Source organism: Cimex lectularius, unplaced genomic scaffold (assembly GCF_000648675.2).
Source record: "Cimex lectularius strain Harlan isolate CLEC.00 unplaced genomic scaffold, Clec_2.1 scaffold16, whole genome shotgun sequence".
Taxonomy (NCBI): domain Eukaryota; kingdom Metazoa; phylum Arthropoda; class Insecta; order Hemiptera; family Cimicidae; genus Cimex; species Cimex lectularius.
The window spans coordinates 572,845-861,202 of record NW_019392679.1 but is presented as its reverse complement, the minus strand read 5'-3'; the positions used below and the strand labels follow the sequence as shown (position 1 = coordinate 861,202).

General features: G+C 36.0%; 6 protein-coding genes and 1 pseudogene across 19 annotated transcripts; 4 read left to right on the top strand and 3 right to left on the bottom strand.

Moving 5' to 3' along the window:
- The first annotated feature begins 10,580 nt into the window (after positions 1–10,580).
- Positions 10,581–11,982, top strand: LOC106661636 (leucine-rich repeat-containing protein 23-like). Its single transcript, XM_014385168.1, has one exon. The coding sequence runs from the start codon at positions 10,646–10,648 to the stop codon at positions 11,945–11,947; it is 1,302 nt and encodes a 433-aa protein (XP_014240654.1). The 5' UTR covers positions 10,581–10,645; the 3' UTR covers positions 11,948–11,982.
- An 82,907-nt stretch (positions 11,983–94,889) lies between these two features.
- LOC106661412 (telomerase-binding protein EST1A) lies at positions 94,890–168,261 on the bottom strand. 5 transcript variants are annotated; one of them, XR_001339724.2, is made up of 24 exons: positions 166,129–166,408; positions 161,619–162,844; positions 161,436–161,545; positions 161,217–161,243; positions 157,451–158,191; positions 156,957–157,079; positions 156,704–156,893; positions 154,758–154,972; positions 154,612–154,690; positions 154,439–154,549; positions 148,324–148,527; positions 148,205–148,266; positions 147,992–148,137; positions 120,190–120,380; positions 119,811–119,884; positions 118,380–118,477; positions 118,211–118,314; positions 117,991–118,146; positions 115,164–115,364; positions 110,667–110,829; positions 110,338–110,610; positions 110,103–110,280; positions 102,007–102,116; positions 94,890–94,904 (listed from the first exon to the last, which is right to left on the bottom strand). XR_001339724.2 is itself a non-coding variant. In XM_024225562.1 (24 exons), the coding sequence occupies exons 3-23, from the start codon at positions 162,837–162,839 to the stop codon at positions 110,150–110,152; spliced, it is 4,620 nt and encodes a 1,539-aa protein (XP_024081330.1). In that variant the 5' UTR covers positions 162,840–162,844; positions 167,947–168,005; positions 168,089–168,261; the 3' UTR covers positions 101,035–102,116; positions 110,103–110,149. The 5 variants fall into 5 exon arrangements, 4 of the variants coding, with proteins under 4 accessions (XP_024081330.1, XP_024081331.1, XP_014240263.1 ...); XM_024225562.1 differs by lacking the exons at positions 94,890–94,904; positions 166,129–166,408 and adding exons at positions 167,947–168,005; positions 168,089–168,261 and having other exon boundaries at positions 101,035–102,116; XM_024225563.1 differs by lacking the exon at positions 94,890–94,904 and having other exon boundaries at positions 101,035–102,116; positions 115,164–115,340; positions 166,129–166,412.
- Positions 168,255–169,957, top strand: LOC106661413 (dynein assembly factor with WDR repeat domains 1-like). The gene is made up of 7 exons (XM_014384778.2): positions 168,255–168,535; positions 168,621–168,829; positions 168,894–169,083; positions 169,140–169,341; positions 169,395–169,490; positions 169,551–169,643; positions 169,720–169,957. Exons 1-7 carry the CDS (start codon positions 168,489–168,491, stop codon positions 169,876–169,878), a joined length of 996 nt encoding a protein of 331 aa, XP_014240264.1. The 5' UTR covers positions 168,255–168,488; the 3' UTR covers positions 169,879–169,957.
- Positions 169,958–175,146: 5,189 nt separating this feature from the next.
- On the bottom strand, positions 175,147–268,980 carry LOC106661365 (protein phosphatase Slingshot). 7 transcript variants are annotated; one of them, XM_014384684.2, is made up of 15 exons: positions 268,766–268,980; positions 252,388–252,411; positions 241,414–241,469; positions 215,655–215,847; positions 211,990–212,040; positions 209,815–209,993; positions 208,060–208,125; positions 180,432–180,626; positions 180,102–180,371; positions 179,892–180,038; positions 179,637–179,820; positions 179,206–179,449; positions 178,907–179,123; positions 178,573–178,771; positions 175,147–175,908 (listed from the first exon to the last, which is right to left on the bottom strand). In XM_014384684.2, the coding sequence occupies exons 1-15, from the start codon at positions 268,820–268,822 to the stop codon at positions 175,357–175,359; spliced, it is 2,634 nt and encodes an 877-aa protein (XP_014240170.1). In that variant the 5' UTR covers positions 268,823–268,980; the 3' UTR covers positions 175,147–175,356. The 7 variants fall into 7 exon arrangements, with proteins under 7 accessions (XP_014240170.1, XP_024081328.1, XP_014240173.1 ...); XM_024225560.1 differs by lacking the exon at positions 268,766–268,980 and adding an exon at positions 265,311–265,652; XM_014384687.2 differs by lacking the exon at positions 211,990–212,040.
- On the top strand, positions 204,788–205,536 carry LOC106661369 (annotated as a pseudogene).
- A 4,733-nt stretch (positions 268,981–273,713) lies between the features above and the next one.
- Positions 273,714–279,861, bottom strand: LOC106661366 (choline/ethanolamine kinase). 3 transcript variants are annotated; one of them, XM_014384690.2, is made up of 9 exons: positions 279,683–279,837; positions 279,599–279,605; positions 279,235–279,350; positions 276,530–276,749; positions 276,328–276,461; positions 276,168–276,260; positions 275,860–276,109; positions 273,954–274,136; positions 273,714–273,877 (listed from the first exon to the last, which is right to left on the bottom strand). In XM_014384690.2, the coding sequence occupies exons 3-9, from the start codon at positions 279,348–279,350 to the stop codon at positions 273,779–273,781; spliced, it is 1,095 nt and encodes a 364-aa protein (XP_014240176.1). In that variant the 5' UTR covers positions 279,599–279,605; positions 279,683–279,837; the 3' UTR covers positions 273,714–273,778. The 3 variants fall into 3 exon arrangements, with proteins under 3 accessions (XP_014240176.1, XP_014240177.1, XP_014240175.1); XM_014384691.2 differs by lacking the exon at positions 279,599–279,605 and having other exon boundaries at positions 279,683–279,861; XM_014384689.2 differs by lacking the exons at positions 279,599–279,605; positions 279,683–279,837 and adding an exon at positions 279,423–279,584.
- A 124-nt stretch (positions 279,862–279,985) lies between these two features.
- Positions 279,986–286,360, top strand: LOC106661368 (ribosome maturation protein SBDS). 2 transcript variants are annotated; one of them, XM_014384692.2, is made up of 5 exons: positions 279,986–280,484; positions 284,658–284,878; positions 285,785–285,894; positions 285,958–286,128; positions 286,202–286,360. In XM_014384692.2, the coding sequence occupies exons 1-5, from the start codon at positions 280,354–280,356 to the stop codon at positions 286,328–286,330; spliced, it is 762 nt and encodes a 253-aa protein (XP_014240178.1). In that variant the 5' UTR covers positions 279,986–280,353; the 3' UTR covers positions 286,331–286,360. The 2 variants fall into 2 exon arrangements, with proteins under 2 accessions (XP_014240178.1, XP_014240179.1); XM_014384693.2 differs by having other exon boundaries at positions 280,009–280,096.
- Positions 286,361–288,358: the final 1,998 nt, after the last annotated feature.

The following is a 288,358-nucleotide window of genomic DNA, read 5'->3' as shown; positions in this document are numbered from 1 at the left end:
ATTTCCAAACCGAGAAACCAGCAAATTTCAGAAAACGTTCTCCATTTAATAATATTTTTAGTGGTGCAATTACTTTTTTAATTACTTTTTTCAAAGATGAAGAAATTGATGCAGGAAAGGAAAAAACCGTGGTTGACGGATTAGTAAAGTGGAAAGATTCATAAAAGTAAAAAGTAAAATAAAAACTTAAGGAAATCTTTAATGAAATTATTTTTTTGTTTTTAAATTTGGGTTCGAAACCGAAATAGTGCAAGTGTTTAGTTATTTACCAACAGGACTGCAACTCTGATTAAAGGATTACTGCATTATTTTATTATTAAGTTATTAAGTTTTTTTTATTATTATCATTAATCATGCCACCTTACCAATCCATCAACCACGCTTTTTAACTTTCCTTCATCAATTTCTTCTTCGTTGAAAAACTAATTAAAAAAGCAATTACACCACTAAAAATGATGTTAAATGGAGTACGTTTTCTAAAATTGTCTGGGCTCTAGTTTTGAAAATAGTAGTTTAGAATCACCGTAGTAAGTTTTTCAAATTTGAAAAAAAATGATTTTTCAAATTTCTGGCAACTAAAGAGCTTGTCTCACGAACGTTTACTAGTTTAGTATTGATCACATCTTATTGGAAATTTAACGTAGTTTTCAATGTTTATTCGGAGATCGTGAGATGCGGTCTGGTGTGACGTAGGTTTCAGAAAACAGTTTCTTTATCGTGTCACGTTTCGAGCTTTATTGAGATCATCTTCAGACCCTTGGATTTATAAACATTGTTTGAATTTTACAAATACATGTAGGATATGGAAAAAATTATGAATTTATACAATGCTAAAAAATTTTAGATTTAATATACATACATATGTGTAATGCTAGAATATTTTAGATTAAAAAAAGGAAATTTCTGAAAGAATGGATTTATACAATTCTATAGTATTTTCAATGGTATCAACGGATTTGTCCAAAACCTTTTAGTTTTGTAGTTATCATTGTTTATTTGAAGCATGGTCGTGAAATCATAAAAAATCATAAAAAGGGTAATAACTCCGAAACTGTTCAAATTCGGACCATTTAATTAGGACTTTTTAGTGCCATTTTGAATGGAGAATGTTCGGAATTGTATGTCGCTTTGTTTCAACAACTCCACACCTGTATCTTCACATAACTCATAATTAATTAGACATTTTGGCAATCTCTCCTTCCCCCTGCTAATCCGTCTTAATCGCTTAAGTCTGGATCGGTTCCACGCAGACTCATTAAATGGGAGAAAGTAATGTCCAACAATAAGCAGATCGTTAGAACTTAATTATAGCTTCATGCTTCTAAGTTATGAACGTACGTTAATAAACAATTATTTCAAATAACGAATGGTACTTAACAATAATTAAGTTAATAAACTTCAAAAGAATCCTCTTAAATTCTTTTCATGTTATTACCATTTGAAAATATGGGTAGCTTTTTTAAATAAGTCAACTTTTTACCATATCAATTTGAACATTTTTCAATTCAAAATTCAGCCTTTTCTAAATCCTAGCTTTTTTTTTTAATTTTATAACTCAAGTTTTTCCATTCCATTTGAAAGAGTATGTTTAATTGTCATGAAAATAATTTTATGAGATTTCGGCCAAGCATCTAGTTGGGAAATATTGGAAAGTCCGAAAATAATGCAGGTTTTAATATTTTTCATCACACCTTTATATAATAAACTCTTTGCGTTTGATAGATTATTCATTTGTACGGATGTCAGCACCTTTTCCAAACAAAATCGTTTGTCTCTCTCAGTAGCATTTCGCTAATTATTCCCAATAATTCATGTCATTACTAACTTGTGATTTTGGCGTAAACTCAGTCGGAGCCCCAATCGCCAGAAACATAAATGAAGTCTGGGGCGATGGCAGTGTGAGTGAGGGCATCGTTCAGGAACGTTAAAAAAATTTCGAGAGGGAGAATTTAGCCTTACAGACCAAGAAGATCGTGGAAGATGATGTCCTGCGAGCTAAGGTCCTCCTCTAAAACCTTCTCCTTTAGGCTAGAATAGAAAGTATATATTTACGTTCTATACAAATTAAACACTAAATTGAAATAAAAATAATAAAACCTGTACCGATCGCCTCCTTTCAGTAAGTAAAATTTTTAATTTTATTTGTTGTCACGAGGCATCGTTCAGAACAATATAAATTATAAAAAGGACAAATACACTTCTACATAGACAAAACTAAAAAAAAAAAAATATATATATAGATTGAGATGGGAAGTTGGTGTCCGAGAGGATCGAAGTCACGATATCTCAAGTGGTAGAGCAGCGGCGTATCTAGCCGAAGGTCGTGGGTTCGAATCCCGCTCGTGACACTGACCTTTTTATCTCAACTAAAAACCTTAATTAATAAAAATTTATTCTAAGGTTTAAAGAATTAATTAATTACAGGAATTCTTTTGGATCCTCGAGTGTTCCCGGCCATATAAAATATCGTCTGCATACCGTTTCCAAAAAAAGGACAGATTTAATTAACTTGTTATTAGATTTAAAAAAAAGTTTTTCAAAGTTAGCATTAGGGGTTTCGGGTTCAATGGTATTATTTTTGAACCGCATAATGTGTTATAATAACCCGGTTCGATAACCGATTTTTATTTGTAATAAGAAAAGTCTTATTTATTATTTGTAATAGGTTGAATAGTGCTAAAAAAATAACATTTGGTTTTGAAAAACAAATTTCATTTGGAAAATGAAATTTTTTCCTGAGAAAGCTTCATGAATTTTTAAATTTATTCCTAATTATTATAAATTGAGACAGGAATGTCGTCCTTTACAGCTTAAGAAGCGCTCTGTAAAGGGCACAGCCCAGGTTGTATTGATTTTTCATAAAAAGCCTTTATATTTGTTAAATGTCGACAAGCATTCATTCATATTCCCCTTCATCGTAGAATAGTATTACACTTACAACTAAGTCGTAAATAGTAAGAGAAACTTAGTGTAAATCTAAGGCTTGTTAGATGATATAAAATTTTCTGATATTTTGTCGCCCGTTTGCAGTTTGAACCTCCTGTTTTATTTGTATGCTTCTAGCAAAGGGAGGAAGCAATAACCGAAGTGTGAGTTTGTCGGACGGACTGAAGAAGTTGTGCAAGAGGTTGACTGTTTGTGATGCACCTATTGTTGAAGCAGCTCTTTGTTGGGTACACACAATGAGTGTCTTGTGTCAATAACCATTTTGCGTCTCGACGAGAAAAACCGTTTGGTTACGTGAGCCGAGCAGGCTTTTAAAATCTTCGACAAAACGCGGTGGAAACAAAATGCCATTCGAGCGCAAAAAAGCCAGGTGGACAGGCCAAGTTCAAAGAACTAATTTTTCATAGCACAACTCACACTAGAATTAAGTTAAGTTTGAACATTCCAAGAAAAACAACACTATAAATTATCATACATAAGAAAAGAAAATACAATTAACAAACGACATGTGTTTTTTATAGGGGGTCATGCCAATTAAAAAAGTCTCTTCAAAAATTTTTAAACTCAAACAATCGAACAGTAATTCTTATAAAAACAACTGGAAAACTACATTTTTTAAATTATTTTAACTTTACCCCTTTTGTCATTATAATTCTAAATTTGGTCGAAAACTGTTAGTATTTATAACTTACACCACGTCAGAAAAAGTTTACAACCTTTTTGAAACTTGCCCTTTCATACCGACGTGAACTAGAACAATAGAAAATTGTACACAGGCCAAGTAACATCCTAAACTGTGAACTTTCTCCCAGATGAAACCGGGCTACTTCTAGGCTACCTATTGCGTATTTTTGGACCATAAGGCGTCTCAGTGTTAAGCAAATTTTATGTTGTATATCTTTGATAAAATAAGTTATTGTGTATGAAAAACAAAGATGAACAAGTTATCGTCCGATAAGCAGAGTAAGGTTGCTCGATGTGTCCCACCTGATTGAGGAGTGCAATCCCTTTGCTCTATATAGAGAGCGTGTAGGAATGCCAGGCCATATGAGAGAAATGTGCTCGAGCACGTCAGTGAAATCTAGACCCCTGTTCCCATTCTTACAGTTGTTACTGTTTTACTGAAATACTAATAGTTTTGTGACCCTGTGCTGAGAGTGAATGAATTTATTGGTGTGAGTGTATAGTGTGAGAGGGCCGACGGAATAATGAGCACCCAGCGACCCTTAGTTAGGAAAAAATGAATGAGATTGTGACTGGGTTTGGATTTAGGAACTGCGTGCGTTGGGTGTTGAATTGACCTAACTGTGGACAGCCTTTCCCGTATACTCGGTCGTCCTAAAAAGGACAATGAGGATCTTTAACGTCCGCACCTACTCGGCCTTATCGGACGTTTTGATTCTCAAGATGAGAGCTGACACACCTCCACATACGACAGAATGGTGTTACTTCCGCAGCATTGCCTCGAAGGGCCAGGACAACCTCGCTCTTCGCTTCCCCATTCTGAGTGGTCGGGCCTGCATTAAGCATCAGACCGTATGCTGCGCGCAAAGGGCTACCTAAGCCGAAATACATCAGCCTGGTCTCCCGCGCACTCCCTAGATAGAGAAGGCCACTCTATCTCCCAGAGTATTGGGGCGTGGAAACGGAGCTCCGTTCCACTTGTTTAAAGTGGAATTGCTAACCACCCCCTTGAGGAGTACCGCCTACGGTAAAAGCCTCTAATCGAGCTCAGCCTACACCAACGTGCAAAGCATACTCGAGTAGGAGCAACCGAACCAGTTACCCAGGCGTACCGGACGGTATCCACGGTGGCTCTACAAGTCATCGCTGAACGACTGCCCATCGACCTAAAAGCAAAAGCTCTGTGCGCCAAATGGGAAATAAAGAATGGACGCCCACCTTGCATACGAGCCAGTAGCACAGAAGAAGCTGATGAGTGGTTGGTGAGTGAATGGCAGCAACGCTGGGACTGCTCAACAAAGGGTCGTCACACGTATCTGCTATTCCCTAACATAGAAAGCCGACTAAAGATGAAACATCTAACCATCGACCACTACACGTCTCAGCTACTAACAGGACTTGGAGACTTTGCCGCGAAGCTCCATTCCTTCAGACTCAAACCTAGCCCGATGTGCGACTGTGGTGAAGAAGAAACGGCGGAACACGTCTTACTCAGTTGTGAAATCCACGTCGTTCCCCGTGTACGCTGGCTCTTCGAGATAAATGAGCAGACGGCGACTATGGACGCCTTAAGAGCAGCGATCGCCACTCGGGCGGGACTTAACGCAACACAAAAGATGTGGAAAAGCGTTATGAGACAGAAAGGATGGCCGATATAATACAGCAATAGATAAGAAATCAGACAAGCCTATACCTCCTCCACCTGAACATCCCGAGCGAGCCGCCTCCGCGAGGCCCATCCCGGACGCAGTAAACTAAACTGTGACAAAGAGCTCGCTAGGTGGAGTAGAGATGCGACCGTCTAACAGACAAAGAAAGATCATAGTTTCCGTCTATAATACAAAAAGCTAAACAGCAGGGTTAGAAGCTGCAAAGAGCCAGATATGGCTTAGGAGCGGCAAAACAAAAAGGCACAGACGGTTATGCACCCTCCCCCGTCTGCACAGACAAGATCTGGTACAAGATAAGGCACCCGCCGCCAAAGCCTACCCGAGGCCGACACTCGTACAGCTTGAGCTTTAGAGAGGTTCAGGTTGCCCTCTGGGCTACACATTTATTTTGCGCCCGGTTACCCCCCTTGTAACCAAGGGTTGGGAGGGGTCACAGGATAGACTGAAGGAACCTGGATTGAGAAAGGAAAGTGGATGAGGACACGAGGTGCACCTTTTCAAGGCCCCGAGCCTTAAACATATTGTACCCTAGCTGTTGACACCCGGAGCCCAACCTCGTGCTGTACGGATATCACCGATGTCAGACCCCGGACTGCCAACACCCTAGGTGAGTGATTTTCGAGACCTGCCGGTAATTTATTGTAAATTACAAAAGCTGGAATTACTGCGGACTGCGAGAAGTGATAGGCTCAATTCTGTACATGTATATATGTTATTTTATAAAAATCCTAATCCATAATCCAAAGATTTACAGTTAAAGAATTGAAATAAGGAAATAAAAAAGGAAATTTTTGATGTTGGGAGGATTTAATAAATGAATTTGTTTCTGATGTTCACACAATGTTCAGACAACGGAATGTTTATGTATGTTGTTTATCTGATTTGACTTTTTCTAATGAAGCCAGAGGAATCATAAAAACTCGTTTACCACTAATCTTAAATTCACACCGCTACAACTATCTAAATAAAATCCGAATACATTCTCTATTAACGAGCACAATAAAATTGCGATCTTACGATTTGATCTTTCAACAGTGTTCGCCAAACGTTTACAGCACAAAGACACCTTCGATCGACTTAACGGCACCAATGAGGGTTGTTTGTCGACCAATAGCATCTTTTGTGTCGATATAATGAACCATCACTGGTGAAAGGAGTTTCATCGGTGACGAGTGCTCTCTTGAAAAAATATGGATATCTTCATCCTTCTTCGGATATCTTCTGAGGTCTTTAGTGTTTTAACTCCTTTGGCCATGATAAATAAATTCAAACAGGTAAAATCGAAGACAAACAATATTTTCTTCATAAAACTTCACAGGATTCGTTTTGAACAGAGAAAATTTCCAATTTAAATTTTGATAGTATTAATTGATGCTTTTATTATATTTTAATACATTTATAATCAGAAACATCCTTGGATTTTATATATAAAGTATGAGGCAAAAGGCAAAAATATTTCGTGACAGAGATCTGCATATTTTGTAGCCGGTATGCAATCGCTCGATTGCTTAAAAACGTGGAGGAATTTTGTGGACGGACTTAGGACTTGACTCAAGGTGCAATTAATAGAGTGACTAATTGCATTCCTTCAGGTTTCCAATACTACCGGACTAGTCAAGATGAAAACATAATGTTGAATAATTAAATGTATTTAATCATCGTTTTGACTCGAACATTTTGATCCAACATGAATGAACAATCGTAATTAGTCAACATTAAACATTGTTGCATTTAAAGTGAAACAAATGATAGTTATTTTATATCCAAGGTATTAATTATGGTCATGGGCAAAAGCCCCGGGGAGTGAAATAAGCTCGACTTATTAAAAAAATAAATTATAATGGACAAATCCTGAATTGTTATAACCGGCCGGGAATGGTATGGAGAGGCGAGGAAGATGGGCCCTATGCTAATACTTTGGATTAACATAATCCAAACGAAAAACCGTAATCCCCGTGGATGAGGTATTAAACGTTTATGCAGGTCATTGTCCAAAGGAAATTCCATATGCGGTTCTATGATTTTTTTATGTTTTAGGGAACGAGTCATTATTGGCAAAATATACCGAAAACTTGAAAGAATTAACACTCTGTTATATTCAGCTCTGGTTTTATTCGTATCATGACATTAATTCAAAAATTTTAGACATTTTTTTATATTCACTGAAAATAAAATCCTAACTTCCATTTATTAATTTTGTTGTGTCCTACCTTTCTCCAAGAATTTGCTTAAACATGTCTTAATTTGTTTTTTAAATTTATAAAAAGATTCTAACATTTAACGTGAAGGAGAATTGTGAATTATTCAGATCGTGCGTACTCAGGAGCGCCGGGTGGCTGTTATCCTTGGGCTGTAAGGTTCTTCAGGATCTTTTCTTCCTGTCAGCGCTTTTCTTAATACGTCCACTCTTCTTTTTCTTGGATGAATAAAACGGCTATTACATGCAACATATGGCCTAGTTTTCTCGGTGAACGTCGTTTTCGAGCTCTCATTTTAAACTCGTCCTTACTTTTTCATCCATGGGATATTATCACCACTTTGTACACTTTACATTCATTAGTGTAAAATGTACGGTGGAAGAGACATCGCTGAACGCGAAATAACACCTTGCTATTCTTGTCGAGCAGTCTAACTAAAAAAATTATTTCAATTGATTGATTTTATTTTCGTTTTTCTACAACTAACTAACATTTTTTGTAGAAACCTGCAACAGGAATAAAACTAAAATGGAGAGACAGTCATAGAGAGACACTCCAAGAGGCGATGGTATGTTTGAATGTAATCAAAACTTCCAAATAAACCTAGGTACCAAAAAAGAATGGAAACGAGAGGAAAACACCTCCTTTAAGAATAGCGCCATCTTTTGGAACACTAATGGAGCTAAAGCACAAGAAGGAACAGGGTTAGGAGTTCCTGGAACCAAATGGTCAGAACCCATGGGAGAACACACTAGTGTCTTCCAAGCTGAAGTCCATGCGATCGAGAGATGTACTCGATTCAAATTGACTAATGGGTACAAAAACAACAACTAAGCTCAGATATCATTAGTTTGTTGAACTGCAAAACCAAATTAAACATATTAGGTACTCAGAACAAAGTCAGCCTCTGATTGGTTCCAGGACATGCGGGAGTAGAAGGCAGGACGCTTGCAAGAAAAGGGGCTGCTATAACGCTTATTGAACCCGGACCCTTCTATGGCATAGGAGCCCACATTCAATAAGCATCTCAAACAGAAGGATAAAAAAATGAGAAACAATGGAACTCATTGGGCACAAACAATCCAAGAACCTTCTAACAAATTTCGGAAGGAAAGAAGTAATAGAATGCATCAAAGGAAGCAGAAAAAACTGCGAATCCTAACCGGATTCTTAACAGGACACTGCAGGCTAAATGGACGTTTAAAGAAGATTGGAATAATCCAAGACGGCACATGCAGATTCTGCAAAGAGGCAGAGGAGACACCAACACACCTATTAACAAATTTTGGTGCTACACAAGCCCGGAGAAGAAGTGCTTTGGGATGTACAATGGCTCAACCACTGAAACCGGGCTACTAATCCAGCTCTTAAGGCTCACCAGTGTGATAAAGGCACAGAACGGTGGATACAAAAGCTATTTGGTTCCAGGAACGAATGAACCAATGGGAAAACACACCAGTGTCCATGCAATCGAGAGATATACATCTACAACTAACATTTTTCCACTCTTTTAAATGGAGTGATTTTTTTAATGTTTTTCGGAAAAGTAACTGCTTCATTTTTCTTCTCTACCCGGCTGCAGAAACAACTCAACGACCTGCCAAGACCTTATGCTTCAAGCGTTATCATGTTTTAGTGCAACTTCATCACAAAAATGCTACTCTCTTTAACGATCAGCTAAATTCGTTTAGTTTTCATTTAAGAACACCTTACAGAAAAGTAGGATTTTTTTCTTGCTATTTTTGGCAAAAGTTTCGTTATACTGAAATTTCATGATTGTTTGGTCCTTTTTTTGATCGGGAAGCATTTACCTTATTCCCGACAATAACAAGATCAGTCTAAACAGAATCCCCGTCGCAGAAGACCGTGGATAATTTAGTCAGAGTCTGTAGATACAAGGAGGAATATAGGATCCGGATGACGCATAATTGAAGAAGACCAGCCGTCCTAGAAGCCCTCGCGGCCTCAACGTCATAAAGGTCGTATGACGTCCTCCGGAGGATCGTACGACGCGTCATCGCAGTCTTTTTTTAGAACGCATCACGATTCTAATATCTCAAACTCTGAAAATAGATATTACACGCCCTTACATCCGATGTTGTCTGTGTTGCGTCATTGCCGTCCCACACAAGTCGAATTCGCCGGGATGTAAGGATACTTAATTAATAAAATTTTATGCCGTTGGATTCGTTCGTTCTCGCTGGTTTTCCAGTTTACTTTTTCTTATGTTGACATTAGAAAAATATTCTGATTAAACAATCGTCGTTTTACGATTGAGAACTTAACATAGCCTCCTATTGGTTCTGTGCGGTGACCTCCACTAAATTGGTCAATATTAAATTACTCATAAATGAAAATTCTTTTACAAAATACAGGTTCAACAGCAAATATTAATTTACAAATAATTAGTCAGTCTGATGTGTTTTTACGTTAATAAATGTGTTTTGTGTATTTTAAATTGTTTTCAGTTTAAACTATCGAAATTCTTATTTCCTTCTCGAAAACAAGCACAAAGTTATTCAGAAAACCAAACCGATATTTGCTTATGCTAATCCGTTTATGGACGATTGATTAAATGGACGACTGTTCTGTTTTAATGATCATTATAGGATCCGTATAACTTGGACGTAATGAAAACTTTAATGGTAGCACCTTTGGGCGATATAATGCTGCTAATTGTACCCTGGGGGAAAGAATTATACAGGTGTCCGTCGCCTGAGGAACTGCAGCCATCCCTAATCGACAACAGCCATCTACATAAACGGTACAATAATTGCCACTAATAAATATCTATTTGGGATCCAAAGACCAACACCCAAATCGACCTGGCCGTTCTTCCTAACTTGTACTATCTTCCAGTTCTTTGTTTTCTTATGAAATCGCCGTCAATGTCTTCAATAATAACAATTTCAGCTTAAAAATGTTTTTTCATTTTCTGCTATTATTTATCTTTTAGTGGTGAAGTACTTTTCATGAAAAGAACAGAATTGCTAATTTAAGCTGTTGTAAAATAAGTTCATGAACAAACAACGATTTTTAAAAAATCGTTAAATTTGTGTTTAAATTTTCTCAGCTGTTTTCCCCCAACTGAGATTAGTTCGTTTGATTTGTTTGTTGTTAGTCTTGTCTCTTAGTTTTAAGCCTAGAATGGTGACTTACGCACCGAGTGACATTTCGTTTGTCGTCGATTCCATGGCCTCGGACCACAGCATATTAAAAGGCGCGAAAAAAGGCCTTCTGAAGAAAGTAGGTATCCAGCCGGCTGTAAAAGTGGAATCGACGGAAAAGATAGACGAACGGCCGAAGAAAGGCCTGCAATGGAACATTTCGCCGATGACGTGGACCCAAGAGTTGAGGCAGATGAGAGAAGAGAAGCTTAGGAGGCGGGCCGAAGCTCCGGGAAGCACGATGTTGTTAAGCATACCGAAAGACAGATTCCACCATTGGCATTTCCGGTACGAAGACATGAGCTATCATCCTTACGGATTGGATCTGTCCCATATGAAAGTTCAAGATATCCGAGTTATCGTGAGTTTGAAGCATCTCTCCATGTTAGACCTGTCGTACAACGACATGAAAAACGATTCCCTTGCAATTTTAGAAGAATTGAAGTACCTCAATTACATCAATTTAGACCACAACCAGTTAATATCAATGGATATCCCTGGTTCTTCGAATATAAGGTGGTTTTCGATGAGAAATAACGACATGGTGTGGATTGAACCGTTTACCATGCCGATGCTCGAATACATCCATCTCGACAACAACTATATCAGAAATCTGGAAAACTTCGATATAGAAAACACCCCTCTCATCCGGTTGCTGAGCGTGAAAGGTAACCGATTGATCGTCATAAAAGACAGTAAACTGTCTCCGAGCCTCAGGTACCTCTACTTGGGGAACAACAAGATACGGAACTGCGAAGGGCTCAATCACTTGGTCAATCTGAGAGTGCTGCATCTGAGATCCAACAAAATAAAAAAAGTCAAAACCATCACGAGTGAATTCAGAAACCTCTGCTACCTCAATCTGAGAGACAATTATATTGCGAACGTAAGGCAATTCAGAAAATTGAAACCTCTGCCTAATCTGAGAATTTTAGTCACGACGGGCTGCCCTTTTGAAAAAGACAATCCGGAAAAGGCTCGGCTCGGCGTTATCTACTACCTTCCGAATTTGAAGAGGCTCAACAAGAAGGACGTGACCGACAGCGAGCGGGAAACGTCGAAAAGCCTCAGCGACGAGCTCGATCCGGAAGGCGACTCCAGCGAAGACGACGTCCCTGAAGACGCTGTCGAGTACACCGACCACCCGATCGATCCGGACGAGGAGAAAGCCCTGAAAAACACAGCCGAAGAAAGCACCCCTCAGCCACCGCCACCGTCTACCCCTACAGAAACGGCCTCCTCGACTGGAGAATCACAGTCATTCACTGGTTCGACACCATAATAAACGACTATCACAAGAGCAAGAACAAAACAAAATTTGTAGATTTGTTATTAAGGTCACTAAAGAAACATTTGCGTCCATCAGTTAAAACTATTCTGCAGGTTATTTGCCGGTAGAACTGATGAAAAGGAACCTTTTCCGCTATGTGCATATTGGACTATAACTATAATATTTGGAACTACTCCAAATATTATAACTAAAATTCCAAGAGGTGGAATCTGTAACGAAGAGGTACAGTATTTGTACTACAATAGGATACAGGTAGATCTGCTGTTGAGGTGAACAATGGATCGTTTTCGCTCCGTCCATGGGTTCTCCTCCACTTATTGGTTACAGCCCCCTACTAAGTTTCTTGCTTATCCATAGTTGAATTTACTCATCAGATGGTGAGATGCGGTCTGGTGTGACGTAGGTTTTAGAAAAACATTTTCTTTATCGTGTCAACGTTTCGATCTTTATTGAGATCACCTTCAGGCTCAAAGTGTTTATTTTCCGTGTAGATGTGTTCTTGTGAGTAGTGGGCACTCGCATCGGGGGCGTGCATATTTCAACAGGGAGGACATTTCGAATATTGTAATATTTTCATGAGGTTTTTTTCTTCCTTTTTATAAGAAATTGAAGTTTGAGTTTTAAGAAATGGAAATTTGTTTCGTAAGTAAATTTTTAACCAAGGTAAGAAAGGACTTGTCTTAACAAGAGTCTGGAAACGAAAAATAAACAGCGTTAGTTCCTACATTCCTCTACATTTGCTATTTAATCTTTTTATTCCCAGATAGCAATAGTTATGATTAATTTTTAACTGTGGCTGGTCCCAACTCCGGTTGAAAAAGGAAGTGATATTTGAACTTCAACCAAGTTATTTCGGTAAATAAGTCTTGGGTAAGATCAGGTATTGGTCGAGAAGAAATTTACGGGGTTTGGCAAGAAGTTTAGTAAGCTTTCAGACTTTTCTCTCTACTTTGGCTGATTTTCCACTCCTCTTCAAAATATTTGCGGTAGAAGGCAAAATTAAGTGGTTTCGACCAACGCACTAGAACAGCATTCCGGCTATTTTCAAAAAATCAAATCTCCGGTTTTATTAGGCCGATTTTAATAACTCAGTGATCATTTTTCTCTCCAAAAATCTAGTTTCATTTGTTTTCAGGGTTGTCATTTAAAATTAAGAATTTGAATTCGACTTGTCGAATCGAGGTGGAAAATGAAGGGGAGTCTCAATTCATACATTTCTCCTATCTAGAACCGCAAAGGAAAAAAATGGGGTGGGCGCATTAGCTTGGACACCTTGTATAGTGTTTCGAGGTACCATGTAACACTTTTTTTTCCGCAACAGCGGAGGGTAAATCGACCCTCGGGGTGCCGGTGTTTTTTAAAACAAACCCATTTGTATGTCGGGTTTGAATGCAAGGCCGCTGGGTTCGAACCCAGGACCTTTACTTTACAGTGATGAGCGCCGTGACAACGCCTAAACCGTTGCGGCTACCGACGCCCCTATGTATCTCTTTTTTTTCCGCGCTCCTTCTTTCAGGCTCGTATGTTGATCCTCCTACGCCTAAATTTATAATAATTATACCCTTTATCACCCTTGGAGCCCGTTGCACCAAACTGAACCGAGTTCAACTCAAAAATTTGCGTTTTTTCAATTTGTCTGTGAACCGAGTGCAAACGTTCATCCCGGTTCAACTTTGAACGGCCGTCGAACGTGGGTTAAACGGAGTTCAAAGTTGAACAACGTCCATTTCATATGACCTGTATTTTGTTAAAGGCGTGTTCGCGCGATTTAAATTATGTTTATTTTTTTTTCAATTAATTAAGGTTTTTAGTTGAGATAAAAAAGTGTCACAAGCGGGATTCGAACCCACGACCTTCGGCTAAATACGAAGCTGCTCTACCGCTTGAGCTATCGTGACTTCGATCCGCTCGGACACTAACTTCCCTTCTCAACCCCACCATTTGAATTTTTCCTCCTTTTTACATTTTTTCAAATGTCTATCATGTTTATGTTCACATGTTTCAATAAAAACATACCAACTTTTTGATTTGAAAACCATTGTTCTTTCTTATACATAGTTCTAATCGTCTTAACCCTGGATTGATACCGTGTGTTGAAAAATACCTCGCCGCTTTGATTTATGGCGTGTTTTTTATTGGGCTGTTGCAAAAAAAATTGTTGCATTTGTATTTTTTTTTTACGAGGGTTCGCAACAGCAGAGGTGTTGTTCAACCCTCAGGGTGCCGGTGTTTTTGAAAAAAAGCCCATTTGTAAGTATGTCGGGTTCGAATGCAGGGCCGCTGGATTCGAACCGGGGACCTTTACCTTACAGTGATCAGCGCCGTGTCAAAGACTAAACCTTGCGGCCACCGACGCCCCTATCTCTTATTATTAGTACATGTATTAATTATATAATTAATATATTGTATATTGTAGTTAGTATATATTAATTATGATTCTTAACATGCGGCTCTGAATAATTTGCACCCTTTAAATTTGTATACGGGAAGTAGTGTCCCAATCTTCACATCCGGTAGTCCATGACTTGCCCTAGCCTGTCCTTCAACCAGCTAAAGCCTGAGTAAGGATTTAAGTTAATTTCTCATACTGTCTTGGCAAAGATTTTAGTGAACTGGCGCGATCAGTGTATATAGGCGTGTATACGGGTGGGGTGGTGGATGGTAGAAAAATCAGTTCAATCGTACAACCGAGTATTCTAGTCGTTTTAAGTTCAATTGAAATTTACAAATAAAAAAATTAATTACTTTATATGGTACCTTAATTTTTAATTAGGCAGTTTATATGAGAACCCAAATTTTTCGTCTAATTTCAATCCTAGGTACTTGTTGACGGTTTTTCGATAAGTTGTTTATTATCACGCATGAAAATCAATAGGTACTTATAACGATGAGCTGGGTTATCGACCTGCTGGAAACATGAAGTTTTTTCGGAGGATCTACGGAAGAGGTCAACACAGAGAAAAACTTCCTTTCAGTTTTCGCCGAGCTTTCGACAGTTTTTATACTGTCATCTTCAGGGCCTGTTTTATTATCATATAAAAAAACAATTAAAAACATGAAAAAACAAATTGCCAGTACTTCTGTTCCCAAAACACCATGACTTTTTATTTCCCCATTAAGGTTTAAGTAAGAAATTTCAATTTTTGTGCAATTTGTTTTTTCATGTTTTTAATTGTTGTTTTTTATATGATAATAAAACAGGCCCTGAAGATGACAGTATAAAAACTGTCGAAAGCTCGGCGAAAACCGAAAGGAAGTTTTTCTCTGTGTTGACCTCTTCCGTAGATCCTCCGAGAAGACGTACTTGTTATAAGTCAATTTAATTTTTATTTAATGTAGAAATTGTGCTATAAAATATGTGAAATCTAATATTGCGTCAGTAAACTCTCCTGAAATTAGATTAGTGTTAGTAACAATATACAGGATGAACTAAACGACTGATGATGTTCCAATGCCAAAACGCTCATGACCAGATTCATCGCTTCTTTTACCTCAACTCACAACTTTCAAATATGTTAATTAAATTGCTGGTACATCATGTAGGAACAGTAGGGTAAGGGTGATTTTAACTGAAATTCCCTTTTACCTCGTGATAACTTTACTATAGGACCTAACCATTGTATCCGTTCAACTGCTAAAGTTTTATGAACTGATATGATTTGTTTGCTTCATGTTGTCTCTAAATACATGAAACGAGAAATGGGAAGATCACGTTTCACCCTTGATTGGCTCTGGTTTAAGCCGTCGCTATTGATTTGCTAACGGTGGCCACCTTTTCTGGGCCACTTGAGAATCGCGCTGAAAATGAGAAGGTTTAATGATGATGATGAATGAATGGTATTGTTTGATCGGTGTAGGACGCCGTTACAAAGGCCGCATTAACCCAGTTAAGGAATAAATTCCCGGCAAATGACGAGTCCCTCGCCCGTTACTCCCTAAAGGTTAGCCGTCCGGGCTTGAAAAGCAGTTAACCGATCTGGGTCGAACGTCTCTCGCCAAAAGGAATGAATATTCGACTATCAAAAATATTTGCTTAGCCGGTCAATTGGAATTCGGGAGACCTGCGTAGATCTCTTTGCTCGAGCCGGCCGTGAACAAGGAGTAATGTAATCATTAATGGTAACGAAAGAACACCATCAACGCCAAATCTGAAAAGTAAAGACCATATTATCTAATTGTATTTTTTTTTTTTTTATTAACAATATTTGGTGGGATCAGATTAAGAAACTTTTCCGGAGAAACTCTTGACGGTAAAGGTACAATCCATCCTTCCTGTTGTGAAAATCAAAGAGCTCCTCCACTTTTGTACCGCCATGGTGCCCATTGCCTACTGTCTCCTGCAAATCATTTTTTTCCAGCATGAAATTGAAATATATGATACTGAACCATTGGTATATGGTACCATCCATTGCAAGCCCGTTACTTCCTTGCATCCACCCAAAACACTCTTTTGAAGCAGACATAATTAAATTATTTATCTAATCATTTGTAGTTTATTCTCTCGAAACTTTTTCAACCAATTCCAACGGCACCAATAAAAATGTACATGCTTTACAAATTCTGTGCGGTGATTAGTGACCGTTAATCGATAATTATTCAGAAATCGTGAAATGCGATCTGGTATGATGAAGGTTTCAGAAAAACATGTTCTTTATCGTGCCAACGTTTCGATCTTTATTGGCCGAATCATTACCAACACATTGTTTCCCTCCGTCGGCTCTTTTCACCTCAAAGAAGCCGACGCCTTATACAAAAATGTCTTTTCTATACCGACTTCCTTCCCCACCCCTTCAAAATCCAACATATATAAACATAAAAACATTAAAATCTCTCTGGCACTCTCAACACGACACGCAAGAATGGCACAATTACACAGAAGACAAACACTTTGAGTGAGTAGAAATACTTTGATTGAATATAAAAAATATATTTTGCATTGTATAAATTCACTTTTCCACATCCTAAATGTATTTGTTAAATGTAAACAATGTTTGTAAATCCCAGGCCCTGAAGATGATCTCAATAAAGATCGAAACGTTGGCACGATAAAGAAACTGTTTTTCTGAAACCTACATCACACCAGACCGTATCTCACGATCTCCGAATAAACCTTGAAAACTACATTAAATTTACCTACGTTCTTCGAATCCCGCTCGTGACATTATTTTATCATCTCAACCACTCTTTTCATGAAAATTATAATCAATTTAAATAGAAATGATTAATGGTGGAGAGAGTGTTTTAATCTTTTTAAAATAATCTTTTTTCCTAATCACAGTTAGTGCGTATGTAAGACTGCGCCTTCTTGGCTTTCTTCTTAATAAACAGTCTTAAAATCCATGCCGAGAGACGTGTTTGTAGACCTCCTTCAATCTGATGATGAGCTAGAAGCTCGAAATCTGGACCGTTGAAAACAACTAACTGTGAGCAGGAACTATCTTTTCCTGGAAGTAAATAACTTTTACAATACTAGTTATTCGTTCGGATTTCGAGCTTAAAGCTCATCATCTGGTTGAAGGAGTACTACAACCACGTCTCTCGACATGGATTGCAAGACGCAAGGCTAGACTGAATAAACAGTTTATACCATAAGAAATGTTAACAAATAGAAAGGGACATATGCTCCTCCACGACGATGCTCGTCCTCACGTTTCAATGAAAAAACTTCAAGAGCTAAAAATTGAAGTTCTTCCATACCCACCATTTCACCTGATCTATCGCCAACTGACTTCAACCATTTTTGTGCCCGTTTTCTAAGAAATAAAAATTTTCAAACTGGAGATCCTCTCAAAACAGTAAAAAAGTAATGAAATTAGAAAATGCCAAAACTTGGGGTTTTCCCAAATTTTGCCTTTTTTCAAAGCTATCTATATTCTGTTGATATTATACACATTTTGTCATTTAGTCTTGCAATCCATGTCGAGCGACGTGGTTGTAGAACTCCTTCAACCTGATGATGAGCTAAGCTCGAAATCCGGATCGTTGAAAATCGTACTGTGAGTAGGAACTATCTTTTTAAAAAGATTGAACAGCACACTCACTCCATCATTTATCATTTCTATTTACTATTTATTTAGAAATCGTGAGATGCGGTCTGGTGTGATGTAAGTTTCAGAAAAACATTTTAGTTTGCATTGTATAAATTCACTTTTCCACATCCAAAATGTAATTGTAATATGTAAACAATGTTTGTAAATCCCAGGCCCTGAAGATGATGTCAATAAAGATCGAAACGTTGACACGATAACGAAAACGTTTTTTTGAAACCTACATCACACCAGACCACATCTCACGATTTCTAAATAAATATCGATTAACGGTCACTAATCACCACCCATTTCTATTTACATTGATTTATAATTTTCATGAAAAGCGTGGTTAAGATGAAAAAACAATGTCGCGAGCGGGACTCGAACCTAAGTTCTTCGAGTCCCGCTCATGATACTGTCTAGTTGAACTGTAAGCGATGTCAGTAATTGGGGTAGTATTATAAAGCTGGAATCAATAAGGTAAATACTCCTTTAATAAAAACCTACATCTTGGAAAATCGCCTTTGTCACATAACCTCAAGAGATAGCTGTCGATGAATATGCTGATATGCATACATCTGTGGGATCTGGCTGTTTGCGGTTAGTCGACATAGTGATAAACTAGAAATATCTACAATAAAACTAACATTTGTGGTTTGCTAAAAAGTCGATTAATTAGACGGCTGGAGAAGTCTGGAATGCCTAGACATTCGAACTCCTTCACACATATAGAAAGGATATACAACTCAAGTGTCTGTCGGGTTGATTATGACCTTTATCTCGGAACCACTTTAGAAACTGATGACACATTGATGATGCGGCAAGGTGATTGAGAACGATAATCAGACCGATAATCGCCTTTGTCACATCACACAAAGAGATAGCTGTAGATGATATGGCAATATGGTGGGATGTGGATATTTACGAGTGGTCGTATCGTCATATCAACTGAGAATAGCTACAAGACCACACAAACATTTGTGCTTTGTTGTAGAACTCCTTCAACCTGGTGAAAAGCTATAAGCTCGAAATCCGGATTTTTGAAAACAACTTACTGTGAGTACGAACTATCTTTTCAAAAATATCAATTTAAATTCCTTAGATATGTGGTGCCTGGGTTTTTCGGAATTACGACGTTTTCTCCATTTTTTGCACTGTTCAAATACATCGAATGTGATATTTTGCAATGAAGTTCCATGTTTGATTTGTTAGGCGTATGCTAAGGATTGCGATATACATGATGTGTTTTTTTAATCAAGCTCGAATTTTAAACGACTTTGCGTGTCGTTAAATAGTAGAATATTCGTGGCGGTTGTTCTTCATGCTTCTGTATCAAACACATCCCAAATCATGTTATACAAGTTATATTTAAATTTTAAACACAAAATTGAAAAAAAGATAAAAAACTTTTCTGCGAGATACATTTGTTCCGATTAAAGCTTAATGACTTCCACGCCGGTCAACGGGCGAAGACGGGTTTCGTTCTTCAGCGGCAGACCCGTTCGACCCGTCAGCCCGCTTTTCGTGCCGTTTCCAAACATCTGCGGAATCTCTGACCCCGATTCGAACGAGATCCGAGGCGAAAAAGCTCGGTTCCTCGCTAATCGGTTACAGTTTCGCCGCGCCGCCCCCGGGCAAGGTCTGCGAATGATCCCGCAACCGGAAGCCGACCGTTTACCTCTTCTCAATGGAGACAACGATTCTCTTATTTTTTCGCGAAATTATTGTAATTAATAGTAATAATAATACTTTATTTAACAATTATTATAAATAACAAAATTTAAAAGAACGTAAGTATTTACAGCAATGGAATATCCGTCTGCTGAGTCGAGATTATTGATAAAAGATAATAAAATATAATTCACTAATTTCGTGGTCCGCTTGACCAATTAATATATTAAAATTAATTAAGGTTTTTAGTCGAGGTAAAAATGAAAAATGGCAAAAAGAAGGGAAAATTCAAAAGTTGGAGGACGATAGCTCAAGTGGTAGAGCAGCGGCGTATCAAGCCGAAGATCGTGGGTTCGAATCCCGCTCGTGCCATTGACTTTTTTATCTCGACTAAAAACCTTAATTAATTGTAATAAAATATAATAATATTCTCTGTGTTTTATAACATAATTAGAAAGAAAAAGAAAACAAAAAACCAAAAAAATTAAAATACAAAAATAAATAATGATAAAATTAAATCAAATTAAACTTCTGTCTGATGTCTGATGAACACAGAACAAGATAGATTTATATACCATTAATTAAGTAAAAATTTCTTCTAATAAATCAAAAATTGAACTCTTGTACCAGTTCCCAGAGGTAAAACCAAGCGTGATTTGCGAATTTTCTTACCTGCCGGCTTGGCTCATTTAAAATTTTGACTAGGTTTTCTTCCGAGAGCACAGCACTACCCAAATATGAAGCACACACCTCGGACAAAATAGTTGTTGTTCAGTGGCAACCAAATCCCGCCAGGCCCTCATGTCTTCTGCTGTCATCTGACGTTGACTCAATTTCATGTTCGTTGCATCTATGTCACTGTCTAACCAGCTCATCCTTTGCCGTCCCCGTCTTCTTTGACCTTCAATCTTAATTACAATCATCAGGGTCTTCTCCAGTGAGTGCTCCCTTTTCATTGGTGGCCAAAGTATTTTGAGCTTTCATTATCTGTTCTTCCAGGGAACAGTGAGGGTTTTCTTTTAGGATTGACTGGTTTGATCGTCTTGCAGCACGGGACTCTCACGAGTCTTCTCCAGCACTACAGTTCAAAAGAATCTATTCTTCGCGCTCGGCCTTCCTTATAGTCCAACTTTCAACTTGACAAAATGGTACACGTAGCCAAAAAGTGCACGATGGTTTCCTTTTCTCTTGTGTGTGTATTGCACAGAGAGTACATTTCTGTATCCCTTTGGTAGCCTATCAAGGGGGTAGAGTTAAAGAACAGAAGTTCACTTCGGAGTTTGAAGAGCCGGCGGAAATCCCTCAGTTTTACTGTTCTTACAACTTTCTCATTCGTCAAGCAGAACACATCGAGATTTCGGACAAGCCTCTTGTACAAAAGAAACCTCTATGTTGTCAGCGTTCGCTCCAAAAACCTCTTATTATCGCTCAACCTTACATTGGGAAGAATGCATGATTGTAATTAATTTATTTAACAAGCAAGCTGCCCAAGTTATTAACTGTCAACTATGTTTTGAGGTCACAAAACTTTACAAATTTGACTTATGTAAAAGTAGAATTTGTACCTACGTAGAGCGTGTCCTTTTTACATAGCCCTGCTGAATTTCTCTTGAGCCAATGATCAACAAAACAGAAACAGTAAAATTACAGATCATTTTAAAGGATGTCTTAAGCTGAAAACAACGTTGGAATCGGAGTTTAAAGTTGGTCAAAAATGACGGTTATGGAAAACAGTTTGAAAAAAAAACAGTTATTTGGTTTGCTATTTATTAGTCAGATTTCACGTTCGAACTGACCACCTTGCGTAAAGACGCAAAGATTTTCTCTTTCTAACCACTCTTCACCGGTGCTCAGAGAGACTATGTCAGGAGTGATGGATTGGCAAGCATTTTCGATCCTTTGCCGCAGATCTTCAATTGAGGTTGTTGGGTCATGTAGGATGATACATCATTTTAAGGGATATTTGACGCTGAAAACAATGGTGCAGTCGGATTTTAAATTGGTCAAAAAATGACAAAGTTTTGGCAAAAAGTTTTAAAAAACGCATTTCGTTTGTTTTGTTGTTAATTACAATAATTTACTTCTTCAATAAAATAAACATTAATTGCCTTTATTGTTTACATTCTGTCATTGTTTGTCAAACTTGCATTATGATAGCAAATCTTAATTCCATAGAAATGATAAATGGAGGAGTGAATGTGCTATTCAATCTTTTTAATTATAATCTTTTTTCCTACTCACAGTTAGTGCGTATGTAAGACTGCTCATTGTGGTCTAAGCCTTCTTGGTTTTCTTCTTAATAAGCAGTCTTAAAATCCATGCCGAGAGACGTGTTTGTAGAACTCCTTCAACCTGATGAGGAGCTAGAAGCTCGAAATCTGGATGTTAAAAACAACTAACTGTGAGCAGGAACTATCTTTTCCTGGAAGTAAATAACTTTTACAATACTAGTTATTCGTTACATTCAGTATTCCATTCAAAATGATCAGCAGCGAGTTGATATGTACGACTGCTTTATTGATAGTGGTGGTATTGAGCGTCGTGCAGTCGAGTTGTACTCCCAGAAATTTCGCCCCAGAGTAAACCACAAAACTCGTTGCTCCCAATAAGAGGTGATACGGATCAGATGCTGTTCTCACCAAGAAACCGGCAGCGTAATTTCGAAGAAGAGCTGAATATTTTACTGTATGTGCTTCCTTTCTCCAAAATGTTGGGAGGGTTTTAGATTTTTCAAAAAATAAAATTAGAGATGTACTCCGGACTTACAATTTTAAGCCGTATCGCTCTTTCCTTGGCCAGGGAGATCGGGATTCTGATTATGACAGGCATATAACGTTCCTTGCACAAATGTCGATTTGGGAGGCTGAAGAAAACATTCTTCCAAACATCTTATGGACTGGTGAATTCAAGTTCACTTCTAATGGCATGCTAAACCTTTCCTACGGCAAACTAAAATTTGCGAACATGAGCCAAGGACAATCCGAAAATTTCGTACTCTTGTCACCATCATATTGCACAGAATCCACGCTTGGTGTGGACTTCTGGAAAATAAATTAATTGGGCTTTATTTCTACGAAAATAATTTAAATGTTCACTTCTTGAATTTTTTGAGGGAGGTTCCACCAACAGTATTAGATGATGTTCCTCTGCAACAACGACAAAGAATGATTTTCCAGCTTGATGGATGCCCAGCACACAATTCTCTGCAGTTAGGATGTTATTTGAATCGTCACTTCTGGGATGGGTGGATAGGTTGATAGGACCTCACGGCTCCATCTGCTTGCTTCCTCGGGCACCCGATTTAACTCCACTTGACAATTTTCTGTGGAGCCATTTAAAAAACAATGTCAACGCCAACGTTAGCCCAGCAACCTCTGTCGAAGAACTGCGGCGAAGGGTAGAAAATGCTTGTCAATCCATCACCCCTGACTCTGTCTCTCTAAGCACCGGTGAAGAGTGGCTAAAAAGAACAAAACTTTGCTCCTTTACGCAAAGCAGGCAGTGCGAACATGATATGTGATTAATAAATACCAAACCAAATGACTGGTTTTTTTTCAAACGTTTAACCATAACTTTGTCATTTTTGGGCCAATTTAAAATCCGATTATACCATTGTTTTCAGCATAAAAAATCGTTCAAAATGATGTGTCAGGATGCATAGGCTGACTTGAAATGGTGATGTTGAACTGGGCTGATGTACCCTCTGTTCCTCCAATGTTTGAAAAAAAGGTAAACATTTGAAACTATACTAAAGAATATTAATAGTTATATTAATTTCAATTACTTATGACTTTGGTTGAGATAAAAAAGTCAGTGTCACGAGCGCCATTCGAACCCACGACCTTTGATCCACTCGAATACTAACTTCCCATCTCAACCCTTTTGAATTTTCCCTCCTTTTCCATCATTCTTCCTTTCCATGCAATTTTCCGCTTGATCTTGACCAAATAAATTCGTTTCAGTTAATTAATCTTTAATTAAGGTTTTGGTTGAGATAAAAAAGGAGTGCGAATTCAAAAGGTGGGGTTGAGATGGGAGGTTGGTGTCCGAGTGGAACGGAGTCACGATAGCTCAAGTGGTAGAGCAGCGGCGTATTTAGCCGAAGGTCGTGGGTTCGAATCCCGCTCGTGGCATTGACTTTTTTATCTCAACCAAAGCCTTAATTAATTGAAATTTATTCTAACACCCTGTACAGCGATAATGAGATAAGCATGACTTTCAAATAAAATGAATCTATTCAACAGAAAAGAGTCGAATTTTCTTCAGTTTTTAGCCGGAAAAGTGTTGTTATTACTAAACTTTTCCAAGGATATAATTAACTAATTGATTTTTTTGCAATTTAATATAATTTTCTAATAATAAAGAGAAACATTGACCTTTTTGTATGCGGTCTTTTGGCCTCAAGCCTGCCTGGGTCGAACTATCCATCTTTTGCTTAAGATTGAAAATAAACACACAAACACACAAAAAACAGAAGAACGTACACATGTGGAGCGGTCGCTTTTTCTTCTTGTCCTGCCGAGGGACCCGGGCGGTAAATCCCAGGATCACATCTCGGCCTGTATTAACATTCATTTGTCTGACACAGGTCCTGGATTTTTTTTTCGACCTAAAAGGGGGTACCATATTCCACAGGCGTCGACAATCCGTTATAACTTGTTTTTTTTTACCTTGTCAACTAGTAGTTATAAAAATATTCGAAAAATCGAACTGAAAATACAAATACGTATAAAGGAATGTTACAAGTTCGTATAATGACCGTATGTAATAATTCATTCTATAGAAAGAAAATTCAAAACCGATAAATTTGATTTTTTTCAACAAGTTTTATGTTGAACCAGTAAACAAGAATAAAAAAGATTTTCAACCTCATCGACATTCAAAAGATTCAAATTCAAATTAAGGACGGCAGAAAGTACAGTTGCCATCTCCCGTTTTAGCTGGCAGCTTAGGACACTTGTCGGATTAGGTCGAGTCGTTATCAGATCGCCCCAGGTTCGCCTCACGGTTAGATATGCAAAAAAAAAGTACATATTTTATTCAATATTCCACATTTTAGAGAGGAATCAGAATGAAATATCGAAAAAATAGAAATAAATAAATTTTGTATAAGTCTTACATGATACTTTTTAAATAAGGTACTTTTTGCATTAAACAAAAACAAATTGTCTGAAGTAAGTAAAGTATTTGATTTTCAGGAGGGCTTAAGTCCCAGTGGGTGTCGCAGACAAGGAGGTGACCAACATTACAAAACGTTTTCATATTAGTCTCAATTAAAAATCCATTACCTATTATCTCTAAACTTTCGATGTCTTTCTGTCCAAGGTTTTAATGCACCGATGTCATTTCTTTGATGCCGTTAAGATATCGATGTCATTCCTTCCCTACTTTTAAGGCATCAACGTCATTCTTGCGTTTTTTCTAAAGAGTCCATGTCTTCTGTCCAAAGTTTTAATGTATCGATGCCATTTCTTTGATGCCATGAACATGTCGATGTCATTACTTTGATGCCGTTAAGTAATCGAAGTCATTCCTTCCCTACTTTTAAGGCATCAACGTCATTCTTGCGATATTTCTAAAGTTTCGAAGTCTTTCTGACCATATTATCAATGTAGCGATGTCATTCTTTTGATACCGTTAAGATATTGATGCCACTTTTTCAAAAGTTATCAATGATGTCATTCTTTCTATATCTCTAAAGTTTTGATGTCCTTCTGTCCAAAGTTTTAATGTATCGATGGCATTTCTTTCATGCCTTTAAGTAATCGATGTCATTCCTTCCCTACTTTTAAGAAATCGACGTCATTCTTGCGATATTCTAAAGAGTCTATGTCTTCTGTCCAAAGTTTTAATGTATCGATGGCATTTCTTTCATGCCTTTAAGTAATCGATGTCATTCCTTCCCTACTTTTAAGAAATCGACGTCATTCTTGCGATATTCTAAAGAGTCTATGTCTTCTGTCCAAAGTTTTAATGTATCGATGGCATTTCTTTCATGCCTTTAAGTAATCGATGTCATTCCTTCCCTACTTTTAAGAAATCGACGTCATTCTTGCGATATTCTAAAGATTCGATATCTTTCTGTCCAAAGTTTTAATGTATCGATGTCATTCTTTTGATACCGTTGAAATATCGATGTCACTCTTTCAAGAGTTATCAGTGTCATTCATTCGATATATTTTTATTTTTTTATAGTTATATTAATATTGTAATGGAATCCAAATTAAACATGATCAGAAATTCACGAGTTTTAACAAAAAATATTTAAGTATAGGGTTTTGACATAAAATTCACCAAAATACCAAAAAATCATTTATTGGTACTTAAATTATAATAATGAAAACATAATATACATAATAATATAACAAATATCCGTTTCTCTCTCTCTCTCTCTCTCTCTCTCTCTCTCTCTCTCTCTCTCTCTCTCACACACACACACACACACACACACACACACACACTCTCACTCACTCTATCTCTATCTCTATCTGTCTATCTATCTATCTATCTATCTGTCTATCTCTCACTCTCTCTCTCTCTCACTCTCTCTCTCTCTCTCTCTCTCTCTCTCTCACTCTCTCTCTCTCTCTCTCTCTCTCTCTCTCTCTCTCTCTCTCTCTTTCTCTCCCCTTTCTCTCTGAGTGTTTTTAGAATTATATAATATAATCTATTCACTCAATGCTGTATTTTCTAAATGCTCCTTGATTTGTCGACAGTATACATTTTCGCTTTTGAATGTTTGATATTTGTAATATTCACACAAGACCAAAAAAAGGGCTCTGGTTGAATCCTGCTTTGCAAGAGATGGCGAGAATAGTAAAACAAAGCGAAAAAAAAATACCGAAAGAAAAATAACCGTTGAATAAGGCAAAACAGGTCCAGTTCCGGACAAACCGTTAATCCCTTTAATTACGGCTGATATAAAAAGCGGAATAAATCCTTTATCGTACCGTTGTTTTCGTCAACAATAAATTCAATTAATTAAAGTGAGTAACAGTTTTGTTGAACGTGACGCCAACCATTGTCTTTTTCTCGGTGTTTTTGAGCTTAAAAGTTGACGAATTAGTTTCAAATATTTCCGTTGTTTTAGTTTTTGAAATAAAATTTGAAATCAGATTTTCCTGATCTTATCTAGTCAGAATTAGATATTAGACGCACCAAGACTCATACCAAGATTAAGCTTACCGTCGCCAAGAAGAGTATCTGGGAGCGGAAACCGCAGCAGAGTAGCTCAATGTTTGTAATATTCCATTAGGATAGTCGAGTGGTTACGACCGGAGAGGTTCAGGAAGAGCCTGTGGTGGCTCGAGATGCGTTGGAACGGTGAGAACATTTACACGTACGCAACGGACTTCAAAACAGACGGACTTCGGCCAGTACCATTGGCAAATCCCAAAATGGTTTTAAGAATGAAACGAAATATTAAAAAATAGATCAAAAACTACTGTTCTCACTTTTACGTCGTCGTCAAATGCTGTTCGTTCCTTTCGTAGAGATATTATTTATTATATTTTCGAATTGAACACTTGTACTGGCGTTGACCTTCCATCTGTACATGTTCCGCTGCACCCGTGTGTATCGAGGAAAATTGAAGATCTTCTTGTTTTACATTTGAACCAGCATGAATTTATGAATATTTGACATTTATGCATTCAACCTCTTTGCATAAATAGTCTTTAAAATTTTGTTATCAAATTTTACGATGAATTTTAAGAAAGTGTCTAAAGGCCCTTTTCGGGGCGTCGGTGGCCGCATCGGTTTATTCGTTGACACGCCGTTCAACACTGTAAGGTAAAGGTCCCGGGTTCGAATGCAGCAGCCCTGCATTCGAACCCGACATACTTACAAATGGGCTTTCTTTCAAAACCCTCGTAAAAAAAATTGTTGCGAGCGAAGGATCGGGTGCAGAAGACTGTTTGCTGTTGAGTGTGCGAGTAACGTTGTTGCTGTAGCTTGTTCTGATGGCTTGTTCCGTTAGTGAGACCTTGACGAGTGTGAAATAAGCATGTTGAATTCCTGCTTATATATACAGCTGCTGTCAACTGATGGCCTGCAGCGTCTAAGGCGAGACCAATTTTGAAGCTGACCAACTCTGACTCCTAGTGGATAATACACAGATGGTCACCAACCATCGTTGAAATACCTTAGGCTCATTGGATAAACGGTGGTAGATTACATTCCGTGCCAGTATCATATGGCTGACTACGCATTCTCTTTACCGTATGCTATACCTATGTATACTAGAGCTCTTCCTCCTATATTTTATTGGCTGAACATGACCCCATTTGTACTAAAGAAGAAAGTAAATGAGAGCTTATTCTGCGGATGGAATCAGTGAATAGTAAAAAACACTGAGGATAAAGATTCAGTCCGAAATTATCCAATTTACCTACCTTGTAGATGTAGAAGTAGTATCGTAGGGGATGTAGAAGTAGGGGGGTGTATAATATTCTGCGCCCTTTGAGAGCTATTCTACTTGTAGGAATTGAGATTTATAGTTCATCAAGGAATTTGATTACTAGGCCAGGTTTCAATGGTTGAATTTCTTTCACAGTGAAGTTACACATCGCAAAGCGGGAAGCTAGGCGGGTTAGTGTCACCTCTGCTTCCTTTTAGAATCTCCACGTACATTTGGTTTATACCAAACATTTTCAAGTGTTCAGTCCGCAGTGTCCTGTTAGAATTCGAAGTTTTTCCTGCTTTCTTTGATGCATTCTGTGGTTTTTTCCTTCCGAAACTCGCTAGACGGTTCTAGGATTGTCCTGTGTCCAGTGAGTGAATTCCACTGTTTTTTCATTTTCATTCTGTCTTTTCGTCTAAGATACTCATTGATAGAATGAATCCCTTTACTCCAAAAGGTGGCAGTCAGGTAAGGACACATTTTCGAGATTTTGTCATAAATTAATTGGCAAGTTCACCTTTGACCTTGCTAGTATGGTGACATGTAGCAGTTCATCATAAACCAAATAATACAATGCTGTATATACACCCAAACTTAAAGGCTTACCATCCTTACCGATGAAATCATTAGACCTCTTACGTGCATGCCTTTAGAAAGTATTTAAAATTGTACTGGTATATTTGGGTAAACCAACAATCCAATGGTAAAGAGGTATCCAAATAAATGCAAATCCATCCACCTGCCACTAGCCTGTGCAATTCCTTTTTGTTTTAATTATTTTTGGGTGTTCTTATATTTTGATTTAAAATCAAAAATCCATCTAGATCAGCCTTGAGATTTGTTTTTATTGTTGCCTATGCATTTAGGCATGTGGTTAAGATCCCTCAGGGGTGCTAGAGCTAAAATCATCCTCCCTCACAAATCAACGTCATTCACACCCAATTCTATCTGTAAAAGAAATTTTAAAAACTAGCCTTTATATTCTATTTCCTTTTAATTTACCACGATTGACGAAAATAACTGCAGCAATGAAGGACGCTGTCAATATGCCGCCTTCGTGAAAAATTCTGCTTTCTGATTCCTTCCAGTCGCTTTTAATATATTTTACATTGTTTTAAACTTTATCAACAGTGTAAAAACTGAGTACCACTCTCTGACAAAATAATAATAATACCCAAGTTTCGTCTTGTAGCCGGAAGGAAACAAGAGTTTAATCTTATAGTGTTATTTGGTCTAACACATAATTTTATTATTGCCTGTTTTTTATGTAATGCACGTATGTCGTTCTATTCCAACGTCCTCCAAATCTGAAAAATCTTCCTACAACTTGTAAGTATTTGACATGACTGTTGTAACCCCGGCCTCGTAAATAAAAATGCCGTTTCCTGGTTTAGATTGTCGATGGCCTCTAAAGGTCATTTCTCTTAAGGAATTGTTAGTCCCAGGCAAAAAAAGCATTGTTTCGAGATATCTGCTTCCGAAATGGGTTTTTCTTCCCGCCTATATGCTGTTATGAATCAATTGCAAGGCAGAGGAATGTTCTTGGAAGTTTATTTCAACATGTGGATCAATGAAAATTGTTACGTATACGGCAAGAGCTAAGACGCAGCTCTGATGTACAGTTTCACCAGGTTACATTATATCTACTTTAGCGGATTACCTATTTTGCGGTCTGAAATTTCTTTTGATCATAACAATAAGATGATTACGATCGCATCGAAGTCAAAACAATCCCGTTGCTGAAAAACCAAACAAAAACAAATTGGATTTTGGTTTATATTATTTTTTCTCAGCGTACCAGTGTTTTTAAGCGCTTTCGGAGCCTTCGATTCGAACACCCGTCCTTTACCTTTCAGTGATGCGTCGCCGTGGCATCTTAACCATTGCGGTCACCGATGCCCCTCTGACCAAAATTTAAAAGGATAATTAAAAAAAAGTAAAATTTACTCTAAACAACGGATCAATATAACATTACCCTGATATCTCACTCTTTACCTCGCACAATCAAGTTTTTTCATGGGTGATGGAAAATTTGTAATAGGTTCTTTTTACTCAAAAAATGTTTACATTTCCAATCAACACTGAAAATTATATTTATCAGTCAAATCATTTGTTATGCTATTAAATGCGAACATACGTGAACAGAAGACGTAAGAAGATTTCCACCTGCTAAAGGTGCTAACCTTTTCAGGAAGGTTACTGGGATTTATTAGGAGATCTAAGACGAGGAAATAGAATTGCTCGGTTTTGGCGTTATATTGTCGGATTCACCACTTTAAAGAAGAATTTACGTTTTTACACGTGTTGGTTAGCTACTAGGAACGAGAGAAAAACACCTCCTTTAAGAACGTACCATCTTTGACTAGCCAGATGGATCTAGAACACAAGAAGGTACAGGGGTAGGAGTATTCGGTCCTGGAACCAAATACTCAGAACCCATGGGAAAATACACCAGTATCTTCCAAGCTGAGGTTACACAATCGAGAGATGTACTCAATTCAACTTGACTAAACTGTACAAACGCAAGAATATAGCTATCATGTCAAATAGACAAGGAGCCATCGAGCTAAATCTTAGCTTGTAACCTCAAACATCATAAGTTCAAAGATGGTTTTGAACTGCAGAACCAATTTAAACATATGCCGTTTGCAGAACAAAGTCAGCTTCTGCTGGGTCGTGGGACACCTGGGAGTAGAAGGCAACTAGAAAACGGACACCCTTGTAAAGAAAGAGGCTGCTAGGATCCGAACGCTTTTGTGGCATAGGAACCTACAATCAATCTCAGACAGAAGGATAAAAAAAAATGAGAGAACAATGGAACCCACTCATTGGGCACAAACAATCCAAGAACCTCCTAACAAATTTCGGAAGGAAAGAAGTAATGGAATGTATCAAAGGAAGCAAGAAAAAACTGCGAATCTTAACAGGATTCTTAACAGGACACTGCAGGCTAAATGGACATTTAAAGAAGATTGGAATAATCCAAGGCGACACATGCAGATTCTGCAAATAGTCAGAGGAGATACCAACGCACCTATTTACAAACTGTGGTGCTACACTTGCCCGCAGAAGGAAGTGCTTTGGGGTGTACAATGTGGCAACCACTGAAACCGGGCTACTAATCCAGTTCTTTAGGCTCAGCAGTGTGCTATAGGCACACAACGGGGGATACAAAAGCTCTTAAATGGCGCTGTATATTACACGCCGACTTATACATCTACATCTAGCTTTTTACTAAACGTGTCGACCCTATATGGGGGCCCGTTGCACCATTGGTTTAAACTCAGTTCAGCAGTATACTTTGATTGTATCGCTATTGATACATTAGGTGAGGGGCATCGGATTGAGATATCTAAACAAGAGCCAGAAGGAACACGCCGGTCATAACCACTTACATTCCCGGCAAGAATTGGCAAAATTTTCTTATTTTTCCCCGTTCACAACAGCAGAGGTCTTAATATTATATTATCAAACCCCAGGGTTCGGCTCCTTTTGAAATAAACAAGCAGGACCACTCGGATTTGAACGCCTTAGACTGGTCTCACACTGGAACCAATTTAGGGCCTGTTGCACACATTTGGTTGGAACTCAGTTCAATACTGAACCGAGTTCAACTAAAAAATTGGCGTTTTTTAATTTGTCTTGAACGACATCAAACGGTGAGCCTGGTTCAACACTGAACAGCCATCGAGCGTGTTTTAAACGGAGGTCAGTGTTGATCGTCGCCAATTTCATAATAACATAACCTGTGTTTTGTCAAAGACGTGTTATCGCTGTTCAACTTAGGTATTCTTCGCACGTTACAATAAAAACTGATCAACTTTTGATTTGAAAAAGCTTTATCTTCAGCAAAAAAAAGACACCTCGGGTTTTGTCTTCTGGTTGAATAAACCGTTGATTTAAATATTAAACAGGGCAGGACCCAAAAAAGAACCTTGCGGGAGCCAAGCTCTCGTGTTTCTTAGTTACGATTTATTTTCATTTGGACAAAAAGTCCTGTTAGATAAATAATTTCTTATTATATTAATTGAATATTAAGGAATTTGTATGATATTAATATAAAAATTAGCCCTTCTTGCGAAACACAATGGGATTCCTACATGGTTCATTTAAGTCCATATTAAAATTATGAAGTCTTATCTGTAACTCTGACCGACAAGAAGCATGTCTTCTTGGGGGAATCAAGCTGTCATGTAACTTAATTATGATTTATTTTTAAATATTTAGTTTGACAAAAAATTCCTTATCAAATTAATTTAAAGAATTTGTATTATGTTAATTAAATGATTAGCCCTTTGTGCCAGACACTGTCAAAACCCCACAAGGTTCATGTTAATATTATGAAACATCATATTTGCAACTCTGTCCAACTGCATGGTTGTAGAAAGCACGAGCCTAACCCCGTACTGGCAGGGTTCAATACACCACACTGGAATGACATCCTTTTTAAAACGATAGTTCCTACTCACAGTAAGTTGTTTTGCAACGATCCGGATTTCGAGCCTTTTAGCTCATCATCAGGTTGAAGGACTTCTACAACCACGTCTCGCGACTTGAATTGCCAAAGAGAACCCGCTGATACCTTCGCCAACGCGACGTTCCAATTAGCAGCTGATTTTTTTATTGGCGCTCAATTTGAACGTGCGAAACGCGGAAATTATAAAACAAATAAATATTATAATAGTAAATACTTAATATTATTAAATTACTATAAAAATAATAACAATTAAAATAATTAGTTTAATTATTTGGATGTTTGATATTATTTATGTACATATTTAAAATGGGAGGTAGATCAAAATCTGTTATATTATTAATGCATTTATCACCGTGTTCAATTGTACATTTTTTAATTTCAAATTTCTCAAACCAATCTAGTTCTTTCCCTTTGTTGAAACTATGTAACACTCTTGTATTTAGATTTGAATTAAAATTATGTTTTGTTTCTTTTAGATGGTACTTAAAATTCTGAAAATTTGCTCAATTTAGGCAAGTGTTCTTTTACTCTTGTTTTTATTTCTCTACCGCTTTGTCCTATATATTTAATATCACAATCATTACAATTGAGTTGGTAAACCCCGCTTTTTGCCAAGTTGTCTACTTTGTCTTTAGGTTTTAAGAAGATGTTTTTAAGTGAACCCGTACTTCTAAAAGCTATTCTAAAACCTTCTTGTTTAAAAATTTTACTCACTTTTTCCGATAATTCACCAATGTATGGCAAACAACGGAAGCCTAATGATTCATTTATGGTGGGGTGGCTGAGTCCTATTGTTGATTCGTTTAAAGTTAATTTTTTTTATTCTTTTAACTAGCAACCTATCAATAAATATTTCTTGATACCCGTTGTTTTTTTGTTAGGTTTTAATATTTTTTAATTCTTTTTTATAGTTATCAGGTGTTAGCGGAAGTTTTAACATCCGGTCTATGAGCCAAATGAACTGGAATGACATTTTCAGGAGAATAACTGCAGCACTGAATGAGATAGGCATCCGACACACTTTCGTGAGAAATGTTGCTTCCTAATTCTTCCAATCTTTTTTTTTTTTTCGTATTTTATTATCAGGCAAATTTCTTAATAAGGCGATAGTATGAAGTATAAACTGCCTAAATGATTGTACTCCCAATAAATGATGTCGTAATTTAAAGGCGGTTCAGTACGGAAAGCTCGTCATCGACTTGTCGCACTTAAAACAGAAGTGGGACCTAAACTATTCCCTGGCTAATGCAAGAAGATGCGTTTCGTTAGAAATTACAGTTGAGATTTAATATAATTGATTTTTTTTTCGTAAGATGAAACTAAAAGGGTACACGTACAGAGGAGCGTAAACCTGTACACTTTTCCTAGAATCTGCAGCTGTTATGGAGTAAAGTTAGAATCCGAGTCGTCCTTGGATGGAATGGTCTGCATTCCCTCGAGGCCGGCCGTTGGTTGACCCCTAACTAGGAAATATTTATAGACTTATTACACTCCTGTGTGATTGCTCACACGTTCAAAGGCACGCACACAACTAAAACAACGGGAATCTACGCCGATGTTTACGAGGGCGACGCCGAAAGCTTAAATCACAACAATCTTCTGTCGCCCGTCTGCAATGTGATAGCGATCATACGTGTATGCACGAAGCACATGTAAGCATGAAGCGTTAGCCGAGGCTTAATTTTGAAAAAAAATACCGAGTGTACTGCACAATCGTTGTAATAACGATAACCTTATTATTCAGTAATCATAGTAGAAATTCTAATACTCGTAGTCGTCTTTTAGAATTTTTTTTATGTTGAAACAGAAAAAAAATTCAAAATTACCTTAATGCGTGAATTTAGAATATTTTAACTATAACAATGAAACAAACCTTGCTATTTTTAAACCACAACAATTGGATAAGCTAGGGAATTTTTGGTTCCTTGTTTAAAATTTAACTCGCTATCACAAGAACTTTCCATTTCATTAAAGAACTTAGAATATTTCATCATAAAAAATACTGAGTGTACAGCACAATCATTGTAATAAAATTATCCTTATTATTCAGTAATTATAACAGAAATTCGAATGCTCGTAGTCGTCTCTTAGAATATGTTTTTAATTCCACTAATTTCGTGGTCCGCTTGACCAATTAATATATTACAATTAATTAAGGTTTTTAGTTGAGATAAAAAGTCAATGGCACGAGCGGGATTCGAACCCACGAGCTTCGGTTAGATACGCCGCTGCTCTACCACTTGAGTTATCGTGACCTTGATCCATTCGGACACCAACTTCCCATCTCAACACCACCTTTTGAATTTTCCCTCCTTTTGGCCATTTTTCAATTCGAATCCCGCTCGTGCCATTGACTTTTTTTATCTCAACTAAAAACCTTAATTAATTGTAATATGTTTTTAATCTTGAAACAGAAGAAATTGACGTGAATTTAGAATATTTTAACTATATAACTCAAAGAAACAAACCTTGCTATTTTTAAACAACAACAATAATTGGATAAGCTAGGGAATTTTTGGTTTTGTCCTTGTTTAAAATTTAACTCGTTATCTTTAAAAAAGATTCTATTTCATTGAAGAACTCTTTTTTAGATCATTCCTTCATAAAATAAATACTGAGTGTATAGCACAATGATTGTAATAACTATAACCTTATTATTCAGTACTCATAACAGAAATTCGAATGCTCGTAGTCGTTTCTTAGATTATTTTTTTAGTCTTTTATTTTTTGCCTTGCTTTTTTTAATCTTGAAACAGAAACAATTTTCAAAATTACCTTAATGCGTGAATTTAGAATATGTTTTGCTATTTTTAAACCACAACAATTGTATAAGCTAGGGAATTTTTGGTTTCATCCTTGTTTAAAATTTAACTCGTTATCTTTAAAAAAGATTCTATTTCATTGAAGAACTCTTTTTTAGAATATTTCTTCATGGATAAATTATGACAGCTCAACAACAGTACATAGAAAATGTCTTGAGCTAATAGAAGAATATTTCTTAATAAAGAAAATACTGAGTGTACAGCCCAATCAATGGAATACAATTAACCTTATTATCCAGTTATCATAACAGAAATTAGAATGCTCGAGTTGTCTCTTAGACTATTTTTTTTAATCTTGAAGCAGAAGAAATTGTCAAAATTTCCTTAATGTGTGAATTTATAATATTTTAACTATGTAACACAAAGAAACAAATGTTGCTATTTTTAAACAACAACAATTGGATAAGCTAGGAATTTTTGGTTTCATCATTCTTCATAAAAAAAATAGTAACTGTACAGCACAATAATTGTAATAATGATCACCTTATTATTCAGTACTCATAAGTAGAAATTCGAATGCTCGAGTCGTCTCTTAGAATATTTTTTTTATGTTGAAACAGAAAAAAAAATCAAAATTACGTTAATGCGTGAATGAAGAATATTTTAACTATATAACACAAAGAAATAAACCTTGCTATTTTTTAAACACAACAATTGGATAAACTAGGGAATTTTTGGTTTCGTCCTTGTTTAAAATTTAACTAGCTATCTCAAATACCTTTCCATTTCATTAAAGAACACTTTTTTAGAATAGTTCTTTATAAAAAAATACTGAGTGTATACCACAATGATTGTAATAACGATAACCTTATTATTTAGTAATCATAACAGAAATTAGAATGCTCGAGTCGTATCTTAGATTATTTTTTTAATCTTGAAACAGAAACAATTTTCAAAGTTACCTTAATGCGTGAATTTAGAACATTTTAACAATACAACACAATGAAACAAACGTTGCTATTTTTAAACAACTACAATTGGATAAGCCGGGGAATTTTTGGTTTCGACCTTTTTTAAAATCTAACTCGCTACCTCAAAAAAAATTCCATTTCTTTAAAATACTCTTTTTTAGAATATTTCTTCATGGATAAATTATGAAAGGTCAACAATCGTCCATTGAAGATGTCTTGAACTAGTACCCATTTGGGCGTATTTTCGTCCTCCGGGGTAAGGGTCGTCCGCTGAAGGTAGAAATCCTCAACGATCCTCTTGCTCATTAAGGTTAATGTAGCCATAACGAAATTTTCCAAACCTGCTCTCCGCATAAAATTTTCTAAAACGCCATCCCACTCCGAGCGGACAGGTTTCATCTCCTTCCTAGTTCCATTAATAAACTTTTAACGAACACTGAAATATCCAACCATAAATATGAAAACAATTCCTCTCAACGGCCTTAATGAAAGGGCATTATGTCATATTATAAAGACACTTGTTTACACAGATGAGTGTTCACACGTTGTATAATGTTTTTTGCCTTATTTTGAAATAAAGTTCTCGAAGATGGAACGGGTTCCACGGTTTTATACTACTATTGTTGTTTATCTACGGATTCAGTTTTATTTTCTTTATCAATGTGAAGCTCAAAAAGTCATCCTAATGCTTTCAGGATTGATTAACCGCATACAAATTGAAATCAGTTTAGCTTGCTTGAGTTTCGTATGTCTTCAAGAAAGTGATTGATTTATAAAATTCTTGACTAATTTGAACAGTAGTTATTAAGTTATCGGGTTTATTTTTCACCAAGATAGCAAAAGAATTTCCAACGTCTGTTCCTCACTCGTGCAGTGAGGAAATCTACAAAGAACCGGATAAACAAGCAGAGATGTTTGAAGATTGATAAATGGAAACCCTTTGAAGACGTGCTCGCTTCTGAAGAATGGCTCGTTTAAGGCAAAAGAGAGTGTTTTACGGCTTGGGTAAACGAAGGATCAAAGTTGAGCTTTACGCTATGCACCTATAAAAAAAGATATAAAAACCAAACAAAGTATTTTACCTTTTTTCCTTTTTTTTTAATTTGTTGTTTCTATTTCTTGTAGAATTATTATAAAGGTTAAAGGAACATTCTTTCCGGGGAAATATTCCGAACTAATTGGCGCGCAAATATACAGGATATCTTTGAATTCCTGAGGGAAAACTATTAAAATCTGCCGAAATGAGTGCGTGTTCCATGGAGGGTCTGCGGGGAGCCCGTGGGAATGACTATGGTCGTTCACCTCGAGCTGGACTCCCTCCCGCAACTATCTATAACTCATAGCTAATAAGGGAAAAGACAAATCAACCGGGATTAATCGCAGACTATTCCGTTTGAAAATGTAGTCAAGAAAAAAAACGGAATTAAAATAATAAGGACGATGGATAAAATGATTAAAATCGTGATTTTTTAATTGGCGAGAAATTAAGCGCGCTTGGGGCTAATAAATATTTCATCTTTACGCGAGCGTGGATTCGCGTCTTATTAGCGCTCTAAGTTCAGAAAATTAAAAAGCTTCGGTTTGCAAATGAAAAGAATCAAATAAATTACACGACTTTTTATCGTTTTACTCGCTAATATTGGAAGCCTTGCCTAGATTTAATACACTCTTAGAAAGCTCTGCCTTCAGTTTCTCTAATTATTTTGCAACATTCACATTTTTTTGTCGGAGTATGAGATAATTTAATGTTAACTCGCCATTTCATACTTTTTTCTGGCAAAAAGCACCCAAGGACAAAAAAAATCCCGACACTAGTATTTGGTATTTATTTCAAACTATATCTACTTTTATCGTTACATTAATTACAGCTACATTATATTACTACAAACCAAATTAAATGATATCAGAAATTCATGAGGTTTTAATAAAAACTATTTAATTACGATTTCAGAAAAAAAATTCACCAAAAAAACGGAAAATTATTTAGTAATAGATTAAAATTAAACTTTTTTCTCCGGCCTCGTGGCTGGCCTTAAGTCTACTAAGCCTTTAGTTAATAAATACTCTCTTCGAAAGCTCTGCCTTCAGTTTCACTAATTATTTTACAGCATTCACGTCTTTTCTTCGGAGGATGAGATACAGTCTCGATAATTTATTGTTAACTCGCCATTTCATACTTTTTTTTGTCAAAAAGCACCCAAGGACAAAAAAACCGGCACTTGTATTTGGTGTTTATTTCAAACTATATCTACTTTTATCGTTATATTAATTACAGTTACTTATATCACTACAAACCAAATTAAGTGAGATCAGAAATTCATGAGGTTTTGAGAAAAGCTATTTAATTACGAGGTTCAGAAAAAAATTCAGCAAACAAAACAGAAAATCATTTAGTAAAGATTGAAATTAAACTTTTTTCTCCGGCCTCGTGGAGGGCCATAAGTCTACTAAGCATTTAATAAATATTCTCTTAGAAAGCTCTGCCTTCAGTTTCACTAATTATTTTTCAGCATTCACGTCTTTTCGTCGGAGGATGAGATACAGTCTCGATAATTTATTGTTAACTCGCCATTTCATACTTTTTTCTGTCAAAAAGCACCCAAGGACAAAAAAAAAACGAAAATGAGATCAGAAATGCATGAGGTTTTAATAAAAACTATATAATTACGATGTTCAGAAAAAAAATTCTCCAAAAAAAACGGAAAATCATTTAGTAATAGATTAAAATTAAACTTTTTTCTCCGGCCTCGTGGAGGGCCGTAAGTTTACTAAGCATTTAATAAATTCTCTCTTAGAAAGCTCTGCCTTCAGTTTCACTAATTATTTTTCAGCATTCACGTCTTTTCGTCGGAGGATGAGTTGCAGTCTCGATAATTTATTGTTAACTCGCCATTTCTTACTTTTTTCTGTCAAAAAGCACCCAAGGACAAAAAAAACCGAAAATGAGATCAGAAATGCATGAGTTTTTAATAAAAACTATATAATTACGATGTTCAGAATAAAAAATTCTCCAAAAAAAACGGAAAATCATTTAGTAATAGATTAAAATTAAACTTTTTTCCCCGGCCTCGTGGAGGGCCTTAAGTCTACTAAGCATCTAATAAATAAGCGATCGGATTTCGTCTTGTGAACGTTTTACCATGTCCCAAAAGGTATTCATGTATGTATGGTATTCATGTCAGTAGAAAGTACTGGCGAATTCATTGTTATGTTGTTGATCCTCCAGTAGTCGACAACTCGATCATGCATAATCTCGAAGTTGTCCTCAATAAATGGGCCAAATGAGATCACAGCTTCCAGAACTTCCTCAATGTAGATGTATGTAAAAAATAATTTTACTGTAGGTACATAGAATGATGAAATCTATATATCAGTAAAGTCTCGATAGTTATTCCGCATCCCTCCTTCTGACCGGTGGAAGATACATCTGTTTGAAGTAAACGCATCTGCAATCTAATTTTTGGAAATGGCCTAAACCCCAGCTGCTTCGAACAATGCCAGCATTCGATTAATATATTAAAACGGCGGTATTACACGAATCTACTGGCACACCGTCATACAGTTGAATCTGTAATGTAACGAACCATCTTTTCCGTTAAGTCTTTTTTTGTTGAAGTCAATTTTGGGTGTGTTATTCTTCAAATCTGCTTTCAATCGGAAGCGGAGTGTCGTCGTTGAAAGCGTTCGTCCTCAATCAACTCACGGAAGCCAACAAAAGCGTCACGAGCGTTCGTGTTCAATTGAATCGAGCTATCGGCAATTGAGATATGCGAGGTCTTGAATACATATCCCGACCTCGTTGGAACATAATGGAGATGTCATAACAAGGCGACCAACTTGTTTTGGAATTAACGATCCATCATTGTTCCACTTCCTTTCTCCATTAGCATAAAAATGCTTTGGCCACTTCGCAAAGAAGCTCGTTTGCGGTCGCCGTAAGAAGGTCCGCGGCGGGGGATGATAACCGGCCGAATCAGAAAAAGCCTAATGCTTCTTGATTTTCATATCTGCATTTTTTTTCTCGTGTCTGTTGAGAATGGCGTGAATTTTAAAATAAAAAATAAACTCTCATTTAATCCAAACGAAAGCGGTCGTATCACAAAGAAGTTTCGTGTTTGTTAGCATAATGGTTTAAAGAGTTAACTGACAATTAGTTAATAATCTATAGTATATTTTAGCACTTGTAAATTCTTTATTAATAACAATATTAGTTGTCTTTCAACTTAGACATAAACATAGTTTTATTTTATGTTTTCCTCACTCACACCTGTTATCTCATCCTGAAGTCCTTCCTCTCGGATCGCTGGTTTAAAATGAGAATCGGCTCCACTTTTTCACCCATCACGCCAATCAAATCTGGAGTTCAACAAGGAAGTACCCTAAGTCCAATCCTCTACAAGAGTGCTCGGTTTTGGATCAAGTTGAACGAACAACAAGGAAGGTATACCCTCAAACGTAAGACTTGTCACATAAACAAGAAGGTAATAAATCCATTCACCAAGGTAATAAGTCCCGTTACCTTGGGTTTTACTTAGATAGCAAACTTACATGGTACCTACATACAAAATTAAAAAGAAAAGAACTTAACAAAAGACATTCTCATACTCACACATATACAGGAACCTATTACCTCTTAGCATACCTTATTTTTAATATTTATACATATATTATACACCCTTAAATATTTTAAGAGTAGGCCTATACAGATTTGTATACAAATGTGATCACTGTACTTTGATCTAATCACACGGTCACAGCACTAGCATTAATTCCAGCGTTCTACCCGGAGGACACATGCTATGAGAAGCCAGCCAATGCTGGTACTCAGGGTGAGGGATTAAGGAGCAAGGAGGTCTCGAGGCCATCGTCGATTAAGGCGACGTGGCGCGTTTTCAGGATGGGAATGTACAGAGAGGGCTCGACTAAGAGAGTTAGGATGGGTCGAGAGGTTGGTGTGAAATTTTTGGAATCGGGAACGGATCAGTATGTTGACAAAAGGTATCTTGAGGTCGTTGTTGTTAGTGAGGTTAGTGACTTAGTAAGAAGCTTTGACGATTTGTCTGAGGACTTTCGATTGGATGCACTGGGTATTGGATGACTTGGCAGAACCCCACAGTTCTACTCCGTCCTATGTGGTCGCAGTAAAGTCTTGTATTACGTTAGTTGATTATTGACGGTCAAGACGGATTTCGGTACTAGGAGTCTTCGTAGTTATCCAAGTCTTCTGTTAAGTTGTTGTCTTTTAAGTCTTGTGTAGGGATTCCACGTCAGTCTGCTGTCTAGGTGTAGTCCTAGGTATTAGACTTGAGTAGAAGTCGGTATCTCTTTGTTGCTGATGTAAAGTGGAGTGCAAGACAGTGTTTTTCAATGTGAACGTACACCACCTACATTTTTCTTCATTCAGTCTTGCCCCCACACTTGCACCAGTCTTCGATAAGCCCAAAGTATTCTTGGGTATTGGAGGAATTCGAGTTAGAGGATAGAATTGCGGTATCGTCCGGATAAGTTGTGACGATGATATTGGGGTGTGCAGGTAAGTCAGCAGTATAGATGATTGGACCAAGAATACCTAAAAAAAGCATACCTAAACTAACCGCTCAGTACTGTAAGATAAAAGTCTCGGTTTCGAATCCAGCGGCCCTTAATTCAAACACGACATAACTAAAAATGTCCTTGTAAAAAGAACGGGACAAAAGGAAATATTAGGTTATGTTGTTGTATGTAGTTTGACCCTTTTAGACACGTTTTCAAACTCTCCCGCGTCTTTTCCGGCAGTTCCAATTTTCCTGTGCCACAAGGATCTGCTAAAAACCATCGCTCGAGCTCACCTCTCTATCAATCCTCGCTTTTGTAACAACCACTCGTTCTCCACTTTTCCTTTTCGTTTTTCAAATAATTTCCTGATTGTCCTCAATGATTTCAACACGTTTTCGGAACCGTGGGTCGTACTTCGGCGTTGCACTTGGGGCCCCAACCTCGCTAGACGACTTATGTGAGTGGTTCACATTTCCAAACAGCCCACCACAAAAAAAAGCGAGTTTTCCTTTTATTTAAAAAAAAAACATTTTCTTTATTTATCCAGTCTGAACATGGGATTTATTTGAGTTAAATTAATACCTACATATTGGTCTAATCTTGATGAGTAAGTTGGTATTAGCTGCAATGGAAAGGCATTATTTTTGAACAAAGGTAGACATGATTTAAAGAAACTTCCTCCATATATTCTACTAATTTGTTTTTTACGTACTACTGTGTACGCTTTTCTTGGGGTGGGCTCTCAAGGCTTGAAAGGAAGGAAAATTATGGGAGATTATGAGCGAATTATGGGAGATGAAAAAAATTGTCACTATGTATGAGTAAAGGTGATAAACAGTTTGAATTAATTATGTTTTATCGGTTGCGATTTTATTTACTTTCTTTTCGCACAACTTTTTTAAAATTTAAATTAAAACATGGGCACTCTCAACACGACACATAAGAATGACACATCTACACAGAAAACAAAAACGCACTGAAGATGATCTCAATAAAGATCGAAACGTTGGCACGAAAAAGAAAATGTTTTTCTAAATCTACGTCACACCAGACCACATCTCATGAGCTCCAAATAAACTAACGGTCACTAAAAGCCAAACATTTTTTTAAATTTTATGAGTGACAATCTTTTAAGTTTATCGACAGCCTTTCTAATTCTATTGAGCTTATCTGCCGAACAAAATATTACGATGACATTCACTATTTTGATACTGCCAAAAAAACTGGTTTGGATGAAGACAGTTTGAGCTTTATAACTAGATGAATGATTGGACATTAATTGAGACATTTAAAAATGCTTATATTTTCAACTCTAAAATATTAAATTAGAGTTTTTTAAATTAATTATTCACTATTTTACTTGTTTATAAAATATAGGTAAAAAATAAACAATATTTTATACAAACGGCATTCGAGTTATGTTTAGGGCATTGGATTATTGGATTTATCGTAGGGATTTCTTCGGTCTCGGCTATAAGACTAGGCAGTGTAATCACATAAAGCTCGTGTAACTTTATCTGCTCAAGATTTTTTGTGTAGTCCTTCTAGACGGTGGGAAGATAAATCCTTATTTATCGCCAAGGGGCTTAATGAAGGTGGCAGGGGTCCTGTGACATTTCTTTCGAAAAATTGATCGCTCAGGGTTTACAGATATAGCCGTGGATTGTAATTTGTCATTTTCCCCAGTTCATAACAGGCCCAATTCTCGTGATTTACGGGTTATGGTTATTTATAGAAGGTTATCTCTCGGTGCCCTCCCTGAGAACATTGAGGCAGGTTGGAACCGGAAGACGCTAGTTTGGACCGCAGGGGAAAATGGAAAAAAACGGTTTAATGATCACCCCCTTCGTCGATAAATTTCATTTATCTCCACCCCTTGCTAACCAAACGGCAATTCTATTGTTCGAGACAGTCAGTCGCTTACTAATCAATACAAGTTTAAGTACGTTTTATTATTTATTTTTTTAATTGTGTATAAATTACCTGTAAGGGCTGCTAGGCATTACACCTACACTTCTTGATGTATCCTAAATAATAATATTATCATAAAACGACATTTGTTTATTAATCAGATATCAACATCAATAAACAACATAAATTTTAAATTGTACAATATTGGGAATGGAAAAGATAGAAAGAGAAATTACTAACAGCTTATTTTTTCATTATCATTATTAAAGTGATATCACAGCATAAAAATGTTTTCGTAATTGTGTCATTATGATAGTCGACCATTGAGAAAAAACACATGTTCGAAAAAAGTTTATATTAATGGCATAATCTAAATTAAACAGATTTTTTTTTAAATTATTAATGCTATTAACTACATCACAGGCTTTTGAAAAGCTCGGACTTTATTAATTTAAAGTTATTCAGATATCGTGAGATGCGGTCGGGTGTGATGTAGGTTTCAGAAAAACATTTTCTTTATCGTGCCAACGTTTCGATCTTTTATTGAGATCATCTTCAGGGCCTGGGATTTACAAACAATGTTTACATTTAACAAATACATTTAGGATGTGGATAAGTGAATTTATACAATGCAAAATATATTTTATATTCAAACAAAGTATTTCTACTCACTCAAAGTGTTTGTCTTCTGTGTTCTGTGTGTTTGAATATAAAATATATTTTGCATTGTATAAATTCACTTATCCACATCCTAAATGTATTTGTTAAATGTAAACATTGTTTGTAAATCCCAGGCCCTGAAGATGATCTCAATAAAAGATCGAAACGTTGGCACGATAAAGAAAATGTTTTTCTGAAACCTACATCACACCCGACCGCATCTCACGATATCTGAATAACTATCGATTAACGGTCACTAATCTCTACACATTAATTTAAAGGCTTCCTACCCATTTTTATAACCTTATTTGAAATCCTATCTAACAGACCTTCAGGGTGAGATGCGACAACGAGCCGGCGTCTCACAAGGAAGCATTCTTGGTCCCATCATTTATATAATTTATAGTACTGACTTATGCACATTAATACCATCATCACCCACGCGGACGATATTGCAACTTTGTCTTCTAACTCGAATCCTATCGAAACTACCTCCAACATCCAAGAACATATTATCGATGCAAAAAGTGAAGGACAAGAATGAGAAGAAAGGTGTACTCAATGTTCGTTTGCATTGAAAATCAGTTTTGCCCTTCATTGTACATCACCAACGAAGGGATGCCGATTTCTAGGCAAGTCAAGTACTTAAGTCTGTACCTAGTCAGCAGACTGAGGTGGCATCCCACAATTGTTAAAAGACAATAACTTAACAGAAGACTTGGAAAACTACGATGACTTCTAGGATCAAAACCTGTGTTGACCATCAACACTAAACTAATTATAACTTATGCCAGACTATTACGACCAACCTGGACATACGGAGTGGAACTGTAAGGTTCTGCCATTCCAACATCCAGCGCAATCCTTTCAGTAGTCCTAAGACAAATTTTAAAAACTCCTTATTACTTCGCTAACCTCACTATCCACGACGACCTGAACATCCTTTTTGTCACCGAACTGATCCGTTGCAGATTCTATAAGTTTCATGCCAACCTCTCGATCCTCACCCTTTCTGCTCGAGCCATCCCTGTACATCGCCTTGATCGAAATGGCCTCGAGAGCTCTTTACCCCTTGATCACTCACACCTAGTGCCAGCATTGGCTAGTTTCTCATGACTTGTGTCCTTCGGGTGCAACATTGGTGTTAGTTTCACCAATTTCGTGGTCCGCTTGACCAATTAATACATTACAATTAATTAAGGTTTTTAGTTGAAATGAAAAAAAGTCAATGGCACGAGCGGGATTCGTACCCACGATCTTCGGCTGATACGCCGCTGCTCTTTGAAAAATGGCAAAAAGGAGGGAAAACTCATAAGGAAACTCATGAGATAGGAAGTTGTTGTCCGAATGGATCGAGGTCATGATAGCTCAATTGGTAGATCAGCGGCGTATCTAGCCGAAGATCGTGGGTTCGAATCCCGCTCGTGCCATTGACTTTTTTTCATCTCAACTAAAAACCTTAATTAATTGGTGTTAGTGTTGTTACGGTTTGTTAATATTAATCAAGAATAATTAATTTGGCTCTGGACATTAATATAGCTTTGCTCCGGCTGGACAATCGGCAGATTTGCAGTGTTAGCTGGTGTTCTATAGAGTAAGGTTGATGAAATTATTCTCTTATAAATATTGTATTTTTTTGTTGTATCTAAGTTTTGCCAGTATGTTTGTAAGGTTCTATTCAGTAAATTTGTTGGATTGTTTGTGTTAATTATACTTGATTGTTTTTATATCTTTTATTACGTATATGAAACCCCGTTCAATACGTCTCATTCTTATTTTCACCAAGACTAAATCCTATCCGTAAGAGTGTTAATGCTAAGACCGCCAAATCCGACTGCGTTCGCTAACTTGGGTCCCACCTAGACCCACGACTAACGTGGAATTGACTGACAAGACAAAACCTAAACAGACGGTATGGTCTACTGCACAGTAGGACGACAGTCTAAACTATAGACAAAAAACAAACTTACAATTTACAAAACACTACCTCAACCGATTTGGACATACGGGATAGAACGCTAAACCCACCAATATCTAACGTCTCCAATCCTTTCCATCTAAAGTCCTCAGATCCATTGTAAATACTCCTTATTATGTTTTAAACGCTACATCCCACAACGACCTTCAAATTCCTTACAGCCAAAAACTTAATCCCCAAAAATGTACCAAGTTGTACCAAAATGTACAAAAAACTCTCCCACCATCGAAATAATCTTGCCCAAGCCCTGTCCAATAGAACCCATCCCTACAACACCAAAAGGTGTCTCAAGAGGAAATGGCCCCGCGACCTCCTTTGTGAGTAAACAGTAAAACTACATAAACAAAGTGAAGAGGGAGGATAACATTGATTATTTGCTCCCCTCAATGTAAATAGTTATATATAAGTTCATGTATCCGCAAATTACATATTGTAAATAAAAATTACAGATTGTAATAAAAAAATTGATATGACCGTGTGAGAAAACATATTATGATATATTTAATATGTTCTAATAAGTATACTGTACAAATAAAATTTTTTCTACAAAATTTAACGCTAACACATCGTCAGTTAGCCGTTACTGCTTTTAATCAAAATTAATCCTATTACATGATGAGAAAAATGCATCGCAACCCGAATAGTTTGACCATCGGATTAAAGGATTGCATCTACCGAAGGACCCGTTGATGAAGAGTTGTGGGCGATGGACGGCACGAATCGGATCTGACTTGCAAATCATCAAACTTGCAATTCTCAGAATACCTTCTGATGAGTTTTTGTTAGAGTTCTTCTTTACATTACGGATCGTTTGGAGTTGACTACCTATCATGCCGTTAAATGACAGTAGTGCGAGAGAACATCGAATCGTCGTACATCGCGGTCGAACTACCTTCTCTTCGATAAAGACTTCGGGGGCCTTAAACCGCTGTAGATCCGTCAGGATGTAACGGGCGCTGGGTACTTCGTTGACCAAATCTTCTTCCCGGGTCTTCTCGACTTAAAACCATGATTTTTAAAAAATTAATAATTAATTTTTTCTCAAATTTATTCGTCAAAGAAAACAATCTAAAAAACCAATTAAATCATTCGACAAGTTGGCCCTGAATAGGATGAAATTGAACTGATTTTCTTTATTTTTAATTGGAATAAACGGGGAGTCGAAATGAGAAGTTTGTGGCATGGGCGATCGAAGAGTCACGGTAGCTCAAGAGGTAGAGCAGAGGCGTATTTACCCGAAAGTCGTGGGTTCGAATCCCGCCTGTTACACAAATTTTTCATGTCAAAAAAACTGTGTATAATTAATTGAGTAATTATTTATTTTTAATCTAAAGGGTGTAAACGGTTAGTAACACTGGAAAAGTCAAAAACGTGTCATAAATTAATTATTCGTCTTATGTAAGGTCTTGGGTGAAATGAAAAAGTTAGCGTCACGAGCGGGATTCGAACCCACGATCTTCGGCTAAATACGTAGCTGCTCAATTATTAATCTTTATACTTAGTTATTATTATGGAAAATAAACAAATAAATACATGTGTCCGGATTTTGTCTGAGTGTATTTACTTTAAATCTTTTCTAAAGGGTTTTGAATGACTTTGAGGTAAATATTTGGCCTTTCTTTTGATACTAATCATAAGTACATACCGTACTTTAGTTACTTTAGTACCACGTAATAGGTTAGTAGGTGGTGGCAAAATTTATTTTTATGAACTGGTTTTACAGCAATTTTATTAAAATTCCAGAAGAAAGTAAGAACATTTTTTGCAAGGCTTTGGTTGAAATGAAAAAGTCAGTGCCACGAGCGGGATTCGAACCCACGACCTTCGGCTAAATACGCCGCTGCTCTACCACTTGAGCTATCGTGACTTCCAAGTCAAGTCTATACATAGGGCATTTATAAGAATGGTGAATCAAATGTTCCTTGGCGCAATACTGTTCAATACCTTGATTTACACCTCGATAGCAAGCTTAACTTTGGTACCAACACAAGACTCTGTTCCCTTTAATGTGTAGAGAATCTCGGATGAGCCCGCAACATAAACTCATTATATATAAAACCATAGTTAGACTGCCTGTTATACGCCTGTCAGGTATGGAGCTACACAAGTAACACCAATCTAAAGAGCCCACAAACTACTCAAAATAAATTTTTAAGGTTAATAACATCCTCTAAAAGAAGTGCTCGTACACTATATGCACGAAATTTTAAACATCTCATACATTAAGGATGATATCAAAAGGATAACTAGCTCCTTATATGAACGTAGCGCTGAGAGTACAAATATGACAGTAAAAAATGTAAGAAACTATAATCTCAACAAAAATTGGAAACAGAAGAATCAAACACATTTTAGTGCTTTATATATTTATTCACTGTGTTATTATTTATTAAATTATTTAATTTTACTTGTTTATATATGTATTTATTTATTTACCAATTAGTACATATTTCACTATGTATTGTACAAGTCTATTCAATGGTTTTAATTTATAATAATTACTAATTATTTATTAACTTGCTTATTTATTAATTTATTTATGATATTAGCTTTTATTAAAGTAAATATGTTGTTTGTATATGTCTAGTCAATTATTTATAATTTATAATATATGTAATTATTTGTAACTTCCCTATTTATGAATTTATTAATGTAAATAGTTATCTCTTGAAGTAAATGTGTAATTATTTAACTTAGATAATATACAATTCTAAAGCTTCTAGTCATACAAAGGCGATTTGTCCTGAGCCTATTGTACTAATAATTTATTTAATCTTTCTGCAAGTGGTTTTTATAATAATTTTTCACCACTGTTCTTTATTTCTTTAGGACAGATCAGCAAAAATTGTAAATATACTTTTAAGCCCTCTGCCAAAAGGATGTATAATGTCTTAGACATTTCCCCTTGTATTCACTTTTTACATAATGTATGTAAAAGTATCTAATAAATAAACTCCAACTCCAAGTCAAGTGAAGTCACTATAGCTCAAGTGGTAGAACAGCGGCGTATTTAGCCGAAGGTCGTGGGTTCGAATCCCGCTCGTGGCTCTAACTTTTTCAACCAATATCTTACATAAAGATTAATTAATTGAAAGATGTTAGACCACTAAATATAATGGATTTTTTAGTAAGAACAAATCTTTGCATTTATTAGCTTCAAATTGTATTTATCAGCCTACGCTATACTAGGCTAGATGTGCTTATCTATTGTTAAACTATAAATAATGAAACATTGAACATTGAAAAATCTAGCCCTGTTGAAAATATAGTGTACATCAACCTTTTCCTGCCTCGAAAAATTAGCTCACTCGGTTAATGAGAAAACTATCAAAACTTTAACACAACCTCACATTAGAAAATATTTCCTGGCCGACTAAGGCTTGGTAATAAAACAAAAAATCATGTTCTCTCTCTGTGGGCGTAAATAAGATAAGTGCATCTCGCAACTTGTTAGAATCAAAAAGCTTGTTAAGAACACATTACAACTTAAAACGACCAATTAGTATATTTCTCAAGGAAAAGTTTTTAAGCAAATGTTTATTGTTATTGTATATGATTTGTTAGAGAAATTGTTTAAATTTGAAGGAATCATTGAGTAAACAATAAATAGTATATTCATATTGTTTGACATTGTTCTTAAGCTTAAGATCATCTCTTATTTTTAAATTGTTCAATTTTCATTTTTGAGTTATTAAAAAATAGGAGAAAGTTCTGAATTTGTTTTTAAACCTGATCAATATTTTTATACAAGCATTTATTACATACGGTAGGTTAAGGGATTTATTCAGATTATAATATGTTAATTTAATTTCTTGTTAGTAGGAGTTGGATGGTTTTGAATGTGATGGGAGGCAACGCATTTGGAAGAGGTTTACAGGTGAAACGTTCAATTTGAGCCGGTAGGTGCTAATGCCTTTGCGTCCGGTGTACGCTTCGTCGGCCTGCCAGTTGAGCAAGAGCTGTCGGGCGGGACATTCCAACGTCCGACGTGAGTTTGGGGGGATCGTGATAGTCTACGGCTATCTCCTAATGACAGGGTGTATATTTAGACGGGCCTGCTCTAGCTTTGATTTGCTATGCACTGCCTATCGCCTATTTGCACGCCCCCAATCTTTTTCTAGGAGTCGGACTGGGGACCTATCGGAAACACGGGCCTGTCATAGAACCGTGTAAAGTAATTTGTGTTGTTTTCGTTTATTTTTGAGTTGAAATGGATAACAGCAGTTACCGTTAAAATGGAAAACATTCTTCGTCTATACCTCATGATAATTATGAGACGACACTTTGCGTACCTCTTCAACAAAGGTACATCAGAAGGACTGACAACCTTCTTCTTCGTCCACTTCGACTTCAGAAGTGAATTACAACATGAAACATCTTCCTTGCACAAAAGTCCTCAATCGACAACTTCAACATCTAAAATTTCTTCCTAAAAACCTATTTTTTCGCAATCACATCTTCAACTGTTCTTTGGACAATTTACTTTCCTCTTGCAGAAAATTCTCGACCATAAAACTAAACGAAGCTGATTATGCACTATACAGGGTGTTACAAAGTTAAATGTCAATACTGCTATGATGGATTCACTACATAAAACGTAGTCCAGTGCCGAGGTTTCTATCTTTTCTGTTTTCTGAGATGGTTTCGATGGGTGTGCTGTTCACTGCACTTTTCAGAGTTCCCCATATGTAAAAAAAATAGAATGGGGTCAAATCAGGGCCATACCACGCGAAGAATGTATTTAATTTTTATTACCAACTAATAAATGTATGTAGGGAATTAAAGGTCTCCCACAAATAAAAAGATAAAGATTTAAAGTTTATTGGTAAAGAACACATAAACAAAAGTAAAAGGATAACTAGTTAACATTAAAATACATTAGCGTAAAAAGAAACGTGTTCGTAGGACCGCGTGGTGGTAACAACTAAAACTGTCAGCTGGGGTCCAGATAGAGGGGAGAGACAGAGTTCCCGCCATGTAGGGCCTCCGTTGACGTAGTGGCGGTGAACATCCTACATGTATTTACTAAAAATATTACTGTACGATGTTCTTGGGTTGCTGCTCTCCTTGGATTTGATATCACGTTTTTCAACCTTGCAAGGAGATTTCAATAAGAAATATTCTAAAAAACGCAAAAGTGAGTATGTCCTTGGAATACTTATAAAACAAGACAACTTTGGTGAAATCCTCGAAAATTTTAATGGAAAAATCATTGCACGAGCCCCAATTGAAGAAAACACGGGTTTGGCCATTGGTTATTTTTTGAGGGGCTACTGTGTATTTGGAAGAGCGAATTTTTCAACGGAAATGTTATCTTGTGGAAAATTTATTGTAGGTTGCGAAATAAAAGTCAGATTTGTATTTTAATGCCGGTAAAGTTGATAAATGACGATTTTATGTGAAAAAATCTGATTTTAAACTAAAATTACAAAAATTTTAATATCTCAGGAAAGAGTCAAGGCAGAAACCTCGTTCTCGTGGCAATGAACTACGTTTTATTTAGCGAATCCACCATGGTATGTATTGACATTTAGCACTGTAGCACCCTGTATATACTTACATATCTGAAGGACCTTCATGGATGCTAAAGAAGAACTGACATACTTCTTCTTTGTCCATTCCAACGGCTTAAGAAGTGACTTACAACATAAAACATCTTCCTGGCAAAAAAACCTCGATTCTACCTCATTATCTTCAATCTTCAAAATCTGAAATCTCTTCCTAAAAACCTACATTTTTTTCTCAACTGTTTTTTGGACAACAACTTTCCTCATGTAGAAAATTCTCGACCATAAAACTAAACGAAGCTGACTATTCACTGTACATCCTGTCATATACATATCAATCATATTCAGTTTAATCTTAAAAGCAAACATCTTTCTAGCAGTAAACCACCTTCTAGACCATCACATCTTGAATCGCCAAAAATTCTCTCTTCTTTTCTATGTACATCTAGGCCATTTTGTCTGATGGTACCTATAGGTCATCTATAAAGCTCATTCCTCCTGGGGTTATAAATATAAGTCCAACCAGCAACCTTCAGATAATGCAGAACAAGTTCTTGCGTCTTCTTACAAATTGTAAAACATCCCAACTTATGGATGAACCAATGTGGAGTATTATGGATCTGATACTGAACACTAGCGGAAAGATTTTCTCTGTATCAAAATTGCGAAGATGTACTTCAGGGTGGTCGTTTGACGGCCACTACTGGTATAAGAGGAATAAACATGTTTTAAGTCACTAATCCTGAATTCTGAGACTAGGGTTTTTATTACAGTTATAAATATATTACATTTTTTAAAAACTTGAATAGGTTGGAAGTAACAAATGAAAAATTTCGTACTTAACAACGAGACAAGACTTACAAAGCATCTTTTCCGTAATATTCCGCGTCCAAATAAAACCGAACATTGTTAATATCGCCGAGTTTGAGCAGTGGTCTTTACAAAAACAAATCATCTTTATACATTTGACGAGTTAAGCCCAACACCTTTTTAAACTTGACTCTTCTGCCACTAAAAGAAAACCCACTCAGAGCTAAAAACCTATTCGGATTTAGACGAGCACAAGATCATTAGTCTTAATGCTACTCGTTCGTGAACAAATGCTCTTCTTCGTAGAGAAGTGAGGTGATCATTAGTGAATTTGAAACAGCGAAATTAGACGGGCCAACGAAAAAAAGCATTAATGGTCAAGCCCTTTCGTGTAATCAGAACAGGATAATGTTAGCCTAAAAAACTTTTTTTTAACCAAAGGCCTAGGATGATTTACCTTTTTGAATTATTTTTGTAGATAATTTTGGTTTTTAGGGGACGGTCCCAAGGAACCTCCGGCAGTTAGTATTGATACCGGGTTATCTCTGATCTGGCGGCTTATGCTACAAAGCCCGATTCGGGTTTTTTTTCGGATGGAATTAGAAGGGATTGCCATTGTTCTGTTGATTCACTCCCGGCGATATACCGAAACGATAATGAACAGTTAACCTAAGAAGTTTTAAGCCGCTTCGTTGTAATAAACAGCAAGGCATTTCAAACTGAAACTCACATGAAATAAATTAGATGTATCTGTGAAAGAATGGATCTTCAGATCAGTTTGGTGTTCATAACGCCCTCGTAGAAATAGGAAAGGGAAATTAGGTAGAAAATAATGTTTGATTAATGGTTATACAAAATTGAATATAACCCCTCAAATGTGATTTTATATTTTTTACTGGTACGAATGTATTTATTAGCGTGAATGGTTAAATGTGGACGGACACCACAGATATCTCTAAATAGATAGGTTATGTTAATTATAGAAGCAAATGCGTAAAGTGCTATTGAAGGACAAGGTATCGCCATTAAAAAATTAGACCTGTAAGAATGGAGTTATCTTTTTAGGAGTTGCTATGATGATGACGGATCTGTGCCGGAATTGATTATCCCGAAGACCTGTCGAATTAGGTTAAATTTAAATTACATTTTGTGTACAATTATGTGTTTTAACGTATTACTTAAACAGTTGATGTTTCCAACATTTTAAGAAAATGGTCCGCTACAAAAGCCGTCGACTAAAAATGTGAAAGGAAAAACGTAGCAAAAGGAAAAATGCCGGCTGTATCTGCCTGGTAGACAAAGAAAATTTAAAAAAAAATTGTGAATGTTAGTAACTCTTTTCAGCCAACAGGAGCATTTACGAAAACTGTGCTAATTGTCTTAATCGTGTTAAGGGATGGTTAGGGTCTTCGTTTATGGGTCGCGAGGATCTCCTCTGTTAGGATTACAATGGTGGTTAGGATTGAGCGACACGATTGGGGTGGGAGGAGTATTGTGGAATGTGGAAAATGTGATTATGATAATTTGGAGATCGTAAGATGCGGTCTGATGTGACGTAGGTTTTAGAAAAACGTTTTCTTTATCGTGCCAACGTTTCAATCTTTATTGAGATCATCTTTAGGGCCTGGGCTTTATAAACATTGTTTAAATTATACAAATACATGCAGGATGTGAAAAAAATTGAATTTATACAATGCTAGAAAATTTTACATTTAATCAAAGTATTTGTACTATCTCAAAGTGTTTCTTTCTGTGTAGATATGTCGTTCTTGTGTGTCGTGTTGAGAGTGCCAGTGAGATACTGATGTTTTATGTCTATACACGTTGGATTTTGAAGGTGGGGAAGAAAATCGGGATAGAATGACATTTTTATTTTTGAGGCTTCTTTGAGGTGAAAGGAGACGACAATGGGAAAAAATGGGTAATGGTTCGACCTGATTATCCTTTCAGGATTATATAGATAGGGGATAATTAGGGATTATGTTTTGCAGGAGAGGGATTTGTTGTCATTGTGATGGGTGATGTTAGAGTCGTAGTAAGGAGTACTGATTATGGTTCCGAGGATTTTGGATTAGAAGGACTTCATTATTTTGATGTTGGAAGGTTTAGCGTTGGCGCACAGTTCTCATCTGTACGTCCACATTGGTTTTAGTTGAGATAAAAAGTCAGTTTCACGAGCGGGATCGAACCCACGACCTTCGGCTAGATATGCCGCTGCTCTACCACTTGAGTTATCGTGACTTCGATCCACTCGGACACCAACTTCCCATCTCAACCCCTCCTTGAATTTTGAAAAATGGCAAAAAGGAGGAAAAATTCAAAAGGTGGGGTTGAAATGGGTGGTTAATGTCGGAGTGGATCGAAATCACGATAGCTCAAGTGGTAGAGCAGCGGCGTATCTAGCCGAAGGTCGTGGGTTCGAATCCGGCTCGTGAAACTGACTTTTTATCTCATCTAAAATCCTTAATTAATTGAAAGATATTAATTGGTAAAGCGGACCACGAAAATTAGTGAATTTAATAAGTTAAAATGATGTATATCTTTACTAAAGCTCTCCGAGGCCATTTCATTTGTCGCCGAGAATCTAATAGATTACGCGACATTTGAAAAATGGCAAAAAGGAGGGAAAATTCAAAAGGTGCGGTTGAGATGGAAGTTGGTGTCCGAGTGGATTGAAGGCACAATAACTGAAGTGGTAAGCAGCGGCGTATATAGCCGAAGATCGTGGGTTCGAATCCCGCTCGTGAAACTGACTTTTTATCTCAACTAAAACCAATGTGGACGTACAGATGAGAACTGTGCGGCACTGCTAAACCTTCCAACATCAAAATAATGTAGTGCTAGCTGAAGATCGTGGGTTCGAATCCCGCTCGAGACACTGACTTTTTATCTCAACTAAAACCCTTAATTAATTGAAAGATATTTATTGGTCAAGCGGACACGAAAACTAGTGAATTTAATTGGTTTTAGTATTGTCTTGCAGATTGTCAGTTTGTTTTTTGTTGAAACGTTAGATATGGGTGACAGTGGTCCGAACCATTTGTTTAATCCCTTCGTTTTAACCGTGGGTGTAGGTTCCAGGTTAATCTTGAGCCTGGATGGAACCCAAAGTAGATGACGCAGCTGTTGAAAGTGGAATATTATTATTTATTGGGTACTTCCCTAAATTTCCGAACTTTACCTCTGCAGTCTGTTTAATTTGGTTTTTTGTCCTTTGTTCTCGTTTAAAAGATTGTTTTTTCTGTTTTTAATTACCTCAATAGTGCAATTTTTGCACGAATAGTGTGGAGAATTTGATTGGATAGGTTTTCGAATCTGTAAACGGTTTCGCTGTTGCTTAGCTTGACCACTTACGCACGAGTACCCGAAACTCGTTAAGCATTACAAAACAAGCCGAGGAGGATCAGTTGCCGTCGAAACGGAAAGATTAACATCTTCCTTCCAATTATCATAATATGTATCACGAAGTGATCAGGTCACGAATGCAAACCGACGGAAATAGCTTCGGCGTAAAGGTCACACCCGAATTGTGAGCTGTCTGTTCAGCGGTGCCCTACGGCTCGCCTAGATAAGCGCCAGCGGCCTAGACTGTTCGTGAGTCCTACTATCTAGGATCGCAAACTATAACAACACTATTCATATTAAATTCCCACAAATATAGTTCATCTACCGATCCTTATCGTGCGACTCCTATGATGGCCGGTTACTTGTGCGTTCTTTAAACATCTGCCGATAAGCCTCGATGGAATTACATAATAAATCAAACTCACTGCATCTCCGATTGGTCTTGCAACAGATAAAACTGAACCATAAAGAATTTAATTAGCCTGAAATGAGAACGTTAGTTCGTTGCAGCCATTACGACCTAAAGCCTAACAACGTATTTTCTTCCAAATTTCCATTTCATTAATACATTAGTAATTACTACCAAAATCCCAGAAAACCAATCTGCAAACTAATCCCCCTTATCCTCCAATCTTTCAAATTACTCCGGACCATCAGTTTACATTCAACCGTCACCTTTACACCTCCCTTGAGAAGAAGTGCTAATTATGACCTTCTGGGGGGAATAGCCCTTTGATCATGTCTGGCAACCAGGCTTACTTTAGGTACCCCATGGTATGGTATGGTAAACAGAATACTAGGAAGCGGGGTTTCTGCTCCCAGGCACTGCAGCCTTCTGGCTTGTACTTTCCTAGTTCCTTAGTTCAGTGCAATAGACCCAACCCTTCTCCTTAGAAGAAGCGCCATACCATTAACACACTTTCTTATAATTTGGCCGATATAACTTTGAAGTATGAGTGGCATCTTTCACCATCTTTTTATTGGGCAGAACCGGGTAGCATCCTAAGTCTGTAGTTGTACATCATCCCGTGTTGAGATTGCAATGTTTTCCTCCAATACCCGTTTCGTTCTAGCTGGCCGAAATCTTCAGACTAACCTCCTTCGACTCTCCCCAGCACATAATCGTATTCCTCATCCTGTCAAAAACATCGTCTGATATTTCGGACTGTAGGCAAGCAACTTACCTAGATTGGCAAATTGCGGAGACACATTCATCGGACTGGCTGAAAGAAAATTGAAAGATCGGTTCAAAGAACAACTTTGATCCTTCAGAGACAACGTCCGGAAATCCCACAACACTTTATTACACAACGAACAAAAAGGGCAAAAACCCAACGTACTTATTGTTAGATATGTACAACAAATAACACTTAAAGATGTATAGGTTACAAATACACAAACAAAATCGCATTCACACATTACTTTCACAACAAGAAAACATTGCATAACAAATAACGTAAACGTTCAGTAGCAAACAACGTTCAAACCAAACAAAAAAACTAAAAATTAACAACATACAAATAATAACTCACCACGGAAATAACCGGGATGACCGCTAACAAATGAAAACAATGACCACGTCCCCTACCGCAAACCCCCCTAGCGAAAACCAACGAACCCAATTGCATAAAGCTTACACGGCCAACGTGACAGGCAGTTCCTAACTGAAGATGGCACAATGTCGAATCGCATTTGAGTAATTCAATAAACCTGCGATTGTATAAAGATAATATAACCAGCTTAATCTGACATGGTTAACTGACTTGCTCCTTTAAACCTACAAAACACCGTTTCTCCAATCGATATCCTAGAAGGGATCGGATAAGACATTCAAATGATGACGACGGAAACTAAGAAGCGGGGGGTTTGTCTTTCCAAAGCACGGCACCTTGGCTTATTGCACTTTTTCTAGTTACTTCGATTCTTCTCTTAAGAAGGCCAATGGCTGTCCTCGTTGTATTCTATTCCCTGGGTTTTCTTGATATCGTAGGTTATATATATTCGGAGTCGAATATCATATGAGTGAGTATGACCAGAACATAATCTCACGCCCCTCTCTAGTGTGGCAATGTGTTTCCCAGTTTTGGTTAGGCTTCTATGATCATAAGCTTACAGGGTCTGGCACCTCTGGAGTTAGTCCACCTGTCCTTTTGGGTTTTGTGGACCTATTCTGAGGAAGATTCTATATTTGTCTTATTATCCCAAGCATAGGTTCAAGGTCTATATGTGGCCTTCCAATCCCTTCTTTGACAAGCTTGCTTCCTTTTTCAATATCCAGGATTTCCTTCTTATAACCCAAGATTTTCAGGTGGTAGTGCTTCTCCAGGTTCTGGAGATTTTGAATGCAATCGCTAACTAATGTGTGTGTTGTGACCATTAAGTGTTAGTACATTTATGGCTCTTTATAGTCTTTTAAGATTTCTACGTCACAAGCATTGAAAGCATGTATTTCACCTTGAAAACCGAGATGTACATTCCTAATGAGTTTGTACTCGTTGGGCAAACATTCCAGGGGCGACAGTGGGTATCGAACCGACGATTGCGGTCTAAGGCTTTTGGTTTGTCTGTTTTATAAGAACATCTGGAACAAGTAAACAACCTACATTCCATGCAACGACAAAATCCGTCAAAAACGACGACAGACAAACATCTACGACAACCCGGCGTATCTAGGGTGAAATGTGATGGATTGCGAAACTTTTCTGTTTTCGGACCTGTCGATTTAAAAAGAAACGCCATTCATTATGAACAAAACACTGATGATGTAGAAAAACCGAAACGAGTCTGATATGCAACAAAAACAGGAAGGCAGATCAGGATGATGAGACAAAGGTAGAGGATCATCACTCAATGCATCTTACAAACCTATTATTTTTAGCTCTATCGTTATTCACAAAACAAAAATACCTGAGGAAATGACAGCATCAGTCAAACAACAATATATTTAAAACTTTTTTTACAATCAGGCGAGAATGTGAATATTAACTGCCAGGATTTAAGGCCGTAAGTCGGCAATTGAGAGTGAGATGATGTTGGTAAAGAAAGAAGTGCCAAGTCTTCAAGAAACAAGTAACGGAAAGATGATTACAATGGCGACCGGTCCCTTCCGGAGAGGTTAAGCATGCAAATAATAGGCTCCCTGTCAAAAATGAATAATGCAACGCTTCGTGCATATTGCAGCAAATCAGACTCACGCTCCTCCTCAATGGCAGAAGGTCCGCGTATCTCCGTATTCTATTTACGTTTCTACGTACGAAAATTTATCGGCTAGTGACTCACCGAGTGCAGAAATGTATATGCCTCGAGATTTTATCCGACCGAGGGTTCCCGGGCACGATTGTTCGACAGAGGATAAATTCCTTTGGGACTTCCTCCTCCGTCAGTATTTTCGTTCTCACGGGCCCAAGATCGCTCCTTCCCACCGGCGGAAGATCTCGCACCCTCCGCGGGTCGGGGCTAAAATACGAACGTACAAGGTTTAACGTGTTAAAGGATGAAAAGATCATATTTGATTATTAATTCTACTTATTTTTAATGTGAGCTGTTAATCAACAGCCTTTACAAGTCTATTTTAAATGCCAAAATTTTGCATATTCACTTGTACTATACATCCAGATAAGTATGGTCGTTTTTATTTACTAAATTAGTCCGGCAGAAAGCTCATGTCTAAAAACGTGACAAAAATATTCATTGTCTTTAAACATCAATTTAAATTTTCACCATATCCAGTTTACCCAAGAATTCTAAATTTGAGTTAAAATCTTGATGTGACACTATTTAAATGTCAAATATTGCATATTTACTTGTACTATACCTCGAGGTAAGTATGGTCGTTGACAACACGACAAAAATATTTATTCTCTTTAAACATCACTTTAAATTTTTACACTATCCAGTTCTCCCAAAAATGTTAAATCTGAGTTTTAAAATTTTGTTGTGACACTCACTATTAACTGATTATTTCCAATTTTTATTTTGGTTTAGAGATTGGGGATCAGTGGGAGCCAGGTCGTAGATCCGGCGGTCGTGGGTTCGATTCCCACCGTCGCCCCTCGAATTTTATTCAAGCACCTTCCCCCAAGCATTAATTATGACACATATAATAAAACTCTGTTCAGCCATTTGTTTAGAGTCATTTTATCTTCAAATCATACTCATTTCATCAGAATTGAAATGTTGAAATATTGAAATAAAATTTAATTGTAACGATACTAAACAAAACTTTACTATTTTTTAATGTAATTTATTTTATCTAATTTTTTAGACACTCGCTTTTTTTTCTTTTTTTTACGGGTATTTATTACGATTTCTTATTACTGCAAATTTTAGTCGCAAGAAGCTAATGAAATAACAGACATAGACAATTGGATTGGGATGAAGTTTTAAAAATTTGTACAAGTTTTTTTACAGTTACAAATGGGATTTTGAGAACGTTGTCGATTGTTCGGTTTGAAACGTAGAAAGATCAATTTAATATTTTTCTTAACAGTTTTCATTCGATGGATTGGATTCTGTAGCAATTGAATTTTTGTCTTGAATCGAAGACTTTAATTCCGTTTGCTCATATCCGTCTCATGTAATGCCAAGTTTGTTAGTAAGATCAAGATCAAGATGTTAGATCTATGGTCAAGCAATATAAGGTGTAGTTTGTAGCATCGGTTTTTTTCCTATCTTTTTAGTTGTCTATGAGGACTCCCCCCCACGTTAGTCTTTTGTCAATGTAGAGCCAGGTAGCCAGGTACCTGAGGTCGGAATGGTTTTACCATTGCAATGGACTGTAGGAGTGTAAAGGTGAAGTGGATGGGTTTAGTTTCGTAGATTTTTATTCTCCAACTGCGAAACCAAGACTGGATAAGGTTTGAATGGAGTTGGGTGTTATATATTTTGTATATTTTGAATAGGAAAAGCTTTAGTAAGATGCCTGAGGGACTCCCGCTTTAATGGGAATATAAGACGATAAGGCAACACCCTGAACGATGGGCAGTATGTCTGTCGACTAGGATTTTATTATTAAAAGATACGTAGAAGGAAGGAAGCCCTCAGGCTTCAATCTGATGGAAAGTTTAACTCACATCGAGAAAGGCACCCAAGCAATACTGTTTTTTTCTCAAGAGAGGATGATGTAGTGTCCACAACACGGTGCACCTGTTAGATAGTTGAGGGAAAAGAGCGGAAACCAAACTGGTGTTAAGGTAGGATATAAGCAGTTTCAGTTATTGATAAAAATCAATCAAAAAGGGAAAATTTTGATAAAAGCAAAATAAAACTGACAGTACAATGCACTACACAGGGCTGTCCTGGCAACATTCACATTCTAGCTTGATTGTAAAAAAGTTTTGAATATACTGGTGTTTGACTGATGTTATCATTTCCTCTGGTATTTTTATTTTGTGGTTAACGATAGATATATAAATAATGATAAGGGATCATTTAATTTTAGAAGGTTTGTGAGATGCTGGGTGATGTACCTCTAGCTTGGCCTCATCATCCTGGTCTGCCTTCCCGTTTTTGTTGCATATCAGACTCGTTTCGGTTTTTCTACATCATCCGTGTTTTGTTCAATATGAATGGCGTTTCTTTTTAAATCGACAGTCCGAAAACAGAAAAGTTTCACAAGCCATCACACTTTCATAACCGATGTAGCAGATGTTTGTCTGTTGTCGTTTATGCCGTATTTTGGCGTTGCATGGAATGTAGGTTGTTCAATTGTTCCAGATGTTCTTATAAAACGGACAAACCGAAAGCCTTAGACTCCACAATCGTCGGTTCGATACCCACTGTCGCCCCTGGAATTTTTGACCTGACCCCCCCTCCCCCCTTAAAAAATAATACACATTTGTTTATTATAGAATAAATAAGCTTATAAGAAAAGCCACACTGCTTAAGGAAACGTTTGAACCGGCAATATTGATGAACAGATAGTGCTGTAATCTTTTTGGCCCTGATTTACTTTGAATTATTAACTTAAGTTTAACACAATTTTAGATTAATACTTTTTAAAAGGATAGTTCCTACTCACAGTAAGTTGTTTTGCAATGATCCGGATTTCGAACCTTTTAGCTCATCATCAGGTTGAAGGACTTCTACAACCACGTCTCTCGACATGAATTGCCAAAGTGTATCATTTCTATCAATTTAAGATTTATGAGCAATGAGTTCGTCCGTCCTACTTCTAAACCATCAAACTGTCCAACATAAAAATTTGGCGTGACTTTCGATTGATTTTGGGCCATATGCTGACTTTCTGTCTAACTGGTCGTCGTGAAGAAATCCTTGTCCTTTCAACAAGATAGCTCAAGTGGTAGAGCAGCGGCGTTTTAGCCGAAGATCGTGGGTTCGAATCCCGCTGTGACTAACTTTTTCATTTCAACCAATACCTTATATAAAAAGATTAATTAATTCAAAGAATTCACAATAATGTTGGTCAATGATGTAGATTCAATAGATTGAGTAATTTTGGCTTAGAAGGCAGAATTTTTGAAAACAACGGTGTATTGTTTCGTCTTCGAGCGTGCACATTTTTCAATTTTTCTCGTTTTTATTATCCAGCCAACTGCTTCCAAGTGGTAACCGGCGATGAATTATGTATGGAATTACAAGCCGGAATTTACGTTACGATGAAATTAGGAAACGTGGGAGGCCACAGGAAAGGCAGCGTACTTTGCGCGGCCTTGTTTCTCTTAACGATTTATAGCAGATATTACAACGCGATACGCGGTTCATCGCTGATGTAAGAGATTCAATCGTGGATCGTTATCAATTAAACGGTGTTGACAGACAAATATAAAGATTCAGCTGTAACGACTCGGCGACGTTTTATCCGTCATGGGGTCGACAACGTAAACACAGCTCGTCTTCCATTTAATCGTCCCCGACCGAAATTATGCGGTCTCGGATAACGGATTGGAAATGATGGCCGTGTGAGTCCGAGGAACAATAGAGCAAAGGTTAGGAGCTCGGTTTTATGCTTGTGATCAGTTTATTATCGTTACCGTTAGAACGGTATGACCAACCAAACTTCTGACCCCCATCCACGGCGGGTCAACACGACCGAGATACAACTCGGATCGCCATCTTTTCCAAGCAATACTTAATAACATACTAAACCTGGCTTTTTTTTTATTTAGACTTAATCTTATAATATATTTAATGTATATACTGTCATGTGTAGACTCTTTCGCACATTAATTAGTATCATAAACTTGAAGTAATGAAATTGGAGTTAATACTCAAGGAAAATGATCAAATTATTATTATATTCGCCATTGTTCACAAGGAAATGATTTTAGAACAAATTCTGCATCCACGATGACCACTTACAAATAAATAAAATCAAAAATTTACTTACGTCTCCGTTGGTCTATACAGCTCCCACTCCATCACAGCTCCCTCCCCATCAGCACAACTCCTTTTTTAACAGAAAACCATACCAATGAACAAAAATATCTCAAAACCCACTATTTTTAGAAACAATGAGAAATAAATTAATGAGACAGATAGTGAATGCGTGACCTAAACTATGAGAAGATGTGGTGTTTTGATAAAAAGTGGACATATAGAATGAGATATATAGAAAGAGAGAGAGAGAGAGAGAAAGAGATTTGTAGATAGAATGAGATATATAGAAAGAGAAGGTTATATAGAGTTTGAGTGAAAGTACGGAGAAAGTGGGAAAGGGGAAAAAATTTTAGAAAAGAAGGAAGGGGTGAGAAAGAGCGAAGACGATATAGTATATAATACATATATGTAGGATGTTCACCGCCACTACGTCAACGGAGGCCCTACATGGCGGGAACTCTGTCTCTCCCCTCTATCTGGACCCCAGCTGACAGTTTTAGTTGTTACCACCACGCGGTCCTACGAACACGTTTCTTTTTACGCTAATGTATTTTAATGTTAACTAGTTATCCTTTTACTTTTGTTTATGTGTTCTTTACCAATAAACTTTAAATCTTTATCTTTTTATTTGTGGGAGACCTTTAATTCCCTACATATATATATATACACACACACAGTAAGTGATGAGTGCATAACAGGGAAAGAGTGAGATAGTGTGAGGAAGAATAACAGCGAGATGGGTGAGAAAAAAATTGACTGAAAAGTTCGAAAGTGAGATAGACATCTACAGATAAATAGGGAGATAGCGAGAGAGAGAGAGAGAGAAAGAGAGTAAGCGAATGTATCACTGCAAAAAAGATAGACACATAGAGAAATAGAGAATGAATATATCTCGAAGACCTATCTTATTAACGAGGATGACAGAGTGATTGAGTAAAAGAGTAACAGTGAAAAAATGAGAAAGACACAAAGAAAAATGCATAGATAGCTAATTACATAAAGAGAGAGGGTGAGAGAGAAAAATATATGGATAGAAAAAGTGATTGCATGATAGTAAAAAAAAGTGAGAGTGAGAAAAAGAACCAAGACAGGGAGTGAGTGAGAGAAAGGGTAACAGTGAAAAAGTAAGGGAGAGATATACATAGATAAATACAGGAGGGAAGAAAAAGAAGAGGAAAAGATAGATAGATTAGATAAATAGAAAAAGTGGTCGCATAATAGTAAAAGAAAGAGTAAGAGAAACAAACGACAAAGGGAGAGAGTGAGAAAAAGAGGGAGAAAAAGTGAGAGGTAAAGAGGGAGAGAGGAAGTGCACGACGATGAAAGACTCACTAGAAAGTGAAAAATGACAGAGAGAGAAAGTAAAACAAAGGGAATTAGTGATGAAGTAGAAGAGAGTGTAAAGAGTAAGGGAGAAACTGATAAAGATTGCGCCTGTGTTGGATAAAGGGAGTAGAGAAAAGAGAGATAGACATACAAAATTAGTGAGAGAAATAGTGCCAATTAAAAAATGACCGAGGGGTGAGAAAGGGAAGGAGAAAGAAAATGACAGTGAAAAGACATTGTTAGGGAGAATGAGAAAAGTGATTGCACGATAGTAAAAGAGGGAGAGTGAACGAAAGAAAGCGAAAAAGGTAGAGAGAGACAGAAAGACTGCTAGAGCGAATTGGGTAAAATCATTAAACATTCTTAATGTAAAAAAATAATTCAAGCATATTTTAAAATAAAAGTTTCTCTTCTTTTACTTCTGACATACCGACATCTTCAATAGAACAATGCAAGCCATCATATTTTGATGTAAGTTGACTATGCTGATAAAGCTGTTCGTCAAGTTATAGTTTCGCCCACAGCTCACCCTTCTTCGGTCATTATTGAATTTTGTTACTACTGATTATTTTAAGATTGAGATATTAATTAACATATTGTAAGGTTAAAACAAAACTTACGTTTATTCACCATATGAGATCGATAAAACTTTTTTTGTAATATTAGAAATGCTGATTCCGTGATTCTCTTATCAGTTATTTGTACCAGTTCATCACTATTTTCACATAAATGAAAAATGGCGTGAAACTGTAAACAGATGGAAAGTGGATTCGCTACATTTCTTTTCGAGTCGTTGTTCCCGTCAATAAAGGCCCTAGCGGTTCTCCAGGGATGTTGAAGGATGGCCGGACCATTCCCGACCCGATTTTCAGCTCCCGGGCGAGGGTTCGGACAGTCATTCCCGAAAGGATGAATCATAAGACAAACAGCATTAACGCCCCTGACTCAGCCGGTGAGTCTGCAGTTTGCGAATATCATTTGCGATCGATCCGATTGTTGATCGATTCCCACGCGATCGTTTCGACACGGCTTCCTCAGAGGGCGATCCTTGACATACCATTTGTTAAATCATGAGCGAACATGCATTTAAATTCACCTTGGGAAAAACCTTATTGTGTCATCTGAATCTCATTGCATTTCGATCTGCATTTACATTTTCGTACCAGGCAATGATCCATATTGTTCTATTATCTGATAAGCGTTTTTTAATATAAGAAGCCGGGGGGTGGGAGAAGTTATATAAACAAAAGGATTTACATAAAACAGGCTATCAAATGGACGAATTCAAAAGACAGTATATACATTATATTTAATTAATTGTTTTGGCACTCTCTTGTAAAGTACGCTCGTGAAATTATTAAAACTGAAGGTGACGGAATTTTGACAAGCCCACTACAGGCATCGTTTAAAAGAGGTGACAAGCCCTTGGAAAGGACGAAGGGTTCAGTGCGACCTTGGACGGATTGTGATGACGTACTACAGAAACTTAAATCCAGCAACTCTGACGCTTGATAGGTAGTGTCAGAAGATATTAGCAGAAGATATGACATAGTTTTGGTTAGGGATCGTTAGGGGATGTTCCCATGATGGTTGATGATGTGGTGATGTTCCCATTTCAGCAAAAATAATGTATTTAACTCTGTTTCCAAGGCGGTAATGTTATATGGTGCTCAGGTTTGGGGCTATAAATGGTATGACAGTATGGAGAAATTGAATAAATATTTTGTCAAAAGGTTGTTTTCCTTAAGAAAGGATACACCGGATTATGTCTTATATTTGGAGACAGGGATTGACCCATTGTTTTTCAACACATTAAGCCTGCATCTGACATACATCCAAAAAGTTTTATTATTGTCTTCTACTAGATTTCCTCGAATTTTGGCCTCGAAAATACTAGACAAGAAAATATTTTGGGCAAAAGAATTTGACAATTTGTGTATACAACACGTTTTAATCCTCTTGAGTTACTCCGACGTAAATAAAAATAATGTGGAAAGCTTGGTAGATGTTTTGAGAACTGATTTTAAAAATAAATTAAAATTAAGAGCACAACCGTCTGTCTTCCATGGCTTATACAAAGAACTGAATCTGGAATTAGGAGAAAATCACCATTATTTAAATAAAAATTATAACTTGAAAATTATAAGTGTGATAATGAAAGCAAGAGGTCAGTTACTGCCTCTTAATTACTCGGTCCAGAAATGAGGAAACGTATCGTTGTGCTTTGTGTAATTTAGGTGTGTATGAGGATGGCTTCCATTTTTTGGCGGTGTGCCCTATATCGAAGGAATACAGACTTAGGTGGTTTGGCAAATTGTTTTAAAAAAAAATTCATTTTTGAATGGGCAGAACTGGCACAGTCTCTACAATTATGTTTTGTACTCCCTAAAATACAGAGCGTTCCTAGTCGATAATTTCAGTTATTAATAAAGTATTGTGTAAATTATGACTATTTGTATTAGTATTGTTAGTATTAGTATTCGTATTATTAAGATTATTAATATTATTCTATGTTTTTTCTTTTGGCAACTCGACAGACAGCACTGTACTGAATATTTTCTGTAAAATAATTTTTATTGTAAATAAACATCATTATCTATCTATCTATCTATCTAGTTTTGGTGAAAATAAGTTGACTGATCCGTATGAACTTTGATTCAAGAAATCCAATGTTTTCCAAATGTTTATTGAATAATGGGATTACTGGTTAAATCCTGATACACGTGCGCAATGTATCGCGGTCAAACTGCTTTGCCGGCTGCTTCAAGAGACATAAAGATGACATACTGAGGTTTCTGTCGTCCGGTTTTTCTACATATTGTGACCATTGTTGGTTGAAAATAATAATTTACACTGAAGTTGTTCGTGAACCTAATGAAACAGAGGTCTTTAATGACCTAGGAAAGTCGTGGCTCAGTGCAACTATGGATGGATACTAATGAGTGATGAGATTATACCGCAATCTAAAGAGTTAAATTCAACCAAGTACTCGGATACTTGCCAGGGAGTGTGGAGTGGGAAAAGCACTAGTCGCCACTCACAATGGAAAGATGACAAGAAGCTATAGACTGGTCCCGTACGAACTTAAATCCGAGCAATCCGCTCAGATAGTAAAAATTAAATACGATATATTAAAAAGTCCACGATTGTAAAGAGAGATGAAAATTGGTTTTACTGGTTACATCCTCATACCTGTGAACCAAAGGCTAGATCGCGATCGAATGGTTTTGCCAATTGCTTCAAAGGGCAGCATAAAAAAATAAATGGAGCAGTTTTTATTGTGCAGTTAAATAGGCAATCTCTTATATTAAGACATTATTGGTTTAAAACACTTATTTCCACTGGACGTACTTGTGAACTAAATGACAAAAGATCCTTGACCTTCATGGGAAGAAGTAACTCAGTGCCACCATGGATGGAGAGCGTTAAGGTTCTTCCGCCATCTGTTGACTTAAATTCAGTCACAAGTTCTCTAGCGCTTACCAGGGAGTGGCTTGTCGAAAGGAAGAAGGTGAAAAAGAGCTGCCTGGTCCGGCATGATCGTAAACATAAGCAATCCAATATTAGGGTAGAAACATGCGAAGATTTTATTAAAATCTCACGTAAGAAAAGATTTTTACCAAATTTATCGAGAAAGGTGAAAAGTAAGTTTGCTGGTGAAATCCTGATGCCTGAAGACCTTAACTTTGCCTGTTGTTTTCGATGGGAAGTATGAATACAAGGCATACTTCGTACTACAAGTTCATCACGAGCGGTTTTTTTACTTGTTATTCTATGAACTCTGAAACCCAGAAAAAAACCCAGCTTTGGTTAACAGCAAAGGAGTTCCCCGGTCCAGCATGTTTACCTGATGACTAGACTGTTCATTAAACCTAGGAAAAGTTAGATATACGTGGGATCTTACCCCTGCCAAACCCACCAAACAGTCCAGATCCCAATTCATATTATTAGATTTTTTATCATTGCGAGAGTTTTTCAACGGTATCCCAAGGAGTGATGGCGTGGGAGCAACTCTGCGAACGAAGGATAATGACTTTGACTCACAATGGGTTACATTTTGAATGTTTATTTTATTTTATATCAAATAAATAAAGATAGTGGTTTGTTGAAAAACTTATTTCTTTACCTGTTCTATGTACTTGTTTAAAAAAAATTATAACGAAAATGATTCCATTTTCTCGTTAGTTATGAAAAATGTACATAAACATATGTTGTTGTTTTATAAATATTTATAAATATATATTTCTTGTTTTATAAATTCTTCCATCTTTAATTATATTTTCATTTTTCTTGTTTTTTAATTAATTTTTTTTAATGAAATATTTCTCAAATTGTTACTTAATATTCCATGTTTAAATAACTTAAATTTATGTTTATAGAAATAACAATAAAATAAAACAATATAACAAGCAAATAATGTTCCTATACCAGATTTCAAAATTGTTAAAGTATGACAGTATATTAGAAGCTGTTATAATTTCAGTTATTATCACCATTCTTGTTTGGTATACCTTTTTGAAGGTCTGATTTAATGTTTTCAATAATAACTTATATGTAATTATGCTCCTAAACCAAATCATTAAATAGGTAAAAACAGGATAATTTTTAGGTATTAAGACAACTCAGCAGACGGCTACTTGTGCCTGGCCCATGCTATTTGTGTTTTAAGTTATTGTACATTTTGCATTTAATTTTTTTTTTGTAAGATCTTTTGGAATGTAATAATAATAAACACTTTTCTATTCTATCTGATTCTTTTTTCACATGCTCCTTTTATCTTGGATTATATGGATGGAATAACCATTATGAAAAATCCATTAGATTTCGTGGTCCGATTGACCAAATTAGTTCTTTCAATTAATTAATCTTTATGTAAGGTATTGGTCAAGATAAAAAAGTCAGTGTCACGAGCGGGATTCGAACCCACGATCTGGCTCAATACGCCGCTGCTCTAACCGCTTAAGCTATCGTGGCTTCGATCCACTCGGACACCAACTTCCCAGCTCAGCCCCACCTTTCGAATTTTCCCTCCTTTTTGCAATTTTTCAACTGCTGTGTAATTTATCCGATTCTCGGCGACAAATAAAATGGCCACGGAGATGGCGGCGCATTTAGCCGAAGATCGTGGGTTCGAATCCCGCTCGTGACACTAACTTTTTGTCTTGATCAATGCCTTACATGAAGATTAATTATGAAAAAAATTTCTAGTATGAAGTTCGTAAAGTTTGTACGAAAATTATTGTATACGACCGAAAGTAACTACTTAGAAGGTCTTATATACACAAAACTCAGACTAGTTTATTACATAAAGTTGACAAATTAATTGTAGAATTTTATCGTTTTTCCATCGAATCTTAATCTCCAATTCGTTATTGACAGTGCTCTATTAAAAAGCCCAGAGTTCCTACGTATCGCCGGTGTTACTTCGCTCGCATTTAATTTTCGCGTTTGCCTCTCGAAATTTATAGAATTTATACTTGAATCTCGAGTGAAGATTTTGGAAAAAGGGAGACCCCCCGAGACTCACAGCGAATATTGTCACGGACTGGCTCCTGTGGTCGGGATCGGCCCGTTTTTTTATATACCTCGCTTCATTAATCGTGTCTAAAAATTCCGTCTGCTGATATTTGAGGTCGGCCTTTTTTAAAATCCTTCAACGTCCGCGTTGTAGAAGATTGGTGCTCATTAGTCAATGGCGAGCAGACAAGGTGTTTGACATTCGCCGGGGAGCGCACTTAAATAAGAGTTGGACGTGAACCTATTGCAAAGAGGATCGAATCGATCCGAGCGACTAACGATTCTTGATTGTATTTTTATTTGCAGTGCAGTGACATTGACCACTTCCAGTTTTGTGAGGGTGGAGGGATTTGCTTCCGAGATTGGTTTCAGTGTACTGATTTTGTCCCCCCTCCCCGGAGAGATGGTACAATTGGATTTGGGGCATTGGATCTACAACGTTTCACTCTCCGTTTTATAGACATGTATGAATGCGGAAATATTACCGATACTTTATGGTACTTCCTCATTCGATAGTTTTGTTGACGTATCCAGGAAAACGAACAGAAAGTTTCAAAAATTGCCTACATTATTACATTTTCTCTTGGCCTTTGAATGAGTGACTTTAATTTTATATTGCAATTAGAACAGTACATATATTTAAACTTTCTGCTTATGTTTGTAAATACAATATCTATATTTCTTCTATACTTTTAATGAAGAAAGTATCTATACTTTTTTCTCTACTTGCATGGGATACAATATCTATATTTTTTTCTGTGCTTTCAATGAATAAAGAACTTCATTTTCTTTTTTATTTTGTTTTTTTTTCTATGCATTCTATAAATAAAGTACTTTCCTTTCTTCTTTATAATAAATACAATATCTACAGTTCTTCTATGCTCGAAATTAATAAAGTATTTATACTTTCCTTTCTACGCTTATAATAAATACAATATCTATATTTCTTCTATGCTTAAAATGCGGAGTGTCTATAATTTTCTTTCTATGCTTATGTGCGATACAATACGAATATTTTTTCTATCCATTCTTTGAATAAATTATTTATACTTTCCTTTCTATGGTTACAGCGAAGAAAGTATCTATGCTTTTCTTTCTAGGCATTCAATGACTAAATTATCTGTATTTTCCTTTCTATGCTTATAAAAAATACAATATCTATATTTCTTCTATACTTTTTATGAAGAAAGTATCTATACTTTTTTCTCTACTTGCATGGGATACAATGTCTATATTTTTTCTATGTTTTCAATGAATAAAGAACTTTATTTTCTTTTTTATTTTGTTTTTTTCTATGCATTGTATAAATAAAGTACCTATACTTTTCTTTCTTCCTTATAATAAATACAATATCTACAGTTCTTCTATGCTCGCAATGAATAAAGTATCTATACTTTCCTTTCTATACTTGTAATAAATACATTACCAATATTTTTCTGTGCTTTCTATGACTAAATTATCTATACTTTCCTTTCTATGCTTGCAATGAATAAAATATCTCTACTTTCCTTTCTGTGCTTATAATAAATACAATATCTATGTTTCTTCTATGCTTGGAATGAGTAAAGTATCTATACTTTTTTACTGCTTATGTAGGATACAATATCTATACTTTTTCTATCCTTATAACAAATGCGATATCTATATTTCTTCTATGTTTAAATTGAAGAAAGCATCTATAATATTCTTTCTATGCTTATATAAGATCAATACCAATATTTTTTTCTCTGCTTTCTACGACTAAATTATCTATGCTTTCCTTTGTATGGTTACAATGACGAAAGTATCTATGCTTTTTCTATGCTTGGAATGAATAAAGTATCTCTACTTTCCTTTCTATGGTTATATTAAATACAATATCTATATTTCTTCTATGCTCGCAATGAGTAAAGTATCTATACTGTTTTTCTCTACTTACGTGGGATAAAATATCTATATTTTTTCTATGTTCGCAATGAAGAAGGTATCTATACTTTCCTTTCTTTGCTTATAATAAATACAGTATCTATATTTCTTCTATGCTTAAAATGAGGAACGTATCTATAATTTTCTTTCTATGCTTATGTGCGATACAATGCCAATACTTTTTCTATGCTTTTTATGAATAAAGTATCTATAAATCCTTTCTATGCTTTTTATGAATAAATTATCTATAAATCCTTTCTACGGTTAGAATGAATAAATTATCTATACTTTCCTTTCTATGGTTACAACGAAGAAAGTATCTATTCTTTCCTTTCTATGTTTTTTGTGGGATACAATATGTATATTTCTTCTATGTTTTTAATAAATAAAGTATCTATACTTTTTTCCCTGCTTACACAGGATACAATATCTATATTTCTTCTATGCTTGCAATAACTCAAGTACATATACTTTCCTTTCTATGTTTATGTGGAAAACAGTATCTATATTTCTTTATGCTGGTAATGCGGAAAGTATTTATACTTTTTTTCTCCGCTTATGTGGCATACAATATCTCTATTTTTTATGCTTGCAATGAATAAAGTATCTGTACTTTTGTTTCTATGCTTTCAATGATAAAAGTTTCTATACTTTTTTCTTTGCTTATGTGGGATACAATATCTACATTTTTTCAAAGCTTATAATGAATATAGTATAATTTTATACTCTTCTTATGAGTTCTGTATCTATAGTTTTCTTCCTATGTTTCTTATGAGTTCTATATCTGTCGTTTTCTTCTTTCGATGCTTATTATGAATTCAGTATTTATAGTTTAATATGATTTATAATTTTTATGTAAAGAGAAGACCCACGACCTCCGGCTGGAGGTTCGAGTCCCGCTCGCTACATTAATTTTTCAACCCCACCGAACTTTACATAAAAATTATAAATCAATTTAAATCATTTCTTTGGTTATATAAGACCAACTAAAAAACATGGATTAGTATCTAGTTTTCTTTTCATGCTTTTTATGAGTTCTGTATCTATAGTTTTCTTCTCTCGGTGTTTTTTATGAGTATAGTTCAATAATTGTTTTCGATATTTCTTATGAGCTGTGTATCTATAGCTTTTATCCATGTTTGTTATGAGTAATATCTATAGTTTTTCCACTACTTTTAATAATGAATGTTCTTTCGTTAGCGCATCTCTATGTACTGCCCGTGATTGTTTTAAAGATTTCGTTTCTTGTCCGATTACATGTAAAACCAAATATAAATATATTTCTCAGTTTTCGTAATAGCAAGGTACATTTTGCAAGGAACTTCGCGTATTAGATTAGAGGCCGGAGGTGCAGATCACAGCGGACGCAGTTTATTTCAGATTTGTCACAAGCCATTTGTGGATTGTTTGCATTCGTTTTTTTTTTCTTTCCCACATCACGACCGGTGTCGGATCTTTTCCTCCGGTGTACCGCTGTTCTTCGTCACGAGCTGTCGTGTGGTGCAGGTCCGCCATTAAATCCCAAGTGGTTATCTGCAAGTGACGAGCCCATTATCCTGCCCTTTTCAAAACTGGTCTTCTCCCAAGTTGTTGTTTACCACGTCCCGAGGAAAAAATCCTCGATTCCAAATTAATTGCCAACACCCTTTGAGATCTCTTTTAGGGGAAATTTTGCTAAAATTGATCTTATAGCGAGTAATTTTTGAAAAATGAACATTATGTTATTTGCAGAATGTTGACTGATAACTTGATCCGTGTATGATGAAGTTGTCAAAGAGCTTTGTAAACAGGGGCAAACTGATTAAATGATTGCTCTACGATCGTGTTCAGCACCGCCCCCTCCTTAATACAACATGCTGAAAAAGTGCATTTGAAACAAGTTCAACATCTAGCAAAAAATATGTTATTTTAAGCCGAGTCGGAAATAAAATCCGTTAACAGTTCTGCAGATAACAGTATCTTGAGTGTGCAATTTAGAATATAAACTTCGCAATGCGCCATGAAATTTGTAAAAACCCTTGTAATTTAGCACGATCGAAATTACAACCTCAGAACTATTACTAACGCTGTTACCTGTTTATTATTAGTATTATTTCTAAGGGAGGAATTTTTATTATGATGTCGCTTACTTCTTTTGACAACCTTTGCTTGTTTTTATTTCCTATTTTCCATCTCGTGTTATTCCAGAAAGAAAGAGTTGAACAAGAATAAATTTTACATACGTGTTTAATTACGGGACAGCTAATATTGTTTTTTACTTGATCATCATCAGCAGACATGCTCCATGTCAGCAGCTATAAACATAATACTTAATCCGTTATATTTCGTGGTCTGATTGACCAAACAACTTCTTCCAATTAATTAATCTTTTTATGAAAAGTATTGGTTGAAATGAAAAAGCCAGTGTCACGAGCGGGATTCGAACCCACGATTTGACTAAATACGCCGCTTCACCACTTGAGCTATTCTGGCTTCGACCACTCGGACACCAACTCCCCATTTCAACCTAAGACCTTTCAGATTTTCCATCTCCTGTGTTATTCGAGATATAAAGTTTTGAACAAGAATGGATTTTACATAGTTTTTAATTACGGTACAGAAAATATGGATTTTTACTTGATCATCATCTTTGACATGTTCGATGATGCAGCAGCAGTAGTAAACATAAAACTAAACATAATTGTTAATTTGTTTCTTCCTTCTAATTTTATGTTTTGCCTATGCAGCTGTTTCTATAGTACCCTTACTCTCTCACATATCAATTTCTATTACTAACGATACTCTTACTAACGCTGTTAGCTGTTTATTATTAGTACTATTCCAAGGAGGAATTTTTATTATGATGTCGCTTATTTCTTTTGACAACCTTGCTTGTTTTTAGTTCATATTTTCCATCTCTGTGTTATTCAAGATATAAATGGTTGAACAAGAATCGATTTTCTATAGGTTTTAATTACGGTACAGGTAATATTCATTTTACTTGATCATTATCTTTAATGTTTTAATCTTATATGCTGCAGTAGCCGTAAACATAATTTATCGATTATGTAACACATAAAAATTCTTCGTTCTAATTTTATGTTTTGCCTATGCAGCTGTTTCTATAACACTCTCACTCTCTCACATATCAATTTATATTTCTAACTCTACTATTACTAACGATGTTAGCTGTTTATTATTAGTATTATTCTAAGGGAGGAATTTTTATTATGATGTCGCTTATTTCTTTTGACCAACTTTGCTTGTTTTTAGTTCCTATTTTTTCCTATTATAATCCATCTCTGGGTTATTCGAGATATAAATGGTTGAACAAGAATGGATTTTATATACGTTTTTAATCACGATACAGGTAATATTGATTTTTACTTGATCATCATCTTTGGCATGCTCGATGATGCAGGAGCTGTAAACATAATTGTTAATTTGTTTCTTCCTTCTAATTTTATGTTTTGTCTATGCAGCTGTTTCTATAACACTCTCACTCTCTCTCACATCTCAATTTTTGACAGGCACTTATCACCTTTATCTCTCTTTCTCTCTCTTGACGTACTTCAAACACTGAAACATGCAAAACCCGAATTGGGTTTACAGATTACAGTTTGGTCCCACCGATTGGAGCCGTGATGAAGCCACGTATTGAGGAAGTGCGTGCAGGTGCGAGTGAGGACAATGCTTGAACCGTCCTCCGTTAGTCACTTGCTCCCATCGCTCTCTTTTATCTGCACGCTGTCACCTCCTTCCCTTTTCAATGTACCGTTTCACCCTTTTGACGGACAAATTTAACCAGCCGGATTTACATCGCTGATGTCGCTCGTTTTAAGGCGAAATTTTTTTAAAAACTGGAGTCCGGCCAGTTCAAACGAGACTTCCACGCTTAAGAACAGTTTTTCCTTTTGATACAGAATTTGGCTTATTTTTGGTTTTATTTTCCTCGTTTCATAATAATAAACAAGAAAACTTAAAGAAGAAAGGGAAATGAAATGTTATGGTAGCTGGTCAAACGTTGTCGACCTCCAGCGCTCAGAAAGGAATCTTGGCAAAATTAGAAAAACCACTTGTGTATCTTAAACACTTTATGAGTCACTAAGTAAACAAGTCCGGTATTTTTTTTTAATCTTCCTTCGAGCAAAGAGCCGGATATGAAGGAGAGAGGATTCCTTCCTGATGAATGTTCCCAGAGGGCCTTGAAGGACCTTGTGATTCATCCAGATCACCTTTTTTTTCTTTTCTTTGCTTTTTTTTCTTTTTAATCCAACTCTCATTCACGTAGAGTCGCTCGGTCGTCGACCGCTCCACAAAAACCTGCGTACCAATCTCGACGCAATTATCTTTGCCACTACATCATCAAACATCGGTGATTACGGTTAAAAAAAAATATTTTTTAAATGTACACCGCATTTGTTGTTCCGTTGTGTAAATTCGCCTTTTGTAAATGGCCGAGGTGAAAACGGCGGCCACGCGTTCGAACGTGAGCATCTCGAGCGGGGGATCTGATCACTTTTGAATTTTTAATGAGTTGTGAAGATGGGGTATGCTGATGTTTGATAAAGGAAGGCCGTCTGAAGGACACGGGGCCGACTCCTATTTAATTTTTTCCCCTCTATATGATTCATAAGTCTTTTTGGTCAAATTATACCGTCCACACGTAATGACGATAAGTTATGCAAATAGGTTTTTTGTCCGATTAGCTTCGTCATCGCCTTAATCGTTGTTTAAAAGCGAAAATATATCCTTTTGGATTACTGCTTTTTGTTGGTTTAACTTTCATAAAACTCATTAACCCTCGCTCAAAACGTAATTGTCTCATTGCTCATATTCCGAGGTAAGACTGGTATATAAATACCAGACAAAATAGGGTTTTTGGTTACTTGCATCTACATTTTCTTGCATTGTAATCTTAAAAACTCTTCAACAACATTAATTATGAAACAACACTCTCCCAGAGTCAAAATACGCCACTCAGGTTCAGGTCAAATTTTGGTTCAACATTTATACATTGAATAAAACTATCTTGATTAATCAAGGTTCAATACCTCGAAATAATGACGAATATATAATTATTTATAAAATTCTTCCCTTGTGAAGTCTCTTTTTGAGGTCAGCGGGGGTTGAACTTGTGCTTTGTCGTTTCCGATAACCCTGGACCGCTTAGTTTCGTTCTTCTGGTCGCCATCATCAGTGGTGGATTGTCTGCTAAAGACTACCCACAGGGAATCTTCTCTGTGGGCCCAGGCAAATACGACCATCAACCCTGGTGCCTGGGGGTAACCAATGATGCAGGCATTATCCCTATTGCCTTCCATACCTTTCCTACCCCTTTCCTTTTCCCTCCCTCTCGCCCCTCTGCTTTGGCAGAGGATTCCTGGGTTACTGAACCGCACCCCTCAGGCAACTGGTGCATCAGTAGGGACTTCGTATGACCTCCCGGGTGGGCGATCACCCACCTTAAAAATAATACTGAACCACGGGAGTGGAGTATCCAAGCGGCTCCACTAATTGAAGTTGGACTCTTGGTGGTCGTGGTTTGTAAACAAATTGTACCTTAGCTGGAGGGTACCGGCCAACCGGAGCCGGAGATAGAGTGCCTTCTCTATCTCTCCGGGGGTGGTGAGAGGCATGGCTAAAAGGCTGTTCTCGAAACCACAAAACTGCCTTTTTTTAGGCACATGTATGTATGGATTCAGGGCACTTCTGAACTTGGCTAGTATTACACCACCTCGCTGGCCAAGGGAATTGACAAGTCCATGCATGTAAAATCTTCCTGGTGTTCTTTCGAGAACACTAGGCGTCTGAGAAGTCCCCTTGGGTATAAATCCGGACGTTAAAGATCCTCATGGGTCTCAACGCCCATGAGTAAAGATGGGAACATCTGCCGTGCTAAAGATGTTGAGTATAAACAACAGCGATATTAGGTAGACCAAGATGATCAGAAACGTCTAACCTACAAAACTACTTACTGAACGTGAAAATTGTTGATGCTTGGTCGTTTCCAGTAATCCTAGGCCGCGTAGTTTCCTCCTTTTGGTAGCCATCATCAGTGGTGGATTGTCGTGCTGAAGACGTTGCAAACAAACAACCGCGAGATAAGGCAGACCATGGTGATCAGAAAAGTCTCGACTGCTAACAACTTCACGTGAGATTCTTGATACTTGGACCTTTCCGATCACCTGGGCGCAAAATAACAAACCGACAAACTGCTGAAGATAGTGACGTGCCCAATCGCGTTTGACAACAAAACAGAAACATCTAGACTACTTAACTACTGTACGTGAAAATTCTTGAAGCTTGGTCGTACCCGATCATTTTGGTCTGCCCATCCTCTTCCTTCTTGTCTGTTGTTGATTTCTGAGTAAAGTAACAAATTGCCAAACTGCAAAAGATAATGAAGGCCAAATTGCGTCTGTCAGACCAAATCACCAAGTCAGTGGTCCTAGTTTTCGGTACATTATGGAAACACGGAACCTGTCTATACTGGTACTTTTTTTATCAATCCATTGTTAACTTACTATGGGATACTATGGGATAACTACTATGGGAAGTTTGAGTGAAGTGCGGTAAGGAATAATATTAGGAAAATCCATGCAAGCTCCCCACAAGGGAGCATTCATGGTCCTATACTTTTTATCATTTATACTACTGACTTCCAATATATCCCCTTTTTGTGTTTCTTCTGTTCTGTTCTTCTGTTCACTAGTGATCTTGGTCTCCTTTTTCTACTGCGACCTAATGGAACTCTTGTGGGCTTGAACCTTTACGAAGTTAAGCTCTTTCCAGGGTGCCTTTTTACTTAATTCCCTAGGCGTGGCTGTAACTTTCCAGCCTAAAGCGGCCCATAGACGATCAATATTATTGCACAATATTTTGGGTTGTGCAATTTAATTGATCGTGTGAAGACGATATTGAAAGTTTGTGCAATACATTGCATGATTGACGAAAAGTTGAAAATATATTGTACAACCTGGAAAATATTGCGCCATCTGTACGCATTATTGCGCAATATCAGTCAGTTTGTGAAGTATCAAAAAGTGCACAAAATATTGCACAAACTTCAATATCGTCTTCAAACTATTCAAATTCTTTGCACTAACTAAATTTTGTACAATATTATTGAACGTTAAGGGGCAACCGTCAAATTATTGTGCAATCTATATTGTACAATAATATGGGCCGCTTAACGCTTCTCAGTCACATAGGATATGTTTCAAGGCTCTCCTTATGACAATACCAGCAGGAATCCCCCAGTTTTTCTCTTTGTTTAAGGTGAAGTAGTAAGTTCTTTAAGTAAAAGTACTTAGCCAGTAAGTTCAAGTAAAGTAATTCCTGACAAACAAAAGGGTTAAAAGTGACTTCCCGATTAGATGGCGCGGACTAGGGGTCAAACCTCTTTGCATTTTTAATACTACATTCCATTAAAAAAACCATGTGGTATGCTGGGGTTCGAACCCAGAACCCTAGCGTGGTAAATACGAGTCCCTATCACTTACCCATCGTGGTTCCCATTTTTATTTAAATCTGTTCCTATTATTTACCCTAAGCAGAAGCATCTGTATTGATTTGTTTTAAATTTAGTTGTGGAGAAAGAACGTAGAACTTTTGGTGAGTTATTTGTATTTTTGCCACATTTGCTGGGGGGGGGGGAATAAAGCGATCCGTGGTGCGTCATGTCAAATGGCATTCAGCAATAATTAACGTCCTACGTTAAAACATAACTTGTCATTAATCCCTTAAAAAGGGGTTTAATGACTTACTAATCATCCGATATCTGATAAACGCTAGATTGCTAAATGCTAATACGCGGTTGCAACGGAATTTCCGATTTCCGGTAGGTTCACCTTCAAAAATCGCCGTAATTGTCATGAGGAAATATGTTTTGAATTTGATAGTTATGCAATTATAGAGGCAATTTTGACAACTCTCGTGTACTTCTAGTCCCTCTGTAGTTTTTTGTTTTTTTCTTTTTTTAATTATAAACAGTATCATAAGCATCTTCGCAAAGTCGACTTTAAATAATTAACGAATACTTAGAACGACTACGCAAATTTTTATTGTAGTTGATAGCTGGAACTGGTCATCATTGAATTGCTCCTGTCGCCTACAATTTAGATGAAAATGATTTTTATGCTTTATTCGATGTTTTTTTTAATATAAGTCGACACGAAAATGCATGCATCTTTGAAAATTCGTGATCATAAATTTTAAACGGGATTAATAATTGGAACTATGCTTAACTGGTATTCATTGAATTGCTTGTGTCGCCTACAGTTTTCATAAAAATGATATTTTATTACATTTTTTTCAATATAAGACGACACGAAAATACATGCATCTTTGAAAATTCGTTATCGTGTAAAGTTGGGACGACGAAATCTGATGATATTATTATGACAAGTCGTTATTGATTATAATAATCATAAATTATTAACGTTTGACAACATAAACTTTAATAGTGGTTGATAACTGGAAAACTGTTATTTTTTTACGAGGGTTCGCAATAGCAAAGGTCATATAAACCCTCAGGGTGCCGGTGTTTTTGAGAAAAAAGCCCATGTAAGTATGTCGGGTTTGAATGAAGAGCTGTTGGATTCGAACCCGGGACCTTTACCTTACAGTGATGAGCGCCGTGTCAACGCCTAAACCATTGCGACCACCGACGCCACCACTAATCATTGCAATTTCTTGTGCCGCCTACAATTTTTGTAAAATGATTTTTACGTTTTATATGATTTTTTTTGCTTAATATTTACGTCTTTAAAAAAAAGGTTTTATATTATTGAAAAAAATTATATATAAGGAATAATTTGTTGGAGTTGGAGAAGTGGTCAAGAATGAGGTAGTTTAGAAAAACACCTTTTTCATATTTTAGCCGAATTTTCGACCTTCGGGACATCTCCCGGACATAAAATGTGATGCTATTCTTGTGATGCCATGTTGGTTTTGTGTGAAATTGATGTGAAATGTGAATTTAAATGAACAATATAGTTTTCAAAAAGGTTTAATACAGCCATTGACAATTACTTGAAGCACATTTTTTTTTATTTCTTTGACACTTTGACAGTTGCTACGCTTGAGAAATTTTAGTATATGTAAATATTGAAAATTTAAATTTGTGTAATAACAGAGAAGAAAATCAAATTTATTTGAATGTTGTTTAACTGGCCTTCCTTAAAAGTATCGTTATATTTTTAAGCATCGTTATATATATATTTTTTTTTTTCAATTGTCGTCTATTCATACAATTTATTATTTTATTTGTTAGCTAAAATGATGGGTTTACGTTTGTCCCGTTTTTTTGTCGGCCGACACGGAAAGGGAACCTAGTTGGAAAAGGGAAACAACCGTGGACGCCGTCCTGAACGGGTCAGTAGTCTGACTTTCCCCGTGGGCATATCTCACGCAGGACATGTCCCACGTCTCCTTTTCGCCTTCCAGACGAGTCTACCCGAGAAAACGCGCTGAAATCCGGTTTGATTACGGCCGCGCGTTTATTTGCGTGCCCGGACCGACAAAACAAAAATGCCGTCGAGGGACTCAAAATTTAAAAACAAACATTCCTGAAGGCTAACAGGTTGAAAGCTTTTGCCTGTCTTTTTAATTTGGAATCAAAGTACATATTATACAAGGTAAATTTAACTTCTGCCCTCCTATATTTTATCTATTGGAGATGTTTTTGTAAAAACCTCGAGGCACCAAAATTTCTATTTTTTCTCTAGTATCAAATAATCATCAGTCAATTCTCATAAGTCAAAATGTTTTGATTTAACTCACCGGGATAACTGGATACGGATAGGAACTTAACTAAATGGCAAGATACTCATCAATGTACATTTTTGAAAGGTGTTTTGTCGCTTAATTCGACGGTGATGCCTCCTGCACTATCCGCAAAAAAACTGTTTACGAATAATATTTTTCAGATAAACGAAATCTTTAACTTCTTACACCAAGATCCAATTTATTGATTTATCATTTTAATTGTTAGTAAATTGCTTGCTTATGATACAGAAAGAAAAATTTCGCAAATAATTCCTCAAACAATTAACTTTGGATGTAACTCATTAAAGCGTGTTTAGCCTGGTACAAATTTCGGTCCAATTTTTCAAAGAATCAGTTCAACATTTTCTTGTTTTTATACGATTTGCACAGTAAGTCGAAAGACGTAAAAATTAAATTAATCTTTTTACGCAAGGTCTTGGTTGAAACGGAAAAGCTAAGTGCCACGGGCGGGATTCGAACCCACGACCTTCGGCTCATACGCCGCTCCACTAACCACTTGAGCTATCGTGACTTCGAGCCACTCGGACACCAACTCCATATCTCAATTCGATTCTCGGCGACATATGAAGTGGCCACGGAGAGCTGTTAGTGAAGATATACTTCGTTTTACTTATTGAATCCATTATATTTAGAGGTCTGATTGATTGGTGTCCGAGTGGATACAAGTCACGATAGCTCAAGTGGTTAGAGCAGCGGCGTATCGAGCCAAAGGTCGTGGGTTCGAATCCCGCTCATGACACTAGCTTTTTCATTTCAACCAAGACCTTACGTAAACAGATTAATTAATTGAAAGTAGTAATTTGGTCAATCAGGTCACTAAATATAATGGAGTAAAAACTAAACTTAGTACACCTAAGGATTCAGTATCAAAAAAAGTATTACAAAATTACCAACAGAATGGCATTGATACTTCAAAAGTATTGGTGCCCTGTAGTGTGGATCCAAGAGAAACAAAAATTTGAACAATTCTCTTGGCGGTTCTAAAGTCGAGGGGCAATTCATATTCCTTGCTTGGTCTCAGTTCATGTAAGTCATCACATCAAATTTTTTGTGGTGATTCTTAAAATTAACTTCATCAATCTGATTATGAGCGTTTAATGATCGAATTTTGGATCGTAGTAAACAACAATCTGTGAGTAGAGCTATCATTTACAAAAAGTGAATCAATATACAGCTACATAACGTTTATAGTCAGTAGAGTTTTTTTTATGGAAGACACAGAAACATTGGTCATATTTATAGCATTAAATTTCTCTTTCCTCTTCTTCTCAATATTTCAGATGATGCGCTTGTTGAGTAAAAGTGAAACATGATAGATGGACATTTTTTTGTTCACTCTTCGTTTCTTTTGGCTACCACATATCTGATGTGACAACAAACATCATAACTCATAAGGGTATTCCTCCACTTTTGAGGAAGATTAACCGATGTCGATGCTGCACTGTAACAATTCTGCCAATAATATCTTGTTGAAATGGTTTGTTCCCAACCTACAGTCCAGAGTACTATCGATGACGCTCGTGATTTCTCCATACGCCCATAATATTAATCTTTTTCGTCATAAATTTTTTTTATAACAGACACATAGCAGACACGCCCTGCTCACATTTATAAAATAAAATTACATTTTCAGGGTATTGATTTGATTGCTGAAATTTTGATAGCATGAGTGGCATCTCGTTTTTACCTTCATAATACCAGTGTATTTCGAAAGACCCAGTTTTTGCAAGACTACTGTTTCGTACAAAGCAGATGCATTGGCCCATTTCCTTAATGTTTTCCAAAACTAATTCAAATTTTGTTAGCAGCGTAATGTAGCAAAGAACAATAATCCTGCTCTATTTCCTTTTTTATATACAACCACATTTTTGTGGCGGCCCAAAGAAATCGTGTTCCACCGTTTTTGAGGCAGATCACCGTCGTCAGTGATGTCCTCTTCTCGTTATCTGCCAAATTTATTCTTCTTGTTGATTTGAATGATGTAGAACCTTTGGTCAACAATACCATCGGTCTCAAGCAAGTGACTTTCCTCCTTACCCTCAAAGCTATCTATTTCTGTCAGAAGTAATTTTTTATATCGGACACATAGTCCCTCTTGTATTTATAGCACGGAATTCCTATTTTTCTTATCTTCCCAGTATTTCAGAGGATAAGCTATCAGAGGAGAAACGGAATCTTGAAGGTAGAACGATAATTCATCGTCCTCGCTCTCCATTTCTGTGGGCCACTTGTCGCATGTGTGCTCCTTCACTTTTGAGGTAGAATCAGTGCCGTCGATGATGACCTCTAATCTGACTTCTGTGAATTCTCGCCTTCTATTGTTGAAATATGTTGACCCTGGCGGCATCCGAGAGCCCGAGCAGACCAGAAGGCATTATTTTATTTTATAAAGCAGGAGGGTTGACAATGGTCGATTAGGAAATTGCTGCCCTTGGCCCCCTGGTGAGTCAGATCGAATCGCCGAAACGTTTTTTCTTTTATTCCGAGTTCAATCACAGCATGGGTCAGTATGAGTCAGGGCTAAGTAAACGGAAGTCGACAAATATTCGCCTCGCCAAATTCAACAGTGAAAAATCTCCCAGCGATTTAAAACAAATATAAAAAAATACCATCAGGCGAATTTGTAAAATTACTGATCTAGACTTACTGTATGAAGATGAATGTTTAAGCCTAGAACCAATGCACTTACATGGGTAAACCGCTCTTTTTAAGGATGGGATCAAAGTCGTTCATTCTGTGCAATTAATCAGCTCTTTCTCACGGCTCACCGCTCGGACACCAACTCCCCATCTCAACCTACAACCTTTCGAAGTTTAGATGGGGAGTTGGTGTCCGATTGGATCGAAGTCATGTTAGTAGAAGAAGTAGTAGTACAAGTAGTAGAACAGCGGCGTATTTAGACGAAGGTCGTCGGTTCGAATCCCGCTCGTGGCACTAGCTTTTTCATTTCAACCAAAAACCATTACATAAAAAGATTAATTAATTGAAAAAAGTAATTTGGTCAATAGACATCTAAATATAATGGATTTAATGATTTAGGTTATTGTAGATTTAATTGGATTTATTTATTATTATTGTTCATATTGACTACATTATATAGATATAAAAACCAACTAGAGTTGATTTAAATAGAGATTCTTCACGATTGACAGATGGTTCCGCCCCTTATGCAGAGAAAGGTTGTTCGATGTGTTCCATACAGGCGTGTCATACCTTGGCCCCGTACAGGGAGCGTGTAGGCATGCCGCCGAATTTAAGAATGGTTCTCGGACACGGTAGCGAGTTTCAGGGTTCTGCTTTTTAGGGAAATTTGGATTTTTTATTTTATATAGACGTCAAAATATGTTTCGTATGAGTGAGTGTATTTATTAGAGTGAATGAGGAGATAGCTCTGCGAAATAGCATCCCCATCTCGAGCTGTGTACGTGACTTGGGTAATATTCATAAAAGTGTGTAGAGATTAGTAACCGCTAAAATGAATAACTATTCATAAAAGTACCACATCGATTTGAATTAGATTAGTTTGTTATTGTACTCCATCTACTAAATAGAATGAATGCAGGGTATATAGGTGTGAATGTATTTATATGCGTGAATGCGTATTGAATGTTTGTTGTTATAGGTCGCGTGCGCTCGGGGCTGAAATGACCACGCTGTCGGGTGCCCCTTAAAGAAAAAAAGAAAAAAAATTAGAGGTTCGTTTGTTGTTTGGGGTATTATAACCTGATGATTTGAAAGTTGTTTTATAAACAAATTTTTTACCTTTAACTTGTAATGTTTTTTACGTTATTTTTTATTGATTACTACGTACATAAGAATAAGAAATTGCAAAAAAAAATCGTTTTTATGTCGATGTAGTGTCCTGAGGAAGGCCAAATATTTAGCCGAAAGCTTGGCATATGTATAATACAGTGTATTAATTCAAGGATCACATAGCCCGATAAATTCTCAAATTTAAAGAGTTATTACTAAAGCTGTTGAGCTTTGTTATTTATTTTTTTACTTCATTTAACAAGAAATGATATACAGTTTTCCATAACTATAATTGGTAATAAATCACATAAAATATGTATGAGGACACAACCCTCTTGTACTTATAGTTATAACTTATAAATTTAAAACCAAGTTAACAATCTAAAAATATCGGTAAAATGAAAAGGCCCGTGAAAAGTGAAAAGCCGAGTTGCTATCTGTGAAGGTAGTCAAGTGGGTTGTCAAGCGGGTATCAAGTTGTGAAAAAGCGGTTGGATCCAAGGGGGAAACGGGACATGTGCGTTCTTGTAAAGGCAGTCCAGAAACATCAACCCCCTATCTAGAAGGGCTGTCATTTCAAAATGACACCGCCGATCCACGTTTCCGTACAGATTCCCCTCTGGCATTCTCCGACAAGCACGACTTCGACTCGCCAAGTGTGAGAGCATAAAAGCATAAAATGCCAACAAAGCGAATTTGGCCTTGTCGTTCAATAGTAATAAGCGTAATGATTATATTAGAATGTGACTAAAGATATGAGAAGATTGTTTGCTATAGGTTCTAGAAAATTTATTATATTAGTAGAATGTGTCCTGGTTGAAACATAAAACATAAATCTATTATATTTAGTGGTCTAATTGACTAAATTACTTCTTTCAATTAGTTTATCTTTTTATGAAAGATGTTGGTTGAAATGAAAAAGTTAGTGTCACGAGCGGGATTCGAACCCGCGACCTTCGGTTCAATACGCCGCTGCTCTAACCGCTTGAACTGTCGTGACTTCGAATCCCGCTCGTGACCCTAGCTTTTTCATTTCAACCATGACTTTATATAAAAAGATTAATTAATAAAACATAAAGCTTTACCAACGGATGTTAGAATTTGTAAAGTCTTGACATAATTAAGGTTGAAGTTCCCTCTTAAGTCCAATATTCTAAGTCTACATAGATTTCAATAAGGTGTTATAAATGAGTCATTTGTTGTCTAACGGTACTAGATCTGTATTCTGTAGTCTAGAGTAAAATTTTATGGCCTGTTACGTCTTATGTTGGGGAATCGAGGTATGTGATTCATCTAGACATAATTGAAAAGAGAGAAAAAATGTGAAATGAAGGATGGTTTATACTTTGAGATTTTGAGTTATTTATTTAAATTCATAATTTTTTAAACCGCAGCTTTAAGAAGTCAAGGTGAGTTTAAATTTCGGTAAACCAGGGGGGTTCAGGATTGGAAGGAGTCATCAAAGGAAGAACAGTAGGGTGGTGAGGGATATCAGCAGTGTATACTGTGCACAACAACAAACCTAAGACGCTACCTTGTGAAACCCCTGCCCGATGTAAAACAGAGAGACAGATCAAGCCCATACTTCGGGTGATAAGGAATGGTTTAAATGGAGTTAGCGACTTTGGCCTGTTGCTACTTCAAATTGATTTCGTGTATCAATCTTTTTAAAATTTGGTCAAAATATCCACAAAACCTTTATAAAACTAAGGAAATATCAAAAGTCTAAAAAATATTTGTTTTTTCGATTTATCGAAATTGAAGCCTCGGATGAGTCGAGAGTTGCTAGTTAGCGACTTTGGCCTGTTGCTACTTCAAATTGATTTCGTGTATCAATCTTCTTAACATTTGGTCAAAATATCCACAAAACCTTTATAAAACTAAGGAAATATCAAAAGTCTAAAAAGTATTTCGGGTGGGGTGGTCCCTACCGATAAAATGCCCTTGTGTATCCACACTCGATCAAGTGCCTGTGCATCATCTGAGGATGACCGATAATATTAGACAATTAATGAAAAAATATTATTTGTTATATATTTTCATGGGGTCTTCAGGGATATAAGTTTGTATTTGGCTGGGCTCAACACTGAAGATGATGAGAAGACAAAATACCAAATGATCCACAGACCAAATGAGGGGTTTGTTTGCCAATTAAGTGTTAAAAATTGGTAATAAATTGAGAGAACAGTGGCGTTTGTCTTGGGGTCATCGAATTTCCTTCATTACCAAGAAGGAAAACAATCAACTAAATGCCAATAAATAAAATGCATCTAAATTCGATCAAAAATATCCACAAATTAAGCGTGACTATGAAATTCTATTTTTTAATAGAATAATTCACATAATTTGACAAATTCGAAGGTTAGATAAATTCATTAGGGATTGAAAACGTTTTGTCTGACTTATTAGCCAACTTGTTTTCTTCCTGTGCAAAAAAAATCTAGTCTTGTAGCCCGGACGAGGTTCGGATGTGAGAACGGTCAGGTCGTCGTTTCCTCTATTTTTTACAAGGTCGTTAAAACTACAGCGGTGGAATGAAGACCTTATAAAGGGGCCGGAGTGAAATGCGAGATCATTAGGCGAAAAGCGATAAATCGGCGAAGGTCCTCGAACCTTCACCCTACCGAAGACATTCGATTTCATTAGCAAAAACAAATCAGTATTGCCGTTTTCAGCAGAAGTCCTCCTTTTGTTCGGATTGTTTGGAATATACAGATCGATATAACTTCATCCTGTTAAAGAAGAAGAAAAGTCCTCCGATATAAAATTTTTTTGAAAGTCAACTTCAAGCAATAATTCAGGATGTTCATCGGCGGAGATTTTCTGTGGCAAAAGAGAAGGACCGTATTCATGACTGTAGAGTCTCCACAAAAAATGGTATGTGGCCTAAAGAAACGCAGCGAGTAGGAAAGATGAATTGTGCATCATCTTCTGCATACTCATTGTTTTAGATGCAGGGGTTATAACCTATTTTGGTTTGGATCAGAGTCTCTTTCGATACCGATTCCTTTTTTAATTAAGCTTCATTGCAATCGATAATATCCTTGACCATAGGTTCAACATTATCCAATTCAACGACAGGAGGTAAGAATTCGCAGAGGACGTGCAGAGGTCATCATCGACGGCGGCGAATTTGCCTGAAAGCCGTTTTACTTATACTTATTTGAATTTTACAATTTTTGTTTATAGGTTGATGAGAGAAAATGAAGCAGAAAAACACAAAAAGCTTTGTTTACTTATTTTGTTTTAATTTGTGCATACTTATATTTTGAAAACGTATAATTTTACATGAGTATAATTTTATTTACCAAATTTGAAAATCATCTGTTATCTCACAAGTCTTGACTACAAATTCTCTCTGTTGAAATGCTGAGTATCGTTTGACCTAAATGTTCTCAAGAAGACACATCAAAGCCTTGATTATGATTGATACAGTTCACCTGCTATTTAAATCTATAGTTCGAACATATGCGATCATTTTGGTTGATGATGATGACCTCGTTGTTTAGGTCTGTCAGAAGCGAGTTTTATTTTTCCCATCCGGGGGGCTCCAACTATCGAAGTGTCATTTAAAATGTGTAGACCGAGAACTATTTTTCAAGAACCAATTCGTCGGTGGAATCATTTCGACTTCGTTCGCCGAGTGCATATGCATCGTTGCAAGTGGTGGGTCAAAGTCCGTCCGAGTCGTGAGCCGGTGGAAACACACGAAATCAAACTCAATCGTGGTCGAGGGCCCGTATAAATATTTATAGCCGAGTTCGAATCTTACACGGAAATTATCATTCCATAGCCTTTGGACTGCGAAGTCCTACGCATGCTAATGCCCCCCGGGCCTGTTACACTCAAATATTTCTTACAAATGGGGTCTTCATCGTTCAGACGGGTACGTCTCCAGACTACATATGGATCCCCTAAGCAATTAACTCGTGGTGGGGTGGTCGGATGCGAAAGAGCCACCCCTGGCTTGTTCACCTCGAGTTGTACAATATTCAACGATCAGAAGCGAACTGCGCGCCATTCCTAAAGTTTCACGATCAACGCCTGAGGATATTCCGAGCTACTTCCTTTACGGCTAGCGACCCGAACCCGGGCTTCGACCGATACTCTCCCAGGAAGTTCAAGGTTTCGATGTAATCTTCTCAACGGTTGAATATTAACCGTCACCATGTACCAGAGCATTTTGAGCATTATTATGATTTCTCGAGATGGAAGCATAAAGGTGTAAATTGGATCGGATTATTTATGTTCGTTAAATATTACAACTACCCACTATTATTGGTAACAAGCTGCAATGAATAAGTGAAAAAAATGATTAGAGTGGAGTAGCTGCTCATTATATAGTACTCCAAATTATATGGCACTACATTACACTTTATTCACTTTCACTATCTTCACTGGACAGGTCTCTAGGTCACTACTTCCTTTATTCTAAGCGGAGGGTTTGAGGGGATTCAACGAGAGCTGTTAAATGTGTTCTATGGGATATGTGGAACTGTCTCGAAAGGTCTTGTGCAAAGAATACAATAAGGCCATTGTGATGTTTTGATCCAAAGGACGAATTAAGTATTTTTCTGAGGAACTTAGATTGGGATGTTTAAATTCGTTGTATGTCGCTTGGTAGAACATCGAAGTTCCAGGTTATGAGTCCTGATAGGTTTTAGTGCGGTATAATAAATAAGTCGTTTGTACGTCATTTATTTCAACTTTTGTCAAGTAGCCTGAAAAGTTATTGTAACTTATCATCGCTTCTAGTCTGTTAAGTCACGTATTCCAGGTTAGTTGCTTGTTTATTCGTAACTCATTAGGTATCGAACCTGATTATATTTATTGATTTTTCGTTGTTAAGTTTAAGTCCTTTAGCTCTATAGCATTGCTCTATTAAATGATCAATTCTAAGAGAATCGCTGGGTCATCAGATAAGAAAAGAAGTGTCGAAACGTTAGGTTGTCATATACTTAGGACACTAGGAGGACTATAAAGGACAAGCTAGGTCGTTTCAGTGTGGAACACCAACTTCTTCAGAACGGTAGAAGGTAATAATAGTCTCCTTGCTAAAACGAAAATATTTAGTAGGAAACAAGAAATTCAATGAATCAAAAATGCCCGAGACTAGTGACAACGAGCCAGGGCCACATCGAGAAATATGGGTAACGGTGCTGACCCAGTAGAGGGAGGAAGATATTATGTCTTCCACACGATGAGTCTGTTTCAAGGTGGAATAGCGGCTGCAGAAGCCAAACTGGTGGCCGGGTATCATTATGTGAAACTAGAATATGTACGATAAACGTTAGGAAGTTGTATAAATTTGTAGTGGTCCATGTGCAGTTTTATAGTAAACCATCTATCGTCAGCCTTTTTTTATTAGCGTAGCATTGTGATAGTGTTTGATAGTGCTTGATAGTGTTTGAAGGAGTCCCTGTAGGATTTTAGGCTACTACTAGGTCTGTTGAAGGTTGAGAGATTGTTAATTTTTTTAGATTTGGGTATCATGTTAACGTTAGAGTGTTTACTGTAGCCAGGGAAGTTACTGATTTAATTAATTGTTTAGGTGTAATGAGATCAAATCCAGGTGCTATACCGACTTTCAGGTGTTATACAACCGTCAGGGAAAAATTAATTGTTATACATGGGATTTATAGAATAGTTGCTGATTGGTCTGAACATGACAAATAATCATGATCGGAAATCATCAACAACCTAACAGTTACTTTCCATTTATACATAATCCTGAGCAATTCGAGCACAGTAAGCAAATCCGTTTATGTTGTGTATGCCACCCAAGCAGCGATATTGTTACTTTAAGTACCAGATATGTGAAGGTATCGGTACTTTTGTCTCGATATCAACAAACTTATGATTTTTGGAGTCACCACAAAAATGTAACAAGTGGCCCAAAGAGAGCGCGCAAGAACGATGAACTGGCGTTCCGTTTCTCCTGTGAAAGCTTATCAACTGAAATACTGGGAAGAAAAGAAAAACAGGGCTGTAAATGTGAGCAGGGACTGTGTGTCTGCTACGAAATAAGCGCTTCTGAATAAAATGAACTTTTTGAGCGAATGTAGGTATGCATGCCACCGATCGTATCCTACATTCATCGACCAACATCCTTTTCTCAACATCAAGCAATAATTCGGGATGAGGTCATCGGCGAAGATTTTCTGTGACGAAAGAGAAGGACCGCATTTATGACAGTAGTTTCCATAAAAAATGGTATGTGGCCTAAAGAAACGCAGCGAGCAGGAAAGATGAATTGTGCATCATCTTCTACACACTCGTTGTTTTAGATGCAGGGGTTAAAACCTATTTTGGTTTGGACCTCAGAGTCTCTTTCGATACCGATTCCTTTTTTTAATTAAGCTTGCAATCGATAATATCCTTGACCATAGGTTCAACATTATCCAATTCAACGACAGGAGGTAAGAATTCGCAGAGGATGTGCAGAGGTCATCATCGATGACGACCAATTTGCCTCCAAAGTGAAGGAGCATATTTATTATTTGGAGTCACCACAAAAACGTTGGAAGTGGCTCTAAGAAAGGGACAGGAAGCAGGAAAGATGAATTGTATGATTTTATTTTTAGATATGGAGGGTATAACCTACCAATACCCTTTGATTTCTCAGTGTCTTTGGACATTGAATCCTTTTATAATTACCCATGATAGAATATCCTTTTGAGGCCAATTCCGTTTGGATTGCGAACTTGTTTAAGCATACAGTTCATTCGTTGTCCTATCTGACGAGATTAACGGCAAAATTGATATTCACGATCTGAGAACGGCAATTTATTAAGTGTATCGTGAATGGGTCTGGGATAGGACGTGAATTTCAATCGTCAGCAGAATGACGTTGACTTTCGCAATTCACGGCAGGCTCGTCTCATTGCAGAATATCAATCAGTTCGAAAATCCCTTTCGTGAGGAGGTGCCAGGTCATTTCGTGGGAGATTCCGACTCGGAGCGCTTGCAACGGTCGAGAAGAGGGAGAAGAAAGACGGCTAGACAAGAAGAATAAAAAGCCAAGAGGAGGTAAAAAATGATCTCTATTAAATGGGCTTAGTTTCATTAAATACAAGAAGGTATAAACTTGCGAGGTGGGGTCACTTTATTTTCTACTCGTATCCTAGGATCATCCCGATTTATACATGTACCTCGAACGGATTAACAGATGTTATCGTTTATCCCATGTAATACGGCCTGGTCGAATCAATTTGCACAACCTGCACGACATTAAAACGACATTTAATTCCTCTAGAAGCACAAGAAACTAAAATAAAAGATGCCCAAGGATGAATTGCGATTATGTGCAATGGTGAGATTACACACTCCGGACGAGATAAAATCTCAAGACTGTGGATTAGACACCTAGGGTTTCCCCCTCCTACAATATCTATCAGATCGCCATTATAACACTTATTTTCGCGAAAGTTATGTGGGTACTACATAGTTCCATTGCACCGATTTCATTCATTCAGTTTATATTCAAGTTCGACATGCTAGTATTTATTATTTATACTGTCTGCTTTTCCGTTAAAATTGTATGTGCAACGAATATTTGTCAACAACGGTAAACTTTATTTTGAAATTAAATTCGGAGAATTGATAGAATTGAGGATGTAGATGTAATTTTTCAGGGTATGGTATACTGCGCCCTTTGAGAGCTATTGTATCCCCCGTTCTCTGCCTAAAGCACATCGGTGAGTCCTATTTCATCAAGAAACTTGATTAATAGATCCGGTTTTAATGGTTGAAGCTCTTCTATGGTCACATTATACATCCCAAAACATTTCCTCCTGCGGGCTAATGTAGCTCCGCAGTTTGTTAGTAAATGTGTTGGTGTCTCTTCTGCCTCCTTACAGAAACTACATGTGCCATCTTGGATTGTTCCAATTTTCTTTAGGTGTCCATTTAATCTACAGTGTCCTGTTAGGAATCCTGTTAAGATTAGCAGTCTGTTCCTGCTTCTTTTGACACATTCTGTGATTTCTTTCTTGCCAAAATTGGTTAGAAGATTCTTGGAATGTCTATGTCCAATGAGTGAATTCCATTGTTCCTTCATTTTCTTTTTGTCCTTCTGTCTGAGAATTGAGGTTTGAAGCTGGAATTTTACATTTCGTATGATGTATTGTTTGGGTTTTCCAACTGACCAGTACCTTGAACCTGGTTTGCCGACTGTCGCCAAATTTGATCTCTTGCTTTTTCGGCATTTTACCTTGTGCATGTATTGAAAATTTGGAATTTCCTTCCCTATAAATGAGGGGGGAAAGTTGAGAAAAGGCTTTCTTATTTAGCAAAAGGACCTAATAATATTGTTCGACTGCGTTATCTCTGTTTGGAGAAAGATGAGGTGCTGATACAGGAAGGATTTAAAAGAGGTAAGGAGGCGGTTGGCAAAGGAAGATAATTCCAGAGATCTCCAGAGCTAGAAAGGATCGTTCAAACTGGAGATTTTATGATAAGGATTGGGGAGGTCATTGGGAGATGAGGTGCTAAGTGAGCGGATAGAAGATTCGAATTAAAGTAGCTGGAAAATATAGTGATGCGGACGAGAGGTTATGAATTGGTAAAAGAGGAGCCTAGGAGTTTAGGGATGGTTGGATGGTTGATTGGGGCGTCGGTGACCGCAACGGTTTAGGCGTTGACACGGCGCTCATCACTGTAAGGTAAAGGTCCCGGGTTCGAATCCAGTGGCCCTGCATTCGAACCCGACATACTTACAAATGGGCTTTTTTTCAAAAACACCGGCACCCCGAGGGTTTATATGACCTCTGCTGTTGTGAACCCTCGTAAAAAAAAAAATAAATAAGGAGCCTAGGAAATACTTCCTAATGAAGGAGGGGTAAAGTCAGGATAGGTCTGAATTCAGGTGTGTGACTGTGGACATTCGGGAGCTGCTAAAAATAAATTTGACAAGAAATCTTTTCAGACGCTTATCATGTTACTCCAAAAGCCCACCAAAAGCGATACAGCTGTAGTCGAAGACACATCTTGACCGTTTAAAAAAGTATGCCTTGTATCTTCCTCATATACCTAATAAGAGATAAAAATAGTCCGCTTATTTCAAAATATTTTATTTGGTTTACGATTCTATTTGTAGCTCACATGTTTTCAAAATCAACATCCTCTTTGTTTGTGTTATTTAAAAATTCAAAAGGATCTGTTTCAGAATGTTATTTTTTCATAAACGTTTCTGAGGTTCTTCCGAAATTCGAAGCTTTGGCCTAACTACTCGATTTCTTCGTCGACTGCTTACTGAGGCGGTTTTACCCCTGGATTTATTGCTGTTAAACATCAAACATTATATATTATTATTGTTATTTATATATCTTCAACGTATGCATTTACAAACATTTACAAATTACAGTTCAATACAAGAATGCAAGAAGTAATAATGCGATTGGTGTCCTTACGTATACCCTTGCTGTTGTTTGCACCTGTCATATCATTTTACTATCTTCAGTAAGTTTAGTGTTATTTTGATTGTTGACCTATGACAAGTCTAACAGGATAAAACAGCAAGGACAGCCAGATTTAAATGAACGGAAAATACCAACTACGTAACAAGCTATAGGTTAGATCGTCAGCATTTATTGCATATATTGTGCTTTTCAATGAAGATGAAAACATGCCATTAATTTTAATGGAAAGTGAGAAAAAGCACAGTATTAACGAAGAAACGAAAAGGGAGAGTACGGAATGTAATTACAACACCTTTCAAGCAATTCAAAATAGTTTTTTGAGTAATCAGAATGACGCCTCTTTTATGCCACACAAACACTTATTGTCGAACATTCTAATCAATTTTTTGATATCCATAGCAGAGTTGTATGGAATCTGGGCCTGCCGTATTGGACACGGGGTTCACGTGAACAGCGTGCCCAATGTCAGAACGCACGCCTAAAAATCAACATGATTTGGACGGTGAACTGGATTCCAGCCGACACAAAGGCGACTCTTGTCAGAACCTGCACCCTCTGCAACTTGAAGAGGCGACTCGGTATCCAGGAAGGACGTCCGCTATTCAACATTTCAACGTTTCCCTAATTTCCATGAGAACGAATCCCGTTGCTCTCCCAGGTAATTTGTGGGAGAGGACGAGAGAGTTGTGTCATTAGAATGCTCTTATACATGAGAAAACTTAATTTCGAACCAGAACCGGCCATCAGAACGCAATTTCGCCTATCGGAACTTTACACTGTCTTTCTTCAGCCACTGAGGCCAAAATTCATCCACAAACGGCAAAAATTGGCCACCTAACGAGGACATTCCAACACAGACACCTAGAAGGACTTATTTTTAGCATCTTCCAAGACGACGTTGTGTTTTGATAAGAAATCGATTAGAAATTCCAAGCCTTTAATATTAAAGCGTGGTATTTTATGCGATAAGACGCACACGGCATTTTTGAAGTAATTCGACCTCAGCCTAGGATAAACCAGTAAAGGTTAAGCTCCTTGAAACGTACAGACTGGACGTTTTTTGTCAATTTTTTGTCAATATAGTCAATTCCAAGGCTGGTCGGTGTGAAATCTACACGCAGGTGTGTACAAATATTATTCTCGCGGGATGTCGTTTGCCAACTCGGTTGTTTTGTCTTCCGCCCAACGCATACAAACTTACAAAACATTTCTGAAAGTTTCATTTATGATACAATTGAGCATTAACGCTTTAGTGCCAGAAATGAAATGTTATATATACGTCCAGTAAAAATATAGTTGCTCTGCACAAATGGCAGATACGTGTAGAGACGTTGCATAAATAAAATATAATGATTATCATCAAGGCGCCAACAACAGCTATAAATTCGGATGGAAAAATAGCCGGAATTAATTGTCAACTTTCCGAGAAATACGCAAGCTGAGCCTGGAAATCCGCATATTAATTAAGGCAGTTAGTTATTTTTAAGAGTGAACGCCCGCTGGCTCGATAACCATCTGGATTCCTGTACGGCGACCCGCAGCTTTTCGCTAACCCAAAAGTCATTTCCTTTTCCCTCGGGCAAGGTCGATCCCCCTTGAATTTTTTTCGCCGATCCTGCACCTCGGGCTATTGGACTATACAGACGAATTTATACAATGCAATAAATCAGAATAGTTATTTTTGACTGTTTTAGGCCATTTGACGCAAAAGTGTTTTTTCTCTTTCGAACTGCCCGTGCCTACCCCTGGGCAAATAAGTGAAAAACCGGTCCGTTTAGTTCCGGAGGCATTGTCGCCCTCTCCCAACTAAAAGCGATTTGTGCAAACACGTCTGTACCCCGTGACAGATTCAATTTGGAAGGGTGAGCAGGGTGTCGCAGGAAAAACGCAGAAGCCAAGGTGGACACAAACCGAGTGGAACACGCGTCCTTGTCGGCTAACCACCTCTTTGTGTTAACCCAATCACTGGAACAAAGTTTTTCTGAACTTTTTATTTCAATATGTAAACTATTTATTTTCAAAATCAATAGATCAGACTTTTTTACCAGCTATAGGTTGGATAATTTTGTTGAAATAAAACAAAAAGTCAGAATAAAACGTCTATCTCCAAATCTACTTAAATATAATCAGTTTTCACAATGTTTCCGAGTTCTCCCCACACTTGCAAAAGAGCATTTTTCTATTCGTATTGCTGCACATTTATGTCATTTAGCCATAAATAAAATGCAATGTGAGATTGAAGAATTTAACAATTACAACAAGAAATTAAACAAAGTAAAAAACGAATTAACGCGATATTCAACAAGGTAGAGAAGACATACCATATATCCAAAGTAATATCTTCAATTTATCATAGGTTTTTTCAATCAAAATAATACGCACGTCGCACACCCTCCATTGAGGAAGAAATGCCGCGTCTGGGGCAGAAAAGCGAGACTGGGTGGATATATAGATCTGACTAAATTATGGGTCAAACTCATTCCAAACCACTAGGAAGGGCAAGCCATAAGAACTCTTTTTTTAAATGACGATTGATTGCCATGGTTCATATCTAATAACTCAATAATCTATGTCCATTTTAAGCAGAAACTTTAGGTTGGTCGATTCCGATCATTTTGGCCTTCCTAGTCTCGCTGTTTTACTCTGTGGTTCTTTAGTGATGGGTTTTACTTGTCCAAGATGTGAAAACGCGAAAACACGTCTTCGGTTAGGCAATGGCCTTTGTTTTGGTCAGACTAGTTGTGGCATTACGCTGTTTTCAACAAGGAGTCCTGTCCCTCGAGATGAGTGGGAGTTGCTGCCTGGAGAGCTGGCTGCGAACGGCGGGTGCGCTGCATCAGAGGCACACGCGGGTTAGTGTACCAGATTCTGTATATATATATATATATATATATATTTTATACGGACGGGGGAGGGTGCGTAACCATCTGAACTGCGGGGCAGCGAAGTTTCCGTCCCAAGTTCAAGACCAGCTGCATCGGTAAGGGCCACATGGGCCTAGTAGTGAGACCCCTAGCGGGTACCTAGAGAAGAGGTTGTGTTTCATTCGTGGCCGTGACAACAGCCCTTGCGTATGACCTCCGAATTACCTCCCGACCTCGCGGGAATCGGAGCGATCGGACTGCCGAAGCATACATTGCTTTCCCGTATACTCGGTCGTCCTAAAAAGGACAATGAGGATCTTTAACGTCCGCACCTAGCCTGTTCGGCCTTATCGGACGTTTTGATTCTCAAGATGAGAGCTGGCGTACCTCCGCATACGACAGAAGGGTGTTACTGCCGCAGCGTTGGTGTAGATGCAGCTCAGCCCCGAGGGGTCTCCTCTCGGGGGTGGTTAGAGATTCCACTAAAATCGAAACCCCGGCCGGAGCGCATCCGGAGGTTTCGACGCTGGCGGAGCCCCTACACCCAGGGAGATAGATTTGTCTTCTCTATCTAGGGAGTGCGTAGGAGACTTGGTCGATACATTTCGACCCCTTTTGGGTATCCCTTTACGTGCGGCACATGGTTGGGTGCACAAAGTTCACACCCACCCCCTCGGAAGGGGCAAGCGGGACATGTCGACATGTCGGCAGCATGTTCAGGATGTTGGCTTCTATAACGAACCTCAATGAAGAAGCAGATTTTCCGTGCGCGGAGGTAAGTCGCTCCTAACTTGAGATTCTAAACGTATGATAAGGCCTGTGTGCCAGGTGCGCACGCTAAAGAACCTCTATGTTAAATGACATTGCGACCCCAGTGGGACCAAAACGGTGAAACTAGGTGGACCAAGATGATCGGGAAAGGCTAAACCACACGAGCATCACGTATTAATATCATCACTTATCAACTGTGTAGGATGAATATATCAAGATTTCTTCTAAAAAATCGATTGTTTGACAATTTCAAACTGCAGTTCTGGCATAATTGGAAAATGACAAAAATGCAAGTTAAGCTCATATTCTAATTCACTGGGAATAAAATCTGCTAATTTTTGGTCTGAATAGCTCACAGTAAACCTTTTACTCCTCCATCTTTAACGTTCATTATTTTATGAAGAAACTGTAATTAGATCGGTTCTGATCATTTACGTCTACATACTCTCAATGTTTGGCTCTGTCAGACACGTTTCTCAATACTCCAGCACTGAAGAGTGTACTAAGTATATAAAACAGCGAGACAAGACATTCCAGACTGATCGGAGACGACCAAACTATAGGTTCATCTCATATTCCTCAATAGCTACGATATATACCAAGATACTTGCCAATTTCTGTCGAAACGGACAAATTTTAGATTGTTTCATATTCCAACCCAGCAGTAAGTACATACGAAAATGACAAAATAGACGATTCCTTGTAAATTTCTGGACAAAAGATTGTCTTATACAATCGACAAGACATCACGACCGACCAATGAACACTCCATACCGCAAAACCACTAGCGACAACCGACGGACCCAATGGTATATAAGCCGTACTCGGACAAATACTGACGGTTCGTCACTGAAGAAGGCGCACTGACCCTATGGCGGTTCAGTATAACAAGATTCACAGCTAGCTAATCAATTATGATCAATGTATGACCTCAATTATAGCGCATTTTAGTTGCTTCCTACCATCCTAGCATACTAAAAGACACAGATCAAACCTGAGCAGATAGGACTGAACCGGAATGATCGGAAACGAATATTGTACAGGTTTATCACCTCGTAGTTCTCAAGAAGAAATCTCACAGTTATTGATTGACGTTGAAAATAAATAAATTATTAATAGTATCGTACCAAATGATGTTCATCACAGAGGGAAAAATAGAAAAATCAACGGGGTTCAAACAATTCTTTCATCCATTTTGGGCAAATTCAATTTTTGCTTTTTCAATCACGATTGTTTGCCCGGCTAAGCTTCAACTGTAGTGTCAATGTTGAAATTAGCATTTGCCGAACAGACGCGAACTGTGTCAAGACGTGGGTACATTTTGACTCAATACAAACGACTTTATTTGCTGGTCGTTTCTGTCGGGGTTAATATGATGGTTTTCACACGAGTTCACAAAAACAAGGCGGTAAGGCGTGGGAAAAACTCAAATGTGAAATTGGGATGTCAGAATTGATGAACTTATAGTCAAACAGCGCGAGGTTAAGTTAAAAACCTATAACAATTACTTTACCTTTGACATCCGAAAGTATCGGACTTTTCTCTCCCTGCAGCAATCTAATTTGATCTGTGATTATTTTTTATAACTTTTGGTGTTTCTAAAGACGTGATTTCTCCTAAACTAGTTATCGTTCTTAGGGATTAGTGATAAAAGATGCGGTCACAAGGCACCTCGACCTGGGTAGATCCACTGTGCTCCTTTATCTTCATATCTCACTGGACCCAGCGGCTCCTTATTAGTAGGATCTTGCTTATGGCTTTTCATCTCCTAGTTGTAAAAACCTGCACTTACAAAGACCCTCACAAAAACATAAAACGTCTTCTGCGGGCTCCTACTTCTTCCTGGCAGTATCTGCACAGTGTTTCTTTCTCTATTCATATCCAGTACAAGTGTCTTCTTAGGCGGCAATGTCCTGTTAGGAGACCAACCACAAACCTGGTATTGTTGCGGTTGCCCTCCAGGAAAAGGTTACTTACCTTGTGGATGGCCCTACTATGAATTTCTTCGCGTGGTTCCACCAGATTTTGGTTACATTAAGGATCCATTGTTGGATGTGTCCTTTTTTCTGACAAGATCCAGACCTCTGTAGGTTTAGGTGCCTAGAGAATTCATATTGGCTCATTTTTTTTTGTCCAACGTGTTCATCTATGTCCCCGATTACCCAGGGACCCATTGATGTCACCGACTTCTGCCAGGACTTCCTACGCTTTTTGCCTTTGGTTATGGTTCATATTAGCCCATAAATGGTGTCATTGCTGCCTTGTAGAAAAAAATTTCCCTAAGACTTTTTAAAACACATGATAATAAATAAAGCCAATGAGAAATTAAAGGAGTGAGGTAAGCACAAAAAGAATTGTACACTTATGATAATATATTCAAAATCTTGACAAAGTTAACAAGTATTAAATTATTCCAAAAACTATACATATGATATATACCAATCTCGCGTAACTGATAGAGTATGGTGCAAACAAAAAATATATAATTGATGAAACACACTGAAAAGTAGTAACGATTTCGTGGGGATAAATGAAAAGAAATAGTAAGGCGAGAAAAAAAAATCTTCGGCCTGGAAATCCCGACAAATAAATACAATTATAAATATAAATTAATTTCGTATTCAAAAATTACAATTAAATGTGTGTGGAGTTACAATTGACACTACACGACTGGGCTAGAGACCCAAAACCGCCTTTTTTTAATCTAAATCCTAAACGTCTTTCTAACACGTACTATTTATCTACAAAATCATTAAAATTCTAAATCTTTATCTGAACCGTCATGTACAACAGAACATCTATTCAAATATTTTAACAAAATAAAATGGGAAAAAAAGAAGAAGAGAGAAATGAAAATGAATATTCTTATTAACACAGCACAGTTAAAGGACTAAACGATCACCCGAACTTCCCGTTTTGATTGTTGTTAATGTAATTGTAGAAAAATAATAAAGCCAAATGAGATCACCCAGTTTCCAATATTTGGCATAAAAGTATTTCCATTAGCGCATATTATATGATAATAATAATAAAATAAAAACAGCTCCGTGGGCGGTGAAGGGAACCGTTAGGCTTTTCAACGTGAAGTCACTCGTAAATCCATCTGGCGAATAACAAAATATAAAATTGTCGATATGAGTTAACAAAAATATTGCTATGCACATTTGTGAAAAAGGCTGAATCGCGTGCCTGTCCCTGAGCGATTGAGAAGCCTAACGAAAGCACCGGGTGGGTCGTCGACAGTCTAACGTCGATAAAATATTAAGTACAGTGAAATGACACCCAATAAACAATGGATTCAGACTTTACGGACGAACAATTAGCAGTACCTTTGTCGTCTAATTAAGAAGGGAGATGTTAAATGCTCGTTATTGGCCGTCTTTTTGAGGATTCGCTCGGAGCCTTTTTATCTCAATCGGCTGACACCGAAACACAACACCTGAAACAAAAGAAACATTTTTTTTTAATATTGGAACTCACTTATATTACAATTTTTAAAATTACAATGCTATAGAGTACTCCGAGGGAGTGAAAGTGACCAGACCTCTATATTTCTATCGAGTGTTGTGTTTGTGTTAATTTATCGTAATGAATGTAATTTATTAGCGTGAAAGGAAGGGGTTGCTTATAACCCCGCCCCGAGGAATATCGGGTATTCTGGGGTGAGTGTATGACGTCTGGAGAGTAAAAGTAATTTATTAGCGTGAAAGGAAGGGGTTGCTTATAACCCCGCCCCGAGGAATATCGAGTACTCTGGGGGAATGAATGTGACCGGACATCTATATTTGTGGTGATGTATATATATGTATTGTATGTTTTGTTTTTATTCTGTATTTGATAACCTGAGGTACAAACGAGAGACTAGCATTCTAGAATATCAACCAACGTAGTATATATCTGAAATCAGAGAGTCAGTAACCAGATCGAAACGCTCAAATGGCTGCAGTTTAAAACAAAATATGGGCGAAAGAAAAGAAAAAGATGGAAAACACGCAGAGGGCCGGCGATGACCTCAGCTGTTTGTCCGCCCATAAACTTCGCACTTATATATACAATGCTATATAAGCTGCGCATGTGTCTGGCATGCAGAGCAAGATTGCTCGATGTATCGCAGTTAGTTGAAAAGGTTCAATTCCTTGGTTACATAAAGGGAGCGTGTAGGAATGCCACCCAATATAAGAATCGTGTTTGAGCACGGCAGCTATTATCTTGCTCCTCTGTTTCTATTTTCCTGAGACCGGGTTGTTTTATTGTATTTAATACTGATAGTCTGTCCCTTGCTTGGGCTGAGAATGAATGTATTTATTGGCGTGAAGGTTTAGTGTGAGGGTCTATGGTGGAATGACTACCCCATCGACCCTCACTTAGGTTAGTCATATAAGAGTGTAAAGGGTGGCAGAGGAATATTGAGTACTCCACCACTCTGGAATTGCCGGTGGACTGCGATAAACGTTAAGCTCAACTCTGTACATGCGTGTATATATAAGCGTGTACAGATTTGAGCTTATAAAACCTCAATGATATAAAATGCAACAAAACACTACGCCCAATACTGCACCCGGAGATACACGGGAAGCCTGCCAACGCAGGCACTCAGTTTGAATGATTAAGATGGGTTATAAGATTGAAGTGAAACTTGAGGAAGCGGAAAAGGATCAATTGTTCGCCGAAGGAAATGTTAAGGCCATTGAGATTGGACACAACGTAAGGAGTTTGGAGAATTCTTCTGAGCGCTTTTTATTGTAAAAGTTGGATTCGTTGGATGTTAGATGGTTTGGTGGCATCTCCAAATAGATCGAAGTCATGTTTTGAAGTCAATTTGTTCTTTACCGTCCTGTCTGATTTCGGTCCTATAACTAATTCTTCGTAGTTGTCCAAATCGTCTATTTACTTCTTATCGCTTGAGTTTTATGTGCGGATTCCACGCCAGCCCACTGCCTAAGCATAGCCCTAAATATTTTACTTGAAAATATAAGTATGCTCGAGTGCAATGATAAAAAAGCTTAATCAAAAACGGGATAGAGACTTTCAACAACAACGCGGAACAACGTGACAGGACATGGTCGTGCAACATGGCATCTGATGTTCGTAACATTGCTATGTTCCAACTTTAAGTTCAAGTTGCAATCGTCTACAAGTGCAGTTCGGAAGCTAGGGATCCAAGGTCCAACATGAAAACACAAAATTTGGTTCGGTTTACAAAGAACATTTCCGTTTTATGAAAAAACCTATTAAAAAAAAGCCTACAGTGAGGGTCCCATAAAAAAATTGCACCAATACGTGCTTCGTCAAACCAATGTTACGGTGAGGCGTCTATGTAGTAGTCATGTCCTGTTGCGATTGAGTTTTAATACGCTAAACTGTTGCTGGACCCTTCATAAGTCCTCAATGTAAAATGAATGGTCGACTAAAGTGTAATTACATTGGTTCTGATGAGATGGACTTGCACATATGCGTTATTTGTATGTCATGAATTTTATGGATTGATATGAATGAGAATATTGATGAACTGTAAATTATCAAGGTGGGGTCAGGTAAGCAGAGTAGTACAAAACTCGCGTGACATAGTTGATACATACGTCGTACGTCCAGGTTTGCGCAACTCTGCACCTTTCACCTATCAATTCTTGAAACGTTACCATGTGGAGGAGCGTAGCTATAAATTCGGAGGCCCTTGCGCAAAAACGAGCTAAGTCCCCGTTCCTTTTCGTGGAACTTTTCGCACTACGTCACTGTGTAGTGTGTAGGGATACTTATGAATATTGGTACAACCTGCAAACTCATGAACTATATAGTAAAAATGAAGGAACGTCAACAATGATGCTGGTATACATAGTTAAAAGTAAACATGCTGGTAGGATTCACTACGGCTACCACGCAAGATGACTTATTTGTCCGTCCTACCCATTTGCTACGACGTTACATGGTTACAATTAAGATGTGGCGTCAATATTTGCGTTGCGCGACGTTGTTGCATCTCTGAACCAACTTTTGTATACGAAGATATACAGTACTATTTTTTTTTAAAGTAATTTTTCGTTTCCAAATGATAAGACTTCTGTCGACATCACAACGAACCGCAAGTGCAATTCTTCTTCTGCAATACAAAATAAATATTCAAGAGGGTTCAGAGTATTAAACTAACAGCTAGATTAGATTAGTTGAGGTGGTCAAAGAGCCTTTTACACTGCGCCCATCGGGTAAAATCGTTCTTTTCCACATACGGATTATCCCTATCTAGGAACGAATAGCACACTCGGCTCTAGCAGGGGCCTGTACACCGTTGTGTAACTGTGCTATTTCGTAAACAATAAATCGGCTTTTTGTAAAGTGTTCTTAAGTTACATATAAAATATAATCGAACACCGACGTATAACCATCATGGACGTTGTGCATTACCACATGGAGAAATATCGACCATCCATGTTCAACAATTAATGATTGGGATCAGGTCCAAATAAAGTAGTCGTATCTTTTTTGCCAAGCTTTCGGCTTTTTATTACGCCTTCCTCAGGATAAACATAATTATTTTAATTGCACAGGACTTAATGTTTGCAATGAACTTACGGATACTTAATTAAAAAACGTAATACAAATAAAAGCGGAAAGTACAGGTACTTGGGTCATTTTTTTGTTCTTTGTCACAATAAAACTGTTTCCAATGAACTTACGGATACTTAATTAAAAAAGATAAATAAAAATAAAAGCGTCACTTTCAGCTACTTCGGTCATTTTTTTGTTCTTATGTCACAATAAAACTATGTTTGCAATGAACTTACGGATACTTAATTAAAAAACATATATACAAATAAAATCGGAAAGTTCAGTAACTTCGGCCATTTTTTGTTCTTATGTTTTTACTTTATACAATAACAAAAACTTACCGAAGTACCTGAGCGTGCCGCTTTTGTTTTTATTTTTATTTGTTTTTTAATTAAGTATCCGTAACTGCAGTGCAAACATTGCTTTATTGTGAGTATGCCATTAAAATAATTATGTTTATCCTTCTGTAAAATATGAAATAATAATGAATTGTCCTAAATAAAAAGCTGAAAGATTGTTAAAAATATACTACTACTTCATTTTGGACCACACACCTGATCCCAATTATCTATTATCAATAGCGCATTAACTATATGTAATAATAATTATTATTGGTTAATAAAAGATACTCGATATAATTTATTACGACGCTTTCCTTGTGGAAGAAACATAATATTGGGCATTGAAAGTAAATTTTGGTAGAAGAATTGAGATCTGAGCATTCCTCCCAACAACAGCTTGTGTGCAATTATCTAGAACCTCCAGAGATAATATTTTCATATATTTATACCAACATGTTTCGAGATTGCAATATAAAAAGTCTCTGTTCTTTGTATTTTGTACCCAGTGGCCTCTTCGGCGGAAAGTGGTCATAAATGGCAACTCAAAAACCTATCCATTTCCTAGTTATGCTTAATAAAGCTTCAGAACGGGTACAGTTATCCAAATTAGTAAAAAAGACAAGTCGGACCCGATGCCATTGCCCCTGTGGGATAATATTAACAATGGGGAGGCCCAGAGCCTCCTTAGCGCAATTAGACATTTCCCGTCAACATTTGGTAATGGCCCCTGGCCTGTTTGACACCTCCTCGGTTTGTTCGTAATTGAGTTTTCGAGTCATTTTTATATATAGCTGTGACAGGTTAATCGGTAAATGGATTAGCATTGCCTCCTTAGGCTAGGTTCTTTATTTATTTATTTTATTTTTTACGAGGGTGTTTCAACTACGAGGTTACATGAACCATCGGGGTGCCGGTACAAACCCAGTAAGTTCGGGTTCGAAGCAGGGCCGCTGGATTCGAACCCAGGACTCTTATCAGAGCTATTACAATGATGAGCGCCTAAACCGTTGCGCCACCGAAACCCCTAAACTAGTTTTTTCAGGTTATGGTGGATGTAGTTAGAATATACATCTGATGTTTTTCACATAGCAAAAGTTTGAAAACACGGCACATGACTTAAAAATGTCGGGGTGTCAAGTTTTCTTCAACCTATGAAAAACATCACGCAAAAGACCCCGATCATCAATCGGTGGCAAAACTCTTAAGTAAATGTGGAAGAAAAATGCCATTAAGTCATTTCTTGACATTATCTGAAGTGACAGACACTTAAGTAGTAAAACTCTTGCATAAGCGCATAAAAAAATATGATAAAAAGTGGACCATAAATGACAATCGACGCTGTTCATGTCAGTTGTTGGATTCAACAGGTTATTTACAGACCTAGAAGAATCAGATTATAGGAGAAAACCGGACTTTATGATCAATCCGAAAAAGTCTATGGTTGAGGTCATCTATTTTTCTCATCATGAGATATCAAGTCGACCATGAATTTGCCAAATATATCAACATTTTATTTTATACAATTGCCTCAGCTTATTAACAAGAAGTTCTTTCTGCATGGCATAGCCCATCTTTTCTCCAGATCTGCCACATTTCAGACAACCAATTTTTCTCGAAGTTTGGAATTATTTAAGCGATACTTTTACAAATAAATCGGATATTTAAACAAAAGCCTTTTCTTTTTGTTTCATCTCGTAACTTAATTTTGTTCAAATTTAGAACAGAAAGAAATGGGGACAAAAGTAGAACGTCGTACTTGGAATAAAATATATTTTATCTATAAGGGTTTTTTTAATTTGCTTCTTGTTCAACAGAACGGATATTTCCGATATGACAACACAGTATTGCATGACTGAAAAATCTACCCACTCGCGCATTCCGTTGCACAATATGTTACCATTGTGTAGCATTTGATTATTAAGGGAATAATCCTTCGAGGGGGCGTCGGTGGCCGCAACGGTTGGCATGGAGCTCATCACTGTAAGGTAAAGGTCCCAGGTTCGAATCCAGCGGCCCTGCATTCGAACCAGACATAGTATAAATGGGCTTTTTTCAAAAACACCGGCACCCTGAGGGTTTATATGATCTCTGCTGTTGCGAATCTCGTAAAAAAAAATAATAATCCTTAGATAAACAAGAGGCGTTAATCTCCGAAGAGGTAAGGTCATCCGTTTGATAAATCGTTGTCGGTAAAACCATTACTGAGCAGGTCATTACAGCCCTAGAAGAGTCAGACTGCAGTAGAAAACCAGCCTTTGAACCCCGACTGGTTTCACCGGCACACCTGACCTTCGCCATTTCTTTCCAGAGGAATTGGATAACTGTTCTTTCGGCAAGGTGCGAAATGGGCAAAATTAAAATCTATTACGGTCGAGGAGGATTTGCAGAGTTCGTGAGGATGAAGGTAGTTTGAGTAAAATGACACTACTGTCTACCGCGGGGAATGAATGGGCTTCGCGAGGTCGGTCATCCCTCTGATGAGACGTCCGAGTTCATCGGCACAGAATGGGCGACTGTCGTCCTTCCTAGAGGAGGAAATGAACCGGCGACAGAACCCGTTCGTCGGACCCCTCGGTCGGACTTCGCGGACTTAAAAATAACTTAATACCCCATTTTACCGTTTCACGCCCGTCTCCGGAGCGAATATTTCGGACGAGAATATTAAACGGGCACCCTCTATTTTAAAAGGGGGGAAAACTCGTTCCGGCCGACTGGCCTCGCGATTTAAAAAATTAATTGCTGCTGTAACAGATCGTTGTCTGGGCTCGACTCCAGTCCACTGCAAACTACAGACGTCTGTGATCATTCGTGAACAACCAGAGCTAGTTAAGTCCGTTTTACGATCTTACAATACAATGGGGTAAAAAAATCCTATTTTCCCTTTTCTTTTCTCTATAAAATTAAACGACGGAAATTCCGACCAAGAAACTCAACACGACGTCTAAGTTCGTACTTAACTATCAAGTTAACAATAAGTCATTCACATTTCAACATTTCACCATCTTCTCTACTTATCTAGTAAGAATACACGCTCAATCCATGATGAACTTTGATGACAAGGCTGGGAAATTCAAGACTGCTAAATTAATCCAATAAATGGGCAAAGTCATAGAATGTCCAATAAGAAGGTTAGAGGTAAAAAAAGAAAAATACACTTACGAGATTACATGGCTCGAATCGTTGAATATCTTCTAGAAACAATACTAGACTGACCATTGGTAGTCTAATTTAAAAAAAGACAAGAGAAATTCTGCCTTGTTGTTGAAACAACCCTGATCTGCTGAAGCTTATTTGCACCATTTCTTTTATACTATCTACCTTAAAAAACCTTTTTGACTAAATTTATCCACTAGGAATCTATGTACAAGTTCAGCTTTTAAATAAAGTGCTGTATAATTGTGCTTCCCTACCTTCCTGGAAATACCAGTTTGAAAAAACCAGAGAACCCGATGGAAAACGATTAAAGTACAATTTAATAATTCAACAAAATTGCTCCAAGTAAATGTTTTGGTAAATTGTAAGAGCAGTGCTCATTATGTCTATAATAGTTATTATATTATATTAATACATAAGAGTTCACAGTACAAAAATTAATTATAATAATTAACCTGGGTTTATTAAAGTAGTGTTAAGAAATTTAAATAAATAAAAAAACATTTGAACAACTGACCACAGCCCTCTACCAAGATTCAAAATTAATTTTTGCTGTATTTTTATACGCCTGAAGAAAATATGCATTTTATCCATTCATCGTCAACATTGACACACTTTTAAAAATTTCTCTTAGCTTATTTTAATGGTCCCTTTATTGTTACTATTTTCTATGATTGTTTTCTTTTTTTAAATTTAAGACATATTTAAAGTAGGGATTTTTATTGCAATCAAATTTGTAAGGAAGCGTTGGTGGCACCAACGGTTTAGGCGTTGACATGGCATACATCACCGTAAGGTAAAGGTCACAGGTACAAATGCAGGGCCACTGGACAGGCATCACAGTGGATGATATGACCACTGCCAATATGAACCCCTTAAAATTAATTAATTAAAAAATTAACTAAAATTTGTATTATTATCAAGTCTGTCCAAAACATTTTAATACTACCTCAATATTTTATTTTAATTGTTTTTATATAAGGCCTTGGTTGAGTTGAAAAAGCAGGATTCGAAGCCACGACCTTCGGCTTGTAGGTTTTAAGTTGAGATGAGGAGTTAGTGTCCGAGTGGATCAAAGTCATGACAGGTCAAGTGGTTAAAGAAGCGGCATATTAAGTCAAAATAATAAACCGATAAAAAGTACAATCAATTAAAATAATGAATACAGTCAATTATGACTACTAAATACATACATGGATTAATATAATAGATTCTAGACTTCATTCACTATACACTATAAATTTTGGTGTTTGTTTACGTCATTCATTTGAACATGCAACACATTGTATTCAGAGACTGTACTTAAGTTGTGGGAGTGTTATTAAGTTTTAACATCTCATCAGCATTAAACCCCCAGTAAAGAAAATAGGATGATTTAAAATGCATACCTCTCACTGGTGTCCAGTAATATTCAAGAAGCAGGAGTTGAATCCTGTCACCCGAGGCCGGCCCACTTCATGAAATCTGCCAGGGATCGAACTGGCATGTCTCGAGATATAGCCTTCAACCTCAGTGATTTGTCATCAGTCAGCAAAACCACTTCTCTGTACAGTTTCTTCTTGCCTCCTACAAAATGTTAATAAGTCAGAAAACGAAATGGCCCAGTGTCATCTATCTGTTTACCTTCTGTAACTTCATCTCTTGTATGAGCTTTGGAAATATTTATGCATGTGGCGAGGATCTTGTCGTCATTCTTCATGTCGACAGCGGTGTCTTCCTCGACGGTGAAAGCCGGAGAAATGAGTACTGAGCCTTTGGTCGTGACACAGCGTAGCGCAGGGTGCTTTTTCTGGAACAGGGCCATCGCGTCTCTGGCCGTCTCTCTGACCATAACCGAATGTAGGGCACTCTGGCTCGGCTTGCAGCCCCTCGAGAGCCCTTCAAGCTCATTCATAACTAAAAAATAAAAAGATTAAGATAGAGCAGAAACTAGGATCAATTAACAACTTTACCTATGAGAGGCACCATGATGACATAAGGGTGCTGTGGATTAGGCAAGATCTTGAGCAGCGCTTCAATCTGAGGAAGGCAGTCGATGAAGCAGTTAGTGTCAGGAACCAAATCATGTGGTCGTACTTCCATCACAGTCATAACTTCAGAAATTGATATCACTTTCTGTAAAAAAAAAAAAAAAAAATGCTTTCACTTGAATTTTTAATGTAACATTGAGCAACACACATAAAATTATTACTGTACAATAGGTAAATATATTTTTTGATAGATGTGTACATTCTATGGGTATTTAATGGTTTTAGAGATGAAAAATAAAGGCTATATCTAAGGAAATTTGGTATGAACATCTTTTCTTGTATTGATGGAAGTTTCTTATCATGAAATATAAATGAATTCATAGCTGTCTAATAAAAGTAATCAAACTCGTCTGTTTAATAACCGGCCAAAGATTAGGAGGTTAATAACCCAATAAAACAGGGGATTTGAAGATTCTTTGACATCTCAAGCCTTACCCATCGACCAAAATTTGCTAATAAAAAGAAAGATCGTTTTTCACGTGATGAGTAGTTTTCAAAAAAGACGAGAAGGCAAAATGAGAGAATGATACGTCGTATGAAGTACTTTGTCGTAAGCTTTTGTCATTTCTGAAGAAAATGGCCGCAACGCCCACTGCGCACCTTCGCCCTTTAAAGTTTGCCCGGTGGGATTTAAATTTTAGTTCGGTAACGCGTAATTTCCGGTGTGAGACTGTAAAAATCCTGGCATAATAATTACAATCCAGGCCCACTAAGTTCGCACGCGAGCTCATTCCCTATCGGTCGCCAGTCGGTCGGACGCATTTTTTGAAAAAAATTAAACTGCTGTTAGTCGGCCTACATCCACCAAGGTCAACATGTTTAACATTCGCCTTGGACTCTATTTCAGCACGGTCGAATTTCTTCAGACAATTATCTGCTTGTTGCTCTCCGGCCGAGGTACATTGCAGACCTGAGATCATTTTTCTAGGGTTATCGCAAAACATAAACATGTCCCAGTTAGTTACTAGGAAAAAGCCCCTGGGGTTTTTAGGTCACAGAAAACAATTATCTTTAATTTCTTCATGGAATCGTCTGATGCAATCGACCGGCAATCCGGGAAAAATAACTCGGCAAGACGGACGTGGCGAGCCGGTCGTTCGAGGAGAAACCACAAAATTCAGTTCCACAAAGACCAGGGTCTAAGGATTTTGGTATCGAAAGAAAAAGTCGTGTACTAATGATCGGTATAGAAAGAACGGAAAAGTATCTCACTACTTACAATCTAAAAACATGTGGAACATAACGCAATACAGTATACTGTAGAAGACATAGCAAAATCATTGCCCTACGTTAACTTGCGCACGTTATTTCCTGTTGCTGCGATGGTCCAGGATACTATCAGTTGCAAGAAAGATGTATTCCTCTACGCTCAAAATCTTTATTTCAGCTAGAAGCTTTTTCTTCATGACTGGCTGGCATAAAACCAAGTTCTTTTTTTTTATCTTTCCAGTATTTCAGTGGTGGACATTTTGTGGATGAGAAACGGATTCTTGGTGGTAGATAGGCAACACAACACTGCAACGTATCTTGGAGGTAAATGGGCAACTCATCGATGAAACATAATCATTGCTGTAGATGGGCAAAACCCATCGTTAAAACGTAATCTTGGCTGTAGATGCGCAAGTCATCAATGAAACGGAATCTTAGCTGCAGATAGGCAAGCCATCGTTGAAACGGAATCTTAGCTGTAGATGGGCAACACATCGATGAAAAAGAATCTTGGGTGCAGATAGGCAACCCATCATTGAAACGGAATCTTAGCTGTAGATGGGCAACTCATCGACGAAAAAGAATCTTGGCTGCAGATAGGCAAGCCATCGTTGAAACGTAATCTTGGCTGCAGATAGGCAAGCCATCGTTGAAACGTAATCGTGGTGGTAGGTGGGCAACCCATCGTTGAAACGGAATCTTGGCTGCAGATAGGCAACTCATCATTGAAACGGAATCTTAGCTGTAGATGGGCAACTCATCGATGAAACGGAATCTTGGCTGCAGATAGGCAAGCCATCGCTGAAACGTAATCGTGGTGGTAGATGGGCAATCCAACGATGAAACGTAAAGTAAACGTAAGCGAAATACAGTACAAGACATCAGCTAACATAATCCAATGGGCTGCAAAAAACGTGGTTGATTTGTTTCTAGTTGCATAACTGGTGCTCTTCAATTTTAAATTATAAATTCTGTTGATCACTGAACTCGTTTAAATGTAATGGTGAAAGACTGTTGCTCTGGCAGTCCTCCTGAATCTACCGCCACTTCGCTACCTTCATCTAGGAAGGGCTAAAGCCAAAATTGACGGGCAAATGTAGGGCAGGAGGGATATCACGTTTTTGGGAATGCCTGCTGGTGCCTTGATCCCAAAAATAAGATTATGATTTAAAATTTACATACCCTACAGATCAGTCAGGAAGGGATCCAAGTTAATAGCACACTGAAAGTTCTAAAGTCAAGTAAGGGTCAGTCATATTATCGGAAATAAACTAAGGACTAAGGACTGCGGTCATTGAACACGTACCAAGGAGATCAAAAGACTGGGTCAAGGCTGTTACGACATTTGGGAAAATAAACAAATCACTCGTTTGGGTAGCAGGACAGACAAGCCAGAAAGGCAACGAAGAGGCCGATAAATTAGTCGAGGAGAGTTCAATCAGGCTCTGAACTCTTTTGCCTACCAAATTGTGAAAAACGTAGATCAAGACAATGGGTTAAGCCCTCAACTCAACAGAATTAAACAGAACTACAGGACATGGGCATAGGCTTATTAAAAAATACATTAAAGACCGTCGCAGAAACAAAAAGCAGAATTAGTAATTCTAGGACGTGTTAAGACAAGAATTTTTTTAGACTGGTTACTGAAGGCATATGTGTAGACCGAGCAGCAGAAATAAGCCTGTGCACATATTGCAACAACAATGGGACATGTCCTCTGTTCATGCGAAGTACTATGAAGGCTGAGATCCCTACTCCTGATGGATGAGCACTTATTACATCTTGAAGCGGCCCATAGACGATCAATATTATTGCACAATATTTTGGGTTGTGCAATTTAATTGATCGTGTGTAGACGATATTGAAAGTTTGTACAATGCATGATTGACGAAAAGTTGAAAATATATTGTACAACCTGGAAAATATTGCACCGTCTGTTGGCATTATTGCGCAATATCAGCCAGTTTGTGAAGTTTCAACAAGTGGAAAATATTGCACAAACTTCAATATCGCCTTCAAACTATTCAAGTTCATTGCACAAACAAAATTTTGTACAATATTATTGAACATTAAGGGGCAACCGTCAAATTATTGTGCAATCTATATTGTACAATAATACTGACAGTCTAATTACTGTGCAAAATATTGTGCAAATTTTGAAGAAAAACATATATTTATATCATGTGTTATTGGTATTAACACTGCAATTGTGTGTGTAGATCGTTTTTATAGTTTTATTTTTAACGTAAGTTTTTACATGTCTTCTCTATGCAGAATATTTTTAAAATAAAATAATTAGAAAAAAATGTCATGTATATTAAATTTGACCAAACGTGACTTTTTAGCCAGCTGCCAAACTTGAACTGAAGATAATGTTTTGAAGATTCTCTGGCCAATTTTCTATGTGCAAATTTTTGTATTGATGAAACGAAACATTTTTCTTTTTGTATTAATGTTTAATACTAGGGGCGTCGGCCGCGACGGTTTAGGCGTTGACACGGCGCTCATTACTGTAAGTGAAAGGTCCCTGGTTCGAATGCAGGGCCGTTATATTTAAAAATGGGCTTTCTTTTTTCTTCTTTTTTTCAAAAAATACCGACACCCCGAGGGTTGTTATGAGCTCTGCTGGTACGAACCTGAGATATTTTCGTACAAAAAGAAATATTGCATTTTTGTAAAAAGTTCTACTTTTTATATAAAACCAAGTACCTTTTCGAATATCACCTAATTAACCTTACTTCAGAAAATATATAAATTCTTTTATGTAATATATTATATAGGTATTTAAGTAATAAACGTGTGAAAAATTAAGAGACCACAGAATTTTGCCAATTAACTTCAAAATGCAAAATAAAAGAGAGTATCTTTTTTACTTTGAAAAATTTTTGGCTGTTCTTGAGATTTTTCACGATGTATTGTTTTTCTATTTCCCTTATTTTAAATGCTTTTTCCACAAAGTAATAGAGACTAAATAGACAATTTTTCTAATTTTTAATGGAGAAATTATCTTAATTCTTCTGTCTTTTCAATGCCTTATACACTGATACCTCGCTAAACGTATAAAATGCGAAAAAGTATGGACTGAACAAGAACTAGTGTTAAAAATAGTGTTAAATCCCGATGCAAGTACAGTTATCGATTGTTTCACCGCATCCTTACCGGGGAGAGAATTTTTAATATAATTATTAATCAATAATAATAATAAAATACCTGTATGTTTTTATGTCTGGCCTGCTGACGCCTGTGCTGTCTTTCGAGCTGGTCCTTCCGAAAGATGAGGTTCTTCAAGGCGTCGGTGAGGGTTTCGTCCTCCTCGACCCCGGTCGCCTTCCCCGAGTCGTCGCTCTCCTCCGAGCTGCTCATACTCTCGCAGACTTCAAGATCGCTCTGCACCCCCAACTCATTCTTACACTTCATCCAGGAAGGAAATAAAGTGCCGTAAACATGCAAAGCGTGACCAAAGAGAACCAAACCAGACAAATAACAAGTAAATTAAAAGGAAAAATAGAAAATTAAAACATGCAACTAAGCTAAAAATGATATCGTATTTAAAGTGTTCTCGGTTAAAACGAATTGAAATATGATTAGCACAAGCTTTGACGAAGGGCAAAGTAGAAATTATAAAAAAAAAGCTTCTTAAATATTAAGAATTTGGGGGAGGATTTTACAAGGCCATTGCTTATAAGGTTGCTTATTGAAATCACCAACGAAAGGGTGTTTTCCAGAAAACAAGTTTTCCAACTTTTCAGGTAGATCATAAATCAATATTTTTAAAAAATCATAAAGACGTAAACATTTGAATTGCTAATGCAACTCATAACTTTTTTCCAAAAACTTACATCATGCAATGTATTCTTTCTACTTTCTACCTAAAAAAAATCGTACAGTTTACTAAGCGTTCCTTCCAACAAAACATACTAACTAATGCACCTAATCATTCCTAATCATTCTCCTCTTTGATTAAAATTAAACTTTCAAGATCAATTGTTCAAAAGAGCTCGCCACAAGGTAAAACTTAGAAGTAAAATTATGTAAATTGAAGTATCTACCATATATTGTCTATTTTACTGAACAGAAGTTTGAAAGCTTTTATAGAACGATTTGATTGATTAGTTAAAATTTAATTAATTTGTTTGTGGTGGGTGTAAAACGTTTTGTGAGATTCCGTATTGAGGTCGGCGGGGTAGTGAACTTGTAGCTTGGTCTGATCATCATATTTTGCCTATATGCCAAAATAATGACGAGGATGATAAATACCGAAGATGACCAAAAACAGCGAGACTACTTAACCCCTATTAATCAGAAAGTGCCAAGTAGCATTACAGCTTCCGATCATTCTGAAACGCATGTCAGATGCATTTCGGTATTTCGTCATCGGAAAACCAGTAATGAAACTGACCGGAACAGCGGTATTAGGCAGATCAGGATGATCAATGCGGAAGATAGCCAAATACAGCGAGACTCGACAACCCGGAATGACCAGAAATGGCCAAAGTAACATCAGCGCTTCCGATCATTCTCCTCCGCCTTCTAGGTCTGTCAGGCGAATTTCGATATTTCGCCATCAAAAACAAAACTGAAGATGACCAGGATGATCAGAAACAACGAAACTGCAGGTTCATTACCACCTCCGATCATTCTCCTCCGCCTTGTAGGTCTGTCAGGCGAATTTCGATATTTCGACATCAAAAACAAAACTGAAGATGACCAGGATGATAAGAAACAATGAAACTGCAGGTTCATTACCACCTCCGATAATTCTCGTACTCCTGGTAGGTCTGCCACATGAGTTTGGCTATTTCGTCATCAGAAAACCATTAATGAAACTGACCGGGACAAAGGTGATGGGATGACCAGGATGATCAATGTGGAAGATGGCCAAATACAGCGAGACTCGACAACTCAGAAAGACCAGAAATGGCCAAAGTAAAATAAGCGCTTTCGATCATTCTCCTCCGCCTTGTAGGTCTGTCAGGTGAATTTCGTTATTTCGCCAACAAAAACAAAACTGAAGATGACCAGGATGATCAGAAACAACGAAACTGCAGGTTCATTACCACCTCCGATCATTCTGCTCCGTCTTGTAGGTCTGCCAGATGCGGTTCGGTATTTCGTCATCAGAAAACCATTAATGAAACTGACCGGGACAAAGGTGATGGGAAGACCAGGATGGTCGATGTGGAAGATGGCCAAATACAGCGAGATTCGACAACCCGGAATTACCAGAAATGGCCAAAGTAACATCAGCGCTTCCGATCATTCTCCTCCGTCTTGTAGGTATGTCAGGCGAATTTCGTTATTTCGCCAACAAAAACAAAACTGAAGATGACCAGGATGATCAGAAACAACGAAACTGCAGGTTTCTTTACCACCTCCGATCATTCTGGTACACCTGGTAGGTCTGTCAGATGCGTTTCGGTATTTCGTCATCAGAAACCCATCAATGAAACTGACCGGAACAGCGGTATTAGGCAGTCCAGGATGATCAATGCGGAAGACTGTCAAAAACTGCGGGACTCGATAACTCAGAATGACCAGAAATGACCAAAGTAACACCAGCGCTTCTGATCATTCTGCTCCGCCTACTAGGGCTGTCAGGTGAATTGCGTTATTTCGCCAACAAAAATAAAACTGAAGATGACCAGGATGATCAGAAACTATCAGATGCGTTTCAGTATTTCGTCTTCAGAAACCCATCACTAAAGTTGGTCGTAACAGCTAGGCTGAGGCACGGGCAGGCAAGGATGACGAAAAACGACCAAACTGCAAGTTCATCACCTCAGATCACTAGAAGAAATTTCACCAAACTATCCCACTTGACACTTTATTTTAATTAGGTCGTATACTGCAATGACACGCAGAATAAAATAAATCTTTGAAGTTTTTAAGGAGGAAAATTAAGCAAAAACAATTGATAGTTTAAAAATTGCCAGAAAGATCTGAAATATATGTATATCGAACGTAATCGTTCCGAAAACACCGTCATACTTTATAACTCAATTAAAACATAAGATAGAAATAAAAATTGTAGCCCCACCTGTTCTTGCGAGCCGGGCGTGTCGACTACAGAGACGTACTCCGATTCTCCAGAGTCCATTTTCTGCACCTTCAGGACAGGAGGATCGAGGCCGCAAAGGAAGACCGAGCCGAAGAAGAGGATCTTTTGAATTCTCAAACAATTCTGGGCCAAGTCCTACGCAGAACGTCGATTATCAATCTGTTCGTACTTAGAGCTAGGTCGCGGCGATTTCATTTACCATGTCAACGTCTTCGTGTACATAGACAGGTTCCTGGGAGTTGGCAATCAAAGGGTTGAAACCGGCCAGTGTCGCGTCTTCCGGCAGAAATACAACTTCGCTGTCTGGGTGGGGAATAAATGAAAATGAATCCTATTCAAATAAAGAAATTTTAGTTTGAAACTTTTACCTTCCTTCTTCTCCTCGGACAACAGGTCTTTTGGAAACTCGAGCTTTTCGAGTAGATTGACCAGTACCGCAAGTCTGCTCCAACAATCTCCTGGTGGCCTGCAAATTCCCATTTTCGAACTTTTTAAATGTACTTGCTATTTTTAAATTTTGGTAAAAGTTGTCGTTCCAAACACATATGAAAGGGTGTATTAAAAAATGGCCGTTTTTTAACAAAACATTAATTTCGGTCAGTTGCTCGATTCAAAGATGGTACCACTGCAAGGGATGGTTTTGAAAAAACTACTACTCAATACTTTCTTCTCCCAATTCGTTTAATAAAGTGGGTAAGGTCATAAACTGAAGGAACAAAGTCTTGGCCGTATGATGTACTAGCTGAAAATCTGCTAACTTTTCCTACGTCTAAAGGAAGTGTGTAAACGCTGGGATTTTTGATACACTGGTTTTAATTGTATGCAGTAGAGTTGAGAGAACATAGAAAATCAGGAACAAACTTTAACTTCGTAGTTCCAAAAAACTAACATCAAAGATCATTTTCACACCTCCGTTTTCTGCCATCTGGAAAAGCCGTTTGAATACGATTTAGCCATGTTCCAAATGAAACAGGATTTGACTGGTAAACCCATTTCCATCAGTCGGGACAATCTTTTGATAAAATCTCCTTTCAAAAATTTTTTACAAGTGTCTGCCCTCTTAGCAAGTTACTTTGGTTCAATCTAGAACTGTCTACTTCTCTTTGTCACTTTTCCTGTCTCGACAGTCTACATTTCCTGCAAATGTGGGAGAGTGCCTGTGTGATTGGATTTGATTGTAGCTTGCTGTAGAACCCCGACACTCCACATACGTACTTAAAACTGAATTTGAGCCTGCTGTAGGACCTCACTAAGGCGGCTAGTGTCCTTCGATACACCTTGGGGACTCCGCGAGTTGCCTGGGACTTGATTTGATTAAACAGCTTCCTGCACAACCATAACAAGGCGATTAGTACCATACGTGTGACTGAATTTGATGGTCGACATGATGTTAAATCTCAAGTTTCCAATGTGTTCACTCTGGGACCTTCTTTCTTTAAGTACACACCACAACTGAAAATTGAAACTGCAAGTTGGTCTGCCCTGGTACTTTATCCAATATATCACAAGAATTTCGTATGGAATAGACACTACACAGTTCTTTTTCGACAGAATTATTTGATCTGAGGTTTTATTGTCCGAATCCAATATTTATAAACTGCTCACATAGTGATCTACAAGATAGGATTAATTATTGACAACCATTAACTAGAATTAACCCCTTTACCGTACTGAGAAATCGGGCCATTTTTTATTACAACAATAACAGGGTTTGTAATTTTTTAAAGTCATTTCATCCTGACAATACAATAAATATCTATTGTTGTACTTATTTAGTAGAAATAGTTAAAAACGCTTACCCAACTTTGTAGTCTTGACAAGACGGAGGAGGGTTCCAAATCTCGAAATGGGAGGTCAGCCAGTCACACCAAATCTATGAAAACAGTCATAAAGAGTAAAGAGATCACCCGCTCAACTTTCCAAATTTAAAAATTTAGAATAGACTCGTTCTCTGTCATATTTGCCATATTCAAAAGTTTTATATAATTGTGTTATTTTTTGCCAGCACATGGCCGATTGGACTGGGATTTATTTAGAATGAGAATTATACACGTTTATGTTACAGGTTTATGCTTGGTCTTTACAGTTCGATAATTAACTGTTAAGGCGCAGTGTAACTAGTGATGGTTTCTCTTTTATCTACTTTGATCTTACCAAAAATTGTATCCATCTACCCACCTTCAAAGCTGGAAGAATGACCTGGCAGTCCGAGGGTATTGTGTGGGCGTTGTTCGGGTTGGCGAGATGATCCTGCAAGATCTTGATGAACCTCTCCAAGATGAGGTTGAACATCTGCAGAGAGGCGACTAGGGCGCTTTCCTGCAGCGCTGATCTGTAGCAACCGTCTGTGCCGTTACCCGCGATGTCCCCTGGAATAAAAAAAAATAAGTTTAACCTGGAGCTCAAAACGGCTCGACTCTCATCGATCAAGCAAATGGAAGGAGTTCAGAACAAAAAGTTTTCGCTTCCCGAAACAATTCATCCAGAGCTACGGAGGAGCTGGTCGCTCGACTTCGCGCCTGTCAGATTCGGCCTGTTGTTTTGTCATCATATCATTACGTCATAATATTCCACCAAATTAACTATACAAATGTAATACAATTTAAGAGGATTAATTAATTATCAGTTACTTTATTTTGACCCAGAGCAGAAAAATAAAATTAGGCATATTGCAGTTAAGCTTTAGAAGTTATATTGTTCGTTTGTAAAAATCAGAGCACTATGATCGTATATCATATTAATTACATGATCAAACTAAATACCACAGAAGAAGAAAGAGACTTTAAATCTTAGCCTTGTCAAGAACTAATTATACAGGACGCCCAGCCAATTTTGTAGAAATGCATTTCAGGACAGACAGCTGCGAAAAGTTCCCAGATCACCTCCTTATTTTCACAGAGGGATCAAAACTTAATGGTTCCGCAGGTTGTGCATTTTATGACAGCCTAAACAGGTATCACGAGTAACACCTACTTCCGAATCTTGTTAGCTCTTACACAGCAGAAGGTATCGCCATACTGAAAGCGCTGGAATACTCCGCGAAGATACCAAATAAAAAAACTGTGATTATGACAGACAGTCTCAGCACGATATGCCAGCTACGCACTTTCAATTTGGACAAGAAGTATGAATATATTTTAATCGAAATTGTCAGGTTAACCTACAAATTAAGAAATCAAGGCAAAAACACATGCTACATACATGTAACATGCTGGATAAAAGGGCATGCAGGTATAAAATATATTGAAAGAGACCAGTTAGCCAAGGAGGCAGCCATTAAAGGATTTCCCACGACTGTGCAGCTAACCGTCGGAGACGTTACAAACAATATCAAAAGAGACGTGTGCAGAAAGTGGCAAATTTGGTACGATACGGGCATAGCAAGGAAATTCTACCGTTCATTATTCCCAATATTACAAAAGAAGCCGTGGTTTCAAGAAATAGAGAGAGGAAAAGTTTTCTTCCCAACAATTACACGACTCCGTACTGGCCATGGCATCTGCGGTTCATAGTTACACAGGATTAACTGTAGAACATCGCCAAACTGCGCAACGTGCGATGTAGAAGAGAGCCTTGATCATGTACTACTACAATGCACCGAATATGAGGCCCAGCGAGAACAGTTTCTCGAAGAATTGGAGGCTCTGGGGCAAGTGAAAAGGCCTCTGAACCACTGAACTTAAGCTCGCTGCTGGCAGAGGGTGACAAGGAAGTTAATGAGGCCTTGTTCAAATACTTCAAGAACTATGACATTAGTGTTTAAGTTGTTTATCCGATTACTTAATATTTATTAGCCTATTTATTTATTTATTCATCTATTTATTTCTTTACATAGACAGTTACTTAGAATGTTAATCATTGGTACTTGAATCTGGCTGAATATCCCTGATAAAGCCACAAAAAAAAAATCTTAGCCGGTTTCTTGAAGGAGCACTGCAGACTAAATGGCCATCTGAGAAAGATTTACCAAAGGACCTTACAAAGGCTTCTGGCAGGAGGCAGACCTATCAGTAGTGCCACACGTCAGTAAACATCTCCACCTTGAGAACCAGCCGGATCTAATAATCAATTTCTAGCTTAATTAAGATTATGACTGGCATACTAAAGGGCATCTTCCTGATAGTAGCCTAGATACCCTATTCATTATTTTAAACCACAAAATGAAGTTTTATCTCTCCCCCAACCGATTAACGGTCTTTTTAGAAAAGATATATTATGGTACAACGATCCTGTAAGAACCCCTGAACAATTTGGCCATCAGTACAAAACAAATCATTTGCCGTTAGTAACGGGTTGAGGAAGAGTAAAGTCCGCCAAGTCCGTAAATACACCAATGTTGTATTAACTAAATATGCCTGAATATAAACAGTGAATGAGTCAAATCGCGACCACCCACATCAGATGGTACTGCTTGGTGGATCAATTCACCCCAAACTCACCTTTTACCGGACTATTAGAAGAGAGTTCAAACCAACCGCTAAAAAATCTCCAGAAACTTTTGCACCGCACTGCCAGCTGAAAAGTAGAAAGGTGCCTTGAGATGACCCCTCTTTCCATCGATATGGAAACAAGTTGAAATCATCATTACTCTTGCACCTATTTTCCGTCCTTTCTCACTGACCATTCTGCACATTAGCACTGTCAATAGGTGGCTTCGGAGGATCTGAACCTAGAAAAGGACCTATTCTTATAGGTCATCCGAGGTTGACACATGGATATTTACTTTTGGACCAGGTTACTCTAAGTGTTCCACTTAATGTGTGTAGTTTTTTGACTCAATATAGAGAGCTCGTATGGATGCTACCCGATATGGCTTGAGCAAGGCAGCTCTGTTTCGATTTTTGACGCCTTTATAAATATCTCGTTTTTGTCTACTAGTGTGTGTTGAGAGTGAATGTGTAGTGTGAGAGGGCCGATGGCGGCATATTGAGCACCCATATCAAGTACTCCACCACCCTGAGTGACTAGTAAGTAAATAAGAAATAATGTATTTAAGAGTGAGAGATAGTGTGAGGGGTTATGGATCTAGAAACTGTTTGTTTTGGGGCTGAAATGACCTGTTCGCAGCCCCCGGAACCCAACATCGAAGAAGTCTGGACGGATAAGACCGACGTGTATCCCCGGATTGCCAACACCCCCGGGGGGGGGGGGGTGAATCTCCCGATCTACAGTAAAACAGCCAGTGGACTATGAGTGATAGGCTCAACTGTTCACGCTTGTATGTTTGTATGTACATCTGCGTGGAGAATTGAGCTTATACAAATTCTAGATATGTTAATCTGCTAAATATGCTAATTTGTTCATAAAGGTTGTTCATTGATTTTTTTAGTTCTTGTTGATTGTAAGAAAAATAAAAATCAAAAATCTCAAGATTAATCTGTTTAAAAGTAGTTGTACTTATGGCCACCTTTGTGATCCTACTTTTCTCAATTGAACTTGTTTCCCTTTATGATTCTTTTGTGACAATTCTGTTATGCAGAACGTGCTAGTGTTTAATGTACAAAGTAAATAGCACGTTTGCGATATAAAACATCTCGACTTTAACACAATTAAAACGATTAGCACAGTTTGCATCTATTATGAAAAAAAATGAACAGATTCCTCTAAGTAGGGACCATGAAGTAAGACATTACACAGAAACTGTACAAAAGAAAATATATTATACAATTGATTTTTATGTAAAGTGTGGTTGAGATAAAAAATTAGTGTCACGAGCGGGACTCGAACCCACGACCTCCCAACCTATACTCCCCCTATCACGACCTAAGTCACGATAAATCAAGTGGTTAGGCCAGGAGGTCGTGGTTCGAGCCCGCTCGTGACACTAATTTTTCATCTCAACCACACTTTACATAAAAATTATAAATCAATTTACATAACCACTTTGGCTAACCAACTGGAAACATATAGATTAAAATGCAATAATCTGCATATTGAAAAAGTACTTGTAAAATTAATAAATTGTACATAAACACAAAGAAAGCTCATAAAAGCAGTTTTCACTATTTCATCAACCCTCAAGGACCCTTGCGCAACATTCCATAAGTGCAATGATAAAATAAATTCAGAATTTATTGAATACAATTCGTGAAGAACCAGGAAGAATGGAGTTTTCATTCTAATTGTCGTTTATAAACTATTACTTAGTGAGGAAAAGAATGTTTGTCACAACGTGTGAAACCTAATAATGTACTTGTCCTTACTGAAAAATCATATTATCGCCATATAGCCGTAGGGTTTGTTAAACATAAACAGCTGGACCATTTCCACAAAAAAAATCTTAACACTCCACTTTGATCGGCAATAAATGCAAAACTACCCTCCTAGAACAACCGAAAGATACATAAAAAAATCGAGTCTCCAATCCGTGCAAACAACAGTAATTACAAAAGTCTGAATTCTAAGGGAAGATCGAGAAATACACGTTTTTGCCTTTCACCGCAATCAGGGAATAATTATGTTTAGACGGCGTTTACTCGGAAAGGGAGCACGGTTAGCAATCTTTTTCAACAGGTAATAGAAAAGGCGGATTCCACCACGGATGGGAGGGACGTTAAACCAATGGCCTGGAGGACAATAAACAAAGGTGGTGGTCAAACGAAGGAGGAATGCCGATGTGAAAGCAATTACCGAGTTTCCAACGGCGCCCTCCCATCGCCGCCAGACGATCTATCAATATGTTAATAAATCGCACTAAGCAGAGCTAACCCAGTTTGGACATGAAAATTAGGTCGCCTTTTGATTTCCTTACAAGCGAGAGCAGAATTTGTTCAATGAACCACGACCCAGAACCGCCCGTTGTGTCCTCCGACCTCTTAAACAGCCAATAATGCTTTCATGTCGCTCTTTCGAAAATGAATCCAGTTTCCTCGTCGATCGTCAAAACCCGTTAAGCAAGATTCGTTTAATACGGAAGAGGAGTATGCACTAGGCGCAGGACGCTTTCCAGCCACACGTGCTCAACACTGGACTCTTCGTCCTCTAGCTCTTTTTCTTCCTTTTTTTTTATTTTTAACATCGGGATAGGAAGTTTGTGTAGAATTTTTTTAGATGGATTTTTCTTATTTATTTTAAAATGGAACATTTAGGTCGTTATGAATGGTGCGATTGGAAGAATAGGAAGAGGCGTGCATCTAAGGATGTGACGTTGGATGTGTGACCTCTGGAGAGTAAAAGTAAGTTATTAGCGAGAATGGAGTGAGTTCAACCCCGACACGAGGAATATCGAATACTCTGGAGGAGAGAATGTGACCAAACGTCTACGTTTGTATCGGTCGTTGTGCTTATGTTATTTTATTTGAATTAATGTAATTTATTAGAGTGAAAGGAAGGAGTTCCGTCAATCCGCCCTGAGGAAAATCGCGTAATCCGGGGTGCGAGTGTGAGGTCTGGAGAGTAGAAGTAACTTATTTGCGAGAATGGAGTGGGTTCAACCCCGACACGAGGAATATCGAGTACTCTGGAGGAGAGAATGTGACCAAACGTCTAGGTTTGTACCGGGTGTTGTGCTTATGATAATTTATTTGAATGAATGTAATTTATTAGCGTGAAAGGTTTAGCAACCTGCCATATCTAGTACTATGCATATTTAGTACTAAGGGGGGAGTGTGTGACCTCTGGAGAGTAAAAGTAAGTTATTAGCGAGAATGGAGTGAGTTCAACCCCGACACGAGGAATATCGAATACACTGGAGGAGAGAATGTGATCAAACGTCTAGGTTTGTATCGGTCGTTGTGCTTACGTTATTTTATTTGAATTAATGTAATTTATTAGAGTGAAAGGAAGGAGTTCCGTCAATCCGCCCTGAGGAAAATCGCGTACTCCGGGGTGCGAGTGTGAGGGCTGGAGAGTAGAAGTAATTTATTAGCGAGAATGGAGTGGGTTCAACTCCGCCACGAAGACTATTGAATACTCCGGGGAGAGAGTGTCATGTCTGGAGATTAAAAGTAAGTTATTAGCAAGATTGGAACCACAGTAATAACCAGTATGTGATGTATTCATATGCATTGTATGTTTTATGTTTACTATGTAGTTGACAACCTGAGGTACAAATGAGAGGCTAGCATTTTAAGAATATCGAGTTAGTTATCATATAAAAGCAGAGAATCAATAACATATAGAAACGCTCAAATGGCTGCATGTCGAAAAATATGCGTGAAAGAACAGAAAAAAAGTAAAAACACGCAGAAGGCCGGCGATGACCTCAGCTGTTTTTTCGGCCCCTAAACTTCCCACATTAAGTACATCAACATTTGCGCAGCTTTAGTTTATTATCTTTCATTTATAAACAAGAAAGAGTGGATTTTTTTCAACCTAACTCTCCATCTCCGAACATTTTGAATTTACAAACCAATTGTTATGGGACAGGATTACGAACTTAAATTAATCATGGCTAAGCGGAACAAAACTATGACTTGTTCTTCACTAACTTAACTAAGTTTGAAATCTATTTGGATTTCATCACTTAAAACTGCTAATTATTATGAGGATAATTGTTAATATGTTCCTAGGAATTGTCTTATTTAAAAAACATCCGGACTATTAGAAAATTGATTAACTTAATTTTTAATTAGTTTGCCATCACTTCTTTCTTTTTATACTGTTCTAAAAATATTGACATTTGTAATAGAAATGTGTGGTGTTTAGGGACCGTTAGTCAATGATTATTCGGAGATCGTGAGATGCGGTCTGGTGTGACGTAGGTTTTAGAAAAACATTTTCTTCATCGTGCCAACGTTTCGATCTTTATTGAGATCATCTGGAGGGCTCAAAGTGTTTGTTTTCTGCGTAATTGTCATTCTTGTGTGTCGTGTTGAGAGTGCCACTGGCAATTAGGCAAAAACCAAACACGTTGAGCCCTGAAGATGGTCTCAATAGAGATCGAAACGTTGGCACGATAAAGAAAATGTTTTTCTAAAACCTACATCACACCAGACCGCATCTCACGAACTCCGAATAATCATCTGTAATAGATTTTTCTAATTATGATCATCGTGCTTCATTTAATCGCATATATTATTTCAATATTATTATTTCAATATTTCACCTTCACTATCACTCACTCGCACTATTTTGCTTTTTCTCCTTTTATTATTCACGGACTACTGCTTGTCTTTCTTTATTTTATCACCCTCCTCCCTCACCCTGTTTCACTTTACCTCACTCTCTCCGGCACGTTCACTATTTCACCCTCCCTCTCTCTTTAGTGACAGTTTTATGCATAAGCGCCAGCGAAGCAGGCTAGAACATTACCAATCCGGTCGCCATGTGGTCTTTTCGTTAGATATAAAATATAGTATTTTTATAAAATCATACAAAGGTCTGAATAATGGCACAGTGGGCAGAAAACGAGCGCAGGGCCGTTTACCCCGTGATTTGTCGAGGCTCGGCTTGAAGGAGCGAGCAGTCGTTGTCTACCACTCAGACCCAGTGTGTAAAATGAGGGTAAAAAAAACTGTAGCTGCTCTGGCGAGTAAGAAGGGTTAATGTACTTGGACGATCCGACCTTGAACCCGGTCTCCCGTGGCTATCCTACATTATAAACAATGTTGGAAATAAAATTTATACGAAGATAAACATGAAACAAAAGGGGGGTTATGCAAAGACGTGCTAACGGTCTGCACAATTTTGCATTTAAAACGGTTTCAACTTTAAATCCGGCTTCTTCGGGGGCAAAAATAGAATACTTTTTCTCGTAAAATCTCAGTCGTTATTCCGACCAGGCGCTGTTATACTCCAGCCGTATTTTACAACGCGCATGGTCGGAAATAGTAGCTTCCAGACTAAATTTCGGCAATGAATGAATGCCTGTTGAATATTCAACAAACTGCCCCACGGTTAGGTTTTCGCATCCACGCTTTAATCTATCTGGAATGTGCAGAATCTTCGCCTTTGGTTTATGACTTTTAAATGAAAATCCTGCTACCTGAACACCCAAATCAATAAAATACTATCGACAGTTTGACCACGTGATACTTCTTTGTTCATCTCTTTTTAAGAGGGTTCTTAAGAGCAGAGGCCATATCAACTCTCGGGGTATTGGTTTTTTTTTTTGTTTGAGAAAAACCTATTTGTAATGTAAATGTTGGGTTCGAATGCAGAGCAGCTGGATTCGAACCCGAGGCCTTTACCTTATTGTGATGACCGCCTTGGCAACCCCTAACCATTGCGGCCACCGACGTCCCTTTTTTACACTACACCCACAAATCGCCACATTTTAATTTAAAAACTGAGGGAATTCTCTTCAAAAGAAGGCATCCTGATATCCGAAATCATGTGACTCTCTATGATTGTCACATAAATCGGTCAGAAAATATACTTAAGGGTAACTTTAGATTTTAAAAAACTTAATTCCTCTAAATACATTAAACCAATGGTAAATCGGTCAAATAACAATCAAATCCCTATTTCCAATTCTTTGTCGTGGGTCAAGTATGTCGCAGAAAAAATTTGATTTACAAAACAGAGATTGAACCTATACTGCTTTATGCCGTCCTATGCTGGGGTTGTACCTGACATAAGGGAAAGCAATTACAAATAATTAAAAACAAATTTTTGATATTGGCTTCATCCGCTCCATGGTACGCCAAAATTAGTGACCTGCACCATACCGCAGGTATACACTATTTAACAGAGGAAATAATAAAAATAATAGAAAAATATTTTAAGAGTATCGAACAATGCTGATCCACTTTGTACGAACATTAGACAATACGAAACCAATATCCCTACAAAACACAAAAGATTAAAACATTTAATTCAGGGTTGGAATTTTGTAGTCCTGTTTTCCTAACATTTAGATTGTAAGATATTATATATTCTTTATTTATTTAAGTCGAGAGGTAAAGTATTATTAGTGGTACTCTTGTTTATAACTTGTAAATATGTATACATGTATGTGGACAGTAAATAAATAATTTTGAACAAAACACTTAATACAAACATAAAATAACCAACTGTCATAAATATATTAATTTGTTACACATGCTTCCTCGGTTATAAAATATAAAACTATAGGGATGATAATTCATTGAGATAAATAAAAAACAAACTTAAGTATTTAAATACTATCATTTTGTATTAACATTATTATTTATTATATTAGTTTTATTAAAAGTTCATACTCATTTATTGTTTATTTTCTACGTTTTAAAATGAATATACACTTATTTTTAATACATAAACTATTTTATTATTATTATATTGAATTAATTTAATACTAAATAAATAAAGCTATTTATACTGTAACTTGTGATCAAACGAAGAGTGTCCTAAAATTCATTACTTGTACATATTGGGTTTTTACCTTTTTTTTCCAGCCAAAAGAAATGTTTATCATTAACAGTAGCAAAACGCAGCCTAGGGTTGTTCATCCTGCCAAGGCAAGATCCCCCTTGTAAAGATCACGATTTACATGTATGCAGGGTGCTCTTTTTGGATGGCCTGGCTGAATTTCTCTTGAACCAATGACGGTAACAAAACAAAACAAAAATGCGTGAATAATATTGTTTAGTCTAGTTTCAAATTTTTACCTTTTTGGAGAAAAATTATACAGGGTAATTATACAGCTCAACTTCAAAATTTCAAATACGACCCTATACATCCTCACACTTTATTCTAAAGGATTTTTACGCTGAAAACAATGGTGCGATCGGATTTTAAATTGGTCGAAAAATGACAAAATTATGACAAAAAGAAACCGCCAGTGTGATTTGGATGAGGAGCTCAATATTTTACTGAATGTTCGCGAAAATCCGAATTCCTCTCTCCGAAATGTTGGAAGGTTTTTCAAAAAATAAAATTAGAGCTGTACTCCGGGACTTACAATTTCAAGCAGTATCGCTCTCATCTTGTCCATGGACTTCGAGACTCTATGACAGGCGTTTAACGTTCCTTGCACAAATGTCGATTTGGGAGGCTGAAGAAAACGAAAAGAAATTATGAATCCAAGTTCACCTCTAATGGCATACTAAAATGCTTGAAAGTGGGCAGAGGAAAATCCAAGTATTTCGTACTCTTGTCATCATCAGTTATCCACGTGACTATTTTCAGTGGGGCCATTTAAAAAACAGTGTCTACGCCAATCATAACCCAGCAACCTCAGTTGAAGGACTGCGACAAAAGATCAAAAATGCTTGTCAATATCACCCCAGACTCTATCGCTCTGAACACCGAAAAGTGAAAAGTGGTCAAAAAAAAAAAAGAGCAAATCTTGTTTTCTTTACGCAAGGCAGTAGTTCGAACATGAAATAAATAGCAAACCAAATGAATGACTTTTTTTTCAAACTTATTGCCGTAACTTTGTCATTTTTTGACTAATTTAAAATGATGAGAGCGATACAGCTTAAAATTGTTAAGTCCGGAGACATCTCTAATTTTATTTTTTGAGACACCTAAAACCCTTCCAACATTTCGGAGAGAGGAATTCGGTTTTTCGCGAAATATTACAGTAAAATATTCAGCTCCCTGCATGGCGCGCAATACCACCACTATCAATAAGCAGTCGTACATCAACTCGCTTTGATCGGAAAAATGTACTCTTCGATTTATTTTGAATGGAATACTGAATGTAACGAATAAGCACTATAGTAAAATTTATTTACTTTCCAGGAATTAAGATTAATGCGAATTTGACAAACAATGTCAACAAATGAATGTCAATAATAAAGGCAATTAATGTTTACTTTAGTGAAGAAGAAAATTATTGGAATTAACAACGAAATAAACGAAATGCGTGTTTTCAAACTTTTTGCCCTAACTTTGTCATATTTTGGCCAATTCAAAATCCGATTGCACCATTGTTTTCAGCCTACATGAATATTTTCATTGTTTTCAAATATCCCTTAAAATGATGTATCATCCTACATGACCCAACAACCTCAATTGAAGAACTGCAGCAACGGATCGAAAATGCTTGCCAATCCAGCACCCCTGACATAGCCTCTCTGAGCACCGGTGAAGAATGGTTAAAAAACAGGAAATCTTTTCACCTTTACGCAAGTTCCGACATGAAATCTGATTATCGCAAAAGCCAAATTAGCCATTAGAATTCTATTCCCACTATTGGCTAAGGAATCAGGATTGTCAATGCACAACAAGCGACTTATTTACAAGGCGGTTGTCAAACCCATGCTGCTCTACGCCTGTCCAGTATGGAGTTTTACATGCAAGTCGAATCTGCTAAAAATACAAAGGATGCAGAACAAATTCCTAAGACTAGTCACATCATCTCGCAGACGGACCAGGCTAGATCAACTACACAGTGAAACTGACATATCTTAAGCACAAACCTTAAATCTTCACTGTAAACTCGCTTCAAACAAGAACGTCCTCTGCAAATCGATTGGAAATTACGACACCCTGATTCCTTGGAAGCACAAACGATTGAAAATGATCCTACACTAAATAATTCGTACATACACGTGTCCACACTCGTTACACTTATCTATCTATTTATTTATTTATGTATTTATTTATTTATTCCTACAGTATAGACGCATGTACATTGGAACACACACATGTCCACACGTTACATTTACCTATCTATTTAATTATTTATTTATTCTTAGAGTGTGGATACATGTGAGCTCATGTGATATGTGTGCAATCACCTATTTAACTGTGAATGAATGTACATATTTATTTATAATCTATTTATTATCTAAGTTATTATCTAATTAAATATTTATTATATTTATTTATACTACTTATTCATCCTATTTATTATTTTACTTTTTAAATTATACATATAATGTTTATACTTAATTTATAAATTAAGTTATTTAAATTTGTTATCTCTCAAAAAGGTGATTCTCACTTAAAGTAGTTTTAAATTGTTCACATAATTTAAACTCATTACTATGAATCAAAAGTGACAGCGGATGATTTTTTTTATAATCAGTTTTTCCCCGCTAAACGCAGTAACAGGCTACATAATACAAAATGATTACCATAATAAGGTTGTAGAAGGTTATAAAGCCCAGTGTCTTTCGCACTTCTAACGCAAATGTAAAAAGAGTCAGGTTGCAATCTGCGCATATGTAAATATTTGGTCAATTATACTAGTTTTTCTTCTTCTTCTCTGAAATCTGATTAATAAATAGCAAACCAAATAACTGTTTTTTCCAATCTTTTTGCCAAAACAAACAATGTCAACAACAATGAATGTCAATAATAAAGGCAATATTTACTTTAGTGAAGAAGAACTGAATTAACAACGAAATAAACGAAATGCGTTTTTTCAAACTTTATCCCTAACTTTGTCATGTTTTGACCAATTTAAAATCCGATTGCACCATTGTTTTCAGCGTAAAATATATCTTAAAATGATATATCATCCTACATGACCCAACAACCTCAATTGAAGAACTGCGGCAAAGGATCGAAAATGCTTGCCAATCCAGCACCCCTGACATAGCCTCTCTGAACACCGGTGAAGAATGGTTAAAAAGAGGAAATCTTTTCACCTTTACGCAAGTTCGGACATGAAATCTAATTAATAAATAGCAAACCAAATAACTGTTTTTTTTCCTAAATTTTTGCCAAAACAAACAATGTCAACAACAATGAATGTCAATAATAAAGACAATTAACGTTTACTTTAGTGAAGAAGAAAATTATTTGAATTAACAACGAAATAAACGAAATGCGATTTTTCAAACATTTTGCCAAAACTTTATTTTTTGACCAATTTGAATTCCGATTGCATCATTGATTTCAGCGTCAAATATCCTTTAAAATTATGTCAGGATGTAGGTCGTACTTAAAATTTTGAAGGTGAACTGGGCCTGGGGTACTCTGTATAATTAAGGAGAGAATAATTCGGATTTTCGCGAACGTACAGTAAAATATTCAGCTCCGCGTTGAAATTACGGATGCCGGTTTCTTTTTGCAATAACTTGTCATTTTTTTTGACCAATTTAAAATCCGATTAACCCATTGTTTTCAGCGTAAAAATCCTTTAAAACGATGTGCCAGGATATATAGGGTCAATTTTGAAGTTGAACTGGGCGTGAGGTACCCTGTATAATTTTTCTCCAAAGAGAGGTAAAAATTTGAAACTAGATTAACAAATATTAAACACTTTTTTTATAGCGTCATTGGTTCAAGAGAAAATCAGCCGGGCCATCTAAAAAGGACACCCTGTATAATATTAATATGATAATAAATATAATTTATCTATCTATCGCCACATGTACTTTTTTGTATACTCTTCTGTGAACGTATAAGTCCGGAAGGCGTTGTCCGATTTGATTCGGGGTTTTTTTCGTTTTGTGCGTATCGGCGATCAAAATCGATTAAAGAAAACCCCGACGACGATCCGCCCCGGTTTTCCAGAAATATCCCCCGTCCTGCGACCCGAAGACGTCTTTGATGAGCCGGGTGTCCAAGGCCGCGAAAATATCGTCTGGCCAAAGGTTGATAAACTCGAGAAAAACAAACAAACGGAGGAAAGGAGGCGAGAGGATTTGCTATTTGTTCTAGGACGTCGTTAGCCGTGAGAAAATGTTTCTAATTATGAAGCCTAAGGAAAAAGCAAACAAAATACCGGGATTATTAACCCATAATATTTTATTTCCGTTCCAGTTTCTTCTCTACGAAATCGATAAATGGCGTGTATACACGATGGACGTATTAATTTACTTCCGTTATTTAAAAAAAAAATGAGCGAACTAAAATCATTTTTTGAAAAAATTAAATGGTACATTCACAAGAAATGAATCGTCAGAAGTATTCATCGGACGGGCTGATGATCGGGGTCGTTCTTGAACCTGTACATTAAATCTGCTCGCCTTACTTGGTCAGGACGACCACGTCGAATGGTGAAAACGCAGCAACCGAAGCTGCCCTGATTGTAACAACGTACACGGTCCACGAGAATCTATATTTAGCGAAGAGCCTTCGGCGGTGCTATTTCAGGAACTGGCCCGCTAAGCTAATCACTGGAGACTGGCGCCGGCGCTTTAACATCATTATTTTCATTATGATTTATTTTACTACTGGACTTGTATAAATACGAAATTCTCTGACGCTCCTTCTTTCAGGCTCGTATGTTGATCCTCCTCCACCTAAATTTATAATAATTATACCCTTTATCACCCTTGGAGCCCGTTGCACCAAACTGAACCGAGTTCAACTCAAAAATTTGCGTTTTTTCAATTTGTCTTTGAACCGAGTGCAAACGTTGATCCCGGTTCAACTTTGAACGGCCGTCGAACGTGGGTTAAACGGAGTTCGAAGTTGTTGAACAACGTCCATTTCATAATATGACCTGTATTTTGTTAAAGGCGTGTTCGCGCGATTTAACTTATGTTTATTTTTTTTCAATTAATTAAGGTTTTTAGTTGAGATAAAAAAGTGAGTGTCACAAGCGGGATTCGAACCCACGACCTTCGGCTAAATACGAAGCTGCTCTACCGCTTGAGCAATCGTGACTTCGATCCGCTCGGACACTAATTTCCCTTCTCATTTGAATTTTTACTCCTTTTTACATTTTTTCAAATGTCTATGATGTTTATGTTCACACGTTTCAATAAAAACGTACCAACTTTTTGATTTGAAAACCATTGTTCTTTCTTATACATAGTTCTAATCGTCATAACCCTGGATTGGTACCGTGTGTTGAAAAATACCCCGCCGCTTTGCTTCATGCCGTGTTTCTTATTGGGCTGTTGCAAAATTATTGCATTAGTATTTTTTTTACGAGGGTTCGCAACAGCAGAGGTGTTGTTCAACCCTCGGGGTGCCGGTGTTTTTGAAAAAAAACAACCATTTGTAAGTATGTCGGGTTTGAATTCAGGGCCGCTGGATTCGAACCCGGGACCTTTACCTTACAGTGATGAGCGCCGTGTCAACGCCTAACCGTTGCGGCCACCGACGCCCCTCATTGCATTTGTATTGCTTTTGTCGCCGAGAATCGAATTGATTACACGACGTTTGAAAAATGACAAAAAGGAGGGAAAATTCGAAAGGTGGGGTTGAAATGGGAAGATGGTGTCCGAGTGGATCGAAGTCACGATAGCTCAAATGGTAGAGCAGCGGCGTAGTTAGCCGAAAATCGTGGGTTCGAATCCCGCTCGTGATTTTTTATTTCAGCCAATACCTTATATAAAGATTAATTTATTCGAAATCTTTTTCACAATCTATACACCTTTGCCAACGTAATAAGCGCTTTTATTCCGCAGGCATACAAATCTTACTTCGGCTCACAATAAAGTCGTTCGGCTTCACCGCGTTCCCTCACAATTTTATCCCTCAATAATAAATCAAAATGCCTAAAAAAGTGGAAGGAAGCCTGTAGGCGAGAAGTCGGGTGGGATAAGGTTTCATATCCTAAGTCCTTAAGTTTCCGCAGAGTTGGCATTGCGACATGTGGCCTTGCGTTTTCGGGAAGAAGTTTTCCGTTCATTTTGTCAATTTCTTGGCAATATTTCTACGTTGTGATAGTTCACCACATTTCAGGAAATTATAATGAACAGCCCCAGCAGCACACCACCAAACAGTCACCATAACCGTTTTTGGGTGCAGATGTGGTTTCGGAAAGTGTTTTGGTGCTTCATCCTTGTCCAACCACTGACCTATACGCCTCCTGTTATCGTACAGACTCATTTCTCATCGCACAATGATTCAATCGAGAAATAGATCAGAAGAAACGTGCAAATTTCAAAGGTCGATTTCTTTGGGCTTTGGTTAGTTCGTGCAGTACCCCATTTGTCCAGCTTCTTTACTTTACCGATTTGCTCCAGATGGCGAACAACGGTGATCAACACTAAGCTCTTCCTCAACTTCAAAATAAAACAAATTTTCAAATCCTGCATTAATTTTACACCAACATACACAATTTTACACCGTCCTCTTCCTAAATACTGTAATCAAATCTACTATCAAAGTCAAAGTTCTAATCCTAGCTGGAATTATGTCTGGGGTATGTTTCACCTACGGCTAACTTTTTCACTGATCTGTTTGAACTCCTCGAGTTTATGTTTTGATTTTTACCGTTTTCGAGTGGAAGAATAGACGATTCCAAAAAGTACTCCGATCCTGAAGACATTAGGCACATTTTAGAAGAGATGGAGAATGAAATGTAAAAACAATTTGGGAGCATGGCATCTGTTCGAAAGATGAAGGGGAAGAAAGAGAAACTTCAGATTTTGAATGCTTTTTGCTTACTTTGATGGTGTGAACTGGCAAAAAAAGTCCCCAAAAAACCTTTCGCTTTGATTTGGGCTACTTGGTAAACCTCATGTTCATGGAAGTTAAAAGCCCAACTGCAGATACCAAAACCACTGAAGACACTGATGCGTGTTGTTTTGGGGGACGAATCAACTTGGATGAACGATTTAATACCAGGGTAGGTCCCGGACCACGTTTTCCCACTTGCCCGATCGGAAATTGCCCAACAAAAATCAAAATAATCGAGGTTTAGAATAGACTTAGAAAACTCATAAGAGAATGAAGATTTTAGCTGGTTTGAAATTTTTAAAAATGTAATGGAGTGCTACGGTTTAAAGAAGTTGATCCAAAATTACCATTTAACAAATTTCATGATGTCTGTTCAGTTGTTTTGCAAGTAGATTGACAATGTTTAGAACAAAAGTAGGCTAATCTAAAAGCAAATTAGGTACTAAATCTAAAAATAAGGCCAAAATTTTGGAAAAGTTACGTTAAATTGGAGAAAATTCTGATTTTATGTAAAGAAACGTGTTTTTCTTAAATAAGCACTAAAAGAATCTTAACTTTTGAACGGACTGAGATAAAACCATGAGGTTTACGACATTCTACTCTAGTTTAGACGTACTGTCACTGAAAAAATTTTACAACGATGAGCTAGCCACCCTGCATATAAAGGTCGGGTTTTTAGAACCAAACAAGATCATTAAATTAACAAATTCAGAATGTCAACAAAAATTTTTCCTACATATTCGAAAAAAGCAAAATAAGTATAAACACAAAAATAGTAAATACTAAAAAGTACAACAATCAATACACACGATAACTGGCTATCTACCATAGAATCTACATTCATTCTACCAATTTGTACTAGAATGAGTTGATCGGTCGTCCCCTAGGTTCAACTCTCCTATCTCTGAGAAATTATAAACAACGTTCTAGTGAACTCGGTTTTAACCGTGACTGGTACAACGGGCCCTTAGTAATCAATAATCAATAAATTATCATGATCCTTTATATATTTGTTTTGTTAACCCTTACTAATTCGTTGTTCATCGCCGAGTTTGTTGTACAATGTTAACTGCCTCTAATCTTAGTTTTGTCGGTTTTGGTCTGATAATAAAATGCCTATGCCTGTTAATTCCACGAAAATGTGACTTCATTCGTACAACCGGCAGTACTGGTTCAATGGTGCTTAATATGAGATTGGGAGGGAAAAAAGGAGCAGAAGGAGAAACGGTTGTCAAAAAGGGTCGCCGCGGTCGACCCACCGTTAAAGTCACTCTAATTGGAGGGAAAAAGCCCCCGGCCGACCGCTAGTAACGCGTGCAATTCCCCGCCACCGTGTGTACAATCATTCCCTGCTATACTTAAAAAGTAATTTGTTCATCTAGAACTGTAGGCTCCGTTTATTAGGCTTTCCGGTCTCCCGGACGTATAATCAAATATCTAAAACTGATTCTTTCACCCTAGATTCTTCGTCGCCAATTGTGAACCGTCTTACTAGAAAGACTGCGGGATTTTGTTCGGCTTACAATTAGGAAATTAATCACCGGCGAATGTTTGATGGGGAATTTCAAAAGAAAACAGCGCTCCTATATCTTCAGCTAAATCCTGGAGCAACGAAGATTAACTAGCCAAGAAGGTACAGGACTGCGGTTGATATCAATGAATGATAAAATGAGTTCAATCAACTCAACAAATCAAAAGATTCAAGTCAATCAATTCTCAGGACATCCAATTTACCTGTCCTCAACGTGTTAAAAGGAGAAATTACAGGATGCACTCATACCGGCATCATAGTCAATTCGTTATCAACTTATACGGAAGACACACATCAAAAAATAGATAAACGTACTACATCGAATGCTTTAAAACATCTATTAGCAATACGGTAGCACGTTAGTAAAATTTACCTCGAGCAAATGAGGCGATTTGGCTTCGTACATGACCATCAGAAAACAAAAAGGCGTGAAAACCATCCTAACATTTTTTTCTACAAGCAAAAGTGACAAAATGTCTGCTCTATACGGCCATCGAAGGTAAAGTCATACAAACAAAAGATTCACCTCCAGCCAATTAGGCATGGCTTCTCTATATGGCAATCAACAAATAAAAAAGGTGAAAACCACATAAACACCGATTTACCTCCGGCAATCTGGCAATATACTTCATCTATATTATCATCAGGGATCAAAAGGTACAAAACATCCAAACATTGATTTACCTCCGAATAAACTGGCAGAATGCTTGCAGTAGTAAAAAAGGTAAAACTATACAAACAACAGATTTACTTCCAGAAAAGATGGCGACATAGCTGCTGTACTCGGCCACCAGAATATTGAAAAAAGTGCAAACCATCCTAAAACTGATTAATTACAGGCAAATAGGAAGAATGTTTATATAGCCACCAGAAGACAAAAAGGTAGCCAATCAAGCAGTATATACTCGGCAACTAAAAACAAAAAGATGCCAACTATCCCAACGCTAATTTATCTCCGTCCAAAATCAGTCAGATAAAAAGCGTGAAAACCATCCTAACAATGACTTATTACACAAATGAAGAAGGTGGGGCGAGTATGAGTATGAATCTTTCCAAAGCTTTTCAGTCGCGAGTAAGAACTATTTTTTGAAAAGACAGATTTACTATTGACAAAACTGACAAAATGACTACTCTTACGCCATCAGAGGGAAAGTCATCCAAACAACAGATTCATCTCCAGCCAATTTGGCAGTTTGGCTACATGGCCAACAATAAATCAAAAGAGTGCAAACCATTCAAACACACATTTATCCAAGCAAAACAGGGGGAATAGCTGTTCTATATGACCATCAGAAGTCAAGGACGTAGCCAACAAAACGACAGATTCACCTCCAGACAATCGAGCAGTATAGCCATCGGCAAGAGAAAAAAAGGTGCAAACTATCCCAACCCTAATTTATCTCCGGCCAATCAAGTGTGTTCTATATGGTAATTATAAGTCATAAAGCTGTCCTATATCAAGTCAAGTGCAGACCATACAAAGCAGTATTCTGCGTCTGATATATGGTATGGGTCGTTCAGAACACCGTTGGGCACACCATATGTTCAAGCTGTCGACACTATTCAGTCCATCACGGCCTACTAGAACCCATCTGAACAATAAATAGCCCTAGACCAGTTCCAACGATCGGTTTCCCTGTGACCAATCAGGCAATACGCTTGCAAAAACAAGCACGTACACTGACAGCTGTGAATATTCTTTCCTTGTATTGAACATGTTTTACATGCATTTCACCTCATAGATACAAATTTAATAAAATCCTCTAGTGGAAAAAACATTAAGTTTTCACGAGACACAAAGATTAACAAAGCATTGGTAAATTTTATCCTAATTAAATAACATTGATTGTGATGTTAGTACTTTGTAATAGAGATACTAATGTTATCTGTTAGGGTAAGAGAAGGAAGTGCGAAAAATATTAATTTTGAGAGAAGTAAATGCAACGAATTAAATTTTGAAGAAGCCAAAGTCAAAATGGTCATTCGGAAATCTAAGAACTTAATAATTAGTTATAATAGAAAGCATATTAGATGGTAGGGGAATTGCAAGAATCCAGTGGAAATCCTTTTAATAAAAACAAGAACTGGCAAAGTTGACTGAACCAGTTCTTTCTGTTATTTTGTTTGTTAAACTTGAATCCGAATCAAGGAAGAGACTGTCATTTTTATATGGGAAAGAAAAAGAGGAACATTATAATAATGTTATAGCCGAAGCTTCCCGAGTCTTGGGCCAGTAACACATGACGGCCATGACCTCCATCGCCTCCCCAGCCCAACAACCGTACGAAATACACCTTTTTCTTCAGATTCCTGCTGAATAAACTCACTTATTTAACCTAGGCAAAGCATTAAAATTGTTTCTTCATTCTAAATAATATTTACATGCATATATATTAAGTATTTTATATTATTGGAGCTTCACCAGATATGTTGAACACTCCAGAAATCGCGGGGTTTTTTTAAAGTGCCCGTTGATATTTCAAAAGATATGAGAAATAGCTGGAGAAACGAGGGCTGAGAAGAAATTCTATTATTGAAAAATTAAATTTTCGAAGCAAGATCGGGTTAAATATACGCTTTAATGGTTTAACAGATTTCCTGTCGAAATTGTGAGGTAATTGCTAAACATCCGGAGAGTTATTAGCGAGGCATGGACCCTGCCGAGGGTGAGCGTATGGCTCCGTGAATAAAATAAATATTAATCCACGAGACGATAAATACAGGCTTGGTCTCGGGAAAATCGGCGTATTAATTGTGAGAACGTTACCTCGCATGTTGATGCTATTAACATAACCGCTAGTCTCAGAAGAGAGAGAAGTTCTTCTTTTTTTTCGGTTCTTCGGGCGTCGGGAACCGCCGGACCGGTCTTCTGTTTTGGTATTACATAAATTTATATTGACCCAGATTCTATAGAAAGGCGAGAGGTTTATGTCTGCAAAGATCCCCCTTTATGTTCGAAGTATCTAATAAAAACAAAGAATAATTAACCGTGCTTGTTCGAAAACCATTGTTACTAACGCCGGAGTCGATAAAAGCACACATCCATTTGTAATTTACGGACTGTCGGAATCTGGAACATAAACGCATCGTTTCGACTCGATGTAGTTAAAAGTCCAGTCTGATGTGAATCCTTGAACAACCATGGTGAATAAATTCGAGTTAGATAACTATCTCCATCCTCGCTAGTTTATGACCACGAAATTCCTCGTTTATTACTCCTTGGGTAATTGGCAGTCGGCTCCTGATATAAAATTGTGTAAAGATGTAGAATCTCAAACAGATTATAAAAGTCAAGCCGTAAAGTAAGGAAATAAAGGAGCAATGTTACTGACAAACTAGTAACCACTCAACTAGCACATTGCCAATACTGAAACGTTACGATTGAGACAGGTATATTGCATGGAATTATCAGCAAAGTTGAAATGATGTGATAATTGGAGGATTAAAGTCAAATCTTACAGATAAAACATGGAGTCAAGCATTCGTCCTTTTCACAGGTTACTTCAAGGTAGTTAGATGGCCACACTTGGAAGGTGATGGTAGTTTGTCTTTCTGTGTCCGTACTGTTGACAATGGAAACACTGCACTATCTCTTCCGAGGATGTGACTTTTCCACCCTTCACTCTCGTGTGAAAAATGGTTGTTATTCCATATAGTTTTTGGACGGAGGAAATGGGTTCTATGTCCACAAAGAAGAGTGGTAAGGGCACTCTTTCCGTAATGACATTTCTTCTCCTTGGGCTCAGGACGTTAGATACATTGGTCATGTTTCATATCGGTGAGCTCTTCCTTTATGGCCTCGATGTGTTATTATGGAGGTTTCTTATAACTAATCTCAGAGATCTCTCTTCTTTGAGTTGGTATATATGAAATGGGCTTTTATCTCTGTAAGATATTTTATAGTCCGCAGTTGTCAGGATTATTTCTGTGTAGGTTCAGGGGTGCTGCAGATGTATGCCTCCTTACTTGGGCTGTTTACACTTTAGTGGAAAATCTTCCAGATTGGTAATATTGATGGTGGTTTTGGCATTCTAGGAGAAGCTAAGGTTTCCTTGTAGATTTTCTAGGACACTGAAGGGATCCATTGAAAAGGGTGGCGTGGTGGGTGAGGACCCTGAGCAATGAGGGCTCTGTGGACAGAGCTGACTAAGCAGGGTTAGAGGCTGATGTGGACTGATTGGTTTGCAAATTATCTACTTAGTTCTGGTTATCCAGTTGTTCCCGGTTTTTTTAATTCAAAGAAAACTACAGTAACTTGTGGCTCATTGTGCAGAAATCTAGAATACAAATTACTCACTAAAAAGTCTTCTGATGAATCTTTTTATCCTTCATTAAAAAACAATCGAGCTACATTTGTCTCAGCGAATGTCTGGATGTTCAATCTGCTTCAGCAACTCGGATCAAAAAAGTTATCACATACTGAGAACCAAGGAGCCCATTGGTTTGTGAGACTTGAATCTCTCAAATGGACGACATCACTAACGACTAAGTTCACCCCACAACTACTTCCTACGAGAGTAATTTTGACAACCCGCCATCAACAAAACACTTATCATCTAGATTTACAGAATTTATATCTGCAAGATAAACCACTGGGCGTCCTCCTTGCTTCATGACCAATTCCTTGTGTTTCAGTTAAAAAGTAATTATCGAAACTGTAATGTAGAACGTACAATAAAGTTATTTAATTTTTTTATAAGGTTCAGATAAGATGCGAACGTGTTCACATCTAAACCCATTATAAGCGTGTTTTTTTTAAACTGCAGGTTCATCGCCCCGTAGACCTCAACCAGAAATCGCACAATATAAACATGTTCATTCCTCGGATGTTTTTTCACTACAACTAAAGCCTGAAATTGTAATAAAACAAACCCTGAAAAATTCAGATAAATCGTTTCAATAATAAATCCACCGGGTGGTTGGACGGTAAGCCACTTTTTTTTACTTTACTATTGTACATAGTACCAAGTTATGCACTCTTCAAAAATTTACTCAGGCAAGGCAGGAGCTTTTCGTAATTTGGTTCATTTTTCATAAGGTTGACCCGCGTTATTTTTACACAAAACCGCTGAAAGTCTTGACTGACAAAACCAACAAAGACAGGTTGAACAAGATCCCTCACCAAAACGTGAACACAAAAATCCTTTTAAAAACAATGCGATTCACAATTTACATGGAAACGGAAACTGCGTAATTGATAATTGTGAGATTTTTACTTAAGGTGTTGAACCAGCTTGATCGTTTCTGTTAGTTTGGCGTTTTTTCATCATTTTTCTGGCCTTTGTGTTATTTTCGACCCGAAATCGCAAAGAATGCATCAGTTTATTCCTAAAGCTAAAGTCCGCTCATTGAATAACAGATCAGACCACCATGCAATACTTGATGAATTCAAACCATCTCATAAAACTCAATAAAGTCCATCGGGATACCACCGGTCCTCCCTCCTCGTTGTCCTGTTAACACATCAACCTTGCCATTCCACTAGTCAACACTGAATCAGTGGACAAATACAACACAGCCTTCATGACGAGTGTTGTCGCCTTACCCCTAGTCTCTCTTTTGGGTCACACATTAAAAAGAAAATCTCTTCTGCGAAGATGGCCCCCAATACTCTTTGGTCGGGTTTCCTTGCACAGAACATGATCCCTCTTTCCAAAAAATATCAGCTTTTTAACTCTGCTTCTAGATCTATTGCCTGCTATGGTTCACAAATGTGGGGATATCAGAGATTAGAGAGTGTAGAAAAATTATTAAGATTTTTCGTAAAGAGGTTGCTTGCTTTACCAACGATCACTCCAATTTTATATTATTATTAGAAACTAATGTACAATTTGCATAGAAAATTGCATTTCAAGTACTGCCTCACAGTTCTAAATCTACCATCATTTCGATTTCCGAGAATATTAGCAATTAAAGTAATCAACAGGAGAACTGCATGGTTCAAAACCGGATCAGTCTTGCCGCAAAGCATTCGTGCGAATTCAATCCGGAATTTTCAGACTCGCGAGAAGCATTGGAAAGAAGCTGCGACTAGTGCCATATTGTCGTCCAGGTTCTTATTTTATAAGAAACTTCAATTAAATCAGGGTTGTTTACTGAGAATAACGAATCTCCCAGTAGTTGGTCGAGTCAAGATGGCTGTTCAAATTGTGAGGGGAACTTTTATATCTTAACTACACCCCGTGGATGAACCGAAAAATTACCCAGTGCTCTCTCTGTAACCTAACTGCAAGAGAGGACGTATTTAGCAATATGTCCTGTTCTTGCCGAGTTCCGTATGCGTTACCTGGGTACTTCCAAGCTTACTAAATCCCAGTTCATTTCTCTTCTCGACTCCTATTGCCGAGTTCAGTATGCGTTACTTGCGTACTTCCAAGCGTACTGAATCCCAGTTCCTTTCTCTTCCCGACTCCTATTGCCGAGTTCCGTATGCGATACCTGGGTACTTCCAAGCTTACTGAATCCCAGTTCATTTTTCTCCTCGACTCCTATTGCCGACCTCTTATTAAACTTGCACGCATTGCGTGGCATTATAGATACTTCCTAGTACAGCAATTCAATTTTTAAACATTCTCACTCGTTCTTAACAATGGTTTGCATGACAAACCAAAGGAGATACATTTTTCAATTTAAACTAAAAACTAACTCATTTTGTTTTAATCGTGGTACAAATGTTTGATTGGTAGGAAGTCAATTGCTGCCGGATAAAATGTAGTTTTGTTCCATTCCATCATTCTGGCCTGCCTATTTTCTCTGTTTTGATCTGCGAGACTTTTCACCGCCTTCAATGATGAATTTTGTCCTTACAATAATTCACAGGAATACATGAAATTGCCCACAAACCACTGAAGATGGCGAAGTGCCGTGTCACATCTGACAAGACCAAAACAGCGAGATGCGAACCGGGACGATCGTAAATGGCCAAAACGCGGGTTCATCGCCCCTCGGGCACCGAGGAAAAGAAATCTCAGAATTTTGACAAATGTCGATGCCCAGAGTGCATTAAGGTGAAACCCTCCGCACCGGGTGATGCCAGGTCAGGTGAGTGCAGAGAGGCCGGGATGCGATGTGGCCTTGCCAAGGTCGAGTCAACGCCCTTTCCTCGCTGCTCGCCCGATGCACACAACCGCACGCACCACACACGCACGCACACGCTCTCTTCTTCAAACCGGACAACTCTGATAAATTCCACGGTGGCGGTTCCCCTCCGATAATTTAATTTATAAATTATTTACCAAAAAAACTAAAAAATAAAATCTTATGATTACCTTAACAACGATGTCAACAGAATATTTATAATCCTTAGCCATAATCAAGAAATCAAATTGGAATTCAATACTGTCCTCTTATGACACAGAGTATAATCAAAAATTTAATAATACGCAAAGATAATCCTGCCAAAATCAATTGATTCCTTTTTTAGTAGCATTTATTAAGTACATTAATGCGCCAATGACACATCATGCAAATTTATCTACTAAAAAATTTTTTTTTAATATCTGTCAGCCAATAAATAAAGCTGAACCTTCAAGCAATTCAATATGGTATTTTTACATTTTTTTCACCAATTTTATTTATTTTAGCATTAAGCAGAAATTACACATTAATATATAAAATAGGTAAAATCATAATTAAAATAAAACAAATAATACAAGTATGATTATTTTACATCAACAACATTATGTATTAAAGTCAGGCTATAGGTACTCTAGAGGAAATATCCTACTTTAGATATTGTTAAGGGATGGATCGAATTTGTGTAAATTTGTATGTGTGATTATCAGGCATTAGGTCACAGAAAACATAGAAACTCCCAACTTCATACCAAGCTTTTGTTTAATTTGTAAACCTCTTCAGGGCTGAGTAGTTCACAATTGCTTTATCAGGTACATACATAAATGGTTATAAAACCTTGATAATAAATAAATGACATATAAAAACAACAATTAAAATATCAAAAATACTAAAAACACTAACAGATCATTCAGCCCTGAAGATGTTTACGAATTAAAGGAAAGCTTGGCATGAAATTGGGAGTTGCTATATTTCTGTGACCTAATACCCGATTATCACACATACAAATCCTATTTTATGGCCTCAATTGTTTTAAATTGTAATCATAAAACATAGAATTGGATAATTATTGGACCTTTAATTTAAATTAAATAAGCAGTTGGGCCAAATGCATTTTTTTTTTTTTTTTAATTCACTGTATTATTCAGTTTGAGAATTTAGTTACTTGAAGAGGAATTCTTTATTTATTTTGCAATTTTCTTAAAACTAAAGTCATTTTTTACTTATACGGCAAGTTTGTGGGCTCATCTAGGGGCTTTGTAGGACTTTTTAACATTAATGAGGTTTTAGGTTCAGGAAATACATACGACATTGGGTTCCTCAATTTAAAATTTAACGTTTTGCGTTTGTCCATTTTATTTCCCCAATGTTAAAAAAATTTCCCAACGCTCTATATACATAAAGATAATGTAGTGTATTCTTCTTGAAAAATTAGAAGCAAAAGTCCTATTCTCCCCTTGTAAGACAAAGCTTTAACAATTATTTTCGGTGCTTTAACTATGGGATCTTTAACATTGGCATATGCACCTACTCAGCAAACCCGACTGTACCGAGTATGTGGCTGAACAAGAGCATAGTAGACCTTGAATAAAAGATCATGATCGCATTTGTTCTGCCAAAAATAAATTTGCCACAGCCCAAACTGTAATTTCTTCGGACCTCATCAATACAGGAAAACCATTTTAATATTTCATTGGTAATTTAGTATTTTATATGATTTGTTTATTTAATGCACAATTGATTACAATCTCCTCTGAAACAACTGAATCTAATAATCACAAGAAGGAGAAAAGAATCAGTTATGTGTACAAACCTTAAAAATACACCTCTTTGATTTCAAAGTGACAATGTTATGATTTAGATTTCGTGATTAGGCCTAGAGTAAAAAAATAAAAGAGGATAGGGAAGAGATAGTCGAGTCATCCTCAAAAGTGTTGTATTCCCTAAAATAGAGTGCTTCGGTCCACTGCGGATTGACTGGAAATAGTGAGTACATATTCACCCTTGTTCTAAATGGTCTGGCAAATGCTTTGTAGGAAAATACTGTTTATTTCAATTTATAAAAAGTTTTAATTGTTTGTTTAAAATTTAAAAAGAAATTTATTGGTTTTAATTATTATTTTCTTGTGTGTTTAATAAATTGTTTTTAAACTTTACTTAAATTTTATTATAAAAAGGCTCCTGATCGGCTGTATTCAGGTTCGATCAAGACCTCTGGGGCTCTGTTTCTCATAAAAAGGATTCAGAGTTGGGCCCGTCTTGTTGAATCGAGAACGGATCGTGACACATACATTACACCACCAATTCTTTCAGTATTGTCAAAATAAAAACTTAATTGATAAGGTTTTCATCCATATTCATAAAAATGAACATACAATTAATCATAAACTATTCATTACACCACCAAATAACTTTTCTTTTTTTTTAATATAAATCACTGGGGAGGTCTAAAGATTCCTTGTTAACACCGTAATGGATAAATCACGTACTTTTATATGATACTTATTATACGTTTTTAATAAGCAGGTATCTCTATTATTGTCCTATAATTAAATTACTAGCAAAGTTGTCACTAATATAATTAAATAAGACTATTAATATGTATATTTTTTACGTAATTTTTTAAGCATTTGTGAGAGATATTTTGTTGACTAACACCACTGAAGATGGAGAAAGGCCAAAATGGGTCCAACAGAGCAAAACAGCAAGGATAGGCAGAATGATTTTGGTAGGAAATGACCAAGCTACAGGTTCATCACCCGACAGACCTCAAGAGGAAATCTCACAATTATTACTTACTACCTTGCATGTTTATACATCTCATAAATTTAATTTGCATAACAACGAAGGACACTAGAAAAAACAAATAGAGAAATTCAAGATTTTTAGTTTTTCACCATGTAAGATTGAACGTTTTTCCTAAATTACTAGAGATTTTTATAAAAATTCTCATATAAAATAATGATCAGGAATGATTACAATTATCGACCTCACAACATACAACAATCTATTACTCCCTAATACGTATAAAGGTAATTTAAATGTCTGTTAAATTGTATTACATTATATACAAATATTTAAATTAGCCTAATAATTTAATAATTATAAGCAAAGGTGGAATTATGAAATGCTGAATAATCGGCAATTAAGTCGCGAAAGCAATTTTTTTTTTTTAAACTAAAACATAAGACTTACCTTTTGGCTGGGTTATTTCAATGGCGAACATGTTGAGTGCAAAGAGTTGTAAAAACCGGGTGGAATTAAGCGGAATAGGAGAATGCTGCAGGAGTGCCCTGAACTCTCTTAACATCTGCTGAATCGTCTCCGACAGGCTTTCCAATCTGAGAAAACAAAAATAACATTTAATAAATATTTTCATCAAGAAAAAATCTTCTTAAAAACACTCACCCAATTTTGGTGAAGATTTTTCCGTGAACGTGAAGATAACTCATGCAAAACCTTTTATTGACCTACAAATACAATATGATGAGGTAACGAAAATAAACGAAGGGTTTGTTTTAGCGTACCTCAATATTTGTTGCTGCGTACAATTCTTCGTCGGCTGAATCGATATCAGGCTGACAAGTTGATGTCGTTCTATGTACATTTTTACCTCCTCCTGGGTGAATCCAGATTTCCTTCCTGTAGCCCCCGCCTCCTTCTTTTTCTTTCATTTTCTCCCTTTCCTTCCTCGCCCTATCCTCTTTTCGCTTGCGGTCTACAGCTTCGTACTAAGAACAACATTTACTGTATTAGCAATTCAAGAAACAGCAAGATTTCGTGTATACACACATATCAATTTAATATTTATATTTAAAATCTGCATTGATTTTTTTTTTCTTTAAATTAGCTAGACAAATCAACCAACTTTTTATTTGACAACATGCTGTTTTCCATGCCATGCCAATTATTGTTTATTTTACTTATCAAATATCTGTTTAGTATATCTTAAATACTATTTCCTACAGAACAAACAAAAATTTTTCTATATACAATAGCATATATTTACATCCAAACAATTTCTATATACAAGAAGTAAACTACATCAAAAAACTCATCTAGTTTATTTATAATATAATATTCATCTCCCAACTAAAAATGTAAAATACATTTCTTACACTAATTTTTAAACTTTAAAGGCTTTCTAGATACTGTTGTTTGGAAAGGTTGAATTTATGAATTAATTTCAATCGTCAAAATCGCTTAATAATAAATATTTATTTACCAATAAATATAAAGAAATATCTTAAAGATATCGTCAATACGATTCAAGCATACATTAGTGTGACATTCTGCAAAATCATCTTATCAAATAACAACAATGAAAAAATTATGTAGAGATCATGAGATGCGGTCTGGTGTGATATAAGTTTAGAAAAATCTTTTCTTTATCGTGCCAACGTATCGATCTTTATTGAGATCATCTTATCTTCAGGACCTGGGATTTATAAACATTGTTTAAATTACACAAATGCATGTAAGATGTGATCATTATACAATGATGTACACAATGTAGAAATTTTAGGTTTAATCAAAGCATTTGTACTCACTCAAAGTGTGTGTTTTCTGTGTAAATGTGTCATGTATTTGAATAATTTAAACAATGTTTATTCCCAGGCCCTGAAGATGATCTCGACAAAGTTGGCACAATGAAGAAAATGTTTTTCTAATCCTACATCACACCAGACCACATCTCACAATCTCTAATAATCATTAATTAACTGTCACTAAATACTACACAATGAAAAATGTTTTTAAAGCCAAAATTAATTATCAATAGAAAACAACAATGTAATGAAAATAGGAGGACCATAAATACAGATCAGTTTCAATCAACATTTTGGCAAAAATCAAATGGCACTATTTGTCAGCTCTCAAATATAAAATAAATCAAATAACTGACTGATTGGTTATACATTTAAATTGAAAAGATACTTTATAAAAATAATGGGGTAGGTATACACCTAAACCCTCCCAAGGCAATCAAATTTCTCTCAATATTGGGTGTGTGCATCAGTTTTTTTTTCCTTCCCCTTCGGTTTTCAGAAAAAGTCAAACTTTCAAAATATAAATTTACTTTATTTTTAATCCAAAACATGATTTCCTTTTCTTTCTATAACACACAGCCAACATTCTGTTAGCAAAAATATCCCCTTTAGGTAAAACTCTGATGACAATCGAAAAGAAATCTGTAAGTCTGATTTTCAAAACTTTTCATTTTAAAAATTCCAACCTGTTAAGTTGTCACCTAGGAAGTGGAACAAGTAAAGCCAGGAACACACTTACCCGATGCAACGTTATGCGACGCTACCCGACACCTTGCACGTTTTGGTAGGGTGTGCACTTCTGCCTGACTGCGACATAACACGTCCAATCACACAACGTTTATCACAAATCAGATCACAATCGCAATGCCTCTTTTGTTATTAATGCACTATTTTGAGCAAAACCTTGCAATAAATTGTTAGTTAAATGTTATGAGCACAATCATGTAATAAATTGTTTGTTGTTTTAAATAGTTATTCCGGTGTTTTGATAAATTTTGTGCCTAACCATCAGAATTAAATAATTTTTATACAAACATGAATTTTTGACCTCGTTTAATTTGGTTTACATTAAAATAGGAATGTTTTAATTAATATAATGACAAAATTACATATACATAGTTTGAAATAAAGTACAAAAAATGTGAGTACTCTGTTCTGAAGCTACTCGACGAAAATGGTGTAATTTGATGAGCAAAACCATGAAATAAATTGTTAGTTAAATTTTATGAGCAAAACCATGAAATACATTGTTAGTTAAATTTTATGAGCAAAACCATGAAATAAATTGTTAGTTAAATTTTATGAGTACAACCGGGAAATAAATTGTTAGTTAAATTTTATGAGCACAATCATGTAATAAATTGTTTGTTAAACTTAATTGTTTTAAATAAAGTTATTCCGGTGTTTTGCTAAATTTTCTGCCTAACCATCATAATTAAATAATTTTTATACAAACATGAATTTTTGATCTCGTTTAATTTGGTTTACATTAAAATAAGAATGTTGTAATTAATATAATGACAAAATGACATATACTTAGTTTGAAATAAACTACAAAACGTACGAGTGCTCTGTTACATGAAAATGGTGTAATTTTATGTGCAAAACCATGAAATAAATTGTTAGTGAAATTTTATGAGTAAAACCGTGTAATAATTGTTGGTTAATTCACTGTTTTTGTGGTCCGCTTGACCAATTAATATTTTTTAATTAATTAAAGTTTTTGAGATAAAAAAGTCAGTGTCACGAGCAGGATTCGAACCCATGATCTGTCACGATTGGCTAGATACGCTGCTGCTCTACCACTTGAGCTATCGTGACTTCGATCCACTCAGCCACTAACTTCCCATCTCAACCCCGCCTTTTGAATTTTCCCTCCGTCCATCTCGCTCATGACACTGACTTTTTTATCTCAACTAAAAACCTTAATTAATTGAAATATATTAACTGGTCAAGCGGACCACGAAAACTAGTGAATTTAATAAGTAAAAATGTATATCTTCACTAAAGCTCTCCGTGGCCATTTCATTTGTCGCCGAGAATCAAATAGATTACACGACACTTGAAAAATGGCAAAAAGGAGGAAAATTCAAACGGTGGGGTTGAGATGGGAAGTTAGTGTCTGAGTGGATCGAGGTCACGATAGCTGAAGTGGTAGAGCAGCGGCATATCTAGCCGAAGGTCGTGGGTTCGAATTCCCGCTCATGAAAATGACTTTTTATCTCAATTAAAAACCTTAATTGAATTGTTAGTTAAATTCATTATATCAAAAAATGGTATTCCAGTGTTTTGATCAATTTTCTACCAAACCATTAAAATTAATTTTTTTAAATAAAACTAATGAATATTTTATCTCGGTTAATTTGGTTTATATTAAAATAAGTATGTTGTAATTAATATAATAGCAATAATACATGTAGTTTGAATAAAACTATGAGTGTCCGGTTCTGTCGTCTTCGACTGTACTCGATGCGACCCGACGAAAATCCGAACAGTGGGGATCGCAGAGCATAGAGTAGGGTAGCGTAGCATAGCATCGGGCAGATGTGCACGGGGTAATACAATCTTATGGAAAAATGGACTTTGGATTTCTGTCGGGTAGTATCAGGTAGCGTCACATGTTGTGTTCCCAGCTTAAAAATTGGAAAGGGCAAGGTCTGGAGAGTATGGAGGGTGGGAAAACTACCGCCAGCTTAACCCTGTGATTTTACTCTGAGTGAGTGCAGATGTGTGAAGCCTGGCATCATCATGGTGAAACACAACGAAGTGTCTATTTACCAGGGCTGGACTTTTTCTTTCATTGCTGACCTACGCCTTGGCTGTGCACAGTATACCGCCATAAGGGTTTGATTTCTTGGTAAGGGTTATTCTATTACAAGAAGCAGCGTTTCAAAAGTCTCCTTCCTCTTGTTTTCAATTGTTTCTATATTGCATTTGAAACACAGGCTAGAAAAGTAAGATCATGTATGACAGATGTGTATGAACCTCGCATTTCAGAGTAGTTAGTCTCAAAATGAACCCTCTTCAGGTAGGGTTTCAGGGATTTTAAAGTTGAAACAACTTTTTAGAAAAATGTTCTAACATTTTGATATACAGTAAAAATCGTTTAAATGAACACCGGTTGTAAAAACATATCGATTATAAGAACGAAATTTCTAGTTCCCGGCTAGCTTTAATGCAACTTAATGTATATAACATCTGGTTTAGTGACCTAAAGTTATTGTATTTCTGAGAAAACGAACCTTTTGTAAGAACTTCATGAAAAAATAACAGCACACAGCAGAAAATAAACACTTCAAAACTGGGCTCAAGATTTGCCCATTGAAAACAGTTTGATTCAAGGATATGAAGACGTAGACTTAAATCTTACTACCCACGGAATCATCCCAAATGAAGAAATTGTTGTAGGGGTCAAAGCAGAAGAAAATGATTTAGAAGAAGACAATGCCATAACATATGATTCAAGCGAATTTTCGTGCCCCACTTTGAAAGAAATGTTCTCAGCTATAAATGTGGTAAATAAATTTTTAACATGTAATGACAATTTTGCAGAGGAATCTATGAAAATGACAGTGAAAGAACTTGTCACCATTACAGAAAATGCTTTTTACATTCATTTTAAAAAAATTAACAAACCAATATTACAGACTATTTTCAGTTTTGCAGTAAACAAAATTTTTGTGATTAATCTTTTTTTTAATCTTAAAACCTAAACAATGATAATTAAACAGGGCTTGAAATTCGCAAACGCTTTTTAGTTCCAAACTTGTTACTAAATGGGATTGCTAATTTCAACCCCTTAAAAGTAGTTCCAGAGGAATGACCGAAAGAGCCTTCAACTTTCAAAAAATTGTTCAATAATTAAACAGAAAAAAATTGATTATCAGATGTAGCAACTATCGGGCTTAAGAACCAATTTCAGACGGTCGCTTGGATATTCTTATAAACGATTTTTGCTGTATGATGAATATTTGATAGAAATGATGAAGGAGGGTGAGTATGTAGATTCACTTTTTGTAAATGGTGGTTTTACTTACAGATTTGTTGTTTACAACAATACCAATTTCAAGCATTAATGCTCATCATTGAGTTGAAAAAGTTACAAACTTTTATAAGAGAGACTCTTATCAATTCACATTGAGGGATGTGTTTATAACTCCTTCAACCTGATGATGAGCGTTTAATGCTCGAAATTCGGTCGTTGTAAACAACAAATCTGTGAGTGGAACCATCAATTACAAACAGTGGAAAAAAATTCCACTTCCACCGCTTCAACGATTTCTGACAATCATTTTGTCATTTCTCTATTTTAAATATAATGCCCTCAATATCTACCAACTTTTTCCCATATTCCCTACCCCAACGCACCAATCATATTTCAAGCCACTCCTCTAAAACTTTAGCCTTATCCTGCAGAATTGCAGGGGTAAGACTAAGGAATTTGCTTCCCTGGGAAATACGTTCTGCTTCCTCGCTGGCTTGTCCATGGTATCTGAGTTTTAAAAATTACATTAATAATCTTTTCTTTCTTCATTTCCTTTTACATTTTTTCACTTCTTCCTTTCCTTTCGCAGTGTAGTTTCATCATTCAATTAAAAATACAATAATTAATATTTTAAAGAATCTAAAATATTATCATTATTGTTTTGTACATTTTATCATTACTATTATTAGCATTTTTGAGCAATTATTCTCTATGTTTTAATCAAAATTAATAAAACAGAAAATAAAAAAAATAAACTTTAATGTGTTTTGACCATAAAAAATTTCAATTATGGCAAGTAATTTATTCATAACAAATAAAAACAAACTGCTTAAAACTAATATTTTTTCACAGAATATCGTCTTAGACCACAGACTTAATTCATAAGGTGAAAATAAAAATTCCCAAAAATCAAGTAAACCTTTTAAAAGAAGTCTTACTCTCAAAGCGTAATGCTTGTCTCTCTCCTTTGAAAGACATAAAATAGAAATAAGTAATAAATTAAACATTCGTCAGAATTTACAAAACAAAGCCCTAATCATCTTTTATAATTAATCAAATGCAAAAGAAAACTGTTCAACACAGTCTGATTAAATTGATAGTATAGCTTACCTTTTTCCTGTTGTCGTCGAAGAGCAAGTTGAGGCTGTCTTTCGCCGTTACCATCGGATTTGAAGACATGAGGCATCGCATGTAATAATAAACAGCATCCAGCCTTCTTTTCTATAATACAAAAATACAAATTAAATTTAACAATTAAGATACAGTATAAATTATACCCTTACAGTGTACATAGCGAGTATAGCTAACTGGTTGTATGGGCGACCATTTTTTGGGTTGATTTGATGCGCTTTCATATACCACCTATAAATAGAAAGACCCGTTAAAAATCAATAAAACAAACGTAAATAATTGTAAAGAGAAGACGTACTGTCTTGCCGCGCCGTAATTGGTGGCATCATTGGCTTGTTCTTTGTACCTAGCGAGATCTCCAAGGCATAGATAAATCTTTTGCGCTGCGATTAAAACCAAACCAATGTGGCCCAATCCTTCTCTTACAAAACTGGGAGCGTTGAGGTATTTGTCCAAATTTATTTTATTAGCGTTTTCTAAATCTTCAAGCAAACGCTCGTAAAACTCCGAGCCCTAAAAATAAAAAGACAGAAATTAAAACAGTCTATTACAACATACTGTCATTTGAGCTGTAATGTAAGTTTAAACTTCAAAGGTGCTTGAGGGAGTCAATAGCCACAACAGTTAAGGCGCAGACACATTAATCACTGTAAGGTAATGGCCTAAAAATCCGGCTGCCCTGCGTTTGAACCCGTCATATTTACAAATAAGTTTGTTTGTTTTTTTTCCAAAAACATTGATAGCCCGAGGGTTGGTATGACCTCTGCTGTTGCATTAAATAAAAATAAATTTAAAAAAAAAGCTTCAGAGGAGGAATTCAACTACAATACAAAAGACCTAACATTCAACAGGGGTTATTTCATTATTCAATTTAAAGATGAGGGACTTGGTAACTACGAAAATAATGTTTTATCTTGTAAGAAAATTAGATTCAGAAGTTTATAACAATGATGACTGTGAGCTACGGGATCACAGTGAGGAGTTTATGACAAATTAGCAAAAGATTACAGTTAAAAACCTTCAACCAGAAAAGTACATGAAAAAGGGTTACAAACCATGGAAAAGATTAACTAGGAATCAAAACAAATTGATGATTATCAGACAAGTTTGTTATATTTTGTCATGGCGTAATCTGAACAATTAATTAAGGTTTTGGTTAAAAGTCAAGTGGTAGAGTAGCAGTGTATTGAGCCGAAGGTCATGGGTTCGAATCCCACTTGTGACACTGACTTTTTTGTCTCAACCAAAACCTTAATTATTTGAAAAGAATTTATTTGGTCAAGCGGACCATGAAACCTAATCAAAAATTAACCAGTTAGGCAAGAGCCTGCCTTTCCTTAAGAGTATGCACTTTTTTCTCTTTTTTAATTTATTATTAATTTAATTTAACTTATTAATGAAATGACTGTAAGTAAAAATGATTTGACTAATCCTCATGTAAAATGTTTCTGATAAATGATTAAAACAACACAAACAAATAACAATAAAACCAACATACACACTGCTCTACAAAAGAAGTGGCGCAACTTGAAACTTTTATGTTTTTGTGTACTTGCCTTTTCAATAATATTAACACCTATATTTTTTATAATTCAGATATTTATTAAAAAATTTAGTTAGTGTTAAAATAACAATACCTCTTGGTGGGAAAAAAAAGAAAAATGTGCATTAATATAAAACATAAAACACGCTTAAATACGTATAATTATAATTATTGTATCATTTTTGAAGTACTAAAACAAAAAATATGGCCAAAACATTGTCAAATCAATAAAAAAAACCAAAACTACATTTACAACATGCGATTTTTTTGTGGAGCTGTGTATTTTTAAAAAATAAATAAATAAAATAAAAACCCTACAAACTAATGCCACTACTTATTTTATAATCTACTAACTTTGTTTAAAATTAAAATTCATGTAAATTAATATTACATGTTTATTTATTTACATAGCATATTAGACAAGGAATATGTGTGTCTATTTGATGAAGCATTATATTATGGAGGAAGGGTAACATGAAAAAAAAAGGGCCAGGGAAAACGGTGGGAATCAAACGCATGACCGCGGAGTCAATGAACCGAGCCTATCATGCTAACCACTCGGCTACCGCGGTCCCCTATATTTATTATTGATGTACTCAATGGCAAAAATATTTTTTTATTTACTTCATTAAAAATATAGGACTACTTATATTTTATTAATTTAATTTCTTCACTTTGCAATTTTGTAATAAAAAACATACCTCATCAATAATTGTAATTAGCGCCATTTTGTATTTTTCTTTCATTTGTGGATTCTCGGTTATGAACTTTCTCAACAATTCAATAATATTGTAGTACAGGATCTTCCACAAGTGTTGTTCGACGTTTTCCGCTTGGCAAAACCTCAGATCAGTTAGAAGCATTATTTTCAGCTGATCTTTAAGGTAAAACCTACAACAACAACAAAACAGTTTGTAATTTCCAAATTGTCGCGCAAACATTCTGTGGTTGTACCTGAGTCGCTGCAGTTGATCCCAATAATGAAGGATCGCCTCGCCTGTGCCGAGCAAATACTGGAGTTCACAATCAGCATGGGCAATCTCACGTATTACATGTGGATTATGAGATTGTTGAAAGCTATAATAAAAACAGTACAAATCAACAGGAATAAAAAATGTTTTAAAAAACTAGAAAATCATAATTATATAAAGAAAATATAAAGGGCTAGACAATTTTTAATGATGTTTATACAATGATTTAATGACAAATTACCAATTTTCAATTAATGAGTTGTAGTTTGGTTGTTCCTTAACATTTTCTATCTTTTCTTGATGTTTTGGTCAGTCAGAGACATTTGGCTTCCCGCCATCTTCAATACCAAACATGGCACAAAACCAAAATACGTCTGACTGACCAAAGCGAGAATAGAGAGACTAAATTACAGGTTATCACTCAAAAATTTAAATAATAAGTTTAAATATAAAAGAATATGGGAATTTACAACTCACTTTTCTTTATAAGGGTTGTACCATGGAGGGGCTTGTGTCATCATGGCATCGTTGGCAGGTATTAACATGTTTGAAAAGTCTATTGTTTTGTTACTGTTCAGGAAAGGAGAGTCCTGATCTTGGACGCGAGAGGAGGAAACAACAATCGGTTTATCCGGGTTGCAAGGGTCGAACAACTTCCTCTGCACAACAGGCGGATTGTACTTCGGCACTGACGCAAAGGGCTGAGGCAAGACGATGATGCCAGCCTGTTTTCCCTCGTCTTTGTTAGGCAAGTCTAGCCTTCGGTGTGCATCTTCGGTTTGCCTTTTGCCATTTCTGTTCCTATTTCTGTGGTCCTTCCTCTCGGGGCTGTTCTGCCTGCTTCTGTTGTCGCAATACAACTCCTTGCCTCCTGTCCTTCTCGAATGCCTTTCTAAACTGTTTGGCCTGCTTCTATTATCACAAGAGGAATTCTTACGGCTTCCACCTCGCCTTCCGCCGTGGTATCTCTCGGAGCTGTTCTGTCGACTGTTGTCGCAAAATGAGTTCCTCCGGCTTCCTTGCCTCCTGGTGTTCCTTTCCGGTGTGTTGTGCCTGCTTCTTCTTCCAAAGTTTGAACTCTGCCAAGTAGAGTGGGTGCTGTGAGACTTGTCTCTCCAATTTCTCTCAATACTGTTGTTCCTGCTGTGGTTGAAAAGATTTTCAACTGAACCTCTTTGCACATGGTCCCTCTGTCGAGGACGCTCCCTACTAACACTTCTAAAACAAACCATTCACAATTTGTTATGGTTATAACTAGAGACCGGATTTTTATGCAGTTGCATATTTTGTTTGCCACCACATGCAACCAAGGAAATAAATAATCTATCCAAATCATGTATCTTGGAAGCTGTAGGTTAAATTTTATAGAGCATATTCTTGCATATTTGATGAATATCACATACAATTGCATATTTGAACAACATAGCATATTTGAATGGTTTTTATGTAAAATCGCAATTATCATGCAAAATATTTAAAATACTATATTCGTTTTTGGTGGAAGGAAAAACAATTCTATAAAAAAAAAATAACAAGTTGACAAAAGTTGGTTTATTCAAAGAAAACTGAAACAGCCGCAACGACAGGAAGAGAAAATTCTAAAAATACCGACTGAAAAATATGAAACCCTTCTTAGGTCTTATTTCAATATTCAATATTCCCACAAATTTTAAGTGACCGTAGGCACTATTTCACAGAAGACAATTTAGAGAAGAACTTGTTTATTAACATTAATTATACTTAATTAGTATAAAATATATAATTTAAATATGTAAGAAAGAAAATATTTTTGTTAAATGTAAATAAACTCCAGGAGAGTCAGTGGCCGCAACGGTTTAGGCATTGACATGGAGCTCATCACTGTAAAGTAAAGGTCCTGGGTTCGAATCCAGCGGCCCTGCATTCAAACCTAACGTACTTACAAATGGGCTTCATTCAAAAACACCAGCACCCCGAGGGTTCAAATAATGTCGTAGTTGAAATATCCTCGTTTAAAAAAAAAGTTTTAATATCTATTTCATTTAATTATATATATTTCTTGAACATAAGGATCTTCGGTGAGGTCACAACAGAAACGACTATTCTTTAAGTTTTTGCCTAGCAAGAAAATTGTTGTTTCTGTTGTGACCTCAATGAAAATCTTTCAGTTCAAGTTGTTCAAAGAGCAGGTCGATACATCATCTCATCTTTCATATACATTTCTGTTTAAAGTTACTATGATACTAAAAAAAACTGGTTTACTGCATATCCTTGCTATTTTAACGTATTAATACTGCATATTATTACATATTTCAGGGCTTTCACTGCATATTTTATGTTGGCAATTTTTACTGCATAAAATCCGGTCTCTGGTTATAACATATATACTTTTAACGTGTTAGGATAAAATAAGACATACTTTTATGTAATGAAAATAAGAGATTGCCACAACTTTATATATTAACTTATACAAGGATAATCAACACGATTGTCTACTTAATTACTCAATATTGGAATTGGCTTTTGACAAGCCCAGTAAGCTTTAATTTGCTAATTAATTATGACTAAAAAGGGGACAACCAGGTTGGTGGGTCAAGGATTTGGACCCAACTTTTTGCGTGGATTCTTCACCCTATATGCCACTTCTTGTGAATAGGCAGGCCCTGGTTTCGCCAAAAAGTTTTTGAAAGTTGAAATTTGCAGGTTTTCTCCCCCCCCCCCACCATTCTACTTGCTCAAATCAATTATGTGAATATGTCATTTTAAAGGATTTGTTTTGTAGCTTGCATTAAAAATGGTATAGTAAAAGCTATCAAAGTTTACCCACAGCCAATAAATTTATAAAAACCAAATATTTTTCAAGTAAACTATTTTTTTTTTTTTTTTTTTTTCATAAAACATGAAATTTCGTTTTATTTTACTACTTCATTTAATTGCAACTAAAATTAGATTTTGAAAAACTTCATCATTAGCCTGATTAAGTCGATTTATTAAGAATTCCCTTAAGTTTATTTATAATAAACACATTATGGGAAAAGTGGAGTCTTTGTTGACAAATAATTCCATAAATACCCTCGCTTTTCTAATTAAATTAAAAGAATATAAACTGTTATTTAGAGATTAGAAAATATATTTTTGGTGTATTAATTTCACTGTTTGTTAGCATAAAAACAAAAATGGTCTATGATGCAAAATATTCTAGTTTGGTATGATTTAAAAAGATAAATCAACAAAATAATGCTTTTTTTGCTTATTTTAACAAACATTCTATATATAAGCAAAGTGGGTCAGGAAAATGGTCAAAACTTGACCTCATTGCCAAATTCGTGATTCCAGCATTATAAAACCCAATGATATCTAAGACTTTCGCAGAAATTGTTGTAGATTAATTTTTGACATAATTTTGACAACCTTCTTGCCTGAAATTCCTCTACATTAATTTTCCTCAAGAGTTAATGGATGGATAGACTGATTTTCATGGTAGATAATTCATTTTAAAGAAATTGTGAAGTGCATTTTATAACTGTATCAAATATTAAAATCGACTATTATTTCCTTTAAAACAAAGAAGTTAATTTCTGAAAAATTTTTTTGCTGTTTTGTCTTATAAAAATATTTTATAAATTTTGTGGTATATGTACGTTAAAAACCTACGTTCCTCTTCTTTCACATGGTTTATTTGACATTAAAATATTTTTAACCGTTTTGAATTAAAGCCACTCCTAATAATAACTTCTCAAAAATCGGAAAAATTTTAGGGGACAAAAATCGATCAATTTAAATTTAAACAAAAATTTATATTTAGAGGTCTCTAGAGGTACTAAAACGAAATTTCATGTTAGTTTCACAAAAAAAAAATTGTATGACCTAATTTAATTGAAAAATATTAGGTTTTTAGAAATTTTTTGGTTATCCATCAATTTTGATAGCTTTTACTTTATTTTTATTGCAATCTACATTAAAAAAGTGATATATTCACATAGTTGAATCGAATAAGTAGAATGGTGAGATAAAAATATTAAAAAATGGAAAATTTCAACTTTCAAAAAAAAATTAGTCAAACCACAGCTTATTCACAATAAATGGCGTATAAGTGTCTGATGTTTTGGAGTGTAGAACCACCAAAAAAAAGTTTGGGCCAAATCTGTGGCACACCAACCTGATCATCCCCTCGTAAAAAACCGTAAGTGAAAATGGATCACATTAAAATCTATGATTATAATTATGTTCAAATTGTCTACCATGTAAATAAAATTGGAAGTACCTTTCTTTACTTTCTTTCCACGACTGTCTAAACCATAAAACAATAAACATTAAAACATAAATTATGTACAAAATAAATTATATATAAATTAGATTAAAAGTAATCCTTGATTTTCTACATTTGAATAGTGTTATGAATGTTTTATCAATAATTGTTATGAATATTTAAAATAATTATTGTAGATATTCACAATAAAAAAAAAACTATTTTCCCGCTTACCTTCTTTTTTTCTTTCTCCTGCCTTTTGTTACGGGTACAGATGGAACGACCGTCAATGATTCCTTAGAATTTCCTTTTGAAAGGGACATTTCTACCTCGGCAGCCCAATCCTGTAAAAAATAATTAATTACAAATATAAACAACAAATAATAGGAAGGAAATTTTACAAAAACAATCACTTACCAAGACATTAGTTTGTGTTTTAAAGTTTTCCAAGTCTGAAGTCGCTTTGGCGTCACAGAATTGAGACTCATTCTCCAAGTTGCTACCGTCGTAAGAATAGCCTTGCTCTTGATTTTCTTTCTCCTCGACGTTGTACGGCAGACTTTCGACATAGTCATAGTTCTTGTTACTAAATGTTAACGAACTGCTTCTATCACTTTCCAGGGATGGTGTTTGGATTATCCTGTTTGCAGTTAAACTTTCGTAGACATCCTTTTTAAGAGCACCTCGGCCTCGGCCTCTAGTTTTAGGTAAGGACTTAGACCATTCTTCGGACAACGACTGAGGACGCTTGAATCGTTCCATGTTGCAATTAGACCGTAACGATTCGGGACTGTCGCGATCGACGAGATCAGCCTTCTCGCCCGTCTCTGAAGGAGTCTGGTTGAACTTTTCCTCAGAAGGTTCCAATAAACCGTTTTCAGCCATGAATTTCTTTTGAAACCTCGGAGGCAAATTCTTCGGGTTGTTTCTTTTGTTCTGATAGCCGACCGGTGGTTTGTTGTGCATTCGGTCATGATTCCAATTCGTACTCCCGCCCGGTTCAACACTGCGGATATCCCTCGAATGTACGTTCATCTCTTGGTTCATAGGCGGTTCCGAGCCGTGACGTGTGAATCTGTTGGCGGTGTAATTGTCTGTAGGATTGTTCATACTGTCTCTGGACTTTGAAAGTTCTGTTTTTTCCGAGTCGGCATGTTTCCCTTTGGATCGTTTTTTCTTGTCTTTTTTCTTTCCAGACCGTTCAACGCTTTTGAACCCGTTTCTATCGGTGCTGTACAGTACTTTTTCAAAATTCTCATTGGAACTTTGTTTTTCAGCCCGTTTCAATTCAAAAACATCTATTTGGTCATGCAACCGTTGAGCGGGTTTCGGAACATAAATCTCGGAGCCTGGTTTCCTCTGCCTTTTCCCTGATACATCTTCACTTCTCAGCTCGGCATCCTTATTCGCGCTTAGAGTTATTTTTTTCAATTCTTTCGTTATTTTTTCAACTTCTTCATCACGGGATAAGATTCTGGGTTTGGTCAGTCCATTTCTGTGCACACTCTCAGAATTCATCACCGGCCCATCCCTCGGGCCAAACGATTTTCGCAGCGGACCACTACCAGGTGTGTAAAGCTCTCGGTCCCGTTGATATTTTCCTCTTCTGTTCGATTTCTCGAAGTCACTCATCATCATATGAACTGGATGGAAAAAAAGCGTTATTTACATTGACATGATAGTGTAAATATAGCAAGCATATAATAAAAATTGACCTCTTGGGAGATTGACCCTACAAACTAATTATTATGCTAATCATCAGTGAGACAAGAAACAATTGAACAGCACACAAAGTGAACAAAAAACACCAACTGTAATGTTATAAAGATGGACACATACATTAGGGAAAAAATACTTTACAAAAGTGCTTTTTTCAATTCAATGAGTCAAATGTTCTGACATTAGATAAATCATGAAATAAAGCCCAGGACAAAAATTTTACCCACCTTAATATTTTGCCTATACATTAACATAACTATGATTGAATAATTATCAAAAAGATATTTTAACTTTTTTTTTAATTACAAAGAAAGAAGCACAAATGCTTACTGCGCATAATTCTCACTATTACCTCCATTTTTTTCCAGAGGTACAGTAAACTTCAGAAGGGAATCAAATAAGCCCACAATACACACCTAACAAATCATTAAAAACAAAATCACATAAAAAAAGCACTCCCATTTTCTACAAAAAATCGGTACAGAAGATTTGAGAGACTTATTCCTAAGCAGAAGAATGACACTTTTCAATTAGATGGAACACAACATTTCTGCTTGTGATAAATACATGGCTCAAGAATGTCAACTACAGCAAGTATTCTTTAGGAAAGTGAGTTGTTTGTGTTGCCTATCTTGGGCCTTACATTGGTAAACATTGTAAACTTTTTTTTTTATAATATACACCTAACAACCCATTTCTAATATTTTTGTCATAAAAACACAGAGAAACGTAATCATTGAAAGAAATAAACTAACATAACATTAAGGATACCTAATGTTTTTTCTAAGGATGAATGCTTAAAATAGATTTTTCTTGTTCCCGGGTGTTTTACTATTGACAACACCCAGTTGAAGACATAACTGGCAGTTATGAGTGTAATTAGGCTTCTGACACACATCTCAGGTGAAATTCAATGAGGTGTGCAAGCAACAGTGGCATAGAACACGATAGAACATTGAACATTTTCTTATATGTGGCCACAGTGTGGAAAACTGCACATCTAACTTGCAGCGTATAGTTTGTGTTAATACTGTTAAAAGTAAAACACTTGAAAACGAGATAGATTGTCCCTGGTCTTATTTTGTTGTAAATCAGTGATATAGTAGTAAAATACAATTGCTGTGCCATAAAGGCAAGAATTTTTTTTTTAGTTTATATTTTGAGTTTTGCTGGCTCCTGAATAGATAATTACATGCAAAAATGCCTTTATGTCTCCTCCTGGGTTTGTGTTCATACAGTCAATTGTTTTGACTTCTGTGCCACTGTTGCACAACAAATGGGAGACAAGAGGCACTCTTTCTTATTTCAGCTGTTCTGTTGACTGCACGAATAAAAACCTGGGAAAAGACGTCTGGTAGTAAATAGATGAAGTTATCCTCTACACTGCCAGGATAGTTCCAAATATTAACTTAAAAACAGTTTCTTCTCTTTGATGGCGCAGCAAGAGAAGATTGAAGAATTTTGTCTTCTGTACCACTGTTGCACAACAAAAGAGAGTCAAGTGGCAAAACACCCTATGTCCTTGTTTCATCTCCTTAGCCCAGTATCGTGCTTTTACAGATTGATTTGCTTTTTATCCTAGCAATCACTCCTCAAACCCCTGTGGGAATTTTGCACCACCAATGGCACTCCCAGGATGGGCCTCGCGGAGACGCCAGGTCAGAATGATGGGGTGAGGTTCCTCTCAATGTCAACCCCCTGCTTTTGGCAAAGTGGGCTGTGGTTCTGAAGCCTGTTTGACAAAACAACAACGAGATGGCCCGGCTAACAAAACTCAAAAATGTAAACTTAAAAAACAATTTTTCACTGCTATGTCGCAACAAACAGGTTTTGACTTGTGCCACTGTTGCACAACAAACGGGAGATAAGAGCCAATCTTTCTTGTCGCTGCACATTCTATCGTTGTCAGCACAAATGAAAACCTGAGAAAAGATGTCTGATAATAAATAAATGAAGTTATCCTTTGCACTGCTAGCACAGCTGAAAATGTTAACATAAAAACAGTTTGTCCACTTTCATGGTGCAGCAAAAAGATTTTGTCTTCTGTGCCACTGTTGCACAACAAAAGAGAGTCAAGAGGCAAAACGGCCCTTGTTTCCATCCCAGTCCTTAGCCCAGTATTGGGCTTTTACAGATTAATTTGCTTTTTATCCTAGCAATCACTCCTCAAACCACTGTAGGAACTTTGGACCACCTAATGACTCCCAGGATGGGCCTCGCGGAGACGTCCGGTCAGGATGATGGGGGTGAGGTTCCTCTCAATGTCAACCCCCTGCTTTTGGCAAAGTGGGCTGTGGCTCTGAAGCCAGTTTGACAAAACGACAAGATGGTCCCGGCTAACAAAACTCAAATAAACTTAAAAAACATTTTTTCACTGCTATGTCACAACAAGCAGGTTTTGTCTTGTGCCACTGCTGCACAACAAACGGTAGATAAGAGACAATCTTTCTTGTTGCTGCATGTTCTATTGTTGACAGCACAAATGAAAACTTGGGAAAAGAAGTCTAATAGTGAATAAATGGAGTTACCCTCTGCACTGCCAGCACAGCACATAAATCTTAATATAAAAATAGTTTGTCTGCTTTGATGATGCAGCAAGAAGATTTTGTCTTCTGTGCCACTGTTGCACAACAAATGGGAGACAAGAGGCACTCTTTCTTATTTCTGCTTGTTCTACTGTCGTCAGCATGAATGTAAATCTGGGAAAAGATGTCTAATAGTAAACAGACGAAGTTATCCTCTGCACTGCCAGCACAGCTCTATATTTTAACATAAAAACGGTTTGTCCAGTTCGATGGTGTAGCAAGAGGATTTTGTCTTCTGTGCCACTGTTGCACACCAAAAGGATATAAAAATGACATCTTTCGACGTCAGACGCTTGGCGAGCGGACAAGACTACAAAGACAAAACTTTCGTCCAGACGCATCTGCGTAAGGACGTCGCCCGTTTAAAGTCGACCCCAGTCGAAAACTGTTCAAAAAGCCGTGAATCGTAAAATGAAAAGAATCCATTGGGGGAAAAAACGCAATAAACGAGAAACGCTGACAGAGGGAAAGAGGACGTGAAGAAATTGCGTTGTTGTCGGACGTTGCCGTTGACGGCGGTCGAGAGGCGAGCCGTTTCAGGCCTTTTCGTCCGACTTGCTCAGCCGCCTCCGGTGCCGCCCCCCGTCGTCGGAATACCGTTAAATTTAAAAAGGACGACTTACGATTAAATTGGCGAAGCGTACAACCTCCCCGAGTGTCTTTCAAGGCTCCATTTATTGTTGTCCGACGGCGGCGCACTCTTACAAACAACGGCCCCGAGTGAAAACTCGCTCGCTCTTCCCTCTTCGCTTTTCGACGCTTTTTTCGCCAGATCTAGCGATATTTCGACTCGAATTTTTTTTTTACACTTTTGAATTTTACAATGTCGCACACATGTGGAGGATTTGCTCGTCAGTTCGCCCACTCGGAACCCGCTCTTACGCTTACTTTCCCTGTATCCCTCCCCCCTTTTTATATTTACTATATAATTTTTTTTAAATTGCAATCTCATAGAAAACAATACTACATCGACAACACGTTTTTTTTTCGTTTTGAAAGAAATTTTATATAATTACCGATAAAATGTCTAAAAATAATTCGCTTTGTGAAATTTTGTCGTCGCTTTTCACGCGGCTGCGGCTACTTATGCAACGAAGAGCAACTATCGCGCCCAATCGCTTTGTGAATGTTCGTCGGCCCTGATTTTTAAAATAGAACAAAAAGATTATTTTCTAAAAATTGGCACAGCATAATGTTTTAATTCACTGTCGAACTGACAAAACTTATAACATTTAGAAACACACTATCAAATAAATAAAGGTCCTGGGCAAAAGGATACCTCAATAAAAATATTGTTATTATGAAACAATATTGTACTGTTATTATATTTATGATAACAAGTTTAGTAGTTGCCTACAGATTAAAAACAAACTTTTTTGTACCATAAATGTTGTACTATAATTGGAATTTTTCTAGGATCTTAAATAGGTCTGGCAAAGAAAGTTACCTTTTTCTCTTTTATCGTTGATTAGAAATGAACATGAAGTCAAAATCCTCTTGTACCACAAAAGCGAACAAATTTTTATTTTCACTATTTTACTGTTGAAGTTTTGCTATTTAAGTATTGTTCAAAAACTTTAAAACCTATCAAGCAAAATATAATTTAAAGAGAAAAAAAACTGATGTTTATTGGTTTCCTGCGCCAAAAAATATAGACAGCAGTAAAACTGTCAAAACTGCACTTTGCCCCCCCTCCACGGCCAAACGTTAAAAGCAAAAAATACAAAAATGTTAGGATTTATTAGAACTTCAATGGACTGGATCAGCAGAGAATCATCCCTGTTCAATTAAGAATGCAAGATTGACACACAGACACTTTTGAGCCAAAGCCCACCATTAAACCCATTAACCAGGATGTAGAGAAAGGTTGATCGATGTGTCCCACTTAATGAATACAGTCCTTGGCTCCGTATAGAGAGCGTGTAGGAATAGCAAGTTATAGGCTCAACCCTGCACATGTGTGTGCATATGTACATGCTTGTGCAGATTTGAGCTTACATTGGTAATCAATGGCTTAAGTCTATGAAAAAATATAATTTTTTTATAAAAAAAAAGATAAATGCAAAACCTTGGTTTAAATAATTAGAGAAACAATGCCTAGATTTAATTTCAAAATCAATAAACTATGTTGGAATGTTTTATTTATAAAAATGTAAAATAAATTAGTTGTAAAGTTTTCATACTCTTCTTTACTTTTTATTTAAATTCAAATGTTAAAATTACCTTGCTTATAAATAATTGTTTAAATGCAATTTTGGTTTTTGGATAGGATGTTGTGGCAAAATAGTGGATTTATTTATTTTATTTTATTATTTTTTTATACTATAAAAGCCACAATATAATTTTATATTGTGAAAAAATATTGTACAGTTATTGTGTTTATCATTTATGATTATAAGTTTAATAGTTAATAATCAAGTTCTCTCCAAAATAGTACTTACTACCCCTATATTAGCTTATAATTGATGATATCCTCTATTTTCCTCCGACATTGCAGCAACTGTAATATTTTTATTATTATTATTTTACCCTGTTAAGAATAAACTATCACATAAATATAGTTTATCCGTTTTCTCAAGTTACAGATGTCTATGATGAAAATTCACTTAAAGAGGCAAATATTGTCGCTTAAGATAACTGGACCAGAGATGATCCAGTTCAACCTGCCCTCTTTCCAAATCATCCAGTTGTTTTCACTAGCACACTGTTGATAAAATTAAATATAATAAAGAAATGTAGAAACCTTTTGTTTTTAGAATTTGAGTCAAGGAGTGATAACTTTTATTTCATTATTGTTGGCTTCCTCAGCTGTATAAGGATGTAATTTAAAAAATAATAATGCCAATACATATGAGCAGATAAATATTCTTAAGCCATCTGATGTGTAATGTTAAAGAGATAAAATAAAAACAGCAGTTGGATATATAAAATAAGTGAGGTAATGAAATAAGTTTTCACCAGTGTTGTTTAAAGTGCAGTCTTTATGTCTGGCAAAAGTTCTAAGTGTGAACTAAATGTCATTAATAAAATGTAAGTATTTCAGTTGTAATACATTTTGATATATTATTTATTATTCTTATATGTGAGGCTGAGAGTTGTATAATTTTATTTGTAGTACACAAGAAAATGACATATTATCTGCACGTTACTCAAATGATGGGAATGAAATATTCGCTGGGAGTATCAACGGTGAAATATGCAGATACGAGTCACGGACCTTGAAGCTGTTGTCCGCTTATACTGATGACGATATGTCAGGGAACAACAACCCGGTCACCTCTGTCACACCCCTGGTGCAGTCCAGTGAGAAATTCCTTACATCTCGTAAGTAAAAGTGAAAAAGTACACAAAACTTGTTGTTGATATGTGATGTCAAATCTTTTCTCAGATGCAAACGGTTGGGTAAAAGTGTGGGACATACAAAGTGGAAACTGCGTTCTGACGATACGAGAGAGGGCACAAATAATGGCTGTGGTGCCCCATCCAAAACGGGACCGGCTCGTTACCTTGAGTGAGGATGCTAGGATAAGGCTTTACGACTCCAACAGTGGACAACTGACCATGACTTTTGAAAACAGGTGAAACAATTTTACCTCCTTTAACAAGAACTTCTTTAAAATGTTAAACTTCTTAGCTACACGAAAGAAAAAATGACAGGACACGACTCGAAAATATTTGCAGCCAAGTTCCACCCCAAACAAATAAATGAGTTTATATCAGGAGGATGGGATGATACTGTACAATTCTGGGATATGAGGAAGCAAAATTCAATAAGGTACTTTGCAGGCGCTCATATCTGCGGTGACGGGCTCGACATCGATCCAGCTGGTGATATGGTATAATTTGACATGTCATACTCGCTATGTCATACTCAATGGATCCGTTTTAGGTGTTGACCTGCGCCTACCAAGCAAACAATAGCTGTCGCATTTGGAGTTATAACACAGCAAAGCTATACATGGACATCAGTACAGAAACTTCCAGGGTAAAACCTAAAATTCAATTTTTAATTTGATCGAATTTTTAATAATTTGGACAATTTCAGTTGTATTGTGGAAAGTATATTGGACAGAAATTCTTGATGACTGGTGGCTCGGACCCATGCCTAGTGAGAATTATAAACCTTTTTACTTTTGGAGTAAGTTCAATGGCAAAATATAACAATTCACACATTCTTTATTTAAATTTCTAATTTAATTTTTTTTTAAACATAGACTCTGGCAACCTACAAGAGTCCCCAATTGGGAGTTTATTCCCTAGACAGCTTCAGAAGGGGTGAGAAAAAGGACACAATACTTAACCACAAAATTATAATGGCATCAGGAAATGTGCTGACCGAGTTGGAAGTTCGTTACACATACACTATATCATAACAATATAGTATTTTATTCTCCTTATCTTATATGGGTGTTTTTTGAATAAACTATTAGGTTGACCAAAGTTAAATAAATATTCCCTTGACTCTTTTAATTTATCATAACATAGGGATATTTGGGAATTGTTTCTTACACAAGAACAGACTAGGTTTGATCCTTAAAAAAAAAAAAAAAAAAAAAAAAAAAAAAAAACAATAATAACAATAAAAACAATAAAAACTTGAAAAAAATGTATGGCTAATTCCTTAGAATACAACACAATTCCCAGATAATTTTAAATTTATGAGCCTTAATTTTTAACAAATAAATACCTATTGCTCATAAATTGTTTTAATTTTTTTTATTAAGCTATAAATTTATTGAAATTTCTTTTTGAGGTCTGCATTTGGCCATTTTTAATTATCCTGGTATTTCCCCTGATTAGCTATGTCAGATTGGCGAAATATCAAACCCTGTCTGACAATTTAATGCAGCAAAGACTTTTTATAAATAGTTTCTGTTAGTGACACAATTCTGTATTTATTCAAAACCCATAATTTAAATATTTTTTATTTTTTTTACAAACACTGCTTCCCTGTAATCCTGAGAATTTTAATATTTCAATAACCACATTCAATTTATAAAGAAATTTTTACTTAACATATTTTTGTTATTTAATTATTTTCTAATATTATTTATACAGGCTAATTTACTACTCATATGACAAAGTTCATCAGGTGCTTCTACACCTTAAATGCAACAAGAAATATATTACAATTAATTAAGGTTTTTAGTTGAGATAAAAAAGTCAATGGCACGAGCGGGATTCGAACCCACGACTTTCGGCTAGATACGCCGCTGCTCTAACCGCTTGAGCTATCATGACCTCGATCCACTCGGACACCAACTTCCCATCTCAACCCCACCTTTTGAATTTTCCCTCCTTTTTGCTATTTTTCATCTCACTTTTCATTTTTTCATCTCAACTAAAAACCTGAATTAATTGTAATATAGTAATTGGTCAAGCGGACCACGAAATTAGTGAATGCAACAAGAAAGTTCATATCAACCATGATACGATTGTTAATCCTTTCGTTAATACTAATTTTACTTTTTACGTTTTACTTTTTTCAACTATCTACAGTTTTTGTCATAAATCTACTCGTAGCTCTTGAACTATTCATTTTTGGGTAAAAACGCATTGAAAAGAGCATTAAATTTCTTTTAAGACAGCACCCTTCCAGAATATTCAATTAAATTTTTGGCAAAAAAACAAAGACTAAATCTTTCAATAACTACTAAATTTAAAATTTGCAACCTCGTAGGAAAAATTCACAGTAGGACTTGGCAAATTTTTGTAACAACTTCTTCTAGCAGTCAGTGTAAAAAAAGGGGAATGAATTAATCTAGTACATAATTCAACTTTTTGTCCTGGGCAAATTTATTTCCCAACTTTAACTTAATAAAAAAGTACAGAAAGAAAAATGAAACAAAACATATACAAAAAGAGTAAATAAACATAGCGAACAACCAAAGCAGAAAAATTGAACAAAATCTACACTAACACAAAAAAAAAGTAATACCGAACTTTAACCTAATAAAAAGCAAAAAAGACTAAGCACTCACTACCCCAGAGTATTTGATTTCATCGGGGTAATTGGGGAGAAGACCTCCATTCGCGTTAATTAAGTACATTCATGTATTTTATTGATTTTGATAAAGTCCAACACAGGAAAATAAAAGAAATTATTAAAAACACTCAAATGCATGATAAATAATTTACATTATTATAAACCTTTCGTGGAACCAACAAATAAGATGTGAAGATATAAGGCTGCATATCAGATGACATTAAAATTAAGAGTGGTGAGACAGGGGTGCATCCTGTCACCCACTACTATTTAACATATACTTTGAAAACATATTCAGGGAAGCTCTTGATTATGTGGAGGAGAAAGGTGTAAAGGAGAACATTACCATAAATAATATCCAAAATGTGGACAATACCATTTTAATTGTAAACAACCAAGAATTACAGAGTACTTGATAAGGTGTCATAAAAAGTAATGGTTTAAAACTAAATGCAGCAAAGACAATACTGATGGTTATTAACAAGATATCTAACAAGGTAGAGAGGGTTCAAAAGGTATCAAGGCTGACAGTCGATCAACCTAAGGGACTAAAAAGACATAAAAGCAAGGGTTGGAAAGGCTAGGAACAGCATTTACTAAAATGAAAGGCATACTGTACAGTTGCCTTGATCTGGGATGAAGAATAAGACTATTGAAATATATTCTCAACTCTGCTATATGGAGTTGAAACTTGAACAATACCTCTATGAAAAAGCTTGAGGCATCCGAGATGTGGACCTATAGAAGAATGCTAAAAATAAGCTGGGTAGAACCAAGGCCTACATTGTACACATCACGGAGATACTCAAAACAACAGAAATTAACACAACAATAAAAACAAAGAAACTTGGGTATTTCAGTGTTCTACATCACCCGGGTAAATATGAACTGCTTAAAATTATTCTGAAAGGAAAAATCAATGAGAGACGAGGTCCTCATAGGAGAATAACTTCGTGATTGAAAAACCTGAGGCAATGGTTCAACCAAAGCACAAGATCTCCCTTTAGAGCTAGAGTATGCATTGGCATCACGATCATGATGATCAATGTCCATTAACGGATAGGGTACAAAGAATATTTTTACTATTATTTGATACAATGTATTTTAAAATGTAAAACGCTAACGGTTCTAAGTGAACCTAACTGCCATGGCGGTTCTAAGTTGTAGTTGGGATCACATTCTGGCCAAAGTACTGCTTTTCCCATACATTCAAAGTATGTTTCAATCCACTCTGTCTTGGACAAAACCAGAACATGTCAGCCGATGAGATTTCTTCTATTTTTTTATTTTAAGACAATTTAGTTCAATCCAAATCCATTTTTATCAACTAGAAATATGCATATAGCCAGTCATTTCTAAAAGTTTCCTATAATCTACTCCTAAGCTGCGTGACTGTAACCCTACACTTTTCCCAGGTGGACTGCCCACACTTGGTGCCGGGGAAAGGAATTTAAAAACCAGTCCCTTGTGCCATTTTTGAAAAATTGGTACATTTGTAGTTAAGCAAACAATAAAATGGTTTTGTTAATTTACAACCGAGTGACAAAATTATAGACACACCCCTAATTGTTATGATCATTATTAATGTAATGGGTTTGTACTACAAATATTTATTCAAAACACATGAAATAAATATTTTTCTTCATTAAACTTTAATTTTTCAGTAAATAAAAGAAAAAATTATTAAAATACTAAAGTTAAATGATACATGGGATAAAATCAACTTAAAACAAGGTTTGTGGCAATATTTTGTGGCATTACCACTCAGTTTTATTTCCAGTAATCTTTCTGGAATGATTTTGTACAAATTTTGAATAAAATCTTGAGGCAAATTATTCCAAGCAGTGGTGACAGCTGTTTTAAGTTTGTTGGCAGAGTTTACTGCTTACAGTCTTGATATACCATCCTCGATAATTTTCCCCATACATTTTCTATAATGTTCAAGTCTGTGAGAGTGCAGGCCATTCAAGTTTTTCAATGCTGTTTTGTTGTCCTGCTGGAATATTGGAGTCCCTTTGCATAAATCGCTGAAACTAGTTTTTTCTTTGTCCAGTAATTTCTTGTAATATTCCGAATTGACTTTTTTTGGAAGAAAAGAAAGATTCCCTTTTTTATTACACCCCCAAATTATCAAAGATCCACCACCCATTTGGCGCTGTGACAAAATTTTTTCTTCTTTAGTTAGATCATGAAAGTAGTATGCATGTCCGTCCGGGCCGTCCAAATTGAATTTTTTTTTCGTCAGAAAAAATAACTTTTCGCCAAAAATCTTCATTTTTCAAAATGTGGTTTTCAGCAAATTTGACACGGGCTAGTTTGTGGTGGGGTTTCAGAGCTGGTTTGCGTTTCAGTTTTCTTCGGACTATGTTTCAGTTTTTTTTAAGGAATCTCTGAACGGTTCGAACAGAAACATCAACACCTGCCTTCTCTGCGATGGCTTTTGCAGTGAAAAAGCTGTTTGAAGCAACACGCAGGATGTGCGATTTGTCTCTTCTGGTCAAGGAAGGTCTTCCAGAGCTATGCCCTCTTCCGTAGTCTTCAGCTAGTTGTATTATCTTCGATACCGATGAAAAACTTCGTTTTATCTCGGCAGCACATTCCATCTTCATTGAGCAAATGAATCAACCGGCGCTCCTCATCAGAAAATCTTCTTCCTTTGGACATTTTAAAATAACTTTGAATTGCTCCAAATGAACTCACAGTAATCACTTTACTAAGGCACAGTACAGTGAATATTGAATAAACCTTTGGAGTTATAAAATAAACGTAAACAAAATGTGTGTCTATAATTCTGTCGCAGCTAAATCAAAACACTGTTTACTGAGATGTACATTTGTATAAGATTATCAGATCAAGCCATTTGCAGAGTTAATTTTCTTTTAATATCATGAACAATATTCTAATGGCAAAATAAATTATTTTGACTGTTGAAGTCGTGATTTTTTACTGTGTCTATAATTTTGTCACTCGGTTATATACCCTAAGGATGCTAAAAAACCAAACATCTCATATTTTGGCTGAAGGTGAGGTATATTTTGGTCCCAGGGGGCTTTAGGTATTAATTATTTATAAATTTAGTTAAGGAAGCATTTTCACAAAATCATATTTTTTTTAAATCGTTTACTTCATTATAAACTATATAATACAAAAATGTACAATTCACATGTATTTATAAATGTATACACATAACACATGACTGGTAGTCACTTGGTAAGACTAGATACAAAGGGTTGTTTGCAGACTTACCACAGCTAGAGATTCTAAACAACATTAATGGCAAGCCAGATGTGATGTTTCACAGTTAAAAATTAAAAGAAAAAAAAGTCAATTATAAAATTAACAAAGCGGCAGTAAACACATACACATCGTATATATATAAAAATAAATTTCCTAAATAAAGTTTAAAAGAACTTTCATCTTTTTTTTCTCTCTTCTTTTCTTTTGGTAATCTCTTGGTAGTTTAAAAAAATGACTTTTGGATGCAAAAGCCTAAAGATGAACAAACTACAACCTGCCTTTTGGAAATAGTTAGGAAATGAAAACAAATTGTCATTGATGATGGGTGAACAAACAGCAGATGAATGATAGTTGAATTGTTATAAATGAACATTGGCCACAAAATAAAGTCAAGTTGTGATCAAACAAAAGTTTAAAATAATAATAATAAAAATAATTTTATTACATTACAAATTTCATAAATATTTTAGGTCAGGGTCGACTGTAACATGATAGTTTTATGTTTGAGTGCAGCCAATGTCGTGATCCTTGTGCGGCCGGAAGACATAGCAGGCAATGACAAATTTATTTGCTATTCATTTCTTTTGATCCGCCAAACGGTAAAGTTCATCGTATACCTTAAGCCTAATTACATGGTATTGTACACGGGGTTGTTGAGCCTTGTCAACCTGGCTAAGGGGTGTGTTTTGCCCTGCTGCTGCTTCTTGTGTGCGGCCTTAGTCAGGACGCTCGCCACGACATTCCTCGGCATGGGCTGGCTCTTTATGATGGGAATAATAGGAGGACGGGAGGTTCGGGGAGGTGGGACTTGGGGCGGCCGTTCGTACCTCCCGACAAGTTTACGCACCGATAGTTCTTCGAGGGAACCGGAGGGGCTCGGCCTTTCACACCTGTCACTGATAGGCGACGATGGGAGGCTCTGAACTAAGTCACTGTTCTCTTCTCTTTCACTTTTTACTGCACCGCTTTTAGCTTCAAATTCTTTTTTGAGGTTTTTGACCTTGCCGACCTCTGGTGGCTTCACTTCCACCTGAGTCCTCATGTCGTACGAACCCCAAGAACTATTCCTTGAAGCGATGATGGATTTGGTGTCCCCTGAACCCCAGCTGCTCTGCCTAGAAACGCCTTCACCCCCTGTCATACCACTGTCAAAAGAACTCCAAGATGACTGCCTCGACACCTAAACAACAAAATCAAATTTCTCTTTAAGAAATTTTCTGTGCAAAGTTTTATAAACTAAATAAAACATCACAGTAGACAATTTGATATCTTTATGTGAATAATCAATAAAAACAGTTGGGTCACAAGTGATGGTGCAAAGGAGCCAAGGCAAAAATTGTAAAGGTGGTTATACACTTGTGAGCCGAGCGGTCTGTCGTCAGTCCAGGTATATGAACACATATCAAGCCTGCAAGGGTCAGTTTTTACGACAAGAACAAAGGGATGCTCAGTGTCAGTTTGGTTGGCATAAAGACATTTCTGTCAGTGTATACGTATCCTGAGTAAAAACCAAACATGGTGGCATGATCGGATGACGATGAAATGATGCTACTAGAAACGTTGCTCATAATCTATCTTATTGGACCCAAAAATGAGAAAAAAAGGCTTAGTACAGAAGGTTCACTGAAACGCATGATAAATCGTGCTTAAACGGGTGCTTATGGTGAACACATGGAGCGCATGGAAAAGAGCAATTTTACGATGGAAGTCAAGTCATTTGTCTGTAGTATTTCTATCGCCGCTATAAACTAAGAAGACCGTGACAAAATGAACTATTGGGTGCATCCTATTTTAAGAGATAGATCCACAAATAGTATGATTGTTACTCTCTACCCAAAATTATGTGATTATGAACCAAAATATTTCAATTATTTTAGAATGTCAATTAACTCTTGATGATTTTTTGCATTTGATTAAAGGCGATATTTCATCAAGACTCGGTGTGTGAGGGATTCCATCCCGCCAGAAGGAAAACTCATAAAACATTGATAATGTTGACATTACAGAACAAGAGTGCATCAACTTTTCAACATACATAGGAGAAAAAGTTAAAAGCTGAGGACATTAGAGATAATTATTCGGAAATCGTGAGATGCGGTCTGGTGTAACGTAGGTTTCAGAAAAACATTTTCTTTGTCGTGCCAACGTTTCGATCTTTATTGAGATCATCTTCAGGGCTCAGTGTTTATCTTCTGTGTAATTGTGCCATTCTTGCGTGTCGTGTTGAGATTTTAAACACATCAAAAAGATGCATATAATGTCCACTTTGACCAAATTAAAAACAAACACATCAAAAAACGAAACGTTGGCACGATAAAGAAAATGTTTTTCTGAAACCTACATCACACCAGACCGCATCTCACGATTTCTGAATAATTATCAATTAACGGTCACTAATCACCACACATTAGAGAAAAGTTTAAAAAAGCTCCAGAACTCCCGTATCGTGATGCTGAACTGCTCGACGGTAAAACTACCTCTAAATCACTGGAATGTGAAAAATGCGGTAGCTGATGATACAGTCACGTGTGATGGTTATGACAGATATGGGGGAGCTGTAATAAATATAATAATCGCTACACTCCATGTTCCACAATGCAGATATATTTTCAATTTTTCGTCGATCAGGAGATGATAAAACGTTGATCTGAACAGACTACTAACAGTACTTTACATCTCGATTCGGGCGGTGAAATGCACGTAGTGAGGGGAATCTCGAATCGCACTTAGTTATATGTGTTAGGCTTAATTGCGTGTTACCGTGTGTATACTCTGCTTTGAACTTCAGTACAGTGGAAGCCTGTTTATCCGGAACCCGGTTGTTAAAATATTTTTCATAATTCTCAATGTATGCATATTAATTTTTTAAATTCATAATTCAGCTGTGGGACCAATTCATCGTTCGAAATTTGTAAAGGCCGCCAAATTGCCATCACCCTTCCAAGTCACATTTTTGTTTAAAGAAAGAAAGAAAAAAAAGTGTATCCTATTTGAAAAAAAACTAGAAATTGCTGTGTCGTGTTGTTCGTATGTTGGCTTCCATCAAAAATGTTTTTTTATTACATATATTTTTTATGTATAATTTTTCACAAAACGTGTGTCTGGACTTGAACAAAAATCAATAAAAGACCATCTTACTTTTAATATAACTTGATAGATGAATAAAAGTGTGCACTTTCGAGTGTGTGTGTGTGTTTTAAGTCCTTTTTTTATGACACAATCCTAATAAAATCACAAATTTTAGGATTATTGGGACTTTCGATCATCCAGACAGATGTTCCCTTCAAGCCTAGATAAAAGGATTTCTACTGTATTTCACACTTCATATGTACTAGGCCTAAAAATATATATTACATATATAATAAAATATAAATTATATATTAAAAATAATAATAAAATAAAAAGATATTATACATAAATAAATAGTCTCCTGTTTTGAAATTTTGGGAGTTATTTTTGTCAGTATATTTTCAAAATCAGTTACATTCTTGTAAAATTTTTATACCGTCTATTAATACTTTGAAAGTTCATGCACTACATTAATTCTGATCCATTCTGTTTTTTATATACCTCACTATGCCAAAACTGATGTTTCTTTTCCTTACACAAATTGGCAATTAACATACCTGCGTCATTTATTACCAGTCAGTAAACAGAGTTTCTTGTTCAGACATTGAGTTTTAACTAAATTGTGTACCAAGTTCAAATCATGTAATGTCATAGGAGGCTCGGGCATCCATTTTGTCGAGAGCCTACTATGAGCCGCTTGGCTTGCAGGTGTGTACCCACCTTAAGATTTTATGGGAACTTAACAATTGATATTTACGTTGTGAATTTTACAAACCTCATGATTTACGTTCTCTTCTCTGTCAAATACCCTGTCAAGCTGGGAGGAGAAAACGTCCTTCTTAGGTTCAGTCTTGTCTTCCTCGAATTGTGACGTCAAATTGAGGACAAGGCCCTTTCGATCCATATGGTGCCTCCCGCTTTGCAATTCAAGGGTGCTTACACGATGCTTAACAGAGGAAACACCATTCTCTTGACTGGAAGAAGAAAAAACGATTAGTAATCAAATTTAGTACCACAAATGTTTAAGAGTCCTATCCAATTTGGTAGTTGATGAAATTTTGGCTTTATTTTTTAAACAAATATAGAGAGAACTATAAGTGAATACATACCTTTGAGAACAGGGCAGGTGTAGTATTTTATTTTGAGATACGCTGTAAGCGAGGCCATTACCGCATGGCATCCTTACGTTGATGTTGTAGTTCCTAGCCTCTGGGACGGGAAGAGGAGGAAGTGGAGGTGGCGGAGGTGGGGTCGGTGCTGGGCTTTCAGTCCTTTCAGTCTCTTTAACATCACCAGTCTCCTTCCTAACGGAGAGTTTGCTACTGTCTGAAACAAGAACAAAAAACACAAATTCGATTAAACTTAAATTTTAAATATTTAAATATAAAAAAATTTCAACCGTTCTTACTCTGGGGGTGGGTAAACATGCTATTGGCAGTAACATGGTCTGGCGACCAAGACTTTGGCCTGATTCCATGAAGAGGAGGCAGACGTTCTTCCTCGCTCTCTCGTTCGCTTTCGCCCTCGCTCACGCTCCGGCCGTTTTCGATGTTGCACTCGATTTTATGCACTCTATTAGGCTTACATTTCAGATTTGTTTCAGATTTTGATCTCTGAAGTTTCTCTTTGTTCTTCATTGCATCCAAAATGCCCTTAATTTAAAAAAAAATTATATCAATATCAGTTATAGAAAGACTACTTTTTGATATTTTAAATAATTATATTAATACAATTAATTGTGTGTAGGTGTATGAAATAAATTAATCAAATAAATTAAATTCTAGTTAAATAAACAAAGAGCTCGTTTAAAAGTGAATAATTTGTGTAAAGTATATTTACCTGATATGTTTCAAGTTGGGATATAAAACTAGAATTTGGCTTTATACATTGTCTCTTCTTTTGTACAAAATTAAGCGCTTTCTTCAAATCCCAACTGTACGCTTTCATCGCATACGCTATGACTACTGAAGCGGATCGACTCACTCCCATTTTACAATGGACAAGAACTTTCGACCCTGCTTTCCTGGTAAATCAAAAAGTTGAAAATTGCATCAGTTGAAAATGTAAACTTTTAAATAAGTTGAAGATTCTCACTTGGCTTTGGTGATGTATTTAAACGTATTATCCCAATGTTTGAGGAGATCTGTCTTTTCGTCGTCATAAACTCTAACATTCAGATAGTCAAACATTCCTGGGAAAAAGTTGTCAATCTCTCTTGTTACATTAAGGATATGGCAAACACTAGAAAGAAGAAAAGACAGTTAAGTTTTTGAGTAAAAAAAAATTCACATAGTTGAAATTTACCCATTTTTATTCAGTTCTTCCAAGTTGGAAGCATTCCATTCGGAACCGAGGTAGACATGGGGAAAGATCTCAGTGGCCTTGTCCATCTGGCCAAGGATGATCAGCATCTCCTGATCGATGAAGGACTTAAATTCGCCCAAGTCGACATCGAGGGATTCTTCAAGTTTGGTCCGAACTTGCTTCGATGTCACCTCATCCAGATCAACTGACATCATAATCTCCTTTAACGCCGTTCTTATCACCTTTTCAGTCTCTTCACGTTCCGTCGGCCTTCATCGCAAGAAAAACATCAGTACAGAATTTACAAGATAATTAATTTCGGGGACTCACTTGTGTCTAACTGAGTCTGGTGAAGGTGGCCTCCGGGACTCGAGGCTATCCATTGCGTTCCACTCGTTGAGACAGGAGCGGTCACTCGATATACAGCCTTCATAGTGGGCCACCCAATCATGTGTCACGCCTCCCAGGAAGTAGTTGTGTTCACGAGCCTTTCCACTCACCTTGTGCAGCGTCTGCAACGCTGACCTGAAGAACGATAAAATATTTTTAACATTAGCTTAATTAAGAGTAAACAAGTAGAAAACAAATTAAATCAGAAATATTAAATTATAACCAAACGGGGTTGAAAGGGCCTTTGAAACGATTCAGGCCACAGATCAATTTTCAACGCCTTATCATAATAAAATATAAATTAAAATGCATGCAAATAAAATAAAGTTGAAACACCTATGCTGAGCATATTCTCCTTTTTAAATATTAACAATATGTACAAGGTGTAAACCAGGAAATAATTGATTTGACAGAAAGATTAACCTGATAATAGTATAAACTATGAGAGTGTTATTTAAGCAAACCAATCCAAGTGTAATAAGACTTAGGAATCGTTGAAATTTGAGTATTTTAAAAAAATAAAGTTTTCTCTTTATCTGCAACTAATTAGCACAACAATAACAAAAAATATTTGAACTAAAAATGATCTTTGTATAATACAATATTTCTAGAGTAATGGATTCACACTGCACTTAATTTTTGTTAGATCCTTTTTTACAAAAATTTTCTAGTTGACATTTCTTAGGGTACAAAATTTTTATGAAGTGGGTTGATAAAAGGCTAAAAAAAATAAAACACATGTGGCAAACTTTAAAGTCTACATTTTTTATTATTTCACAGTTTCAGTAATTGTTGTAGTAGTAAAAAATTAGGATAACCAAGTTCCATCAGTTAACTCAGCATTTTTTTATATTTTATATATATATTTTTTTGAATATCGGGGTTCCAGCTGACATACTTTCAGACTGAATGGATTGATGAAATGCCATTTCAATAAAAGGTATGACAATTGAAACGAGTCTGCTTTTCTATAATCAGCAAGACTGGGTTTCATCTGAACACACTTTGACTTTCTAAATCAGCAAATCTTTGGCCATTGTCAGTAAAGAGGGATTTCAGAAAAAGTAAGAACATAGGCAATAATAAAATAATCAGAATTTATTACAGCCAGGGGTGCCATTCGTTGGATCCATGTGGAAAGAGTGCTGATTCCTGGATAAAACGGAGTTGTTTTGCTTTATGGCATATAGTACTAATATTTGTGTTTTGCTAGTGTATGAATGTATGTATTAGCATGAATGTGTAGTGTGTGTGAAGGTCGAAGGATGAATATTGAGTACCCCATCGATCCTCAATTAGGTTAATGTAATAGACGTAAAGGGTGATGGAGGAATATTGACACATCACGTAGAAGTGAGAGTGTGAATGGATTTGGATTTACGGACTGATTGCGTTGGAAACTAAAATGGCCTAGCTGGTTGATAACCCCTGGAGCCAACATAGGTGGCTGTACAGAAAAGACCGAGGTCTGACCTGCATTTTCAACACTTGGGGTGGGTGATTCCTCAAGGCCTGCCACTAATTTATTGCAAAGTATAAAAGCTAAAATTGCTGGTGGAATGCAAGAAGTCACAGGCTCAATTCTATACATACTTTCTATACATACCGTTTATATAAGGTTGCAGATTTGACCTTATATAAAAAAGTATTCAGTTATTATAAAAAGCAAACAATTAAATAAAACACCCTAATTATCTAAACCCCCTACGAAATATCTGTGATCTTTGGGTCAAGAGGTGAATTGCTTGGCTGAAGAGCAACTGCAGCTTCACCTGTTCTTCATTCAATCTTAAGGTCTCTTTGCTCTGGAAGTTTAAAATGGTGCTTTAGAAAAACAGTTGAACCAAGAAAGCACAGTACAGGCAATTGGAAGAAATTTGCGGCCATTCAATACAGGAAATATCTAACTAATTAAAGCCAATTAAATATCCGAAATTAATAATAAATAATAGTATTACAGAAATAATTTTTAAAAATACAAACCACAAAAAATAGATAAAATGGCAACTTGGCAGCTAAGGTCATTCCCAAATTATACTTTATAATGTCTAATATTAAAAATTTACCCAATGACAATGTTACTGTATCAACATATTTTAAAAATAAAGTACACATAATTTAATATCGGTTCAAATAGTTCTATCCTTCATTGCGCAAGGGCGTGTAAAGCCACAAGCATATGCTAATAGTCGCGGGCCCAGTCCTTAGCACATGGAAAGTTGGCGTCCTTCGGATTTTTCATTATTTCCAGCCTCTTTCTCATTTGTATCTCACCTCCCCGAGAACGATCGCACTTATCGGTTATACAATGTGATGAGAAACGGCACGCACGTACAAAAATCGCAGTTGACTATAAACAAGAGGTGCGTTTTTAAAAACAATCTTGTTCATAAGAACCATAAACGCACTATCAGGGTCAAATTAAGACTGATTTTAAGTTTCAACTCTATCAATTCCAGTCAAAGTACAGCCCCAAATGTCAAAAAAATAGGCTAATCCTTTCCTTTTAAATTTTACCCGTTACTAGCGATCACAAAAAAAGAAAAAGAAAAAGTAGTGCCTTATAAGTTTCGACGATAAAAATCGGCAAGCGGTGGCCGAACTTGGGTGGCTTTCGAGTACTTTTCACGGCTATGGCCTTAAATGGGCTTTCGGTCCAAGTTTGTCAACCCTATTTTCGACCCAGGTATGGAATGAACGGGCCCGTCTCCAAAGTCCACGTGGTTGAACATTTCCCGACGGACTAGTTTAATTTTACAATTTTCAATTTGGAGATGGAGAGAAAAATCCCTGAATTTAAAAAAAATTGAGAGATTCATCTTTGATCGAAGCCTAAAAGTTCACAATTAAAAATAATTTGTGTTTAGGGCCTTCAGGCCGTTGTCACTTCCTAAAAATAAAAACACACTAATCTGTAATTGCACAAGATAAGGGAGGAGAAGAATAAAAAACTTTTCCTACTGGATTTCATGATTTTGTAAAATTTCCTAAGCCATGATTTAAAAAAAAATTAAAAATTAAAAAAAATTAAAAACTGGACATTCATCCTGAAATCCATTGCTGTCGCAAAATGAATTTTCATCGACAATAATGATCATTATTGTCAAAAATTAACTATACCTACTTTAAACTTTCTGGATGTTTTCTGTAATTCATAAAGAAAAATGTCAATTTTAACAGACCCTCCTTGCCATAAACATAACGGAAGACCGGATTTTTGAAAAGATCGACGGAACAAATATTATTCCAAGCGGAAAAAAATTAAAAGCGGCTTTAAAGAGATAAAGGCCAATTAAAGGCAGCCGCAAAAGGGAAGAAAATGTTTTGCCACGTTTGCTCGAAAGGAGGAAGAAGATACTGAACCTTGTTTATTGGGGCGACGTTATCTCTTCTTTATTTTATTTTCAAATTACTTAATGGAGATGCCCATTTTACAGCCTATAAAATATTGTAGAAAAAATTAAAAGGAATGGAATAATTTGGCCGAACCGTTATAGAACCGGAATACAAAGGATAGCATGACTGTATGCCGACGAATGTTAATTACACTCATCGGGTTTGGAATGTTATAGGTTTTCAGGGATTGTCTTTTGTTTTTGTTATCCAACAGTATCGGAAATACCTTTTTGGAATGGCATAAAGGTAGGAGGAATGGGTTCTCAGTCCGAAACGGCATGAGCGAAGGGGGGCAGATCTGAGATGTGCTAGCATACTAACCGGAACTGCCTCCCCATCCTCCGGCAACGCTCACGCCCTGGAGGTATCCTTCTTTTGATTTCCACTTCGCACTTGTTTGAAATCGCGTTCGAATACAAAGACGATGCGAAACTGTCGACGAACACTGCAAAACTGAGAGAGAGATCGAGACGAAGTGGGGACCAGGCTATCCATATTTAGGTATCGTCCGCAAACTGCTCCACCCCTCCCTCGCAACATCCTTAATAGAAGGAGTGAATAATAGAAAAATCCGCGCTTTATACATTAAACCAAAATACATTTTATACAAAGCGCAGAAGCAGCGTTTTAGTTCGACAGCCCCACTCGAGTCGTAACTTCATTTTATTGCACAAAATTTATTTTCTACATTTGTTATTGGTAAACGTTTCGCATTCCTAATTAATTTATATCTGATAATTATGCAGATAATTTGTTGAGAAGACGTGCTAAACTGTGTTAGCAAGGAGATATGTCAAACCTATTTGTCTTTCTATATTTCTGTGCTAATATATTTACAATAGGCTGTCGTTTCCTTCTATAAGTTTATGGTTTAGGGGGATTCCTGATTGACGATAGGTTGAGAGCCGAAAGATCGGGTTGTAAAGATTGCTATTGGATTTTTCAAATCGGGATTGGACGAGTTGTTTTACTTTAAGAATATAAAAATCATTATGCAAAGGGAAGTAGAAAGAAGCATTGATGATGATGAGGACTTTAGGTTGAAATGAATAGGTTTGAATTCGGTTTAGTTTAGACTGCTCGGAATACCACAGAGGTAGAGCTCGTAAGTCCATGTGGGTCTAATAATGATATTGTAAATTGATAAATTGAATCCATTATGTTTAGTGGCCTGATTGACCAAATTCTTTCAATTAATTATTCTTTTTATGTACAGTGGTTGAAATGAAAAAGTTAGTGTCAAGAGCGGGATTCGAACCCACGACCTTCGGGGCTCAATACGCCGCTGCTCTAACCACTTGAGCTATTGTGACTTCGTCGAAGTCTTTTAGGCTCGAACTTTTTCATTTCAGTCAAGACATTGCATAAAATGTATAAATTAAGTTGAAATATTTCCAGTTTGTGTACCAAGTATGCTGTCGAGATAGAAACCGAGACCGGACCTACGTGGACAGTTGAATCTTGTTGGTTGTAACAGGACTGCATTTATTTTTGTTTTGCATTCGAGCTTGATCTGATGGCACTGAAGGGAGTGCGACGCTTGAAATTGGAAGGGCGCTGAGGATAACCGTGTCATCGGAATAGGTGGCCGATTGGGTTTGGTGGACAATCGACTTTACAGGCATGCACCTTCAGCATTGTAAAGAAACAGACGGAAAAAAGGTTTAAGGGGTGGATAAGCTTAAGCTTGTACAACGTAAGATCTAGTACAATATAACCTGCGCTGGACTCGATGGAGATTGAAAAATATGGGAGATTGACGGTTGTATGGATGTGTGCTGAGGTTAACCGTGTCACTATCTTCTGGTGTGGTAGGCACCGAGAGTAAATAAGAGGATGGGCTAAGGATGTCAGTTTGTGAGACACCGCAGTTACAGGTTGAAACCCCGAGTATTCAGCACCGTCAGCATTCTAAAGGATCGGCCAGAAAGAAAGATTAAACAACGAGAGGATTAGCTTGAGCTGGTACAGTGTGAACCTAGTGCGATACAATTTATCTTCGATCTCTTGCAGATATAATTGAAGCAAAATAAAGCTGTTATTGTTTGAATGTGAGTTGAGAACATCATTTTCTTCTGTTAGGTGGTCATAGATAGTTAATAGTACGGTGAAGGCATATCAGCTGTGAAAATATGAGGATAGGGCCATCTTTTATCTTGTCGGACACCCGCTCATACAGGTTGAAACTGCATATTTTCAGCACCTTCAGCGTTCTAAAGAAACGGTCAGAAAGATACAATTTTAATAGTAGGTAATGGTTAAGTTTGTATAACAGGCCTGGATGCCCCACCAAGAGCCTGGGCAATGACTACGACAGCCCTCTGTTAAGTGACCACGCGAAGAACTAAATAAAAAACAAAAAAGAAAAAACTTGATCGATTTCTTCAACTACGTTCCAATATATATAATATAGCACAGTGATGTAACGTGTTGTGTACAAACTATAAATTACGAGAAATTCGAGCTTATTGCTATGATTGGTATTGTCTCTCTGGAAAGGGGCCTAGGTCAGTGCTTGCTCGTTTCGAAAAATTCAACAAGGCGACGCCCATGCTCTCCGAAGATTGAGAGCAAGCGTGAAAAAAGGTGGGCTACTCTACAATTAGATCGGGACAAATCGACGACCGGCTTGAATAACAAATTCCGAAAGATATTTCGTTTGATCGTTTTTGATTTTTGATTCAGAAACTCATCGTCCTCGACAGACAAAAGCAGAACCGTTCAAAGGACCTTAAATGGCAGGATTGGGGAGAGACTTGAGGATCTTTCGCAACCGATCATTCAAAAAACTGATGTTAAACAAAAACCAACATAATTAAAATATTAAATTTTGTATGGAAACCGACTGCAAAGAAACCCAGCTATGGAAATTTGTCTCTAACTATTATAAGAGTTTAAAATTATCACCTACACAGAATTCTGCCCCAATCTACGGTTTAAATAGGTCTGACAACAGCTCCTAGACATTTGTCCTTCCGTAGTAGTAATTATAATAAAAATAAAAGGAATTGGAACGGCTAATAATAGCAGGTTGTCTTATTTTAACAACTTTCAACTCTACAAAGATAATTGCTACCACTCCCGCCTGGTTGTTTCTAAGAGTCCAAGGGGATTAAAATTTGACTACATTATTGTTTGCACACGCTAAGGCCATTCTCTGACGAGTTGATTATATATTGAATCACATCTCAAACACGTACGTTTATAATAATTTAACTCTTATATCGCATGACGCAAAAAAATCTCTTTAAACTACAGCTTCGTCTGACTTTGCCACGCCAAAAGCTAAACATATTCAAAAGGGCTGATGGAATGATATTCGCCTAAACGCAATGAAAATTAAAATCGACAGAGATGAGTATTGGCTTCACAGTTAAACGATTAGAACATAGAAGCTACTGAAACCTTAAAAAAATGAGGACGATTGCCTTATCCGACCATCAACCCCACATTTCGGACCGCTTGATAACACTAAGCAAAACAGGTTTTGATTTCTGATCCGATACAGCACGCTTTTCATCTCGGGTTTACACTGGAAGCTTAAAACCGTTTCACCATATTTTTTAATTCACCTTTATTAAGATATTGTGTGCTTTATGAAGACACGTTTCTGGTCAGCAGTCAAGGCATGTACGTGTCTACAATGGCGAAACGATCTATGAAGCAAGGGAAATAAAATTGACACTTCATTCCTCTAAGCTCGTTATAAATGTATATACTAATAAGATAGACATAATAAGACTTTTGTAGACTGGTTGTTTCCGATAATTGACTCCTCACTATTTTGGTCTGTCGGACCCACCTTCATCAGTGGCAGAAAATTAACTAACTTGAGTTAAAGAGAGAAAAGTTCTTTATAGGGCGTAAGACCAGCCACAAACAGTTCTATTTTTTTTTAAATTGTATAAATAGTAGATATATTTAGCATACAACAATCATATGGGCGTCGTTGGCCGCAACAGCATCAATGACATGGCGCTAGTCACTCTCCAAAGGTCCAGGGTTCGAATCCAGCGGCCCTGCATTCGAACCCGACTTACAAATGGGCTTTTTTTGTCAGAAACACCGGTAACCCGTGCGCTCATATAAATAAATAGTTGAAATACTCTCGTAAACGAAAAGTATGTAAAATGCTTTGCAATAACTTTTTCTACTTTTTACCAATTGTCTCAAAACCTTTTTAAATTATTGGGTTTTTCCTATGAAATGTCCGTTACCAAAATAAAGGTTTTTTACTAAAATTACTATATAAAAACAAAATCATTTTATTCTGTTTTACCTTCATTTTCTACACATTTTGACCAACTTTTATATGCCGGAACTGAAGAATTCTGAGCTTTGAAATGAAACAAAATCTGAAAACGCTTTTTGTACTTGAACAGCATTTTCAAAAATTTTCCCTTTGAAGAAATTGCCTAAATTCCTAAACGGGTGAAAATCTGTTGGAGACAAGTCTGGAGAATAAGGTGGATGCTGAAGAACCTCGTAGCCAAGCTCTTTCAATTTGTTTATTGTATTTTGAGACATGAGGCTAAGCGTTATCGTGGTGGAGTAAAGGACCTTTCCGATTTACCAACGCAGGTTGTTTTTTTTGAGTAATTGTTTTATGTATTTAGTCAATATCCTTTCGGTACGACGTAGAAGCTAATGGTCTCACTTCTAGGCAAAATTGAGTAGTGAATAATTCCAGCCATGGACCACCATACGGTCACCATCAATTTTTTGGGTGTAAATTTGGTTTTGGCATAGTGTTTCGTCGATGTTTAACCACTGCCCTGACCGACCCAGTCATATGCAATCCATTTTTCATCGCAAGTGATTATTCTTTGGCGAAAAGGATCGGTTTTTTGCCTGGCGAACAACGAAACGCATGTCTCAAGGCGCTTTGACTGCTGACGATCAGTAAGCTCATGAAGGACCCATAGATCAAGCTTTTTGACTTTTCCCATGCTCCTTAATTGTCCTGAGAAGGTAGCTGCACTTGCATTTAGTTGTGCTGAAAGTCCTCTGAATGATAGTGGTTTTCTTCCACCTGAAGCTTAAGGACATCGTTTTCCAATTCGTTATTCCCTACCGAAAACTTAGCAAACCAACGGCGAATGGTCTTCATTTACACTCCCTTCCCCAAACGCCTTACTGATGTTTCTGGCGCCTCATCTGCCGAATGACCGAGGTTAAACTCGTAAAGAAATATTACACGAAAATCGCGTTTCCATGTCCATATTTGGAAGTATACTAAAAAGTGTGTAATGGATTGGGGAGCTCATCATTATAAACAAATGTGGAGGATTAATAACTGCTTAATTATAATATGTAAACAATTGGAAGTAAACAACAGAAAACCGCTATATCCTTTCTGAATTTCTCAAATTATAAAATCGGACATTTCATGTGAAACAACCCAACTATATTCATAAATTACAATTAATTAAGGTTTTTAGTTGAGATAAAAAAGTCAATGGCACGAGCGGGATTCGAACCCACGATCTTCTGCTAGATTTTTATCTCAACTAAGAACATTAATTAATTGTAATATATTAATTGGTCAAGTGGACCACGAAATTAGTGAATTTAATTATTGAAAATTAAGTATACTTCACTAAAGCTCTCCGTGACATTTCATTTGTCGTCGAGTATCCAATCCGATTACACGACATTTGAAAAATGGCAAAAAGGAGGGAAAATTCAAAAGGTGGGGTTGAGATGGAAAGTTGATGTCCGAGTGGATCGAGGTCACGATAGCTCAAGTGATAGAGCAGCGGCGTATCTATCCGAAGATCGTGGGTTCGAATCCCGCTCGTGCCATTGACTTTTTTATCTCAACTAAAAACCTTAATTAATTGTAATATATTAATTGGTCAAGCGGACCACGAAATTAGTGAATATAATCATAAAGATATTGTGCTTTAAAATTATAAATTTCATTCGTCGAAACGATATTTCAGCAACGCCGCTTTTTTACAGAACAGTACTTTAATTTCTATTAACACAAATATATATTAATCAATTAAAACAAAAAATGCAATAATAAAAATATTAATTGTTACGTGGTACCTGGTACGTCACGTTGTGTAAACCTCAAAAATAGAGAGCAAGAGTTGCTCCATAAACCAGGAGAACATTAACCACCCCACAAACAAATATCAATTCACATACATCATTTACACGACTAAGAATGTTACATAACTCAAAAAATGAATGAAAATGAATTCTTAATAATACAAATGCACAGCCAGGACAAAGACCCGATTCTCCTTCTTTTTACAAAAATAGCACCCAGACTCAACCACTCGATGTGGCGAAATGCCGAATTTGTTCATACAAGTAGGCATAAGGATTAGAAGGATCATCGGGATGACAAAAATTTAAGAAATCACCAGACTGAAAACAACAGTATTTCGGTTAAAGAAAAGACGCTGTAGGCCTCCAAAGGCACCCCTTTTCAAGTAATACTTTATATTTACGATTATTTAAGGTATAATAAAACTAATTAAGGATTTTAGTTGAGATAAAAAAGTCAGTGTCACGAGCGGGATTCGAACCCACATCTTCGGCTACATACGCCGCTGCTCTACCACTTGAGCTATCGTGACTTCGATTCACTCGGACACTAACTTCCCATGAGTTAATAATACAACTTTTAGACGTTTAGTCAATTTTTAATGGTCCAATTACATGGTAGTTTTATCAGCGTTTAGATAAAATTCTGGAATGATTAACTTTGTTTTGCTATCGTTCGGATCTAATATTTAATTTCGGCCTGGTTTAAAAGAATAGGAAAATAAAGAACGTGAGATTAAAACGTAGTGGGGGAGTTTCGAGGTGGCCCAGGTTCCGTACACGGACAAAGAATGTCAACAAGGTCAACAAATGCAGAGGCCCAGTCTTGAATGGAAGAAATCAGTTAAGTCGAGACGGAAGCTGTGTTTATTGTGCGTGTCTGTTTGTTTGTGATGGTCCAGAACTAGGTCGTTGGGAAGAACGTGGGACGATACAACAGTGCACAGTTGCACTCGGTTTATCACCTTTGTAGATTTGCTGTTGTGATTGCACTGCCAAAAAGTAGGAATATTGTGCTCCACATTTGGGTTATAGCTCGCTATCTAGTCAGGCTTTTTATTAGCCTTCATAACCTTTTAACTTTTATTTGCCTGTGAGCAGAAGTCTTCTCCTTATTAGGCCTTCACGTATAATGTGTACTGCAATTTATCACTTTTCTTGGCAGAACCTGTTACCAGGATACCATCTGCCACTCCTAATATTTTCATTTGATCTGCAAGTCCAGTTATCAGACTTGCTGTAACTTAAATAAGAAGAACTGCAGTAAACCTAAGTTTCTCTGCTTTGATCAATAGGCCTTTTTAAGTTTATGTAACACGGACCTTTGCCTGACTATGCCCTGCGGCGTTCATCCAAAACACTATGCCTTACCTCCATAACAATATTTCTAGTTGCCATGACATCCATGAGCAAGCCCAATCTCCCTGTATACATTCGTAGGTTTAATAGTTTGGCAGTCCAGAGCAGAAGCCTGCGTAGTTCTCACGGGGCATGGCTCCACTGATACTTTAACCATTTTTTGGACATCCCTTATCACTTAGGAGCTTTTCTATTCCTAACCACGTAGAGATAGACTGGTAAAGTCCTTTTTCACGTGCTGCTCGTTCTGGTACCATAATTTCAACATTTTCTTGGCAGGAGTCACAGTCCACCATCTGCCTATTATTTTCATATGCCTACTGATCGGCAATGTCCAGTGAACAGACTCGCGAAAAATCTAAATTCCTCTGCTTTGATTAATAGGCCTGTTCTATGTTTATGCAAAAATTTATTATCAAAGAAACAAAAACTTTTGCCTGGCTATGCCCTGGCGCATTCATCCATCACACCGTGCCACATCACCATAACAATATTCCTAGAAGCCATGGCCATGAACAAGCTCAATATTGGGTCCTTAAAAGTCCCTTTTTAATTTCTAGGTACTGATCTTGCATCTACCTGGATGATAAGTACAGATTGGAAGGTTCAGCATTTTGGCAGTACAGAGCAGCAGTCGGCATAGTCCTGGACCGTGACCAGAGACAGATGGTAAAGCCTTTCTCACATGCTGCTCTTTCCAGTACCGTAATTTGGTCCAAAAAGCTCTACCTAGGAGCCATGGCATCCATTGGCATTCCCAAAATCGCATATTTTGACTTTCTTCTTATGTTTTATTTGTTTGGCGTCATGGCGATACTAAGGCAAGTAATTTCTTTCTGCAAAGTCTTTTCCGCCAAATTTAGCTTATCATTGACCTAATGACTCTTGTAAAACCCCAGAGAATCATTTTGTCCGCAGTTCGATGCATCTATCAGTGTAATGTTAAAATATGAATTAAGAATAGTAAGTCCTTACCAAAAAAAAAATATATAAATTGAATACAGTGCAAGACTTGCTGCAAAACAATTCTCCTAAAATGGTGTTACGTGTTATACGTATTATTTAACGTAAATATAACGACAGCATAAAAGTGCGGTTTTTATCTTTTTTAAAAAGGAATTTCCCTCCCTCACCATATACGTAACTCCGTCCCGTCAGGAATGAATACATTACAGGAAAGCAATACTTTTTTTAAAATGTTTAATATAACGTTTTCGACATTCGTAAGTTATAAAATAACCGCAGCTTTTCATTTAGAACAAACCAGTGTTGCAAGATTATATATTAATTTAAACCAGGAGAAATAAATTTTAAGGACAAACGAGTTGAGATAATTCGAACTAGCGCAGGCGGTTCTTCACTTTCGGGTCACGTACAAAAGTGCGACCTGGGCAAACCGTTTTCCATCTCCATTCGCGGCAGAAGGGCATCATCAACTTAGGGAGTATAAATTACATTTTCTTTAAAATACAACACAACATGGAGTTTTTAAAATTGTATAGTGCATGGTTTCAATGGAATATGTCCATAAGGCTCCAGTTGAAAAGACGTGACTCTTCTATGTTTAGGACAGCTTTTTCCTGGATCGAAATTTGGGTTTCGGTCCTCAACAGCACTTTCATACGAACATAATATTGGAATCATACTACAAAAGAAAAAACCAAAACCAGACTATCCGCTGATACTGAATAAGCACTCGTAACTTCCTGCTCCCTACACTTCTTGGTAACCGTTTAAGCTTAAACCGCACCTCGAGAGACATTATATTTAATAATACAGGCTTACCCATCAAAAACATGTAAAATCAGATACAAGTCCTCAAATTCGAAACCCTATTTCATAAAATAGGTAGTGGAGTCGACTCGGGTTATTCCTCCACTTAATCCATTCCAGAGACTTCCGCATACTTCCCTGATAAAGTACTATCAAAGAAAAATAGGCTGAACGGCTCACCCAGATCTACGACCATTTATTAAAGACTGAATAATATGGCTAATTGTGGGTCATGTAACTCCTCCTTAATCACGGACCAATCATCCTGAGTCTTCTACCCAAAAAATGAAATCAGTTATTAGAGTTTATATCTTGAGTAAAAAGCTCTATTACTAATGTATATGCGTAAGCATTAGGTCGTTCACCTATACCTAAAAGAGTTATCTCTTATGTGACCTATCTGACTTTGTAATGTTGCAAGAATGGTTCCCAGCCGAAGAGTCGAAAATTGAAAAGTTGCAAACCATCGAAACATCCACCTACATTTAAAAGAGTAACTCATCTCTTATGTGACCTATCTGACTTTGTGGTGTTGCAAGAATGGTTCCCAGCCGATGAGTCGAAAATTGAAAAGTTGCAAATCATCGAAACATACACCTACATTTAAAAGAGTAACTCATCTCTTATGTGACCTGTCTGACTTTGTGGTGTTGCAAGAATGTTTTTCAGCCCATGAGTCGAAAATTAAAAATTTTCAAAAAAATCCAAAACCGAATTTTATGGCTTTTAGCAAGTACTCTTTGGTATATGAACTATCAAGCACTCCTCAGACATCAGAACATCACTGAAATTTCCCAGTTATTCAAGAATCTGAGTATGATAAAGAAGTCCAACACCATGCCAACACATTAACAACCCTCCACCCATCTACACCTCTGAGGCTTTAAAGAAAAACAGTTTAGTATGTTGTGAAATTTTTATTTAGAATGAATAAAAAACTTATAGGCATGAAAAGAACATATGTTTGCTCTACTGTTTTCTTTACGCGAGGCTTACCACTTAGGATATCCTCTCACATGTTACTTATCCACTAATATAGAATTGTTTTATAGATTTAACAAAGTTGCACTGTATTCGTATAAAGCTTATTAAATGAATAAATTAATCGATTACACCGCATTGCGCCTCTAGGTCGTAATTACGATCCGCTTCCTGGTTTCCTACTTTCATAGGCTCGAATTAATTCGTGTATTCGGACTGCGGTTCTCGTTTCGGCGCCTCCTCGGATACATTATTTAGGTCAGGTTCTCTGAATTCTGAAAAGTTTATCCCCATGGGCAGAGAAGCGAAACAGCGAGGTGAGACGCACCCACAATCTTAATATCGACCAGGCACGTCAAAAATCTCTATTTTCCGAATGTCATCGCATTTACTGTTGCCCCTTGCCCTTTTATAGTAATATTCTGCTACACGCAAGTTTTATTTACGTTGTTTTATAGAGAAAATAATCTAATACCGCTAACTACTTGCGTTTTCGCAGTACAGCGTCTAATTTCTTCTATTTCCCGTCAAAACGATTTTCGATTAAATGCCTTGTTTTCCCGTTTTATGCGTCACTCCTCATTTTGCACTAAACGGTTCACACGAACAGAATTTAAGCAGTTTAAAGGGGTCAACACCACGACCTTATCTAATGGGAAAATTGGCCTCATTTATGTGCCATTATCTTCTGAACCTTAGACAAAATTGCATGAAATTTTGTGTTGCTGTTTAACGTTTGTCGATAGTTTTCTATATTCTGAATTATGCAAATATGCTGTGTTTTCTTAAAGACATGTTTCAAAAAATTAATTTAAATGTTTCACAAGTTTGCATTTTTACCCATACCTGCTTTAGGGGGGATTTATCAAAATGTCACAATGTAAACCTATTTTTCTTTATTTATGACCCGTTAAAGCGTGACAAACCCAGGTTTTTTGGAATTTTGTTTCAATTTTCAAGTGAACTTTCTATTACATATTTATGTATTATTTATATACGCTCAAGAAAGATATTTTTAAAAAATCCGACGTAAATGCACTAGAAGCAAAATTCGCTTCTATTGTGACACCCAACCAATAAAATAATAATTAATAAAATCATTATTACGGTCTTAGACATAAAAACGTCAAGAAAATAGGAATTTTATTAATAATAAACTACCTACACATTCTAAAATTTTGTTCAATTAAAAAAAATAGTGCAATAAATTAATATTCCATAGATAAATAATAATAATATTTATTTAGAAATCGTGAGATGCGGTCTGGTGTGATGTAGGTTTCAGAAAAACATTTTCTTTATCGTGCCAACGTTTCGATCTTTTGAATCAGGTCATTTCGTTTCGAAAAAAAAATACTTTGATTGAAAAAAAAAATCAAATAAAATATTAAAAAGATTAAAATATATTTTGCATTGTATAAATTCACTTTTCCACATCCAAAATCTAATTGTAATATATAAACAATGTTTGTAAATCCCAGGCCCTGAAGATGATCTCAATAAAGATCGAAACGTTGGCACGTTAAAGAAAATGTATTTCTGAAACCTACATCACACCAGACCGCATCTCACGATTTCTAAATAAATATCGATTAACGGTCACTAATCACCACACACAATAATAATATTATACATTACAAAGATTTGATATATATATATATAGGATAGATGTGAGTGCCATACTCGAACTTAAATTATTATTAAAGGTATGTATCATAAAAAAGAATAGTTAGGGTGTGTCCAAAATGTTTGCAAATAAAGAAGAAAAAATGTACTATTGTTTACAATGTTTTTGGGTAGAAAGTTCTTTAGACAGGATAGCTATTGAGTGTTTTTTTTATCTTATCAGTTAAATTGTCTCATAGAAATATAATGTATAGGCCGATTTTATATGGTTAACCGAAATTGGTCATTCATAACTAATGTACAAGCGCATACAACTCGAAAGGCCACTGTGCTGGACTAGTTCCGGCATTAAAACAACGCCATCTCGAGTACATCGGCCTATTGTTTTCATAACTGACGCAGCACTTGATGACATCTTTTAAAAGACAATTTTTGAGTTTGGCCTTCACAGAGAGAATATAAACGGTTGAGACGAGGTGTTGTCTACTTTCCAAAGTGTCTACACATATTTATTTCTATAGTAAGCCGACAAAACAAAAGTCCAGGACGGCTAAGTTGGCTATTTGTTGAATTTTGTACACTGGTTGTTTCCATTCATTTTGGTTTCCCTGGTCAAGCTGTTTTAGTTTGCCAAACGGGTTTCGGCGTTTAGTGGCTGGTTTGTGTACAAAATATCACAGTCCTACCGCTAAAGATCCGAAAAAAGTTAAAACGCGTCTGAAAGACCAACGCAGCAAGGCAAAACAAAAAGCTGACCGAAATGATCAAAAACGTCCAATTGTAATTGCAGTTCGGTCCTTTCCCAAAATACGTTCATCTCTACTCCTATAAAATCAGATAAACTGTATTATCATTGTAACTACGTCAATTTTAAATTTACTCGCGATATTTAAAGTGCGACATCGATATTTTAAACAAACCGGATATGCCTTGAGAAAAGACGATTTTGTTCTCATGCCAAAAGGTTATTCAACAGGCTAAATAAAGAATTAAAGGGAAGACGACGAAGCAGACGGTTCTGTTTTTGTTGGTTGCGGGTACAAATCAATATTTACATCGTGTCGTCCAACCGATCCTATTCGAAAACGGGAACCCTCTTGTAAAGGAAAAACCAACCCTATTCTGTGCAAAGAGGAATAAGCAATAGGCAAATTTCAAATCCAATGTTTTGGTAATATATCGGATCAAAATTATCAAGTCATATAGATTACAATGAAAATAATTCTTCACAAATGTGTGGTGATTAGGGACCGTTAGTCGATGATTATTCGGAAATCGTGAGATGCGGTCTGGTGTGATGCAGGTTTCAGAAAAACATTTTCTTTAACGTGCCAACGTTTCGATCTTTATTTATATCATCTTCAGGGCCTGAGATTTACAAACATTGTTTAAATTTAACAAATACATGTAGGATGTGGAAAAAAGACCTTTCACTTTTTCACTTTTTTCCACATCCTACATGTATTTGTTAAATTTAAACAATGTTTGTAAATCCCAGGACCTGAAGATGATCTCAATAAAGATCGAAATGCTGGCACGATAAAGAAAATGTTTTTCTGAAACCTGCATCACACCAGACCGCATCTCACGATTTCCGAATAATCATTCTTCACAAAGTTGTTTTATATTAATGTCCTGCCAGATTACTCCGAATTTCAACACGGTACATTAAGTTAGAGAAAGCTTTCGAGGCCTTGGAGGAAAAAGACCTGTCGTTATTTCCCGGTTGGTAAATTGACAGAACAAAAGCGATTACAATCTACATCCGCAACTCTAGGTTCTGTTGATACAGTCATAAAATCAAAAATGAATACAAGGGGATAATTAGATACACAGAGACTTAGATTTTTCAAATGGGTTATCCGAACAGTTTAATCGTATAAGTGTAAAACGTTGAAACGTAAATGAATAAAGTGTTTTTAAATAATGTAAAATATCCTTGGGCGTGAAGGATACTCGATAAATATCAAACAAAATTCTTGATGGAGGAGGACAATGTAATTGCATTGCTTGCAACTACACAATAATCGAAATTGTACGTACAACTCATGTCATTGCATCACCCGTTTCGCCGTATTTTTAGCGTCTGAGAGAATACAGAACATTGCCAAGGGTGGGCGACCCAGGTGAAGAAACAACCTCCTGCGCCTTCTTCCGATTTTCTACTGCTCGGATCCAGGAAAGCTCTATCGCATTTTAACAACCCGGAGAACTGGCGCAGTTTTACATTATGCCTGCTCTATTTTCAAACGTAATTGCATTTTTACCTAACAAATGAGTACTACCGGACGTAGAGAATGGGAACGCTGTTTATTTTAAAGCAAATAACAGAACGGCTTGTTGGACAAAATTCCATTTTTAATTTCAATATTCCATATGTAGGATATTTGGGACTTGCGAAAACTATGGGCTTTCAATAAACTTTGATAAAACTGAATTTCTGGCATTTGATGGTATAAGAAAATGAAATAATATATGAAAAGGAATCATTTAAATCATCTCGGATCGCTTATAGGCGAAACAGTAAAGCCCGAAGCCGACAGAAAAAGAATATCGGGCATGCTGAAAAACGCTACCAAAATATTGAATTCCGTTCTCTGGGAAAAGGCTGTTCGGAAAGATACAAAAACGTTAACAAGGTTCAAAGTATTCTGATATATGGTTAAATAAGAGAGATAGAGAGAGAATAAATGCCACGGAAATGAACTTCTAGAGGAGTGACCGAAAAGTACGAAATGAAGGAAACGGTGAATAAAGAATAAAAGTAAATCGCCATTTTCCTATAGTTTGCATTTTCGAATCGTTAAGGTCTGACTAGGCCGATGTTTTGCTACGACAGATGCCCCTGAAGATAGCAAACGGGTATGAAAGACCAAAAGAAAACTACCAAACGTCAAGTTATAAATAGTGTTGGCAGATAATCGTCACGAATTTAATGAACTAACAAACATGATCAAGATGTACTACATTTTACTATTATTTTCTATACAAAAACAATGTGTTTGGGTTTCTGGTCAGGTAGAGAAAGAAGTATACACTGTGATCACCTGCCAAGCTTTCGGCCTTTATAAGACCATCATCAGCGCAGCATCCTATTTCTCATATTACAGGTCCTATACAAGACCCAGTTCACAAAGTAGAATTACGGTGAAGAAGTAGAGTTACGAAACTTTAAACATTAAAAATTATATGTTGATATTCAAAAATCGTCGATTTTTAACAGTAGACTGGTCACTGTTCAAGATAAACTGAAACTCACAAAAATGTGAATTTATTCCCACTTATATACCTTCCTTGTGAAAAACAAGGAACATACATGTAAATTTCATATAATCGATTCACCCCACTTCTTTGAAAATAACAAGGTAGCAAGTTTGGAAAAATCGAAACTGCCTTGGAAAAGACAATGTCTAAGATATCGCTATTCGAGGGTTATAGAAGGTGCGAAGATATCGTCTAATGTACCGAGCTACTATTTTATCCAATGTAGTGGCACTACCCCAACGCATTATTTATTAGACGGTTTGATTGATCCAATCGATCGCAACACAACTTGCACAACTGTTTAATAAAATTTAACAGCACTATCGTACGATTCGCGGTGCGTTATAGTCGCGGTTACCTCCGTTTCCTGGTCGGCATCCTACGATGGACGAGGTCTGCGAGGACCATTCTCTCAGCCCGCCAGACGTTCACTGGCCACCGCCGCCTCCGCCTCCGCGTAAAAAAGCATCGATCCGCGGCTCTGCTGCCGTGGCGCCTGCTACCTGAATTATTGCTGTCACGAACCGCCGATTAGGACGAACGGCGAGCGGAGAGACGCCGGCCACGGCTCGGACGCCGAGAGACTTGTTGGCCCGGACGTTGCCACGGATATGATCGCCCCTCGCATGACCGACGGCGACGACCGTTTTTCGTCAATTGTACGAAGATTTGGCTTTTTAGACATCCCGTCATTATTTATGTGTCCTAACGACTTCACGTTTACAGTTCATTAACTTCCACTCATTACAGAATCAACTCATTATCTTCAGTCCTTTTACTCTGATGACTGTCGCTTTGTCACAAGGTGGTGACATTCATTCTAAGAAAACAGTTAGTCAGTCATTATTATAGTTTACCGACGCGCAAATGACTGGAAAATTTAGATTGTAGACTAAACGAAGTATATTAAAACACGAAATTGACCCGGTCTTCGAAGTATCCCGCAATTTCCCAAGCGTTCACCTCCCAAGAGCGTCTTCTAAGTAGACCCGCAAATTCCCAAGCGTTCACCTCCCAAGAGCGTCTTCGAAGTAGTCCCACGATTCTCAAGCGTTCACCTCCCAAGAGCGTCTTCGAAGTTGTCCCGCAATTCCCAAGTGTTCACTCCCAAGAGCGTCTTCTAAGTAGACCCGCAAATTCCCAAGCGTTCACCTCCCAAGAGCGTCTTCGAAGTAGTCCCGCAAATTCCCAAGCGTTCACCTCACAAGAGCCTGAGATTGTATATCCAAATTTTTAGGTTTGAAAAGTTTTTTCGCCATTTTCACATCTGCAGAAATGTTGTTCGGCAGAACTGTTTTTAAAGTAAGAAACACCAAACATGGCCACAACCTCGATCCATATCCACACATAGACGCTGAAAAAAAAGTTCCAAACTTGGCCAGCAGAAAAAAAGAGGCTTGTGATAGACAAGGAAACCTACGAAGTATTCTACAGGGTTGTGAGTGACGTAGCGTCGAACAAGAAACGTAGTAAAGACTGAGTGAGGTAAAATGGAAAAAAATTGATAAGTATTAGATTGTTAAGACAGTAGAGAAATCGGGTTGTTTCTCTCATTTAATTTAATATTTAATTAAAATTTGTGGGAAAAAAGTTTTAAGTATGCATATATGTTCATATATACCTATATATGTTAAACAGTTTAGCTCCTATTTATATTACTTATTTATTTAATTACCCATTTAGTTTATTTAAAATCAAAGCTCATTTTTAAGTCCCTTTCCCATCCTAATTCCTCAGCAACCAGCTAGGATATAGGAGGGAAGCTTAGTCTCAAAACAACAAATCCCATGCGCCCTTTTGAATTATGTTAGAGTATGGCGGGTTCCCGGTATAGGGTCTTTCTCCCTTAGGTACAGCGGGGTAGGAGGGTTAAAAACTGAAAAAACCTAAATCACTACTTCCATACGTTTTTCACATCTTCCCACCCAATCGCTTAGCTCAGAGAATGTATATTAAGATTTGTAATTTCAGCTTCTCTGCCATCGTTTTAAGATCCAACAAAACCAAGAAGAAGAAGAAGAAGAAGAGAACACTTGTTATTAACACAATTAATAGTTTATAAAATAGATACAATAAATTTCAAGCATGGCAAAAAGCCGTCTGCCGGAGTTAGCAATTCCTTTGACTACACCACAGTTTAATTTATTTTACAATGGTATATTAAAGAGGTTTTCAATTTTCAATTAATAATAAAAAAAAGAAAAACATAAGCAAAATAATAATCTGAACTAAAATTTGAATCTTTTTAATCTTAAATTAAGAAATACTATTTAAAAAGACTAATTCACAATGTAACAACAGAACTACAAAATTAATAGTTAAACTCTCTTATTAGCTTGTACAAGTATTCCAGGCCTTTCTAAAAAGCAATTAATGGTTTAATTGCGCTTGTTAAATCTCTGATAATTGCTGGACTAGCGAGGGAGCTACTTCACTTATAGTGCTGGCGAAATTCGACCAGCACAGGGCATTCACAAAGGAAATGAAGGTCCTCCGTGGCATTTAAATTGCACATAGAACATGAGAGAGGGTCAAACAGTACAAATAATTGGGTAATAACAATTCCCCTCTCGGAGATTCAGACCAGAGTCACTGCAGCCAAAAACATTGAATTCCTTATTTGACTCTAAAAGAGTCCTACACAGAAGAAAGTCTTCGGACTGCATAGCCCTCTTCCCAGACTCCTCCCGATAAACCATTCTGGCAAGCCTTCCAAAGGGGCGTATTTTCTATGGGAGGATCAAACTCACAAGTATAATGGCGAGACTTGATACCTCAGGAATCAAACAGAGAACCCTTCGCCTTACCACCTCCATGGCTACAGAATTTACCAACCGATAACCTGTCAGTGACTAGTTAGTGGTTAAGAAAATTGGTTCAACGGAAGATTCAATAGTAACCATACGTAGGGTGTTTGTATGTATAGAAAATATTTTTTTAAGAAATACCTTTAAAACCTACCCCATCACGATTATAGCCCCAAATTTGAGCTGCATATTAAATTATGGATCACAATACACTATTATAAACATCACAACCAAGATCGCTCTATATTGTTTACTGCTGAACCGTTGAAATTTACATAACCGCATTCAGAACTAAAACTACACGTCACGACATCAAATGTTGATTCTGTGATCATTTTAAGTAGATCAAACCCACGCATGCACATCCCTCCCAAGCTTGGATACGGGAAAACATGAAACAGGATCATCTGCTGCCACTCTCGAGGTCTACCGGCCTCCTGTGGCCCTCCGTCTGCCCGGTATGCGACCTATGAGATAGTTTTGAAAATTGATCAAATTTATTTATTCTCTTATTGTTAACTGCATTGTACATTACGATAGTTATCTTTTTATTAACCTCACTTCTGCATTGTAACAAAAGTCTATTTCTACTCTCCTATTTTTTAATGGGCAAATCTGGCGATATTTAAAAAGCTCTCGTCTCAGAAATATCCTGGAGCCTCTGTGAAGCTTCACTCCGCGTTTTATAAACCTTTTCTGTATTCTTAGCCCCGCTATACTTCAATACGTCCATTTACACAAAAACAGGTCTGCGTCCATTCTAAAACAAGTAGTTTTTCTGGGGGCAGCCGCCCGAGAACCTAGGCGTTCTTCTTAAATATTACACACCCTGAAGCCAACTAAAATAAATACAATACTAAAGTCAAACTTATCGTTGTGCATACAATGTGCTCACTAGAGTTTTTATACAGCACTACGCCTAGAACACGTGAGAAACCAACCGACAAAGCATTCAACGGAATGAAGAAAGACGAGGTTGTCTCTCCAGTCGTGTAATGGTTGAGGTTGCGCAGTACTGTTATGATGGATCAAAAAGTCTGTAACTTCAAGTAATGGGAACAGATCAAATTGTTGACGAAAGAAATATCCAGGTCATTGTGGATAGTAAGGTTTCGAAGTGAGGAACTTGGACAATCTGCCTGAGGATTTTTCATTGGAAGGATGGCTAGAGGAACCCCTCAATTATTGGTCAGTATGACCAAAGCGAATGAAGAAAATTTTTGTACTAAGTTGGTTTTGTTGACAGATTCCTTGACGTCTTTCATATTTGTCCAAGCATTTTTTAAGTTTTCGGTTCAGTACCTTATTTTAGTTGAACGGAAGTCAAGTCCTTTTTTTCTACTTAAATGTACAGTGTTTGCATTCTTAGCCGTTAAGTTTTATTTACATACACTTGCTGCAACTTTCTTTCTTTAGGACAAAGTGTTAATAATGTAAGACAACAATGTACACAGTTTGAGACTAATTATTCAAATTGAATAGAATTGTAATTTTATTTTTCAAGCAAATAAGCAACAGAACATTGTAGGACGTTACATGACTACAAATTAACCACGGCTTGGGAAAGATCAGGGCCAAGAGAGAGATTCTTGTGGAGAAACGATTTATATTCGGTACACCGACGAAAAGACATTTTTCCGGCTGATGAGATCGATTAACGACGAAAAATATCCATATTTAGGGCAACGGCTCCACCACGAGAAAATAGAAGCGGAACGTTATCACGAATGCTCTTCCTATTCAACCACATGAATCACACCTTGAAACGTAATCGGCCTGTAGTTTATGACCCAGGCACATATAAGAACGTAAAATAACGTGTTTTTCTCAAATTTTACCACCGGTTTTAAAGCGACAATAAAGTTTTCTCGCTCTCCGAACGGTAATTCAGTCGAACGGCTCATTTTATTAAGTAAATAACGGGCAGTACGAAGGCCCATCTCGACCTCCCGGCCTGTTACGGTGGTTAATATATCCGGGGTGACACATTGTAATGCAAGTAATCAAACACATTCTGATTGAAATCCCTGGATACTGAAAAGATTTCAATAGGGAGGGATCGATTCTCTACCGGTTTATAACGGGCCGTCCAGCTGTGAAAAGGGAGGATGATACCGCCTGGCACTATTTGCCCAGAACTCTCTTATCTTATCATAGCACGCTGTCAATGTTTTTTCTCTTTTCTACTCCTCTCGATTATTTACCAAAAGGAGAAACCGGTCTCGTGAAAACGGAATTTTTCTTTTCATCGAATGTTCTAAGAGGATAGAACGATGATGAGCTTACAATACCAGAAGGATGGGTTCGCTTAGCTCCTCCCATATCCTGGAATGGGTAATGATCCTTAATTTTAGATCTTTAGTTCAAAATAAATTTTACAAATTACCGGCAAAGAATGATTTCTACATAAACTGTTAACAGTCGTTAACAGACAGGGTTTCGTCGATTACACGGCAACAAGATGAGCTTTTAAACACTGTGAAAGCAGCAAGAACAATGGGCGGCAATAAATGGTGAAAATGGTAGAAAACCAAACCAAATTATACCAAAAATGGGTTTCAGTCTGTTCGAAACGACGACTTTCTGCTGGGTAAATGGAAATGAGCCGTAGAAGACGAAGTCGTGAAAGGTCCGGGGACAGGCGAGCACGAAATTCCACGGGGACGAGGGCACAGACAAAATCGCGCAAGTAACCTGCGACATTCGGCTATGTGAATCTCACGGCAATTTGTACCGACGGCGAAAAGTTTCAGAAGCATTGCAAAATCGGAAAAATAATCAATAATTCTATTCTAGTGGAAAAATGAGATTTAGAAACGTTTCATACAAGAAAAACTCTTTAAAAGGCAAAAGCCATTGACGAACCAAAATAAACGGCCGATGTGATAGTTTGAACAAATTCTCTACTTAGTTAGGCCATTAAACACAGAATAAAGAAGAAAAAAGTATGGTGATAACTAACCCAAATTTTTTACTCTTGTTAAGATGAGAACAATTTATTTTCAATAATTTTCGTTTAGCTTAGATTGGAGAAACAACTGATTTTATAAAAACAAAATCAAAAATATAAAAAAATGAATTAAATTTCAGTATAGAATTTCATTTAGAGTAGTGAACAAGGGTTTTTAGGGATTTTTTTTATAACTTTATAAGAAAAAAGTCAATAAAAGGCATGTATCAACCAGTGTTCGTCGTTAGGTTTAGTTGATCCTCGAGAGTGTCGTCAACCGTTCAAACTTTTTAAAACATTAGATAGTCCTAAGCCGGAGAAGGGCGATGTTATCCAAGAATGCTTTAGGAGTGGCCGCCGGCGTGTTCGGCACTCTGTTCGTCGGCTACTGTCTATACTTCGACAAGCAGAGGAGGAAAGACCCGGATTTCAAGAGAAAACTCAAAGAGAGGAGGAAATCCAACAAGAGTAAATGTCAAAAAAACACCCGGACCAAGTTTCCAGATATGGCGAACCACGAGGCCATCCAGGCTTTCTTCCTTCAGCAAGTGCAGCTGGGAGAAGAGCTCCTGGGACAAGGGGACATCGACGGAGGGATTGAGCACCTCTGCAACGCGGTGACCATCTGCGGCCAGCCTAACCAGATCCTAGAGATATTGCAGCAAACTTTGCCGCCCAACTTGTTTCAAACCCTACTGCAAAGGCTTCCGAATTCAAGCCAGAGAGTTATGGAAGGTGGAGAAGGCACGATGATCGAAGACGTCGAAAATTAAAGTAGGCCTAGTTTTTAATAAATGACCAGCTCGTAAATAGAATTTCTTAAAATGTGTTTTTTTGTCTTATTTATTTTGTTTAAAAAGTAAAAAAAAATTCAAACGACTGCTGTTGTATACCTCAGATGGTAGTTGTTTGAGATACACCATTTATGGCAATAAAACCGTCAAGATATTATCGCTTTATAAATAAAATACCATCAATTGCCAATGACGAAACAGACTGTCGCAATCGCATAAATACAACACAAAAGATATTGACATGCTGCATTCACCAATCGAGTCAACTTCTAAAAAAAATTCTTTCTTCATCCTTACTTCATACTTATTTATTTTACTAAAGGTGTTCCTTCTTGGTTTTGTCCAGGTCGTGTGAACATAGTAAGGTATGACTGATATATAATTTCCTATTACGAATTTGGTTAAAAATCGTCTAGCGCGCCTTTACAGTTTAAAATATCCCGACTGATTCCTTACAATCAGCACGCGAAGTCTGTTCAGCTTTAAACGTTAAGATTTTTGAACCAAGTGAGAACGGAAGTACATTTGGTCATTGTCATCAAAAATCTCTTTTTTTATCAAAGATGTCACAAGGGTTCAATCAGCATGCAGGTGTGATTCAACTTACAACTGGCCTCATAAAGTCTTCCTCGTCTGATTCCAAAGCCTCGCCTTCAACAACCACTGAACTTTTGTCGTTTTCCATTTAGTTAAGAATAAATACTAACAAATAACAATGACCTAAACTAAACTGGCATTAAACATATCTTTAAAAAACAAAACAAAACAAAAACATAAGAAAACCTTCTGTTGATTGCCATCTCCAAAATCTTTCTTTTTAGCTTAGTTTATTTTAAGTGTAGCAAAATATATCATTAAAATTTACTAAAAATACTGGCTTTAGCATAAATCAAAAAAGAACCACTTACATTAAAATTAAACTGGTTTCTTTATACCATACACATAATTTATGAAAGGAAAAGATCCAATAATAAAAGAACAAAAACATTTAAGACAATAATATTAATAATAATCTGTATTTAAGGTATTGGTTGAGATAAAAAAGTCAGTGTCACAAGCGGGATTCGAACCCACGACCTTCGGATGATATTTGGTCAAGCGGTCCGCGAAAACTAGGGAATTAATACTAATATTCTTTACTTCTGACGTTTTTGGAGACGAGGTACATCAGTCAGCAATTCGATTATATAATGTAGCATGTAAAATTTTAGAATCAATAAAATCTATTATTATATATTTAAATAATTTCATACAGTAGTTTCAACCATGGATCATTTGCTCTTTTTAGCAGTCTTTATTGTTTTTCTTGTATATTCATTGTATTTAATTATGTTTATTGGTCTGTGACTGTCAAAGGGGAGAACGAAAGTTGAATGATCGACATGATCATTTTACTAAGTCTGCCATCGTATAACACTGTTCTAGTTAATAAAAGGTCCTACTACATAAGGAACATGTAAATTTCATATTTCCTTAAAGTGGTACGTATAGCGAGAGTCCTGCCTAAGTTGTGCCTAAGACTGTCTAATTCTAATACGATTTCCCTAATTTCGGATAAGGATTTTGGTTAGAAACTGTTGCTTCACAGATGAAATATATGCGGTAAATTTTCCCATAGAATTTGTAGATTAGGTCGAGTTCCTGCAGATCAATGACGCATTCTTTAGATCGAAGTGCTCTGAAAGCATGGCTACCAGTTGCCTGTGAGACAGTGAGAGTAGTACAAAAGGTCTATTTTTAACTATTAAAAAAAAAATACATCATTCTGGTTTTCCTTACCAATTTTGACCTTATGACAAAATAATATACAGACCAAACCAACAAAGATGGTGACATTTCAATAGGCAACGGTTCAGGCAACGATAATGTGGACACGACAGTGATGGTTTGTGCGCTAGGTTGACCAACGATCGATGAAATAACACACAGACCCACCCCTCAAGTAAGGGCGGAATAGTCAGACACGGCTTATTTGCTACATATGATTAGTCATATACATACGTAAGATGTATTAACATTCCACATGAAATTTCTTAGAAAATCCGGCATTCATTTGCAACACACCGATTCCAGTAGGAATTACATAAGCGTAGTGGCTACGGGTGTAGAAGTATGCAATTCTGCGTAAATATTTTATGGATGTATTTGGCGCAAGTCCATCGTTGGTAATAAATACACATTGTCTGCATTAAGACTAACCGTTTGTTACGCAACGAAGCCACCATTGAGACCAAGTTAATAATCTAACTGTGAATAAAATCTTGGCACTGGCAAAGGTGTTTTATTTCCTACCTGACCGCATTCCGTTTAAACACCTCGAATGAAGATCGACTGGAAGGTTGTCGGACAACCGAGATCGGTCAACACAGTTTGAATACAGTGGGAAAAGTAAGTGGAACACGATTGGTTAACTTGAAAAATCAAACCGTTTCTTCAGAAAAATCAAAAGTGACTCAAATCTACTTCTCAAGTAGTGTTTAAAACAAAAATATACTTATAAATATAAATAATGTATTTTAATTTACAGTATAACATGCAGGAAAATAATATTCTCTTACCACATAGCCTGAACGGAGACGGGTTTGAATATGTGGTGTTTTTCGCAAACACTCACTGAGAAGCCGCTGAAAATTAAAAGAGAAATTTTTAGAATAAACACATTGGCATAGAATAATATATTCGACAGCAATACTCATTAATACAAACACATTAAGAAAGATTACAAAAACAGGCAAAAAAAAATCAGGACTTATGTTCTAGTCAAGCTGCTAACGCTCATAGGTTAACCCATAAATGTTGGCAATTATTTTCGTTCAGTATAATTAATTATTATTCAACAACAAGTATACATTTTTCTTTCAACCCTAAACTAAATCAGTCCGTTTTAAGTTTTGATAATTAGTACTAGTATCATTTCTGAAAAAAAATCACATTTTCAAATAGGCTTACATTCACACCCAATAGCCTTAAGAGCGGAAATATGGATTTAGTATATTAATCCGTACATGTTTAACGGTCATAACTAACCGTTTTAATTATTTCAATTAATTATTCTTTTATCTAAGGTCTTAGTTTTTATGAAAAAGTTACTGTCACGAGCGGGATTCGAACCCACGACCTTCGCCTGAATACACCGCTGCTCCAACCACTTGAACTATCGTGACTTCGATCCACTTGGACACCAACTCTTCTTCTCAACCTACAACCTTTCGAATTTTCCCTCTCTTTGCCATTTTCCAAATGTCGTGTAATCAGGATTCGATTCCCAGCGACTTATGAAGTGGCCACGGGGAGCTGTTATTAATATAATAAGTAATCACTTCACTAACAGCTCCCCGATATTTGAAAAATGGCAAAAAGAGGGAAAATTCGAAAGGTTGTAGATTGAGATGAGATGGTGCCCGAGTGAATCGTAGTCACGATAGCTCAAGTGGTTAAAGCAAGTATTGAGCTGAAGGTCGTGGGTTCGAATCCCACTCGTGACACTAGCTTTTTCATCTCAACTAAGACCTTAGATTACAAAAAATAATAATTTGGGTTTATGTATTTGTTATTTCTTGACTTATATTCTTAACTCCAACTGAATAATTGAGCGTTTCAAGAAAGCTACCGCAGTATCGAAATTTTTTTTTTTAAAGAGTCGAAACGATAAGCCGACCTAGTTTCTGGATAGATTATTTCTTTACTCGTGGAAAAAAATAAATACGAAAAACTTTTATTTCACATCGCTACCGCGGCTTATTCATATTCCATGATAGCAAGGAGGAAACACACCGAGCGTGAAACGTCGACTCGACTGCTCAGCAAACATGCAAGAACGAAAACAAACGCTCTACTTCACGCGAGGATGTCGTGGAAGAGAAAAACTTGATATTTATTTTGATTCGAAACATTTTATTGATACATTAAATGTCTCCTTTTGTGTTTATAGTTTAAACAAAACTACACGATCCGGTGAAAGCAAAGAGGCCTAACACGTTCAGATTCCACCCTTTGAGTCACGTCCCATCTCAGTTGTCGATTAAATCGATTTTTTATGTAATCCTTCTAGAAACTTTAGAAAACAAAGCGTAATTGTATACGGTTATAATCAAGTTGAATATAAGTCGTTTGGCACGCATACTTATAAAAGGAGCCTCGAATAAACTCGTTTTTATTTTATAAAAAAAAGTTAAAGGCCGTCGACTATATAAGACGATCGATTTCTCTTTGGTCGCAATTATTGTAAACTTGATTGTTTAAATTAGCAACAATAAATCGGCCAGGATATGTGAGCGTTTATGTTAAAATAAGATTTGGAAGTTTCCACTTACCCATCTCCGTCCAGAGTTATGGAAGTGTTGGCAAGAACCTTGAGCACGAGCCCGACGGTCGTCGTGTGGTTGCAGTCGATACCGAGGAGGCAGGACTCTTCCGTCAGCTGCCTGCCCATCCTGGACACGACGACGAGGTATCGCGTCCTTCCAGGGTGTACCGATTCCAGCTTCACAGCCTGTAAAACGAATCAAACATAAATTTTAACGAACTACAATGATTTTCGGCTCGCGGGCAAATGTCAAGGCGACAAATTGCGGATGTACTCGGCCTTCTTCGGCCCTTCTCAATTGAACGGGTTACGCAATAAATAAGCAAATGCGCCGGGGGCAGAACTGGCAATTGATAAATTCCATTTTATATTTAACAGCCCCACTGGTGAATTTAAAAAAGAGAATAAGATAACGGAACGTATAAGTCCTAAGATCTGAAGAGAAAGCATTAATCAACGAATATCAGTACAAACTTTGTCAAGAAACTTTGTCTTTTTGCATTATTAAGCTATGTTGAAACAGTGTGATTTCTAAATAAGCTATAGCTGTATTATAAATTGTAGGTAATATAATTTTGTCGATAAATTCTAGATTGTAGTATTCGTTAATAAATCGGCTGAAAACAAATCTCAGCGATCTAACAGAAAATTCTAAAATAAATATTTACCACTACAGTCTAGAGTTTTGTATTACCTTTGTTCATGAAAAGTGAAAGTATCGCTTGTGCTACTACCCGTGCTCCTCGGACCTGTCGACAAAATACCCCAGGAAGTACTAAAGCCCTATACTTTCTTCTTCCATTATACTATTAAAAAAAGGATAAAAATGGGGAAACCCAACATTCAATGGTTAATGGAAAGTTCAACTTCTGCCTGAATAGCGTTTGTTCAAGGTGCCCTTCGTAATAACAGTACAGCGTCGGAAGGCAATGACGAAAATGTCGCAATCTGCAGCATCCCTGAGGCATTTGTTTCGCGTACAAGAGTTTTTACAAAAGGAAAACCAGGAGGCATGACATTAGGGCTAAGGTCGGTTTACGTTTCCAACCATCATTCCAAGGACGTGAAAAAAGCTTGACAGTCTGACTAACCATAGAATTTGCCATTACCTTTTCAGACTTGACCTTGCTAGTAAACGTTCTTTCGACCGAATTGTTTTAGCAAGCCAGTAAGAAAATATGCATAAATTCATAACGATGTATTTGCCTTATTAATATTGCTTTAAGTGCTTATCAAACAAACCTTAGGAGCAAGGCTGTTAACCCGCCCCCCGCAAGGAGGGTTTCTGGACTCTTCTTCGTCTGTATGTTTTAGAGTCAATTCTAAATTTCTTTTGTTCTAATGCCTACCAAATTATTTGTCTAATCTGTTTATTGAAAAAAATATGAAAAACGACAACGTTTTCAATATCAAGACGCTTATTTTCTTTTGTCGACAGCTAAATGAGTATCAATTATTAATCTTGATTTAAATAAAAGCGTTCTACACGGGATATAAACAGCCGATAATTTTTTTTTTTCAAGCTGCTTTTGTAGGCCAGAACCACCAACGTTTTCAATTATCAATAATGTATAAAAGGCAGTGATATTGTGACCTTGTAAAATTAAATCAAACTTTAATAGCAACCTAGTGACCTACTGTGTTTAAAACTCATGTCGCCATCACTAAAAAAAATCGCGTTTCATCAGTAACGATGAGACTTAGATGACACACCCCCTCTGATCTAGGGTCGAGTCTACGAAGTCCAAAATTTTATCTTCAAAGCGTGAGAGTTAAAAGTTCGACCCAATTCAGAAGTTACCCAATCATCCATCGTTTTTACAATCCTGGAAGTAAATGAGCTCAGACTTCTAACGGCAACGTGGCCAACTGGTTTGACTCCTTGCCCCTCGACGGTCGCTACTATCCCGTCTTCGGGCGTCTTGCAATAGAGAAAAATTCAAGATTTTCCTGAGTTGAAATAATTGAACAACGCGATCTTCCTTTTTGAAACGCTTTCAAGTTCAAGGCGGCCAGCTTCTGCCACTTTTTGTCAGAGTGAGCCAGCCGGCGGGACCATCGGCTGAGTCGTCACGTAAATTTAAAAATATCTATCGGATTGGGAAAAAATGAACCGGACAATTTTATTTATTAACCTATAATACTTATATGTACTCGAGTGACTGTATCGGTTTTTACTTAACTGAAAAGTAGATTTCCATTTAAGTTCAACGTCATGTTCAAGTTTTAATGCCTGAAAAAGGAGATTTTCCGTTAGGAATTATACCTTGAACATTACAATATTAATATTAAATTACATATATAATTTTTATAATGTTTTTTTAATTATCATATTAACATTTTTATAACATTTATTTGAATTAATTTCTTATTGATCATTAAGTGATCGAAGTTATCAGTAAAGACTGACATCGAATCGTTAGCTATCTACATTCCGGAAGTGGAGATATTAAAATACCAATTTGGAGAATTGGAAGCCAGACTAGAGACGAATAAGCATTTTAAAAGGGGACGAATTTCTTGAAAACTATCAACGTAACAGTACATTATATTCTAACAGTATATTTAAATAAAATTGGGCAATATTTCGTGCTTAAATTCTCATATTATAAATATTCCAACAGCGTCCTATCGCGAGATGGCAATTTTCGAGATAAGGGAAAGGTTGTTTGGTTTCTGATTATTTTAAAGGAAAAATGGGGCAGGGATAAGGGATGGGATAAATCGAAAAAGGCAATAGAGGTTAATAATACATGATTACCCAACGAGACTTATTGTATTATCGACAATAGGCCGATTTTACGTTGTACCGTGTACTTTTCCCTCCAGCGAGATGCACATCCAGACGACCTATAACTTGTGAGGTGAAAGTGCGCCCACCTTTACACCGATGATGACATCATGCTCTTTCGAGTGTAAAGTGGAAAGCAAAATTTTCATCTCACAGAGTGAATCTTTCCACGAAATTAGCTTATTTTGCATGGTAAATACACAATTTTCAATTTTCATAGAATAAAACGTCTTTCTTGAAACTCCAATGTTCCAACGTTACTGTTAAAGAACTCACTTAATTGTGTTATGATATCGAAATTGCACATCGTCTCCTTCATGGGGCACAAATTGAAAGATAAAATCGGGCATTGACCATTAAACTAAATATAACAATATTAATTTTTTTTTGTGATTTCCTCTTGAGATCTACGGGGTAATGAACCTGTTGAAGTTTGGTCTTTGCCTATTTTGCCTTTGGTTATTTTGTACTGAACAAAATGATCCGACAAAACTAAAAATTACCTTTTATAATAAAAAATGTACAATACATATACACGATCTGACCACATCTGAATCACAAATGTTCGAAATAAGATATACAGACCAGACGCGTTGTAGACCTGGAAAAGTTGTTAATTTAATAATAGAAAAACCCAGCTTTAACCAATATCACTAGTTTTCCGTCAAACAATGCAAAATAACCTCAAAGATAAGAAGGCTAATTCGTCGAAAAGCAGATTACGTTTGTTAGAAGAAAAAAATCTTGATAATCAACAACCTATTCAAATTATCACTGCAGAAATGGAACGTATTATTTACCATTTAATAAGCCTGTTTCATTTTTTCTGTGTGAAAGTCAGAGATAACGTTTTAGAAACATTTCTTAACCGATATGACAACATATTTCGAAAAAAGGGGACAAACGGAAGAAAGGAAAGGATCAATTCAATTGAGTCGACAAACGTCAATTTCCAATATTCATACACTCAAGAAACAAGACAAATATTTTGTGTTGCATGAGTGATTATGATAAACCTCAACAAACAATGAAAATAATTCAACTGGCGTATAATTAAACAAATGTATTTAAAACTTATTTTCTGAAATGTTGTACAAATGACAAAAAACGTAAACATTGAGATACACTCTTAACGATAATGGACGCCATTTTAGTTAAGACTCAGCAACACTATTTGTTATTATCGCTAACAGTACTTCGTGCCGTATAAAAATGTCATTAGTTTTTAGACCAATTGTAAAAATGTTGGTTAGAAATTGGTATTGTTTTACAAAATTATTTATATATTAAATTTTCTTAAATTTCAATGTGTGGTGATTAGAAATACTTTGATTGAATATAAAAAAATATATTTTGCATTGTATAAATTCACTTTTCCACATCCTAAATGTATTTGTTAAATGGAAACAATGTTTGTAAATCCCAAGCCCTGAAGATGATCTCAATAAAGATCGAAACGTTGGCAAGATAAAGAAAATGTTTTTCTGAAACCTACATCACACCAGACCGCATCTCACGATTTCTGAATAATTAAATTTTAATCATAAACTCAGTTTCTTACATATGCTATAAGGGTTACTTAATTTCTAAAGCGATTCTCTGGGTCGGTTATCCGTGAAAAGCGAGAAAAAACGTCTATGATCGGCCGATCGTGGAGAAAGCTTTATTATTTTTAACACAAATGTTAAGCCCTATTACAACGGAAGGAAACACGGTGCGGGACCGTGCTCGGATATAACGATAATGAATTATTGATTGCAACCGTTTAGAAAGTCGGAGTTTAAAAGGGGGTCTTATTGAAAGTAGTGGAGGCAGGCACTCACAATTAGTTCGTAAAACTGGTTTGCCGTTTTTATATTTAACCGCTGGTGGAGAAGCGCTCTAAGGAGAAAGGTGAGGAAAAAGAGATAATGAGATTGATATAAATACATAGATATAGTGAGCGAGCAAGAGAGAGAAGTAGAGAGAAGACAGAGAGAGAGTGTATACTAGGGTAGAGCGAGAAAGGTTCCTGACATACAGGAAGACTTCCAACTAGCCATTGGGACAAGGAGTCAAACAACTTTACAATACATTTTTAATACGATAATCCATTAAAAAACCATGGGCTCTGTCGGGATTTGAACCGCTAGCGTGACAAATGAGACAGACGCCCTAACCACTCGGCCATCGCGGTACCCGAGAGAGCGAGTAAGATTTTAAGAAAGAGAGAGCGGCATGGAGAAAGAAAGGCATAGAGAGTGAGGAGGAAGAGACTTAGGGAAAGAAAGAGTGAGAGTCGTAGGATGTAAAAAATAGCGGCGCAGAGATAAATAAGTTAATCTATAAACAGCGATAGATGTTTTGGATTCCATCTACGCAATTCTGATTCTCCTATTGTGCAAGCAGATGAAAACTATCAGCATTAACGTAAAAATCAGTGATTTACGTAGGTACAAAATTTGATACTGGGTATAGGTCTGCGAGTCGGTGAACTCATGCTGAACCGGCATTGGAACACTTATTGGTTCCGTTTTCGCGGCTTTGCTGAACAACGCATTTTCCCTCACTGAAGATGGCGCAATGCCGAAACGCGTTTGATTAGTTCAACAAACCCGCGAATGAGGACGGACCCAACAAGAGACAATGTTTGTTCAACACAAATGCTTATAAAAGTTCAGCAAAGTCGGGTTAAGTGAACTTGTCCTCACGTCTCACGCATTAAAGACGTCAATGCTTTTGCTCTATCTAAAATTATCTAAAGTAATCTCTGGTCCTTAAGAGAATTTGTCACGAGGAGAGAGTGGCTCGAAAATGAGGAGGGTATGTCGAAGCCCAGACAAGAATGTGACGTTACAGAACAATTAGAGGGTTAAAAAGCTTAGTCGATCCATGGCGTTTCAAGAGTTATACCTTTTAAATATATGGTTTAAAACAGCGGAGCCTTGTATCTTAGGTACAAGAAACCTTATGTTACAGATAACTAACGATATGCGTCAACTATAAGATCAATTTTTTTTTAAATTGCCTTCAACCTCTATGGGTTTTTTAATCTAAATTATTATTGCTTTAATTACCATTTTGAGGGTCTCTTCGGGGCGAAGGAGGTAAAACATGGACTGCAAATGGCACTGGATGTCAGAGCCGGGGGCGGGTGTCGCAGGGGCGGCGGCGGCGGCGGTGGCCGAAGCATGTGGAGAAGGAGGCAGCCTTTCGTAAGGCGGAAGGACCACCGCCGCCCCCTTTCCCGCAAAGTAACACTCGCTCAAACTGAAACAAAAAAGAAAGAACAAGATTAAAATATATATGTACATACACACTGATTAATTAATTAGGTTTATTCTTGTGATGTGCAGGGTGATATACATATTGTTTTTTTAGTGACCGATCATCTTTGTCTGCCCATCCTGTTTGATTTTTGAGGGTTCAGACGCGTTTCAGGCTTCCGAGATCCTCTGTGTTGTTGACTTTGCAAAAATCAATCAATCATTGAGGATGGCGAAATGTCTAAACTCGTCTGAACCAACAAAAATCATTGAGGATAGGCAGACAAAGATGATAGGTAATTACTATCAAACAATATATAGATTTAGCCTGTATTTTTCGTTTTTAAGACGAGCAAGAGAAACTGTATTAAATCAAACTTAGCTGGACGCGGACCTTCTAGTCATTTCTGCAGATCGTTAAATTGCTTAAATTAAACAATATTTAATTAATTGAAAATATTGGTCAATTCAAATAATATAATTTTGAAGCGTAACCGTAACCCCCCCGCAAAAATATATAAATAAATAAAGGTTTTATTGGTTGGTACACATTTACAACACTATAAAGACGCAAATGATTATTTTATAGATCAGTGAAAGAAAAATAATAATGTATGTATATTATAATTATCTTTTTTTACGAACATTCTTCGAGAACAAACTACACATTATACGTTATTATTAGTTTTATTTATTTACTATGCAGACAGGTTTGGCGTTAAATTACATCAGATTACAAAAAAAAGTATATGTATATTAGAAAAATCTTCTGTCAAACATACATTTTATAAAATAGACCTGATTATTTCTTGTAGGAAATTTAGCGAAAATGGAAGAGAAAATTTTTTATTGACAACAGAATTAACATAATTTCAATTTAAAATTATTCGTAAAAAACTATACTTCTATTCACTAACAGTTTGTTAGTAGAGCTTTGATATTGATATACTCACTCCATCATAACTATTTATATTTAAAATTATTTGTCACTAGGAACCAGAAATAAAATTTAAAATTTCAGACTAGAAGAAAATAAAGTAAGTAGTTTGAAGCTAATTTTATACTAATGAGACAGGTTTGCCAAGAAATGACAAATCATGTATTTAATTACAGAATACATTTTCCCTTGGTTTAACAAAAAAAAGGCACAAACAGCTTTATTATTTAAAATTTGGAATTTAAAAAAACAATTAAACTATCTACTGATATCGTTATCAATCTGAAACAGTCACTTCTTTTTGTTACTGCGATCAATTAGAGAGTATGGGCAAGCTCTGCTAATATAGTTAAGTGTTAAAGTCGGCAAATTTTGTGACGCAAGGGTACAATTTCGAAACTAATAGCGCTCGACACTAGCACGGTTGGTTGCTCATAATGAAAGGGTTCACAAAAGAAACAGAAAATAAGGAAAAAGTTAGATTGAAAAAGATAATCAACACAAGACAAAACTCAATTCCATACTATTTTCAACAAGGCACATTCGCCAGAATCTTAACTATAAACTCGGCATTTTTTACTTATCTTCTGCATTAAAACAGAATCGTCTTAATCACGGACAATAGCTAAGAAAACCTGATGGAAAAAGTATCAAGTCTTACACGTTAGCACATCTAGCAGATGAACATCTCGAAAGGTCGGTCAAATATGTTGAATAACTATAAAATTCTCGACAAATTTTATTTTATGTAATGATCTTACAAGTTAAATTACGGTTATAAAAGAGAAGAATAAAGCTATATAGTTAACTACTACGAACAAAGCAACGTAAAATCTGTTTAATTTTATTTAAGAGAAAATGTTTGAAAAAAAAAAGATAACTGAACAAGAGGAGAATTTATAAATATGCTAAAAGATAAAAGTAACTGACGAAACCTTTGAACTATTGCAGATCTACTTATGCTAATAGGAAAGTGCATGTAAATCAATGCAATATACTATAAATCTTTCTAATATAAATTTAAATACATTTATTTGGCTATTGGAAAATTGCAAATTATCATAAGGATATTTTCATAAACACAGCCTAAGTTTATTTTAATTGAAATAAAAGATGCTAGACTCTGTCAAATATCGATAACTGGATTCGATGATCATTGTCATCATAAAATAATTATTCGTTTAGACAAGAGTCGGTGTCTTGCTATGTTGAGACGTACTTCAGTACATACTGAAAGTAAATGTTCATATTTGCTAACCTTGTGAATTTGTAATATTAGTTTAAAAGTCGTGATGAAGAGGATACATTACAAGCTTGACGAAGGTACTAAGTAATAATGTTGGAAGTGTAGGGGCCGACAAATAGGTGAGGTTATCGCCGTCCCTCTGCGTGTTTTTACTTCTTTTTCTGTCTTTCACGCGTATTTTATTTTAAACTGGGCCATTTGAGCGTGTCGATCAGTTAACTCTGCTGTTATATGAAAACTAAGTCGATTCTCTAAAATGCTAGCATCTCATTTGTATCTCAGGTTGACAACTACAAAATAGATACAAAATAGATACGCCCTCCCTTTCACGCTAATAAATTACATTTATTCCAATAAATTAATATAAACACCCGATAAAAACATAGAACTGTGGTCATATCCATTCGATATTAGAGTAATCGATATTAAACAACCCCTCGCTTTTACCCTAATAAATTACATTCATTTCTCTGGCACTGAGAGTTTTTTCTTTCAAACTAAAAAATCAGGGATAGGGCCAATTTGAAAATATTTTTAATTCATAATTTAAATTGAATGATATCAACCATAACAAGATGGCAATATTAAGCCAAGATTTGACGAAAGACCTTCGTTAAATGTTATACTTTTCATTAATTCAAAAAGAAAATTATTGAATATATAAAATTTTTATATTGAATATATAAAAATTTCAACTTTCATAGGAGCCACTCTTAACTCAAGGCGTTTGTCCAAAAACTGTATATAATAATGTTTTATTTAATAATAAATTTGAATAGCATTACACATTATTTACATATTTTTGTGTAACGTATTCTGAGATATGGAAAATTGGAAAGGGTTTTCATCCATTTTCTATTTTCTACGATACGTTTTGACCGTGAGGGCGTGTGAGACAATCGTCCCGAACGTTCTTGGTGCCCCATTTTTGGCTCGGCTCCCTCTGACGTAAATGCTAGGAAAACTGAGGAGAAATGTTGTTTCTGTTTGGCCTTTGCCAAACCGTCCGCGGATGAACGTTTCGCTGGCCTAAACATGAAATCGTTCCTTTCAAACAGTCGATTATAAATAGTCCGGCAATGGAGTGGTTTTTCCTCACCTCCAAACCGTAAAACAAATTTAAACCGTTTTAAAACAAAGCTCATTTCAACAAAATCCACATCGTTAGCACGTCAGGAACGAAAAACTTAATATGGCATAAATTATTCCAGAAGAAGGTTTCAAAGGAAATTTGAACGCGATCACAAGGCCATTTAAAAGCCAGACATGAAAAAATAGTTTTGAGTTGATATTTTTTTTAATAGCGGGTCGTTAAGGTTTATTTGAGGCACAAAGGATTTTGAAGGCCGATAATGCAATAAGGCAAAGAAGAGTACTCAGCTTACAGAAGGGGTCCCCCTTGCCTTGACCCCCCTTCGCCTAAGAAAGGAGGTCCGTCACGTAGCCCTCCATCGGATTAAATATTTATTTCTCATAGTTTACAAACAGACAATTCTTTCTACAAGATGTAAACATATAACATTTTATTTCTTCACGCATAAAATGTATACACCTTAACCAAGTCATTATACCCACATACTCATCCAGATGTTGCGAGTTTGAGTCCCGACACTAATTTTTCATCTCATCCCTTTTTACTTCATTTTGGTATATCTAGTTTTGTCGTGTTCCCGCTTTTGGAAATTGGTAAGGGTACAGTCTGAAATAGTTCCATTTGCCACAATAATAATGTTTATACATACAGTGCAATGGAGGTTTTGAATTAAAGAGTTTAAAGATTAAAGCACCAAAAATAAGGTGCGAAGTGGTGAGCCTGTAGTTTGATTGTTTCCGATCGTTCTGGTCTGCCTCGTCTCACTGTTTTTGATCTGTCAGATACGTTTCGGTATTTCATCTTCAGTGACGGGTTTGCATACACACACATACCGACCAATGGAAATGGCGAAATGCCAAACGCATCTAACTGACCAACAAGCGAGAATAGTTGGACCAGAAAGATCGGAGATAAGGAAGCTACTGTTTGCATTGTTCCATTCACTTCAAACAAACTTTGCTCTACATTAACACCACCCGTACTTTTCAACAAAATCTCTACTTTTTAAAGATTTCAAGAGCAGTAAAGTGAGAGGTGTTAAACCTGGAGTTTGTCCACTTCTAGTTCTGTCCTGTGCCTTTTTTTAAGATTGGCAATGGTATGTCGGCGTCTTTGGTGCGTTGTACAACAAGTCTAACTTTGTTAACAAGATAACAGCAATCAATAAAAACAAACAAATAATTTATTTCGTTTATTGATGATGATGATCGATACTAAGAAGTGGGAGGTTTTGTTCCCCAAGCACTGCAGTATTATGGCTTATTGTACCTTCCTAGTTCCATAGTCAATGCCATAGATTCGATCCTTCTCCTAAGAAATACCAGGTCATTGAATGTCGTTACCGCAATTCCATTCCCTTGGTTTTCTTTATAACCCAGGATATGTCTCCATTTAGCAGTTGCTTCGCATTCGAAGATGATATGGGTAGATGTTTCTTCCTCCTCAATGCATAATCTAAAGATGACACAAATATGCCCAAGTGTATATGATTCCTCAGATGTCAGTGACCGATTAATAGTTCTATCACTTCTCTGTATTTAGAGTGCCAGTCTTGGTGAGGATTGTTTTTTCTCTGACGCCCTTAGAGTTTATCCACTTCTCCTTTTATTTTTTTGGATCCATTCTGTGATATTTTTATTTCAAGAATAGGTTCAGGACCTCCTTTGGCCAGTGTGTTTGCCCTCCCGTCATCCAAAATTCCTTTGTGTCCTGGTACCGAAGATATCAATCTAGTTATGGTGTTTCCCCAGGTTTTGGTGATTTTGGAAGCGTTCATTGATTCGTTATGTGATTTCTTATATGCTAATCATTAATGCTTAAATAGCTAGGCTATCTGATCTTATTTTGATTTGTTTACCAGTGTAATCTCTTTTAAGATATCTAATTCACAAGCACTGATGATGATTTTCAGCTTGAAAGACCGAGGTGGGCTTCCCTAATGAGTTTGATTCTCATGTATTGGGCTTATACACGCCGAATCCGGTTCCTTCATTGTTCTGGAGTGTAGCATATCATTATGTTATATTATCTGAATTCTTCTTCTTCTTTGTACCCTGTTGCGACTTTATAGGAAGTTGCAAAGTGTTTCACGGATATTGTAGTCAGACCCCCACCAATTTTCAAATTACTTTTACATAACAAAAGGACACAACCGTTAAAATAACACAGGTTACCACTGAAACGCTAAAACGCGTCTGACAGACCTACTACCGAACAGTTTACATATTTTCAATTCTAATTGATATTATAATTACATTTTCTAGTTGTGATAAACTATTATCGAAGTCTTTATATGTAGGGTCCTGTGAAAAACGATTATTGGCGGGGAAACAAGCCCTACGGCCGAAGATCAGCGTTCCTTTCTTCATTCCTGAAGACTCATTTGTCGAAAATTGCAGCGATAGGTATCCTTTTTTTATGTAAAAAAAAACTATTCAATTTTTTATTTTTGCGGTTGTTTCATGAGAACTGACAGACCTGCACTCGTAATAAATATCGTAATCGATATTTCACTTAGACGCTGTTACTGCTGTTGGTTAATACCTCTCAATACGTAAGTCGCTGTATTAGATAAATTGTCAAACCGCCATTGTCTGTGAAATAACATGTAGCGTACACATACACCTATGCACACACATACGTACACCGATCCCTGGCTAGTGCTGAGTCTAGAAGTATTTATTGGCCAATCACCGATTTAAAATGAAGTATACTTCACTAAAGCTCTCCGTGGCCATTTCATTTGTCGTCGAGAATCCAATCCGATTACACGACATTTGAAAAATGGCAAAAAGGAGGGAAAATTCAAAAGGTGGGGTTCAGATTGGAAGTTAGTGTTCGAGTGGATCGAGGTCACGATAGCTGCTGGTGGTAGAGCAGCGGCGTACCTAGCCGAAGATCGTGGATTCGAACCCCTCTCGTGCCATTGACTTTTTTATCTCATCCAAAAAACCTTAACTAATTGTAATACATTAATTAGTCAAGCGGACCACGAAATTAGTGAATAATAAGTGTAAAGCGTGATGGAGGAATATTGAGTACTCCACCAATTGAGTAAATGGTATGTAAATTGGAGATATTGCATTTAAGAATGAGTGTGAGTGTGAATGGCATTGCATGCATTGGGTGCTGAATTGACCTAGGTGTTGACAGCATCCGTAACCGAACCTCGGTGGCTGGACGGATAAGACTGACGTCCCCGGACTGCCAACCCCCTAGGTGGGTGATTCTCTGGGCCTGTCGGTAATTTATTGTAAATGTCAAAAGCCGGAATTGCCGGCGGTCTGCGAGAAGCGATAGGCCAAACTCTGCAGGTGTTTGTATATGTATGTACGGATTTGAGCTTAATAAATCCAAAATCACAATCTAAAATATATACTAATAAAGCTTTTTATATTTATTTTTCTTTGGACAAATTATATTAATACATAATATTGAGAGGCATAGGTATGCATGTTACAAACTATAGTTTATATAAATATAAAATTTGTAAGTGTGCACGGCAATAAAACAAACGCTTTGTGCGTTAACCTTTTTTTCATTACTATTATATAATATATTATTACGTTTTTCACTGAACTACATTCTAAAGAATGGAAAAATGAATAACCTCGGGAATGAGAAAGGGGTCGTCGTGGTTATTTCATCACAACAGCGAATATTATGAAAAGTTCCTTCAATTCCTGTTCGGCATCCACTCATTAATTATTCTCACCATTAAGCGCCCTAATTATAATCACATTAAATTGATTATTATTCTCTATAATTGTGGGGCTAAAGTATCGCAACTTGTGTGAAGAATACATTCGAAATAGATTATGATATGCTGTGTTTACAGTCAAAATATTTAATTTGACTATTGAGCTTCATGTCCAACGAAGCCAAATTCCGATTTTTCTTGAACAAATTTAAAAAATCGCTTTTTTCGTTTAGTAAAAATCGTCCCAAATACACACAGCCCCCTTTCGACTTGCTCTTTACTTTGTTTGGTAATGCCAGCTACCCGGTCTAAAACAGTCTCAGACCTTTGCTGGCCTTTTGCCAGGCTCGCTCTGTATTAAAAAGGTAGTGGACTCACAGACCAAGATATCGTTATGACGGTAAATTTACACTGTTGTACAACTCAACTGTTTACAAATTGACAATACATTAATTTACGTTAAATTAATTTAAAACCACTTAAATATTTTATATTTGCGAGATTAACTATTCCACACAGATTTCACATTCTGATTAATTCTTACACTCGACTTGCTCGCCTCTCACTCTCTCTCGCTCTCTCTCTCTCTCTCTCTCTTTCCCTCCCTCTCTCTTTCACTCTCTCACATTAAATGTACAAAACCTCCATGAGACCTAATTTTGGTCTCCCTCTCTCTTAACTATCTATCTATATCTCTCTAACTACTATCTCTCTCTCTCTCTCACTCTATCTCTCTCTCTCTTTCCTTCCCTCTCATTAAATGTACAAAACCTCCATGAGACCTAATTTTGGTCTCCCTCTCTCTTAACTATCTATCTCTATCTCTCTAACNTCTCTCTCTCTCTCTCTCATTAAATGTACAATACGTCCATGAGACCGAATTTTGGTCCCCCTCTCTCTTAACTATATATCTATATCTCTCCAACTACCATCTCACTCTCTCTAACTACCATCTCACTCTCTCTCTCTCTCTCTCTCTCTCTCTCTCTCTCCATCTCGCTCTCTATCTCTCGCTCATTAAATGTACAAAACGTCCATGAGACCTAATTTTGATCTCCCTCTCTCTTAACTATATATCTATATCTCTCTAACTACCATCTCTCTCTCTCTCTCTCGCTCTCTCTTTCTCGGTCGGTCTCTCTCTCTCACTCTCTCTCATTAAATGTACAAAATGTCCATGAGACCTAATTTTGGTCTTCCTCTCTCTTAACTATCTATATCTGTCTAATTACCATCTATATCTGTCTAATTACCATCTCTCTCTCTCACTCTCTCTCTCTCTCTCTCTCTCTCTCTCTCTCGCTTTATCTCTCTATCTATCATCTCTCTCTCTTTCTCATCTGAGTTGTTGAAGGAAATCGTGGATATCAATATCCAATGGAGTCCTTTAATAATAGGCTTCGAAGTCTAGCTCTTCTATCTTATTTCGACCATCCTAATCGTGGCCAATCAAGTCATCATAATCATCAAGGCTATTTTCCACAGCTGGACCAATCAACGTTTTATTACACAAGGGCCTCAAACTTTCCAACCTAATCTATACACGCTTGTCATTGAATTCAATCTTTTATTCAAAATAATAACAATCTGAAGCGTAACTGACATCATTGGACTAATCATTTGGCCAATTTAGTCGAGACGGCCGCTCCAGGGGTAAAATTACTTGTGTATCACACATAGATGACCTCATCACGCTTCATCTTTTCTTTGCGGATATTAATTTTAATATAACCCTTGTCTCTGTAACATAGACGATCTTTTCTACAAGGTATTCACAAAATGAATCGATTATTGGATCAGAGACTGGTTTTGTCTCGCGTTTAAAATGGAACGGTTCAATCGCATCACTTGAGGCAGCTGATTTTCCGAAAGAAAATAGAGCAGAAATGTTGCCTGTAACATTGTTCCGAACGGTTAGCTCCAAAGAAAATGCCAATGCGTCACGGGACAAGGATGACAGTCGGTTATCTAAACCCGGTTGCGTAAAGCGTTCAAGAAACGTAGCCAGCGACTTAGTTGCCCAATTGCTTAAAGCTCTGCTCATCTCGGAAAGACTTCGTTGAATCCGATCGTTTTAGTTGATTTCCGATTATTATTTTAATCCTTTATACCGTGTAAATGTTTATTTGAATATAACAAAAAGAGAGAAGAGAAAGTATCATCATAGTGTTAAATAATTTCGAAAGATTAACCAAAATGCACATACAAAAAATGTACTTTATGTCGCCTGGTCTTTTCCGATCATTTTGGTTTGCATTCCCTCGCTGTTATGGTCTATCAAACGCGTTTTGGCTGTCCGACATCTTCAGTGGTACAATATGAAAAAACTTTCAAAAAGGAAACGACTGAGAAATAAACACACAGACTAACCAAGGTCGATCAAACTACAGATTTATCATTTTCCACATTATTTTTGTTTGTAATATCTTTAATTAGAAGATATTCCCTTCATCAGCCCGCTTTTTCCGCCGGTTCGTTGCTGCCGGGTTGGCTCGGTCCTTTCCTGACACTCCTACCTAACGACCTAACTGTGGCCAATACTGAAATAGTACGGAAAAAAACCTTTCAGAAGTTCCATTTCAAGAGAAATATTAGAGCATTGTTGGGCTGATTGAGAATTGACTTCAAAATCGTCAATCGTTTCCGTCAGACTTTCCTCTCTGTTTAGTATGCCAGACGCGTTTCAAATTTTGGCAAGTAAAGCTCAATTGCATCTGACAGACCAAAATAGTGAGATCAGGAAAACCAAAACGATCGGAAACGAAACGAAAGTGCAGTTAATCTCTCCGTAGACCTCAACACGAAATTTATCAATTTTCCTTTTTTTCTGTAGGTACGTGCTACTTTTCATTCAAAATATTATTTTGAAAACATACTCTGGTCATTTTTGTGTGATGACAGGTTAGTGAACTAGGTTGGTGTGCAGCTACGAATGTTAATTCCGTCATATATTAACGGTCCCTAATGACCGCCTCGGCTATTATGCTCTGATTCCAGTTCAGCACACTTCTTTGAACGTCCTCGGACTCGCAATTGTCGAAATGAAACGTATAAAAATCGTGTCTAAACGTATCAAAAGTTTTTTATCCGGTGTAAAAAAATGTCTCATTGTTTACTAACACCGTTGTTACGGTTGTCAAATAAAAGAGAACACTTACTGCCCTTGGATAATCAGTGTGAAATGTTCATTTGTGCTGACTTTAGGATGTAGGTAAAGAGTTGAATCCGCAGAAATTGGTTATTCTTAGCTTTTTGTGCAAATGCTCGGATTTTGTGCGTAACACGCTGCCACGGTGTCGTATTTGGCGGACGAACGCAGTGGAAGAAAAACCGTTTATACGTACGAATCACAAACCTTTTGATCTAACGGCGTGCCAACTTCGAATGGCAAATCCCGATCCGGGACTTTCCTACAATAAGGCTGTCTCGTGATTTCTAGGTGTGTCGTTCCCTTTAAAATTACCGAAATAGATAATCTGATCGCCAGACAACGAGACGCTGAACCTACAACTATGCTAAAAATAGCAATACAATACTGCTAATGGGCATAAGACTGCATTCTACATCAATAATGTAAAGAAATAGGCTAGCAAAGAAAATAAATATTGTACATGTTGCGAAACACTGCATTACGTAGAACAAAAATTATTAACACCCTTGCACTTTTAACAATTATGTATTTAGAAATTAAATTGGATTAACCCAACTTTGGGCGTTCAACCATTGAGGCGTTTGATGACAGATTCAGTGTTGATCAAGTTAGAATTTCTTGGCCATTATCAACCTCTCTAATATCTAACTGTTGCTGTTGTTCTACCTGTCAAGTTTGATTCAACATTGTTTTTACAATCGATTTTTGTGATTGTTTATTAACGAAATCAAGTTTACTTCTCGGCCGATAGGATGTCACGTGTGTTGTCATGGTAGAAATGACAAGTGTTACAACCAGCCACCTACCATGACCACGAGATGAAGACATTTTAATTACAAGGATCAAAACAATCCTTGTACAAATAACAATGTTGCAAAAATGCATGATGTTTCGACCAAGTTTTAGTTACTTTACAACCTCGGGAACATATATACAAAGAGATTTCCACTCACGGACATGAGGCCTTTTTGGAAGACGTCCTTGACAGTTTCCTTGGACATATGACTATATTGCCCGAGTTGGGGTTGTTCTCGTCGTTCCAGAACCGCCTCCTCATTTTCCATAACGCACGTCGAGAAGACATGGTATCCTTTCACGAATCTGGCCGTAGATCCACTGAGAGTCTGAGACCCTCTGTTTCCGATTAATGCCCTTCCCCTAAAAATAACATCTTTCATCCCCCACTCGCAAAACCCTGGTTGCCAATTAGCGCTGTCCAGATGCGGCAGTCGATTAGAGACTATTCCGATTACAACTTACGCCAATATCACAAAACCGAATTTTGGATTTAGGCAGCTTTATTCCAAATCACAAAATCGAAGGACGGGGTATAAGTTAAACTGCGTAACGAAACCGTAACAACCGCTGTTCACGGTCACAGTTTTACAACTAAAATTCTAAGAAACGAACTGGAATAATGGTATTCATAGTATTAAATACGATGGCTGGATGTAGTTATATACGCTACATTCCAATGATCAAGGACGTATAATGATTTATATTTGCTTTAATATACTTGCAACACATACATTCTACTTTAACCCAACCAACAGTTACCTGTTGAAAAAAAAAATCTCGCAGTGTCAATTTATTCCAAGAAGACGATAAGTTCAATTAAGATGGTAGAAATATTGATCGGTCAATTTAAAATTTACAAAACATAAATAGACTAAACACAGAAATGTTAAATCACAAAAATAAATATATTTATTTTATTTATTGCTATCTGTACATAATATAACAAACAAAAATAAATAAATCACGAATCAGGAACTGCATTTGATGTTTTGATAATTTATCATCTAATAAATTATTTAAGTCTTTGCAGGTGTTTTTAATTATTATTAATTTAAAAGAGTGTGAAATAAACATGGAGTTAACCTGACCCCATGCCAGGACTACCAAGAGAGAAAAAAATACCGATTTTTTAAATGTTCATTTTAACAGCCCCTTTAAACGTGATAATTTTCAATAAATCGGGGCTCAGGAATACAACTTAAACCTGGAAAACATTTTTTTAGCATGAAGAGTCTGTTTTTTGGCAAAATGGAAATGGGCCCCAAAAGGGGAAAATTTACAGTTATTCTAGTGGTGTCTTTTATATGAATGAATATAATTTTTAATATGATAGAAAGGGGTTGCTCAACCCCCCCCCCAGAAATATCGAGTACTCGGGGGTACGTGTGTGACATCTGGAGAGTAAAAGTAACTTATTAGCGAGAATGGAGTGGGTTTGTGGTGTATCAATGTGATCAGACTTGGTGATGCATATACATATGTATTGTATATTTTATTATGTAACTGAAAACCTGAAGTACAAATGAGGCTAGCATTTCAGATACCGATTTAGTTTTTATATAAAAGCAGAGGGTAACAGATTGAGGCTAAAATGGGTGCAGTTAAAAAACAATACTGTGAAAGACTACAAAAAGAAGTGAAAACACGTACAGGGCCGGCGATAGCCTCAGCTGTTTGTCCGCACTAAACATCCCACATTATTATTATTTAATGTGAAGTTGATTTCTGTTAATAAGGGTTAAAAAATTGTTAATTATTATCTATCGATCTACTTTTAATTTACAAACTTGTGTATCAAGATTTTAACAGACCAGAGACATTTTACCTTTCCTCTACCCTTGATGTATGTGGCCTAAGTGGTAAATAAAATAGTAACCATACATTTAATAATATCATGTTCACAATTTCAAATGGAAACCTGAACGACCTCTGAATTAATTTTCTAAAAAATTTTGTATCTCCAGAAGCATGGGATATTTTGAACAAATATGCAATTCTAGTACTAAATGCCTACATTTTTGTAATATATATATATATATATATATATATATATACATACATAATTATATACATATATATATAATTTTTTTTGAAACATAATAACAATTTTACTTGTAACTTCGTACTACTAGACAAGCTACGAAGTTGAACAAAACATAAACGTTGTACAATTTTCTTCGCGAAAGTGCATTAAAGAATGCAAGTCTTTTCGTTTGAGCGCTTTGCACCCAAACATGCTTTAACAACAATTCGAAGGAAAAGTAACATTGTAAAGCAAACATTATCATATTTCAAAATGGATTAATTTCCGACTGCAGCAATAATTTATCTAATATAACGCTTAAATTTTTTTCTATTGGCCCGATTTCAATTTTGAAAAAAAGAACATATTTTTCAGAGTTCAAACGCTTTTCAGTGATGTGAAATTCATGATCGTTCCAATTTTAGTATATGTACCGCAGAAGCAAATACATGAAATTCATGATGGTTTACATTTAAAACTTTTCAGTTGTGTGCTATAGTTAGTTTAAACCGCATTTCAAAATTATGATAAAAATAAAAATAAATAAGATTATTACAAAGTTTATTAAACTGCTATTCATTTAAAATTTGCGGAATGTTTAATATAAAGCAGTTCCGTGACTGACTGACAGACAACGCACAGACCAAACTGCTGGATCTAAAGGGCTTAAATTTCGACAGTGCATTGCTATAATGACATGGATAGCCGCTAAGAAAGGATTTTTTGAAATTTCCTCCTTTATCATATCATCATTTTTTACCATATATAGACCAGAAGAAGAGAAAAATTTGAGAGACGAGATATTATATTAGAAAACCATACTAGCACTCTGCACCGCATTACATAGTACATTAGATAGCACTTTCCATTAAAACAAAATCCTACGTAGACGAAGTCGCTGGTAAAAGCTAGTTATTATTTATTATAACTTAGCTAGTTATTACTTATTATAAATCAGTAAGTAAAAATATGATTATCCTTGTACATGAAATGGCGTTTTACGTGTAATTAAAGTTGAAATAGAAATATATTTTTAAACATTTCTTCCATAACGATTCCTAAATGTGCTGACACACTACAAGGCTTTTCCGTAATATCCTCGAGAAAAATGAGAACCGTGCCAATTGAGCCGGTGAATAATTTACAACCTAAGCGTTTTCCCAAGACGCGAAAACTTAAATCTTGTCTAACTCGACTGAGGGGAAAATGATTTCAGGAACGGCCTTCGTTTCCAGCCTCAGACTATTTATAAAGTTCACTGTTTTTTATTGGCCAAGCGGACCAAGTTCAAGATTGGTAATGTACCTTTTTTTTTAAATCTTTTATTGGGTTGTCCGGAAAATAATGCAGGATTTTAAGTTTTCATTAAAAAAAATCTATATAAAANTTAATACCAAAATCCTGCATTATTTTCCGGACAACCCAATAATATCTATTTTTATTTTCGGTCCGACGGAGAAGATACGAGGGCATTACTCTTAGGCATAAAATATGTTTAACATTTATTTAAAGTTGTTGGGCATAATTTTTCACCAAGCAAGCAGGGGTAAATCACATGGCAAATTTATCGTGATGGGAGCTTATGTATACAACTTTAAAAAAAGAGTTGTACCCGATCAGATGGGAACCGGACTAGGAAGCCAAAATTGTTCAGTACAAGGATCGAAATGTTTCACAAAAACAATTTTATAACAATATAAAAGGAATTCTATTCATCAAACAATTTTGTACATTTAAACAGAAAGCCTCTTCCTCTGAGATGAGATATTTAGAGAAGTCATTCTAGGAAACCTTTTAGATAAGTAAGCATATATGTAATAAAGTAACTATCAGGAAGAAGTCAACTGACCGCGTTTTTAAACTGATTTGAGGCCAAGAACCAAGGCTCTGTTTCCGCTGTCCAGATTATACTTTGTTTACAGACAAACATAGCCAACTATTAGAGGACTAAAAGAATTCCTCCAATTAATTAATTATTTACACCCTAGTATAAATTTTATATTGAAAATATTGTTTAAAACTGTCCATAATAAATAACAAACAATGATACTAGCGGATTCTTCTCACCCATGAACCCAAAAAGCTGCTGGATTCATTTGCCTCATAGACCGTATCTGAACTCCCATTAACACCTTCTAATTATAAAAAGAAATAAAAACAATTTAAACCTTGGCTAAAGTCGATGAATAATAATAATAATAATAATAAATCTTTATTTACAGGAATGAACATTACATATAAATCCATTATATTTCGTGGTCCGATTGACCAAAAAACTTCTTTCAATTAATTAATATTTTTATGTAAGGTATTAGTTGAAATGGACATTACGTATAAATTTGTATGTGAGCAAAAATAATATTTTGGTACATCCCTGCCTGTCAAAAAGCAAAGCTTATATTAGACAGCAGGAGTTTTTGGAGATCCTCAGAGGAATAAACAGAATATATCTTTACAAAAGCATAATGAAAAACAAACAAATAAACAAACATAATACAGAAAAAACGTGTAGTATGAAAAAACCAGCCAAATTAAATCTTAGCTTTAAAATATCTTCATTAGAATTTAAAAATTTTGAATTTATAAATTTTTTGCCTTCTTTGTACTTTTTGAAATTTTGAATAATGATCCTTCCTCCCCAGGAAACAATACCACAGGCTATTATGGATTGTGCAAGAGAAAAATATATTGCCCTTAATAGTTCAATTTTCATAAAGTTGCGTAAAATTCTAAATTTATAAAAGAGCTTTCTCAGACTGGAAACCAAAGAATTAAACAATATGAAAATTAAATCTCAAATTTGTGTCCAATGTCAAACCAAGAAATCTAACACTGTAAGCAAAAGGGATAGGCAAGCAAGAACACTCATCATTATTATCACAAATATGAAAAGCAAATTTTAAATTATTAGTATTTATTTTCTTTTTTAATGAAAAATGTAATATATTACATTTTTTGTGTTTAAAAGTAGAAAGTTTGAGTTTAACCAAAAATTAATAATTTTCATATCATTATTTTTAGTTTTACTTAAATTAATTAAATTATCACCTGAGAAAATGATACAAGTATCATCTAAATAATAAATATTTTTCCAGAGAAATTAATTTTCAAAAAATCCTTAATATATAAAAGAAACAAAATTGGGTCTAAGACTGTACCTTGTGTTACTCCCGATTCAACGCGTAAAGAAGAACCACAAACTGTTCCAACCTTTGTAAATAGACTTCTGTCCGATAAATATGATTCAAGGAGTTTAAGGAGAATATTAGAGATACCAATACACTCAAGTATTTTAACATCAACTTATGATCAACAGAGTCAAGCAGAATGGATATCAAGAAATATTTATCGATAGGTTGCTAGTAAAAAGAATAAAAAAATTATCTTTAAAGGAAACAACAATCGGTCTCAGCCGTCCCACCAAAAATCTATCTAATCTCTAAGAATCTAGGTTTTCGTTGCTTGCCCTTCATCGGGGAACTATCAGAAAAAAGTAGGTAAAATTCTTAAACAAGGTTTTAGAGTAGCATTTAGGGGTGTGTGCGTGTGTTCACTTAGAAACATCCTCTCCTAACTTAAAGACAAGGTTGAAAACTTGTGATATTAAATGTATTTATTAAATAAATTAAAACGAGAGTTAAAGAACATTTGCTTAAATCGAAGAAATTTTCTGTATTTTAGGACATCTAAATGAATCATAACACGTTTTCAATTTAAAGTTAAATATAACAGTGTTACACAACGTTAATAAATCAAGGGAACTAGATTGGTTTGGGAAATTTGAAATTAAAAAAATGTAAAATTAAACATGGAGATAAATGCATAAATAATAGATTTTGAGTTACCTTCTATTTTAAACATATACCTAAATTATTCTTTTTATCTAAGATTTTTGGTTGAGATGAAAAATTCGTGTCCCTAGCGGGATTGGAACCCACGACCTTCGTCTCAATAAGCCGCTGCTCTGACCATTTGAACTATCTTGACATCGATCCCCCCACCCAACGCCAACTACAAACGTTCGATTTTTCTCTTTTTTGTCATATTTTCAAATATCGTGTAATCAGGATTAGATTCTCAGCGACTTATGAAGTGACCATGGAGAGCTGTTAATGAAGTAATTACTTCTTTTTAATTATTAAATTAATCCATATTTGCCTTAGTGGTCATAATTGTCCGTTTAATTATTCCAATTAATTATTCTTTTTATCTAAGGTTTTTGGTTAGATGAAAAATTAGTGTCACGAGCTGGATTCGAACCCACGACCTTCGGCTCAATATCGGATCCAAGTCACGATCGCTCAAGTGGTTAGTTAGAGTAGCGGCGTATTGAACCGAAGGTCGTGAGTTCGAATATTTGACATACAAATTAATTACTATTTTAAAATTATTTTTCTTACAATATTTATTGGGATAATATTTAGAAGTGTTGTAATTCAAGTTTTTCGCATGTTCAAAACAGAGCGGTATTAAAACCATCTTCTCATTGGGACGTCGCAGACAATTCATGTCGAGAGACATGTTTGTAACTCCTTCATCAACTTGATGAACGTTTAATACTTGAAATCCGGATCGTTGTAAACAACAAAATCTGTGAGTGGAACCATCATTTACAAAAAGTTAATCTACATACTCACCCTACCTTAATCATTTCTATGAAAAAGGTGATGTCATAAGCTTATCATATCATCATTATTTATCATATCATTTTACAGGTAAAAATTTGAAATGCCTGTCATTTCCCAAGTACAATCTTTCCTTTTATTATCTGCTATCGAACAGCGTCATATGAAAAAAAGTGGAGAAAAAATGGAAATGATATGGTCCTATCGAAGTTGATAAACCATTCTGAAGAAGGGCGGACCTATCTCAAGTTGCCCTTCCTTGGCATAGGTGTGTGAATATTTGTCTATTATTTGCCCGCCTACGTCAAATTTTTAACGTAAACATTTCGCCTACTGCTCTTCTCTTTAGTCTATAAATCAACATTTCGCAAATTAGTCGGCGATGTCGTCTACGATTAGAGAAAAGCTTATCTAAGTGAACTTGTCAAAAGTTGACATTTCTTACATAACATCATCGATGCCTCAAAGTAGAAGAGGTCAATAGCTTACATGATTTTAATTTATGTGCCAGACGTTCCAATATCTCTAAAACTCCACATGTTAATTGTCATCGAGAAGTTAGATACCTGGGATAGAAAAAACAGTTCAGAAACCAATTTTTCTCTTTAGACTGTATACAAAAAGATTACTGTACCCAGTACTAATTCATCCCATATTAGGTCTACCTGTAAACAATGAGGTCATTCCGCAAGCTGACATAGGCAATACCTGGAGATCATACTATAAAATATGGTAGTATGACATTTCATGAACATCCCAATTGGCCAGCTCAGTACAGAAACAACTTTTAGTTAGAGCTTTCACCTCAATCTGCACACAAGAAGACCACTAGCAATAATACCTAGTACTAATTAGGGCCGAATGACAATATGGATGCTCATATAGGGGCCAGCAAGAATCACCCAAATAAGCATACAGGTAAGCATGTTAGGAACACTATACACAGGAACCTTGACAATCCTGAGGTGTCAGAAATTATAAAATTAACATCAACATGCTCATTCCAATCCCGCATTCTAGATATATGTTGTACGATTGAAGATTCTTGGATCAGAAGTTAAATTACAATTAAATTCTGAAGGACTGTTGCACTTTCTATGAACCATACAGTAAAGATACTGTAGTACAAAAAGATTGTTATCAAAACATAGTGTTGTGCAATTCTGACAATTTTAAACAAAAACAACAACAATTTTTAAAAAAGAATGATAATCCTTGCAAGGACAAGAATGGAAAAAATCTCCACCGCATTGACAGGAGACGAACCTTGCACACTATTAAGAACATTTTTAAAAGAGAAAAACAAATGATAGATAGATGATTATAGATAGGAGAACTAGCGCGCAGGCAACCTCTAAGAATATAGAAATTTTTCGAAAAAATATGAAAATTGACATCAATGAACACGTGTGTTTCTGCAAATAAACAAAAGAAAGACTGATTTATTAACAGACTTAGCATCGTCTTCTTATGCAAGAGAACATTTCACGGACGTGTTTATGATTACAACCCGAATTCCGCAGCCAAAGCAAACGACTCCTCTGTCATTATTACAGATTTATTATGTAAAGGCTGTCCCTTTAATTCTATATTTAATTCCAATGCAACTAGATTATATGATATTTCAACATTAAATAAACCGGCTGAATCTTTAACGTACATATATTTTGTTCATTCTGGCAAATCTAATAATAGCTTCTTAATAGTTGAACTGGAGTTTATTATTATTATAAATTTAAAACAGAAGAGTGCAGTTCATTTTAAATTTAGGCTAGTGGTTAAAGATAACTTTTACGTTTTCTGGAGTAGATTAGTTAGTATTTGTAATATAAAAGTTCTACAGCACGTAAGAATAGTTCATACCTAAATTATGGACACATAATACGAATTTAAAATGTTTTAATTAAATCAAGATTATTTAGTATGTTATAATTTAGTGTAAGAAATATATACCTCCAAGTAGGGTGAATTAGAGTACCTCTCCATGACGCTGTCTTAATAAAATTACAGTCTGAGAGGCCACAATTCAAAGTGTTATGTTTCATTGAACTTTAAAAAGATACGCTTTGAGGTAGGTTTTGATTTGCTTCCAAAAAGTTTAGAATTTATTAGGGAAATAAACTTTCAATGGAGGTCCCAGTACTTGTTTAGGGTTTAATACACCTGGGACATCTATGCTGGAAGAAACTACCCTTATGCTCACTTATTTTTATTAACAGAGTTAACTTTAATTCCGCTAATTAGAACTTCAACTCGACACAATCTGAAGCGACCACATCATTGCATTAGCTAAATAATTAGAAAATTAATTCAAAAAAATAAAACGAAAGAATCTACACCGTCTAACCAAAACTAATACAAAGGATAATTAATATATATTTGTTTAGTAGTCCGAATTGACCTATTAATTATTTTAATTATACTTTTTATCTGAGGTCTTGGTTGAGATGAAAAATCTGTCACGAGCGGGATACGAACCCACGACTTTCGGCTCGTGACACTAGATTTTTCCTCTCAACCAAGACCTTAAATAAAAGGATAATTAATTAAAATAAATGATAATGTAGGCATACACCAACGAGATAAGTGCAATGGCCTCAATTCGCTATTAATATTTCACACCAAATAATAGAAACCAGGACTTCCAAAACCATTAATGGTTCATAGAAGCACCAAGATTTATACGTATTACTTCTCTTCGCAAAGTATTAATATAATCATAGTCCAGGACGAATCTTTTCTCTACAGGAGGCTTTACGAAAAAATGAATCACAATTATGGCGAAATACTTACTAAATAATCAAAGAAGGCAGAAAAGAAAAACACCGCGCGATGCCATAACTTGACACCCTTTCATGTGAATAAACAATATGTAACTCCGCCAGTTAATCTGTGATATCATGTGTAGCAATCCTATTATAAGTTATTCGTACTAATTATTACATAATAATACTTTGAATCTCCAATTTGAATGAATGAATAAAGTGAATTCGTAAGAATTATCCCCTGTCAGAATCACTAATCAGCGCACTGGGAAAGAAAGAGAAGGAAGATGAGGCAAATGATGAGATTGAAACGACTCGTCCAGCTTATCTTAGTTCACAAGATACTTCCATGTGGGGCATTTAAAAAAAAAGGGTGTTGGATATGTTTATCAACAAACGTACATTGATACTTACAGTAAAGTGGTTCATTATAAGCTTTACACAACGAAAAGCTCGATAACGGCGGCGGATTATATGACAAGTTTCTCCCCTTGGATAAAAAGATGTAGACTTTGTACTAAGCTCTGAATATAGTACGTTTTATAGACCCGGTATGAGAATTCTTTGAGCAGAGCAGCGACCATATGGGTCTCCTGCCCCGTTTTTTGGAAGAAACAGGGTTATTTTATTGCATATAGTTCTGACACATGTATTGTTTGTTGTCCATTTTGTGTGTGTGCGTGCGTGCGTGCGTGTGCGTGCGTGCGTGCGTGCGTGCGTGCGTGCGTGCGTGTGTGTGTGTGTGTGTGTGTGTGTGTGTGTGTGTGTGTGTGTGTGTGTGTGTGTGTGCGCGCGCGCGTGAAGAGTGAGTGTATAGTGTGAAGGGCCAATGGCGGAAAAGTGTCCCACTCGACCATTAGGTTAGTGTAATAGGTGTAAAAGAATAATATCGAGTTCTCTACCACCCTGACTGAGTGAACCGTATACCAACAGGTAACACTATATAAGTCTGAGGGAGAGTGTGAATGGATATAAGGAGCCGATTGCGGTGGGAGCTGAAATGGCCTAGCTGTTGATGATAGATCCTGGAGCCAAACCTCGGTGGTTGGACGGGTAAGACCGAGGTCTGACCCCGGACTGCCAACACCCGGGGTGGATGATTCTCGTGACCTGCCGGTAAATTACTGTCAATTAGACAAAAGTTAGCCAAATAGAACACTTTTTGCAATAAGCGCTTAAGTAAGGAAACGAGAGTGAGGTGAGCGACGAGGCATGATGCAATAGGACTGTTATAATTTTTCGCATCCCCTATTATTTAATTATCAGTTACTTAGTGGATCTACGGACAATATACAGTCTCACGGCCCTTACACGTTGTGCAATGTTGCCCAATTGGCCGTTCTCTTAATATAACAATGTAATATTATGAGCTTCAAAACTGTGGGACAACGGAGCTGAAAACAAACCATGAAATAATCATAGAATAGACTTTTCTTTTTGGTTATGTATTTAACAACAGTAATGGCGGGGCAAGTTCGGTTTGATTTTCAACACGTGAAATTCACTAGAAACAATACGGATTTAAGTGTATACAGAGAATGATAAGAGTTTGCGATGAATAAAAAAATTCTCTTGGTCTATTCTTTCGCACCAAAACCGGATTAATAACTCCCAACCTATAAATGATTAGAAAGCTCTTTAACAGCCTAAGTTCTACATAATCATCATTTAGATAGAAATACTTCTAGAAAATTCACCCCACAAGCGACATTTATAACTACAACAGAACAGATTGAAAGAAAGATCGTTCTCTCTTTTTCGATAAAAAAACGTTATGTCACAGAAAACGGAACTGAATTACGTATAAGGATGAAAGGGTCCGGTTTTAATAAACAATTCGACAAAAAGGGATGGGACGGTGACAAGAGAAAGTTCTTCGCCCGGTGATACCGCGAGGCGTGCCATTAGTGTTACGATTCACATCGGATAGCGGAAAATAGGAAATGAGAAATGGCAAATTGTGTGGCACAACTAAACATGGGAAATGGTTGCCGATCTGGTCTATCCGACGGAAATCTTCCTGACGAAGCAACTCAATCGCTGCCCCCCTTCGGATCCCCTCACGCAAACAGATTATTCATTCGCAGACATATACACTGACAGGCAAAAATTCCACCAAATTGATTTTTTTTCATTTTCTCGATAAAAGAAAATTCTGCGCTTAATTTGTCTCACTGTTTTTATCAATAAATATTTGTTTATGCTGTTTTAAATTCGGAATATCAATTAGAGCTAAACACACTTAATCCTTAATCCAAAACAAGGATAAAGGATTTTTCAATGTTTCCTTATTACGGAATTTAAAATATTTATTCAGTCTCATTTGAATTCTGAAGTAAGAACTGTTTAGTTTTCATCTTCGTTTTCTTAATTTCAATTTTTAAACTTAAAAATGCCACTTAGTGCTGAGGATGGTTGCGCGTGGTGTGACATTATGGATGATGGACGTTCCATCAGGTGTGCGGCAATTGCCATCGGAGTTCCCTACGAAACTCTGCGAGAGGCCGGTAGACGTTTTCGAGAAACTGGGTCCTACCACAGAAGGCCCGGTTCTGGACGCCCTAGGGTAAGAAAACCACAGGATGACCGTTTTTTGACTTAGAAAACTTTTCGAAATCGCCACATTACTGTTGTACAAGCGGTACACACCTCATCAGCTCCAGAATGCAAGGTGTCCTAATTTCTGACCGCACTACTCGAAGAAAATGAAGTCAGTATGGACTGATGGCTTTTCGCCCAGTAGTAGGACCAGAATTGACCAGAAAACACTCGAGAACAGAGCTAATGGTCTTAGATGATTGGTCTGCAGTACTTTTTACAGATGAGTGTCGATTTGCTCTCTCATCTCTAGATGGGCGTGACAGAGTGTACAGAAGTAGGAGAAGGTAAGAAGCCTGTAATTTTTCCCAAAGCCAACCTTTTCAACGTAGCTCAGTATGGTGTGGGCTTTTCAATGGATAGTCGCCAGAGTTGGTTGTTCGTGGAGGGTCTTTGACTTCCACTCGCTATATGGATAAAATTTTGGAACATCATGCGTTGCCTATCCTCGATGAAATCAGCGACAATCCTATTCTAATGCACGATAATGCCCGTCCAAATATCACCCGCATAGTGCAAACGAACCTTCAACAGCATAACATCAGGGTCTAAGCCCGGCCAGCCCAGAATTGAATCCCATCGAACATTTATGGGAGAACCTCAAAACACGAATAAGAGCAAGTCCATCACTGCCTGATGCACTCCACATCTTAAAAGGTCTCTTCGTGAAGAATGGGCTAACCTCCAGCAAAGATACATTTCCAGACTGGTACAAAGTATGACGAGGTGTCTTCGAGACGTAATTAAGGCAAACGGAGTAAATACGCGATATTGAAATGTTAATTAAAAATCTAAAAAATGTTATCTGTCCGTCTTTTATTATTATTTTTTTTATTTGTTCTATTATTTTTCATTTTCCTTAGCAATTTACATTTTTTTAAACCTTTTTAGACAAAAACTCAATTACTAAACGTTAAAAAACGTGAAACCTTGATTAATATAGCAAAATATGTACAAATCAAATTATATTACAAATGGGTGGAATTTTTTGCCGATCAGTGTATATCAAATATTTGGAAATTCAGTGATAAAATAAACTGTGTTTCGGGATATACACCACCATCGAATTTACTATCGTTTCCTTACAATCAACAATGACAACAGCAAATTAAACCGTTGCATGGTGTGTAGACTTTCTCGTGTACACGAACTAGTTCTGAGGTGTTTTTGCAAAGTGGTAAAATTATATGTTTAGCTTCTTTCGGGATCGGGAAAAAGCTACAAGTCCGATGGTCACTGTTAAAAACATTAAAGCCATACACCGTGCTTTCGAATCGATTTTGGCAATAGACATGCACCCTCTGACCCAAACACCGCAGAATTGTGCGTGAGACGGCGAAACGCGCCTGATAGACCACGAAGACCAATAACGACGCAACTACAGGTTCATCACCCCGAACACCTCGAGATAAAACTTTACCACCTTTATGCTGTTAAGTTCAAGAACGGCATAAAAACCACAGACAACAAAAAATAGATAATCTTACAAACAATTGTCTTCTGTTTGTTTAATTTAAAGAACTGGATCAATAAAACACCTGAGTGCGTGAATTTTTACAATAGAAAAAAACATTATTAACAGAAGGATATTAAAAGGAAAAAATCATCAAATCGTACCAATCTCTCACTTAAAATCAAAATGGTCCAAAATAATCTTGATGTTAAATTCATTATTTCAGATATAGTAAAGATAGTATGTACATATATGTCTGAAATAATGAATTTAACATCAAGATTATTTTGGACCATTTTGATTTTAAGTGAGAGATTGGTACGATTTGATGATTTTTTCCTTTTAATATCCTTCTGTTAATAATGTTTTTTCTATTGTAAAAATTCACGCACTCAGGTGTTTTATTGATCCAGTTCTTTAAATTAAACAAACAGGAGACAATTGTTTGTAAGATTATCTATTTTTTTGTATCATACTGTGTTCAGGAGTTACGTATGTGACGGTAGAAAAACAAAAATCGATGTTATTTGTGTTGGCATATTTTGCAATAAGAATATAAGATATATTCATTTTTATAATTATAATTGTTCATACATTCACAACAGGAATGAGAGCAGGTGTAAACGGACCGAATTTCCCCCTAATAAAATTCCCCTCGGAACGTTTCCTCTCTATATCAAAGCGGAGATCCACGCAATTAAGCTCTGGGAATCATCGGGAAAGATTGAAAAATGGGGCTCCGGGGTGATGAACCTGGAGTATGGTGATCACCCTGGTCTGCCTAGTCTCGTTGTTTTGGCATATCAGACGTGTTTCACCATTTCTCCAAATTCGAAATAACCAAAATAAGCCAGCCAGTTGAAATGGCGTCTGAGAGCAAAACAACGAGACTAGCCGGACCAAAATGTTCGGAAACGACCAAACAAATTTTACAAAGTCGTTACATATATTGAATAGTTTTGAGAAAGCTTACGGGAACTTTCCATTAACAAGTATATTAAACATTGCAGTTATTTTCATGCATTGCATCTATTTGGTTCTAGCTTTCTATTTTTATCATACAAGTTGCGAAAAAAGATTGTGAAGATATAGATTTTGTATTTGTTAGTTTTACACGCAATTTTTTGTTAGATTTTGTTCCAAAAATATATGAATATATTAGATAAAAAGATTATTCTTACCTTCTTCCATTTTTCGTTGTATCTTCTTCGTCCAGAGACCCACCAGCGCCAGAATCCTAGAAAAAAACAATAACTCTTAAAAACAAAAATAAAAAGTTTATAGCAAAAATTCTAATTTAAAAAATATTTAGATTAGTTGATAATTAAAAACTAGATTGTGGACGTTTCGATAGGAAAACGGATACATTGATTATATAGACACTGGTCTTATATGGTTAAGACCTTCAACGATGACAACTCTCAATGAGAAAGACCAAGATGTTTACGTTTTTTATTTTCATTTTACTACTTTTTAAATATCTTTCGCATAAATTATTTAGTTTACCAATAATAGGGGTATTCACGTAAATAATTCCAATCGTGAAGAGTATTTAAAGTCGAGAGGTTTTGAGACGAAAGTAAAGTTAGCATTTTGTTTATTTAACGTGTCACTTGCTTATAATGGAAGTGTTCAAAAAATAAACAGAATGAAGAAACATGTTTCATTGAAAATGAAAGGAACAAACAGAGAGTAGAAGCATTAATTTTATGAAACAATTTGCAACAAGGAACTACAGCAATCTAGCCACGCCACTGCCTTTTTGCATACGTTTGACTTTAAAAAGGTTAATTATTTGAAAACTAATACAGAACCTTCCGTAGATTTATCAGGTGAAACTTTCAAAAGGCTAGGTCACATATAATAATACTATATATATTGACAGCACAGTAACACATTTAACACGATATAACAGTTGCGTTAATGCCTTAAATATAAACTAAAACATAACAGAATTATGAGTACGTTAGAATAGTAATGATCATTTATCTGTTTATCACAAATCATAGTAATGTTGAGGACCAGTGACTAAGACTTGGAGGTACGTGTAAACAATAATAAAAAAAGAAATTTGCCATAAATATATTTAAGGTGGAATGAACTGAAATTAATTCTTTCATCAAATTTATTTTTCCCCGACTGAATATCAATCTAACGGCCTTATTATGCTGAAATTATTACGACTAGCGTGGATCTACGGTTGGATTGTCGATTTCTGCCCCGTTTCGAAATAATTCCAAGGCCGGTATACTTAATAAGCCTGGTGGTTTTCAAAACAGCTCGATAACAGTAAGAATGTGAAAAGTTGTCAAAGAAACGAAAGGGTCAATGTAGTGTGTTTCCGGAGTAGCCATTGTTAAGACCTGCACGGTCCAATAACCTTTGTTCTATCCACTGGTCTTTTCAATCATACGGTTCCATCAGTTATTCTATTTCATTTTCATTCCTACTCATAAATGAATTTCATAGACAAATAGAGAAAAACCCGTCAAATAGCGGCCGTTTTCTTGTTTTCAGGCCCTTGAAAACAAAACGGTTTGAATTTGCCTTTATATGGCTTCTCGGACTGTAGAGCGGTAGCTGACCTAGACTTGCATTACTTTCACCTACGTCAGATGACGTATCGCAGGAAATGGTAAAAGAGTGCAAACTCATAACGAGGACAAACGATTTAATAATTGCTAAGTATAAATAAATTGAGCAGCGCTGAGTTTAATATTGTCGTACGGAATCGTAATATAAATAACAACGTTCGCTTGTTTTTAGAAAAAAATAGAAACCCGGCGAATTAAAAAGAGACTATAACCGCCACCTTGTCCACTCCCTGGTTCGGCAATAGATTAAAACCCTGTCAAGTCAGTATTTCTGTCTGCTTGTTCTTTTTTTCTCTCTCTCCCACGAAAGTAGACACAAAATTAGAAATTTGTGCACTTTCTCCTATTTCCTCGGCCCCAACACAAAACCGGTTCCGCGGGATGGAAAACAAATAGACTAATTATTGCTAGGTTAATGTCGTTCTGAACGTCAATTAGAATACAAACGGTAAAATGGTTAAAATGACATTTTCATCCCTTCTGAACACATTCACAATCCTGGAAAAAATCAACCACTACCAAGGGGAAAACAGCAAAGCCTCAAATTGCGCAACAAGTCTGAAATCAAAATACCAGAAGCAGAGTACTACAATTATTTATTTGAAACAATATAAACAGTAATTAAACATCATAAATTAGTGGTATTGATGCATACTGTGCTAATTGTGTCAAATTCAAGTCGTCTTGTAATGGAAATGTGCTATTTCGGAACTGATAGCACACTCGACGGTGGCACGCGGTGTGCTAACCCGCCGTAAACTGTTTTAAGGTTAGACTTTGGTTTACCTAACATGATTTATTAATCTGCTTATAATGGAAGTGTTCACAAAGAGTATGAAAGAAAGTAGTTTAGACAGTAAGGGCCAAAAATATAAGGGCCATATTTATAAGTAGTAAATATTTGTAAGTAAAATAAACTTTTACCTATTATGGATTTCCTTTACACTACAAGAACAAACGCGTAAATAAAATTTACTGTTCCTAAAGTAAAGACTTCCATGCATTATATCAATTCATGTAATTTAGTATTAAGATTCATACATCACAACAACATTGATATAAATTCCTTTTCCCTTATGATACATTTAAATTTTTTTTAAACACGTAATTAAAGAAGAGAAATGTTTAAAAGTGATATATTAATACATACAAAAATTGTTAAAGAAATTACATAAAATGACAATAGTCAAATAATTGAATGTATACTTCTACCATTAATTTGTATTAATATGTTTTTTATTTATTTTTGTAATTCATATAACTGTTTGTCAGCTTTCAAATCCTGCTCTCAAGAACAAATTACACTTACTGAGAATAGGCTGTTCATTTTACATTGTTTTGTTCTACATTATCATTTAATTTTGTTCTCGGCATTATGTATTATGTAAAGTAATTCAAATAAACTTATTTTTGTTTTTGTCTTTGTTTTGTAAAACAAGGCGTTTTTAAACAGATACTAGAGCAACTTTATAAGATTATTCGGAAATCGTGAGATGCGGTCTGGTGTAACGTAGGTTTCAGAAAAACATTTTCTTTATCGTACCAACGTTTCGAACTTTATTGAGATCATCTTCAGGGCTCAAAGTGTTTGTTTTCTGCGTAATTGTACCATTCTTGTGTATCGTGTTGAGAGTGAAGAACACACAAGAATCACACATCTACACGAAAAACACAACACTTTGAGCCCTGAAGACGATCTCAATAAAGATCGAAATGTTAGTACGATAAAGAAAATGTTTTTCTGAAACTTACGTCACACCAGAACGCATCTCACGATTTCCGAATAATCATCCACTAACGATCACTAATCACCACACACAACTTTATAAGGTTTATAAAGCAATCAGAAAGAAAGAAACAAATTGTCAAAAGAAGGATCGATAAAAAGAAGGTGAAAGAGAGATAAAATCCCTTTTCATGAATGATTTTCATCGAGGAATTATAATTAATTATATTGGGGTTTTAAAGAAATTAATTAATCGATATTAAACATATTCACAAAATTTATTCGAAAGACTATGAATGAGTTCCTGAATATGTTAACTAACTACCACAGAACTAGTAGAATATCAAGTCATTTACTTTTGTATATTACTATCTCAATAGCCCAAAAACATATTTAATACCATACAACGGTTGTGTTAATACCTTATTTGTATCTAATAGGGCTCGTTAACACTGTTGAAAAATACCATGACCACTATTTATGGAAAAAAATTGTTGCAAGATTATCCAGGGTTAATAATTTTAGATTTACATTTACTTCCCCATATTAATATCCCGTTTGTTATGAAGGATTGTGTATTTATAAAGAGAGCCCTTTTTATTCGTTAACCGGTCAATTATTTGACGATGTGCAATTAGAGAGATGATTTGTAAAAAAAGGAAATCTTAACGACATTAGAGGGGAAAACGGGTATTTTCTTTTTTTTACAAGCCTAGTTCAGCCAATCCGCAGTTTTTTAAGAAAAGAAGGATTTAGCACGGATCTCGTTTTTTCTTCGAAGTTCGACCATCCAAAACGTCCGGTACGGAACGGCGAAAGGATTTCAGCATCAATTATGCGGGGAAGCAGAACTAAGTCGAACGGAATAAACTCTCTCAAAAACGCTTCAATGTCCTACCAAAACTAGTAATGTTTTCCGAAACTTTCCTATAACCGGAGTCCGTGTTCCGTCAAGTGTACGACCCCTGGATTCAGATTCTCCGTTAACATCAGAATATTTCCGACCCGTGAAGGTTTACGGAACCTTGTGGACTGTGCACAGAGGCAGAAAAACACTGATTCACTGGTTAAACAACTTAGAAGGAACGCATCCACAGTAGCATGCCTCCACATGACTGGTCGAATTTAAACACGAGTTTATAAGAAAAGAAAAACATTTACAGTTTAATTAAAGGTACAGTACTTTCTCAAAAGATCCCGTAATCAGTGATTAACCCTAAGCCATGTACAGAGTTGGTAATCTGCCATGGATTAATGAAGTCACCGCCCATGACTTGTTCTAAATAGCATTAACCTGTGGCGTATTGCCCCGTCATAGCAAAATCAGTCGATTAATTCCGTTCCGTAAATTCAACCCGTTGCCTATCGACATTGCGTCCCAAACAAATATTCTCTTTAATTCATACAGGCGAGGTTCATCCGTTAAAAAAATCTCTATCTTTAAACAATTTTGTCCAAAAAGTTGAAAGAGGTTGGGCCCGAACCAGGGCATGAAAGTCAAATGAGAGTACAAGAAACCGTGTTTTTGCTATCTAACATATCCTTAAATGTGCCAAGCTCACGTTACTACTATTATTACTAAACTGTGTTTGGAGGTGAGGCCAGAGGTAAAGTGGGAGACGTTATCTTGCTTATCCTACTGACTCCCTTGACCCTAGCGCCGTCCCAAGTGCCAAGTGACCCTTCCTTCTCTTCACGCCTTCGGTTAAATAGGTCGACGACGCAATAAATTTTTGAACTTGTCTTGCTTCTGAAGAGTTTATCCCAACACTTCGATTTTAATAGTCCTCAAAAATTTTATAAAATTAAAATCGGTACGGAGCGAGAATGTTTCAACGCAACTTTTATTTTTATAAATCCCAACTATCAATTTATGCTTTTCTTCTATATAAACGAGTCGTCTAACCGAGAAGCAATAAACTGCGGATCCGTTAGCCTTGACAAACGAGATTGGTAAGCGCAGATTGCTGATAGGACTTCGATACGTACCGTGCAAGGCTGCGAGGCCTTCGCCCATATGGGTTACTTGCCCAATCCCTCACGTTCAACTACACCTTCTTCTTTCCGTCCCATAACCTTTTATACAAAGCAGGCAACGATCGGTACAGATAAAGAACAAACTGCAATTTAAACATCGTTGTCATCGCTTTAATTAATTGCCAGTCCATGTTAACACGGCAACAAACACTTAGGTACATTTCTACAACAAAGCAGGTGAGTAAATTGTGACTTACTCAAAAAAAAGACAAGTAATTAAGGTTTTTAGTTGAGATAAAAAAAGTCAGTGTCACGAGCGGGATTCGAACCAACGACCTTCGGCTAGATACGCCGCTACTCTGCCACTTGAGCTATCGTGACTTCGATCCACTCGGACACTAACTTCCCATCTCAACCCCACCTTTTCCCTCCTTTTTACCATTTTTCAATTGGTTAAGCGGACCACGAAAACCAGTGAATTTAAAAATGACAAGTGTCCATTTATCCTATTATCTATTTATTGTAGCCTAAATCTAATGTAATAATTCCATCCTCGTTAGAAAAGGATATATTACATCCATTTGGATTTCGCTGTCTTTCAGGAAAGCATGGAAGAGTCTGACAAACAAAGGTCTTTGCCCACTAGAACGTATCATACTAGGACTGTGCCTGGCACGAAAAAAAAAACGGTCCGGTCACTACTATGCCCTCTGCAACGGATGAACCGCGTTCTATACCCGTTTGTAACGCGTATGTAAAAACGTTTTAGTAGCCGTCCTGCTTCAGTCGCTAGCGTGCATTTCTTTTTTAAAAACGCGTCGTTTGTGAACTTTTGTGGAGTGAATTTGTTAAATAAAGTATGGCTATTAGAAAATTATCTATACGAGAATTGGCCATGATTGCCATTATTTTGGACGAGGAAGAGGAAAAAACACTAGATGTTGTAAATTGTATAAAAACTCGTAATTACGAACATATTCTATTAGTTGTTCATCCTCCCTTTTCATTAAGTCACAAACACTCACAATACACTAGAACACAAACACAGATCTCTTCGTCAAATGCAAAGAACTTCTGTGGAACGGGACAGCAACACAGTAGGCCGGATGCGCACAACGGACCGACACCTGCAAAATATTCTCGGCAGCCGATTTTTGACTGAACGTGCACGGTACGGTACGGTGTTGGCCGGTGACGTAACGGTGTAGTGGGCATTTTCTAATACTAAATGATGTAAAGAATATTTATTTGCATGTGTCGGTACGGTTACGGTCCTAGTATGATACGTTCTAGTAGGCAAAGACCTTTATGACATAGTTCACATACAACTAGGAAGGAAAATCAGGCGCCATGAGGTGCCCTGGTATGGCCTATCATGAATCTCGAATACAACTTCTCTCCTCCATTCTCGAGTTGCAGACTGCAGTTTGGGTTTTACAGTCTTAATTTATTTTCCCTTGTACTTACCCATTCAATTTGCAACTTTTTCTATAGTGTTTTTTCAAAGTGGCAGAGAAATCGTCGCAAGGCATTTGATTTATTTTCTTATTCTCTTTGTATGGACTTAGATACGCGCACGTTTTATTTATATACATGACGATGCAAGGCCCCTCACAGCTAGGATCGGTTGTGACTACTTGGAACGGGCTTCAATTCAATGTCAACCCTATCGAACTCCTTTGGGACGAGTTTTTAAAGACGGTAAAAAGTCGCCCAGTGGTTGTTGGAAGAGTATGAAAATATTCCACAGCACTACATCCAAAACCTCATAAAAATCGATGCCACGTCGAATGCAAGCGGTGATTAACGCAAGAAAAGAAAATACTCCGTCGTACTGAATTGAATATTTTCTTCATTGTTTCCATAGCAACACTTTTGATAAAATTACTTAACTCAGTTTAATTATTTAGCTATATATTATATTTTTCTTTAAAAATATCCAGTAACTAAAAAGTAATTATATAAGAATTATAACGATTGCAATTATTTACTAAAAAAAACTAGGGTGGCCACTTTTTTTGCCTTCCAGTGTATTTACTGCAGTGGGAAGGAACAACATAGATATGGTTTCAGTTTTTAATAAATCTTCTTGATTGAACCGTCAATACAAACATCTTTTTTTCTTTTAATAATTATTTTATATAGTATATAGAAAAACGTAGATGTTGGAATTTCCTGAATTTCAATCCAGTTGAATGCAAGAGTTCAAAGGGACAAAGTTCCTCCACGTTTTCAATTTGTTAAGTGCTTAAAATAGCACAATGTTTAACTATAATTAAGAAGAATTGTTCAAATTAAATTCATCATCTTGTGCTTCGTGCAAGTTCAACTTCTCTCGGTTGTTGATTTGCCGTCCATCATTGCTTAACGTAGGGTTTGTATTTGTGTTGCATTTGTCTTCTATAATACGCTGATTTCCTCATTTCTCACAGTTATTTTTATGATTTCAACAAAATCGTCGGAAGGTATTTCCTTTATGTTCTGACCTTTGTAAGCATTTGTGGCTGCTTTGCTTGCTTGTTCATCGCTGACGATTTGTGCTTTCATCGGCATACTGATGCGTGGGAACGTATCGAAGCGTTATCGTCGTTTGATAAAGATTCAACGCGTCGTGCGCCTTGTATAATGACTATTGTGAACCTATCTCGAGTTGTTATACAATCCTCGGCTACAAGACTTTTCTTCTGTCTCTGGCAAGTAAACAAAGACAGTGTTTACGGGTAAATATATATTTACGCCCGTAAAAGCCGACGGGTGAATCATTTTTAACAAGCTTTTCTATCTTGGGTTTTATTGACCATGCGAAAATATAACTTGGAAAAAACGTGTAAATTTATTATAGCGTAAAAGGAAAATTAATAATTAATTTATTATAAGGAGAGCCGATCGCTTTGTTACGTTTAAAGAGGTCGGTAAAAAAGAACAAATACATGATCCAGTTTTTCTTAAAAATCAAATATCAAGGAAAACTCATTGGCTTTTTAAAAATTTTACTACCATATAGCAGCTGTCATAGTTGTTGTCAGTAATAGTTTAAATAGTAAAAGACAACTTTTTCACACAATACAGTATTTTTAAATAGTTAGTGTTAAATATTTAAAATTCTTTACAATAAATCTAAGGTATATTATTGATTACAGGACAGATATTATAATTACAGGATAGATAATAAGTCTGCCAGGTGAGGTATATGAGTCAACCACTAAGCAAAGGTCAATTAATTAATTGCTTAAAAACTTTACGCCGTAAGGTCAGAACACACCGCCCAGTGCTGAAAAGGATTGCGCCACTGCCTACATGGCTCCTTATCTCCCGAATTCACAAAATGGGCAGGAGGCGAATTTGGGAAAAAAAACGGGACAATGAACAAAAAGGTAATGCGTTTTTCATTATAGCCGGAGGTCCGTCTTACCTCGTTGACCATAAGACATTCGAAAAACAAGAAGGTCGTGAAGCGTGTAAGGGCCAACACGCGATGGTTTGCATAATGTTTTCGATTCATCTAGCACACAGAGGGAGCATTACACAACCATTTTATGCAAGAAACATAATGGCCTTTTACCGGCTCCCTTTATGACTGTGAAACTCATGAATGAACGGATTGAACTAAAAAAACCGTGGAAAATGATGAACGACAGGTTTTTAGGTGTAGTACCATTGCGATATCCAGCCCCTTTGAAAAGTCCTAACGAATTGTATTACATACAATATATTATACCTACCTACACAGTCTGCATGTGTCTTCTAGACTATACTTTTTTTATATTACATCCCATAGTTTATATTTTTTTTTTTTTAATTTTGTACATTTAATAATAAAAAAATCAGTTCCTTTGTCAAGTTTTCAAGGAATATATCATAATACAATATTATATGTTTATATTTGTTAACCATGTGAATTATTAAAAACAGTTTCAGTCCTGATGAAGGGAACAAATTATCCTATATTATCCTCAAAAGCTTTACTTGGGGAATGGATGTTTTCTTTCCTTTCAAATTGGCCTTACCCCTCGTTTTCTAATAAGAAATTAAAATCTTAAAGGCTGATTTTAATTGCATCGAGCTTATTGTTTAAAAGTTAAATAAAGCCTCACAACGACTGACAACAATCAAGCCAAGTGGGCATCGGTGGCCGCAACGGTTTAGGCGTTGACATTGCGCTCATCACTGTAAGGTAAAGGTCCCGGGTTCGAATCCAGCGGCCCTGCATTCGAACCCGACATACTTACAAATGGGCTTTTTTCAAAAACACCGGCACCCCGAGGGTTGATATAACCTCTGCTGTTGCACTCTCGTTAAAATTTTTAAAAAAATCAATCCAACCCTGATGAGGGTTGCGTTTTAGTTAATATATATTTTGTCCATTAATCATTTATTTTGTTCCCATAAAAAATTATAAAAATTTGGTACTTTTTAAATAATTATTTTTTCATAATTCTCATCACTGATTCTGGACTACTAAAACTAAAATATTTAATGTTTGCACATTTTTCTCCTTACTACTTTCTAGCTTTGGTAGATATTCACTGTTTTACACCACAAATTTTAGTTAAAAACTAACAATATAAATATTTTTCAATTCTTTGTCTGTTTATGGGCAAGCTGATATTGAGTTGCTACGTGAAATTTTGGGGTTTACAGAAATGAAAAGATTAAAAAATATTGTTGCAAAAGATGTTCTGACAGAAGATTTCATATTTTATAAATCTACGACCAACCACTGAAAATTAAGACAAGATACAATTATGAAAGTAGGTGATGAAAGTGACAGGCAAAACCTGCAAGAATATCACCAGGTTCAATTCTCCCTATATTTCGCAATTAAAAAATTACTACTATTTACACATTTTTTTTTATAAGAGCTACAGCTTTCATTTAGAAATACACCACCAGCAGGGAAATGCAATTAATTACATCGAGTAAATAGAAAATCGAACATACGTGTCTGCAGCAATACGACGACCTCGCAGCATGTGTAAGTAAACATAACATCAACGTATGATACATTATGTTGCGAACTTGACAATTTTTGAAATTTGCGAAGAATCAAATTTCTTTCCGAATTGACGGGGGGGGGGCCTTCTCTTTATTTTGACCAGATAGAATTTATCGGTCCGCTTACCATCTGTTTTCCTCTTTCGGCCGAGTTCCCACGGATGGTGTCCATTACTATCTAAGGTTCGGAAGTATCGCGTTAAATCTTAGAGATTAAATAGAAAGTCCAAACCCTTTGTTGAAGGGCATTTTCCGCGGTCCTTACGTTTTTAAAAAATAATTACTACTGTTAATTTAAAAAGTTTTTTAAAAATTAATTCTTTAAAGTCGAAATTTTGAACGTTTTTTTCAGCAATGGAAAAATGATTATTTATTTTTATGAATTGTATTTTATGAATCCTTTAAAATAGGAAATTCTCGTAGTTTTTTAACAATCGATTATACAGTTTGTTTTCCGTTGATTAAATCCTTAAGATTTTCACTTATTTGTATAGAACCGAATACCAGAACTATTTCATGACGAAAAGTTTTTCCATTTTTGAATTTTTACACTTGACGATGGTTTGGTTTAAGCAGCAAAACATGGAGCAACAAAACTGTAACACGTGGAATTATAATTTCGAATTTTAGATCGATTACCATTCGATAAATAATCCTTTCATTTTGCCCCAACTATACAGAAAACATTTTACAATGATCCGAAACAAATTCCAAAAGCACATAAATTTACCGTGATTTTTCTTCACTCCTGTTTTGCATTCTCTCCGTTTATCAAGAGAAAAAAGACCACGGCTAAATAAACGTTTATAATAATTTTCTAGTATATTACTTAAATATTAAGCTTAATACAGAAATGTACTTACAGGTTGGAAGAACGGGTCACTTACCTGAAAAGGAAATTACTATTAAATCATTTACGTATTTAGTAGTCATAATTGACCGTATTAATTATTTTAATCTAAGGTCTTGGTTGAGATGTTCTAATTAAATAGCTCAAGTGGTTCGAGCAGCGGTATATGAGCCGAAGGTCGCGGGTTCGAATCCCGCTCGTGACACTTGCTTTTTCATCACAACCATTAAAATTATAATTAATTAAAAACTATTAAATAATGTTCACAGTAATTAATATAAAATACTACAGAGCTACTGCAAAATAACGTTGGCCAAAAACTATTTGGATGAGGAAGATATGAATGCCAAAATTAAATTTTCTTACAATATTTCCTTCCTCTTTTCCATATTTGCATAGTTTTGTTTATACTACTATTCTTGTCTTTTAATCCTTTTTAAGACTATGTTTCGACACTTTATCCTAATATAATTTGTAACTGCAAATTTTTTTAGCAACTTCAACAAAAATTCTTTTTTCAGTTTTGTTTTGTTTCATATAAAATGATGAATGCAATGTTTATGGTGAAAGTGTCAAAACGTAGCCTTGAAAATTGTATGAATGTACAATTCTAATTTTTTTTTAAGTAAAACGTTATTAACAATAAAAATAGTAGTTAATTCAACTTAAAGAAATTTTTTTTTTTGCACGTTTCTTCCAAGGATATAAAGATACATAAATGATTTGGGATTCATTTAAAAAAAAATTAATTCTGAAAATATAAATCTTAATATTTCAGTTTCGAAATTTTAATTCACTCGAGAAACAGTGGAGAAGGCTAGATTTTACCGGTTGGAAACGAGTGAACAGACTTCAGGGATTTTAACAGCAGAGAACAGATGTGAGTGTAATTACCTAAAGGGCTTTAACCCCAGAACCCCAGTTCCTTACAAGTAACCAGCTTAAAAAAGCTTCTAAAGAAGCCATGCACATGTAGACCTTGTCCGTCTCTAGTCAAACAGAACCAAATTGTAATGCCTATCGTTAATACCGTAAAATTACCTGTAACTTTGTAAATAACGTCAATTGTTTAAAAAGTGTCTCAGTCTTTATTCACCGCAAACAACACTGACAAGACCTCTTCGGTAAGAACATTGTTGTCAAATTTACAATTTATGCTGATATTTGAATACGTTTATCGAATTAGAAGACTATACGATTAGAAAAGAGAGGAGAGAAGAGGTTTATTTTGACAGGAGTAAGCAAATAAAAATGCAACTCTTATCACTATTAACTTCAACACCATTATCTCCTCGATGAGAGGTGGCATATGTACTGCGTACTGCCGTATTTGACTTGTCTAATGGGCATTATTTTCGATCTCATCAAGTACTTTAACACTGAACGTTTAGTTTTTTTTTAATTTAGTATTTTCAAGATGTTTTAATTGAATTATTTTTAATTTGTCATGCCAAGATAAAAATATATTCCATCCAGAAGATGTTGGGCAAATAGTGAATTTAATTATATATCACGGTTCGACAATAAGTTAAACCTCGTATTTCGAATCGAATGATATTCCGTTCTTCTTGTACATCTTCAGGACTATTCGTGAAGAACATGCGTCATTCGTAATGCGTCAATAAGTCAAGAACCGATGTAAATATTAAAACGCTCACAGTGGCATGGGTGAAACACGATCGCGACCATTGGCTATGATGGATCCGTTGTCGCATTTATTTATAAACCACTTAAGCCCAAGAATTCGTAATACAATCTACATGTTGATTTCTGGCAAATTTGAAGATTGAAAAGTGAAAAAAATCGAAAATTCACGTCTAAGTTTACCCATCTATCTAACACATTTAGGAAAAAAAAACTTGGAATTTCAGGCTTCCACCGGTGACGGAATTTGAGCAGTTCTTTGAACAGGCATTTAGCTTAACGGTACAGGACGAAGGAATTGTAAAAATATCCTTCGCCCGGCCCACATGGACCTAATTTTTAAACGCTGTATACAAAAAGTCTTTTCATACCGTGAAAACGTCGTACTTTAATAACTGTGCTTCCGGAACGGTTAAATATGTCACAAAAGGGGCATTTTACAAATCTGAAGAAAATCAAGTTATATAACTGACAAAACTTCTTGTTGGAAATCAAAGCGGAATAACATGTTGACTTTCCACTATTTTGCATATCGAATTCGTAACTTATGTAGTTAGCAATCTTTTTTATTATTGTTGGTTACATAGAAAGGAGTAAAAAAATTTACATGAAATTTCTGTCTTTTAAACAAGTTAATGAAATATTTATTATCTATATACATACTTTTATGTTCATATTACATACTTTTATGTAGTAAACAATCATTTTAGCATTGTTCGTAACATGAGATATTTTTTAGAACGTCATAAAGTGCAAGTTAATTTATAAATAATGACCTTCGAAAAACAGTTAATGAAATATTTATTATGCATGTACATACATTACGTACTTTTATGCAGTTTGCACAATCCTATTATTATAGTTGGTAAAATGGAATTTTTGGTCATAAAGATGAATTTGCATTTCATAAAATGTCTAATTGTCTCTTAAAGAAGTTAATGAAGTATGTGTTATCTATAAACATAAATTACATGTTGCATACTTTCATAAGCTGTACGATTGCTGAGCCAATTCATAGTATAAACCAACTAAACTAACATTATATTATTTAAAGTGTCAAAATTGTCTGAACAAGTGAATCCCAGAGAAAGTATTTTTTTTTTAAATCAATGGTTATCATTGTTATAACCATTTTTTATTTAATGAGTAACACTACTATTTCTATAAATATGTATTATCTTTCGTTGGCTATTATATAGTGAACTTAATTCCTAATTATAGCTGTCGCATGGAAGAGTCGATGATATTTATGTTGATTGATTTTTATGATTTTTGATGATTTTTATGTTAGGTACGATTTTAGTTCTAATAATGTAAAACAATTTACATTCACAATTTTTACGTTACAAAAAGTTGTTAGTTTCGAAGTTAAGTTTCTAGGAGAAAGAACTTCGTAATCGATTACTATTTAAACTAAGACTTGGGCAATGTACAGAGCCGTACGAAGGGTGAAACAGCACCAAGATTGATTTCCAATAAGTGGTTCATGATTTAACAACAGTTGCGCGGCGAAACATTTTATAAACTAAAAGAACTGTTACGTTATAATCAAACTGGAGAAATTCAGAAAACACAAATTATGAAAAACTTAAATTTCGTATGCCTGCGAGTAGACGAGAAATGGTTGAACGATTCCGTCATGTGAACGAACACACAGGTTGTTGTTAGCGCCCGAAAATAGAAACTATCCAAATTTTCTCAACAAATACAAACTACGAGAGAAGAAATAAATTCAAATAGTGCAAATTTGTTTTTTCCCGTTCAACCGACTCTTTTGGCCAAATTAAAACTCGTCAGAAGAGGTCAATGCTCTTTTCCTTAGAGAATATGAACAGTCCGGCACTTCCTTCTGGCCTCAATTAGATCCTCATTAATGCAACTCCACAGCGGATCATTTATTTGCAAGCCATGTGAAATTTAAACAAGAGATTCGTCAAGTTTATATCAAACCTTCTTACTATACGTTTAAGAAATATAGTTCTATCTACAGCTCGCATATAACTATTTTCTATTATTTCCCCTTAAAAACATGACTTCAATGTCACATATCCTAAGAATATACCATACATGTACCACCATTTTAAAACGGCTATACAAACTTTGAGTGCGCTGAAAGTCAGCTGAAAATTCTGCTTTAAATTCTAAAAACTAAAAAGAATATTATTTCTTCTTTTATCGTACCAAAACGACAAACAATTCAGAATACAATAGACGGTACAATATGTATTGGTTTAGAAATTTTAAGCTGTTCATTTAAATATCGTAATTTCTTTTAAATCTACTTAAAACTTTGTACAAACTTCTACTCCTCTTCTTTTTTTGGTTGAATGTCTTTTCTGCGATGACAGATTTGAACAAATAAATTGGGAACTGCTTCAACGCATTTATTTATCGATGCCCATGCATTTCGGGGCCTATCTGACTCCTTTGTTCAGGAATCGTTGGAGTAATGGACAAATGTCTTTATTATTTACTTTTTTGTTTACATAATGTTGTTTTAAACTGTTTACGAAGGTAAAGACATGCATTACCATTGGTTTTGAAACCATTGTGGGTCGTTAGAAAAAAAAAACTTTTTTAAACTTAAAACAGGGGACATCAGTAAGTTAGATGGGATCCAAAAGGCCGTCATTTAACAAACTTTAACGTGAAAAATATGCTAAAATACAAAAATGTAAACTATTCATATTCAACAAAGTTCATTTTTAAAAAATTAAATCGTTTCTTGAATTATTTTGTACATTTTTTTTGTCCTGAGTTTTCGTCTTAGAGGTTTTACACTTTTTCCAACTTTCCAAAGGCCACCCAAAAATATTTATTTTTAAACAAACAAAAGAAAATCGATACTGTGACAAACTATCTTTACGCTGTGTGTAGCGAACCAGTCCACGAGCAGGGTGGCTTTCCCTCGTTGGGCTAAAAAAATTAAGTGATCCCGACAACGATTTGGCTTCTAACAACAGGTGAAAGTGAATGTCTTTTTTACTATGTTCTGTCGAATTGTTTGGAATGGAAAACTAAAATCTATAACGAATAGTGGAAAAGTCTTTATTTTTCGATAAAATGTTAGGTTGAGTTTATAATTTAAAAAATGAACTTCGAATTCCCATTCCAATTGAGAGATTTTTATAAACTAGTTTAGTTTCACGCAGTGAATCTTAATAAAATAAATTATCATATAACTAAACTTTAAGAAAGTTTTGTTGCGATAACTTTCAGTTTATTGAAAGTTAGTTATAGTCAAGTTTATTACATTACATTTTCCCATTTTTTTAGTATAATCTGGTCGTTTCTGGTCACAATCCCCGTTGTTTTGGTCTGACAGGAGTGTTTCGGTTTGTCGCCATCTTTAGTGATGATGGGGTTTGACCAACCATCAGTGGACATATACACGGAGAAAGCATAGAGGACAAACTCACCACTAAATGTCGAAACGTGTCTGTCAGAGCGAAATAGGCAGACCGAAATGATAGGAAACGACAAGTGCATCACCGCGCAGACCCATAAAGAAATCCTACAATATTTACAATTACTATTGCCAATTTGTAACTTTTTCTTTAAAAATTTGAATTCACGACGAAATGTTTAATAGAGCAAATTTACGTTAGAAGAATTATCACTGAACACAACTGACCCTAAATTAAAACTTTCTACTTGAAGTAACACGATGCAATAAGATGGATTAAAAATTGAACACTGTAACTCTGATCACGAAACCGGGAAGTAAACACCAAAATAACGTTGCGGGAAGCAAAGATGTGCGTTCCTAGATGGGAAATTAGAGCATGAGATCCTCATTGTCTATTATACCAGTGATCAATTCACATCGTTCCCACAGCCGACTATCTGTCCAATAGTCATAAACAACTGAGGTTGAACGAATATCTGACGGAGTATAACTTTGTAACAGAGCGATGAAAGTGCTAAGGAACAGTTTAGCGCCTTTTAAAAAAAAAGTGGTGAGTCGAGTCGGGAGGACAAGGTTTCAAACCGTTGCCCTCGTCGATCTTCCACCGTACTTTCTACGCAAATCTTCATCCCAACTCTCCATTTCTCTCCTGTTTGATATTCCGACCCTGTGAAGGCGTGTACGTGATCTTACCAGCCCTCGTCTTTGCTACTTCCGCCAACATGGCACGCCTATCAATTAATGTAAACTGTGCAAAAAAGATCAACCAATAATATAGAATACAAATAACAGGAGCAGATTTAGTTCGGATAATATCGTTTCGTCAATTAAACATTTGTTATTTTTCGATACAAATTCGAAAACCTGGGGACTTGATTACATTAAGCATATGTTAGTACACCATAGTACATAATAGTACACCAGTAAAATTACAAAACCTATCCGTCAGATTAAACTGTACCTTGGTCGTTTCCGAACATTTTGGTAAGCCTGGTCTGTTTTGTTTTGTCATACGCATTAATTTCGGTTTTACGCCATCTTCGGTGGGTGTCCGGTGAGTTATTGTGTTCACAAACCCACTACTGAAGTTGGCAAAATTCCAAAACGCATCTAACATACAAAACAAAACAACGAACAAACTATATTGCATTTGGTAGCTATTTCGCACAGTAGGTAATTTGGTACCAAATTAAAAAATTCAAAACCAGACAAAAACTTAAAAAAATATACCAATTGAACGTCTTGTAATTTTATTACGATATTTTAATAAAACTTATTGCTATAACGGGCGGAATAGTGGACAACCCCAATTTATTCCTTCTACCATTAAAAGTATACTTCTAATTATTTCAAATTACGGCGGCTAACGATTTTTTATGTTTATGTTAAAATAATAATACAATAGTAAAAACAGTTTATTCGAATACTTAGAAATATCAGCTAGGTTGTAAACGTCAGAAATATATCTTTATGAATAATTTTATTGCTATCTTTTTCTGTTTATTATCTTTCGTATTTTCCTTTATGATTAATCTTCATTGTTATTTTCAGACCAATGCCAGAAAGTGTAGTTTTTTTAACTATTTGGCTTTATACGTTCTAAAATTAGCCTGAAAACAACAAAATAAATAATTTTATTGTCAAAATAATAGACGATAGTTCCGCATAAAAATGTAAAAAGAAACGACTCATAACTACGATTTTATGTTAGATTTACAAAATAAAATAAAAAATTTAATCTCAAGTTAGTTTTTGGAAAAAAGTATTAACGACTCTGAAACGCTCATGCTTATGAATATAGCCGATTATAGTCAACAGAGCGTTTTGCAAGGTATGACTAGATATGCTGACTACTGATTTAAACAAACCCCTTATTTTAAAATAAGAAAAACTCAAACGATCCAACGAAATATGCTGATCCTCCCCGTAGAAATAATAAATTTAAACAATGGATGGTAATCGATGCAGCCACATTGACCGCGAACTTTCAAACCACCAAGTGAACGGAGGGCAGAGCTATGCATTGACATTTCACATTAATTTTACTTTAGATTGCACTATTTAGTACGTTTAAGCCAGCAAATATAATCTCCTATTACAAATCCAGCTTCTCGTACCCCTCGACTAAATATATCGTAACCTTCCTTGCGTTTAGTCAGTACCTGGCGTTTTCCTATATATATATACTATTCCTATATATTAAAAAATTATTTCGACTTGGTTTATAGACATTTTTAAAATTTTATTTTGTAATTAAAACGTTCTTAGAACCATAAACTAGACGATTCATCAATACGTTCATGTGATTTCATTTGTCTACACATATGTTGAAAAAACGTTTGAAATATATGAATTATGTCCATATTTCATTTGTTGACAAATAATTAGGTGTTAAATTAAAATACAAAATAATGACATTTTTAAACGCCAAAAATTATTCGTACATTTATAGGCTGATTGGAAAAACAAAGTTTATAAATACACTGCTCAAAAGTAGTGCACAGAAATTTTGATTTTTTTTTTTTAAATTTGACAATGTTTTGGACATATTTGTTGTTTTACTATATTCAAAATGATTTAATAGTTATAATTAGAGGGAAAACCGCTTAATCCTAAATCTTCACAATGTGAATCATCAACAAGGGATTTAATCCTTTAAAAAAGCCTTTAGTCACTATTGTGCTGATGGCACAAAATAAAACTATTAAGAAAATGCCCATAATCAGCGAGGAAGTTGCCCATGCCATTGCACCTCTTGAGGATGGAAGAAATCAGCATTACGCTGCGAGTTTTAGATTTGCCTAAAACGACTGTTGGGCTTTCAGCGGTACCAGGAGACTGCAAGGTGTACTCCGAGACCAGGATCGGAACGACCAAGAGCCAGGTGTAACGGCAGATTTATCAAAATTCACACTCTGAAGTATAGTTTTTCCACTGCTTCTGAAGCATCTCAAAGACTTTGAACTGGGCGGGATGTGTCCAGTAGCTCCGAAACAGTAATAAATCGACTTGTAGAAATGAGTCTACAGCCCAGATGTCCAGCAACGGATCCAGTGCTTCCCAGATACCATGCTTAGAGTTTGCAAAGGGCACCGACATAGACAGAAACTGTAATAAAGGAATGCTATGTTTTCGGACGAGTCCCAGTATTCTCTCCATTCACCACAAGGACATCGAGAAACTCAAGCAGCTGTAGAGCTCTACGGCCAATACAACATTGCCAGAAGAAGGTCGTTCGGAGGTGGTTCAGTTATGATGTGGTGTGGAGTGGAATATCTTTAGAAGCAAAAACGGAGTTACACGTTTTTAATAGGCCGTCACATAAAGCAGAAATCCTTGAGGAATATGTGGTACCATTTGCATCTGCTATCGGCGAACAATTTTTGTTTATGCAAGACCAACTCCGCCACCAGTGTTATGCAGTACCCTCTACACGTTAATATTTACACTGAAGGCCAGCCCGTATCCCTGATTTGAACCCCATTGAGTACTTTTGGTACGAGCACGGACGTTGGGTAGAACGAAGAAATAACCCTCCTACAACCTTAGCTGAGCTGAGTGTTACGTTAGTTGAGATTTGGGATGAAATTCTTCAAGAAGTGGTTTAAGGCTTAATTATGAGCATGCTTAGAAGATTAGAGTCTGTAATAAGAGCTAGAGGAGGTACTTTTTTTCACACTAACCAAATGTTTAAAAAATACCTAAATTATAAAAAATATTGGTGTTCATATTACTGAAAAGGCAAAAACATGAAAAAATTTCAAATTGCGCCCCTTTTTGTGCAGCAGTGTACATCAGATTTTTTCTATTGACATCAATGGAATTATATTTCATGTATTACTTCATTTAAATACACAGAGTTGTTAGAAGAAATAATGGAGCTAGTGTGAGCTTATCAATTCACTGTTTGACAAATATTCGCGTCTGCGAAGTTACATATCAATAATTAATTTTATCCTGCCTGATAACTGGAAAAAACACTGCACATACGATGTAAATTATCTCGGAAAATTACCAATTGGCTTTAAAAACTGAAACTTCGGGAACTATTGAGATTTTAAACGCGTTTATTTTATTGGAAATAATTCCAACATACAAATAACCATCAAGGATGGTTATCTACAAAGCATAATACAAAATAAAAAAAGATTGAACAATACAGAAAAAACATAATGCAGCCAAGGTCCGATACCTATAATTTTGAGCCAACGTCCCAGAGAACAACAGCCTTCCGTTGTGCTCGGCAACAATGAAATTTTTTATGGCTGGAGAAACCTCCGGAGCTGTGAACGTCGGAAAGAAAGTGAAACACCTCTTCAAATTGACAAAGGTCCGTTTAGGACAGAGTGAAAACATCATGAATAATGGAGATGCAAGAAAGCGCGTCGTAAGGTCAGTGGGTAGCCCTTAAAAGGACATATCCTCCATTTTAAAACAGGAAACGGGAATATTGACAGATCATCATACAAATATTGACAGACTTCACTCAAAACCCGACCGACCATAATTATAAATATCTCGTTCTGAAAGGATTCAAAACAACTCGCTAAAACAAGTTCAAAGACTATCTGCGAAATGTCGAATTGAAATACAACGGGGTTAAAAGTTTAAGGGGTCTCGTTACTTATATTTTAAGTTTATATTTATATTCTTCTCTTCTTTTATTCTCGGTTGTTGTTAAAGATCTTTTTTATATATGGGTTACTGCAGGTATAAAACAGCCATATTATTCTTTTACTTGATTGAGAAATCGATTTGGAACACCTGGCTGCCCTCTTCAGTCTCATTTTCTTTGTGGACCCAAACATTTGTTAAAATTTCGAGTATGGGATGAACCATATCCCTCCTTCGGGAAGTCCTCCATCCGATCTAAATATCAGATGGTTCGAATCACTTTTTCAACTGTCCTCTCCATCGACACACAGTGTTTTTAACTTGTGGTTTTTGCGGTGATACGGAGGATGAATACCCAAAACCACACGAAACTCACGATTTTCCCGTTTCTGAGGATGATTGGGATCACTGTCCTAATTTCAACCTCGTTCCGTCTGTGTAAATATTATGAATTGCTTTCGGCATTTTTCTTAAATAATATAAATATAGTCACCGTTGATATTCAATGAAGGATATATATTATTGATTTAGAATTAATCAACTGTTGAATACAATCCGCGATTAGAATAAAACTAGTTTCCTGGAATACACTATCAACAGCTAAACCGCAAGGCCTTAAAATAATAAAATGATTTATACATACTTCTTTGATATAATAGTACTTAGATAAAGTTATCTTAATAAAATTTAAACAAATTTTACCAGCCAGATGCTGTTGTTTTTCTTTTCTTTTATTTATAAATGTATCGGGAGTACAACAAACTATGACAGCCTGCTAGTGACAACATGCGTGCATACTGCGCTTTTATTTTTCTAGTACCAACCATTCACTCTAATAAATACAAATTTTTATTTTGGAAATGTTTACATCATGGTTAAAACAAAGCCGTTCATATGTATACAAACAGAAAACGAAACAGAAGGGGGAGTCAGACGCCTCCGAAATCGATTTCTAAATAAAATTATGATAATCCGGTTGTATTCTTGTTGTTGACCACATAAAATTTACAGATATGAACAAAAACCGGGAAGAGAGAAATCCCTTCCTTATCCGTGATTGTTAACATAAAATAATAATATTAAATTAATAATATCAATTATATCCAGATAAGCTCTATTATCCCTTATTATAACTAATAGTTGGCTAATTTTTATCCACACGACTGATAATTTGATACATTTTTTTCTTTATGCCCCTTTTACTAGACTCCATATCCCCGAGATAGTTGACTACATTTTCTTCTAGCATCTCTGTGACCCATGGCTTCATTTTCCCCTTAGTTGATAAATTTTGGTCCAAACGCATCTGATAATTGACTGATTTTTCCTTATACCTCTTATAATAGTTACCATTGTATCCTGACACATCTGATGATGACTCAATTTTCTTCTAACTTATTCTATCTATTAATTGATTCATTTGTAACCAAACAAATCAAATAATTGATTCTATTTTCTCTCTGTAGCCTAGACTCGATATATCCCAACACCTCTGATACTCCATTTTCTCCTAGCACATCCGACTGTTCACTCTATTTTTTCCTAACACTTCAGATAGGTGAACTCAATTTTCTTCAAAAAACCTAACATCTTTTTTTTTCTTTTTTTTATTAATTTTGAATTCGTCAGTGAATTATTTTTATTTATGATATGTTTACAGGCAATCGCACAGTTTGATACATAATAATAGTTAACTCGTTTTTCTCCTAACTAAACTGTTAATTGATTTTTTTTTATGGCCCTTACAATAAATTCACTATCACTTTTGACCGTTGGCTGTATTTTCTTTAACTACTCACCCTTGATCTATGGCGTTCCATTTTTCTTTAACATATTTCATAGTTGACTCATTTTTATGCTAACATATCTCATGTTTTACTTTATCTTCTCCTTCTATCCTTTATAATAGACACCTTTATCTCCTAAAAACCTGATACTTGCTCTATTGTCTCCTACCACATTTGACAGTTCGCTCTATTTTTTCCTAACACATATGATAGTAGATTATCTTTTCTCATTACGCCCCTAATACTAAACTCCCTTATCTCCTAACTCCCCTTATAATTTATTCAATTTTCTTCAAACCCACCTAACTCACCCTTTGTTTTGTTTCTTCTTTTTGAAAATGCTTCAGTGAATTTTATTTATATGGGCACTCTCAACACGACACGCAAGGATGGCACAATTACACAGAAGACAAACAAACACTTTGATCCCTGAAGATGATCTCAATAAAAGATCGAAACGTTGGCACGATAAAGAAAATGTTTTTCTGAAACCTACATCACACCCGACCGCATCTCACGATATCTGAATAACTATTTATTTATTTACTATACATTTACTGGCGAACGCACAGCTTTACATTTGTACGCAGTCATACCATCATACGATAGCCTTAGGTAAAAGTTACATATTCAATTCTAGAAAAAAAAGTAGAATGTGTTACGCAGTTTTAAATGTCTGAGTTTATTCTATATTTTAAAATTTAAAATGTCACCATATTGATTCTCATCGTTTGGTAACTTGAATCGCTGGGCATGATGGCAAGACTTTTGTTTTCTCGATACAAAAACAGACGCACTAATTTCTAATGGACTGTTAACAATAACGGTTCGTTTAAAAATAGGCAGACGGCGACTTTAAAATCACGAGCAAAATGTAACAGGGTCACAGACTGGAGTGTGTTAAGGTGTCCAGCCTTGAGCAATTCTTAGATTTTGACATGCAATAGCAAATAACAAAACTAATCGAAATACAAAACCAATCATTTTAGCTCCAATCCATAAGTTTCACAGAGTTGTGAAAACTAAATCAAAATGTCATATTCAATATTAAAAGGAAAGCTAAATTACTCAGAATAAATTTGGTGACAGTTGAAAGCCGATATGAAATTAAAACTAATTGTGAAAATAAATTAACAAAAGGTTTACAACAGACCTGATTGGAACAATCGGCTCACCCGTGTTGTGTCAACATATTTTATCGTCACCATATCTTCAAAGAAGCGATTTCGAATTATTTTTACAGATCAAAATAAACTAAACCTGTTATAACAAGACTACCGAAGCACAATGGAATGTGTATTACCGTTGTTGAAAAAAAAAAAAAAATACAACAAAGCGTGGGAAAAAATTTAAAAGGGGTAAAGGGAAGCCCGGAGAGTCTGGAGGCGCTCACGCATGCAGCAACGTGTCGAATTAGATTCAGTGTATACATTAGATCTATGTATACACCGCTGGCTGACCAGAAAATAAGAGAAAACCTACTTGATTTCTGCTATTCCTGACTCTGGGTTTAGCATTGGATATCCATGTGTGGTGGTCGGAGACGGGAGACCAAATCCCGGCGCCGGTGGTGGGCGGGGGCGGGGGCAAAATGTACAGCATCACAGGGGGCGGAGGAACCACGGAGACGGGGATGATGAACCACGGAGACGGATCGTGGGCAGGAGGCCTGGCCTGCCAGCGGACTGAAGGGGCGACTCGCTGCGTTCCCATGATCGGCCCCTCTCCACAACCCGCGACCCCCACCCGACCACCGCCCTTCAGCCCTCGCCACAGGGTCCGTCCGTACTCGTACACGCCCTGATGCATGCTCCCCTCCCGCATACACCGAATGTAAATACCAACAATAGTCGTATTGACGAGTGGATCGGTTATCGACAATCTTTCTTTTCTTTTTCTTCTTTTTCATGAACGGAAGATGTTTTCGTCCCATTGAACTGGTGAAAAGAATAGTGACCCTATAAAAAATGGAATGCTAACAAACCCATTCTCTGGTACTCGTAGAAATTGCCTTTAAACAAAAAATTCTAAAGGGCATCGAAATGCACTCTAAAATTTAAAAGTCTCCAAGGTCGTTATACAATTTACAGAAAGAAAAACATATGGGCGAATTACAAATTAAAAGCGTTTCGTTGTTTGTTTATCAACGAAATTTATTTCGTTTGCTCAGCTATGCCAGGATTCCTACGAGAGGTATTCGAAGTAGAACGAATTCGTGAAGAGCCTGGGGTCGAAAAACGCCTTCTCCCACAGTATCTTCGCAATCGGTTTTTAAAGTAAGCATGAGTCGTATTGTAACTGTCTTGTGGAAATACACTCTGAAAATTCAGTTTCTTTGGAAATAAACGGAACAACGCACCATGGCAACATTGCTCATACACCCAACATAACTCAAACGTTTAGTAAATGCATATAACCACACAAAAAAATTCCTCTGATATTTTAGATGTTAGGGTTCTCCCTGCAACAAAATTGCTTCATTTGTCACGAGATGACGAGTAACTCACTTAGCTCCAATTGCTGTAGCACGGAATGGGCTTCTTCACCGGTACCTTGTTTTGACCACATAGTGATATTATCGGCAAAGTCGGCTGTTAAGTAAAAGTAAAAGCGTATTTGTCGGGAAATTGTTTAAAAAGAGAAGGAAGAGAAAATGCCCCAGTATACTGCCTTGAGGTAATCCCGATTTAATTCCACATAATTGTGAATAGACTTCTCCATAGCGCACTGAAAATCTTCGATTCATAAGGTAAAATTGTACTATACGGTACAGGGAGCCATCAAGGTGGAGGCTTTAGTTTTATTAATAAAACTTTTTCAGAGCCTATGAGCAGCCCTAAACAAACTTTATTTTCCTCGTACGTGTCTAATATATCGTTAGCAACCCTGTGGAGTTGATGAGGACAGTGTGGTGTATGGATTTGAATCCGAATTGGCTGTCATCATTCTGGCCCGCATTTTCTACAAGACGGAACAACCACTGAAGAACCACAGGCTAAAATAGTGAGATCAGAATGATCGAAAAGGACCGAACTGCAGGTCTATTTCACATTTTGACCCACTAGAAAGGACATACCGAGATAAATTCTAAATGATTACTCGTGCTTGCCAATTTCAGGTTAAAAGGTTCACAGCTTATCCTCCTCGAGGTTCGATCCTCGATTTAAGGTCTTGGGGTTCAGTTATTTTTTCAAAAACCGTACTTTAATCGTTTTCGATCATACTATCTCACAATTTTAGTCTGTGGTTCTTCAGTGGTAGTTCCGTCTTGTAGAAAATGCCGGGGAAGAATGATGGAAAACATTTTTTGTGTTTAAATTCATTGTCTAAATAATTGAGCTATTCGAGCTTAATCTGTCGGACAATGTTGTTTTTCTTGATATTCTAGTCTGTCAGACGCGTAGTCATCAGTGATATTTTGTCAACCATTAGCCAAAATAACATGCAAACTATCATTGTAAGACCTCTACTCATTCTGATCTGCACGCTTATCAACATTTCGCCATAAACAATGGTTCGGTCTGTCTGTTATTCTGTTAAATCAGATTCTGAAATGACAAAAACAACTCATAAAAACGTCACCATTATCTTTACGAACACTTAACTCAAAACCCTAAAAATTTAATCTGAGTATACAACATAAGATAAACTACGAACCAGTTATTATTATAAATTTATAATAAAACGTCGTATGAATTTACCAAATAATCAAGCAATAATCATCATATACTTCATTAGTTTTCTAAAAGAAATGAACTTCATTTTTAAATTTATGGATCAAACTCAAGTATTGGCCTACTATCAAAGGCACAAATGACCTGTAACCTAACGTAATTTCTGGAGAAATATTTTTGCTTTTCCATGATATAAGATCTAGTCTGGGAAAAGGCCTAATCGTAAATAATTTTAATCAAATGTAAGTGTCCTGTTTATTGTCAACCCTGCTAGTTACAACTGTCCTTCCGAAACTATCAAAGATGAAATTGACAAATCGGTCCAGTTAACAAAAACCTCTCTACACTCTTAACTTATTAAGCATGTTGATAAAATTTAAAAAATAAATTTTCTTGCAATAAAAAAAGAGCGTTGGGCTAGATCTCACAACCAATATTTTGCCAGACCAACAAAACAGTAAAGAACCAACACACAATAAAATAATAATAAACACACTGTAAAATTCATTAAGAATTGTCACTAAATGTAATTCTTTATGTTTACAAAAGTTATTAACCCTATTTACCTGTTGATGTTTACTAACAATACAATTATGTAAATTGTAGACATCTAGAAAACGCTAAAATTTATCTGTGTCCCTAATGCAAACAGCAACAAAAAAAACTACAATCGGGTTTTGAAATATGATAAAAGGACTTCGCAATATATTGATGCAATTATAAAAAACCTATGGTTCCTGTGTTGACACAATTAAGTAAAAATAAAAACAGAACTTCTTGTGGCAAAAACCAGATCCCTATATTTGCCGGTATTAACAAAATATAATGCTATTAAACCAGTTTAAATTAATTGAAAGTAAAAACTAATTTCAAGATGATGTTTCAAAAGGGGTCGACGGGGCTTGACAACCATATTTCAACTTAAGCATAAAGCATACCAGTGGACAGGTATAAAACCAGAACAATATTAAATTTTTCACGGAATAAACCTATCAAATAGACCCTGAATATTGAGTAAGTTTTACATTAAAACGGTAATAAGAAAAACAGAAAAGACAAAACAAAACAGAACTTGTCATCCGTTTCTTTGTTTACAACCGTATCGTACAGACGGATTTCCAACCTCCGCTGTATTCTTTATCCGATTGGTAAAGCATTCGAACCCGATGCTTTTTGAAACAGGCTATCGTTCAAGTAAATAATAACAAATCGGGGCAAAACGAGAGGAAACATTTTTGAAAAACTTAAAATCTGTGTACTTACAGAACTTTGAGGGGAATTGCCAATGCTCGGAGATCTCTGAACAGTCACAAGGGCCATTCCCCTTCAAACGGCTGATACACCTTCACTTCACATAAGAGACAGCACCATTTCGATTACCAGGGGGACGAGCATAAATTTAAAAATGTTCACATATTTAAAAACTGTACAAAACAACCTATTCGTCATTGGCCATGTTTGACTCCACTGCTTGCACAATTGGACAGTTTCGTCGTGGCGAGAGATAGGCGGATCTCGGAGACTGTTTTTTTTTTCATATCGGTTGCTGGTCAATTATACAAGTTAATGTTTCGATTGCAAATGATGTTCAAAACAACAAAAACTTCAAACAATCCATCGACGTATGCTGATCCTCTCTGTACAAATAATAAATTTGAACAATGGTTGGTAATCGATGCGGCCACATTGACCGCGAACTTTCAAGTCACCATGAGAATGGAGGGCGGATCTATGCACTGACATTTCATATTAATTTTACTTTAGATTGCAGTGTAGTAAATTTTCTCTTATTACAAATACAGTTTCCTCAGGTACAACTCGACTAAATACTATATCGTTACTAAACCTAGGAAACCAGACCACAATGAATCTTCCTACCATCCAATTGGCCTACTCCCTCTCTTCTTAAAAATATTCGAGAAGTTCCTCATAAAACGATTGATCCCTACATTTAATTTCCTCCCAAACCACCGATTTGGCTTTCGCTCTTAACACTCTATAACCCAGCAGTCTTTCACACTGTGGACCACATATCCTTTCAGTGTAAAGAATATTGTATGGGGTCCTTTCTAAATGGGTCGCAAGTGTCGAGGGTCTCCTATACAAACTGAACCACATCAACACTTTATACCTCCGCTTCTACCTCACAGGACAATTTTTCGAAATTTTTCACGTAGGATTGTGGGCCTACACTGACTACTCAGTGCCACAGGGCAGTATGCTTTGACCAATTAGGCTGTACCACTTGCATTCTTTGCCAATGACACATCCTGATTCTGATCTTACAATTGCTTCATGAGAGCTCCAAGCACACATCTAACAAATAGCAAATTTTGAAGGGTAATGATTAATGAAAACAAATGTACCCATGTTACATTTACCTTCAGAACCCCTCAAGCAATATTCCTCAAAAACATTCCTCTCCCTAAAACTGACTCCATACACTATCTTGGATCTTATATTGACTTGCATTTAATCTAAACTGACACAGAAAGAAAAACACAGGAACTAAAAAGTTGTTTCGGACTACTCTATATACTATTTCAACACAAATCTAACATGTCGCCAACCAAAAAACCAGCTGACACTCTACAAAACTACTGAAACCGATTTGGACATATGTACTGGAACTATGTAACACCACTAAACCTACCAATATCAAAAGAATTCGTTCTTGCCAACCCAAAGTCCTCAGAATCATCCTACTATGTTTCCAATACACCCTCCACAAAGACCACAAAATACCCTTTGTAAATAAATTAATCCCTTTCAAATTTTCCAGGTTCAACAAAAAACGTCCACTCACCCCAACCATTAGCCCAACATAATCCATCTAAAATCCTGTCAGACGACAAACCAGAGAGGGCCATGAGACATCCTTGTCAAGGAGTAGTCCTAGTATAAAGAGGGAGGAAGAACAAAGGTTATTAACTCTTGTCAAGACAATTTTGTGTCAATGTTATTTGGAAAATATAACAAAACACTACATAATGTACAGATGGTAATAAATATTATTATTATTATTTTTATTTATTTAATTTTTTTTTTTGGCCTTATGATCTATGCATATTAACCATGGTGACAAATTCTTGTATGTGTTCATTCATATTTGGGGGGGGGGGGGGTTTCGTGAAAAAAGGGCCAGAGGTGACGGTGGGAATCGAACCCACGACCGCGGCGTCTATGAGCCGAGAGTCTCTCACGCTAACCACTCAGCTACCGCGGTCCCCGAAATAAATATTATTGTTTAAAAAGAAAAAAAAATCCAGTACTATGTACCTGGGATTTTCTATGATCAAAAAATTATTCATGGATGTTTTTGGACAATTTTTTCAAATACCATCTCAAAACCGATACTCCTAAGTCATCCAAAGCACTTCCTCTTCTATTTCAATCAAGAAAGCTATAATTTTCAATATTTGTTGCCTTACTGGACCTTTCGAATCCACCTTCGTACCCTATGACCTACGTCATAATATGGATATTTTATATAAAAACAATAAATTCTTTGCTTTTTCTAATTAGTAGGTTTGCATCTAACATTTAGATCTACATAGATTGAAAATATACAAAATATAAGGATTTTAAGAGTGGCTAATTAATAATTTTTAATTTAATAAATCATTAACAAAGTTTTGCCTAAAACATTTGTTTTATTCAGAGAACAACAAAATAACAATTAACAGCTATGAAGTAACACAGAACACTAATTGCCAGTCAATAAACCTGGAGATTAAATTATTTGCAAATATATATCCAACAAAATATAAATAAGTTCAGAATAAATATTTATAGGTGAAACTTCAGTAAGGATTATTGGTATATTTTTATTAAAAATTATTAAATAGCTACTCTTAAAAGCCGTATATAACTTTTGTGTATTTTCTATTAGGGGTGCAAAACTAATTCAATTCTAATGTTTTAGGGTGTCAATTTTTATGTAATGCGTCTGTTGAACCTTTATTTTATAAATTAACAACAAATTTCTTACCTTGTGTATAGCTATTTACATGTTTTGACAATAATCATGGCCCAGTTTTCTTAATATTTGATTTGTTATTTATCAAACTTAAATTAAATTAATTTTTAAATATCATGTATTGGTTTACTTATTATTATACTATTTAGAAATTAGGAACAACGATAAGGAATTAAATGGACTTATTTCAATCACAAAAATACTAAGCATTGAAAGTTTTACAGAAATTATACAAATAAAAGTAAACTTTAAATGTAACTTACAATATCTATGCAATATATAACGAGCAATGTTACAATCTTTTTTCAGACAAACCAGCAAAAAAGTCAGGGCAAGGTTATGGTGATTATGCTAATTTCACTATCTTGCAGACCTCTGCAATATTTTTAAAAAAAATTAATTAATTACATTTTTGTGTGGTGATTAGTGACCGTTAATCGATAATTATTCAGAAATCGCATCTCACGATTTCTGAATAATTAATTACATTCATAGTTTCAAAAAAATATCAAAAAGTGTAAAAATGAAATTTTAGTTTTATGATTACTGATTTATATAATCTCAAATTTGCACATGCATCACATACACATATGGACAGAGTTGAGTCCAGCACTTCTTATAATCCATCAGTTCCAGCTTTTGTAATTTACAATAAATTACCAGTACATCTTGAGATTACCTGTCCTGGGCAATATAGGGTCAGACCTCGTTCTTATCTGTCCAGCCACCAAGGTTGGGCTCCAGGGGCTATCAACAGCTAGGTCATATCAATCAATTCCTAAATCCAAACACACTCACTCTTAAATACATTCTTTCCTATTTAGTCAATATCCCTCCATCAACCTTTACACATATTACTACTAACTAGTAACTTAATTAGGGTTAATGAGTACTCAATATTCCACCCACTACTGGCCCTCTCACACTACACATTCATGCCAATAAATACTTTCACTCTCCACACACTAAGGGACACAAAAATATCATCGAGCAACCCTTCTTTACCAGACATATGCACGTGCTTTAGTCCAAAAATAAATGACCAACTTCACAAGTCGTCATCCTGTCCTTAAATGGATGAGAATATCCTTCGAGGGACCTAGCGACAGTAATCTTGATTCATGAGAGCTCTGGCCCACTAATGGCGTCACTGTCTTTTAATCATGTTTTTTTTTTTTAATGCATTTTTACCATCAGAGGGCCGGATCGCAGTGGTTGGGACGTCTCGGCATTATCCACATTATCTGTGTTATTGTTAACCTTTATGGTAATTATCTTAAATCTTAATAATTTTTCAGCAGATGGAATAATATTCCATTTTGCATCTTCTTTGGTATCTATAATTTACTTGTTATTTCAATACGAGATTGTTATTATCTTTCAAACTAAACAGTTTTAAACTATGGTTACGGTACAACAAAGAAATAAAAGACACCTTTTTGATAAACGTTTATTTTGTAAATGCATAAAATATACATTAAAATAGTAGTTAAACTATTGAATAGTATAAAATAATAGATACAACACTATTATAACATTTGAGTTATCAGTCTTAAAACTTTTTTTGTCTTAAATAAAGTACATAAAATTATACATTTATAATAGTTAAATTTAAAATTTAACTTAAAAAAATTAAGTAGACTGATATAAAAATTTAATAGTTGTACTGTACTACAACCATGTCCCTTAATACTGCACCACGAATGACTATTATCACAATTTTAACTAAACTCTAATTGGAAATGATTTATTAGTTAACAAATTGACATGTTTGCACAAATAGGTTTTTTCTTGTGTGCATGCCAAAAATAAGTACATATGAAAACAAAGTAGATAGAATTGCGTGCGCCAAACTAAAATGCTCTGAAATGCAATAGATTTGCCACAGCCAAATTGAGAATAAAAATTAAATATCATTTAAGTACTACAATAGTTATACGAAATCTCAGATCGCTTAGGAGAAAAAGAAATACATAAACAGAAAATAAATAGATTTTTGGAATATACAATCTTTGATCAATAAACTATGTAGGACCGAATGAAGCGATGTCTTGACACCACGCTGGCCCTTGATGAATAAAAACAAAAAGGAAGAAAGAACAAAAAGGTGAAAGAAATAAAATAAAATAGTGGTGGTATAGAGAGAAAAAATTGCCATAAATGCCCAACCATCATGAATGGAATCACCCTACCTGTTGCCATTTCAGAGCCATTAGGTAGTGCTAGTTTTAGATAAAAATGTACCTCCTTTCTAGGAAACAACAACAAAAGGAACAACATCTGCACCCATTGGCTCATTAATCGATTACCTTTCTTTTTGTAGATAGACTTTCCTTTGATGAAATCAATTGGCTTTTGAGCTTCTTGTATGATGTGAACCTCTCCAGTGCATATTCCTTAAATAGATAGAAAAACAAATGTCAACATAACTTGAAACAAGTACAAGCACTGATTGTATTTATTCAGACTTACCCAATAACCAAAAGGAATTGAAGAAGTCCTGGCGTTCACAATGGACCACAAACACCAAAGCAAATGCGAAGCCAATGTATAATGCTTCACTTCGGTAATCATTGTCTTGACGTTGTTAACTTCCGGTTTATTTATTTTACCATCAGGGTACATCGTTGACAAATACTTCTCTATAAATAATCGCTGTTAAACAAAAATTAAAAAGTAGATTAGAAAGGAGTACAGAAATGAAAAAAGTCTAAAATCAAAAATTATGACAAAAAAGGGAGAAGGGAAGGGTTATTATGAATATGAGTAAGTACATTGAAATTGATTGATCCTATTGAATGATTGATCCCTCAAACCAATTTTTTGAAAAGATAAAATGAACAATGTTCTAAATGATTAAGTTAAATGATCATGAAATGCTGAGTTATTTCAAAAACGATTGTTTCACAGTGACTTTAATATTGATTAGACTTTTAATCACAAATACCTTTTATATAAATATCAAATTGAAAAAAAATCCTAACAGATAAAAGAATTTAAAGAGGCAGCTGTAATTTTTAAAGAATTATCATGTACATAATGGAGAAAAATAAGTTCATATTTGAATAAAATGAGTGCAGGTAATCTTATTGCAATGGTAAACGACTGATTGATTCCATAATATCCAACTATATTCTACTGCAATTAGTTTAACTGCACCGAGAATGTTGACAATGTCAAACAATAATAACAACTGTTTATTTTTCTCCATTATAATAGTACTTTAAAGCCAATGAAATTTACCGTTGACACTCAACGTCTTATCACTAGTCTCGAATGTTGTAAGTTGGTGATGGCCACTCTCGCTTCAAGTGGTTGAAGGGAGACCCTTGTCCTCCACAGGTTACCGATAAAAAAAAAACACACAAACGCAAACACAAATCGGAGCGCTCCTCACGACCCAAAGCACCAAACATTTTATATTATGATGGTAAACAGAATTGCATTAATTGGGAAACTAATCTGTCAAGTTGATAAGTGCACATGTTCCAAATAAATTTTTTTATCTGTCTTACAACAATTTATTTGATTCAATAGCAAAAGATGGAACATGAGCAAACCTTACTTTCAAACAATACAAATCAACTGAAATCTATCAAAAACCGACAAATAAAACTCTAACTGCTTTTGTGATTTTTTTTTTTTAAACGCTATTATTTGCACTGCTTTTAAAAATTTGGCAATACTGTACCTCAATTAGAATTATTAAATAACAACATCAGTCTATTTAAAAAAAGAAAGAAAAAAAATAGTTAACGTTAATGTAAATGATTGATATTGTCATTTACCATAGAATTGTGCGATAATTTCTGCTAATTATGATTTTATTTTTAAAGTTTGATGTTCATGTATGTAATATTATCCAATTGATTAGAAAAAAATTATCAAATTATCGCAAAATCCTTTGTTGTTATTATAACTGAATTTCCAGATTGAGGAACAGGATTAGCCTTATTTTATTTTAAAGAAGTTCAATATTGGCTAACACTGAACGAGCAGTTACAGATTTTCTTACGGTGTGAAATTTTGACAACTAATAAATTTTAACAAAAAAAAAGTAACTTACCAACAGGACTTAACCCTGTGAACAATCTTTATAAACGTGAAAGAAAAAATAAAATATTATGAAAGAAACAAAGACAATTTTGTATGTTGTTACTGTATAACGTATTCATTCATTGTTTCAATCATAACAAAATAAAATAGAGCAAAGAGTTTGTTTAAATTAAATGTGTTTGCCCAATCAAAAATCAAACAAAAACAAAACAAACGAAAAAAGAAAATAATAGAAAGTACTTACAATGTACACAAGAATATACATGTGAGCACATTCCCATATACAACTTTCTAAAGAAAATCATTATAAAACATATCTCACCATGCTATCCTCTGATGGGTAATTTTCACTATTTGCTGTGTAATGCGGGTATTCCTTGTTAGTGTAATCGTAGGTCCATTCGATAAAATGATTTGCAAGATCGAATCCTCTGTAATTATATGAACAGTACTCAAAATCGATAAAGACTAGGCTTTGAGACCCATCACTCTTCTGCTGCAATAGAATATTTCCTCCTTGCAAATCGTTGTGACAAAAAACAGCTGGTGATGGAATCTTGCTCAAGTGGTTCCTAAAAATAATTAAACGTTGAAATTTGAATTAAAATGTAATAAAAATTAAAAACTCACTTTAACCACTGCAGTTCAGTCTTAAAATCTATACTGTTTAACACTGTGTCTGGGCCTTCCATTGGTTCAGCTTGTTCTATGGTTACAAGCCACCTAAAAAGAAAATTGCATAAAAATAAATATACTCATAACAATACTAGAATACGAAAGTATAAAATACCTAGACATTGTGTCCCAGATCCACTGGGGCTGTTTATTAATAGGAATGTTCATCAAATGAACAGCAGCCAGCTTTTCAGCGATGGCAAGAGACATTTCCGGATCTCTCAACTGCTGGGAAGTCAAAGAATTGCTCTACAACAAAAAATCGTTAAGAAAATTGTTATTGAAACGAACCAAAATCCCCGATCAGAACTACATACTTGAATGAATTCTTCAATCCTTCCACCAGGAAAAACACCGTAAAGCTTGGGACCGATTTTCCTCTCAGAGAGCAACGTGAATATAACGGATTCTGTTATCAGACTTTCAATTGCTCCTTCTCCGTGAGTCTGGCCGTAAACACGTAAAAGTACTTGTTCAGGCTTAACACCTTCAAATCCATCAAGTTTGACATGGTACAAGAAGTTGCTCAATCCACCACTGTTAAAAACGATTTCTTGTTAATTAGGAATTAATGTTAATTTACACGTAAAACAAGGTCATCAAAATCTTTAGTAATCTGTACTCCATAAAAAATCAAAAGCCCCTTACCAATATAATTTTCTTTACTTGTTATATTTGATGAAAAGAGGGCAATTTCTATTTTAATTTGAACTCAGTGCTAGTGTAAAGTAAAGGCAGAAAAACAAAAACAAGTAGTTTGTTTAATTTTTTTAATCTCAGTCCAAAGGTCGCATTGTGTAAAACGTCATAGAATAAATTCCCAGAGGACAAACACTAGTCTCATAGAGTTAAAAGATAACGGAGTAAATGAATGACTCAAAGAGTCATGTGATCTTTTTTTAAGAATGAATTTTTTTTTATCTCATTTACACATTTTTTTTATTTTTGTCGTGTGTAAAGCAAACAATTTGAACAAAAACAAATAAAAACAATTTAAAAAAAATGAATGACCGAGACTAAAGAAATAAAATAACGAGTATACATATTTCAGACCAATGAATGTTAGTAAAGCGTGGAATTTGTGCATTTTGAACATCTGACATGATTTAATCGTAGGAAAAATAAATATATTAAAATAGCTATAAAATTGTTCAAACTAAAATCCCAGACAAAAAATAAATAAATGTTTGAACACAAACGAGCTTTCCTCACACTCAGTAAGCAGACCAAATAAATTAATCTGATTCTGAATAAACTGATAAGCATTACTCATAGCATTTCAGGAACAAATACTGCTTATAATTTTGATCGGTCATTCTTATCTAACAATAAAAGTTTTGTTGTTTGATTAATGGTAGAAAAAGGTTCTTTACTATTGTTGTAATGTTTTAAACTTAGATTAAAATGAGAAATTATCTCTCAATTCCCTAAGAAATGGTTGATCCTTCGGACAGAACAATTGACATAAATCATCATAAAACTAATATTTTTCCTTGATATATCAAAAACGTATAAAAATTAAGGAAAACATGCATAAATTACGATTAATTATTGCAAATTAAGAAAATAGTTCCCCTATTCTTAATATACTTTTTTTAAGAATTATTATATTTCAGATTTAAAACCAGGATTAAACTTACTTTGTGATGGGATCAACATTTGACCAAAATGAATGTAATCAATATCAGATTTTCAATCAGATGATGCAACATTTCTACCATTTTACATGTACGAGAAAAATGTTGAAAATTGCCGAGAAAGTTAATCATAGAAGTTTATCAATTATACTTGAGCAATGTTTATCTTAGAGAAAATTAAATTCATATTTTATCTGCTAATGAAATAAATTGAGTAGAACAAAAATATATTACTTTTCCCAAGTAGAATTTAAACTTTTTCAAGATCAAATTAACCAATTCTAGTTGGTAAAAAGATCAAATTAATCCGGACACAGTTAAATTCTATTTGGTAAAAAAGCTTGAATTGGTATGGACCAAGTGTAATTCTATTTGGAAAAAATGTAATTATGAACAGAATAGTATAATATTGTTCAATTCAACCAAGAAAATGTTAGATTTCTAAAAATGTTCAATTTGGTATTAAAAAAAATTACTTCACTTTGAGCATGAAAAAGTTCAGACTCAATTTGGAAAAAAAAGTTTAAATTGATCTGGACAATGTTTAATACGGATGGAAAAGTTGTTTGAAAATTTTCAATTGGAACAGGAACACCTTACCCATATCCTTAAAAAGGAAAATGTTTTATTTCTAAAAAAAAGTTCACTTCGATATGGACAAAAATATATGCAGTTTGAGATTACTTCAACATGACCCTTAAAAAAGTTAAATTCAATTTGAAAAAATAAAACATAAATTGAAGTGGATTAAGTTCAACTTTATCTGAACAAATTTAATGCCACCAGAAAAAAATTCAATATAAATTGTAAAAAAAGTTGTTTTATTTGGAAAACTCAATTAATTCTAATATATTCTACATATAAGAATTTTTTTAGGAATGGTCATTGTGATAAATGAAATCACTGCTGATGAGAACTGGCAAGGCAAAAAAAAAATAATAGCTTTACAACAGGAAATTTACTCATACTGCGTGTAAATTTTATTTTACATTTTGTGCTAATCAATGTCTAACATAGACACATATTATCAGTTTATGTGTCCGTTAAAACTAGATAATATTCCAAGATAAGTCAATTAATAGTTTTTTTTTATCTCGGAATTCGACAAATAAAAATAATAAAGAGTTTTATTGTATTTTGTGTGATCTGTTTATTAACATTTTCTCAGCATTTTTTACTTAATCCGTATGGTGAAAGATAACGATATTTAAAAAAAAAAAAATAGGAGGAAGGATGGGAAAAGTATGTGTGTCTGGTAGAATTAGAAAAGGGGAAAGCTGATTCAGGGGAAAAAATTGGAATGGATCAAATGGAAGAATGTTTTGGTGTTGAGGTGTATTTCCATCGGCCGACGATCGATAGACGGCCCCGAGACGCATATTTACCTGAGCCTCTTCACGTTCACGTCGAGGTCGGTTATTTTCTTCCACGGCCCGTTCAGATATCCTCGGCAAATCCTTACCGCCGCCTCGACCACCTCTTTGTCACCTCCTGTCAACATCTGTCGAAACAAAAAAATTTCAATTGGCGCTTGAATAAAAGTAGAAAAAAAATCGAAATGAAAAAAGCGGACGTGGAAGTGCAACGAGGAATTTCCAAAAATAGATTATCCAAGCAATTCGCTAGGCAGGGTCTCGACCTTGATCGACTCCATCCCTACTCGGAATCAATCAATTTTTCTAATTGTTATTTATGGGGCTATTTTTAGATTTTTTTTACTGGATGGCACAATGGTTAGAAAGTCAAAACCTGTTTTCTAAGGAAAAAAAAAAGAGGATTAACGGGAAATGCTTAAAACGAGACAAACATGAATCCTGTCTGATGATTTCTCACCTTTTCTTTTAAACCCATTTTTAGAAAGGCTTTTGAGGAAGATCTGAAGACAAATTTGTAAAGTATTTTTGAAAAACTAAAACGAACTCGAGCGTCTGTAATGCGGAACGTGGTGACCGTCTCTCAAGCGATTAACGACTGTGGAATGGAAACTTCCAAAAGTGGCTTTTTAACGTCGGCTAGAAATCGGGTGACACTGACGCAATCGACTTTTCTCCCCTCCTCGATTTCGAACGCGCCCCCTACAGAAAGCGGCCTCGCGAGGAAAAAATGTAAACTCCGTCTCACGGCTTTTCGACCGAAAAAAAAACTGAAACCCGATATACGAAGGATTCTGTATTTCTGTCGCACCGTCGATTGACTAACAAAGAGAAAATGCACGATTGGGATCGTTATGACTCAACAACCGCCAACGTACAATAACTTTTTACTATTTAATTTAAAAACGATTCCGCCTTAGGCTTGTAATAAACCGAACAAACAGAAAAAATCGTCTTACAGCAAAATACAAAACGTTAAACTACTAAGTACTAACTGTCCAAAGTCCATCGACTGTCACGCCAAAATAAACAGATAAGGCGCTGCGTTGTAGTGCGTGGAGGTTGCGTTCTACCAGGTTACAAACGTTCAATGAAACTTCCATCAACTTTTCAATTTGACTAATTTATCGAATGGCGAAGATTTTCACGCCGACGAACCAGATTCGGTTGACGAACGTGGCCGTCGTCCGGATGAAAAAGGCCGGAAAACGATTCGAGATCGCCTGCTACAAGAACAAAGTCCTCTCCTGGAGGACCAACGTGTGAGTAAATACGTTTTGACGGAGATCCTTGGTTCGGAAACGTGCTTATTGACTTTAATGGACCTCACTTAAAAGTGAAATACGATTTTGAACCGTTGTCAATTTTTGGTGATTCGTCTTGGGTTCTTTATTTGAAAACAGCGTCATCGTTTGTCTTTGCACCAGCTCCTGCAATCTGTGTCTTTGTACCTCCTTACACAAAAGAAGCATTTCGACAATTGTCGAAATTCATGCGACCTTTGATCTTCAAAATGCTCAATAACGACACTGGTATACAATTCACTAACAATTTTAACAGAATTTGATAGGACCTGTACTTCATTTTAACGAAAATAAAACATTTTTGTTATATTTTCGGCGTCAAAATACCTTTGTGTCATAATTGTAATTACAATACTTAAACGTACACAGTAGTTTGGTCATTGTCGATCATTTTGGTCCACCCATACTTGCTTTTGAACTCCAACATTTACTGAAACCATTGAAGATGGCAAAAAGCTTAGATCGCCCATACATATTGTCATCTGACGGAGAGGTTTCTGATAAACCAGAACGTGAGTAACAACTATTTATGGAAACTTGCTCAGGTATCAAGACCTGTTCAGGTAACCTAGTCGATTTTTCAACTTGCACAGTTGCTTACACTAGTGTGTGTGTCTCATCAGGTTTCAGTTTGTATGAAGGTAGACACATGCATTTATTTTGTCTTCTATATGTTTCTGGAATAATATGGTCAAGAGCTTGAGGTGATACTTAAATTGAATATTTGAGGCATTCAAAAATCACCGTGTTGAGAGGAATCTCAAGGTAGCAGTTAGCCTTTCGTGCGGAGATATAGCAGTTTCATAAGGGTCTTTTTTTAATAAACGTAGACATCAGAGAAAGCAAATATTGGCACAGCATTTATCCGCAAGTAATTATGGTATTCTGTTTGTTCACACTCAATTCTTGTAATAAGTTGATGTGAGTGTAATGATTTACTTTCAACAACTGATTTTTACACGATGTTTTACATGGTTTCCTTATTTTTTATTCTTAGCAAAAAATGAAGCGAAGAAGCTATGACCAATGAAGGACCATCATTACCAGTGCAGGTTCTGCGCTTTGCCTGTTTGCCCACAGATTCACCATCCAGGCAAACCGCATTGTTTATACATGTCTGATAGATCAGAACAGCAAGACTAAGCTGAGCAAAATATACAGAAACAACCAAACTATAGGCTAATCATACCACAGACCATCAACATTGAGGCCCTGATACAAAAGCTGAATCATTAAAAAAGTAGCAATTCATGCTGTGATACCTCTTTACATATCAGTATCAAAAAGTGGGCTCAGACATGCAAAAACATAGTGTAACTATGTATAACTGCAACATAGTATCATATGAGCTTTACATTAGTTGTTGGTTTTATAGTGTCACATAAAGGCAAGTACCACAGTGGTATTGCACATCCTCCTAGCATGTCCGGATGTAACATTGTAACAGCGCTTTAGTTTTAAATGTGTTACAATTATCCATTATACATGGCAATTTTCGATCCTTTTTTCCTGCACATTACACTATTTAAAACACATTTTCAAGAAGAACTTATGGATCAAACCAGTGTCAATACCCTGTTGCACATATGCTGTAATTGTCATGTCCAGTTCCACTACAATTTGCTGTTGTCTGTACTCAACTTAAGATGTTTGATCAGAAGCATTTCGGCAGGAGAGTTATTATTTACATAAACATTTTTAACTGGTGGATTAACAGGGTGTCAGTGGCCGCATCAGTTAGAGCGTTGACTCGGCGACTCATCATTTGAAGGATCCTGGGTTAAAATCTAATAAGGGGTTAGTTAATAAAATCCTGTGGAAATACCCCCCCCCCCAAAAAAAAAAAAAAAAAAAAAAAAAACAGGCGGATTGTAAGAGTTCAGCTCATCTTTATGAATGCTCAGAATAGTTAAATAATAGGAATAATTGTCTTCATCACCCGTGGAATCATTCCACTATCCAATTTGACTTTAATGATACATCTTCCTGATTTTGAGCACTGAAATGTTTTTTTCATTGCCATGTTTATGCTTGGAAATCTGGCTATTGGACATATTACACCTTGCATACATTCCACTAGTTTTTTAACCATGTTTTGCTTAGCGCAACTGCCAGAACATCCTCGTCTAGTCCCTTATTGTTACTTGTTTTAAATGGGTATGTTGTCCTTTTGTCCTTCATCTTCATCATTGGTCACTAGCTAAATCTTTTACCAAAAATTTACATTGTATAGATTATCATAATCATAAAACAAATGTTTATGAAAGATTAACAATTTTTATTTATCCAGTGGGACTGTTATTTTTCTTGCTGTAAAAGGTCAATTTTTCATTTTAAAAATTAGGCTTTCAGTGTTTGGTTTAATATTTGACATTTCCTTTCCCCTTGCTCTTCAGACAACTAGTGTTTACTTTTATTGTTTAATTGACAATCTCAGTTTTCAATCACAGGGTTCCAAATATTAATACATTGACATAAAAGTACTGGTCCATTGGAACCGCATAGGCCGATTGGGTAGGGCGTCTGACTTGTATTGAATAGAATAGAATAGAACCACGTATTTTTAAATATTTTAAAATGGTTTGACCCCCTCGTCCATGACATCCAATGGGTAGTCGGACATCAAACCCTTCTGTATGGCAGGAATTACTTAACTTAGTGCTTTATTAAAAGTACATTGAGTCTCAAACCACAAACAACTCTTTTTAGTAATTGTTTCATCTTCATAGTCTCATTTTTCTTTAAATACTCATGACATTTTGTCAACGTATTATTCGTCTAAATGTGTATATATAAATGGAATGAAGCGGCAAACCCTGCCAAGAAATATTAATGATTGGATATCTCATTACAAGTTTCATATAAATATAACATAATTTATCAATGAATTGCATACCCTTTTTTTTTTACAGTTTACCGAATTTTCTTTCTTTCTTTAATTTTTTTTCACTTGTTAACATAACATTCCATAAAGCTCGGAGACTAAAAGAAAAAAAGTTAATTAATTTGAAAAGGGAAAAATAATTAATGTAAAATGATCGTGTGTAAGTATTTTGTTGAAGAAAAATGAACTCTGACGTAAAATAAATTATTCACTTTTATCTTATCAAGTAAATGTTTTTTTTGTTTTTTTTTAATGAAAGTTTATTAGGTTAAATACCTTAGCTTCATATAGAAATATTAGGAAAAGATAAAAATATTGATTCGACATAATAAATATTGAACTAACTATTCATAAACATTATTTGCTAAGCGTAAGCAAAGTATTTGTCATATCCATTGAAAGTGTGAAATGTTTATTATTTTATTTTTTATTTTTTACTGACGAAACATTTTTATTTGTAAATTATGGTCTGGCAGTATGAATAGATATCTGAAGAATGATGTTTCATCACTCGTAACAAATTAATAAAAACAGACTAATTCTGGGGTGTGCAATACATTTGTTTTGTTGACTTAAAGAGCTCGAGTAAACTTTAACTTTTTCTTGATATATAAAAATTATCTGAAAATCTAATCTAGAGAAACCTAAAGAAGAAAAAAGAAATTGGCTTGATTTTTACAAATAATTAATCTGACCTACCTATTAAAAATTTGTTGTGCATTTGTTTTTATATCTTTGTCATATCCTTGAATATAATGAACTGGTCTATTTCTAGTTGTTTGCTCGCTGTATTGAATTAAAAGTGAGAGCTGATTATTTTAATTTGACTTTGACAAATCTGAAACTTTTTTGATAAATAAAATATCATATTTCAATGAAACTAAAATATAACTCTTCATTTAAAAATGATAACAAACATTTCATGATAATAAGTGAATTGTGACCTATTTAGGGTGTGGCAATGTAAACAGATAATTGTACCCTACCAAAAAAATCACGTTAAAAAATTGTTCACTTTAAATTTTATCTAATTGGACTATTTGGAATTGAAAATCAATGCAAAAATCCAATGCCATTGATACAGTGATTATTTTATATTTATCCTAAAAATCGCGACACAGGCTTGTTGTCGATGCAGCATATGAATTTCTATACTGCTAATAAAAAGACTGAAAGACATATCAATTGTCCCAATTGCAACTTGAATTTTGTTACAGTTTCTTTCATTATTATTCTTGTTTTTATAGAGAGAAGGACATCGATGAAGTTCTACAAACACATACAGTATTTACAAATGTGTCTAAAGGTCAGGTTGCCAAGAAGGAAGACTTGATCAAAGCATTCGGAAAAGATGAGCCGACTGAAATTTGCAAAATAATTCTTCAGAAAGGAGAACTTCAGGTGTCGGACAAAGAGAGGCAGAACCAACTGGATTCGCTTTTCAAAGATATAGCGACAAATGTAGCAGGTGTCCACTTAGCTATTAACCTTCTTTATTCATCCTTATTGTCTCACTAACTTATTTAATACGGTGCTATGTTTGTCCATTTTGGTTGCCCACGGTGAAACCCAATTTATCATGTAAAATAGCTTAAAAATAATGTTAATAATTTTAAAAAATTACATTTAACTAAGTGGTATAAATTAAATGATGCAACAATTGCATCTCCTGCAGCGCTAAGTAATGAAGTAGGCAACCCAAAGAACATTTATTCAATTTGGATGTGTGAATAAAAGTCATTTCAACTTTCTACATTAATTTTTCCTTAATTTTACATAATCATGCAAAATGAGGAAATAATTGAAATAACAAAACACTTATACAGAAAAGAAAATTATGTGGTTTTCACAGATCAAATTTAAAAAAAAATCACTTAGCTGGAAAAAAAAAATTGAAATGTCTGTAGACAGTTACACTTTTGCCATTTCTGAGGTGGCCTTAGGAATTTCGAATGGAATTGGAGGGGAGTTTAAGAAGTATAAATGGGTGGACGCAGAGACCGTGCGTCCTCGCACTCAGAAGGACAGTTGTCATGACGCACATATATCTTATTCAGTCAATAAGTTGACCATTTCATTACTAAAGTTTCAACAAACCTGGCATATTTACTTTGGTTTTGGGACGGATACTTCGATACTTACTCCCTAAACTTTAAAAAAATTCTGTAAAAAAAATTGTTGGTAGCAAAATTGTTCTAAATAAAGTTATACTAATTAGATGAGATAAAAATCCAGTAGATTTTTGTTTGTTGATTGATATTTATATTCTAAATTTTCATTTCATTTCATACTTTTGCTTAAGATATTTTAATAGAAAGAAAAGATAATGAGATGTCAATTTTTTTTAAAAGTAATTAATTAATTTTTTTAACAGAGAAATGCATTAATCCTGAGTCAAAACGACCTTATCCAGTCTCAATGATTGAAAAGGCAATGAAAGACATACATTTTTCAATTAAGCCAAATAGAAATGCCAAACAACAGGTAAATGTCACGATACTCTTTTAAAAAGTAAGTTTCTATTTTTAAACGAATTTGTTCCTTAAGACACTAGATGTTATACCACAATTGAAAGCTGTCATGCCTTTGGAAAGAGCACAGATGAGGTTGAGAGTGGCATTTTCAGGCAAAGAATCGAGAAAGCTCAGAACTCAGTTGGTCAAGTTGACGACATCCGTAGAAACTGAAAATTGGAACTCTGAAGGCGAACTTGAATTGGTATTAGAATTGTATTTAACAGCATAAACAAATAAATTCACTAGCGCTTTCTGTAATTTTTAATTATTTTTAGGTTTGTTTAATCGATCCAGGAAGATACCGAGAAGTAGATGAGTTAATACATTCTGTCAAAAATTCAAATGGGCTGTTAGAATTGTTGAATTTGAAAGAAATAACAGAAGGAGAAGAGTTACTTGAATAAATTTTAATTGTTATTTTCTATGTTTCCTATTTTGGACTTATATATTTTTTCCTTATAAATATCTTATTACATCCTTCAAAAATTGAAATTCGAAGGTTCAGTAATCTTATCTAGATTGAAGGATTTTTTAAAAGAATAGTTAATTAACACAGCCCTGTTAATATTATGATACTATTTTATCAAAAGATTTTTTTTGAACAACTGTTATAAATTATGTTAATTGGTTAATAAATAACTTGTTGGAAGTATTTTTTTTGTTATAATGAAAATTGAAAAATTTGTTCAAGAAACATATAAATAAAATATTTTGTGCATATAAAATTTGCCCCTTTTAAATCAACCTAATATTAAATTAATTTACTATTTAAATTTCAACAATTAACCTTAAACAAGCCAAAGTATGTAACATGTTAAATGTGGATTTTCTCATATCCTCATCTGCCAGAAATGTTTCGGTTTTACATTTGAAGATGGAAAAAGACCAAATTTGACAGTACAAACCAGTATTGGTAGACTAGAATGAAAAGAGCCACCGCCAAAACAAAATATATATTTAATGTCAAATTATCTCTGTACCCGAGCAGTGCAAGCCATTAACTTCGAATCCTGTAAAGTGCATAAGTTACACTTTCCCACAGATGCACGGCACATGTAGACAATATATGTAGAAACTTGTAAGCAGCATAAAAGTAGTGTAATCATAAATTTATAAGTTTTAATAAAAATTAATTAATTATGATGGTACGAAAGAAAATTCACCAAAACACCGAAAAATCATTTAATGGTAGATCAAAATTTAACTAACAATTTATTAATGTTCCATTGTTTTGGTGAATTTTCTTTCAAACCATCATAATTAAATATTTCTTATTAAAAATCATGAATTTCTATTTCATTAAATTTGATTTGAATTAATTGAACATTAAAATAAGTGTGTTGTAATTAATATAACTATAAAAATACTTTGAATAAGCAACAAAATATGAGAGTCCAGTTTGTTTATCTGTGAGAATTTAACAAAAAAACAATGATTCTTTCACATAATCTCAGAAATCTGTGTGCTTTATAGTACTGAGGGTATTAGTGGAGTAAACTTGTGGCATTGGTGGCCTAACAGTTTAGGAGTTGACATGGCATTCATCTCTATAAGGATAAAAAAAAATTTTTTTTAAATGCAGGTCTGGTGGATTCATTTTTAAAACTGGATTTTGTTTTTGTTTTTCTAAAATACCCTGAGGGGTCCTATAATATAGTTGAAATACCAATAAACAAAAATGATTCAGGAAAAGAAAAAATCTGCTGACTTGTATTAAACAGTAAACAATGCTTGAAATTGTATCACATTGGAAAACGTATATAAAGACATTAATTTTGAAAGAGTTAAATAAAAAAACTAACTATTACAAAATTAAAATCTGTCTGCACATTGTGTTGTAAAGTGTACCAGACCTAGTGACACAAAGACAAAAAGTAAATATGCTTTCTACAAGATTGCAATATTTTTTGTGCCATTCTTGTCGATCTTAAAGGTGCTTAACAAGTTTTTAAAACCGTTTCATAACAATGGACATTTGATGGAAATCCATGATAGCTTTTAAAATGCTGTTAAGATATGTAGGATGTGGAAAAAAAGAAGATTGTCTCTATTGTCTACTCTGAAGATGATCTCAATAAAGATCGATATGTTGGCACGATAAAGAAAATGTGTTTTAAAACCTACGTCCACCAGGCCACATTTCACGATCTCCAAATAATCGTTAATAATGTTGGCATAGAAAATCAACTCTCATAAAAATCATGATTGCTGTAAAAAGAGTACATCCAGAAGTATAGACAAAATTAATTAAACTGCCCAATTATCACTACAAATAAAAATTCATCACTCAGCTCAGATAAGCAATAAAAAATTTATTGGATTATTCAATGGTGTGAAGTGCAATCATTGGTGGGTATCATTGCGCAATATGAAATTTTTGTATGAACTGGTTATAATAAAGTTATATTAAGTAACTTAATATGTAATAATAT

Coding starts and splice junctions, on each gene's coding strand:
- LOC106661412 (XM_024225562.1), bottom strand. CDS start 162,839: ATGATGATGAGTGACTTCGAGAAATCGAACAGAAGAGGAAAATATCAA. Junction 154,691..154,757: donor AATTACGGCGCGGCAAGACA/GTACGTCTTCTC, acceptor TTCTATTTATAG/GTGGTATATGAAAGCGCATC. Junction 118,315..118,379: donor GTCCGAGGAGAAGAAGGAAG/GTAAAAGTTTCA, acceptor TTCCCCACCCAG/ACAGCGAAGTTGTATTTCTG.
- LOC106661366 (XM_014384691.2), bottom strand. Junction 276,261..276,327: donor ATCTGGGACACAATGTCTAG/GTATTTTATACT, acceptor TTTTCTTTTTAG/GTGGCTTGTAACCATAGAAC. Junction 276,110..276,167: donor ACTGAACTGCAGTGGTTAAA/GTGAGTTTTTAA, acceptor AATTATTTTTAG/GAACCACTTGAGCAAGATTC.
- LOC106661413 (XM_014384778.2), top strand. CDS start 168,489: ATGTCTGGCAAAAGTTCTAAGTGTGAACTAAATGTCATTAATAAAAT. Junction 168,536..168,620: donor CTAAATGTCATTAATAAAAT/GTAAGTATTTCA, acceptor TTTTATTTGTAG/TACACAAGAAAATGACATAT. Junction 169,644..169,719: donor TAAACCTTTTTACTTTTGGA/GTAAGTTCAATG, acceptor TTTTAAACATAG/ACTCTGGCAACCTACAAGAG.
- LOC106661368 (XM_014384692.2), top strand. CDS start 280,354: ATGGCGAAGATTTTCACGCCGACGAACCAGATTCGGTTGACGAACGTG. Junction 280,485..284,657: donor CTCTCCTGGAGGACCAACGT/GTGAGTAAATAC, acceptor TTGTTTTTATAG/AGAGAAGGACATCGATGAAG. Junction 286,129..286,201: donor CTGAAGGCGAACTTGAATTG/GTATTAGAATTG, acceptor AATTATTTTTAG/GTTTGTTTAATCGATCCAGG.
- LOC106661636 (XM_014385168.1), top strand. CDS start 10,646: ATGGTGACTTACGCACCGAGTGACATTTCGTTTGTCGTCGATTCCATG.
- LOC106661365 (XM_024225560.1), bottom strand. CDS start 265,652: ATGCGGGAGGGGAGCATGCATCAGGGCGTGTACGAGTACGGACGGACC. Junction 180,627..208,059: donor GTCTCCGTTCAGGCTATGTG/GTAAGAGAATAT, acceptor ATCGTTCTTCAG/GTCAGCGTTGCAGACGCTGC. Junction 175,909..178,572: donor AAGAGAACGTAAATCATGAG/GTTTGTAAAATT, acceptor TTTGTTGTTTAG/GTGTCGAGGCAGTCATCTTG.